Source organism: Rattus norvegicus, chromosome 1, assembly GCF_021556685.1.
Source record: "Rattus norvegicus strain SHRSP/BbbUtx chromosome 1, alternate assembly SHRSP_T2T, whole genome shotgun sequence".
Lineage (NCBI taxonomy): Eukaryota > Metazoa > Chordata > Mammalia > Rodentia > Muridae > Rattus > Rattus norvegicus.
The window spans coordinates 198,049,346-198,275,265 of NC_141534.1; the positions used below are offsets into that span (position 1 = coordinate 198,049,346).

Consider the following 225,920-nt stretch of genomic DNA (forward strand, 5'->3'; position numbering starts at 1 on the left):
ATACACATGCACAAGTGTGCATCTGCGGGTGCAGACCGGAAGTTGGCTTCAGGGGGATCTTCCTCTCTCAGTTCCACGAATTTTTAAAGATTTGTTGTTCGTGTATACGTGTTTTATTTGCGTGCACATTTTATACCAAATACATTCAGTGCCCTCAAATGTCAGAATAGGACGTGCAAACCCCCTCTGGAACCAGCATTAAAGAAGGGTCTGTGAGCTTCCCAGTGGATGATGGCAATGGAACCGTACTCCTGTGAGAGCAACGAGTGCTCTTAACCTCTGAACCATCTCTCCAGCCCACTCTCCACATTTTTTACCATACGTTGTCTCTAGCTGAACCTGAAACTCATCGTTTTGACAGGACTTAGATAGCCAGCAAGACCCAGGGATTTTCCTGTCTTCACCTCCACCGCAGTGGGATTATAGCTCCACACTGCCAAGGCACCAGTTTTTATGCACCTTAGGGATCCTGAGGTAATCTACCCTCCCACTTCCCCACCCCCTTCCTCCATCCCTCCCTCTCACATAGGATTTCATGTAACCCAGGCTGGCCTCAAACTGACCGTGTAGCTGAAGAAAATGTTGAGTTCCTGATCCTCCTGAATCTGACCACCTCCCAAGGACTGAGTGGATTTTGAAACCAAGATCTAAAGCCTAGTAAGCTCATTGCTATTGAAATACTATTGCGTGGGCTGGAGAGACAGCTCAGTGGTTAAGAGCACTGACTGCTCTTCCAGAGGTCCTGAGTTCAAATCCCAGCAACCACATTGGTGGCTCACAACCATCTGTAAGTGAGATCTGATTCCCTCTTCCGGTGTGTCTGAAGACAGTTACACTGCACTCATATATAATAAATAAATCTAAAAAAAAATCATTGCCTCTTGAGCCTCTGAAGAAACAAGGTAGGAAGGTGTGCATGAACACGCACACACACACACACACACACACACACATATAATATTGCTGGGTAGATTTAAAACACAAATTTGCATTGAAATCACTGAAGAGTATATGGGGAAGAAAAGGGTGAATGTGATTAATAAAATCCACTGTTCTCTATATTAATATTGACTTCTGAGCAGAAATAAAACGTGAAGAGATGGTTGAGCAGTTAAGAGCACTTATTGCTCTTACAGAGGAACTAGCTTCAGTCCTCAGTATCCATATAGTTGCACACAGATGCCTAGAACAAGAGTTCTAGAAGATCCAATACCCTCTCTGGACTCCCACACATATGTGATGCATGTAACATCACCAGGCACACGGATGCTCATAACAAATGCTCACACATAGCAAATCTCTTTAAGAAATAAAACATGCCGGTTGTGGTGGCGCATGCCAGTAGGATTTGCTGAAGGAAGCAGAGGCAGGAGGATCACGAGTTCAAGGTCAACCTGGGCTACACATTTTGTCCTCAGCTCCGGAAAAAAAAAAAAAGAAGAAGAAGAAATAAAACACAAGCTTATAGCAATGTCTCTGGGTCTAATGCAGCACTCCAGGGGGTTTTTCTCCACCCTATGATGATGAACTTTATGCCACTTACTTACATGATAACTTTGATAAGGGATGCCCAGAACACTGGCAAAAATGTTATTTGTAGGTGAGTCTGTCCTAAAGAAGTGCTGCCCTCAGAATCCTAGCTAGGCACCATCCAACTCAGGAGGACCTAGTCAAATGGAGGAAAGGGGCGGAGACCAAGAGAACCTTCTATCTTTCACCTTGAGCAAGGACATCTATTTCTGCACTCAGACATGGGACTCCTGGTTCCAGGTTCCAGACCAGGACTGCGCTGTCCTCATCACCCATTCTCCTGCCCTGGACCCTGGACTAGGAGGTACAGCACCAGCAGCCCTGGTTCGTCAGCTTTCAGACACTTAAATTCGCTCTCCAGACCACGTGTTGGTTGAGAGGGTTCTTGGCTTCTCTGACTTCAAGAGGCCAGGCAGATAATAAAACTCCTCCTTCGTATTTATGTAAATGGTGTTGGTTCTGTGTCTCTAGAGAGCCCTGGCTGATACATTCTGGTTTTATATTTATAAATTCCTCCTCAACAGTGAGAAGTCTGGTTTCTATTATCATCAATGTAGCTCCTTGTTTACCTAATCCTCCCGTTTGTAGCGATCCCTGCTGGGCGAGGCTCTTAGCTTTTCATCCGTCTCTGCAGTTGCTGATGAATCATTCAGCTTTTGCTATCTTTTTACAAAGTGTTAATCAAGCTTGGCAACCTTTTTTTTTTTTTTTTTTTTTACACTTCTAACATCAGCTAACCCAGCTCCGTCCCATGGCACCACTTAAGCTACCACTGTGAAAGCATTTAACACTGCACTGTTACCTTGTACCAAGGACAATTCCAATAGCATCCAGGTGGCACAGTGGTCGAGCTCCAAAATAGGACAGGTTCTGTGCCTGTGTCAGGTTGAGGAGTCCCCTTCAAAACCCAAGCAGGAGGCAGGTGCTGCCAGCAGCAGACCGGAACACAGTCTAGAAAGCAGGTTCGAAGGGCAGTTGCTGGCACAGGAGGAAAAGAAGCTGGACCAGGCTACCCATCCTGGTTCCCAAGTTAAGACATGGATGTTAGACAAGGCAAGTCCCCTGCCACAACTGAATACCCCAACCAGTGGGAGCAGGGTAAGTGTACAACAAAGACACGTTCCCAAGAAAACCCCCATCCCTAAATCCTGATTGGTGAAGTAACTTGGCACAGATGCTTGTGGATTTGGGGCCTAAAAACCCTGTAAGATCTTAACTCGGGATCATGGTTCAGTTCCTGAATCTGGACCGTGGCCCTGGTCGACAAATCCTGAGGTATATGCTCAATAAAATATCCCTGTCTGACTGAGATTGGTGTTCCTGTGATTTGTGAGGTGATTCCTGGACCTCAACAGCTTTAAGAGTCAAGAAAAATGCCTTTGTATGAGGCATAGGGGTGCATTCCCCTAATGCCAGCACTCAGGAGGAAGAGACAGATAGATCTCTTTGAGTCTAAGCCAGCCTGGTCTACATTCCTAGCACATTCCAGGATGGCTAGGGCTACATAATAGAGAGTCCCTGTCTTGAAAAACCCAAATAAGGGGTTGGGGAAAAAAAAAAAGAAAAGAAAAGAAAAAGAAAAACCCAAATAAATAAATAAAAAGAAAAAATGTCTTTATTTTTACCCCTTTTCTTTTTTCTTTTTTTTTTTCCCGGAGCTGGGGACCGAACCCAGGGCCTTGTGCTCGCTAGGCAAGCGCTCTACGGCTGAGCTAAATCCCCAACCCCTATTTTTACCCCTTAATTGGTAGGTGAGTTGACTGCATATGGAATGTTTAGTTGAAAATGAATTTTTACAAAGGACTTAAAGGAGGCCTTCTCCTAAGACATGGCTTAGAGCAGTGGCTCTCAACTTTCCTAAAGCTACAACCCCTTAACACAGGCCCTCATGCTGTGCTGACCCCAACCATAAAATATTTCTGTGCTGGGTCAGAGATGTGATTAAATTGATGGAGTGCTTGCCTACAGAGCAGGAAGCCCTGATTTCAAAGCCCAGCATTGCACAAACCAGGCATGATGGTGCACACCTGTAATCCCACTGCTGAGGAAGCAGAGCCAGGAGGATCATCAATTCAAGGACATGGTTACGAAGAGGTTCTAGGCCAGCCTAAGACACAAAAGACACCGTCTCAAAGGAAACTGAACAACTTTAAACGTGTCCTTTAAATTGATGTAGTGGCACACCTTTAATCTCAGTACCCATGGGGCAGAGGCGGGTGGATCTCTGAATTCTAGACCATCCAGACCTGCGTAAGGAGAGTCCTGTCTGTCTGTCTGTCTGTCTGTCTGTCTGTTTGCTTGCTTGCTCGCTTGCTTGCTTGCTCGCTCGCTTGCTTGCTTGCTAGCTTGGATCAGTTCAGTTTGATTTGGTTTAAACAAATGCTTTCACTTTTTGATCCCTTTATGGGATAGAGTTTTAGATTTTTTTTTTAAGGTTGGTTAGAAAGTAGTAATTCCAGCCAAACACTGTCTTTAAAAAAATTAAAATAAAAAAAGGAACTTAAGGAGATCTATAAGAGGTAAGAGTTAGTCCTGGCCCATCTATCTGGAGGTGGTACTGTCTGGGTGTAGTGTAGTGTTGACAGATCTCTAGTCTTGAGCTAAGATCCATTCTCCCCTCGTTGATGGAAGCCTGGTAGAGAGAATTGAAAACGGCTGAATTTGTTCCATGGTGCGTCTGCTTTTAGGCCTACAGTGGGAGTTCAGCAAACACCCCCTCTGCATTTGCTAAGTCTCAGATATCTGCAGCTCAAAATGATCCTTTTGTCACTGTGGTACATTCTGGACCCCTTGGGACAAGTGGCCTGTTTAGGTTTTTATTTTGTTTGCTTTGTTTTTGATGGCCATGAATTCCTTTATAATTCAGGTTCTGTCCCTGTTGGTCAGTGTGTGGACCATGTGCTTCCAGGTTCTTAGAACTGAAATAAACTATTCAAAAGCAAAGGGTTACTACGGGTCAGAAACAACACTCTAACCTTGCATCGGCCTCCCTGAGAGGATGTAGAAGCCCCAGTTAATGTTTGGAGCCTCCTTTACGGGATTCAAGAGAAGGAGAAGCCAGTTGCTAAGAGGCTTAGTTCTTGGACAGGTTTGGGTTACATAACCTTTTCTCTATTGTACATCCGCTTCGTGTGATGCGTCTGGTTTTAATTGTATGTACTCCCATTTATGCGCAAGCATCGGTGGTTTAGAAGATTCCTTCTAAAGATTCACTCAGAAAATACAGTTTGCCTTATTGCCCAGGCATTCAAAACCATTCTCAGCCAGATGTGCTCCCTCTTAATCCTCAATAGATCCAGGAATACATTTGAGTAGAAATTGCCTAGGAAAAGGAAGTTATTGATTGTTGTCAGGGGCCCCTCAAAAGTATTCCATTGCTTGGAGTGGGAGCAGTGCACAGCTGGATGCAGGTGAGGGTGTCATGTTGGCCAAAGCATTGTTAGAAGAGAGGTATGACAGCTCAAGCTAAATGGAGTCACAGGTTGGGAAGCAAGCTATGCTTGCTTGGTTCTCTATGCCAGTTTCTGGATCTGGACAGTAAGGGTTTGACAGCTTTCTACACTGTCTGCTGAATCCTTACTCTTGCAGCCCACCTGCCATGTTGTATAAAAAGCCCAAGACACATGGACAGGCCACATGAAGGCCACAGACACATTCCCAGCCAAAGCCTGTGTCTTCCATCAGCCAGGTTTGCAAGCCACTGGGGACCTCCAGCCCAACTCTGCATAAGGGGACATTGGTTTGGACTGAACTCCTGCACTAGGATCAAGAGACCAGAACAAAATGGAGTCACTCATGCCAAAGCACCACATCATCAGGAAGAAAGCAAGCTGTTTCACTGACCTGAGAAACCAGCCACTGAGAGATAACAGCTAAATTCCCAAGCAGGCCAGCTTTGCAGCATGTGATAAAGTTTTCTCTCTTTTAAAACAAGAAAGTCAGAGAGGTCAGTTATGTTCCGTGCCTCTCCCTGTTCTGCCTCTCATGGAAAGTAGCTTTATGTAACACTTTGTGTTCTGGCTTCGTTTCTCTTGTGATAAAACATGCTAACAAAAAGAGGTTTAGGGAAAACAGGGTTTACTTGCTTATAGTTCTCAGTTCCACTCCATTACCACAGGGAAGTCACGACAGGAATGTGGTTTTGTCTGGTTGGGTACCTTCTACCTTAATGTCACCCCAATTCTAAGCTGAGCCCCATTTGTCCTGCTTGCTTCTGGGACCAGACTGCCACCCACTTTCCATACCCACACACCCTGAGAAGCCCCCTCCAGTTTGTAGCACTATTGTCCCTACAAACTCTTTTATTTTCTTAGCATCTGGGTGTGGGATGCTGAGGCAGAATCACCTGAGATCAAGGCCAGCCCTGCTCTCCTTCCTTTGCACCAGTGACGGCATGTTCTAGACACTCTGCTCCTTACATGGGTCCCTATGAATTGGAGAATTCTCAGGGTTGGCCCGGTGAGATCTCCGTCTCCTCTTCCAGTTTGCCATTGCCTGGTCGCTCCGTCACTCCGTTAAGGACGGGTGGAATTGTAGGCACCTGGCTCAGAATTGGTGTGCTGGTTATAGCTCCTCATTCTTTTCTCAAGGAAGCCTACTGGCATTTCAGAAAGGACCACCTGATTTTGTAAGGTCAGTGGAAGCTGACCAGGACCTTGTCTGTCTGATTTACTCGAAACACTTCTCACTTCCTTTCGTGTTATTTAAGGTTGCTTTGTTTTGCAGAGGGGATGTCTCCCTCAGTGCGGTTCTATTCCAGGTGGACTCAACTGCAGCCTGTGGTGGGAGACATTAGCTATCCCAGGTGCACGTGGAGGAAAACAGACAAGAGGTAGCTCCCTGCTCCTTGTTATCCTCACTCTCCACTCCCCTCCCGGGCAAGAGCCTCTGGAGAGCTGCCGCCTGGCCCCGGGTCAGATTGCTTACACACCACTGCCTCCCAAGCCAGTGTTCCCAACCTTAAGCCAGTGCACATTTATAGAACAATTCCATGTGATCCTGAGGAAGGCAGACCACAGCCAGAGGACAGTGCTTTGACGTGACCTTAGAGAGAGGCCTCTTCCCCCTTCTCTCTCCACACTAGGAGGACGTTGGGTAAGTGAGTCTCAAGACTGATAGCTTCATTCCTTTGATGCATGCATGCTGGTAACCTGGTTTGGCTACTGAGGTTAGAGGGTTTCACAATTTTCTCCTTATAAAGTGAAATTCAAAGCACATCTGTGCTTCCCCTCCTCCCACATAGCCTCCTAAACCAAACGAGCTGCCTTTTTATCTTTCTAATGCATTGCTGGTTCCTTTGAGTAGAATACAGATCCGTGAATCTGGACTGTGGTTCCCTCCGTTTATAAAATGAGGGGTTGGGGTTGTGGATAACTACAGTACATTCTCATGGGCCCTGAAGTTCTGTGTTGGTGGTTGGGCAGAATAATCACTTGAGAGCCCCTAAGACAGAGGGGGACTGTTACTTTAAAAGTCATCGTGCTGTTGGCCTGGTGGTAACTGAGAACTTAGTTCTGTCAACCTTCATTAGTAGCTTTTCAGACCTGTTATTGATGATGATGATGTGCCCACTAACTCCATGAGCGGCCATCTGGTCTCCACGAGGCTGCATTTCTGAGTTTGTCTTGGTATCACTTACAATTGACTAGAATCAGGTCAAAGCTGGACTAAGGCAAAAATCGGTTCAATTACTCAAAGAGAGGTGTGTGTGTGTGTGTGTGTGTGTGTGTGTGTGTGTACTGTTTTTTTTTTTTTTTTTTTTACCATGTTCCCCCAAACCAGAGGGGCAGTGAGACTCAAATCCCTTATCCAGATTCCATCTCCTATGATCTATCATGGAACACCAGTGTTTGCACAGAGTGCTGAACTCAGACAGGGTGTGGCTCAGTTGGAAGAGTATTTCCTAGCACACATGGAGCCCTCCCTTCAATCCCTGGCCCCTGGCCTCTGGCCAATACTGCATGAACCAGGAGTGGTGGGTAAGACGTATAACGCTAGCACTGAATCAGGAGAATCAGAAGTTTAAGATCATGCTCTCCATTTACGTGCCTAAGTTACCAACGACCTAGTCCAAAACAACAAACAAACAAACAAACAAACAAACCCAAACAAGGCAGCACAGCATCTCTAGGTTTAGCTGCTGCTTGCTTTCAGCCCACTGTCCTTCGTATTTGGGATTCTTTGCTCAGGTCTGGCAAGAGCCCCATTGGTTTCTCCTACCTTCTTCATGTAAAGGAGCTTTAGAGGAAATCTTCTCAGTGAGTTTTGCTGTGAATATGGTCCTGGGTTTCCAGCTTTGCATCCCGTTGCTCTGCAAGTGTATCAGACGGGACATGGGCAGTTCAAAGAGATCCATCCCTGCTGCCATTGTCTGAGAACTCCACTTGCTGGACAGAGGTAGCTCGCTTCTGCATTGGCTCTGATGTGGGGAATCCTGCCTAAGTGAAGGAGAAGAGAAGAAGGGAGCCAATGGAAGGGATTGGAGGAGGCTGGCATCCAGGGAGTTTAGAAACTGGTTGTATATGAAGTAAGAGAAATTAAGCGAAGGATGAACAGTAGCCAGACATCCATCCCTTTTCTCCACTTAGCAACTCTCAAGGGTGCCATTCTTTGATAGTCTTAACCAGAAATGTTATGGTTTGTTCCACACAGACATAAGCTCCATCCACACAGAGCTTCTGCTCTGATGGATGAGGCAGATATGAAGCGGACCATCACCATGATGTACAGAGTTATGATGATGGTCTCAGACCGTGTGATTGTAAGAATGGGTCTTCTAAATAGAAATGGAAAGGCAAAAAACAGGGATTGGCTTAGGGAGAAAGATGGGGAATTTACAACTGAATAGATTAGTTGGTTGCAGTCATTAAGTAGAGACACCCGGTAGGGAGAGTGAAGTTAAGAGGGTAGAAGTAAGAAGTCCCTGGGTTTCTCCAAGGAACAGACTGAGTTAGACAGTCTGGTCCCGGTTCTCAGGAGACAGCTTTCTTGGGAGGGTGGGAAGAACATGAGAGGAGCAGGATGGAGCGGCACCTTAAGTTAAGGCTTAAGGGGCAGAGACTTGAAGAGGAAGGTAGAGCTGACAGTGGCCAGCGCTGTGCAGGTACCGAGAGGGGATCAGGAGAATTTGTTGTGCGGCTAGAGAGCAGCCTGCAGCAGCTTTCACATCAGCTTTCCAACAAGTGATGGCTTCCTTTAGCTCTTAGGGAGACTAGTCTCAGCTGGGTTCCTTGTCCTGCCCTCCTTAATTTCAGTCAGTACTGGGGAGGGTTCTCGGTCACTCACTAATCTTTGCCTTTTATCACTAGGGGACTCTTTTAGTTGACTTTCAAGGCTCCTATCAGTAATACAGAGAGAATATCTGGTTGACCATTTTGAGCCAGAGTCTAGACCTGGTACCAATAGTGGTAGCATCCAGCGGTGGGTAGAGACCCGAGGCTACTCAGTCAGTAAGAAGATGTAGAAAGGGTGTTTAGTGAGTTTTCAGAGTGAAGTACAAAAACTTCTAGATGTGTCTATTCAAGCGTGTGGCTCATGACAGTCGAGTCGAAACTTGTTGTTGGCGTCTTTTGTCGGTCTCTTTGCCCTTTGTGGGACTCTCAGCCCTGGATTAATTTATCAGTGTTTAAAAGCGGTGTTTTGATGACCCTAGCCTGAAGAGGCAGGTTTGTCCCCTGTGTTTTAATCCAGCGAGACGCCCGTGTATAAGGAGGGAGTCAAGATCGCTGTTCTTGCCAGTGTCCCGTGAATGTTATTAATGTGGGTGTTTAAAATTGACACCGTGGACCGAGGCAGTGATGTGTGAAGGCTCCGAGTTTGTGACCTAAAAAGGGGAAATTCTCTCTGCACTCAAGTCAGGGAACAGTGTCAGCAGAGCTCTCTGCCAGAACTGGTGCCAAAGAATTGTGAAGAGATTAAAGCCAGCAGCAAGAGCCACACGGAGATCGGTGAGATTGGTATCCGGCAGGCCGGCTCCGGCATCTGTAAAAAATTCAACAGTGAGTGATAGACCCTGTGCCTTCATGTTCAAGGCATTCAAAAAAGTGTCCTGATTTACCTAAAGACGGGCCTTTTCCAGAGTAGCCACCTTTATACTTCCCAGAATCAAGCGGCAAGACTTAGCCCATGCGTTCTGGCATCTCAAAAAGCAAAAGAGAAAAACAAAAGAAAACAAAAGCCAAGCAACACGGTGTTCCTAGGTTTAATTGCTGCTTTCCATTCAGCCCACTGTCCTTTGTGTTTGGGGTTCTGTGCTCAGGTCTGGTAGGACCCTCTCAGTTCCCCTCACCTTCTTCATGCACAGCTATGTTAGAGGAAAACTTCTCAGCTAGTTTTGCTGTGAATAGGATCTTGGGTTTCCAGCTTTGCATTAAACGGGTATCAGACAGGACTTGGGCAGTTTTAGGATCCCCGCTGCCATTGTCTCTGAGAACTCTACTTACTGGGACAGAAGCATCTTGCGTCTGCATTGGCTCTGATGGGAACCTTGCCCAAGTGAAGGCCAGGAAAAGAAAGGAGGTGATCGAAGGGATTTGAGGAGGTAAGAGTGGAGACTTGTTGTGTATGAAGAAGCAAATGGAGTGAAAGGAGCCTGAAAAGGACTAGTCATTTATAAGCGCGACACAGTTTTTCATTTCGAGGGAACATAATTTTATAAATGAACCTGTGAACTTGAAAGGAAGAAGTGGTTCTAGCTGAGCCTGGTGCCACATGCATTCAGTTCCAGCACTCTGGAGCCAGAGGTATAAATTGTTAGATGGAGGCCAGATGTGCTTCGTAACACCCATTTCTTTTTTTTTTTTCTTTTTTTTTTTAAAGATTTATTCCATGTATGTGAGTACACTGTAGCTGTCTTCAGACACACCAGAAGAGGACATCAGATCCCATTGCAGATTGTGAGCCACCATGTGATTGCTGGGAATTGAACTCAGAACCTCTGGAAGAGCAGTCAGTGCTCTTAATTGCTGAGCCATCTCTCCAGCCCCATAACACCCCATTTCAAAACAACAAGACGAACAAAAAAATATGGCTCTGGTTTACCTTTTGACCATTCAGAAAACAATTCCTAACTATGCTTCTGCTGAGATGGATACTGAGGTGTGACATAGGATTGACCATGATATCGTGTGTCATGTTTCATAGCAAACAGAAGAAACAACTACGCCTTGAATTTTGATCTGTCATAAGATCATGGTGTCATGTGTCCTAGTGCTCTGAATAGTGTCTGGTGGTGATGCGTTTGCATTGCTCTGGGAACATTCATGATGAACTGTTGCTGGAGTGATTAATCCAGTGGTGGCAGCACACGCTCCTCAATACCCCTCCAATGCTCTGGATTCTCGAATGAAAGACACGCACGCACGCACACACACACACACACACACACACACACACACACACACAGCCTTCTATTTATTTTCATATGCCCTAATGGCTCAATGACCAGGCCAGTCCTAAACTTCCATATTGTTAACGCCTCCTCTCCAATATTTCTGAATTATTACTGCTGAAATCTATATCCTATCTTTGCTACCCCAGACCCACACCTGCAGCCCTCCTGGGCCCCGATCCCCAACCCTTACCTGTTAACAGTCTCTCTGTCTCTCTGTCCTACATCTCCCAGGCCAAGACCTCCTTCCTCTCCTGGCAATGGCAATTCCCCTTCCTCCTTCGTCCCTTGCCAGCAAATCTTAAAGTCCTGCCGCTGTCTCCCTGCCCAGTCATTGGCCAACAGCAACTTTATTTGCCAATGAAAGCCAACTGGGGCCAGGGACCCTCAGCATCTTCCAAGCAGACCTGTGAGTCTCTGTGTAATTTTGGTAGCTGAATTAACACAAATAGAACCAATCCATAACAATGAATGTCTGTCTGTCTGTCAGGAGCACTTCTCCTTCCCCGGCTCCTGCCTGCTTCACTACCTCAGGATTTTCTAATTTTCACAAGCATCTTTTCACTTAGCATAAAGAGATTCAGCTGATCTTGGTATCTTAGTCTATAGATACCAACCAGAGAGAAGCAGTTGAGGAAGAGATGATCCATGCCTACAGGCTATGATTGGCAGCATGGCTTCTGTCAGATGGATAGATATGAGCACAAGGGAAATCAAAGAGATATCCTTAACAGATGCGTTCACAGATGGACAGTTCTCAGGTCCAAGTTCTGGAGTGGGTCATGGTCAGACAGGCTGTCCCAAACCCACATAGACAGGAGGGGGGCCGAGCTAGAGCTTGGGAAGCAACACTTGGACTTAGAGTTCACTAGAGGCCATGATTCCCCTGTCTCAAGTACAACAGAGAAACTCACTTTGGAAAATGCAGATTATGTCAGGCTTGGTGGTGCACACCTGTAACCAAGGCCCTCAGGGAAGAGAGGCAAGGAGGATCATTCAGGTTCGAGGCCAATCTGATCGACCTTTTGAGTTCTAAACCAGCCAAAGCTACATAGTGAGACCTTGGCTTAAGGAGGGTAGGGGGATGGAGACACGGGTCAACTATTAAGAACACTGGCTGCTTGTTGAGAGGACCTGGGTTTGATTCTCAGCACCCACAAAATGATGTGATCCCAGAGCAGTGCACGATTTATCTGCAAAAGAGGAACTTGGGGGACTGACTTACATTGGTGTGGCAGAAAGGGCCAGCCGACCTTCAAGTATCCTGCCTGTCCACAGTATGGGCAGGGTCCTGACAGCAGTTGGAGTGAAAGGTAGTTCCTTATCCAGTGCTCAGTGTTGGCAAATCTGCAGCAGGTTTGAAGTGGAGTCTGTTGGTGCTCAATTCTCTTAGAGGGGGCCAGAAGCTGGTATCTGTCTGTCACAGGAGGTCTTGGGGTCTTTTCCTGTTCCTCCCTTTCAGTAAACACTCAAACGCCACATTCAGCAGATCTCTCTCAAGGGGGTTGAGGCCCACTGTCTAGCCTCTTATGATCTTTCTTAAAATACCCTATTTTGAACATCATTTTATAATAAACAAACTTTATTTTCAGTTGCTTGCTTCAGTCTTAACTTTGACAAGATCTACAGAAGACTAAAATCTGTCCCTGAAAATGAGTTACATTTGGACCTGGCATGACTACAAACATAATTCTGAGCACATTAAAGAGTTTGATCGTGGGGCTGGGGATTTAGCTCAGTGGTAGAGCACTTACCTAGGAAGCGCAAGGCCCTGGGTTCGGTCCCCAGCTCCGAAAAAAAGAACCAAAAAAAAAAAAAAAAAAAAAGAGTTTGATCGTTTGTAAGGTGACTGACCAGTAATTTACACATTTTAGTTACCTTTTAATGCTTTATAACAGATTAGTAGCTTTTATAAGAGAAGGATTTAATAATTTTATCCCTGTTAAGTTTGAGACTTAAAATTTATACTTTTGAATTGCAGATTCTTTAGCATCAGAATAAGCTTTAAACCATAAATACAGTCCATGGAGAGACTGGGAACCTCAGGTTTCTGATCCTTTCATAGTATACCAGTATAGAATATCACAGTTTCTTCTGCTATGCATCCCCCCCCCCCAAAAAAAAGAAAACAAACCAAAGCTTAAAACAAACTTAGAGAAGACAGAGTGGTTAAATGTACATGTTTAAGTCAGTTTCTATCAGCTTAGGTAGACCTGTATAACCCTAGGAATTCAAAATCTTATTTATCAAACATATGTTGCTAGTAAGTTCTATTTTTCATAAGTCAGAGTTGAATCTAAATTATATACATTGTATGCTGTAGTAAAACTATTTTAGTATGGTCTATCGAATTAAGATTACCTATACATAGAGTTTTGGTTTCGTTTTATATTATTTTTCAAGACAGGGTTTCTCTGTGTAGCCCTCACTGTCCTGGAACTCACCCTGTAGACCAGGTTGGCTTCAAACTCACAGAGATCTGCTGGTCTCTGCCACCCCACCCCACCCCACCCTTGGCTCTATACATAGATTTTTTTTAATTATCAGCCTGCTGTTACAAGTTTCAAGATAACCTTTTCTGTTACAGGTTTTAGAGATACTTTTTTCGGAGCTGGGGACCGAACCCAGGGCCTTGCGCTTGCTAGGCAAGTGCTCTACCACTGAGCTAAATCCCCAACCCCGAGATACTTTTTTAAAACCACAGTCTCAATATTTCTATATAACCTAGGATAAAGAAAATGTACATTTCAACCAAGGTTGGTAGTAAACAAAATCAAGGACAAGGACGTGATATTCAGAGAGCTAAGCAATTGAAACAATACTTTGTCACTTCTCACCTCTATTGGAATAGTTTTCTTCTTAGCTGCTCTCAAGCACATAGTGTCTTTTCCTGGAATGTTCGACTTTGTTCTCCTCCTCCCTGTCACAGAGTCAGGTGGTCAACCTGACACTCAGGACAAAGACTTTGGAGAAAACGTCTGTCTAAATAAACACACTTGGGTCCAGAACAGGCATGTCAATCTCCTCTCCAGAGCCAGGTTTTAATAGAGTAGACGGTATATGTCAATATTTCTACATCATCCATACCCGAAAGACATTTGAATTTCTGAAAAACTGAACCCAATGATCAGAGGGAGGGTTAGGAGCAGAGAGCAAAGAATACTTAGAGATAAGACGTTTTTGAGAACAGGGAGTAAAGAAAGCTTAGGAATAAGGGGTATGGGGACCATTTGCTTATGAGGTGTTAGAAGCTGTCACAGTCTTTGAGAATTTGGAAATTGAGTTTGCCATTTTCTGGCCACTGAGACTAATTTATCTGGTTTGTATTGAGACCAAGCCATCTGTAGTGACACAATGCAGCTTAATGGAGTGTGAGTGTAAGGAAAGAAAGAGGCAAGAGAAGGTAGGTGAGGAGCCGATGAGTCTCACAAGTGTCCACACTTCGCTCAGACTCCAGCAAGAGAGACAGAGAAAGCTCCAGGAGGGAGAGAGACACGGAAGGCAGGAATGAAGACATCCTAAAAGGGGTGAAGTAAAGAACTTCGAAGAGCAAGGTGGAGGTGGGGAAGAGTTAGAAAGGGGGCTAACTTTAATTACTATCTTTGCCAGAGGCAAGAGTCCAGTGGTGTAGAAATGGTGGCACAGGGAGGGGAGGGGAAGGTACTGCAAGACCGTGCAATCTGAGGACAATCCCAAGGGATCAAGACTTGTCAGAGAGATGCCCAGGATCAATGGAGCGGTGTTCTCCTCTTCCAGGTGATGGGGCACCCAAAAGGGCATAAGGAGCCTGCCTGGCTTACCAGCACAACTTTTGTAGCAGGCTCCATTGAGCAGGGGGAAGAGGAGGAGGAAGAAGAAGAGGAGAGAAGAGAGCAGGCAGCTTTGAAAGGGTCCTTACCCAAATAAAGGAGGAGACACCAGTGGGTACGGTGGGTAGAGGAGAGAAACAATTGAAGATACAGACTCTGAAATTTGGAGTCAGATATGGTGGGTGACAGAGGCCAGCAGAGGTAAATGATCCATCCACAAGAAGGCCAAGTTAGCAGTTCTGGTTAAGTTAAAGGGACTGTGGTCCCAAAGGGGCATCCAGGAGTCCCTTCCAGTTTTCAGCACCAAATGTAAGTAGGTTCAGCAAGAAACCACCTAACAAAGCCACCCCTTGGATACAAAGCAGTTTATTTAAAAACAAGCAAGCAAGCTAGCCTGCCAGGCTGCCTTGGGCAGCAGTTGCCAACCGTGTTGGATTTTATATGGGTATAGGGCTGAGGGAAGCTGCTCAAAGACTGAACAGTGGGAGAATAGTGTGGAGAGAGTTTCAGACAGATGAGGTGCTGACAGTTTCAGTTAGAGCATTCAGCCAGCCTTTAAGGGCTTCAGAGAAATGGTTTAGGCTTCTGTTTCCCAACAAAACCCAGTTCAGATATGGGTGAGGCCATTGCTCTAAAACACTGCCGTCAGCGCCGCCATTCTAAGCCAATGTTGTGATCTAACGATGTGGAGCAAGCCACTAAGTAGTGTTCCTTCATGGCCTCTGTTAGAGCTGCCCCTCTAACCCTTGACTGTTCTAGAAACTGGCTCAACTGTTACTCGAGGATATAGATATACGAACTATATATACATACACATATGTATGCATATATAAAGCAGCCCCTGTTGCTTGCTTTTCTCTCAGGTATACAAGTTCTACCTATATTCTTCCTCCTTTGTTTGCCCGACTCACCGTCTTCCTTTCTCTCTGACCCCTTTCATTGACTTCTGTATAAGCCTTCATTTTCTTCATGCCCTCATGCTCTTCAATTACCTTTATTAATTTTTTTAAATTTACCCATTTAACAACATTTTTCTTTTTTTAGAGATTTATTTATTCATTTAATGTATATAAGTACACTGTAGCTGTCTTCAGACACACCAGAAGAGGGCATCAGATCTCATTACAGATGGTTGTGAGCCACCATGTGGTTGCTGGGAATTGAACTCAGGACCTCTGGAAGAGCAGTCAGGGCTCTTAACCACTGAGCCATCTCTCCAGCCCACCTTTATTAAATTTGTATTTGAATTTATTCCTCCTCGGGTGTCTTGTGATCTATTTATTTCCAGAGGAGCTTTGTTTTTTCCTCTTTCTTTCCTGCATTTAACCAATACCCTTTGATCCTGCCTAGTCACAGTTCCTTCCTTCCTTTCCTTACTCTCTCTCAATCATTTCTGAGCCTTGTTCTGTCACAGTTAATTGTAAGTTTTTGATCCTTGATTTTTCCTAGTATAGCTTTGTTCATTTCTATTTGCACTGTTAAGTTTCTTATCCAAGAAACTTACATATATTCCAATGTTTGAGAGTGCTGCCTTACGGTTTCTTCCTACTTCATGGTTTTAGAATGTATAGAAGTATTTTTGTTTTGTTTTGTTTTGTTTGTTTGTTTGTTTGTGATGTGTGTGAAGAATTGTCTCCTGACTTTCTTTTCATTGGCTCTGCATGGCTCTGTTGGCGTTATTGTGCATCTTAATCAAGCTGAGCCATCTCAGGATTCCTGGTGGTCAGTCCTGGCTCTGACTCCACCTGTGGGGCCATGTTTTCTGTGATCAGATGCCAAGAAAGTTTCCCAGGCCTCTGACTCTGTGGTTTTTGTTTTTGTTTTGTTTTGTTTTTCCTTTTGAGGAACTCAAAATGTTTTTTTCAACATATGGGGTGCGTCTGTTTCTGCTTTTTTCCTCCCCCAGAGTCCATGCATTTTGAGGACTGCCTTTAACTTCCACCTGTTTTGAAACCCCTCCCTCTTCTTTTTTTTTTTTTTTTTTTCTTTTGGGAGCTGGGGACCGAACCCAGGGCCTTGCGCTTGCTAGGCAAGTGGTCTACCACTGAGCTAAATCCCCAACCCCCGAAACCCCTGGCCATTTCAAAGGATCTGACATGAATTCTAGTTCAACCTAGACTCTGTTATTACCTGCTCCTGCTTTCCTACAACTGTCTTGGGAAGTAAGTCGAGTCGGTTATAAACATTCATAGGAGTGTGGAAGCCAAAACTTGACAAAATGTGCTGGGGTTTTCTGACTACACTCTATTAACAGTTGTTTTGAAGAGTGCTGTCTTAGTTTGGGTTTTAGTGCCATGAAGAGACACTATGTCCAAGGCAACTCTTCTAAAGGACAACATTTAATTGGAGCTGGCTTACAGGTTAAGAGGTTCAGTCCATTATCATCATGGTGGGGAACATGGCAGCATCCAGGCTGATTTCATGCTGGAGGAGCTAAGAGTTCTGCAGCCAGGAGTCTGTTTTCTGCAGGCAGCCAGGAGGCTCTCTTCTACACTGGGTGGAGCTTGAATATAGGAGGAGACCTGAAAGCCCACCCCCACAGTGATACACCCATCCTCCAACAAGGTCACACCTACTCCAACAAGACCACACCTCTTAATAGTGCCACTCCCCATGGGCCAAGCATTCAAACTCATAAGTCTATGGGGGCCATACCTATTCAAACCAACACAAGTGCTTACCCTTCTCTTTCCATTCCCTGAAGACAGAGAGGCTTGTTTTGTGTGTATACCCTCCCTCATTTCTTTTCATCATGCAGGGAAGGAGTTTTGGAGTCAGGGAGCTAGGGTGCTTCTATTAGCTTCCTCTACCTGGAAAGCTGAATATAAAAACAGCAAATGTTCTGGTGGGGTGGGGCCGAGTGTGGGGTTGTATAGTTGGGCCAAATAGTACTTACCAAACGTGGTTGACTTCAGACTTTTAGATTATGTTAGATTTGGATGGATGGAGAAACATTGGAGTTGATGGAGTGACATGGGAATGAAAGAGAGCAGGCTGATGTCCCCAGAGGCAGAATTGTTCTTTAACCATAATAACTAAAGGGCCACAGTTCCGCTGCACAACAATGGAGACTGTGCTCTCATGACATGTGGGGTCTTGGATTTTTACAAGGTGGAAAAGGGGGAAGTTTGGGGACAGAAGAGTCCATCTCAGGTCAGCTCCCTTAAAGTCAGGACATGGCAGATATCAGTGATTCTAGTTTGTGGAGTTCCTGATTAGCAGCTTCCGCAGGTGCTGTCCATCAACTCAAGTTCCCTTCAGGGACTTCTCAGTCTACTTCAGGCCTTTCAGTTATTAACCCTTGAGATTATGTAATAATTAGATTTCCAGTTGATTTCTTTTAAAAATTATGTGCCAGGGGTGTTTTGTGTCCATGTAATATCTATGTGCCACTTGTGTGCCTGGTTCTGGAAAGGCCAGACAAGGGTGTCAGATCTCCTGGAACTGGAGTCAGAGATGGGTATGTGGCTGTGTGGGTACTGGAAATTGAATCTGAGTCTTTTGGAAGAGCAGGAAGCACTCTGAACCGCTGATCCTAGCACCCACATTGGGCAGCTCACAACTCCAGCTCTAGGGGGGCCTGGCCCCTCTGACCTTGATGGACGCTCACACTCGTGTGTACATACCCACCTACAGACATACACTGATTTAAAATAATATCCTTTAAAAATCAAAAGCTATTTTCTATTTAAATAGTAAGGGTAAAGTCTGATAACAGAATTACAAAGTCCTACAGTGTCATATGGAGGGCAGATGTCTTCCGTTTCTCAGTTGGGCCTTAACAGATGTCTTGTTAGTACTGATACCTTTGGCTCTGCTCTAATTGGCACTCATGCCATTCCTCCTCCACGTAAGATCCCTGTCATGTGGTTTGCCCTGGAACAGTCTCCACTCTCACTCTATCCTGCCTCAACCCTCCCCTTAGCCCACAATTTCCGATTATATTGATAACTGCATTTGATTCCCAAACATGACAGCACAGCTCAGCGTTCGGATCCAGACCGATGTCTGAACGTTTTGTGGGCCACTACAACTTGCTTTCATAAGCAGGCTGATTTCCGCTAATCTCCTCTGCAGAGAGGGATGCGTGGAAATTGTGAATAAGAGAACCACATCCTGGAACGTGTCCTCACATATCTGTGTAGCAGGAACAGAGACCCTCTACTGCAAATCCAGATGTAGGTTCACATTTTCATCTGGAGTCTGGGGATTCCATACAGCTAATGTCACATTTGTTACTCCAGAACAGATCCTCAGAGCCTCATCCCCAGAGGTCTGAGACTGGCATAGACAAGCACAGGCAAAGGCCATGCTTGTCAATTACTGAGGTCACTCGGACCTCCCTTGCACAGGTCTTCCCAGGGCCAACCAGTGCTGGGTACAGGCTGCTGAGAAAAGCAGTTAATGGGACCTGTGGTGGAATCTGATTGGCTAACTTAAGCAACATCACAAACTCTACCCGAAAGCTTGGTGGTCTAAAACAAGAGGGACTTCTTTAACTTTTATTCTCTTTTGAGTTGGGCCAGCTGCTTTTCTGGGTGGCTCTCGTGGTTTCTGTTGGGACCTCTCATATGTCTGTGGTCAGCTATGGGCTGGCTAGTTTTCAGCTACCATGAATCAGTCCTAGATACTGAGGGGCGTGCTGGCTCAGTGTAATCCCAGAACAAGGAAAATGTAAGTTGGGCCTATAACCTAGTTAGGATGGTGGTGCATAAATTCAATGAGATTGTTCTCATTAGTCTTCAGGCCCCACCACTCTGCAAAGTCCATGCCCAGTGACATCATCATGGTTCAGAGAACTCTGGGGGAGTACTCCACAGAATCCTGGTGGGATCTAGAGGATGGAACAGTGAACCTAAGTCCCTAAAAGATCCAAAGTGATCTTCTCCAGTCAAATGTCTACTCGCATCAGGAGGTAGTGAGTTTCCCACCATTAGCAATATCCAGATGGTACAAGAGTTTGTAACTAGCCCAGGGTCTGCTTTAAAGGGTCATAACTTGACAGACAGCAGTGCCAAAAGTACCTGAATCTCCATCCCCAAAGAATGGCAGCTGACAGACTGGGCCATCAAGACATACTTCACCCATCCTATCATAGTATGTGGGTCCATGTTCTACCTCACTGCTGGGGTGCTGGGACACTGATAGGGGAGACTAAACACAGGGGTGCTTTGCTACATTCCTTCCTTGCCACTGCCATCAGGGTGCCGGCTCGTGGCATGCAGGCACCCGCTCAGGGGAGGCAGAAAGCAGACTAAGATAGGGATCCCAGCCCGTGTTCCTCCAGGTAAGAAATAGCTAAGACTGGGACGGAGGCTGTGATTCTCACGTTCCCATGTACCCAAACGCTGCTGGGAACCTCGGGGTGAGTGCCAGGAGTACAGATGGACCTTCTGCAGGCTCTGTATTGACAAAGGCTTCCCCTCACAGTGGTTCTTGATGAGAAAGAAAGTCCTTGCTTGTTCAAACTGTTTATTCATGTGGAAACATGGATGTATTCAAATTATTCAGGGTGGACCAGAGTTAAATACCTTTTGCGGGAAGGAGTGCCCAGGAAAGGAAGCTTATTGCCTAAACTGTCTGGAAACCTCCTTAGCATGGAGAACTCTGGGCTCTAAGCTACGTGACCAAGTGTTATGGTGCTCTTAGTGGGGTGTCAGGATCACATGCTGGGCCAGGAGCAGATTCAAATGCCTACTGTCCTCAAATATGAGAATTGTTAGGGTTTCTTAATCTGTTTGATCTTACCATTTTTCTGTCTGGTGACACCATTCCAGTGTCCCCACAATGGTACCCTGTCTCTCCACTGAAATGCAGCACAGGGGTGTAGGGCAGAGCTCTTCTGCCTCCAGAAGCTCTTCTTCCTGCGCTAGCCTCTGTCCTCCATTTGACTACAGCCTTCCTTCCATCTCACAGTACCCTGTGTTCCTGTTCTACAGCCTTGGCCTGTCCTCTGCCCCACTTACATGCATCCACTTGGTCCTCTCCCACGTCTACTCTGTCAGCTGGAGCTTGCCTCAACCCTATCCTCCTCTGTTCACAATTCCCTTGTCTCAACGATCTCCTTACTTGATCTAACCAAAGGCTGGCCTAGGCTCCCTCAGTATACCCTCATCAACATCCCAGACAGAGACAAGCTACAGAGGATTAGGGATATGTTTGTAAACTGATAAATCCAGGAAACAACACGGTGTTCACTACAGTTGTAAAGCACCTTTTGGTGGACGTGGGGAAATCTTGTTATGTTATTGTTAAGTGTTCTAAAAGGCCATTTCAAAATCCAAATTTTGCTTTTGTATGCTTTTGTTTGTTTTGTTTTTCAAAATAGGTTTCACTGTGTATGTAGTCCTAACTGTCCTGGTCACTCTGAAAACCAGGTTGGCCTCAAACTCACAGAGATCCAGCTGCCTCTGCCTCCTGAGATTAAAGGCAAGCATCACCACCACTTGGCAAGTGACACCATCAACACACACACACACACACACACACACACACACACACACACACACACACACACTCAGGTGTCAACTGAGCTTCTCTGTCCCTCAGACTCAAGCTTAAGTCAGCATAACAGACAGAACTCTGAGTTCTGTCCAAGATGATGTATTCCCAAGGACTCATCCTCTCTGGTCTCCTGTGCCTTCAGGCTTTTGCTTCTACATAATCTATTCACCAAAATAACGAGTTTAAACTGCTTCAGAGTTTAACTGCTTCTTCCAGCTCATCCCCCATAACCCCTACCAGACCAACTAACTCAAGACCACTCGAATGTGTGTGTGTGTGGTGGGAGGCAGGTAACCTCAAGAAGCCTCCCCCCACTGTCGCAGACTGGCATGGGTGGTCTGTGTGGCTAGAACTATCCTATGTGCTCCTGGTATGAACTGGCTGGTGCAAAGGACACAGCCTCCGCAGAGCAAGCCTTTCAGCAGCTAGTCCAGCCTGTGTACTTCCCAGCAGCAGTGACTATGTCAGTCTTGTCTCTGATCACAGGGTCCTGGGAACAAGGGTCCTAAATTCACTTAAGCTCTAATGTACAGGGTTGGTCTGGTACTGCTATATACTGGCCCCCAAGATCTGGTTGCCCCCAATAAGGAGATCTTCACATATACCGCTTTTTGTTGTGTAAACCTTGATCCCCAAGTTATCCCCGATTGGTCCATAAAGATGCCTACAGCCTGGGCTGGGCAGAAGAAAGGGGGTAGAATGAAGTTCCTGAGCTTGGTCTCGGGTAGGGACCACAAGGGAGAGAGGAGGAAGGAGAAGGACAGAGATCGTGAGCTCATGGCCATGAGGGCTGGCTAGTTGGAGTAGGTGAAACATAATAAGTGACATCTCAGGGTTATTAACAGGGAAGTAGGCAAAATAGCACAGAAGGTCGATAATCTGCCCACCTCTAGTGCTTTAAGGCTTATTCCAAATATAAAGGCTTTATGTCTTTTATTTGTGAACTCTATGGTCTAAGTGATATATATATATATATATATATATATATATATTTTTTTTTTTTTTTTACCACAACACTCTAATGGTCCGTGGGAATGAACTTTGGCTATCTAAATTCTCAGTGGCCTGAGGGATGGAAGAAAGGGAAAATACAAGAGGCCCAAGCGGGGCGGGGTATATACAAGGGAAGAGCTCTCATTTGACTCAGACCTCAGGGAGCAAGCAAGTCCTTGGTGCTTGGGAAGGTCCCTTGCCACAGTAAAAAGCAGGCAGTGTCTCTTCATAAATCTCTTTGCTGGGCAACAATTTTTGTATTAAAGTGGGAATATGATAACAGGACTCTAAGTAGCTCTTTGCTTAGCCATGCAAGGTAGGGAGTCAGAGCAGCCGAACTGGATCCTGGGAGAGAGAAGCTGAGCCTCCTGGCTACCTAAGCAAGAGGGCTAGCTGGTCTGTGGGACCCATAGCCTGGTGTGGGCAATTGGACTGAGCAGGCAGCTGGAGAACACCCTGACCTTCACATGGTAAGTAATGTGATCTGGGCTCCACTGTCTACTAATGCACACCCAACTGCTAGGGGACGATGGCCAGCGGTCATGCAGGCAGGACTCGGGCCTCTGTCTCATCTGAACTGGCCTCTCTACTCCTGCTGAGACAGAAGCACCTTGCAGGCCGGAGGGCTGAGCCAGCTGAGACCGCCTGGAACAAGCTTCTGGAAGGCTGTCCTTGGCCCAGGCCCTTCATCCTGAGAGACACTGGGAGAAATCCTTGACACCTTCCGAGTCTCAGTTCTTCACAGATGAAGGAAATAGTGGAGAAGAGGACCTTCCTACTTTCTCAGCATTTCCATCTGTATCAGAGAAACCCTAGAATTAATCTACTGTTTGAAACACATGCTTTCTAGCACATCAAGGAAAAATAGAATTTTTTTAAATAGGACAATGTAATTAGTTGATCTACTGAGATATCCACAAAGCCTAGTAGGTTACAAACAGTGCTCTCCCGGGGCAGATGGGGCTGGGAAACCTCCCTGTGCCACTGTCCTATCATGGATGGTGTTGTTGCCATGTTGGTTCTTCACCTCTGTTCTCCAGGTCCCTTCTTCCCCCACACACAGTCTGGATTCACAGTCTGGAGCTGTGGCGGCATTCTCCACCTGACCTACCCATGTGAGACCCTGCACAACTGTTCTCTTCCACACTTCGTGTCCCCATTTATACCCTTGGCTCCTGTGTAAGTTCTATTCCTCATCCCTGAGGCAGAATACCTGACAGAGTAGCTGAATTCACCTCAATGCCAGGATATCAGTCCATCACAATGGTGAGACCCAGCAGCAGAAGCCTGTGTTCAACCTATTCACCTCTCCGTGGGTCAGAAAGCAGAGAGATGGATTTGTAACCATAAGAGCATCCAACATCCAGAAGTAGCCACATGGAGGGACTGGCCCAAGTCACTAGCTCAGCAATTATTTTAGTATAATGGCTTAGGGAAGAATTTCTGACAGCATCTACTTTCTTCTCATCAGGCCTAAACTTTTTACAGTCAAACATTTTTCTCCACCTGTTGGTGGGTTAGTTGGCTGTGCTCTATTGCAAATGTGACCTGTTTCTCATGGAAATGGTTGGTTGTATCTAAACCTCACATTTTTCTGTTGGGGAGAAAAATCTTCCTTGGATAGAGGGATTTATCTGGAGGTTCCAAAGAGACCCACTGTTAGTAACCAGTCCACAGTTCATTAAATGTCTGATTTCAAGAGCTTTGTAGGAGTGAGCTCATCAGAGCCAGATGAGCTAGGCATTGTTGTGGCGCCCATTCAGAAATGACAAAACTGAGCAGGACGTGTGGACTTGCCAGAGTTTGCACACCAAGTGAGCAGTGGAACTGGTATTTGTACTGAAGGACTTTGGCCCTAGAGTCTCCTTGATAATGAAACCCACTGCCTTCCCAGTGAGTCTATTCTGAAAGATGAATGGACAAGCCCTCATACACATGTGCTATCTGTCAGGGTGGGGGGTTGGCCAGTCGGTGCCATGTCTGGGTTAGAGGAAGCCAGCATGCAAAAGAGGAAGCTGATCTGCCGTGATTCGTGTACATGGTGGGACATCACATGGTTGATGCCTGAGTCTCATTGAGACTCTGCCACTGGACCGAAGATTAGGGCACTGTGGCTGCTCCACTGCTGAGCCTCTGTTTCTTTTTTTTTTTTTTTAAAGATTTATTTTATTTATTATATATAAGTACACTGTAGCTGTCTTCAGATACACCAGAAGAGGGCATCAGATCTCTTTACAGATGGTTGTGAGCCACCATGTGGTTGCTAGGAATTGAACTCATGACCTCTGGAAGAGCAGTTGGGTACTCCTAACCACTGAGCCATCTCTCCAGCCCCCGAGCCTCTGTTTCAATACCCAGACGCTCATCAATCTTAAGAGACAGAGACCCAGCTCCGGGGGTAACGGATGAAAAGTCTGTGTTAGAGTTTAAATGCAAAATGTCACCCACAGATTCATGTATTCGAGCACTTGGTCCCTGATAGTGGTACTGTTTTAGAAGGTGTGGAACCTTCAGGAGGTTGGACCTTACTGGAGGAAGTAGGCTGCCTACTGGTGGGGCCTTCCATCTGCCTGCTTCCTGCTCTACCAATGCATGAGCTAGCAATCTGCCTCAAGGTCTTGGTTCCACTGAGGTTGGAGGGTGGAGCCACCCTGTGAATGACAGCCACCCCATTACCTGCTGTAAACTTACAAGCCACGACAATGAGATCCTTTCACAGAAGATGTTCCTGCTGTGTAATTTATCACAGATAGAAAGGTAATCGGCATGATCTGTGCATTAATTTGCTTTCTTCCACTTTGGCAGTGACAGCCCTAGTGCCTGATGGTGGCCAGGGCAGGAGTCAGAGGTGATATCCAGCAGCCGCAGTCATGATTGTTGGCCATGTCCAAGTGCAGTGGTGGCACTAAGAGTAGTTAAAGAAGCCACCACTAAGATGAGTAGATATCCAGTCAGGCCTACTCTTGGCATGACCTTAGTCATGGGCAGTGGCTCAGGCTTGTGCAGCCTAAACGGCCTCAGTTCAGTGAGTGTGGTCCACTTTCCTCCCCAAGATTCCCTTGTCTGAATTCCAGCTGTCTGTACTCTAGGGCCACAGCTAGAGTAAGTGGGATCGAACAAAGGTGCCTTAGCTAGGACACTTAGCAGGGGCTGATGCTGGGTACCTGGGATCCCACTCGAGGCTCTCTTGAGATAGAGCAGCCACATGCTATGTCTGGGGCAGGGGGAGGGGGAGACAAGCGAAGCTGTAGCCAACTTGAATGCCCTGACCGGCTTAACAACCGGCTTATTCCATGCCAACAATGGGCGCTTACAGCGATGTACCCAGCTGGATAATGGTGGTGCTTTTTTTTTTTTTAATATTTATTTATTATGTATACAGTGTTGTGCCTGCATGTCTGCCTGAAGGCCAGAAGAGGGCACCATATCTCATTACAGATGGTTGTGAGCCACCATGTGGTTGCTGGGAACTGAACTCAGGACCTCTGGAAGAGCAGTCAGTGCTCTTAATCTCTGAGCCATCTCTCCAGCCCGTGACTGGTGCTTTTTGTTTTCTTGGTCCGTCTCCCCCTTACCCACCCACCCCGTCTTGGGTTTATTTTGTTTTGTTTTTTGTTTTTGTTTGTTTTGTTTTTTTGGTTGGTTGGTGGGTTGTTTTTTTGGGGGGGGCGGTTGTTTTTTTTTGTTTTGTTTTGTTTTTTGTCTTGGTTTGGTTGTGTTTTTTTTTTCCCCCAAGACACAGCATGTCAATAAATTCTGTCTTAGGATGAACCCATAGAAGCATATGTTCCCTGTGGGCAACTCTCTTACATTTGATTGAGACACACTGGAGAAATGCCTCCTGTGCTCAAGCCCTGAGGAGAAAGGGGCATAGGGAGGATCAAAAAGTCCTCCCTGGGGGTTGGGGATTTAGCTCAGTGGTAGAGCGCTTGCCTAGGAAGCGCAAGGCCCTGGGTTCGGTCCCCAGCTCCGGGGAAAAAAAAAAAAGTCCTCCCTGGGATTCCAGCTCGATTAACCTTTGGCCTCATTCTGAGCGAGCCTCATTCTTCGCTTGCTAAAGAGAAGTAATGGTCTGAGCACATAGATTTGCTACAAAGATTACACTGGAACCAGACACAGTATCGGGACCGTGGTGAGCCCTCAGCGAGTAGGAACTACTCAGGAACTACTCACTTCACTGACAGCCGTAAGGTAAAAGCCTCTGGTCCCGAGATACCTGGGGATTTTAGCTCTCAGGGAAACCGAAGCAAGAGGAGGCCCTCTTTGTATCCAACCTAAATCAGTTGGTTTTTAGACCTGAGTCTTTACAAGGGCAGCGCATTCTTGTATGTGTTCATTACTTTGAGCTGTCCACTTGGCACAGCCAAGAACCACCTAGAAATGAGGAATTATCTACACCAGTTTGGCCTGCTGGAATGTCTGTATGGGACTGTTAAGATTTTTGGTATTTTTTTTTTCGGGAGGGGGGACATCATTTCTTTGTGTATCCCTGGCTGCCCTGGAACTTACTCTGTAGACCAGGCTAGCCTCCAACTCAGAGGTTGGCCTGCCTCTGCCTCCCAAGTGCTGGGATTAAAGGCCTGCACCACCACCTCCCAGCTTTGTTTTGATGTTGGAGGTGGGAAGGCCCACCCCGAATGTGGGCAGTGCCTTTCCCTAGACAGTGGGTTCTGCGCAATGGAGAACAGGAGGAGCTAAGAAGAAAGCAGCAAGGATCCCCGTGTTTCTGTATTCTCTCTCTCTCTCTCTCTCTCTCTCTCTCTCTCTCTCTCTCTCTCTCTCTCTCTCCCCTCTCTATGGGATGTGACACCCTGACTTGCCTTCACAGATGGAGTCATTAGCCTGGAATCATAAGCCAAATCAATTCTTTCTTCTCCTAAGCTGCTTTGGTTAGGGTCGTTTATCACAGCAACAGAAAAGTAAGTAAAACACTGTGTCAAGGCCCTAGGTGCTGTCTAGTAGAAGGACAGGTCCAGAGTCAAGGCTGATGCTTGTCGCTTAAGAGCAATTGCTTATAGAATGGTTCTGGGTAAGGTGCCTGGGGGCTTTTGCAGGGCTGGGCTGTCCTCCCCTGCCTCTTCTCCAGCCCTTTAATCTTTCAGCACCCAGATCAAGCCGGCCCAGACAATTACTCAATTCCACTCTCTCCCCCCTTGAAAACCTTCCTCTTCCTTCTAGCTTCCCTGTTCCAAGCCAGGGCCTCTGTTCCCTCCAGTTAAACACCTGGCACTTTACACCCTAGCAGCCCCAAGCAGACCTTGTACCTGGTGACCTCTAGACTCCCAAAACAGGTCCCTAAATCTGTCCCACCCTGAGTCCTGCTGCTGTCTTTGCCTTCCCAAAGGCTTCTTATAATTCTTGGGTTCTATGTTTCCCAAGTGTCTTCTAGCTCAAGATTTCTTCTGGTGGATTTCAAATTTTGTTTGTATTCTTCTGAAATTCGTAGTTTGAGCTCATAAGGCTGGGTGTTGGGAGTATGGTTGTATTTGGAGACAGGGGCCTGAAGAATAAGCTAAAATAAAGTCATATTGGTGGACCTTAATCTATAGTTCTACTGGTGTCCTCCCAGGCAGCAACTGAGAGATGAACGTGGGAAGGCATAGGAAGAAGAAATCTTCATGGCAATGAAAGGCATCCCAAGGTATCAGTACCGAGAGAGGGTGACTCAGTTCTGTGCACACCTAAATCCATAGCAATCTCAGCCACTCAGCCAGGGTTCCCTGCTTAGAGCCATTCCTCCATAGCTTTGGGCCTTCAATTAACTCACACTGGGCAAAATCTTGAATACTCACACCTTTTGTACGAGCTGTAGAGCTGGTGGTCAGTGAAAGGAAGTGACGTCATGCAAACATACGGAACTGCGCATGCCCACATCCAGAGTCCAGCGTCCCTAGGAATTTAGTGTTTCTCCCTTTCCTCCAGGAATGGCTCTCCACTCCTTCCTTCACAGTGCCCAGCTTTCACTGTGTTTTGTGCTTGTTGAAGACTCTGCTCTTCATCTGCAGCGGCTCATACAAGACCTTTGCTTAATAGGGTTTTCTTTACCCTAGAAAAATTCCCCTGTGATTTAAGGGTACAGAGGCAAGCATTCTTCTTTCTCATTCCTCTGAACGTTGACCTTTGGTGTTGATAAGCACAAAAGAAAAGGTCTTCAAATCTTTTCCCCAATGGTGCTAGAATTCTTCCTGACCCCCAAACCATTACACAGAACCCTAAGATGTGAAACATGACTTTAAAAAAATTACAGGTAGACATGACCTTGTACACCTTTGATCCCAGTGCTTGGGAGGTGGAGGCAGAAGAATTAAGAGTTCTGGACTATAGATCTCAGATGATGATGATGATGATGATGATGATGATGATGATGATGATGATGATGATGATGATGAAATCCAGATAATGTAAATTTAAGTGTTTAATTTTAAATGGGTGAATTCAGTGACATTCTATGCGCATACTGTTCCTGAGTGTCAGTGTGCGGGCTGTGACCTCTAATTCAAGATGTAGTTTATTTGTTTTTTGTTTTTTTCGGAGCTGAGGACCAAACCCAGGGCCTTGCGCTTGCTAGGCAAGTGCTCTACCACTGAGCTAAATCCCCAACCCCATGACCTCTAATTCTACAACACTTTTATCACATCAAGTAAACCCTTGTACCCACTCAGCTGGAATTCTCTGCAGGTGGAAGGAGTGAAATCACACATGTGGCCTGCTGTGTCTGTCTGCATTCACTTCTCAGTGCTTTTGACACTTAGCAAAGCTGTATCATGAACCAATGTTTCTTTTTTTTTTTTTTTTTGCAGCTGAATAATATTTCATAGGGCAACTGGAGAAAAGGTGTGATTATCTGCTCATCTGCCCACACCTATACAATTCTGCTCTATTTAAATGCAAAGTAGGGTACTGAGCTCTGTCTCGGCCAACTTTCCCCCAGAGGGCCTTAAACACCTCCAGGGAGTGTGCTGTATTCTCCCTGGTATCCAGGGATCCTTGGACAAAACACTGGCTTGTTTCCCAGAGTGGCTCTGTCTAGTCACAGGGTCGGGGTTCTCTGCAGGGGCTTTCATTTACTGGGGGAGCAAAAAGTGAAGGAACTGTGGGAGTAGGAGACCGTGGGCAGGAGACTATTTGGCCGGGTGCCTGTGGCTCTGTCAGGTCTGCTGGTCTCCTCTACCCCAGAGGGCAGGCAGCCTGCCTATCAGCAAATCTAGTCATGCAGTGCTTTTTTATGACTTCACTAGTTGAAACTCAAACCACGCCTGGGTAAATTCATTCTGTACACACCAATGGGTGCCAGACTGCCGCGTCATCTGGTTTCCACGAGTTTTCTTTGTCCTTCCATAGTATCTGCAGTGGAATTTCCCCAGGTGTAGACAAGAAGCACTGTGAACATGTGACTTCTTTCTAGAAAGAGATCTGTTCCCTGATCTTGAGCATACAAGCGAGCAATGCTAAGTGTGACCAATCAGAGAGCAGGGACAGAGAAGGTTAGAATAAGCCTGTCCCAAAAGGAGCCTGATGTCACCACTGGGGGAAATGCTCAGCATAAAGCCCTGGGAGTGACCAGCTGGGAGGTGCAGATTCCCAGGCAGGACGCCTTCGATAGGCTCAGCCTCAGCCCAGGTATGAAGACAGCGCCAGGGTGGGGAACAGCTGTTTGTCCAACTGGAGCAGGGCTTGGCTTAGACCTCACAGGTTTTTGAATGGATAAGGAGAAAGTCCAGTTGTTCAAAAGCAAGCTTTCCGTGGGCCTTCAAAGTGCAGACTATCGCTGCAGGTAAGTGGAAACAGGTAGGGGAGCCTGTCTTCTCGGCCTGGGGCAACTGAAGGAGGCCAGTCCTGAAGTTCCCAGAGGAGGGTCTACAGCCTTCTCTATGCTGCCTCAGTCATACTGTGCCAGAAGGAGATTTGCCATTTCCTTTCGTCTGCTTAAATGTCAGTTCAGCACTTAGGAGGTGGGGGCAGGATGATCAGACCATCCTTAGCCACCAGTGAGTTTGAGGACACTTAAAATTTTTAAAAAGAACTAGATTTATGGCTTTAAACAAAATTAAGTTTACTTAGTAAATGAGTATCAAAAATTATTATTTCATCTTGGCGTTGTGATGCATACCTTCAATTCCAGCACTTGAGGGGCGGAGGCAAGTTCAAAGCCAGCCTGTTCTACATAGTGAGTTCCAGGACAGCCAGGGCTATGTAGAGAGACCCTGCTTCAAAAAAAATCTAAAAAGGAAAAGTTTAATGAAGTGTCGTGTGTTTTAGCCTGGTACACATAAAGAAGTTAATAGTTGATTCGGGAAATAATGGTTCTAGCAACATTATTTACTTAGGACGAACCATCTTCAAAATGAAAATAGAAATTGAGCTGAACAGATCAGTTTAAAATAAATGACATTTTTTATCATTCTATAGCTTAGTGTGATATATACATGGGGTGAATATTCAAAGCAAGTTACCTGAAATTATTAATTTCAGATACTGATAATGATTTCAGTATCATGATAATCAGTATCTTGGTTTCAGTTTATTGACAGTGCCTTCGGCTACTGATAATGAGCTGGAATCTTTTAGTTTAAAAGTTAGGAGCAAGAGACTTGAGCATGAGGCTGACATCATTACTGCGCCATACATTTTGAAGTATTTCATTTTAGCAGTACTGGGGATCAAACCAAGGCCTTGTGTATTCTAGACAAGAGCTCTTTCACTGAGTCACACCCCCGATCCCCAGACATATTTTAATTGGGCCTGCCCACAATACTTAATGTTTATTGGTCAGTGATTGTTCAATATGCATAGCATGTACTGGTTACTCTACATTTGTTGAATGACTAAGCAAGTCAACAGGTGTTTTTTTTTTTTTTTTTTTTTTTTTTTTTTTTTTTTTTTGGTTGTTATGTTTTTTTTTTCCCCCCTTCGGAGCTGGGGACCGAACCCAGGGCCTTGTGCTTGCTAAGCAAGCGCTCTATCACTGAGCTAAAGCCCCAAACCCCCCCCCCCCCAACAAGTTTTTAAGTTTTTGGTTTTTGGTTTTTATTTTTTAATTAATTAATTTATTTTATATATAGGATGAGTACACTGTAGCTGTCTTCAGACACACCAGAAAAGGGTGCCAGACCTTATTACAGATGGTTGTGAGCCCCCATGTGACTGCTAGGAATTGAACTCAGGACCTCTGGAAGAGCAGTCAGTGCTCTTAACCCCTGAGCCATCTCTCCAGTCCTGTTTTTTTTTTTTTTAATTAATTAGCTTTTATTTTTTGTTTGTGTACATGTACACACACACACACACACACACACACACACACACACACACCTACCTACCTGAAGATCTACTCCTGCTATAGCTCACTCCTAGGGGTGAGAGGGCAACGTTCAGGAATCCTCCTCACCACTTACTATCAAGACTAAGAAGGCCCCTCTTGTTTTGGGGCTAGCCACTCCGGGCTAGCTGGCCTGCAAGCCTCCTTTCCACTCTTCTACCTCTGCATCCTCTCTTAACTAGAAATGCTGCGATTACACAACCCCGTCAGACTTTTTATATGGGTTCTGGGACTCGAACTCTGGTCCTCCCCACTGTGTGAGTCTGGTGGTCTCTAAAGCACCAGCTTTAATAGGTGTCTGGTTGTTTAACGTTTCTATGGTTTGGTTTCTCCATAAAGAAAAGAAGTGATTGTGCCAGGTGGATCCCTGAAATCTAGCAAGTGATGTGAGGCAAGGAGTAGTGCCTCTCTGATCATTGTTTAGCGCACGTTTAGTTATGAGGATTGTTGATAAGTCACTGAATGCTCCTCAGCAGTTTCATATGAATATTTGCTCCTAGCCTGGCCCCAGATCGCCATTTCCCTCAGTATTCACAGAAGTGAAGGCGAATCGATGAGACAAGTGTTCAGAGGGAAGAACGAGGAAAACCATGTTGTTGGAGAGAAGTAGATTTCACACCCCCTAATGTTTGACAGCAGGCTGTGCTGTCACCAACAGCCAGAAAGCAGCGACACTGAGTTTCCAAACTGAGTACAGTTGGAAACAGAAAACCCTCCTGGGAGCGGTGTACCTCAGGCTACTTGGGAATCTGCGGTTGGGGTGGGGAGAGTTGTCACTCGTTTGTATATGCGCGTATGTGTGCACGCTGGCGCTAACTCAGATTCAGGAACAAACTTGCCTTTCAGAAGCTGCAGCCAACCCTGGGCGGGGAGTGAAAACACCAGCCCGTATTGGGAAAGATGTCTGGGTGGCATGTTGCAAAAGAAAGCCCTTCCAAAGTGATTTTCCATGATGTGGCTGAAGAGATAAACATTTGCCGTCCGGCTCTGAGTTTGGGGAGATGAGCAGAAGAGAAAGCCTTGGCTCTCCTTCCCTTTCCAGGTGTTTATGCCCTTTCGTTTTTTCCAGTCACTCTGACCAACATACTGAGGGACGCTGGGCACCCTGAGTCACCATGGGCAACGAGAACAGCACCTCGGACCACCAGGTGGGTTCAGGAAGCTCTCCTGCCTCCTGCCGCGCACGTCTCTTTGCTGACGTGACTACGCTAACCACCCCCCACACTCTTCCAACATTCTGTCTCCAGCTCCAGCTCCCAAGGGAGGACTCTGTCCTCCGCCCCGATCCATGTGGCATATTTGTATCTGTGGGGCCATTTCTTCCTTACATTTTCAGAATTCCTTTATTACCTGGGGAGGCGGGTTTTACAAGTCCTGAGCGCTACTTTTTATCCTGTGCTTTTAAAACTGTTCTAATGAGAATGAGCACATTTCCTCCAGATTATATCTACTCCGCAGCTTCCCTGGATTGGGCAGAGATTAAAATGATTTGCAAATGTATGAATGCAGAGCTGATTTAATGCAAATGGTTGTGTTTGAGTCAGACAAGGTTTTCACAGCTGGAGAATGGACTTTTAACTTGAACCATGCAAGTCTGGGTTAATAATACATATCCAGATTTTGCCATCATTTACTTTAAGTTTGAGACTATTAGCTTAGGGCCCTGGTGAACAAAGTCAGAGACACTTTCCCATTGTCTCAGAGTGTGAAATTTTTGGATTAATGGTATGGGCCTCTTCGATTGAAGAGGTTAGATTTTAGGAGCAGCCAGCAGCTGGGGAATACTTTAGTTGAAGTGTGTGCTCCCCAAGTATGTGGACCAGAATTCAATCCTTCAGAACCCACATACCATACTACAGAACCCAAGTTCAGCAGTGTGCACTTTTGATCCCAGCATGGGGGGGTGGAGGGGTAGGGAAGGTGGGGGGAGGGGAAGGTGATGGGGGGGGCTGTGAACACACTGGGAAAATTTTAGCTTCAGTGAGAGACCCTGTCTCGAGAACAAGGTGGATAGTACCTGAGGAATGACATTCAGGATTAAGAGTGTCCTATACACATGCGCGCACGCACGTGCACACACACACATTTAAAATTACAAGACTTATTTTCTCACTTCCTTCTTTCCAATCAATTTGGGAAGATTTTTTTTTCCCCTTGGGCAGGAAAACATTAATGCAAAAAGAAAAAAGTGTCAAAATCCAGCAAACTTTAGGTGGCCTAGGTTAGAAGCAATAACTGTGGATATGAGGCAATAGGGAGAGGTAAGGACTGTAACAAACAGGTGGGTCTAGACCAATTGAGGCAGCCACCACCGACTTCAGCTGGTTATGGTCCTGGGTAAAAGTGGCCCAGGGCAGGAAGATTTCCCTCTCTGGTCTAAAGACATCAAAAGTCTGTATTTTCCTGCCAAGTCTTTAATGGTTTTCTGCATGCATTTTATTTATTGTCTGTGTGGAGGTGTGCACATGCATGCCATGGCACATGTGTGGAGGTCAAGGGACAACTTAACAGCAGTCAGTTCTCTCCTACTGTGTGGGTCCTGAAGACCAAACTCAGGCCATCAAACTTGTCAGCAAGTGCCTTTCCTCACTGAGCCTTCTTGTTGGCTGTTTGTTTATTCATTCATTTGCTTTTTAATCTAAGATAGTGGCAAATTTATGTATAGTTTAAAAAATACAGGGGTTGGGGATTTAGCTCAGTGGTAGAGCACTTGCCTAGGAAGCGCAAGGCCCTGGGTTCGGTCCCCAGCTCCAAAAAAAAAAAACAAAACAAAACAAAGAGAGTCTCAAGGGTGCCATCTTGCATAATTATTCTGCAGTTTTCCCTGTAGACACTGAGATGGCCAAGCTTGACCACCCTGTGCATAGCCAGACTCTTCTTGCTGCCCTGTATAGCCATGCCCACTCTGGCAACTGATACTATTGATTACTGTTGTATTGCGTATACAGTTTTATCATTTCAAGAATGTTACAGAAGTAGGGTCAGATGATGTGTTATCTTTTAGAACCTGCAGAACTGGCTTTTTTCCAGCAGGCAGAATGCTCTCGCAATAGATCCAAGCTTTTGTGTATTGTTTTCTGCCACTGTGGAGTTGTATTCCATGCCCCGAAGATGCAGTCCAGTTCTCAGGTCATCTCCCCTCCCCAAAACCTGCTTGTTTTGTTTCTAGTTTTTTGCTATTCCAAATGAGGTTGCCATGTGCATTTGTGTACAGGCATGTACTTGTGTGTGTGCGTGCGTGTGTGTGTGTGTGTGTGTATGTGTGAGTCTATATAAGTGAGCATATGTGAGTGTATGTAAATGTAAGTGTGTGAGTGTTTGAGTGTGAGTGTGTGAAATATGAGTATGTGACTGTGTATAAGTGTGAGTGTGTGTATGTGTGTGTGAGTTTGTGAATGTGTGTGTATGTATGTGTAAGTATGTGTGTGTATGTATGAGTGCATGAGTGTGGATGTCTGAGTGTGAGTGTGAGAGTGTGGGTGTGTGTTCGTTTTCACTTCTCTGAGATAGACACCCAAGTATTCAATTTCTGGCTCATATAATTGCATGTTTATTTCATAAAAATTTGTCCCAGCCATGATGTTTCCCAGTCGCTGGACTTCTTACCTTCCCACCAGCATGCAACGATCGGTTTCCCGCATCTGAGAAGTATCTGTAGAACTCTCTGGGACCGGAAATCAGTCACGGGAGAAGCTATGCAGGCCGCACAGGTCACCATTGGTTAGTCACTTAGTAGCCGCCTCAGATGTCAGACCAACCATACTGCTTGTCTTCAAGCTGACCTCTTAAGCATCCCAAGGTGACATCACAATGTCACCGTGCACCTCTCTCCAATCATCCCGTAGACCTGTCATCTTACATCATCACATAGAAGGCACCGACAGTACAGTAAGATCCTTGACGTCTGGAGAGAGGTTAAGAGCACTGGCTGCCCTTACAGAGGAGGGGAGCTTAGTTCCAACACCCACAGCAAGTGTACAACCTCCCTCTTACTCCACCTCCAGATATCTCACTGCCCTCTTCTGGCTTCTTTTGTCATCTGCACCATAACTGTACACAGAGATACACAGATACACACACACACACACACACACACACACACACACACACAGAGGCGCACACACACAAGTAAAATTTTAAAAAGATCTTCGAAGGGGAAAAATAAGCCAGTTATGAGCTGGGTTGTGGCGATGCACGGCTTTTATCCCCCCACTTTGGAGGCAGAAGCCGGTGGCTCTCTGTGAGTTAAAGGACACCCTGGTCTACAGAGTGAGCTCCAGGGTAGCCAAGGCTACACAGAGAAAACCTGTCTCAAAAAACAAAACAAACAAAAAAAGAAACTAGTCATAACATTTACTATAGTATTTGTTGTAGTTTTTTTTTTATTAGTTACTGTAGTTATTCTCTTACTTGACTACTTTATAAGTAAACTTCATTGTAGGTCAATCTGTATAACAGATGTCATCATAGGTCATATGTATAACAGACTTCATCATAGGTCATATGTATAACAGACTTCATCATAGGTCATATGTATAACAGACTTCATCATAGGTCATAGGTATAACAGACTTCATCATAGGTCATAGGTATAACAGACTTCATCATAGGTCTATCTGTATAACAAAGAGCTGAATCCATGCAGGGTTGGTGTAACCCATCATTTCCACCCACCTCTGAGGCAGACACTAGAGTCTAGGAGTGTATCTCCTGGGGATAGTGAACAACTAATCTCTTTGCTGAAATGTCTTCTGCTTGTTTTATAAACGTTATTATGACTGTAGCGTTGGGTCTGAGAGTTCGCTTTTGAGAGTTCTTTATGTAGTCTAGAAGTCAGACAGTGGTTTATAGGTGTTTCCTTGTTCTCTAGCTCATCTTTCCATCCTCTTAATAAGCTCTTATATAAAACAGCATTTTCATTTTAGTGAGGCACAGTCTATCCATTTTTCTTGCAGATAGTTCTTTTACTGTTAAGCCTAAGTGTTCTGCCTAGCTCTATGTCCTGGAAGTTTTCTTTAATGCTATTATCCTAAAATCTTTAAAGTTAACATTTTATATGTAAATCCATGATGATCCATGAATTAACTTTCATTAGATACAAGGTTTAGGTTTGAGGTTCATCAGTTTTTTCTTTTTCCTGTCTTGTCTTTGTCTCTGGTCTTTGTCTCCTCTCCACACCCCCTTCCCCAGTCCCCAAGCCCAACAAGGACTCATGTACCCAGAATGGCCTTGAGCTCTTGATCCTTCTGTCTTCACTTCCCAAATGCTAGAATTATAAGTGCGTGCCACCCATACCTAACTTCCTTTCTTTCCTTAGGTTAGCTTTATTTTCACAGCTATCCTCATTATTAGCTTCCTCTACAGGACCAGTATGCATATTAGAACTGGCATAGCCATATTGACATATCTTATCACCCAGCGTCCATATGCTATGTGAAGATTCTCTTGATGGAGTACATTCTGCGGACTTTGACATATGTAACCATGTGTACTTTGTGCAAGAGTATCATATTCCTAAAACCCTAAAAATCCTCTATGCTTGACCTTCTCCCATCCGTTAGGCCCTAGCGACCGCAGATCTTCAAAACAACTTACTTTCATGTTTTATCCTCACCAGTGTGTGTGTGTATGTACATATACATGCCACATCATATGTGTGTGCAGAGGACATCTTTATGGACTCCGTTCACTCCTTCCACACTTAATGTGAGTTCTGCGAAAAGAATACAGGTTACCAGGCTTGCATGACAGTGTCTTTATCCCAGGAGCCATCTTGCTGGTCCAACCACAACTTTTTGTATTGTTTCAACAGTTGCGTTTTTTTTCACAGTGTCCTATAATTCGAATTATATAGTGTGCAGTGTTCTTGGATTGACTTCTTTGATTTAGCAACATCTATCTAAAAATCCTATTTCTTTTCATGTCTTGATAACTGGGTCTGAGAAGTATCAGTGAGGGTCAGTCCATCAGCTCTCACGCCCTAGGGGCCAGCTCCTCTAGGCTGATGCCCAGGGGAGGTATAGGGCAGTTCTCCCGAGTGTTGCAACTGGTAAGGGACCTGGCCAGCTCTCACTCTCATGACCCTGGGGCCAGCTCTCCTGCCTGCCGTACGTGGCAAGGGGCGAGGTGAAGGAGGGCATCTCTCCCTCAACTATGCTGCTGCACGTCAGGCAAGTTGTGTGGGTCAGTTCTCCCACGTTCACAAACACCCTTAGAGCCAGCTCACCCCCATCCCCACCATCAGGGTCAGCTCTACTATGCTGCCCAGGTGAGGTGCAGGGCCTGCTCTCTCAAATACTGCAGCAGAGGCAGGGTTAGCTCTCCTGATCCAGGATCCCACTGGGGACCAGCTCTCTTGCCTGATGGCCTGTGACAAGGGCAGGAGGGAGGGAGGGAGGGGATCTCTCCCTTGCTGATACAACCTCACAGCAGATAAGAGGCAGGGATGGCTCCCCCACACTCATGTTCTCTGGGCGGATCACTGTGTAGCTTTGGCTGGTCTGGAACTTGCTATGCAGATCAGGCTGGCCTCGGAACCACAGAGTGCTGGGATTAAAGGTATGTCCCCTTTAATTAAAAGTATCTTACTATTGAATTTTAAAGGTTCATTTTAAATATATTTTGAATAGCAGTCCTCTTTTAGATGTTTCTTCTGTAAATATTTTCTCCTGACTTCTGGTTTATGTACTCATTCTCCTGAAGAAGAGGGTTTGTTACTTTGTTTATTCACGTTTATTGTTTTGGCCATGATTGTTTATGCCCCAGCTTTATTTGTTGAAAAGAACATGTCTGCCTTGCTCACTGGGGTGTCTTGGGCATAGCTGTGACACCTCTCAGGGGAGGCAGAAACCAACCTGTAATGGTGGTCTTTGGTCTGTCTTTTAACCAGGTTTGGATCCTCAGTCCGTATTTTACCAGGTTTGGGTCCTCAGTCTGTATCTTACCAGGTTTACAGCAGAATCTAGGATAATTGCTGTGGTTTCCCATCTCCCATGTACCCAGGCACTGTTAGCATACTGTTGGGAGTTGGGAATTGTAGTCCAAGAGTCCACACTTCCCCTCAGGGCCTCTATGTACACAGAGTTCAGAGGGGCTTAGTGGGGGGAATTTAGGAATGCCTCTTTACAGATGAAGGCCTCCCCCATTCCAAACTGCTTTATTAGATGGCAACTGTGAACACCTTACTCAGGGTGAACCAGAGATTAAATACATTTTGTAGGAAGAAATACCCAATAAGGGAAGCTCACTGACTTCTATCCAGATACTTCATTAGCACAGGGAACACCAGGTTTTTATGCCATGTGACTGATTGCCATGGTCGTCGGTGGACTGTCATGGTCATGTGTTCCAGAGCAGGTAGAGTTAGGCAGTGGATTGGCCCCATTCCTAACGCTCTCAATCTGAGACCCACAGGGCTTGAACTCCCTCAACCTTACCAGTTCTCTCTGGTGACAGTCCACATGCCCCAGTGAATGAATGGATCTGACGTGTTTGTCACAAATTGGTTCGGTCTAGCCCAAGTTCTCTGTCCTATAACATTGACTCTGTTAAATCAGATTAAAGTAGTATAAACTTCCTTTTTAGAAACCTTGCAAAGAAATAAAAACATCGCACCAACATTAACCAGATCCAAAGTCTAGGCACCTCAGTGAACTTCTGTACAGTGAAAGAGGCATTCAGAATGCGAGCTGTGATTGCTCTCTGGATTATGGTGGTCATGTGTTAAGTCTGAGGTCAAATGGAGTGTTCACACTTCATTCTTTTCAAAGAATGTTGTCTTAGTTGCTCTAGGGTCGAGTTTTTCCACATCAACACTAGAATGAACCTATGTCTCCAACAGAGTTGCTAGATTTTCGACAAGAATTACATTAAAGAATAGAGCAAGTAGAAAGGAATTGACCTCCTTGCTATGTCGATTTCCTGCTGCACGAACCTGTGGTGTGTTTCCAATTATTTGTACTTTTTTTTTTAAAAGCAATTATGTGATAAATCCTTGGCAAACAGGCCCTACCTATGTGTAACCAAGTATGTACCCAAGAACTACATCTTACTTTAGAGTGATTCTAAATAGTAGGGAGTCGTCTCTGTGTCCACACATTCGTATGTAGACTCTTGGTTTTGCTTTGCTGCCATAGTCTGTGGTTCACTCAGTTATTAGCGCCAGTGACTTCTGTGGCTGCTCTTTTCATTGCTTCTTTGAGATTTCCTATAAAGTCAGGATTTAAATAGAGCTCCCACACGCCTTTCTGAGCAGCTTTATTTTTCTTTATCCTTCCTTGTCATGAGAATTCTGGAAATTTGGTTTTAATATAGAGAAATATTATAAGGGTGTGCTTTCATTTTAATCCCAGGTGTGTGGCATGTGGGGCTGCTTTGGACTGTTTGATTATGATTATGCCTTGCGTTTAGGGGAGGCATGGCTTTGCCAGCGGCGGATGGTTTCTATGATTGTGTGACCTTTGGAATTCTGGGAACTTTTCAAAGGGTACATAAATGCTAGGGCCCCATGAGGTGGTTGGTGGTCATTTAGGAGGGTTGGTTGTGGCTTCTTAGTAGTCAAAGAAGAAATAAAAGGAAATAATTAGATTCAGATCGATCTCTCTCTCTCTCTCTCTCTCTCTCTCCCTTCCTCTCCCTCCCTCCTTACCTCCCTCTCTCTCTCCTTCTCTCCCTCCCTTTCCTTCTATCCTTGTTTCTCTCCAATCTAATGTTGGGGGAATTGAAATGTGTGTGTATGGTGGGGGGGGATAAAAGATGAGAAAAAGAACCCACAAAGTACCAAAGACCAGCTTCACTTTTTCTCTTCTTCCTTTTTATAGTGACAACTACTCCCATTGCTTTGTTACAGAGATTAGTCCTAATCTCAAGCAGAGATCACTGAGTTTTCTAGTGTTAAGAAACATATTAGCAGGGGTTGGGGATTTAGCTCAGTGGTAGAGCGCTTGCCTAGGAAGCGCAAGGCCCTGGGTTCGGTCCCCAGCTCCGAAAAAAGAACCAAAAAAAAAAAAAAAAAAAAAAAAAAGCATGAGCCACTGCTACTCAGCCTTATGTTTTTTTTGTTTTTTGTTTGTTTTTTTGGTTCTTTTTTTTCCGGAGCTGGGGACCGAACCCAGGGCCTTGCGCTTCCTAGGCAAGCACTCTGCCACTGAGCCAAATCCCCAACCCCCAGCCTTATGTTTTAAAATCCTTAAACTGTATTTTGCTAGTGATTTCTCTGCATTACTCGGCACAGTCACACATACTTCCTGGAACAAATCTCGTGTGGCCGTGGTCTATAATTATTTTGACAGCATGTTACAGTGTTTTGTTTTGTTTACTAATGTATTTTTTGGACTTTTGTGTCCAACTTCATAAGGAAGATTTTTAGGGTCTGGTTTTGGTATCTGAGTATTACTAGCCTCACAAAACGAGTGGGAAAATGGTTTACTCCTGTGTTTTACAAAGACTGCAGAAGAGAAATCTTACATTTAAAAACACGTTCATAACTAGACATGGGGGTACATGCCTTTAATAGAAAGCAGAGGTAAGTGGATCACTTCAGAGTTCAAGGTTAGCCTGGTCTATACAGCAGAAAGACTCTGTCTCAAAAACAAAAGAAACAAGAAAAGAAACCCTCTCAAATCAATAAAAACACATTAACAACTAATTTCAATTATTTTTAAGTATTCTGTGAGTCAATCAAGGTGTCTGCTGACTGGGGTTGGCCCAGGTCACTCTCCTTGGACTGATCCCCTACATTCCATCATGAGCTTGAGTGGGGGCAGGCATGGCCATCAGTTGAGAGCCCTTTGGGGGCACTAGACATACTTCGGTCCCTATTCCTTCTCATATACCAGCTAATGTCCCTCCTCTGAGGTCTTATATAAACTCCAAGGCTCCATTGGTATCTGCACACAGGATGAGGGAGTAGTTCTGACCCAGGGGTCATGTTGTCGCCCGTAGGTAAGGGTCATGTGACAATATCTAGCAATAGCTTTGGTTTTCACCACAGGGATAAAAGATACTATTGGTCTGTAGTTGGCATAAGTTAGAATTGTGCAAAAATATTCTACAAAGCAAAATTGTCACCAAAAATATTATCTAACACAAGCCATCAACCATGTCAAGGTTGTTCCTAGACTGGAGGATACTTGCTTTCGCTATTTTACCACAACCATAGGGATCGTGAGCAAACCTCCTGTGGCAAACCAGCAGGGCCAAGGCAACTGACAGAATAAATGGTTTTATCTGAGACTTGGGTTTCAGAGGGCTAGAGCCAATGACCTTTATGGTGGGGAGCATGGCGTAAGGTAGGCAGGCACAGCACTGGAGCATACATCATGAGATACAACCACAAAGCAGAAAGACACACACACACACACACACACACACACACACACACACACACACACACACAAAGAACAATACGTTTGAAACCTGAAAAGCCCAACTCCAATGACAGACCTTCCCCAACAAGGTTACACCTCCTGATCCTTCCCAAAGAGTTCCAAAAAACACAGAACACATATTCAAACATGCACCTATGGGGGCCTTTCTCATTCAAACTACCACACCTGCTTTACTCAGGATGAACTTTAACCCCAATATTGTCGGTTTAAGACAGCTTACATTTTCTTTCTATTTTTTTTTTGTTCCTTTTTTTTTTTCGGAGCTGGGGACTGAACCCAGGGCCTTGCGCTTCCTAGGCAAGCGCTCTACCACTGAGCTAAATCCCCAACCCCACATTTTCTTTCTATTATTTTTACGGACCATGGTGTCCAGAATGAGATATTTACTATTTACCAAGCACAGATTGTATAGAAATGGAACTTCTGGGTCATAGAGCAAGGAATTCTGCAATGTTCTTACTGCACATGTTGTAAAATACTTTCTAGGATTGGGGATTTAGCTTAGAGGTAGAGCGCTTGCCTAGCAAGCACTAGGCCCTGGGTTTGATCCTCAGCTCTGGAAAAAAAAATACTTTCCAAAAAAGTGATGTTATCTTGTTCTTTGACCACCTAACTGCATTTCACTGTCTATTTTAATGTTTCAAGATAAAGGTGCTTTAAAGGAGAAATACCTTCTTCCTACCTCCTCCCTGCTCCAACCCCATCTGTCCTCTAGCTCTGCCTTCATGGGGTACACGGGATGCTTCCTGATCTGAGAGTTTCCATGTCTCCAGTCTAATCAGGCACAAGCCAGTGGGCCTTTGTAGGGTTGTCCTTAGGGTTACAGGAGCAGAATGAGGTTTGCCTTTCACAGAGAAGCAGTGTGGGAATGTTTGACTGCAGATTGGGGCTTCTCATGGAGATGGGGCCCTGGGATCATCGTTTTACGTCTTTTGGATACTTCTATGGGTATGACCATCCCTCGTGAATCCCTCAAACCCAACTCAACTTCTCTCCTCGTTCTGCTTCTCATCTTGCATTTCTACTCCTGGCTAATGAGAGCTTTCTTACCATGCAAACATCAATCTGAGGGCCACCCTGACTCTACTCACTGTCCCCTTACACACCTGATACGTCATCCCTTGATTGATTAATTAGTTAATTGGTAGCCTGGTCATTTATCCTTGTGAATTTCTTTTTAGGTCTTTAGGGGATTCTAAGAGACAGGCACCCCATTTCCAATGGTCATTACCAGAGAAAAGGGGTCTTGGGTTATAGAATTGAGAAGCCCATGCCTCTAGTTGAAATATTGGCTGAATCCAGAGCTCCAACAGATACTGTAGGAGCGCTCTCCTCTAGATCTTGCTCTATTTCTCTCAGTTCTAAGGGTTCAGGGGGTGCCCTCAGGCTTGTAGGGGGAGAAAAAAAGATGTCTGTGTTTCTCCCAGCTAATGGTCCAACCTGACCTGTCCCCTGTAAAGAATCAGACCCATTCTTATTCTATTCCCACTATAGGGTCAGATATTATTTCCACATGTGAACTAGTTTACCCGAGGGTTTTATCACACTGCAGGGCACAATGACAGCCTGTCGGCATTGCTCGTAGCAATTTCTCAAAGGACAAAGGGACTGTAGACCCATCCCATCCTCTTGCCCAACCACTTGACATCTCATGACCCTTTTATCTCACACCTACATCCTTGCTAACCAGTTTTGGTGCCTTCCATATTCCTGTCCTGCCCAAGCTTCCACTTCTGTCTAGATTCTTTATCTATGAAGAAACACTCGGCAGAGGATTTCTGGTATTCTGCTCAAAAGTGAGTTCTTAGAAATGAAGATGTGAGTTTTTGTGCTTCTTCTGTCCCTAGATTCAGGATTCACTTTGTCACCAGGGCAAGGTCTGCTGAGTCTGGGCCCTGGTCATCTCTCACATCTTTAGGTTAGAATTTCTTCTCCTTCTGTTCTCTGATTCCTCTGGGTGTCTGAGCTGGCTAGTTTTAAGTCAATTTGAGACAAGCTTGAATCTTTTTGAAAGAAGGAACTTCAACCGAGTAAATGCCCCCACCAGAGTGGCCTGTGAGCATCCCTGTGGGACACTTTCTTGACTGATTAGGGAGGGCCCAGGCGACAGTAGATGGCGGGTGGTCCTGTGTAGTATAAGAAGTCAGGCTGAGCAAGCCATGGGGGAGCAGGCCAGTAAGCAATAGTTCTTCATGGTCTCTACATTGGTTCCTATCCTGACTTCTCCATGCGGAATGATGCAACAAACTCTTTTCTCTCCAAGTTGCTTTTGGTCAGTGTTTTATCACAGCAATAGAAAACTTAAGAGAGACAGAAGCCACAAGCAGAGCAGGAACACACTGGGTAGGAGTTGAAAATACAGGACCTAGAATATGCTTCTTCCTCACACCGTGTTCTAACAGGAAGACCCTTTGCTTTCCACAGGAAGACGCTGTTTCACACAACACCGTCCTGTGGCCTCCAAACCCTGACCCTCCACAGGTATAAGCGTATGTGCTTTGCATGGCTAGCCTTTCAGCTGTCTAACATCCAGGTGGCACCTGATGATGGGCATGGCATGGGCGTTGGAATAGTTAAGCTTTTTCCTCCCTCTCTCGTGCCTGTTCGAATCCATCCCTATTAAGTTGCGAAACACACTAGGAATCAGCAACACACGGGTTTAGAATTTTAGAAATAACATGTTGAATGTAGCTCTCAGAACTGGCTTGTTTGATAGGCAGTGAGAGGCTGAGTAAAGCCTCTGTTGTCAACAGAACAGAATGCAGAGGCCAGGGCCAGCACTAATCCCCCCAAAGGCTTCCACTTTGATTTCTTTTGTCCTAGAGGGAGGCTGGGAAATGGTGTGGTGGCTCTACCTTCCAAGCCATTGGACAGAACTGATTTGTCATTAGAAAGCTTCAATTCAGAATCAGCTGTGGGTGTCATTGCAGAGCAATGCAGCTGGCTAAGCCCATGGTGACCACTCAAAGTGTTTGTAGTTGACAGGAAGGGGAGCTATCTGGAGAAGTTGTGGGGGTGAGTGCCTCCAGGGGTGGCCAAGGGAGACCTGTTCTACAATCCTGATCCTGCCTGTGCAGGCGTGTCTGTCGTCGGGTGACCTGGGACTGCTTTAGAGAGCCACTCCACCCTGAAGGTGGCTGCCAGGTGGGTGTGCTTGAAGTATTTGTCTCCCATAACCCGGGAGTTGTGAAGTTGTGTGGTGACGTCAGCTGCTCCTGAGGAGTGTGGCGAGGCCTGTTTGCACATGCGCTGCCCTTTGGTTTCTTCACAGTCCCACAAGTGAGCAGCCTGGTTGGATCACTCACATTTTACAGAAAAGGGGGCTCGGTGGTTAATCAGCTTGGACATTTGAATGAGCAGAGGTTAGAGGATTGTAACCTCGGCCTTCAGAAAGTTGAAAAAAAAAAAAAAAGAAAGAAAAGAAAAAAAGCAGAAGCCTGGCCCAGTGGTTTCCAGTCTGAGTTCTTCTAGCCTTAAGCACTGGCCCAAGGTCAAAGAGGAAGTTGACAGGAGAATCCAGGTCACTAACCAGCACAGCTTCCCTACCGTGGGGCTTAGCTAAGGCTCAGAGTCAGAACTGGAAGACAGCCTTGGCTTCACATTTCTTCTCCATTGTTTTTCAGTTTGGTGTGTTTGTTCTAAAGGCTGAGACATTTGCTCATTTCCCTAAACCTGTGACAGACTGAAGACAACAGGCTGTCCTGGAGGCCTCGGGTGTAAGCTCCTAAGCCTCAGGGTGCCTCAGCCAGGATAAGAGAAACTTCGTCTTCTAGATTAGGACATTGCAAAGCCCAAGACTCGGGTGCAGAGTCCCACTCAATGATCATCTGCAGGGCCCACCCCCGCAAAGGTGAACCCTTGCTTCATGGAACTTACAAGCAAGTGGAGAACCAGGCAGGTGAATAAGCAAATAAGCCAGTGAGTAAATGAACAAATAGAACTGGACAGCTTTATGGTAATGGATGTGAGTTGGGCACACAAAGACAATGCCGTGTGAGTTCGCTCTCATGGACTCAACAAATGTATCACAGAAATCAATAGTTGACTGGGAGCTAGCACAGACCGAGGAGGCTGGAGGGGAGTGGGACTAGGGTGATCAGTGACTACTAGGTTCCAGTGAACCAGAACAAGAAGCTCTGTGACTGTGGAGAACTGAGTACTGTACTTAGACCGTAGAAGACCCGGAAGGAAGGACTCCGAGGGGTCTCGCTGGGGCTGGAGGGATGGCCCAGTGGTTAAGAGCATGTACTGCTTTTGCAGAAGATAGAGTTCAGTTTCCAGTACCCACATCAGGAGGCTCCCCAGTGGCTTGTAACTCCTGTAACTCTAGCTACAGGAGACCCAATATCCTCTTCTGGTCTGTGCACCTACATGTATGTGACATGCACACAGATCAACACACACATAAATAAACGTTAGAAATAAATCCTTTTCTAAAAGAGAAATGGGTCTTTTATAGTGCTTTTATTAATACATATTAATTAAATATACTAATAGCTTTGATTATATTTTCTTTTTTTTAAAGATTTATTTACTTATTTTGTATATATGAGTATACTGTAACTGTCTTCAGATGTACAAGAAAAGGGCATTGGATCCCATTACAGATGGTTGTGAGTCACCACGTGGTTGCTGGGAATTGAACTCAGAACCTCTGGAAGAGCAGTCAGTGCTCTTAAATTCTGAGCCATCTTTCCAGCCCTGACTATATTTTCATATATAGAAATAATGTGTTTTTATATTTACTCTCCATTAACCTCTGTTTTCTTCTCTTACATTTACTGAGTCCCCTTTTGTTTTCATGTCTTTTTCTCTTGCGACTCTGAGTTTGTTTAGAGCATAGATGAGGGATAATTTACAGGTGCTTGGCCATCTTATCTGTGGCCACAGCAGTAAAGAAAATGTTTCTCTCTTCCTCCTCAACCATTTACTGCTCAGAGATTCTCAGAAGGGGATTCAGGGACCCCTCCCCTGCTTTGTAGTGGGATATTTATAGCCCGAACCTTGTGTCTATTTATTTACTTATCTATCTATCTATCTATCTATCTATCTATCTATCTATCTGTTTTAAGACAGGAACTTACTAAGTTAAGTACCTCAGGATGGCCTGGAACTCACCTGGTAGACCAAGCTGTCTTTGAACTCACAGAGATATGCTTGCCTCTGCCTGCCAATTGCTGAGATTAAAGACCTATACTATCACACATAGCCTTATGGCTTTTGAAAATTGAACTTTTAGAGTATTTCAGACTTATTGGAAAGTTTCAAATAATGCAGCGAATACTCTTACATGGAGGTCCACCAGCTTCTGTTACAGCTGCCACCTCACTTGATACTGCTCATCTATGTCTGCTGAGAACCGGGGCTCTTACGGTAAGCCAGCAGTGGCACATGTGTGAGCACACACACTCTGTACACACACACACACTCTACACACACACACACTCTACACACACACACTCTACACTCACACACTCTACACACACACACTCTACACACACACTCTACACACACACACTACACACACACACTACACACACACACACTACACACACACACTCTACACACACACACTCTACACACACACACTACACATACACACTCTACACACACACACTCTACACACACACACTCTACACACACACACTCTACACACACACACTCTACACACACACTCTACACACACACACTCTCTACACACACACACTCTCTACACACACACACACTCTACACACACACACACTCTACACACACTCTCTCTCCACACACACACTCTCTCTCTACACACACACACTCTCTCTACACACACACTCTACACATACACTCATAAACACACTCTACACACACACACTCTACACATACACTCATAAACACACTCTACACACACACACTCTACACACACACACTCTCTCTCTCTCTACACACACATACACACACACTCTACTCTCTCTCCACACACACACACACCCCACTCTTACACACTCAGAATGAACTTCAAGCCTATGCTCTCCATCCATTCAGGGAAGAGCAAGGACTCAGACCTGTTCTCTGTCCCCTTAGTTTGTTAATTCTTCCCGGGACGTCGTGCTAATTCACACTAGAAAACACTGAGGTCTGATGGGTTGAGGTCCCACCCTGAGAACTTCTCCCTTGTTGACCTAACTGAAGTGTCCACTGCCTGATGCCAGGGTGTCCCCTCAGCCAGTGTTGGAGAGTCTGTCCTTTCCTGTGTTTCTCTTAGGGTGACAACTCAGGATGATCAGAACTGGTACACGCAGTTCCTTCACTTGACAGGCAGATAGTCAGCCTCCTGGCTGGAGCATGGGCATGCGTTCATCTCCCATATTTGGCCAGTCTGGCAGTTATTTCTGAAATCTGACTCTTAGTACCATGGGGATGACCTTTGATCTACTTCCCAGCATTCACCTGCACTTATTCTGCTCCCCAGAAGCTTATTCACGGAGTGGACGGTGCAGGTAGACACTCTAGGCATATCTAGCCCTGCTGATTAAGCTTTAATTAATTTTAATGGCATGGCCTAGAAAGGCGGAGCCTATTTAAAGGTAAGGGCAGTAAAAAAATTTATATATTTTTATGGGAAATGCTTTACTTTGGATGGAGGATACTTTTCGGCCTGGGAAGATGCTGTCACTGTCTAAAGATTGCTTTAAGATAGGCTGAGGGCTCCTGAGTATTCTTGGGCCAGGAAAGGCTGTTTGTTTACTCAAGCAGTGACAGTTCAGAGGAGACATGGAGAAGCAGCTGGGCTGTCATGTGAGCGCTGTTACCCAGCCTGCTGTTAGAAGCGAAGGGAGGGGCACTTTTGTGGTGATGCCTGCGGATGCCCCAGGGATCCCAGTGCAGCAGGTCTTCGTTGCTAAGAAAGGGAAACTGGAAGGGGGGTTCAGAGGCACTGTAGGAAACAGAACAAAGGCAGGGGGTTTTGTGGGCATATCTACCAGAATGAATGGATATAAGCTATGTTTCATATATTCAACAAACACATTGGCTGCCTCTTCTGTGCCAGTTGCTGTTCTAGGTGTTGGATCTAGGCTCTTGGGCTGCATGAGTCCCCGAGACCCAAATCCACAACTGCAATGGTGATCTTTATGGTCTTTGACAAGTGGCTTAACCTCTCTGTTTATCGTGTGTTTATTTACCGGGATTAGATATGTGAAATAGTTAAGTGGGCGTGTCTAATAATAGATCTGCTGTTTTTTTGCCATAGGGGGTTGTTTTCTGAGTGGCAGTTGTTACTATTGTTATGGAAGGATCATCAGACTTCTGGTCAACTCCCAATATCCTATTTCTTATCTAGAATATGGAATACATTTTCTAGTGTCTGTTTAGTGAGTAGGGATTCTGCAAAGAGTCACGGGGGTGTCTTTGAAAAGCATAATATGCCATTTGTATGGACTGCTCTGTTGCTTTTATTTGATGATGATGATGATGATGATGATGATGATGATGATGATGATGATAATGATGATGATGATGATGATGATGACAGTGAGGACAATGGCCACAATTAGTTATGTTGATTATGCTGTTATGAGGGTTAAACCCATGCCAGCCTGGGCTCCATCACTGAGCGATATCCCTGTCCTGTTGCTTTTCTTTGAACTCTGACCAGTCCAGTTTCTGCTATGACAGCAGTGCTGTGCGGCCAGCAGAAGAGTTGGGCTGCTGACAGAGGGAAGGCCTGACCCTGTGATCCCTCCAGAGATGGACCTGAAGCTTTGTCCCATTCTTGTAGCTTTTAATCACAGCAGAGATCTATGACCTGCCTCCTCTCCTTCTTGATGCATTTCCAGAGTTACTTGAAAGAAACCTTGATCAAGGTATATGGGGGAGGGGACTTACATGCCAATTATTTGCAGAATGATTCGGCATGGTTACTGTAGTAATGAGAAGGGAGCTGGCTATGGGTGTCAGAGGCTGACATTTGCCCAGGCAAGCAAGAACTGGGTAGTGCTTTTAAAAATTCAAGACCCTGGGGCTAGATAGATGGTTGGGGAGCTAAGAGTGCTCTTCTAAAGAGCCTGCATTTAGTCCCCAACAACCACATTGGGCAGCTCACAACTGCCTGTAACTCCAAATCCAGGAAGAACAGATACCTCCTCGGGCACCCATATGCATGCACCCATGGACACATGCAGACCCCCTCCCACACACAATTATAAGTAATAAAACCTGTAAATGCTCAAGATCCTATTATAAAAATGTTACTCCTCTTGTACTGGAAATCTTGAGTGAACACACAAAACCATGTATGCAAGGGTAGAGATTGCACACGGAGGAGGAGCCTTCCTCTGAAGAGTATAGAGTTCAAAACTCGGATACAAAGGTGCATCCTGCTCCTGCCCTAGGAATGGGTGCTCCCTAGATGCTCAACAGGAGGCTGAGCCCTGCAGGCAAGGTAGGGGACTGTCAATCACCAGTGCTGCAGCAGTGGCCTCCCCTAAAGTGGGGACCCAGCAGCAGCTTTCTCTGCCTCCTTTTCTACTTCCTTGTTGAGGTGGCCAGGACAAGAAACAGTCTCATCCTAGCTCCGGGAACGGAGAGCAGCAGGTCCATTCAGACCCTTGCTCTGTGGTCCCAGTTATTGAATCTCTGAAGCCCTGGCTCTAAAGCAAGGATGTAGGCAGCAACTTCCTATAAGTGGCAATGGTTTGCTGAGAAGCCAATCATTGTGCTTTCAAGTGAAGATGCCAGCCGGCATCTCTGTTAATGAGTAGCAAGGCAGGAAGCAGGCAAAGCCAGGAAAAGGCTGTACCCATGAAACAGGAGACTGAAGATCTCGAGAAGAGCCCTGGGTTCAGAGAGGGTAGAAGGTTCATGAATCTTTCCTTCAGAAACTCCAAAACTAACTTTCAAAAATCCCCTGCTCGGGCTGGGGAGTGTTTGGGGGAATGGGGTGCACATGTGTATGTGCACACAGAAAGGCTGTGTGCCATTCTGACCTTCGGATCCATTCTTGGGTATTCCTCCCATTTGCAGCCTCCAGCCACTGGACCAGTGCCTGTGTCATCTTAACCTGTGAGCAGCTCAGAGGAGGAAGATGTTCCCTAGCCTACTTCCTGGTCCATGGTGGGCTCTAGATAAAATGTTTCTTGGGCGGTTGGATGAATCAACAGCCAAGGGCGATCATTCTTTCCCAGACTGTCAGTGAGAGAAGACGCTCACCCAGTGTGCTGCTGCAGCAGGGTCTGTGGTAATGAGTTGGTTGGCTCATGAGAGGATTTTTATGTCCCTGGTTGCCCCAGTGAAGTGGAGGGACAGAGGAGGTCTCTCTCTGGGTCATGTGAGGGGACAGTGCCATCGAGGTGGGAAAGATGGTCAGGAGTCAGCATCAGGGACTGCAGACTCTAGAGCCGCTCCCACCACTCCCTCGTGATGGTGGGGACACCCCAAAGAGGCAAAGCCAGCTCTCAAACCATGGTTTTGACCCTGAGGAATGCCACCCTATCAGTCACAAAGCCAGAGGTGCTCAAGGGATTCTTATTCTGAGGATTTGGTCCTTCTCTAGATTGAACAAGCAAGAGGACAGCCTTCCAAAGCTTGTGCCTGCACCACCAGCTTTACGGGACATTACCAGGTGGACCACAAACACAGGTGCTCAAGAGACTTGGGTGCTCTGAGTTAAAGGTCAATAGACTAGCTTGGCCATGGCCGTGCACATCTGTAATCGTAAAGCTGCGGAAATAGAGACAGAAAGACCACAAATTCCAGGCCCTCCTGGGTTACATAATGAGAGTCTGTCTCAAAATAAATAAGTAAATAAAAAATAAAATTCAATAAGTTGGTTCATGTGGGACCCTTAGAACCTTTAAGATGTTAACATGCACTGTGGATTTCTTAAGGAGAGCCGTGAAATACAGCACCTCCAACTCTTTTGACCGCAGACGGCTTTGCTTCCTTCCAAGTTGACCGAGCAATAGATGCACAGACATCTTTTGGCTGCAAGTAACAAATGTCCAACTTGTACTAGAAAGGTAAACAGTTCAGTGCCCTTTCCTATCACCTGTAGGCAGGTGGGCCAGTTTAGATAGATTGTGGGTGGGAAATGGGGCGTCGGAGAGATGGCTCAGTGGTTAAGAGCACTGACTGCTCTTCCAGAGGTCCTGAGTTCAATTCCCGGCAACCACATGGTGGCTCACAACCATCTGTAATGAGATCTGATGCCCTCTTCTGGTGTGTCTGAAGACAGCAACAGTGTACTCATATTCATAAAATAAATAAATCTTTAAAAAAGAAAAATGGATCCAGGGGTCCTAAAAATGAGGCCCGGACACTCAGGTTACTCTCCTAGCTTTGTGCTACATGATCTTCTTTCCCTTGTTTACACGGTGCCTTCTCCACCATGACCAAATTAAAAGGGTTCACAAACCCACCCACCACCATCTTTGTTTCTTTAAGGAGTCCCTGGAAGGACTTGGCCAATCCTGTGTCTGTTCCCACTGGAGTGGGTGGGGCTAGGGGCATTTGTGCTCGACATTTTCTTAAGAGATCCTCAGGGACTGAGGGCATGGATAGGACACTTAATCAAAGGCAGACCATTCCCAGCAGACCATTCCCGAAGGGAGTGTTGTTTAGTGGAGAGATGGGGGTGCAAAGGCAGGAAAAACAAAACACAGTGACTGCCTTTGGATACAGGGCTTGGGTTTCCAGGAGCCCCTCCCACCTCCTGATTTCCGAGCTCTGCCTCAGCAAGCATCCCTGAAGCTGAGAGTTCTGAGGGGACGAAATCGCACTGTTCTGCCCCTTGACTTAAGTTCTAACCATGATGCTTTTGCAGTTTGGTTTTAAAAACCAGTAGTGGCTGGGAATGTAGATGCACTACTAGACACGTGTATGTGCCTAGCATATACACGGTCCTGAACTCAACCCCTTAGCACTGTTTTTTTGTTTGCTTGCTTGTTTTTTGTTTTGTTTGTTTTTAAAGATAAGTAGATTAAAAATAAGTCAATAAATAAAGTCTACGCTCTTAAAAATAAGTCAATAAATAAAGTCTACGCTCTTTCTCCAGGAACCCTGCAGAATTTGATTGACAGGTATCATCAAGGCTTAGAGTCTCCCTCCCTCCCTCCCTCCCTCCCTCCCTTCCTTCCTTCCTTCCTTCCATGTCTATACATATGAATGTGCTTCATGTGCATACCTGGTGCCCATGAAAGCCAGAAGAGGATATTGAAGTTATAGATGGTTATGAGCTACCATGTGGATGCTGGAACCTGTATCTACAGGAAGAGCAGCCTGTGCCCCTAACCACTGAGCCATCCCTCTAGCCCCCGCTTTTGGTTTCATACTGGAACAGCCATCCTGCTTTACTGGAACTGTGTGTTTGAACAGAACTGTGCACCTCTGCTTGGCTTTCCACATCTCCTCTGAGCCTTGCTCATTTCCCTACCTCACAGGAGAGCTGCTGTAGACCACCGGCCATATCTTTGGTCAGTGACCTAATTAATAAATGTTGCTGTGGTTTTATAGATTTTTTTACTTTCTTTTCAATATCTTTTTTTTTTCCTTTTTGTGGTTCAGAGGACTTCTTCAGTTCAGAGTCTAAGATCACTGCAGCCACCCGGGAACAGTCAAACTCCACAGAAGCAAGGAGACTCACCTGGATCCGGCGCTGCAAGGTAGGGAGCTCCTCTGGAGCAGGGTGAATGCAGCCTGCAGCATGGTCCACACACTGCTTGCTTTGATGCATTCGTGTTGGGAAATTCAGACATATCCATTCGGAAGTGCGAAGAGTGAGTTTTCTATGATTCCTGGAACTCTTTGGATTGGCTTAAACCTGCAGGGTTGGAAAATTCTTAGTCGTTCTGCCCAAAGATGAAATTAGTAACCGTACACTTCCATCCCAGCAGTGTTCTAAGGAGTTCAGCTTCATAATCAGAAAGAGTGAGGCTCCCAAGGGGCTTAGCATGTGGTTACGTGTAGTCTGTATCTGTATTCCGTGGTGGAGGGACTAGACCACAGAACGGCAGACCCAGGAGGTGGGGAGATGAATTCCAGAAGCCAACACAGTCACACTGTGGCCATGGCATGTGGCCAGTCCAGGTGTAGCCCTCAGTATGACTCCTCACTAAGCCTGGTTTGCTCATGGCTCCCTACTAAATCCTGCCCTACCCAGTGTTTGTGAGCATGACTGAAGAGGTATTCACAAGCTAAGAGTTAGTAGATGTGAATACTTGGCCCAGCAGGGACGCGGACCAAGCATAGTAGAGCCAATTAGAGACCACTTGTGGGTTCAAGTCCTGAAAAGGCCTTAGATCTGGTTAGCTTAACTCTCTTGGCAGCTCCCAGGGGTCTATAATACAGGCCTTGAGGGAACAAATAGAACCTCCCTGGACCAAAACTGCAAAGTTGAGCAATCAGTCCCTGTCACAGGCTGTGCAGCTGGATCACAGCATTTTCAAGAGTCCATCTGAAAGTGACACTGTTTTGCTTTGGATAAGGAAGAGTGGCCCCTAATGGCAGGGACGGGCGAGTGTTCTCTGGGTGGCTTCCGTGGTGCTGTCCAGAGGAGATGCTTGTGTCTTCTTGGCATGGACATTAAGTTTCTTTTCTCTCTCTCTCTCTTTTTTTTTTTTTTCGGGGCTGGGTATCGAACCCAGGACCTTGTGCTTCCTAGGCAAGCGCTCTACCACTGAGCCAAATCCCCAACCCCGGACATTAAGTTTCTTTAGGGAAACAGTCCGATGAGGCACAGCTGGGCCATAGCGGTGATTGATTTGGAGACAGGGTCTCACTATGAAGCCTTGGTTGGTCTGGAATTCTGTCTGTAGGCCAGGCTGGCCTGGAACTAAAAGTTTCAGCTGCCTCTGCTTTTGGAAAGCTAAGATTGGGGCATGCAGTTCTAGGCCAGGCACAGGAGTGATACTTTGAATTGTATCTATGACCTTTGTGGTCTCAACATAGGAGCTTCCTTATCTCTTCATATCCCTGTCAGCTGACTTATGTTTGTCTAAGTCACAGGACAAAGCTTTTAGTATCTGGATCTAACCAGACTTCTATGCCTCTTAGGAGACTAGGGGACTTGTCCCCAGCTTGTGGTTGATTGATGAGTAACAGCAGCTCAAAGGTCTTTAGCAGATTGTTCCTCAGCTTTAGTCTATTGTTTTCTCTTGAAGAACTGTCTCTTCTGGGCATGTGAATTGAGTGTGAAAGAGACAGCATCTAGGAATAAGGACAAGTCCTCCTCACAGCTGAAAACAGGGTGGTCTTCAGTAAATGAGTGCTTGTCCCCATGCAGGGCCAAACTCACTCCAAAGCTACCCTGCTCTCTGGTCACTTTCATATCCACCATGCAGTCAGGATGTTTGTAGGAGGCAAGATGGGGTAAGGCTCCTGTGTGAGTCACACCAGCCTGGCATCACTCAGCAGGATAACAATAGCACTTAACACTCACTTGCAGACGGGTGCCAGACACCACACCAAATGAGTTCTGGATACAAAATAAAATTCTGCTTTCTTTGAACCAATTCAGCTCTGATTCTGAATCTTTAACTCTGCCAGTCTGGTGGGAATTCCCACAACTGCTGTCCTGTTATATATAATTATTATTATTTTTAAGATAAAACCTCTCTCTACATAGACTTGGTTGTCCTAGACCAGGCTGGCCTAAAACTCACAGAGATCCACCTGCCCCTGCCTCCTGAGTACTGGGATTAAAGATGTGCGCCACCATTCCAGACTTGGCACCCCTTCTGTAAAGCCTGGTGTGCTGAGACTGTCATCCCCTCTCCTGTACCACAGCCAAGAGACCCATTGCTAGGCCAGCCATGCTATCCATGGACCCCATGACCATGCCACTTCCCTGTAACCTTCAACACATGGCCATACCTTTGGGGCCGTTCCTCAATCCTCATCAACCTCTGAGCCCAAGAACACGGTCAGAAAGCCAGGGGAGGGGTCCCTTACCATATTCCCCCCACACAAACCTCCACCCACCCTACCCACCCCTGCTCCAGGACTTTTCATTTGCCTTCTCCAGTGGCCCAATGGGACAATCAGCATCTACTCTGAACGGATTCAGGCTTTTACAGGGGCTAGGAATAGCCATGAACTTCAGACTGTTTTCTATTTACAAAAGCTCCAGAGACAGGAAGTGCAGAAAGGCCCGCGGCAGCTGAGGTGTGGGAGGAAAACAGTTGTCCTCTTTATCCTTATCCTCTGAGGCTCTGCATCCGTGGATTCAACCCACCGTGGACCAGGGAAAATGCATTTGTAATGAACGTACATGGACTTTAAAAAGTATCCCTAAACAATGCGGTGTGGCATCTATCCTGTTAGATCTAAGTAGTCGAGCCAGGCACAATGGAGTTGTGCTCCAACACTTGGAGCAGAGGCAGGAGGATTACCATGAGTTAGAGACCGGTATGAGTTACATCTGATTGTTCCATGTGCCGCCTAGGACTCTACAGCCAGACATTGTTTCTAAAAACCACAGCCGCACAGATTTAGAAAGGAATTGAGATGACTTAAGGTATTTGGGAGAATACGTTGTGGATTTGTGTAGTGCGGATTTGAACACGCTTTGATTTAGGGAGCCCTAGAACCAGGTCTCAACAAATGTGGAGAAAAAACGGACAGGGAGAAAGATACAAATCTGACCAAGGATTGTCTCCACACCACACACAAGGACAGACTCGGCACGTTACCTAGAGTGGGAGACAGTCCCTGTTTTGCCTTAAGAACCATCTCCCTCTTTGAATTATAGGAGAACTAGGGGCTTACATGTCCTCTAGGGTAGGTTCCTCACCTACAGAGGAGCTTGTCCAACTGCCTTGCTTCCTGATTGCCACATGGTGTCACTGTTATAACTTGACTTTGCATAATCCAAACTCAGTAAGTGTTCATCCCTGGCTGGACTTGGGTTCCTGAGGGAGGTCGATCCTGCCCTCCAGAGTGAAGCTAGCTTAATCCAGGTAACACCCCTGCCTGCTCCCCATTCTACCCGGCACAGCTGGACCAGATGTCTGCATCTGGACTAGATCCGGGCCCATAACATCCTGGAGCCTTTCTCTCTTACATACCAACCATCAAGAATGGTCTTGTCGTACAACTTTCATAGAATAGCTGAGCTAAGAGGCGGCTGTGAAGGAAGCAGGGCAGTAGCCCCAGGGGTGACTCTGGAGAAACCTCCATTCAGGTGGAACCAGGATTTTTGACCATGCCACAGAAAAATAATTCAGGATTCAGTATGAGGCAAAGTTAGAGTGTAATAAGAAAAAAGATTTTAAAATAGATTCAGGGGGCTGGAGAGATGGCTCAGCAGTTAAGATTGCTGACTGCTCTTGCAGAGGACCACAGTTCAGGTCCCAGTGTCTATATTGGGTAGCTCACAACTGCCCGTAACTCTAGCCCTAAGGGATCCAACACCCCGGATTCTGCAGACACATGCATTCACGTGCATATATACATACATGTTCATATTAATTTAAAAAATAATTTTAAAGACTAGATAAATGATTTAAGCACAGGTGTTAGATAGAGAAGGAAGATGCTCATGAGAGAGACAGCGTATGCTCAGGATAGGATTCGCAGAAGGGGCAGGTACAGTGGCCATCTTAACATTAGTTATGTAGGGTAGTGCTTTCTGAAGTCACTGTTCACAGGGTTTCATTTATAATTGCCTTCGTTTATTGGGGGTACATGTCCGCCAGGTACCCTTGGGAAGGTCAGGGAACAATTTATGGGAGCTGGTTCTCTCTGACCACGTGGTTCTAGGCAATCAAACTCACTGATGTCACGGGGCTTGGTGGCAAGTGCCTTTACCTGGGCATCGTCTTCCTGTCTGTATCCATAGTGTTTGCAACAGCATTTTTGTCCTCGTTGTTTTGTTTTTTCCTTTATGGGGGTGAGATTATAGGGTAGTTTCTCAGACACATTGGAGAGGATTATAGTGTGGTTAAAAAAAATAGGTCAAAAAGACTTTTTTATAAGAAGGTCACGTGGAAGGTAAGGCATTTGTTTTGACTGTTAACAAGGTTCATAGTCTCAGCAAATTACTGTTTACAGCCGGCAAGGGTAGGACAGTGACTCTCAAAGGTCACCTGTGCTTAGGCCTCAAGCATGACTGTTAACATTCTCATTTGAAATCTCAGTAAAAAAAAAAAAAGAATATTATTGGGTGTGGTGGCACATGCCTTTAATGCCAGTGTCAGAGACTCTGGACCTCTGTGGGGTTGAAGCCAACCTGGTCTATATTGTTAAGTTCTAGGCCAGTCTGTAATTCTGTGCAATGTATGTGAGAGACTACCCTATGATCTCATAACTTGGTGCTACCCCCTCGCCAGCAACTGTGGAGAAATTAGTCAACTTAGACGTGGTGAAGGAAAGACTGTTGAAGTAAAGACTGGCTGGGGAGGCTCCTGATCTGGCCTTTATTTAAGCAAGCCCCTGGCAGTAGGGAAGAGTGACAATTTAATGGGGTGATTATGGTCCCAAATCCTGTGAGGTCCTTACTGTGGTTTCTGTGATTTACACAGCTATTCTCGGAAAGGCCAACTCATCCTTGCATTATTTCAGTGACTTTAAACCACAGTGTAGCACTGAGGACTGGAGCAGTGTGGGGCAGTGTAAACAGACTGATGGGTGGGGGGCCGGTAGGTAGGGAGCAATAGTCCCCCCCACCTCTGTTGATGAGATTTACCTGTCTTGGGTAAATGTACCAACACCGATGCTCCTGTCAGTCCTGAAGCAGCATCAGCGCCTAGGTGCCTCAGAGCAGCAAAGAGTCTCAGACTCTGGTTAAACCATTCCTTTCTCAGCTGCTTTTCATAAGATGGTCTCCTGCTTAGAGCAAAAATCCTTCATGTTTGAGTAAAATCAGTGTAGTGAAGGCAGCCAGGTGTTTTTTTTTTTTGTTTTTGTTTTTGTTTTTTTTTTTTAAATAGAATCGATGGGCTTCACCTATGTCTTATTTCTCTCTGCTAACATGGTGGCTGTGTGCTACACCCAGGGTCCAGGGCTACGCACATCCTGGAGCAAAGCAGTTCTGGATACATACATATACCTGACCTGAGGGGACCCCTGGGGGGAAAACAAGGCTCAGAGAAGTTAGACAAGCTGCAGGCTCACAGAGACAGGAGGGGGCACTCCTGATTGATGCCGCCCCACAGACCCTTAACCACAGACACACTCGAACAGAAATCCAGTTGATCTTTAGTATCTAGTTTCCCTGTAAACAAAGTCAGGTCTTAGAGAAAGCTTAACAAGATTTGATGGGAGCCCCAAGCAGCGGTGGGACTGGTTCTTTAGGTCGCAGACAGCACACAGCACTGTCCTGCCATCCTTTTCCAGCCTGCCAGCTCTCTTCTCCCCGCTTCTGCCTAAGGAAAAGAGTCATCCTCTGTCCTTCTGACTCATTGTTTATTTTCTCTGGCCAGAAGGAGCCCTGACGGGTGGGGGAGTGGGGGGGGTGGGGGGGTGGGGGGGTGGGGGGGTGGGGAGTGGGGGGGTGGGGGGGTGGGGGGGTGGGGAGTGGGGGGGTGGGGGGGTGGGGGGGTTGGGTGGAAGGGAGCCTGCCCCTAAGTACGGGCTGGAAGTGACAAGGCTAAAGGCTCTACCCATTCCGGAGGAATAGACCATTGTAAGAGAAAGGGATTGTTGTTGTTATTATTTTTTGTCATGAGACAATACTTATTTATTGCAACAACTGCAAACATAGAGAAAAATGGAGGGCAGAGGAACCTCTCCTACTCTCCCTGTCTGTAGAAAACTACAATCAAAATGTTAGCCTCTCATGCTTTTCTGGGTTTGCTTTCCAGTTCTTTTCTGGAGTGTAAGAGAGGAGCATTTTTACACGCGCGCGCACGCGCTCGTGTGTGTGTGTGTGTGTGTGTGTGTGTGTGTGTCTAGATATTTCACATATATACATATATGTATACTTTTAAAATCATGGGCTATTCTTTGAATGGCTTTAAATGTACAGAAAAGTTTAGGAGATAGTATAGGGGGCCTGGAGAGATGGCTCCCAAGAGCAGTGGACTTGAGTTCAGTTCACTCCTGTAACTCCAGCTCCAGGGAATCTGATGCCCTCTTCTGGCCTCTGTAGGCACTGCACTCATGTGACACCCCCACCCCAACACACACACACACACACACACACACACACACACACACACACACACACACACACACACATAATTAGAATAAAATCAAAGGCATGAGTCTCTTCATCTGGCTTTTAAAAACACTGAAGAAGAGAAGGAGGAGATGGGGTTGGGGATTTAGCTCAGTGGTAGAGCACTTGCCTAGCAAGCGCAAGGCCCTGGGTTCGGTCCCCAGCTCCAAAAAAAATAAAGAAAAAAAAAAAAGAGGAGGAGGAAGAAAAGAAGGAAGAGGACAAAGAGGAAGAAGAGGAGGAGGAAGAGGAAGAAGAGAAGGAAGAGGAGAAAGACAGGATAGAAAGTCCCCAGGCACCTCTTTCTTCCTCCTCCGTGTGGTTTCTGTTACTGTGAAGGCCTTGAGTTAACTGGTATGTTTGGTCCCGTCACTGAGCCATTATGCTGCTGGGTTATTACTCCCTACAGTCCAGCACCTACACTAAGGTTTACCCTGATATTCATGCTATGGGTCTGTGAGACCTGTCCTGCCATGTCCCCTTCATTGTGACGTCATCATACAGAAAGGTTTCCTGCCGTGAATATCCATCCCCCAGGGCTCACCCAGTCATCTCTCCCTTCTCTGTCCCCCATCCCGGACCCTGGCAATTAGTGATTCTCCTACAGGAATCCTTATAGTTTCTTTTTGTATTAGTTTTAAATCGGTAGCCAGGTGGGTAGTGCAGGCCTTTCATTCTAGCACCTCGAGGCAGGTGGATCTCTGTGAGTTCAAGACCAGCTTGGGTCTACATAGAGAGATGCAGGCTAGCAAGCTAGAATTATATGGGGAGACCCTGTCTCTTTAGGGGTGGGGGGAGAGAGATGTCTAAACCTGAGAAGTTGGTGAACACTTACGCCCACCCATACTTGTGTAGTTACATTCAAACCTAGAGTGAGAACATGTCTGTCACCCCAGAATGTTCTCTTTCATCCCAGCTGATTTCTTGTCCGAGAGCGAGAGTTATTCTGACTTCTATCACCACTGATTGGTTTCCCTAATTCTTTCAAGAAATGGGATTAAATGGTGTGTGTGGTTGATTTCTATACTCTGCTGCTTGTCGATTACTGCATGAAATTTACCATCTCAATTTCTTCTTTTTCGAAAGTGTGTGCGCGCGTGTGTGTGTATGTGTGCGTGCGTGTGTGTGCGTGTGTGTGCGCGTGCACGCGTGTGTGCATAAATCAGAGGATAACTTCAGGGAGTGAGTTCTCTCCTACACTGCAGGTTCTGGGAACTCAGGTTCCCAGGCTGGTCTGTGCACTGTTAGCTGCTAAGCCATCTCTCCTGCTCCACCTCAGCCATTTCTAAACTATGGTGTTCAGAGCGCTTGCTAGTGCACCCAGTCTGTGTGTGCTGTAAGGTGGGAGCTGAGCTCCTCCGAGACCTCTGTAAAGCCCAGCTGTCCTGGTGGGCATGTTGCTCTAAGCTCCATTTTTGGCATATTCCATGAAGTTTTATATTTTTATTCCTATTCAATTAAAGCACTTCCCGTTTCCCTCTGCTTCATCTCACCTATGAACCATTGAGAAATAAGCTTTTCAGCCTCCAAGTGGTTATGAGTTTTTAGACTTCTTTCTGTTATTGATCTATAATGTCTTGATTTTATTGAGACAGCTTTAGTGCAAATATGATCTTTTTAAAAAGTAATTGTTCTCTTTGTACTTAAAGAGAAAGTTATTTTATTTTTTAGTAAATATTATTTAAGCCATTGTGGTAGCTCATGACCATAACATATGCTAAAGAGACAAGAAAATCAGGAATTCAGGGCTAGCCTGGGCCACCTTTGGGCAAGAGCAATGCACTCACATAGTGGAGGGAACAGACTCATTCAAGTTGTCCTTCGGCGCGCACTCGCACGTGCGCACACACACACACACACACACACACAGAGAACAAATAGTATTTGATAAGTGTTGATCAGGTGAGGCATGTTGATGGTGTTGTCAGGACTTGAGTATGCAGAATAGTTTCCTGCCTACTTGTTCATTGAATTACTGAGAAAGCAGGCATGGTAAAAATACCAGGCTACAGTGCAGCATTTCCCCACACTCCCCGCTTTTTGTATCCCCACTTGTTTTCGGTTTTGGAACTATCATATGCATTGCTAACGTATCACGATCTGCTTTGAAGTGATTCAAGAAGCATTTCATGTCCATTGGTAGAGTTTTGCAAGAGCGAGCCTTCAGGAGATGCAGAGTCCGCTCCATGCTCAGGAGGACTTGACTGCTCGTACAGAGGACCCAAGATCAGTTCCCTACACCCATACTCACAACTGTCTGTAGCTCCAGTTCCAGGGGAATCTGATGCCCTCTTCTGGCCTCCATGGGCACTGCATGCACACAGTGCACAGACATACATGCAGGAATATTCACACACAACAATAAATCTTAGGGAACAAAAGGAATAAACTGCCACTGCCTTCAGTCTTTCTTATATTGTTATTGCACATTTATTACTGTGTAAATTACAAATACATAACAATAGATTTGTCTGCGTCAAACAACTGGTTACATAGAGGGAAGGCATGTGCACCATGCCCAGTCTGGTGTCTGGTGTTCTTTGGTGTAGGATCTGTTCACCATTTGGCGTTCTTTCCCTTCTAGTAAAGGGCTTCCTTTAACATTTCTTGAAAGATAAATCTGGTGTGGGAAGGTGGCATATCTATAACCCCAACAATTGTGAGGCAGAGACAGGTGGATCTCTGAGCTCCAGGCCAGCCAGGGTTACATAGTAACACCAAATCTCAAACAACAACAAAAACAACAAAAACAAACAAAAACACCGAAAACTGAAAACAACAACAGTAAATCTATTTGTGCTTTATTCATTAATTCATGCATGCTTGCAATTTTTATTTTATTTGTTTGCTTGCTTATTTATTTATTTATTTATTTATTTATTTATTTATTTATTTATTGAGACAGGATCTCACTATGTAACTCTGGCCATCCTGAAACTCACAGAGATCCAACCTCCTAAGTGTTGGGATTAATATCACCACATGGGGCTGGTTAATTCTTTTAGCCTTCACTTGTCTAAAAAAAAAAATCTTTATTCTACTGTATTTCAGAAAGAGATTTTTGTCTGAGCAAAGAGTTCTCAGTGGGCAATACTTTTCCCCATCAAATGTTAACCCCACTGTATTCCAACTTGCATTATTTTTGATAAGTTTGTTATTGTCCTTAACTTGTTCTTTTTCTTCAACTGCTTTAAAAAAAGATTTATTTACTTAATGTATATGAGTACACTGTCACTGTCTTCAGACCCATCAGAACAGGGCACCAGATTCCATTACAGATGGTTGTGAGCCACACGTGGTTGCTGGGAATTGAACTCAGGACCTCTGGAAGAGCAGCCAGTGCTCTTACCCTCTGAGCCATCTCTTCAGCCCCTCTCCCCCTGCTTTTATTGTTTTATTTTTCAGCAGCTTTAAGCAATTCGATGGTAATATACCTTGATACAGTTTTTTTGCTGTTTCTTGTACATATCGTTGACATTCTTGGTTATGACATAGGTTTACAGTTTAAATTGAAGTTGGAAACTTTTCAGCCTTCATCTCCTCAATTTTTCTTTTATTTACTGTCTTTCTCTGAGGACTCCAGCAATACTTGGATTCACCCACTGGCAGCTGCCCCACACCTTGTTAATAGTTCTAGAGGCTTGACATGGAGGCACATGCCTTTAAACCCAGCACTCACAAGGGAGAGGCAGGTGGATTCCTATGAGTTCGAGGTTAGCATGATCAACAAAGCGAGTCTAGGACAGCCAGGGCTACACAGAAACCCTGTCTCGAATACAAACAAAAACTTTAATAATAATAATAATAATAAGTTATTATTACTATAATTAATAACATTATTATTATTATTATTATTATTATTATTATTATTATTATTATTATTATTCCATGCTTCTCCTTTAGTCTCTATCCTCCATTTGGACATTTCTATTGTAGCACTTTCACGTTCACCAGGCTATTTCTCTGTAGTGTCGAATCTGCTGTTCTGTTGCAGCGCCTTCAAGTTTACTAGCCTAGGGGTTGGGGATTTAGCTCAATGGTAGAGCGCTTGCCTAGGAAGCGCAAGGCCCTGGGTTTGGTCCCCAGCTCCGAAAAAAAAGAACCAAAAAAAAAAAAAAAAAGTTTACTAGCCTATTTCTCTGCAGTGTCGAATCTGCTGTTCTCAACCAGTTTGTCTTTGCGTCACACCTCCACTTTTCACCCCTGGAGATAGGGTTTGGGTCTTTTTATACCTTCCATTTCTGTGTTTGACAGGCTCAGTGGACATAGAAAACATGGTTCTTTCTGTGATGCTGAGAACTAATCCCAGGTTCCGTGTGTGCTAAGCAAGCACTCTTCTTCTGGGTCACACCCCTAGCGCCATGATACCTTTTGTGACCTCTGGGCCGGTTTTGATGACTTGTGTTTTCTTTTCCTCATGCCTCATCTGTCCCTGCTTCTTTGCATGCCAGACATCATTGTGAGTTTTAAGCTTTTGGGTAGTAGATATTTTTATATTTCTATAAATATTCTTGAACTTTGCTCTGGGACAGTTATTTGGAACAGTTCAGTGTTTTCGAATCTTGCCTTGGAAGGTGAGGCCACTGCCATATTTATGAGCGGGTTAATTTCCCACCATGGAGATGAAACCCTTCTTGGTCCCCTGACAGATGCTTTGTGAGCTATGAACATTTTCCACTCTGGCGGGTGGGAACCAGAACTAGTCCCAGCTCTGTGTGACTCTGAGGTTTGTTCCTTGGTCGTTCAACTGGCATGTATCTGGTCTCAGACGATATCTGTATGCGAACATACCAGTCGGACCTCTCCTATTTCTAGAACTCTCTCTTTGTTCAGCCCTCTCCTCTCTGGTAATCATTCTGGCCTAGGAATCTGTCTTAGTCTCCCTAGACACCTACCTCCATGTCCCCAAGGAAGGGAGACTGTCACCTTCATCTACCCCTACACTCCATGTCCCTTCCATGTCACAATAGGACAGTTTTTCCTTATCTGCAGGGACTGCCATCTCTCTCCTGCTCTCTCCTTTAGCAGTCATTCCTGTTACTGAGAACTCTCTTCTAATTGGAAGTCTTTTCTATGACCTTCTACAGCTCAGACACTCTGAAAACATTGAAACAGCCTATCCAGTTTCTAAGGAAGAAACTTGGTTTTAAAAGTAGAGATGCAGCAAAACACTGGTATTTGTTCTGGAAATAGTGAAGTGATCCTTCTAGGAGTGGGGGTAGGGACAATGCATTTGTTTGCAGTCCCCTGGGTCTGTGGGTCTGTTTATGGTCTCAGATGCCAACTCTTGACAGCCGTTAATCTTCCCAAGATCAGCCCCGCAGCTGTGGCAGGAGCCTGGGATGTCTTCATGACCTTGATATTAAAGCAGCCTGGTTCCCTGTAACGAGGACTCACAGCCTTCCCATTCTCCCTCCACATGGGTCAGTGACTTACAAGGAGACAAATGAGGAAATAGACCAGAACTTGGGGCTTAGTCTGAAAAGTATCTTTCTGTCACATTTTGAGCTCAGGAGACATGTACACAAATGGTACCACATCCGGGGAAGTCATCAAACTCTCTGAACACTCAGTGGCAGAGATCCCCAGAACTATTCAAACAAACAAACAAACAAACAAACAAACAAACAAGAATTTCGGGACTGGAGAAGGGAGCACAGGTGGCAATGTATGTACCACACAAGGCATGAAGACTTAAGATCTATCTCAGAATAGACCTTTTTTTTTTTTTTTTTTTTTTTTTGGTTCTTTTTTTCGGAGCTGGGGACCGAACCCAGGGCCTTGCTCTTCCTAGGCAAGCGCTCTACCACTGAGCTAAATCCCCAACCCCGGAGAATAGACATTTTCGAAAGCTGGGTGGGTGGTGCTTTTAATTCCAGGGCTGAGACAAGAGGATCTCTGGGACTCACCGGCCAGCCAACTGCTTGGTGAGTTCCAGGCCAGTGAAAGACTCTACCTCAGAACAACTAAAACAAACAAATACACAAACTCTCCCCAACAAAGCAGAACCAACCCACCAAGTCAAAACAATATAGATGGCACCTGAAGGCAATACTCACGGTTACCTCTGGTCTCCACACAAACATGGACACACATATATGTCCTCATTGGTAACCATAGACGCACAAACACATAGAGACACACACACTCCAGATTTCAGTTACCGTGAGCTGCTTTTGTTATGTCCCCTGTTTTTTGCTGCATTTCTTGCCACATAAAATTTATTTCAACAACCCTGAAAGTCCTATAAAAAAGGCATAGGGCAACAGTATACTTACCACAGTTTCTACAAGAAAAAAAATTTCTAATTTTTATCTTGTGGTGACAAGATAAAAGAAATCCAATTCTCTGAGCAAAACACTTTTTCATGAGTGACTGGTTTGGTGGGGTTGTTTTGCTTGTTTTTGTTGGAGACAGAAGTTGTTTTTTTTTTTTAATAGCCTTAGCTATCCTGGAACTAGCTCTGTAGATCAGGCTGGCCTCAAACTTTCAGAGATCTGCTTGCCTCAGCCTTCTGAGGACTGGTGGGGTTTAATTTAGAATGGGTGACATGTTTATATTTGAGTGGACATTTTTGCCACATCCCTTGATTTGAACCTTCAAGGGTTTTTCTTTGAGATGCTATAGTGTAAAAGTATCTTTTATTCATCTGAGGCACCTAACCTCTCAGAGGCTTATGCTAACCTAGGCTTGGTCCTGGAAGCTTCTATCTTCCACACAATCTTATCCAGGCCTAGAATGTTTTCAGCCTTTGAGACTTACTGCTGAATAAGCTCACCCTTTCTAACTCTTCTGAACTCTAACTGGCTGCTCAACTCAGCTGTTCTAGCTCAAACGCCTTTCCAAGCTGACTGACTCCATCTTGCTGCTCTCTTGGCCTCTCTTGAATCTGTTTGACTTCATACTAACCTTGGCAGTATGTTCTAATCTTCTGGCTCCTTCTCATTCTCTGTACAACCATCCTGGTAAAACTGCCTCATCCTTTTCCCCTTTCCTCTCCCTTTTCATGAGATTTGGGCATAGTCTATTCTATCAAACCTTTCTCTGATTCATCACTTTGTCTGCCAACTCAACTAAACATCACCTTCAAACATGGCTGCTTTCTTCTACAAATTAACTTGACCCCTTCACTGTTTGAGATTAAAGGTGTGTGCTAAGGCCATGTCTAGACATGTTCTAGACAGAGGGATTAAAGGTGTATGCTAAGGCTAACCCACTCCACAACAAGAAACAGGATTTTTCGGTAAATAATGCAATCTGGGGGTCGCAATGTGATCAAATATCCTGCAACCCCATGGGCTCTCAAAGGCCAAGACTCACAACCCAAAACAGGTGGCTTCTTTAATGGAATGGTTAATTGATACATTTGAAGGACAACGTGTGAGAGACGTGAGAGACACGAGATGTTTCCAGCAGTGGGTAGCTCTTGTATGCAGGGATGTCGCTTCTTCTAAGTACTAGCCTGTATCACAAAACTGGGTCACTCCTCTTCTTTTTTTGAAGGGGGCAGGGAGTTGAGACAGGTTTTTCTGTGTTACAGCCCTGACTGTCCTGGAAATCACTTTGTAGACCAAGCTGGCATCGAACTCACAGAGATCCGCCTGCCTCTGCCTCCCGCCAACCCCAATTTCTACTCTTCAGTCTTTTGGGTACCATGAAAGAGTTGCTGAAAAACTTAGTTAAGTTAGTAAATTTTTAAATATTTTTCTTCAATCTGACCTCCTCCCTGTGCTAAGCTGGATGATAGGTGAGTTAAATGACACTGTGATCTAGAAATGATATAAAAGTTCACTTTGATATAAATGGTGGTACTCACCTGTGATCCAGGAAGTAGAGACCAAAAGGACTGCAAATTTTAGACCAACCTGAGCTAGGTAGTAAGAGAGAGAGAGAGAGAGAGAGAGAGAGAGAGAGAGAGAGAGAGAGTGTAAAGGTAGAGATTTGTTAATATGTAAGCCGAAAGGCAACAATACTGCAGGTCTAATGAACATACACATACCATCTTCCCCAACAACTCTTTCAAACCTTGAGAGTTTTTATTTTCATTGGCCAGTTTTTTTCTATCACAGAATAAGCAAGGAAAGCTAAACTTGAACTAAGAATGTAATGTGGCCTTGCTTGATGAGCAAGAACTGAGGGAGCTGAGGTGGCTGGCAGTTTAGCAATGCCTTTATAAAGACCTTCGTAGTTCCTAAGATTGACCAGCTTCTTGCTGTTTTCATAGCAGAAAGTCTTAAAGCCCTAGAAATTGGTGTTTTTACTTAGCACTGGTTCTGTTTCCTCTGGTCAGTGGGTCACATACAGTACAGCTTCCCAGCCAGTTCAAACTCTAGCCAGCCATCATGTATGGGGAAACTAAGTACCCAAGTCATCTTAGGGAACTGGCAGGGTGTGGGGAGATAATCATACCTCATTTTACCATGTCCTTAGCCCATTGTGAAACAGACAATAGAGCCAGATGAAGCTAAGAAAGTTAGCATATCTACAGCAAGGCTGTGAGTGGATGGGCGGACGGGTGGATGGATGGATGATGGGTGTGGATGGTGGGTAGAGAGATAGATAGGTAGATAGACAGACAGACAGATAGATAGATAGATGAGCAGATGGATGGATATATATATATATATATATATATATATATATATATATGGATACATGGGCCAATAAATGGATGAATGGATAAATGAGGAGATGGATGGGTAGACAGATGGACAGATAGATGGGTGGATATTGTGTAGCAATATTCTCAGATTAGTATTTCACTTGAAGATTAGGAAGTGCTTTTTCACTCCAGCCACAGCATTTCTATAACCTACTAGTCTAAGACTCTTGTTTTATAGATGGAGAAGCTGAGGTCCACAAAGGCAAAATACTTTGTAAAATGCTTCTTGGAAAAGTTATTGGTGTGGCAGTGTGGCAGTGTGCCTTAGTCACAGCTCCTCTGTCCCCTGGCAGCTCCCATCAGTTAAAAGTATATAGCAATTAACTTATTACCAACTATATAACACAGATGTCTGTGTTACTGTAGATGACTTCTACTTATAAATTACTCTAATTAGAAAGATTAAAAGATTTACCCCATACAATGTCCTCACCGGTACTCACAGCATTCCAATGCTCTCTCTGGAAAAGGAAAGGCAGAGGCAGAGTGGAAGCTAATGAGTTAGAACAGGCCTGGGAGTTACCAACCCTGATTCTTGTCCAGAGACTGGGTGCCACAGAGGGGTGGGGATAAGGACTGTTGCCCAGGTCCCGGCATTCTTGCCTTTGGTATCAAACTCGAGACCAACTCAATCCTTACCAGTTCTCCACAAAGACAGATGCTTCTGTCTTGTTCTGCCGTGCTCTTTGCTTCCTTTCAACCACTTCATGAGGAGCAGGTGATACCCATTTAATTGTGAATTGAAAACAGCAGCTCTCACTGGTCCAGTTTTCCCAGGGGCAGAATCAAGTTATTCAGGGTCACTGAGATGTGACTGGTGTGCTGGGATGAGCCCATCCTTCTTGGAACCTTGCGTGTCAGCAGTCTAGTCCGGGAAGGGATGCTGAACAAGGGGTGATACGAGGATCCGTTTTACCACTTGTTCACTTATCCATCTATCCACCCATTTATCCACATATACATCTACCCATCCATCTGTCTGTCCATGTACCCAGCATCCACACCATCCATCCATCCATCCATCCATCCATCCATCCATCCATCCATCCATCCATCCATCCAACCACTTATATGTTCATCTATTCTATAGTATTATCTATTGAGTGTGTCATATGCCAGGTATTATGAGTACAGTGTTGAAAGTAGGCAAGGATCTAGATTCCAGGGAAGGAAACTGTCATCGATCCCATGCATGGTCACTGTGCCTCATACTAGGTGTCCCTGGGATCCAAGGCCAGGGGGACTTCATTGAGATTTCTGGAGAGGAGCAGAAAAGTTCCAGGATCCTAGGTATCTGTATAGGGTGGAGCAGGAGATATCAGAGACTGGGTCACAGCTGTCAGAAAAACCCACACAGGTGACATTTCTAAGCCAGTGCTCTGCCTGTTGCCTGGAGTTGAAAAAAGGAGGGGGCTGGTATGCACAGGGAGACTAATAGCTGTACCTGTCCAGGTGAGAAGCTGGTGTAGACAGAACGTACGGAAAACAGCTCTGGAGCCAGGCAGTGCCTTGATCTTGCTTCGTATCAACAGTTGACCCACTCCTCCTAGCAAGACCTTTTCTGGGGACATTTTTTTCAGGTATACCGTGGGGGGCATCCCCTCTACCTAGCTGCTGTGTGGACTAAAGGGAATTGTACCTTGGAGTGCTTAGCATGGGGTGGACTTGAGTTAATACTCAGTCCATGGCAACTCTTCATCGATGCTGTTTTGCTTCAGTTTGTTGGCCTTAAAGGCCTGGGATGCAGCAGCTCTGGTTAGCATCCTTGTAGGTAAGCATCGATGTGTGCGTTCAGACCTGTGCGTGGAGGAGCCTAGTCGGATATGTTTTTCTGTACCAAGGCAGTGGGGAGCACCTTTTCTGTGACCTTCAATGTTTGCTTAGTACGTTTCTGCTACTCTTGGGCCAATACCCTTAGGCTGCTCCTTTAGGGTGCTGTAGGCAGAGTCTGCTCCAGGAAGAAGCTGTGGTCCTTTGTCCTTCCTGTTCTCACTCCGAGAGCTGAAAGGCCTCCACTAAGGACACTTGCTGCCCCAACTGATTGTGAACACAGACTTATCCCATACGATTTTATTCAATCTTGAAGCATAAAAGGATTTATGCCAGACTAATTAATGCAGAGCCCCCAACAGTCCAGTTCTTTGGATTTCTGCTGCCCTTAGGCAAATCTGCTTCTGGCAAGTGGCTTTAATCTGCCTGTTAGTATTGCTTCTGATAGGTAATCAATCAAAGAGATCCCTGGCCTGGTCTTATGCTAAATAGAGCAACCTTGGACTCTTATTCAGAGGGAGTTGTGTGTCCCACACTCAGTGGAATTCATTCCTGGTTGCTCTCTGATAAGAGGTGCATCTATCAACCTGTCTCTCTTGGTGATGACTTCAGTCATCCTGAAGGGAAGCCATTGACTCCCCTTCTCTGCCAGTCCCTGTAGAAGGCAGCTGTGGAAATGGCTTTGTTTGTTTCATTTCCTGTGGGATAAAGGGGGCTGGAAAGGAGACAAATAGGAACACCATGAGTCTCGTCCTCTGCTAAACTGTTAGACTTGGTTCAGGGGTGGAACATTCTGACATGTAAAGTCCTTGTTAAAAGAAAAAACCTCCAGGCAAGGATCACAGCAGCGATGGGAACGGCCCATCAAGCTGCATGTCCCATTTCTGGCTCCCTCCTGGGTACTTTGCAAAAGGCCAAGTCTGCATGCTTTACTCAAACTCGGAGCAGTTTTGCACATGTCTGCCAGTGCTGTCTTCGTGTTCTGGATGACCACATGTACACTGGAGTATATCTCTCATTCCCGGTATTCTCTACCCTGCTGGCTTTGCTTTGGGGTCAGAAAATGCTAAGTTGCTTGAAGTTGTAGCCTGCTCTATCTTGGGTTCTCAGGCACCCATCACTCCTCTTAGGTGCAGGAACAGGCGTCAGGCAAAGATGGCTGCCACGGCACTGGGGTGTCCATACCTCGCTGAAGGACGTAGATGATGTCCCATGCAGAGGTGACTGGCTTGGCAAGAGAGGCTGCAATGGGTGGAGTAGAGAGCCTCCTGTCTTCCTTGGGAGGCTTTGTTCTTTCAGGCATCACAAAGGGAGAGGAGGAAGATGTCCAATCGTGATCTAGGCTCAGCCTCCCTGTTCTGTGTTCTCATCTGCAAATAGCAGGGGCAACACCCATGGCATACACTGCTTACTGGGTTTTATGAGATGATCCATGCCAAGCGCTGACACCATTCTACACATTCCTGTTTCTCAACATGTTGCTTTGGAAAGGCTGGAACCTCAGAAACACTGGAAAGAAAGGAGAACAGATGCCCGTTCAGTAGATGCCCACGGGCTTGCTTTATTAGTCTACTTGGGCTGCCGTCATAGATTGCCTCAGCCTGCCAGTTACACAACAGAGGTATTTTCTCACAGTGCCGGCTGCTGGAAGCTCAGGTGGAGGTGTTGTAGGGCTAGTTTCTGGTGAGCCCTCGATTTCTGGCTTACAGAAACCATCTTCTTACTGTGTCCTCATGTGGCCCTCCTCTGCATATGCACCCCTGCTGTCTCTATTCCTGTACATAAGGACACCAGTCCTCCTAGATTAGGCACCCACCCCATGATCTCATTTAACTTTTCTCACTAATCCCCAAGTAGTCATACTGGAGCCCAGGGCATCAACACAGATTCAAGGGAACACACAGGTCAGCACATATTTCTAAGGGTTTGTGGATAGTGTGTATGCCATGTGTGTGCATGTGTGTGTTTGAATGTGCTCACTCGTGTGAGCATGGAGGGCAGAGGTTGGCGTTGAGTCTTTTTCTATTGCTTTCCCCTTTATTTCTTTTTTTTTTTTTCTCTTTTTTCTCTTTTTTTTTCGGAGCTGGGGACTGAACCCAGGGCCTTGCGCTTGCTAGGCAAGTGCTCTACCACTGAGCTAAATCTCCAACCCCCTTTATTTCTTTAATTTTAATTTATTTTATTAAAATAAGGTAATTCGGGGGTTGGGGATTTAGCTCAGTGGTAGAGCGCTTACCTAGGAAGCACAAGGCCCTGGGTTCGGTCCCCAGCTCCGAAAAAAAAAAAGAAAAAAAAAAAGGTAATTGAAGAAGCATTAGATAACTCTATCTTGTCAGACATAATAAAAACAAAACAAAATTGACACTCCAAATCATTACAAAGCTTGTATTCCTAGCTCTCTTCCAGACAATGATGCAATTGGAAACAGATTGGGGCCCACCCTATTTTTGGGGACCAGGTCTCTCGTTGGATCTGGAACTGCTGTTTTGCCTAGACTAGCTGGCCAGTGAGCCCCTCATATCTGCATGATTCTCCCCCCTCTTCCAGTGCTGGGGTAGCACTACAACACTTGTCTCCTGTGTGGGATCTGGAGAACCAAACTCAGGTCCTCATATTTGCTTAGCAAGGAAGCTCCCCACCAAGTCATCTCCCAGCCCCAATCCTATAGATTTTAATAATATACTCCACCGTTCCACCCTAAGTATCCTGCATGGATGAGAATGCATATGTGTTGCTTTGTATGGGACACTTCCCATGGGATATGGAGGGTAGAAACCTTCTTCTGAATATAGTGGGTCTATAAGTACATGCGCGCGCGCGCGCGTGTGTGTGTGTGTGTGTGTGTGTGTGTGTGTGTGTGTGTGTGTAACAGTTATCAGAGGTTCTATAAACTTCCTTTGCTATTTGCTCCTTAAGATGATAACTCTAAGACAATGACTTTTAAAAGCCTAGGAGAAGCTGGAGGGGTAGCTCAGCCGTTAAATGTGCATGCTGTCTTGCAGAGGACCAGAGGTCGGTTCCCTACACCCATGTCAGGTGATTCACTACCACCTACAACCTTAGCTCCAGGGAATCCAACAACCGTTCTGGCCTCTGTGAGCACTATACACACGCACTTACCCACCCACCTACCCATACACATAACTAAAAATAAAATGTTTAAAAATTTAAATAGAAAACCTGTATTTCTGTTAATTCTGCCTTAAGTAACTTCTCTCTATACCATAAAATATTTAATCATAGTACATATATAGAGTCACAACTATACATAAAATAAAATAAAATAAAATAAAATAAAATAAACCCTAGAGAAACAGTATAGGAAACCCGAAAGGGAGGTGTCTAGACTATTACAAGTGGAAAGCACATAAAGGTGTTTTCATGATTCTGTGTCAGCCATTACATTGTTAACAAAATTAAAGTGTATCTGGGTGTGGTGGTATACACCTATAATCCCAGTACTTGGGAGGTGAGGCAGGGGAATCAGAAATTTAAGGTCAGTCTTAGATAGCAAGTTTCAGCACCTCTGGACTACATGAGACCCTGTCTCAAAACCATAAAAATAAAGCAAAAATGCACTTAAAATAATTGAGAACTGAGCCACATATTCAAACATAGCAGCAAATTTTATCACATTAACTCGGGGGTTGGTAAGTGGTCGCAGTGCCCTGATTCTGAGCCAAGTGCCCCTCAGTTCTCCAAGTGTGTCATAGTGGGCGCTTTTCTCACACATTGCCTAGGTAAGTGTATTCATCTTAGGACAAACATGATGCGAAGGTATTTCAGCTCTCAGGTGATGTATGCTGGTCAGCAGAGAAATTCCACTTAACTGACAAGTGATTTGGGGGCTATGCCTCACTGGACCACCGTAAATTGTGGAGAACAGTTAACTATATTCAAGAATAGCCTTCATCAGGCATGATGACAAATGCCTTTAATTCCGGTACTTGGGAGGCAGAGGCAGATGGATCTCTATGAGTTTGAGGCTAGCCTGGTCTACAAAGGGAATTCCAGGACAACCAGGGCTACATAGTGAGCTCCTGTGTTTAAAGCAAAACGAAACAGACAAAAATGAATAGCCTTCAACTTCCAATCACAGCTTTTCTAACTTATGCCTTTCCCCCAAATATCAAAGGATTCCAGAACTTGTTCACCTTTGCCCCTCTGTCTGTCTGTCTATTAAAAAGCTCCCGGGGAAGCTGAGGAAAGTGCTTGCCTGGCAGGAATGAGGACTGAGTTAAGTCCCCAGAATGCACATTTTAAAAACGACAGGATTGTGGTATATGCTTATAATCCATGTACTGGGCAGGAGGGGGAGGCAGAGAGAGGCACACCCCTGGAGCTCAGTGGCCAGCCCAGCCTGCTCGGCAAGCTCCAGGCCTGTGAGACAGTCTGTCTCAGAAAAATGAGGTTAGTGGAACTGAGGAGATGGCTCAGCAGATACAAGTACCTGCTGAGCAAGCATGAAGGCCTGAGTTCGAACCCTCAGAAGCCACACAAAAGCCAGCTGGCCAAGCATCTATACCTCTATGCTCCAAGGGAAGATGGGAAGCAGAGATAGGAGACCACTCCTGGTGTACACAGCAGAAAATCAACAAAAAGATTCTGTCTCAAACAATGTAAGGATCAACACTCTAGGTAGTCCTCTGACTTCCACATGTGTGTACACCTACACACACACACACACACACACACAACATGCACACACAACATGCGCACACACACACACACACACACACACACACACACACACACCCCGCATGCACATGCGCACATGAAAGGAAATTTTCTGTATTTAAAACCATTTTCAATGAATTTCCGTATTTCCCTTTCATTACTGGCCTGCATGGGAAGTCCCACACCTGGATGCCTGAGACTTCCTGCATTGGTTTTTGAAGAATATGGAAGGGCATGTACGGTGATTATGGAAGGAGCTGCATGGGGTTGGGATGTTTTTGGTGGAGGCACCTGGTAGCCTTTTGGTGGGGGTCAGATGGGTGTCATTCTGCCTGGATGTGGCTCTGTCTTGGGCATATTGTGAGGACCAATGAAACGATACATGTTTTCATTGTTGGCAGCACTGGGCTTGGAGCCTCCTGCTCTGCTTCTGAAAGTGTTGCCAGCCTGGATCCGAGCACTGTGTCCCCAGAGGTGACTAAGCCAGGGGAGCACCCACAGGAAGCCAGGGACCCAGAAGATTCTCCACTGCCCAGATCATCTCTGCCCTGGGAACAGCCGTACCCCTCAGCCTCCATGCCTTTCACGGAGGGCCTCTCAGAAGGTTGCTTGGCAAACTCAGAAGCGGAAGTACCTGAAGATGGTCCCCTCACAAATCACCTTAGAGTGGAACCCTCCCCCAACGGGCCAGGGGATATCTTACTGACATTTACTCCTGAAGTGGATGGCCCCGCACAGCGCACAGTGGCTGCCAGAACCCCCAGTGCTGAAGGAGACCAAGAGCTGAAGGAAGAGGGACAGAGCTCATCCTCCAGTTGCACTGGCCAATCGCCAGGAATTTCCTTCGTTCCTCTCCAGGAGCCAAAGACAGAGCTGCTCTATGGAAAGGGTGACTGGCCTCGTGACTTTGAGTTCCAAAGGAAAGATGATATCGACAATTGTTCCTCCCCAGAGTCAGTCACTAAAGCCCCTGCTGCCACTCAGCCGGGGATGCAAAATTCAGCTGTCCTTGAGTGCCCCCCAAAACTTGAGACCATGGTCCCACAAGATTCAGTCCTAAGATCCTCAGACAGTAAAAAAGGCAGATCGGAAGTGCTACCTATGGATTTGGCCAAACACGTGGAATTTCTCGGAGGCTGCCATCCCTCTAAAGGCAACTCTGGAGCTAACCCTGGAGCAGGAACAAGCCCTGCCTCCCAGGAAAGCTGTCAGCTGAGAGTGGGAATGCCTCTGCCATCTGCAGAACTACCTTCAGGCCCACAAGGCCTTACCACAGCACGAGCAGACGGTGGCTCCTGGGAAGAGACTCTGGACACCAGCAGCACTCAGAGCCAACCACAGACAGGGACATCAGGAGCTGAGCCCCAGCAAGTTGTCTGTGTGCCAGCAGCCAGCCAGCCGGGTGGGAGCTTGCTTCTGAGCGCCAAGGCCCCTGGATTCACTGGAACAGAGGAAAGACATACGGCTTCAAGTCCCACTGCGCGCCTGACTGCTTGGAGTTCTACTGCCTCAGAAGAACCCACGGAGGCTGTTTCTGAGACGAAGATGTCAGTTTCTGCAGATCTGGCTGCCACAGGACAGATGGGTCCAGGGGTGGTGGAACTGAAGCCAACATCAGATCTTAGAAGAACACAAGAACAACCTCCTGAAGGTAGCTGCCTCCAGTGGGTTCCTGCGCCTTTCTTGCAGGGGCGAAATGATACAATCCAAGAAGGGCTGTTGCTGCCACCTTTCTCCCATCAGGTTTCAAATGAAAGTTCTAGAAGGTCAATGGGACCAACTGATGATCCCAAGGCCTCCAAGAATACTGAAAATAGAGTTGTGGCTAGAGAGGAAAGCATACCGCATGGAGACAACCGTAAGGGACAGCAAGAAGCCACCAGAGCCCTTGCTGGTACAGAGCTTAGGAACCATGACAAAGAGAAGTCTCATGCCTTTCGTGCCAAGCCCCGTGGGGACACTGAGAAAGATGACATTTCAGAGCTACACAGTAATAAAGAGAACAAGATTGTCCCCAGCTCGGACTCAACACAGCCACCTAGGCAGGAGGTTGCTGAATCCCATATGACCGACACAGCTACCTCACTGCACGAAGTCCACGAGGAGGACCCCATCCTGTCCTCCGCATCGGATGGAACTGGTGAGCACTTTCTTCCCCAAGATGCCATCTGGGAAAGTTCAAGATTGCAGACTGAAAGCTCTGTCATGCTTCAGGCCAGGGGAGGATTGGAAGCAACAGAGTCACTTCCTGTTTTAGAATCTGAGAAAGCGGATGCCCTGCCTGCTACAGCTATGGAGGAGGAGGCACCCAGAGCTGCGGAGATGGAGGATGTACTGGAAGTAAAGAAGGACCACTCACCCTTGCATCAGCCCTACAGCTGTGCCGGGCAAGGCTTGCCGATGTCCCCAGGCCAACCTTGTGGGCTGGAGAAGGTTGAACCTGGACAGGAAGTCCATGCTGATACGTCATCTCCCCCCAATGGGAAAAATTCAACAATAGGCGACGGACTTACCGTGCCCCGTCTGGAACAAGACGGTCAGAGAAAACTGTCCTGCCCAGAGGCCAGTCTCCCACCACCTTTACAGAACCCTCTCCTGTCATCTCAACTAGACCCAGATGCAGCCATCTCTGCTGTTCTCTGTGACAAGGACCAGTCACCTACAAATGGGCAAAGGGCTTGTCTGTGTGGCCCAGGTCTGAAGGAGCAGAGTACAGATCCTTCTCCAATCCCAGTGTCTGAGGAAGGGAAGCCTTGGGCAGACGTGAGCTTGTCTACTCAAGGAGGAAAGGAACAGGGGTCAGAACTTCCCTCCAAAGGCAGCCTGTGCGATACTCCAAGTTCATCACCCAAGGGTACAGTTCTGGGAGGGGCACCGTCAGAGATGTCAGAACTGTCAACCCCACTGGGACAAGAGCTGCCTGCACTAGGGGGAAATGAGCAAGAGAACACGGGCAGAAACAGTCAACCCTCGGAGATCCAGCCTCCTTCAGCCTCTCTTACAGGACATTCGGGTGGAAAGGATAGTTTCTGTGTTGGGCAGGGGCTGAGCAAGTCCCAACAGGAGCTGGCTGATGCTTTGCAAACAGGAAGCCAGCGTGAAGAAGCACGTTGTGGGGACTCGGGCATTTCTGAAGCCACTGGCGTCCTGCCTCCGCCTCAGGGCTTGGAGAAGATAGAGACAGCAAGTAGAAACATAGCGGAGGCCCCACCTGGTCCACCTGACTCAGTAGCTCTCTTGGATACAGCATACTGCTCTCCAGACCCAGTGCCTACCAATCCCGGAGTCGCACCCGCCCACGATGCCCTGGTGAGCGAGGCCTGTGATGAGAGCCAGAAAGAGTCGGTCCCACAGCTGGATATGGAGCAGCGGGCCACCTTAGGTCCAGAAGAACAGAGTCCTCTTGGAAGTTTCCGGAGAGCAGAGGAACAAGATAGTAAAGAAGGATCAGCAGAGGTGAGTGTCGATGCCAGCGACGGAGACCCCAAGATGCAGCAGGCGTCAGAGGCACCAGAAGCTGCTCTGAGTAGTGGCTTCTTCCAGGCTGACCAGAGCCTCCCCTCCACCCTGAAGGAGCCACGCCAGCCTGCGAAGCTTGAGCCCAGCTGTGGGGATGCTTTGCTGCCAGCTGGAGAATCGAATGGGATTCCCAGAAGTACTGTGGGTGTTCTGACACACCGCGCTGTTTCAGGCCCACAGAGCCTTCTGCCGGCTGAACCACCTGAAGAGACTGTGCCTGACACCCCTTACCTGCATATCAGTGGTGCTGCCAAGAAGGATGCCGAAGATGCTAGCATGAGAGCTGTTTTCTCTGAGGACCCCGGAGCACCTCATGAAAGTCCTATAAAGGAGCCTCCACCTGTGGAAAACGACACCCCTGGAAAGAGCCCTGCTGTCTCCTTCACCACAGACTTGCAACCAGGAACTGCACGTGGGGAAATCTCCGTAGCAGGGGATGGCGATGGTATCCCCCAAGCTGGAACCACTGAGGGACATGTGAGTCTCACGCCCTACCTGGACAGGATGCCTCTCCTGGTGAGAGATGAGCAGGTGGCAAGAGAGATGCATGTGGCTGCCACCCCAGAAACAAATGCCAGGCCCTCTGAGACTGCAGTGTGCCCTGCCAGCGAGGAAGCAGCAGGAGAGACAGGGGGCAGCAGAGAAAGGGCAGTAGAACTTACCCCAGACCTGATGGTTGTTACATCAGGTAGTGAGGGTGCAAGCTCCAAGCAGCCCAGCGTAATCAAGGGGCTTCCTGACTTCAGGGAGCACATCACCAAGATCTTTGAGCAGTCTGTGTTTGGAGCCCTGGCTGCTGATCGGACCCATAGTGTGCCTAATAAAAAGTCAGGAGTTCCAAGCAGTATGCTGGTTGAGGGCCCCGTGATCTCACTGGACTCAGGGAAGCTTCCAGATGGGGTGCAAGGAATGGCTGCTGCCCCTCTCCCTGTACCTCCTGTAGGACTCCAGGTGGAGAAGAAGCAAGAGTCAGGTGTCAAGGCTGAGGTTTCTCATCCAGTTCCCCAGGATCCAGCACCAGAGAAGCTGATGGGTCTGGCGGAGGCAGCCTTGGAGGAGAGCCTGCCAGGTGCCATTGTTGAAGGAGAGGTGACCCGTGTCCCACTGACAGTGACAAGTGAGAGGCTAGAGGGGACTGGGGAGCCTGGCCAGGGAGCTCAGGCTCACACACAGCAGGCAAGAAGCAGGCAGGAATTAGTTGTGGGTCTTCCCTCTTCTAAAGCTGTTCAGGGGGTACCTGCAGAACCAGCTCCTGGCTTCCCTGTGGATCCCCAGAGTCATGCAGATGCAGATGAGGCTTCTTCTCAAGGTGACAAAAGCCATTCTGTAAAAGAGTACCTGGAAACGCTGCCCAGCAACAGTCCACACGGAATAAATGGTGCCCAGGACTCTGTCCACACCAAGGGTCCAAGTAATCTATTAGGATCCACCTGTGCCCTGGATGGCTCCTCTCCTCATGGAAGTGTTTTGAATATGCCCGAATCCAACAGTGAGCCCTGGATCCCTTCCACACTTGGGGGTGAGAGACAGCTGGAAGCTGCTGTCTGTACCTCAGATAAGCAAAACGTGCTGGAAAACCAGGATGGCCCCAAAATGTTGGCTAGAGAAGTGTTGGCGATTCCCCTGGGGCCTAGCAACATGGCAGGAGCTGCTGAGGAAGCAGAAGGTGATGTCACCCCAAGCAGGCCTGAGACGTGGGCAGAGGTGTCTGGTGACCTCCTTGAAACAGGTACTACAAGGATGCTTCCCCATGAGGCAGGTGACTCAGCACCGCCTGGGAGCTATCGGGATTCAGGATGCTCCAACAGGACTCAGGTGATGGAGGACACAGCCACCCTTCCAGGGGACAGCCAGGTTGGATGCCAGCAGGCCAAGGAACCGCTGGGCCCTCAACTCCCAGCTCCTTACGGGAAGACGAGTGTCTCTTCCCCTCCAGAGCCTGATGAAAGCAGTGACGAGAAGCTGCACCTCCTGGCTCCAGAAGTCCTCACTGACAGGTACTTGGGTGCAGCACCCATAGGTTCAGATCCAGTATGATCCCTACCCTCGTGTTAAGTGAATCCAACAGATGGGTGCTTTTCAGGAGGCCCATTTTCCCGTATCTGAAGAGTTAAGTGTCCCCTCTTACCCTCTCCGGATGTGCTAGGACTCTGAAGTTGTAGGAGGGGTTGTTGGCAGCATGGGAACTGTTTGGATGACGTGTCTTGTTCCTTTCCTTGTGCTTTAACTCATCTAAAACCACTGGAAAAGCGCGAAGCGTTGACTGGCTGTGCGTGGTTGATTGACAGGCTGCAGGCAGTCATGTTTTCTGGTGTGCAAACACAGCTGCTTTCAAATGTGGAATCGTTTAGGTAGAAGGGCTCTATGTGATTCAAAGCAGCTCCAAGCCTCTGCTGCCTAAAGCTTTCTTCTCCTCCTAGAGATGTTGGTGTAGTGGCCACTGAGTCTTTAATGGGAAATGTGTTTTCTAACATGGATTTTGGCTCTCCCCAGCTATCTGATCCTAGCAACCACTTTCTTTCCTTACCTCAGAAAGAGCCCAGGGCCTGGTTCAGCCACCTCACCTTCAGTTCTCGAGATACACGCTCCGAAAGGCTCTTCAGCAGAGACCAGAGACTTGGGAGGAGCAGAAAGGTCAGTGACACAAGGCCTGTGGCACCTTCCTTAGACAGATGACTTCGTGAAGGATAGTAGTGTTTGTCTGTTTCAGAGTGTCTCACGTAGCTCAGGATAGCCTCAAATCCATCAAGAAGCTGAGGATGACTGAATTCCTCATCCTTGGCCTTCACTTCCCAAGTTCTGGGGTCGTAGACATGTTCCACCATACTAGGCTGAGAGCGGATTTCTGCTTGTGCTGTTGTATGTGAGAGGAAGCCAGGGGTGGTGAGACACACTTGTAATCCTAACATTCAAGAGCTGGGGCAGAAAAATCAGGAGTTTGGGGCTGAGCTACATTTAAAGCCCTGTCCCAAGTGCGTGTGGGGAGGTGGGGCAGATAACCATTTCTATCCTCCGTGCGCTTCAGTAATGCAGTTCCGAAAGAATGACTCGGAGCACTGTGGTTGACAGAAAGGATACTTGCTTTCACACCTGAGCTTTTACCTTTAAAAACAAAACAACTCCACTAAGCTATAATCCACACAACATATAATTCACTCATTAAAGTCTACATACATATACCCACACACAGACACAAGACACGCGTGCATGCACTCGCGCACGCACACACACACACACACACACACAGAGAGAGAGAGAGAGAGAGAGAGAGAGAGAGAGAGAGAGCTCTATAGCCCCTAGATGTCACAAGCTACTCCCCTATGTCCTTAGCATGGACACACTAATGTAGCTTGATCCCTTTTGAGGCTAACAGGTCAATACTGCTTTAGTCTCTGAAGTAAGAGTAGCTAGTCACAGTGGAAGCCACACTCCACAGCGATCTTCAGGCAAGGAGGGTGGGTGACAAATGGAGCCATTCAAACCTTACCCCTTGCTCTTTACCCCAAGTGAGCGAGTGCTGCTTGTGGTCCTGCAGAAGCTGGTGTTTATAGTTACTCTTAAGGGACAGGGAGGCATCGTGGACATGACATGGTGAATAAGCTTTGCCAAATACCTAGACCTTTGGTTGTAGAAGTGCATGCTCGCTCTCTCTCTCTCTCTCTCTCTCTCTCTCTCTCTCTCTCTCTCTCTTTCTCTCTCTCTCTTTCTCTCTCTCTCTCTCACACACACGCACACACACACACACACACAGAGAGAGAGAGAGAGAGAGAGAGAGAGAGAGAGAATGTGTGTTAGAGTCTAAATTAGTACCTGTGTCGTGTCTCCTACCAACAGCTGTGGCTGTTTTGCAAATTATTTGATTCATATTTTCGCATGCTGAAAGAATGCTTGGTCACCTGTTTTTCGAGTCTCAACACTTCCCCCAGCTCCCAGCTGCTTCTGCTGCCCCACAAGGACAACTCCCACGACTCTGGGCCAGCACATGTGGCCTTGAGCTGTCCAGACAGATTTTATTTGAACCATCTCCTGCAGCACTCACTGGCATGAATCTCCTGCATTCCAGCTTTAGGTATAGGAAAAATATCTGTGTAGCCAGGAAGTTTCTTCTGCCCTACAAGCCTGTACCTTTCTTCTCAGCATCACCAACATTTTATCATCTTCCGGGGGAAGCTCGGGGCCAGGCTTAGAGGAGTCCCATAAATAGTTCATGACTCAGTGTTTAAATCACTTCAGAATTTAAAATAGTATTTTCTGAGTAAATACTAGAAATTAGGGTGTTTTTTTTTCTGCCATGTTTGTAAAGTATAGACCAGAAAGGAAAGAGAGAGCTGGAGAGATGGCTCCATGGTTAAGAGCCCATGTTACTGTTCTTACACAGGACCCGAGTTCTGTTCCCAGAACACATGTCTGGCAAAGGCTCACAAGCGCCTGTAACTCTAGCTCCAAGGGCTCTCCCTGGCTCCCTGTTTTGGCCTCCAAGGGTACCTGTACTCCCATCCACATACCTAACCACACACATACATATAATTAAAAGTAAAAATAAGTCTTAAGAGAAATTGCAATGATTGGGCAGTGGTGGCACATGCCTGTAATGCCAGCGCTGGGGAGGTGGAGACAGGTATCTGTGAGTTTGGGGCCAGGCTGGTCTACAGAGTGAGTTCCAAGACAGGTAAGGCTACACAATTGTTACTGTTATCTAGAATTGAAGAATAATTTCACCTATTGAAATATTTAGGCATCTTTTCCTGCGCCCTCGGAACTCTTTACAAATCTGAGTCTTAATGGTCAGCACAGAAGGATCGATCCCAGTGTTTACAGCCTCAAGGTCTCAGGCACTGTCCTGTCCTCCTATTGGGACTTTTTTTTTTTTTTTCCGGAGCTGGGGACCGAACCCAGGGCCTTGCAGTTGCTAGGCAAGCGCTCTACCACTGAGCTAAATCCCCAACTCCTATTGGGACTTTTACATTATGTGGAGCATCCTGGCCAATGTGGCAGCCGCCATCTACTATGTGATGTGTGAGTGTGTGTATGAATGTGAGTGTGTGTGTGCATGCATGCATGTGTGTGTAAATATGTGTATGAGTGTGTGTGTGAATGTTGAGTGTGTGTGTGTATGAATGTGTGAGTGTGTGTGAGCGTGTGTGTGCATACATGCGTGTGTGTGTAAATATGTGTGTGGGTGTGTGAATATGTGTGTGTAAGTGTGTATGAGTGTGTGTGTGCATGTGTGCGTGTGTAGGTGTGTTTAAAGTAGCACATGCCTGGTGTTGGCGATTTAGTATTTTCAAAAAGGAGAGTACAAGATATAGTGTTAATAGCCTTTATGCTGCTATCTGTAAAGAGATACTATTTAGAATTTTAGTGGTGTCAAAATGTATGATAAAGGGGTTGGGGATTTAGCTCAGTGGTAGAGCGTTTGCCTAGGAAGCACAAGGCCCTGGGTTCGGTCCCCAGCTCTGAAAAAAAGAACCAAAAAAAAAAAAAAAAGCTTAAAAAATGTATGATAAAAATTAGATTCATTTATTTATTTTTTGCATCTTGCCAAGGCCAGGGCGTACATGACTGGGGCAATAGGCAAGCATGTAAAGATGGACCAAAGCCCGCAGCTGTCTCTGGGAGAGGGTTGGCGGATGCAGACAGAGGCTGTGTGATGAAAGTCCAGGCTGAGACCCTTCTCTGCTCCTCCCTGGTTATACAGAAGACCTCAGTTTGTCTGTAGGATAGAAATGACAGCAAGCTTATCTCCTTCCCCAGAGGGTCAAGGGAAACTGCTGATTCAGCGCCCACACAGGTGTACCCTGGTGCTTGGTGGCCTAGGCACCTGTGGTGTTGTGATAGGCTTTCCTAGTGTGATGAGCTCAGCTACCAAACACCACCAAATACCAGTGTAGAGGTGATTCCTGGGATCTCTGTATGTGTACCTGAGTTGAGGCTCCCATCTGCCAATCTCTGTTTTCCAGAGTTTTTTGTCTGAGTTAAAACATCTTGGCCGGTGGCTATGCTCACCACTAAAAGACACCACCACCCCCCACCCTAAGAAAATATAATGGCTGAAAAGAACACTTTTTCACCCCCATCCATACCCACAGTGATCTTCCCTGACACCAGCTAACAGTTTGGAGATGGCTTTTCACTGGGGTGCTTTATGTATGTTTTTGTGTGTGTCCATTGTACTTCAGCATCAAAATGATGTTTCAAGTTGCCTATCTGGTCAAACCCAAATTTTCACTCTCCTGTTAGGAGGTTGGGGAAGTTGATCCCACAGAATCTATTGAGTTAAAACATTTTGCCGACGATAGTAGCACTTGTCGTCTTCAGTGTCTTAGGCAAGTGCTCTCCCCAAGCTACAGACAGCCAGGGGTCAGCCCTGTCTTCAGTATCTGAGATGTGTCAGTTCTGCTCTTTTGGTAACAAAAGGGTGAGTTGAAAACCAATCATACATAGCCATGTAGAAGTGGGTGCAGTCTGTCTGTATATCTGCCTGTCATAATCTATCTATCTATCTATCTATCTATCTATCTATCATCTATGTATGTATGTATCAATCTACCTGTTTATCTATTATCTATGTATTTTAATGTATATGTATGTATCTATCTACCTATCTATGTATCTATTTACTTACCTATCTATCATCTATCTAATCATCTATGTATTATGTAGTACGTATGTATATATGTATGTGTGTATTTATCTATGTATCTATTTACCTATCACCCATCTAATCATCTGTATTATATTTATGTATGTATATATCTATCTATCATCTAATCATCTATGTATTATGCAGTGTGTCTGTATTTATCTATGTATCTATGTATCTATTTACCTGTCTATCATTTATCTAATCATCTATGCATTACATATATATGTATGTATGTATGTATGTCTATCTATCTATCTATCTATCTATGACTATCAATATCCAACTGGCATTGTTGGTGACAAGCCACAGTTTGTATCTTTTCAGTCATGGTCACCCATTCCGGAAGCCAGCTCAGATAGAGTATTTGCAGAGCATTTCTAGACTTTGTGCAATCCTGATCTGGCTAGAAGCCTGAGACCTGGGGTCAGAGAACAGATTTGCTATCACTGTCACTGTGGACCGTCCTCCATGCTAGTGCAAGAACTGGAACTTGACATTTTGATGGTAAGTGTTTAGGCAGTCAATCTTGGACACTGCCACGTCTTCCACAGATCGTTATTTAGAGTAGGAGAGGTGTCTTCAGTTCCACATGGGACAGTGGTCGGCCAGCCACCCTGCCCAATTATTAGTGTGTTTTCTTTTTGAGATGGGATCTCACTCTGTAGCCCTGCTGACCTGGAACTGATATGTAGACTAGGCTGGTCTTGAACTCATCAGAGATGAGTTTTGTCTTTGTCTCTGGAGTGCCGGGGATTAAAGGTGTGTACTACCACGCCCAGCTCAATTAATAGCAAATTTTAAGAGAATCAAAGCATGTTCACGGATGCTTAGGCTCTCTGGAGACCTAGGCTACTCACAGAGGGCATCTGGGTTGAAAAGTTGAGAACAGAACAGAGACAGTTGGCTGCTTGCCGAGGAAGCCCTGGCGGAACTTAAAAGCCACACAGAACGACTTCTCCTCTTCCCTCCCACTCCATCTTCCCACACAGTCTCTGATTCTTCCTTCTCTCTTCATAACATCTAAGATTACAAGCAGTGACACCAGGTTTTCAAGTTAAGAATAAGGTTAGAGGAAGCCACAGCTGTGCAGACAAAGGAAAAGAAAAAAAAAGTTCCCCAACATGGTTTCCTCAGTAGAGAGAGCAATGAGAGCGTTCATGCGCACCCACCCATGCACGCACCCGCGCACCCATGCTCGCCCCCACGCACGCTCGCCCCCACGCACGCTCGCCCCCACGCACGCTCGCCCCCACGCACGCTCGCCCCCACGCACGCTCGCCCCCACGCACGCTCGCCCCCACGCACGCTCGCCCCCACGCACGCTCGCCCCCACGCACGCTCGCCCCCAGCTCCCATGCTGAGCCTCCTAGCTTCACTTTTAGAGCAATATTCTTCTAACACAATAGACTGTTAGGAAGATAAAATAACAGCTTCCTGGTTGGATTGAGGTGCTTTCAAGACAAGGCCTGGTATGCAGTGGGAACGTTTCACAAATGGTGGCTGCTATTCCCCTGGAGGAATAGGGGCCTCTGAAGCCCAGCCTGTCTCTAGTCACGTGCCTCTGTTGCTGTCTGTGCACTGGATTCCACTCGCCCTGTTCCACCCACAAGGAGCTCTTCCATGGACTTTGAACACAGATCAAACTGAATTTAGGACACCAAAGACAGCAGGCGGGACGGGTTGGTGTCTCAGCAGCCCCTCAGTCACTGTGAGCAATCCTATAAAAGAGTCCAGAAGCCCTTTACCGTCGAGCTTCGTGCTCTGAGGCTTTTGTGTTTCACAATGAAAACCAATTTTCTAAGTGATGAATCTGTCCTTTGAAAAGGTGCCAAGTCTCTTTATGAGGTGCCCAGCCTCCTCAGAGACTGAGGCAGAAACACCATCACCTTGACAAACTTCTCTTCCCTCTTGGTAATCCTTCTGTTGTGGCCTCTGCCCACACTACACCCGGTCTTAGTCTTGAGATAACCATTCCTTCACTGGAAAGTTCAGAGCTGGTCTCAGGGCAAGGTGGTCATTCTCCAAATTGTGTGTGCCCAGGCTGACAAGGCTCTTCTTGCAGCCCTTCATTACTGTCAACAGGGCTTGACCTTCATTACTGTCAACAGGGGGAGTTACATGCAGGCCTGACTTAGGAGGAAGGTTTGGGAAGTGGATGTTTAATGCGCTATCTGGTTAGCGCTGGGAAAAAAAAAAAAAAAAAACAACAAACTGGGAGCATTCTTGTTGGGCCTCATATTAATAGGAGGAAACAGAGGCTCCTAATAGGGAAAGCCTGGAGCCTAGAGCTAGAGCTGGCCTCTGGCCATTTTAACATCTAATATGGTGTTCCTCTTGCATGCATGGGCTGGGCCTGCAGGTCAGGACTCCCTGCCAATACCAGCCACCCCAATACCCCTCTAGACTTATCAGAAAAGACTGCATGGCCAGGGTGCAGAGTAGGACACACACAGACCTGGGTATGGGCTGATTTCAAGTTCTGTGACCTCAAGAACTGTTGTGACCCTTCCTGAACTTGTTTACTAACTATACCACACAGCCACACAGAGAACTGTGGTGTAGCTAGAATGAAGAGAGACGCCGTGTCCGTGACAGCTGAGGTTAAGTTCTCTCACCCGTTTCCCTTTCAGGATAGAAGTGTCATGAATTCATACCTAGCTTTGCCCTGTGTCTTCTCAACCTATAGTGAGGTTCTGTGTGTCCCTCTGTTTTTTAGAGAAATGGAGGCTCCAGTATGTAACCTGGTCAGAGAGCTAGGACTGGAACCTTTCTTCTAGGAGAGTTCTTGAGGTCTCAAGTATATATTTTAAAGTGCTGGCCATTAACGCAATGGATTTTGGGAGCAGTAAGAGTCTTTGAATCAGCATGTCCGTTGAAGCCTTCTGTAGTGATAGAATGTCCTGTGTCTTTCCTACCCAGTACGGTAGCCACTAGATCTGTGTGCTTTTCGTGTCATACGGCTAGTGTTGGGGGCTGGAGAGATGGCGCAGTGGCTCAGAGCACTCCCTGGGTTGGTTCCCATGCGATGGCTTATGACCATCTCTAGCTCCAGCTCCCCGGGGTTCAGTTCCATCTTTCGTCTTTAGTGGGGCACCAGGCATGTGCACAGTGCACATACATACATGCAGGCAAAACAGTCATCCACACAAAGTGAATAGATCTTTTAAAGATTGAGGCTACATTTTTGCTCTCCCTCTCCCCCATCCCCGTCTCTCTCCTGTCCCTCTCCCTTCCTCCCCTTCTCTCTGCACCTTGCCCTCCCCATACCCCATGGCCACTCTCCTGGCCTCCTTCCTTGGGGCCAGTGAACTTGACCAAGAATTCAATAAACCTGCCTTTAATACATTCTTTAAAAAAGAAGAATAAGAAAAGAAAAAAAAAAACTGAGACTAGTGTCAACGAGAACCCAAATTGTTAACTTAGATTAATGGGGCAGTCCAGGCAGGGTCCGCAGAGCTCCGATTTCACTACCTGAGTGGGACTCTGGTCTCACATTCTTCCTCCCCACTACCCCTACCCTCCTGCTGCTGCCTAGTTCTGTGGGTGGTAAAAACCAGAGCCTCCTCAAGGCACACTAGGCAAGCAACCTGCCCCTGAACCACTTCTCACCCTGGGAATGTGTGGCTGCAAGGTAGTGTGTGAGCTCCTACTCACGTGGGCCAGCAGGAAAGGCCTGATGCACTGATCTAAGAAGTTGGGCCTGAGAGCTGGCTTTGCTTGCTGACCTCTCTGAACTCGAGGTGTTGCAAGGCCATCTGGGTAGCTGGCACCAACAGGAACCGTCTCTGCCTACATATCTCCAAATGGCTGGATCTGCCAGGGTGCTTCTTGCTGGTTCTAGGGAGGTCCAGAATGGCCAGAGGTGTGTTAGTTAGTGTCTCTGTGTTATTCTTGTCCTGAGAAACTGGCAGGATCAGAGAAAGGCTTAATGTGAGAAATCAAGAGGCCCAGTTTACAGTGTCCTGCTGTTGACGTTGTTTGCTTTTTCTTTCCTGTTCACTTCCACTACATCTTCCCTCCCTCTCTCCCTTCTTCCCTCCCTCTCTCCCTCCCTCTCTCCCTTCTTCCCTCCCTCTCTCCCTCCTTCCCTCCCTCCGTCCCTCTCCAGGGGCTCATCCTTTCAACACTCATTGTGTACCTCAGACTCCTCTCAAACCCATGGGAATCCTACAACCTCAGACCTCCAAGTGATCAGATTACAAAAGTGACCCACCATGCCCTATTTTATTTTTTTAATACTTCTCGGTTATCTGCTGTTAAATACTTTAGCAGCCCATGGAGTCCCACGTACATAGCAAACACATTTTTCTGTTTGCAGAGAAGGCACTGGAACAGGTCTGGTTACTGCTTTGCTTAATGTCTTTCATTTTTTCCAAGGCCAATGTGAGGGGGTTGGGATAAAAATATCAAATAGGCACAGCGATCCTCTGCAGGGTAGGCTAGAAGGCGCTCTGGTCTCTGGTGGCTCCGATCAGCACTGACTTTTCAGGCCAGGTTCCCCATCTCTGAGGAGGATAGCAAGACACTGCGGGTGCTCCAGATAAGCAGGAAGAGTGCAGGGGAAGGTACAGGGGCTTTGGGAGAAATCAGGCTGGAAACAAACTCAGCTCCCACCCTCAGCTCCCAGCCCTCATGGGTCAGGGCAGTGACCTGACTGAAATGCACCAAATCTCAGTGATTTTTCAAGTGAACAGGACTGACTATCTCTCTTGGTAAGAAAGGCATGACGCAACAGGAAGCAGGTGAGCAAGACACAAGCCACACTACCCCAAGTCCGCTCACAGCAATCAGCAACTGTGGCTGTAACCGAGCAGAGGCCATCAGCTCCTGCAGGCTGTGTGGGCAAGAACCCTGAGTCGTGAGCATCTTGTGGACAGTGGCATTCTCACAGCCAGCTTGGCGGTTACCTAGTGAGTGTACACCAGGCTGCAAGCTGGCAAGGAGAAGCCAGAGTCTGGCTCATCAGAGAAGCACTGTGGTGGGCATTCAGGGTACACTGAGCACAGGCTCCTCTCCTTGGAAGGATGTGAGACAGAGAATGCATAGGCAAGTTGTCCATTGAAGCTGGTCTCTCTGGTGTACATGGTTTGCTCATGCCTTGCCAAGATGTCTCAGTCAAGAAGTCAGCCCTGGGTACCTGTCTGGTCCCCAGGTGGCCCCTCTAGGGGAGAACACATCCTCCACCTGCCTCAGCTGCAGTGACCTTATGCACAGGTTGGGAAGTTGGACGTCAGGGTCCTCAGCTCTTGGTCTAGTCAGGGCAACACGGATAGGCAGTGGGTCTTGGCCTCTAGCCAAAAGGATACGCCTCATTCCTATTTCTTAAGGAAGGTAGGCTTGCACGGCCTGGGATCTTGGTTACCTAGCACTTGATACTCTGTGTGACTCCCTAAGTCTACTGAATAATTAAACGTAACCAGCTATCAGGAGAATTTGGGGTCAGACCAGACCTCAGAAGCAGCCGGCCTCTTCAACATTACACAAGTTCTCAAGGACCGTTTCCTCATCCAGAACAATGTGTAACACTTGTGACCTCAGAGAACTACTATGCAGATGATATAAAAATAAACATATATTGGGGCTAGTGGGTTGGATCACGGGGTTAAGGTGCTGGTTGCTAAGCCTAAGGGCCTAAACCTGCAGGGTTCAAGGAGAGAACCAACACCTGCACGTTGTCCTGTGATCTACACACATACCCTTCCACAGATAATGCACACATACACAATAAATGAATAAAGTAGGGCCAGAGAGATGGCTCAGTGGTTGAGAGCACTGACTGCTCTTCCAGAGGTCCTAAGTTCAAATCCCAGCAACCACATGGTGGCTCACAACCATCTGTAATGGGATCTGATGTACTCTTCTGATGTGTCTGATGTGTCTGTGTGCTCATGTAAATAAAAATAAATAAATCTTAAAAAATGAATAAAGTATAATAAAAATAGCACATATGAAGATCTCATCAGAGCTCCTGTGTGACCATGTAAGCACCTACATCTCAGGGGTTGTTTTCATTAATAGTATTTTATCATTATCATCATCATCATCATCACCACCACCACCACCACCATATCATCATCATCATCATCATAGTTTACACTGGTGGTAATACTATTGAGGTACATGAGTACGTAGTAAAGACTGTATTTTCACACAGTGGCCAATGGGAACTTGCTGAAGTTCTTCACATACATCTGCTCTGCGTTCCTTGGCACATGCCAGTTCCCTCCCACTCCCCCTACTACCCTATCCTGTAGCCGCAGCCTTCGGTGTTGCAATATTTTCTTGGAGGCAAGGTCAAACCATCCAGCACTCGTGGAGAAAGAATTCTCTTGCTTGTGGAAACCAGGGCTTTGGGGTTAACCTCTCACCAAGAGCGGCTGCGAAAGGCTGCAAGCTAACATTAGTGGGTGAGCAGGGGCGTGGCCGTGGGAATCGAGCCCTGAGCTCCTTAGCCGTTTTGGCAGGATCCTCAGGACTGTCAGCCCACCCAGGCCTCCTGAAAGTGGGGAGTGGAACGTATGTGCCCCTGCGCCTGCTGGGCACCTGGTAGATGGCCAAGCGGTGGTAGTAAATACTCTGTCTAGAGCTGGCAGACAGGACGTGGGGGAGGGCGGGGATGCCAAGCCTAGGCTTGAGATCTCAGACATAGGTCAGACTGCCTTCGCAGGCCCCCTGTGGAGGGTATCTTGAAGATGCCTCTCTGGCTCCTGTGACTGGCAGTAAGGACACTGGCCTTAGCAGTGGACATCACCTGATGACTGGCTCAGCTAGTCACACTAAAGCTAGACGAATCTCCAGGGACCTTCAGCCTCACTTTGCAGATAAGAGGCCTGAAACCCAGAGAGGGTATATGACTTCTCCGAGCCTTTCAGGGTACCACTTACCCAAATGTCATTGATGTGACTCTGGCTTCAGCCCTGCCGGCACTGCAGCAAAGCCATCCACTTCTTTACAACACAGGGAGCACCCCCAGGAAGGACCATAGGGACTGATGTTCCAGATTGTTTGATGGAGGGACTGGTAGTTTATCCAAGGTAATCTTGACCTTGGATATTGTCCAAGGAAGCTGCTCCTACAGGCTCACTCTGACTTTTTGTAAAATAAGTAGGCTGGAGTTTCCGTGCTGTGCGGTCGGCTCTCCCTTGCTGTGTCTAGATGCTCTTGCGGGAGAGGACTGCAGGCAAGCAGTACTGGAGCGCTGGCAGATTCCCTAATTTACAGTGATGTGGGGGATATGTGGAATGTTGACAAGGGAGGGGTGTCTCGCTTAGAGCCCTCGAGGGAAAAGATCCGCTGAAACCTGAGCCTCATCTCCTGGCTGGCGAGTCTGCACGGTCCACTGAGGAAACCTCAGAGGAGAGGGCTGTCTGGGTCAAGTTTCTCCATGAGCAGTGGGGCTGTGTATCCCTCAGAGATACTGTGCTGCTTCTCAAAGGTCAGTGCAGGCCTTGGTTTGGTTTTACCTGAAGATGAGAAATGTATCCATTAGAAACCACCTAGAACCAGTGTTTACACCTTTTAGTCTCCTGTCTTAGCATCTGTGAAGGGGACTCTGGTCATCTGGTCAAACGGCCCCAGTTGGGAGAAATCTATGCTTTTTGGAATTTTTTCCCTTTGCATTTTGGATCTGGGAACCAGGGATGATACAAATGGGAAAACTGGCCATTGACTTTAAAGCCCAACCAAGGTCACTGATGTCCTTTCTTCTAAGTCCCTCTCCCTTTGTTAGAACCACGAGGAGAAATGTGCAAGTGCAGAGTAGGGTCAGACTTGAAGGCACTCACTTGCAAGCTGGAGCCCCAGGGAGTCTGAGACAGTGGCCAGAGCTACACAATCTCATCTCTTGGATGCATGTGTGTGGGTGTGTTGTTGTGTGCATCTGTGGGAGAGAGAGAGAGAGAGAGAGAGAGAGAGAGAGAGAGAGAGAATATGTGGTATATGTATGTGGCATGTGTGTGTGGTATATGTATGTGGTATGTATATGTGTATCTGTATGTGGTATGTGTGTGTGGTACATGTATGTGGTGGTTGTGTGTGGCGGTGGTTGTGTGTAATGGTTGTAGTGGTGGTGTGGTTGTGTGTGGTGTATATGCATAGGTGGAGACCAGAGGAAGACACTGGGTGTCCTCTATCACTCCACCTTATTCCTTTGAGACACAGTCTCTCCCTGAACAATTTTGCCCTCTTTAGCTGGCTAGCAGCCAGCAAGACCTAGAGATCTTCCTATCTGCCTCCCACAGTGCCAGGTTCACACACAAGTGAGCCTACCTGGCTTCTTCCATGGGGGCCTGGCATGCAAAATGTTGGTCCTTATGGCTGTACAGCAAGTGCCCTAAACGATAGCAAGCCTTCTCTCTGTCCCTCTGCCCTCAGATTTTGCTGATCCTTCTGCCCATCCCACCCCTCCCCCTGCTCCTGGGTCTGGTGGGGACCACATTGTGCTTTAAGATAGTAGATGCCTGACAGATGAGGTTCATGCAAAGCCTTCCTCCTTCTCCAGTTACCCAGAATCCCGCTAGTCTTGCCCAACGAGGAGAGAGGCCTTCAAGAACAGCTGTTGACTGGTTTTCTTCCTCTGCCACAGAGCTTGGATGTTTTGAGGTAGACAGACCTAGGTTCAAGTCTTGTCACTTACTCATGATAGGAAGGTTGTCTTTTACTTAGCCTCTTCTGGTTTGTTCCCTCAACTGTAAGATGGGCATAAAATTGGTACCTGCCTCATGAAGATTCGATGTCATGGTATGTGAGAAGGGCTTGCTCAGCGCTGGCCCAGGCATGAACTCTGTGGATATCTGTCACTGTGGGAGAGTGTGGGGAGGGGCAGAGACTATACTGGATCCCTAATCTTTAGTGTAATGAGTTACACGCAGTAGGCCCTCACCAGATGCTTGTAGAATGGTGTTTCTTGCTGGCAGATACAGGTCTGTCTGGATCTACTATCAAGAAGAAAACTTGTTGGCCAAGCTAGGTCAACAAACAGTAGAGTCATCACGGTTAGAGGCCATTCACTCATTCACCCAGCCATTCACGCTGCTTACACCGGGCTTAGTCTGGGCACTCTGGGCAAAGTCCCTCAGTCTCAGCACTGCTGACATTTTGGGCTGGCTAACGTTATGAGAGGCTCTCTTAGGCATAGAAGGATGGTAGTAGTCTTATATCAGCCCCATCCCCCAAATTATGACAGGTAATATGTTTCCCAGGGCCTAAGGAGACATGGAGCTCTGTGAAAGCACGAAGACCTAAGTTTAATCCCCGGCACCTGTGTCAGAAATCTTGCAATCTTGGCACTGGGAAGGCCAAGACAGGCCGCTAACATGGATTCCTACTGCTGATTGGCCAGCCTGTTGAGTCTATTGGGTCATCGCCAGGGCCCAAATTACAGTGGACAAGGCTGGAAAGATGGCCAAGTGGTTAAAAGCATTTACTACTCCTCTTCTAGGGAGCCCAAATTCCGTTCCTAACACCCATATCAGGCAGCTTGAAACTGCCTCTATCTCCAGTTCTAGCAGGGTCTGCTGCCTCTGGCTTCCAAGGTCACCTGCACTCACGTGCACATACCCACACACAGAACACATACGCACACATGTTAAAAATAATAAGAATAGCTGGGAGGTCACTGGTGGTATAGTGCCTTAAATTCCAGTGCAAGGCTAGTCCGGTCTACAGAGTGAGTTCCAGAACACCCAAGACTATACAAAGAAACCTATCTCAAAAATAACTAAATTAATGAATTAATAATAATGATAAACTTAAAATGTACAAGGTTTTTGCCTGTGTGTATGTTAAATGTAGCATGTGTACCTGGTGCCTGCAGAGGCTAGAAGAGGGTGTCACATCTGGAACAGAAGTTTGTTAGCTGCCATTTGAGTGCTAGGAATCAAGCCTGGATTCTCTGTGGCTTGAAGGGTCTTAGTTCTCTTTGCTGTCTTGATTTGGTGTTGTGCTGAGAACGTCAATGTGGAAATAACATTGTTCTGCTGTTGGAGTGATCCTCTCCACTATCCACATATTTATTGTTGAATTACTTCCCAGGTCAGGGCTGCTCTATGACTTGAATATAAAAGTATATATAGCTTGATAATACCTGGTTTATGACTGGCATTCAGACAAAGGTGGTAGGAAGTCTGATTCATTTGAGTATTCGGCCTCTTGGCCGAATCAGTATCGTGTATATCAATTTCAACTGGAAATAAAAATTGGGTCCAAGTCCCTTCAAAAATAAAAGTACAAGGTAGTCAGAACCTGGGGAGTAATACCTGAGGTTGACCTTTGGTCTCCACATGCACAAATCTGCACATATATGTGACTATCTCCCAATAGTCTCTGAGGGGGCAAATTGCTCCCTACGGAACCACAAGTCAAGGCTTTGATGCCCAAGACATGGCTTCTTAGATTAGGGGCATCTGCTGGGAGCTTGTAGAGATTCGATGACTCAGGCACTGCCTCAGGTCTGCTCAGCGGGCACCTGTGCTTTAGCAAGCACTCAGTGACTGCTCACCCAGAACACTGCTTGCTATGCACCTGCCACCCTTATCTTTGCTGCACACTGACACATGCCAGGGAACTCTGAAATGGGCTGATGGCAAGACTGGGGACACAGCTCTATGACACTGTATTTGTCTAACAAGCCCAAAGTCCTGGGGATGCGGGGACAGACTACCAAAATCCAAGGATGATGCCAGTCCCAGCCCCAGGATCTCTGATTTAACTGACACCGTGTATGCAGGATGTGGAAGACTTTAGCTGTTCCAGTTGTCTCTGTCCAGTAGTCTTTAGACGTCTGTTGTTTAGTAGATGAGATGTATGTAGTACTACTATGGAGAATGCATTGAAACCTCCCTTGCCTCAGTCCTGCCCAGACCTCAAAACTTTGCCCTTGTTCCTTAGATGTTTTCTTTCCCATCCTTGCCCTGATATCACATGAACATACGATTCTGCTTCCCGGAGAAAGCTTTTTATCTGTCAAGGAAGACAGTGTGGCTTCTGCCTTCTATTTAGTTAAGGGTACATTTAAAATTTAGGCTGGGGGGTTGGGGATTTAGCTCAGTGTAGAGCGCTTGCCTAGCAACTGCAAGGCCCTGAGTTCGGTCCCCAGCTCTGAAAAAAGAAAAAAAAGTTTAGACTGGGCTGAGTTCATGAACAAGAGCACCTTGACCCCATGGGAGCTGGGGGGAGGGGGTCAGAACCTCAGTTCTAAACTCACACACGGAGCTGTATAGGTATGAAGGGAATGGTGTGGAAATCCCTGGGACCACAGCTAGAACTTTCGGACAGATTGCTGCCATCGAGGCCATCTCTCTGTGTGTATTTTGGGTTCGAGGTTGGCGTTTTGTCTTAACATGGGTGGGGGCCATGACTGGATTGTTCAAGGCCTGAAGAAATCTGCCTCTCTGCCGTACAACCAAGTGTTGCCGAGGTTCAGTCAAGGAACGGTCGAGGAATGAGCCTTGTTGCTTGCCAACACTTCAGGGAATGTGAGGACTTAGAAGCCCCAGCAGTGATTCTTTCTGGAGAAAGTAAATTAAAGTTCCTTCAAGTACTGTGTTGAGTGTGAGGAACCTTGTGGCTTGCAGGAAAGGTCACTGGTCCTGGATTTGTTATGATTTCCTCCTTTCCAGGTCTGCAGAATATACAGAAAAGTTACAAGTATCCCTTCATTCCTGTGGGCTGGGGAGGAATCTGGGTTCTGCAGACACACAGCCTTGTTCTGTGTGGTCCCGTGACATCATCACTCAAGCCTGGTTCCCCATGTGTCAAGTAAGGGTCATGGCCGTGCCTATCATCGGCTCACTGTGACAGGGAAAGGGGAGAAGAGGTGTCACTACCCCCAAAGACTGCTGGCTACACAGTACGTGCGCACAAAGCTCACCTGGCACCAGGTCCAGGAAGATGCCTCAGCCAGCGGAGTTCTTTGCTGTGTAAGCATAAAGACCCAAGCTGGAATTTCCATTACTCATGGAGAAGTCGGGTGTGGTAGTGTAACTCAGTGCTGGAGTGTGGAGACAGGTCAATCCCAAAAGGTTGCTGGCCAGCCAAGCTAGCCTAATCCATGAATTTTCCGTTCAGTGAGAGACCCCAACGCAAAATATGGAGGGTGACTGAGGAAGACATTGACATTGACTTCTGGCCTCTATACATATCTCTACACACATAGACATGTACACATGCACACATACAAACACACAGGCACACACACACACCACACACACACACACACACACACGCTAGGGCACACATACAGACACACATATAGACAGCATTTTTGAAGGGAGAAATGGTTTGCTTTGACTTATGGTTCCAGGAGGTTCCATCATTGTGGAGAATGCACAACAGCAGGCAGAGAAGGCACAGCGGCCAGAGCAGGAGGCTGGCTTGTCTCACTGCACTCACACTTAGGATGCAGAGGGTAAACAGGAAGTGGGGGCCAGCTCTAAGGCCTCAGGATGCATTCATTCCCAGTGACTCACTTCCTCCAAGGAAGCTGCTGCACCTCCTGAAGACTCAGGTCTCTGTAGATGGTGCCCCAGCCTTTGAGGTTTCAGTGATTGGCTGGCTCCGTGCTTTTAGGCCTGTGGTGAAGGAGTAGATTATGGTAAACAACGCTGCTCACTTCAGAGCTAAGTAACTCTGTGTTAGAAAGGGTGCCATCGAGGAGGGTTGGTGGACCAGGAGAGGAGAAGTTGCAGAGTTCCGCTGAAGCTGAAGGCTGGCCCTGAAAGGCTCCCATCCACTTCACAAAGTCAAACGCATTCTGTTTGTCTCTAAGAGGTGCCAACGTCTTAAGGGTCCCATTATCGCTCAAAAACCGTGGTTTTTGATTGTTTTAATTTAACTTTATTTTAGATGCACTGGTGTAAAGAACAGGAGTCACAGACTGTTGTGAGCTGCCATGTGGGTGCTGAGAATTGAACCCCAGTCCTCTGGAAGAACAGCCAGTATTCATAGCCACCGAGCCATCTTTCCGCCTCCCCAAACCACGTGTAAAGTCTACTTAAGATCCAAGGCACTTCATGGTTAACGAGGCCATATCAGTGCCCTATCTCTTGATGTCTGTGTTGGTTAGCTCTTCATTGCTCTGTAACACACAGTCCCAGAGGGAGAGGCCACACGCTGGACAAGGTACAGTGTCAGGCAGCAGGAGCAGGAAACTGCCTGTTTACATTGTATCTGTTCACAGGAAGCAAAGAAAACCAAACCCTGTTCTTAAAGCAGGGACTTCTATTGTCTTTTTGGTTTTCTCTAACTGATTATTAGTGGGGAGGGCACTGAGAAATCCTAAAGCAACACCAGCCAGTTATCTGAAACTCAGGCAAGATGAGGTTGGGAGATCTCCCTACACCCAGTGCTGGGTAAACTGTTTCCTTTCAGTCGGTGCTGTATGGCAGCCATCCCCTCCGAGCTGTAGGACTGAGCACAGAAGCGAGCCCTGATGCATACAACTGTAATCCTAGTGTGCTACAGATGCCACTGGACAGTGGAGCAGAGCGGATGCTGTCTGACGTTTGTGAATGCCCAACCCTGAGGCCCGTGAGTCTTTAGAAATACTGCGCTGAAACTCGGGGTCCTCATCCTTAGTACACCTTTGAGTTCATTTGCTTATCAGATAGACTTCGCTTTGGACTTTCAGCATCTACCAAGGAGTGAGCGTCTCTGTGCTGCATTCTGTGTTTCCTGTCAGTTATAGTTGGCCTCCTATGTTTCTTCCTATAGGCCTCATCACAAGGATTTCTCTGTGTATAAAACTGTGGCATTGCTAACTCAGGATAGGAGTCTGGTGACCAAGGAGGAGCCTTTGGTCCAATGGGGGAGAAGCAAGTTCTGGGAGAGAGTGGAGTTTCTCTCCAGCCTCTTGCAAGATCTTCTAAGAGTGCTCCCAGGTTTCACCCTCCTGCTTCCTGTCTCTCCACTTGCAACGGAGCCTGTCTTTCCAGGCAGGACCCTGTCTTCAACATCTTTATGTCCCCGTGGGCACTTGGAGTGGTGATTGCCGGTTCTCCGTGATTCTGTGATTTAATCAGTTAATAGTAATTTCTATGCTGGCCCAGACCGAGCGCAAATTTCGAGCCTGCCTTCCATCCGCATTCTCATGGACTCGTCCTTCTCAGCCCCAGTATAGCACTGTTGCCACAGCAAGGTATTAGCAGGAGCTCCACACAAACAGAGCAAAGCCTTGCCAGAAGGGCCAGGATGCTTGTATTCCAGAAGACTCCACCCTCTCACCCATTCTTTGTCCCTCTTGTGGTTAGAAGGACCTTTGTGGTTGAACTGGGCTCTCTGGGGCACGTGGATAATCTACACTGATCCCCTTACCTTAAGGTCATATGATTTCATCCTGTTTCCACCTGCAATCATAACGTTCCTTGCCATTACTGCAGTTTCCTTTCTATTGCTGTGATCAGATGTCCGGACCCAAAGCAACTCAGGGGAGGAAGGGTTTGCTTCAGCTTACAGTTCCAGGACACACTCTGTCATTGGGTGACACCAAAGCAGAGAGTCGAGGAACCAGCCACACCACATCCACAGTCAGGAGGAGGCAGACTCGGATGCAGCCTGCGTGTGCAGTACTAGCCCGCCACACTCTCCCACAGTTCAGTGCTCCAACCCCGGGAAATGGTACCACCCACAAAGGGCTGGCTCTTTGTGTAAGAATTAACTGTCTCAATAATCCTCTATGCACACACCCAGGTTGTGTCTACTGACAGTTAACCAACCAGCACATTGTGTTTACAGAAGGTAGTCACAGACTGGGAGTGGGAGAAAAATATGGATACCCTTCGGGGGAGGGGAGATGCTTCATTCTCATTTCCAAGGACCACAGAACTGTCCTCTGCCATGAAGGTCCAGTGTGTGGCTTTCACCTGGGGAAAGAGGGTTTCACATGGGAAAGGCCTGTCACCCCAAGAGCATTGTTGCCTAGATGGAGGGCTCAGGCCCAAAGGCTGGCTGGTGGGAATGTTCATACCCCTGGGGCAGGTGGTTCTGGATGGTATAAAAAGTCACCAAGGAGCATTTGTCTGAAATTTCTGTCTCCAGTTCCTGCCTTGAATTCTTTGGCTTCCCTCAATAATGGACTGGGTTTTTGTTTGTTTGATTTGCTTTTTTGTTTTCTTTTTCTAAAAAGATTTACTTATATATAAGTACACTGTAGTTGTCTTCAGACACACATCATTACAGATGAGGTTGCTGGGATTTGAACTCAGGACCTCTGGAAGAGCAGTCAGTGCTCTTAACCACTTCAGCCCTGCTTTTTGTTTTCAAGACGGGGGTTTCTCTGTGTGACAGTCCTGGCTGTCCTAGAATCACTTTGTAGAACAGGCTGGCCTCAAATGCACAGCACAGACATCCACCTGCTTTTGCCTCCTGAGTGCTGGGATTAGAGGCTTGCACCCAACACCATGCCTGGCTCAGTGATGGAGTGTAAAGTGTAAATCGAAATAAACCCTTTCCTCTCTCAAGTTACTTTTGGTCAGTGTTTTATCGAAGCAACAGGAAATCAAAGTAGGGTACTTCACCAATGGCTGATGGCACATTTAAGCAAATTAGTAGATTGGGGTTCTGGTTTGTGAGATGACCACGATAATATAGTACCGATATTCTCATGACAAGCGAATGAGCCAAGAATCTTTTAAATGGTCCTCAAAATGTGAGGTGTTTTTTTTTGTTTGTTTTTTGTTTTTTTAAATACAGGAAATATTTTTGTGGCAGCATAGTCTACAAATCCTAGAGAATTCTCACCTGGGGCTCTCCAACCTAGGGCATGTTTCTTTAAGGGGAGGAAAGGAAGTGTCGAGTCACCGTGAGTCTTCTGTCCTTTGGTCTCTGAGTCTATAAAATATAGCAATGTTTTCTTTGACACAAACCTTAAAATAGGAAGCCTGACACCCACATATAGCCACATTCTCTTCTCAAGTGGGGTCTAGCGGCAGAAATTCCCAGAGGAAAAGGTGTGGTGTGGGCAGGTAAGTACCGCTTCTCTGTATGAGAAGACTCGTTTTAGACCCTAAAAGGAAAAAAAAAATCTCTAAACCAAATAGAAACGTACACAGTCCCTAGAAATACGCCTGTTTCCGAGGTTGCAACAGCTAAGGAGAAGGCAGGGCAGCAGCTGTGCAAAGCTTACTGAAAGTTTCTGTGGCTAAGCGTCCATCCGGAAGGCAAGTGGGCAGGCAGAAGGCAAGACCAGAGTGTGTGGTTTCAGGTAGTGCCTTGCCCCCACCCACCTCCAACTTCAAGCTTAGGTTTCTCCCGCTAGCAGGCAGTAACCAACCCCGCCCCAGCTCTGGGCTCCAATCCTTCCTTCACGTGGCCACGCACAGGGGAAAGCGCTGTGGAAAAAGGACTCCCATCAGTAACAAGTTGTTGTGACTCAAAAACTCCTGGAAAGAAGTCTGCGGGGCATTCGGGAGCGGCCCTGTTCCCGGCTCCCTAGCCTGCGGGTGCGCTTCGGCGGGCCCCTGGGTGCTTGTGGGCGCGCCGGGCAGCACATTCCTGGCCGGGGAGGAGAGCGCGGCGGGCGCCCCTGCGAGCAGCTGGCTGCGCTGGCCCTGAGCGCTTGGAGCTGGGGGAGGAGCCTGGCCCGGTCGCCAGCGCTCTCCCAGTCATTGGCCTTTTGTGCTGTAACTTTTCCCGAGCCTTTCGGGGAGCCCGTGCCCGCCCGCGCCGTTGCCCCGGGAAAGTTTGCGTTTCCTGGGTCCACCCGCGTGGGGACCGCGCCAGGCTCGGAGGACTCAGCCTGTCCGGGGGACTCTGGCGGTTGCGGTCCCGGGAGGAAGGCGGCTACGTGAGGGCCAGCCCCGATCATCCCGGGTAAGTGCGCAGTGGCCACGGCAGGCGCACGTGGGGTCAGGGAGGGGACGGACGACCCCAAGACCTTGGCCGCCAGACAAAGCCGTGCCAGAAGGGGCTGCGAAGCTCCTTTCAGCTTTCCTAAGGGGGACTTTTGCGTCGGATCTGAAAGTAGCAAAGCACACATTGTGTTCCCTGTTGGCAGCGGAGTGTGTCTGTCAGGGAACTGGCGGGACCCAAGCGTCTGTTCCGGAGGCTGGTTACCCCAAGTGGGCCACCAGGAGTCAGCGCCTGTGGGCGGAGTGTTGGGGTCCTCTAGGTTTCCGGGGGGAGGGGATTATCGCCTTTTGCCATCACTGCTGGACTCTTTTTTTTCTAGTTGGGGTCTCTTGGGGGAATCTTTGGTGGTCACACTGAAGAGTGTGGATGGGTCTTAAAGATCTGCACAGGATTTCCTCCGAGTTTGAGACTTTTAAATTCTCGAACAGTTACGTCAGCGGGGCCGAGCGCACTTCTGGGCTCCAGGGCAGCACGTGACCCAGCCGAGCTTCCCCCTAGGCGAACTTTGGCTCAGCTAAGCTGCCACAGGGTTCTCTTACTTTAGGTGTTCTGCACAGGCAGCTTCAGAAGTGCTGTGATTTTCTAGGAATACCTCTCTGTTTACCTGCTTGGTCTCCTTTGTCCTGTCTTGTTCTTTTCTTAAAAAGTGGTGACATGACACGGTCGTCTTCTGGTGTCAAGTGGAGAGACCGAAATTTGTGGTAGCCGGTTGAAACACAACACAAACATGGGAGAAGATAGATGCCTACTGAAGAGGAGGGGAGAGGAAGGGGCTTGCCGAGTGGGTTTCCTTGTGCCCTGTGATCTCCCCAGGCCCCCATTGAACAGTCCAGGGAAAACTGAGAGTTCCAGGGCAGACTGTTGTTTGTTTTATCCCAGAGGAAAGTACAGTTGTCAGTATGAGGCAGAGAGAGCTTTCCATTCATTTCTCTTGACTCCCTGTAGAGGCCACATTTAAAAAGAGGCCACACTTTCTTTCACGTGGAACAGTGGCTTTGGCTGGTTTTGATCCACTCAGATCTACCTGTAGTTTTCAGAGGGGAGTCCTCACTCATGCTTTTGGACAGACAGTTTGAGTTTGGAAGGAAGACTAGGGCTGGCTGTGCTGGGCAAGTGAGTGGGCGTTTTTTTCTCCAAGGAGACTTGGAGCAGGAAATAATCCAGCAGCTGCCCCCTTATACAGTCACTAGGATGGATTCAGTCTCTAGGTCCTCCTTCTGTTGTCATTCAAAAGTTAGGTCCCAAGCTGGGTGCAGTGCTGGGTATCTGTAATCACAGCCCCTTGGCGTGCCATGTTGAATGTCAGCTAGCATTTAAGACCCACCTTATGAGAAAGAAAGTTCTGAAGTTAGCTCAAACCTCAGAGTGTGGCCTGCTTGTATTCCAGTCATTCAGACAGAGGCTTCTTTGCTAATGGAAGTCTACAGGTCAGTTCCCCGGGCCTCTGTGAAACCTAGATAGAATTAGTCCCCACCCCCTGTTGCCAGTGCTTGAACGCTTGGACTATTTAAACTGGAATGACGCTTTAAGATCAAGAGTTCCTGTAACATTTGAAAAAGAAGCATCACAGGAGTGCGGGGTCTCATTATCCAGGGTCACATTTCAAAGTGGGGCTCCAACACAGGACCCCAGACACTTGACCTGGTCGTGTGGGTGCCTCAGCACAGGCAGCCTCTGGTTTTATTTGATGCTGCATTGGTGGTGTTTGTTTATTGTTTCTATGGAGACAGACTCTGCATGAGAAAAGACACGTATAACATCTAGTTTCCAGAACCACTGGGAACCTGGGGTTAAGGGTTGATGGCAGTTGAATGACTTCAAGACTGCAAGGTCATGTGTACATGTGTGTTTCTGTGTGTGTGTGTGTGTGTGTGTGTGTGTGTGTGTGTGTGAGAGAGAGAGAGAGAGAGAGAGAGAGAGAGAGAGAGAGAGCGCGAGTGCAGGTGCATCTGTATCTGATGGTTGGGGTCAGTACCCCCTGGAAGGGATATCTAGAAACACAGAAGGGTATTTCTGGTTGCCTTGGTGACTGAGTGCACTACAGGCATCTGGTGGATGAGGGTCAGGGGCACTGTGCATGGGACAGGATTGGCCACTCCAAGTACCAGTAGTGACCTGTGTGGAGGGCTCTGCAAAGGTCACAGGAGAGCTTCTTCTTAGGAGATTGATGAAAGGGATGTATCTATGGCTGCCAGGTTTTGAGCCATAGCTTCAGGTGAGGCTAGCAGACAAGGAGAGCTTGGAGAGCATCGGTATGCACACGTGTACATGGATGTGCGTTTTCCTGGGGTTTGGTCCCTTGGCCCAAATCATGGTCCTTGGATCATCGCAGTCAGGTCTGGCAGACTCCTGCACCTGCGCACAGACAATCAGGAGACGGTTTGAGAAGTTGGCAGAGTCAGTGGCTGAGGTTGTCCGAAGAGAGAGAAGGCTTCACAGTCAGGTCACTGGGTCTCTCCCATTGTGATCAAGGTCTATGAAACCCAGCTTGGGGATGGATCTCTTTCTGTCTCTGCCCCAGTGAGTCCTTGGTTTATAATCTTAACCATCATTTCCACACCGACTCCCTGGGATGACAAAAGTTCTCACAGATTATGAAATAATTTGAGAGAAATGAAAGGCATGAAAACAAAGGCCCAGGGAAACAAAGGTTTGCAAGGCAGGGCCTCTCAAACTAGAGCAGTGGTCTCCAGAAAACACTGTGATTGCTGGTGGTGGAGGTTCCATTCCGGACATGGGGGTGGGGCTCAGCACCATCCCCCCTCTCCGTCTCCCCTGTGCACTCTCTTACAGGGTTTCAGCTTCTCATCTAGCTAATGGATTCAGGCGTGCCAGTTAAGGGAAAGCAAAGTTCTCAAGACTCTTTTCCCCTGGGGCGGGGAGGGGCAGGGTAGAGATTGCCAAGGATTTAGAGACAAAGACTGAATCTGAGGAGCCCTGCCTCCCATTTTACCAGCTGTGTGACCTTGGAGGAGTCATGAACCATCTAGGAGTCTCTCTTTAATTAATGGCAGGAGTAGTTACCCTGGCCCCTCTGCTTGATGGAGCTGTGAATGCTGGTGAAGCCACATACATGGAGATACTGGCAGACTGTAGAGTGCTTTGCAAAGGAACAGCCACTTTGTTTAGTGTTTTCTACCTCACAGGTGCCTGCTTATTGGCGGTATGTTTCCTGATATCTGCTATAGTCTGTGCTTATTATTTTATTGTTATTAGTTATTGTTGTCAAGTATAAAAGCAAGGGGCCCCACACATTAGGAGCTACTGACTGACCTTGTTGTCTAGGAGCAAGTTTGCCAGGCTCCTTTATGTTTTCTCTAGAGTAGGGACTCAAAGGGTATGGAACCTGACTCTGCTCACAGAGAAGAGATCTGGGTAGAAGGAGACAGGAAGAGAAAGCCGTTGCTCCATTGCTTGACTTCTCCACAAAGTCCATGAGCCATCTCAGTGTCTGTGCCATTTAGATTTAAAAGCACCTGGTTACCACTCTTGGATTTGAGGGTACGGAGGCTTCATTCATACCAATAAGAAGCTTCATCCTTTTCCCTTCTTCCTGGTATTGAGCACAAAGCCCTTCCTTAGCCCCAGACTTCCTGTGGCTTTTGGTTGTCCAGCTCCCCTCTTCTCACAACAGGGGAAGGACATGTTATGTTACCTCTCCCACCCTGACTGAACTCTGTTCATCTCCCAACTTACTTGGCCTATGAGTCTGTTTTCTAAACATTACCTTACCAGAACCTGAAGATTAGATCTGGTTCTGTGAGGTCCTGCTGGCTTTGGGGCGACTTCCATGGTTTGAGGGAACAATTTGATTTTAAGTTTTATTTCTTTTCTTTTTTTAATGTATATGCATACACTATCATTGTCTTCAGACACACCAGAAGGGGGGCATTGGATGCCCATTACAGATGGCCGTGAGCCATCATGTGGTTGCTGGGAATTGAACTTAGGATCTCTGGAAGAGCAGTCAGTTTTCTTGACCTCTGAGCCATCTCTCCAGCCCCAACAATTTGGAAGAGATGATCCTTCCTGAGGTGATTGCCTTCAAGCCTCAGAGTTCTTGACATTTGGGAAGTGTCCTAGGTTTTTCTTGGTGGCTTCAGCCTTGAAGTGGGCCAAGAGAGGGCCAGTAAACTTAGTACCAATCAACCTTGTATGACTAATTTTCAGACAAATGCTCCTTAAATGAGTAGTATGTTTACCTGTGGGGTTGAGCAGGAATCTGATCCAGAGATTACAACAGCTATAGGCCCAAAGGAGAAGTCAGGGCTTTTAGAGGAAGCCTAAGTTCTGTTCCCAGGTTATCCTGTGATCTGCCATGTTCAAAGTCTGTCCTTGAGGTCTGACCAGACCCTGCCTCCTATTTCTCTGTGCTCAGCACTTAGAGCTTTGCAGAACATTTCCCCAGTAGTTCTTTGCTGGATCAGGGAATAGATCCTCTCCTCGCTTGGCTTGTGGGAGAAGCATTTACTTCAGTTAAGGACAAATCTTCTTGTGTGACAAGGAGAATACCAAGTCATTTTATTGCTTGTGTGGGTTTTAGAACTAGAGAAAAACCTGTGATTCTGATAGATTTTTATTTTGTTAATTTCAAAGTTGTCTCCTGCCTGCATAAAAATACTGGAGGCTTCTGCCCTGCCTTCAGCTCATTGCTTCTGGGATGGGTTCGTGTTCTCAGCTCAGTCAGGTTAGAAGGGTGCTGGTTCTGGCCTGCCCAAAGAGGCAGTCAGAGAGATCCAGAGGAGATAGCTATCAATATCACCTTGTTTGGGCCACTTTTCTGTATCTGTATGATACACACCTCCTGCTTACTCATGACCCAGGGTGAGATAAGTACCATCCCTTTTTTAGGGATTTTATTGCCTAGACCAGGCTGGCCTGGAATTCACTATGTAGCCCTGCAGTTCAGGCTGGCTTCCAATTCAGTCCTTCTGCCCCCACTCCCCTAATCCTGGGATCGCTGGTATATGCTCCCTCCCGCACCATGATAACCTATGTTTTTAAACTGTGGTCAAACAAATCACTTGGTGTAAAGTTTTGCATTTTAGCTGTGCTGCTAAGTGTACAGTTCAGCAGTGTTGATGTAGTGATATTGTTGTGTGGTCAGATCTGCAGCATGTCGATCTCTCTCTCTCTCTCTCTCTCTCTCTCCTTTCTCTGTTAAACAGCTGGGTCCTTGTCCACCTTCTCCACTATCTGACGACCACCATTCTATTTTTGTTTGTATGACTTTTATATATGTATATATATATATATTTTATGTATATATATTTGTTCTTATTCCTTTTCATATTTTGTTGGTTTTGTTTTTGGACAGTCAACTAGCTCAGGCTAGTCTGTAACTCACTGTGTAGCAGAGGATGACCCTGAACCCTTATTCCTCCTGCTGCCGTCCCCCACGCCCAGCGCTGGGATTAGCCTGTGTCACTCATTCAGTTCCTTCTGTGCTGGGGATGGATCCCAGGGCTCTGCGCGTGGTATGCAGACACTCTACCAGCTGAGCTACATGCTCAGTACCTTTTCTTGATTTTTCAGATAATGCATTTCATCCTTGTGTTACAGCTTCAGAAACAGGGCCATAACAATTTAATGAGCTTGCCTAAGAGTATGAATGGCTAATAAACAGAGAGCTTTACTCTGGGCTCCACTTGAAGTCCTTGTCTATTCTACCCAATTCCCAGTGACTCCTCCCTTTGAATTCCATGCTTGTATCTCAAGAGAAGCAATGAACCTTTGTATTTGGTGTGCTGGGATCGCAGCATTAGGTGAGATGCTTGACCCGAAAGGCTGGCCCACTCTGCAGGCTATGAATGACCTCAGGAGAAGCAATGGACCTGTGTATTTGGTTTGTTGAGATGCTTGACCTGGAGAGCTGGCCCACTTTGCAGCCTATGAATGACCCTGGCTCTGTGCTGCATTGATCAGGGACACCTATGTTGTTACTCACCTGACTGTGTGGTTACTCTCTGGACCTAGAAGGTTTTATTTCTTAGTCTTTTGAGAAACATGTTGGCTGTTCTCTGTTTATCCTGAGAATAACTTTTCACCTGAGCTTGTCATGAAACCCAGACCTGAGTTCACTAACCAGAAAGGTGTGGGGCCAATAATAGCAGGGTTTTGAGAGATGGTTAAGTTTTCTGTCCAAAGGCTTCCTGCCATCGATGTCCTACCTTCCTTTACCAGGGCATCCTGGGCGACCAGAGCTGAGTCAGCAGGTCACCCTCTGCCTCCTGGTTTAGTCCTCACTCCTGGTGTTGGTCCAAAATGTGGGTACTGCCTGTGTACCCCATGCCATTTTTCAGCTAGGACAGGGGCTATGCCTCTAGGACCTTTGGGTTTCTGATCATCCTGTCTTTGTATTAGATAGGACCCTCAAGACTAAACAGTTCAAACCTTCATATTGTGGGGGGATGCCTGGGGTCTTGGGAGAGGAAAGGCCTCCTCTGTCCCACTGCTCAGACTTTCTGGAGGGTGGCTCCCAGCTGGTTCTTCTGTACTTCATGTCACTAAATTCTGCTTGAGGTCACCAAAACCTGCATGACCTGGTGCTGAGATCTCAGATATAGAGTTTTGGAGTAGATGAAATGTTTAGTCCGGCGTGGGCTAGGGTGGAGGGATACCTTAGCTCATTCTGTTAATGACACAGTAATGAACAGTTAATGACACAGACTGAATTACAAAGGACAAAAAGGTTTATTTTGATTAGTGGCTCTATTTGAGGTCAAAGAGATGCATCTTGTGATAGCCTTCTCATTGCCACAGTAAAAACCAGTACAGGGCCTCACATGACAAGGGACTGGGAGCATGTGAGAGACCCAGGCAGACTGGCTTTTATAACAGATCCACTCTCAAGGTAATCCATTAATCCATTAGGTGCATAAATGGATTAATCCACTCCTGAGGGCAGAGCTTTAATTAACTCTTACAGGTGCCACCTGGTGCCACCTTTAAATATGTCTGCACTTCAGCTTGAGGTTGAGAGATGAACCATATTCCAGCCATCACTAGAAGCTGCGCTTGCTTGCTCTTTGCGAAGACAGGTCTACACCGTGCCTAGCACATCCTGTGTGCTTGTGAACAGTTATCCCATCACTTGCTACCGTCTGTGCTGTGTTTGTTCTCGATCCCCATTTACTGGTGTCCACACAGTCTGGGAGGAGTGTGTATACCCAGGGAGGCACACTCTTCGGGGAGGAAGGAGGGATCGTGGGCCTGCTATGTTTATGTTGATGGCACATCCTTCTGGACAGGCACCCTGTTGGAGAGATGCTGATAGGACTGCCACTAATGAGTCTGGACGTTGCCTGGGTGATAGATGGGGAGACTGAGTTTTGGGCAGACCTGTCCTAAGACTGCACTGCTCTTTACTGCAGAGGAATGGTTCTGACTAAGGCTGTCTGACTCTACAGTCTTTGCAGTCATTTACCTCCCAAGAGGGGCCAGGTCAGGCATTTTATTTCTTCATCAGCAAAGACCCAGTACTGAAGCCCAGGGCTTTTCAGGAGCAGGAAAAATAAATATGAGGCTTTGAAAAAGCAATTGAGACCTTATAAGAAATGAGAAGCACAGGTCAAAGTTGAAATGAGTAGAAGTTTGGCTTGAAATGTGTGCCAAACATTGCATTATATCAACCTCCCTGAGGCTGTACAGCCTTCTTGGTTCATTCACTCATTCATTCATTCATTCATTCATTCACTGATTCCCATAAACTGACTTTTGTGTCCTGGATTGAGGTTTGATAGTGAAGGGCAATAGTTCCCTCTTTTGTCACTGATGGTCCAGGTTCCCTCTGCACCTGCCGTTTTGTTTTTTCCTGTCTCCTGAGAGGTCTCATGGCTTCTTGCACCCCTCCTGAGCTGTGCCTGTATTTCAGACTGGGCTGTGCTCTTTCCAAGGGAAGACTCCAGAAGATAGCCTGGGCTCCTGAAGGCCATTAGGGCCAGCAGTGAGAGGCCCACATTCCCCAGACCTGGTCTCCTCTTCTACCTTCTGTTAGGCAATATGGCTGCCCTCTTGTCAGGAGTCCTGGGGAATTGCAAACAGGATTTGGCAAAGCTCTGAAATACCGTACACGTTTTTTCTCAAAAAAAAAAAAAAAGGTATTTCCTTTTGTTTTGACCAAAGGCCAACTCCTTGCCTTGCTGGACTTGCTTATCTGGGAGTGGAAGTGTCTGTACTCTGCCCTGGAGTCATTCCCACCAGCCACTTTCCCTAGAGCCCAGTGGGAGGCACCTTCTTCCTGTTTGCTCTCTCTGGCCAGACCTCCTGGCTGGCTGTAAGATTTCTAGACTCCTGTCCTTGGCCTCAGCTTGATAGTGTTCCTTGCAAATCGAGAGCATAGGGGTGTGGGATGTTCTCCACACAGGCCCCGCAAGTGGCTGTTCTTATGAAGGAGGCTCTTATGTTCAGGTTAATCTGTTACTAAGTTCATATACCTCAGAGTGTTAGCAACAATAAAAAGATCATTCCTAGACCTTGGTCAAATACCTTAACTGTTAGAGCCTTGTTCCCTGTCTGATCTTAGGCAACTTGATCTTGCTGGTCTAGGAATCCTTGTGCCTGGCCCACAGGAATGCCAGGCCATATTGATCCACTCTCACCTACTAGATCCAGACAAAGCCCAGCCTGGCTTGCCCAGAACCTACTTTAGTGAATACCAACAGAAGCAGAGCAAAGGTCTGTCTACTTCTGTCCACTCCCCGGAGGACATATTTGATCAAGCCTGAGAAGCTTACTCAGGAGTCCTGTAGGAAGGTCACTCCCTGGGTAGGCTCCAGGAGTCATGACACCTTTCCTCTGCCTACTGTGTCATGCTAGTCCTCAGGTTGCCTACAGCTTGGGCATAAGAGTCACAATCAGAGAAGTTTCCATTCTGCTGAGTTCTGACATGCCTTCTGAAACTCAGACAACAGAGGTGAGCTGGCAGCTGTGATTGCGGGAAGCCTTCCGGGGTTCCCTTCAGTGCAGTGAACAGTTTCTGGGGAGTCTAGTCTTGAGTTTATCAAGTTCTGCATTAGCTAACACTGTGCCTCACACCCACGGTCCCATAAGAGGTCTTGGCATGAGAATTGGACTAGTCTGGGTAACATGGTGAGATTAGCATTTTGAAAATGAAGTGAGTTTCTTAGCTTATATGGGGAAAAAGAAGAAGGGATACTTCTGAACCAGGGACCCGGTTGTATGGAGCACAGTTGGTACAGTGCTCTCCTAGTACACATAAAACCCTCAGTTTAATCCCCAGCTACATAAACCTGGCTCCCTAGCACCTGCCTGTAATCCCAGCATGCTGGAGTGGAGGCAGGAGGATCAGGAGTTCTAGGTAAGGTCATCCTCCCTGATGGGTAGTTTCAGGCCAGCCTGGACTCCAGGAGATTCCATCTCAGAAGAAAACAAAACAATTTAAAAAGAAAAAAGTAGCAGTGCCAATAACAACATGCAGAACTCCAGGGAACCCTAGCGTACGCTATTAGTCAGAATGATGTAAACTTACTTAAGTTCCCCAAACTTCCTTTAAAGATAAATAAATAATCTAGAATCCTTGTTGAAGATAAGTCACTAATGACATGGGAAGTCCAAAGTTTATGTGTGAGGCTTGTAGTTTAGAGCTTCCAGATCACTCAATGATCAGATCGTAGCTGGTCCCTGATCACCTCTGTCACTCCCACAGCCCGGGTGGACGCCTGGAAGCCACCCCCCATTGCAGTGGCTTGCATGCTATCCAGCCTTACCTGGCTCCTAAGTAGTCCCAGAGCTCTTACTGGGGCTTTCTCACCAGAGAGTCCTCCCTATTCTTACTCTCTGCAGCAGTAGGACTGTTACTTTTGAAATGTCCCGCCTCTCGCCTGCGGGTGGTGATATCGACATTCTTGTCGCCCCAAGACTCCAGGTTCATGCCTTATCTCCTGACCTTCTGAGGCCTCTCAGAACCTAGCCTCAGCTCTCCACCTTAACTTCCCTGCTCTCCTCACAACCCATGCTGCCCATCAGAGCCAGATGAGGCGCCTTGCTGGTGCAGGGCCTGCTGGAAGGCCTTGTTTATCTGCTGCTGTGCACATTGATCACCATTTTAGAAAAGCCGTGAGAACAGTGCAAAGAACGCCCACCCGCGCTCCCTTCACCCAAATTCTCCAGCCACTGATATTTTCCCAAGTAGGTTCTGTCACTCTATCTATCAATGTATCTATTCCTAGTCTCTCTGAGTCATTCAAGAACAACTTGCATGAGGTTGCCCCCTCCCAAACCTAAAGCTTAAATCCTCGCGAGCTCCAGCATACCTGTCCCCTAGACGGCAGCATCACCCTCTGGCATGATGCCAATGCGGCCATCCACTGGAGGAGCACTGGCCAGTCCTCAGAATCCACTTAGCATCACCACCTCTGACCGTGTCCCATCAGATCCAGGCTGCAGTCCTACGCTGGACCCTGTGTCACACCACCAACTCTCTTTCAGTCTAGAATCCTGCTTTATTATCTTACCCAGTTTCCCAGGACCTTGAAGAGCACAGGTGTTTCATGATGTGGGAAGCCCCTCAGCCTCTCCCCGTCTATGAGCAGACTAAGTGGTTCTCTTGGAGCAGGGAATCTTCAGAGGGGAAGCTGGGCCTTCATCGTGGTGGCAGGAATACCTGGCAAAGCTGGAGCCTACCAGACCTCTCCACTACAAAGCCATCCCTTTTCATTCTGTGACCACATGGTATTAGAGGACGCATAGAGACCAGACTGCCTTTACTTCTTTATGCCTCCACGCCCCCTGCCTTAGCATCCTCCCACCGCCCCTGCCTGGCCTGCACTCGCCTCCTTCATGATGGGCCCTTAGTGACTGCGTCTTTGTTTCCACCATTCCTCATACACACCAGACACTAGAAGGCCTTCCTTTCTCCTTGTCATCATGTCTGTCACGTGGATACAGGCATCATTACTTTAATTGGATGGACTGTTTTCTTTTGTTACTTCTTTTAGCTTTTATTTCATGTGTATGGGTGTTTTGCTCACATGTATGACTATGCACATGCATGCACAGTTCCCTCAGAGGCCCTTGGATCGCAAGACACTAGAGTTACAGCTCATTGTGAGCCGCCATGTGGGTGCCGGGAATTGAACCCCAGTCCACTGGAAGAACAACCAGTGCTTTTAACCACTGAACCATCTCTCTAGGTCCCATATTTTCCTCTTTGAGGTCCAAGTAACCCAAGGTTTGGCTAATGGCAGTCCCTTTGAGGTTATTATTACATCCTTTTGACGGAACCTTTCTCAAGAGAGGGAGCTGGGAAATAGGATGAATATGTGCTTCTCTCTACACAGGCACACACATGCATGCACACGTATGCACGGGCACACAAGTCTCTCTACCCCTATTCCAGATTAACCGATAATCTCTGACCACCGCCTAACGCTGTTTTCCTTTCTTTTTCCTCCAGCCCAATTGCATTTTGTACACGCAGAGCCTCTTCTCGTGAGAGCCTGGCTTGTGCTGCCTTTGATCTTGCTATTACTGTTTCTTGGCTGTTCTCCCTGTGCTGACGACTTCCTTAGGACCCTGGGCCTCGCTTTGTTGTCCTTGGCCGGCCTCCTCTGCACCACCCTTCTCCTCTGAGGAAGAGAAGGAAAGCCAGTGGTTTTATAACCACCCAGAGAGGGAGAAAGGGAGCGAACTTATTTGGTCGTGTGGTGCCGAGGATGCAACCTCACACTAGCTGCACTCCAGCCAGAGAAACTGTCGTTAGTTTGCAGGAGTCTTTGCACACGTGGTCCCAGTGATGCCCTTTGCTTCTTTCAGCTATTCCTAGAATATTCCTAGAACCTGGCCAGATCACTCTGGCCTGCAAGAATCCTGTATTTCTGTGACAGTGTGTTCCTCTGGTACCCCATTGTTAGGGTCTGACTGTGTTCCTCCAAATTCATATGTCCAGACCCTGTTTTACTTAGGGTTACTATCGCTCTGCTGAAACACTACCATATCTGAAAGCAACTTGGGAAGACAAGGTTAATTGGCTCACATATCCTGAGTTCTAGTCCTTTGAGGGAAGCTATGACAGGAAGAACTAACTGGGAGGGGACCTGGAGGCAGGAGCTGATGCGGAGACTGTGAAGGGTTACTGGCCTGCTCCCCAAGGTTTGTTCAGGCTGCTTTTTTATAGATGGAGGACCATCAGCCCAGGGATGGCCCTACCCACAATGCACCGGGCTCTCCCACATAAGTTACTGACTGTGAAAGTGCTCTGCAGGTTTCCTTGCTGCCCTGTCTTATGGTTTCATCTGGACTCCCTCCTAGCCATGACATTTGTAAATGACATTCTCGTCAAGCTGACATAAAAACTAGCCTGCACAGACCTGAAGGCTCAAGGGTGGTTGGTGGCATTAGGAGGTGGGGACTTGGGGAGGTGGCAGGCGTGAGGGTGAAGTTTCATGAATGGGAATGAAAGGAAGGAGTTCCCTGCCCACTTCTGCCAGACGAGCTGGCACAAACTGTGAGTGGAGCCTGGAGAAGGACTCTAGTTAGACCCCAGACCCACCGGCTTTGATCGGGAAATCTCAGCCTCCAGAAGGTTGAGAGAAATAGAGCTCTCCCACACTAATTACTGATTGTGAAAATGCACTACAGGACATCAGCCTCTGGGCATCTGTTAGAGCGGCCTAACACACTAAGATATCGCACCTGAGACACTGTTCTTTGGATTTTGAATTTGCCTTGCTCTGGATTAGCCGGTCAACCTGGAGTGTATGGTCCCATGTGATTCGCTCGTGCCCACAGGGATCATGGTGGAGCATGGATGGACTATAGAATGTGGAGCCCAAGGTTGGCCCTTTCACACTAGACCATGAGCACCTTCCTCCTGGAGGCAAGGGCCCTTGCCACCTCAGTCTCTGTGTTGGCGTGTCACAGCCTTGTGGAAAAGCACTTGTTGATTAAAAGCTCCCCACACATTCCAGTGACCACTTAACTTTTGCTGCCTAGGTTTGCAGGGATCGCCCAACAGCTGGTGGTAGCAGCTGATGGTTGAACTCTCTAACCAAAATTTGCTCCCTGAAAAATATTTCAGTCATTCTAAACTCAAGTGTTCCTGCTAGTAGAATTTAAAAAGCTCTCATAGCTTCAGGTAGTAGGTCTGTGAAATAATGTTTGTTTGTTTGTTTTTTTTTTAATTAAAAAAATCTTTGGAAACAGAATCTTTTTATGTAGACTTTACTCTCCTGGAACTCATTATTATATAGGCTGGCACTGAACTCACAGAGATCTGCTGAAGAAATGGTTTTAGATTATTCTTTTGTTTTATGTGTGTAAGTGCTTTTCCCGTGTGCATGTATATATACCACATTGGTGCCTGGGGCCTACAGAGGCCAGAAGAGGGCATTGAATTCCCTGGAACTGAAGTTACAGATGGTTACAAGCTACCCAGGTGGGTGCTGGGAGCAGAGCCCAGGTCCTCTGGAAGAGCAGCCAGTGCTCTTAACCGCTGAGCTGTCTCTCCAGCCCCTGAAGAAACATTTTATAAGAAGCTCTCTAACTGTCCAGAAATCAACTTAGTTCCATCCAAAGCTGTCTGAAGCTTAACTAGATCACCAGGAAGTGAGCCAGGAATTTGGTAGAAGTGCACCTGCACATGTGCACACATGCACAGATATTTAGCGATTATTGCCTCTGGTTCAGCTTATTGTAGATGCAGAGATATGTGTATTTCAAATCGTATTTTATTTTTTGTACAAGAGGTTGTTAGACCACTACAGGGAGCTCGTTTACACTTGTTGGGCACATCGTTCTCACATCTTTGGTCTGTAGCATATCAAAGCAGAGAGCTGTGCACACAGTAGGAAGAGGGAGGCCGGTTGTGGTGGCGCACACCGGTAGGATTTGCTGAAGGAGGCAGAGGCAGGAGGATCACGAGTTCGAGGGCAGCATGGGCTACACACATTTGGGTTGGGGATTTGGCTCAGTGGTAGAGCACTTGCCTAGCAAGTGCTAGGCCCTGGGTTTGGTCCCCAGCTCCGGGGGGGGGGGGGAGAAAAGGAAGAGGGAGGTGACTTAGGAAGCAGGGATAAGGTATGTGACTGGATTGAGGAGCCCTGTGGGATGGTGCAACCCAGGTCTTCACTCTTACACATAGGAAAGCTGAAGTCCCGAGGAGTGACCTGGCGGAGATCCCAGGGTGTGGCTGCTCTGGACTCCAACCCTCTTGACAGCATTGGCAGTTAACTCTGTGAGTGTAATAGCATATTTGCTCACTAATGTCAGAGCCGATAAGGATATTAGTGATGATGTCATCCAGAAGATATTTATGTTGAGAAAACTTAGGGAAGTGTCAGTATTCTTTGAAAAATGTCATGCCACCATCTGTGTGGGTGGATGTCTGTTTTTGGAATCTTCTCTCTTGGTCCTTCATTTTCTCTGGTGATGCCTAATGAATGAATGTGGGTGTGTTTCTGCCTCAGAAAGAGGTGGGCAAGTCCTCAGAGAGGACGCCATGAACCCCAGGAGTCGTGTAGGTCCGATGGTACCCATGTCATAAAACAGTAAGACAGGGAGCAAAGTTATTCTCTGACATTTAAAATCTTTCTTAAGTATATCTTCTTATCTACATTGATTATACTAGTGGCATTCTCTCAGCATGGATCCAGAGAACAGGGCCCATGGGATGGCTCAGCTGCAGAAGGCAGCTGCTGCCAAGCCTAATGACCGGTCCATCCCCAGGCCCCACACTGCAAGCTGTGTTCTCACCGCATGTGTGTGCACACACGCACATAAGATGGATAACAATTATGATTAAATGTTCTTTGAAGGAACTGGAAAATAGGGGGAGCATTTGGGATGTAAAGAAAGAAAGATTAGAAAAGGGTATCAAATCTGTGACCAAGGTTAAGACACTGAACTTGAGAGAAAGAATTGTATTGCTAACACCTCGGCATAGACTCTACCTTGCTTGCTGGCTCGTTCAGACTTGTTATGTGCCTTGCTGTACACAGACATGCAAAGCTCAATCATGAGGCCGTAGTTTACTTTTCCTGTTTTCAGTTAACAACGGTAATATTTCCACCTAGATACGTAAAGGTCTACCACTATTAAACCGTGGTAAAGGAATTTTTGTGGCTGTGCCTTCTCTGGTAGACTGATCCCACTGTTGGGCATTTTGGCCACCTCTGGTTGCTTCTGCTGCTGTGACCACAATCTCCTTGCTCTCAGCCGTTATCATCTCTTAAAATAGCATCTTGGGAAGACCATGGTGTGTCAAAGGAAACAGAGTCTTCTATGACGTTTTGTGTGTGCTGCCAAAACTCCCAGGCTGTTTTTCTTCTCTAACTTCTTAATATTTAGAAAGTTGATCATGTCCATAATTTAGGAGTCTCCAAGTTGTAACCCACCAAAGCTCTCTAGCATCCTGGCCATTCCTCTCCCTCCAAGCTGGCTCCCTTTTTTCTCTTCCTCTATGACCTCTCTGACGCTTGTGTGTAGCCATGGGGCACTAGCATCTGCCCCAGAGGAATTGGAATGGCGGGTGGGACCCATAGAGAATAGTGACGCACGGATGTACATATGGACTGTTCGCTAGTATCTAGAATGTAGTTTCAGAGAATTCCCTGGACCCTCCCACTCTCACTCTTGCACATGCCAAGGGCCCTGATTGGTGGCTGAACATTCAGAAGCCTCAGATTAGTCCTTTGGCTGAAAGCCAAGTCCTTGTTTGTCCACCTGGTCTTGCGATCTGCCTCCTGTCCCTTTCTCCCCTCCTTTGTCCACGCTCCAATGACAGTGACCTTTTGCTGTTCTGCAGAACGTCCAGCTCCTTCCTAATCATGACTTTCCAATATAGCCATGGCTGTCTTCACTGTTGGCCGTTTACTGCTCTCTTACTCCTCCACCTGCCCAGCCTGGTGTGGTGATGGGGAAGGGCGGCTGCTGAGGTCAGGCTTGAGTTACTCCACCTGTCTGTTTCTAAGTGGCGATAAACCAAAACACAGCGGCATCCCAGAGGGGTTGCTTGACTCCTGTTTCTGACAGCATCTGTAAATGCTAACCTCCTCCTACCGGTTTCTGTCTTACTTGTTGGAAGCCAGGGATAGAGCTCCCTCACTTCCTGGACCAGCACTGTCTATGGCCCATCTGTATGAAGCACAGACATCACCTTCCTGCTACAGAAAGGGAGTGTGAGCCCTGCCCAGAGCCAGATGTTAAGACGAATTTACATCTTCTGGGAACTTTCTGAGTTACTTGAGGCCCCCCCCCCTACACCTTTTTTTTTAAATTTCTATAGCATCCCTGGAACCAATGATGTCATCCAGTCAGCTGCTCCCGAAGACCTGGGACACCCACCCTTAGCTGATTCTTCCCGCTATGGTGTTACTGTCAGCTCAGTCTCTACACATCTGACAGTCCAGAGGTACAGTAGAAACATGGCTGGGGCCGGCTGAGGCTCCATGGGTGTTTCTCCTCTTCCCTCATCCCGTACACCCACTCACTTCTCGAAGTGTCTGTACACCTGTTCTAAGCACAGCGGGTATGTGCCAGGGCTTAGCCTCTTGTGTCATTAGTTATACTCTGACAGGACCCTGGAAGCTCACCAGAGAGAGTGCACATGCTGTTTTGGGACATGGTGTAGGGAGCTAGGCACCTGCGGCTGCCTGGGACACCAGCTGAGCCAGCCTCTTGTTTTTTTATGTCTTTGGGTGCTGATCAGAGGATGGAGGAGTCAGCAGTGCCGGGAAGAGGAGCCAGGTTCCTCAGCTCCCAGGAACCAGCCCTCAGCCCCGCCTCCTGTCCTGCTGCCTCCTGCAATCCCTTTCTCCTTGCCCTTCATACCCCAGTTTTTTGCTACTTAGTCCTTGGCCTGGAATCTGCTTCATTTCTCTTTTGCCTGCAGCATTTGCATTTAGACCAGACTTGGTCTGTAGTGGCCTTGAGACTTGGTAAACACACACACATACACACACATGCTTACACACACACACACTTACACACTCACACACACTCACATGCAGATGCACACACACACACTCACATGCAGATGCACACACTCACACACACTCACTCATACACACACTCACATGCACATGCAAACACATACACACACACACGCACACAGGCACACATACTTACCTCTCTATATAAGTAATTACAAAGTGCACAGTCATATTAACACTCTGCAGTGGTTACATTTCTTGTTGCTTTGATGGATACCTGATAAAAGCAACTCACAGGACAAAGGGCTTACTTTGGCTCACAGTTTGAGGGTACAGTCCATTCTGGCAGGGAAGGTAGTAGAGCAATGGGACCATAAAACAGCTGGTTCTATGGGGGAAGCAGAAATAGAAGAATTCTGGGGGCTGGGGATTTAGCTCAGTGGTAGAGCGCTTACCTAGGAAGCGCAAGGCCCTGGGTTCGGTCCCCAGCTCCGAAAAAAAGAACCAAAAAAAAAAAAAAAAAAAAAAGAATTCTGGAGCTCTGCTTCTTTCTCTACTGGGGCAGGACCACCCACAGTTAGGGTGGCTCTTCCCCCTTCCAGACATGCCCAGAGACTGTCTCCTAGGTGGTTCTAGATCCTGTCATGTTGATGCTATTCGCTGTCATAGTCTCTGACTGTACATATTTTAATTTATATTAGGAGAGCAGTTGCGTTTTGCCAGATCTTGTATAGCACTGGGGAAAGCTAGGTAAGCAGGACTTGCATCCTGGAGCTTGTACGTGGGGTCTCTTCCTCTCAGGAGCTTTCCTCTAAACTCAGCTGCCGCCTCCCTCTGTGTCACTGCCCTTTCCAGAAGTCTCTAATCAGACTTCCCTGCATCAGAGCCCACTTGTCTTCATGACTCTTGCATGGAATGGAGCCAGGGGGATGTTGTGATGTGTCAACGACTGGAGGAGAGGACCAGGAAACCCACTGTCTACTTACCTGTGTCATACGTGTACTAACCCCTCCCTGGCTGCATCTCTCAGGGTACTGGTGATAGGCAGGTAGCTGGCCACGTAGGGGAAGCCCTTTCACTGGGGAATCTGCTTGGTGCAGGAACACCAGAAGGGGGAGAGAAACAGAACCAGAGATATCCCGGCAGGTGAGCATTGGCCTGGGATTTCAATGTTCTCCTGATGACGGGAGTCAGCTGAGGTCCTTAATTACATATACATTGAACTCGAGGTATATAGAAGGTACCCGTGAGGAGCATTGTCACCCTTCTCCCTGCCTCTCTGCTTTCCTATCTCAGTGATGCTCCAACTTGCTGACCCCCAGAGTTTTAGGAAGGTCCAGGATCTACTAGCTAGAGCCATGGGTACGAATACCAACCTGAGTGAAGCCAGGAAAGGAGTTTTATTTACTCTTTTGGTGTTTCTGTATTACAGTTGGGGCAAGGCAGATATGCAGACACCTTGGTCAGAAGATGAACAAAGTGCATGATTAGATGTCATACAGGGGAACTGAAGTGCATCAGGGGGTGTGATCTGTTCTTCTGAGGCCCCGTCTCTGTCCAAGGACAATCCTTTTAAACGGCTTGTCCCAGACCTCTTTTCGCCTAGGACACAGTAGGATGGCTGTGTGTGCCATTCTGAGTGGATCTATGGATCCCCTCAAAAGCCACGGACGATAGGGTAATGTTCCAACTGCATCTCACTAGAGTACAGACCAAGATTGCAGAAATGTTAACAGGCTCAGACCATACGTCAGCCATGTTGAAACAGGTGTGTTCTGCTGCACAGCCATGCTCCTAGCCCCATTCCTGGCAGATGTCACTTCCAATGTTGACTGTGAGTAACCATGGATGCAGGAAGGCGTGGGGGTAAGAATGGATGCTCTCGGTGCCGATGACTAGGCCAGCTTCCTGGTTTTATCTCTCAGAGGAAGGACAGCTGGAACCCGGGCAGGGAGCTGACAGGAGCCAAAGAGCAGGGAAACATTCAACTAAAGAGAAGCCAGCGGGAGCATGAACGTTGGTGCAGGAGGAGATCATGGCTAGGTTGGTGGGCAAGAGACAGTTACAATAGGAACATCCAGCCATTGGTTGGTTCCACTTTGGTCATCCAACATGATAAACTATTGTCATAAAATATAGTTGGGGTTGGGGATTTAGCTCAGTGGTAGAGCGCTTGCCTAGGAAGGGCAAGGCCCTGGGTTCGGTCCCCAGCTCCAAAAAAAAGAACAACAACAAAAAAATATATATAGTCAACTCATTATTTAGTCAGTGTTTGTGAATTTGACTCTCCTCTGGAGTCAAATTGTGATTGATAACTCCAGAGTCAATACTGATGGTTCCTTCTCAGTCCTGTCTTCAGAGCAATGAAACTGGGAGTCACCCAACATGGGTGTTTTCAGCAGTTCACGGTCCTCTCTCATGCTGTGAACATGTGACCTCTTTTTTTAAAAACTTATTTATTATGTACACAGAGTTCTGCCTGCAGGCCAGTAGAGGACATCAGATCCCATTACAGATGGTTGTGAGCCACCATGTAGTTGCTGGGAACTGAACTCTGGACCTCTGGAAGAGCAGTCAGCGTTCTTAACCTCTGAGCCATCTCTCCAGCCCGAACATGTGACTTTTTGTGGCATATTTGAAACCCTCTGTGCTCTTGTTGGTGATCTTGTTGTTTAGAGCAACCCCTATATGCAATGTTGAAGTACTCGGAGGCCTGAGTGGGCTCGGTGAAGAAAATATGGGCGTTCCTGGGGCTTTGTTCTGTCTGGCAGGAGTTAATGCTGCTGTATGAGAAGGGGGATAGTAGATCAGAGTGTGACCTAGGATGCTTTTAAATAGAAGTATACACACACACACACACACACACACACACACACACACACACACACACACACGGTTGTGTTTTGATAGAGTGACTCATCAGTGTCTGCCCAGAGGCTCTCAGGAAGAGAGCATCTCCCCTCATCCCCCCCCGGGATGGTTCAGTCTTGGTTATCTCATGTTTGTGGGCTTCGTAGAACACTGCTGTGAATGACAAGCAACCAATGGACTAACCTCTGCTCAGCTGTTGGAGTGGCTAAGAAGTGTGTCCTAGCGGGTGTGGTAGTAGCTTTAACCTCAAAAGTGACCCTCTGCCCCTCCTTGCTCCGGGAAGGACAGACAGAATGGAAGAAATGGTGTAGAGAGCTTAGTCTGTCTTCCTGCAGAAACAAGGCTTGCTGTTTGTCCAACTTGTTGTGCACCACTGTTCTCAGAGAGAAGTGAGCACATTTACTCTCCTGGTCAGGGTATCAGTGACAGAGCAAAGTGGAACGGCCCAAGTCCAGGTTGGTGAATCACTGAATTTACTGAGGTTACATCAGGGAATGGGTGAGGGGTTACAGGAGTAGAAATGACTCAGAGACAGCTGCATCAGCAAAGCAGCCCAGTCTGGGTGACACCTCACGAAAGCTAGAAACTTGGAGCATACTACAGTCTGCAGATGGGATGGGCTTACCCAACGCTCTTCTGGGCAGCTCAGCCTGTCTGGGCATCTTTCTGCTGTCCTTGCTGCATACAGATACTTGAGGAATCTGCTCAGTTTCAGGGACTTCTGAACCTTTTGAATTATCTATTTCCTGCAGGATGGGATGTTTCATCTAGGGCAGTGGTTCTCAACCCCCTAATGCTATGACCCTTCAATACGGCTCCTCATATTGTGTTGACCCCTAACTATAAAATTGTTTTGGTTGGTACCTCATAGCTGTGGTTTTATTACTGTTAGGTATCATAATGTAATATCTGATATGCAGGACACCTGACATGTGACCCCTGTGAAAGGGACATTTGATCCCTCAAAGGGGTCTTGACCCATGGGTTGAGAGCCAATGCTTTAGAACATCCTTGCTACAATGGTTTTATTTTTGAGGAGATGGCTGCACAACAATCTGAAATGAAAAACTCTTTAAAAAGTATTTCTCCTTTTCGAGACAAGATCTCACCATTGGAGCCCTGGAGGTCCATCAGGGCTGTCCTTAAATTCAGAGATCAAACCACCTCTGTCTCCTGAGCGCTAAGATTAAAGGAATGCACCACCACACTCAGCTTAAAAATGTTTTTTTAAAGATTTTTTATTAAAAAAATATATATGTATCTGTGCATATGCTGTGTGTATACAGGTGCCCTTAGACACCGAAAGAGAGATTTGGATTTCCTAGAGCTGGCATTACAGGAAGTTGTCAGCCACCTGGCAGGGATGCTGGGAACTGAACTCTCAAGTCCTCTGCCAGGGGGTCAAGCACTCTTAACTGCTGAGCCACCTGTCCAATTCAAGCTAAATTTTAAGTGTTTTTTTTTTTCTATTCTTTTTTTCGGAGCTGGGGATCGAACCCAGGGCCTTGTGCTTGCTAGGCAAGCGCTCTACCACTGAGCCAAATCCCCAACCCCATTTTAAGTGTTTTTAAAAAGATGTTGAAGGGTCCAGCAAGATGGCTCGGTGGATAAAAGTGTTTGGGCCCAATGGCCTTTCAATCCCCTATGACCTTCATGGTGGAGGACGAAAATTTGGCCCCTACAAGTTGTTCTCTGACCTCTATACTCACAACATGTATACATTGTGTACATGTGCTTGTGTGTGTGCGTGCACACACACACGTAATAAAACTTCTTAAGGAAAAGTAAAAAGGATTTTTAGAGAAAATGGAACCAGGTGCAGCGACTCATGCCTGAGATCCCAGCAGAGCAGGAGGTCAGCTACGTTGAAAGTTTAGGCCTGTATGAAGCAGTCTTAAAGATTTTAAAAAAGAGGGAGAGAAGAGACTAGCCCCTCCCCTGCCTGCTGATGCTCTGGGGTCAAAGGAGAATTTCTTGTGTGCTCTTCCCAGGAAGGGAGCTGTCCCACTCTCTAAGGGATTCCAAAGATGAAAAGAAAGCCACTTCTTCATGTCCTCTCTGTGGATGCCATACTTGTTCTCTTTGGTTTCAGTTCTGCTTTGACATGTCTGAGTGGGCCCAAGTTCTCTAGAACACTTTACAAATGACTAGATTGTCCACAGCCATTTGTATTCCTGTCTGTTCTGTATTTTTACCCAAAAAGGAAAAGAAAAGCCAGAATGGTTTTTCTAGAGAATCCTTTCAGTGCGGTCACTTGTGAGCAGTGGGGCAGGGTATTAAGGTCACGTCAGGAACCACTTGACTCCTGGCTCTTCTCGGTCTGGCATCCAAGCAGGTGGTCTCTCCTTGGATCCTGGGGGGTCTCCACCTGCTTCATGCCAGACTTTAGGGTGCAGCAGAGCAGCTGGTGAGAGTCCGACGGCTGTGCCACTCAAGTTTCTACTTAAGAATCTAGATGGTTCTAGTCCCCAGGGGTGTTCCCGCCGCTGTTCTGGGGTCCATGTGTAGTGCACACTAGGTAGAGGCAGTCTTGTCCTGGGCACAGGAACTCAGGACTACAGACTCCTGGGCCAGCAATTGGTTGCTGAAGCTACCCGTGACTTCTGTCAAAAGAGTCATGACCCTGGGGGAATTGTGCCACTGGTGGGCATCATGGCCTTGGTTTTGAGACTGTGGAAACCCAGGATTCCTGCTTCTGTTTTCCCTTTGTTCCCAAATCTTGCAGGGGTTTTGTTCTTATTGGTTTGCACAATAGAGCTCTTTGTCTTTGAGCAGATTCGAATGTCTCCCAAAAAGTTAGCTGAGTCTTTATGTAACAACCAGGGAGTCACAACAACTGGATCATAAAGTGGGTGAGTCGTTTTCTAATGTGGAAAGGAATTCTCCAGCCGGAAGGATAGAATTCCGTGAACAGCTCCTTGGCCTCCCAGGGCTGTGTGCTCTGTGCCTACTGCACTGAGTGAGGTTCCCTTGTTTATTTGGAACCTTTGTGTTACCAGCAGGTGACCACCAGATCATGAGGTCCGGTATTGGCAGTTCAAACACTGACAATCCTGAATGGCTCATACTGAAAAGCGGTGCTGTTCTCGTTTGGTATTTTGAGATTTGTGCGCTGTTTAATCTGTGCAGGTGCCTTTGGGTTTCATGCACCATGTCCTTGACGTCAAAGACCAGCCTTTTTCTGTATCTATTTTCTTTTAAGGATTTATTTATTCATGTATACCAGTGCTCTATCTGCCTGTACACCTGCAGATAGACCAGTAGAAGGAGGGCCTCAGATCCATTACAGATGGTCGTGAGCCGCCGTGTAGTTGCTGGGAATTGAACTCAGGACCTCTGGAAGAGCAATCGGTGCTCTTAACCGCTGAGCCATTTCTCCAACTCCCCTGTATCTATCTATTTGTATGTTCATCATGTATTCAGGGCATATAAGGAAACGTATGAACGGGAACCCCACTGAGCTGCTAGTGACATCAACCCCTCTCTTGTCATGTGGGGATGATGTTGTTGATGACTTTCTCCTAGTTACTTTTTTTTTTCCTGCCGAAGTCCTGCTCAGGCCAAGCATAAGGATACTGTCCTTAATTCTCGGGTGCAGACTTAGCTGTGGGCAGGGAGAGTAGGTAAAACCAAGGGAAGGAATTGACCCGCCATTCTCTTGCCCTCTCCCCACTCTCCGCTGTCCCGAAATCTGCTGATCAACATGATGGTGATGTTTTCGCACTCAACAGCCCGGGGACTGGTGCCCATGCGTGAGTAGGTCTCATTAGTGACCGGAAATATCTGGATATGTGGCCTTTCTTAGCACCTCTTGGGTTGGCCTTTGGACCTTTCCGGAGGTCGCAGCTCAGAACCATGCTCCCTGATCCTCACAGTTCACACCGCAGGCAGACTGTCCAGTGTTTGCCACAGCAGAAATTTTAGAGCACTTTTCTGCAGCTCGTTCCTCACTTTCCCTCTGAGCCGAGTCTGTGGCCCAGGGCCTGCCGTGTTACGTGAGTGATTGCGTGTGCACTTGGGGATTTGAGGATGAAAAACATCAAGAGCCTGTAAGGGAAGGCTGTGTGCTAAATGCGTTCCAGACGGTGCTGTGAAACGGGAGATAAGATGGCCATCTGGCCCAATAGGCCAGGATGTGTTCAGCTTGCACCTTGGGGGCCGTTATCATCCTCTTGTGACAGCCAGAGTCACTCTGGTCTTTGTCTTGGGACAGGGGCTTAATGTGGCAGCCCCAGCTGATGTCTGAAATGAAATTTGCTATCAGTTCAGTGGGAACTCTGCCAAGAAGGACTCGAAAGCCCGGAACGGAATCAAAGGATAGCTGTTGGGGAATGGCTCTTTTTGTAGCTGGACAGTCTGGCTGTGGGTCTGCATGCCAGCCACTCAGCTGAGTTCTCTGTTATGGGTGGGTTGACCCTGCTGCCCAGTCGCTAAAGGGACCGGTGGCTGCACAGGACCTTGGCAAAGTGCCAGTTCAGGAGAGCAAACTGACCTGCAGGTAGTGGTCCTAGATGGTCAGAGGTCCTGTCCAGCCAGGCTTAACACCGTCTTGATTGATGATAAATCCCGGCTGGCTGCTAAATTGTGGTGGTTTGTGTCTTCCCTATCTGTCAGTTCAATTCTTTAAAAAAGAAAACAAGTTTAAATTAGTTTTTTTTTCCCTTTATCTTCCAAAATTAGGAACACTGCATGAATTTGAGTTTGGCTTCCTTTTTACTGTCCTATGGTTTGGAAAACATGGACTAAACCCTTACGTGGGAAGAAAGGATCATGGATATTTTTAACCAGGGGGACTTTGCATGCCTTCTCTGTCTACCTTTACAGAGGACAGTGGGACTACTCTGAAGGCTACACGAGAAGGTGGACATGGAATCGAGTCCGTTTTGAAGGGCTCTGCCCTCCTTGTGCCAGATTTGGCAGACACACCAGGGGTACCCAGCGCAGGCTGGGAGCGGTCCTGGGCGGAAACTGTCGGCTATAAAGTGCTGCCTTCCTGAGAATAATGTCTTTAAGATGGTCATCACTGGTCACATGGGGCCAAGCAGAGACAGGAGCTGGCCAAGGCTGTTGAGCAGGAACTCCTACCGCCTTCCTGTGTCTGCTACAGCAGCCAGTGTTCTCTCAGGAAGCGGGAGGGAGCAGGGAGTGCACTTAAGGTCCATTTCAGATCTGGGCCCAGGGCAGGTTCTCTGGGTATGACTTAAGAACTCAGTCACAGTGCCGCACTGAGAAGGCCCTGTGACTGGCTGCTTCTCGAATTCCTGGCGCTTGTTAGAACATGGCCGGCTGGAGCTAGAGAGATGGCTCAGCGGTTAAGAGCACTGACTGCTCTTCCAGAGGTCCTGAGTTCAAATCCCAGCAACCACATGGTGGCTCACAACCATCTGTAATGGGATCTGGTGCCCTCTTCTGGTGCATCTCAAAACAGCTACACTCTACTCATATAAGTAAAAATTAATAAAAAAAATATTTAAAAAAAAAAAGAACATGGCCGGCTGTTTACCCTGCCCTTAGTTATATCCATTTTGCGTGTAGACTCCATGGCCTGCTCTGCCTTGTCACTTAGGTCTGGCATTCCCAGAACACAGAACACTTGTCCCACATTCAGTGGCCCAAGAGGTTGTGCTGCCAGGTGAGGGATGGAAGGGCCTGCTGCTTGTGGAATGTTCTTGAGTGTGCCCCACTTGTGATGGCAGAGACTCTTGCCTCCTCAGGGATCCTAGTCTAGCAGAAGAGTAGAGCACACTTCCAGCAAACTACCAGACGTTCAGGGGGCCTGGTAGCCACTATCTCCCTTTCAGGTGAGGACTCAAGGTCCCCTCCAGATGGAGGGCTGTATAAATAAGCCATGGTACTGCTTGGGGCACTCCAGGATTCATCTGCTGTGTGGAGCAGGGAGCTGTAGAGGTGGGCCTGTGTGTGGCTCCTGAGGAATTGAAGAGAGTTTCAGGTGAGGTTACATCCTGACCAGACTTGAGCTGGGCCTTTGGTGGCTGAGGGAACTTGAACCTAGGGGGACAAACCCTGAGGTATACACTCCTGGATACCCCAGGAGTTCTGCTCTAAGATGAGGAAGGCCTGGGCCACAGAGGTGGCTGGACAGAGAGGACTGAATCCGGAAGAAGGAGGTGACTCAGCGGAAGAGGTGATCAGGGGTCCTGAGCCTCTGAGAGCAGGAAAATCTCACAGTCCTGACTTCCGGTGTCAGTGTCCAGCCTGGGGGGAGGAAGGGGAGGGGAAGGGGGAAGATGAAGAAGAGGAAGAGGAGGAGGGGGAGGAGGAGGAGGATCAAGAGGATGATTGGGGGGAGGGGGAGGAACCAAAGAGGATATTGGAGAGAAGGGAGGGGCCAGGGGGTGTTATGGTACTCCTGTGTGGTATAGTGAGTCACTCAGCTTCCCTGCTGGGGCCTGACTATCTCAGTCATGGATGAGCCAAGAACTGGCTATGGTGGGAGGGAGGCTCCATTCTTAATTGGGCTGTTGAGTCATTTGTTTGGTGCCTTCTGCTAATGGGAACTGGTCAGGGCTGGAAGGGTGTGGCTATGGAGCAGAGGGGAAGAGAGGAGGGAGCTGCCCATGGTCCTTTGGGGACATGCTGGTGATAAGCAGGCTGCCCAGACTTCTAAACGGGGGATGTTGTCACTGGGTGACCCTGGAAAATTCTCCTTGGCATTTTTGGGGAGGAACAGTAAAGCTAAAGTCTAAGGGTATCCATGACAGCTGTGAGCTGTCAGGACCACAGTTCTGAGGCCGTCTTCCCTACCCTCTGGTAACTTCCTTCACAACCTAATGGCAAGAACCCTTACAGTAATACAATTGTTACTCAGTGTACCTTTAATTAAATTGAATCTTCCTGGGATTCGGAAAGTGAGGGAGCTCAGCCATTAGAGTCTCTCGAGAAAGCTGAAATTAGTCTAGCAATTTGCTTTTCCCCCCCTTTGCAACAGAGTCTCTCTGTGCAGTTCTGGCACTCAGTATGTAGACCAGGCTGACCTTGAACTCACAGACCCACCTGCCTCCTCCTGAGTGCTGGGATTAAAGGTGTGCCCATCAGCAGTTGGCTTTCCACTGATTGTAAGCATGGATTAAGGCTGTTCAGAATGACACTCTCTGAAGGAGGTTAAACAGCCCCCAGCAGTTTGCTTTGTTCGTTTGCAGCCACTCTTTTGTATTTTGTTTTGAGACAAGGATTTACTAAGCAGCCCAGGATGGCACAACCTCATGATGCCTCTGCCTTGGCTTCCCGAGTGCTGGGATTATAGGTGTGGACCCCCATGTCTGGCTTGTCTTTCAGTTTTTTTTTTTTTTTTTTTTTTACAAGGATTCTTTTTTTTTTTTTTTCTTTTTTTTTCTTTTTTTTTTTTTTTCGGAGCTGGGGACCGAACCCAGGGCCTTGCGCTCGCTAGGCAAGTGCTCTTCCGCTGAGCTAAATCCCCAACCCCGTCTTTCAGTTTTTATTCACTGTGGATTAGCTTCAGGGTCCTACAAGGATCATAACTTTATGGGCTCCACCCCCAACTTTGTGGGGCCCTTGAGGAACTGGTAACGGGGCTTTCAGTTCATACCGAGTTTGCTGCTGACACACTCTCTCAGCCCATGGACGTTACGGGCTCTCTTTTCATGGGGGATGATGATGCTTCGTGTTCATAGCCTGTCTGGATGCTGGATCACTGGGGAGCATAGCGCAGACGTGGGTGCTGTCAGTGAGGAAGCACAGCTCGTGGTTAGCAGGTAAAGGCACTTGCTATGAAGCCTGGCAGTCGGAGCTAGTTGTCCATTGATATCCACATGTGTGTGCTATGGCAAATGCATGTGTGTACACACAAGCACATGTATGCATGCACACATGCACATACATTTACACACCAGAACAAACAGACAAAAACCACCACAGCTCCCACATCAAAGCGAATAAGAATAAAATAAAAGTTTTTTTTTTAGGTTAACCCAAATTCTGTGTTTCAATGTAGATGTAGCCTCATGATGTTTCTATAGTAACAGACCAGAGAAAGTCATGAATCAAGACAATTTTCAAGTACATTGGTGGGAACATTAGGTAGGCAGGTACAGCAAAGTGGGGACATTTGTTACAGCCTCGGATGCTATGTTAGCTTCTGGGTTGGTGGAAGGAAGCTAGAGGCCTGCCTGTATATTCCAAAAGATTTACCTCAGTCTCTAGGATGTTGGATCACCACGTAGGTGGGTAGTAAATGTCTATTTATAAGCTAAGATAGCTCAAGAGAATTCAGTTCCAGACCTGAAATATTCTAACTCGTTAATTATCAAGTTCTGATCAGTCTTGTAGGTTCCTGGTTTTCACGGTCCATGTTCCTAGAGAAAGCTGGGGACAAGGGCAGCCACAGTAAGGCATGGAGGTGCTTCTATGACTCTGTTAGGAAGTGGGCTAGACACGAGAGGGTGAAGGATTGCTATTTTACCAAGGGAGGAGCTGCCTGCCCGGGAGTTAGGCCTGCTATGGGAACAAAAGAGGCTGGGCAGAGCCATGAAGGGAGGGAAGGGCAAAGCTGGGGTTGATTCTGTGGAGCCTGCTAAATCGCCACAGGGCCTTAAGTAGGCGTGAGACTCCCTTTCCAGGGCTTAGGGTTTGGACAACTAGTGCAGTGGCTGCTGTCTTCCAGGGCCAGGCTTGATGTGGAGGCAGAGCCTGAAAGGCCGGCTCTAAGCGTAGCATGGTGACTCGGGAACCAGTGTTCTATGGCTGTTTTCCCCTAAAGAAGGAGTCCTGCACCACACACACCACAAAACCTCAAACTCCAGCTGCCCCTGCAGCCTGGGTCTCAGGCCTTGCTTCTGAGTCATCAAACTCCAAACTGGCTGTTGAGAGGCTGTCAGCCGACCAGCTCCAGGCTGACAGCAGTGTGGCTGGTTGCAGGGGCTGGGAGTCACTTGCTTTGAAAACCAGTTCCCAAGCTGTAGATGCCTTGCTTTTTGCCAAAGCTGATAGTTAAGAACCTCTTAGGCTTCATGCTTGTGCCTTTTGGCTTTGGACCTGTGTTTCCAGGTGCATCCTGGGAGGCCCCTGCACACTGGCAGGTCCCCTGGCTGACCAGGAGGGGGCAGACGTCTACCACATGAAGGGTGCTTGTCTGCATAACCCTGGGTCCTAGTCAGAGCTGTCACCTAGACCCCTCCCCCACCCCATACGGGTCCCTGAGTGACCCAATGGCTCTTGCCATTTGAAATTTGGGGGCGAGTTGTGGAGAGTTTACAGAATTTTGTTTTAATTTTCAACTCAGAATTTCATTGCATGCCCCAAACTGCTAGAATACTTTTCCATAAAAATCTTCAAGCAAACCTCAGATAAGAAAATACCCAGGGTTTGCAACACTTGAGCAGTTAATGAATCCCCACACTTTATTTTATTTTATTTTTGCAGTCGAATGAGGGAGGAAATGGAACTAGAGGCTGTGACCTCCACCATGTCTAAGTCGGTGAGAGCCCAAGGAGAGCAGTGTGCTATGTCTTTAAATAGTCCACTCCACAAATGTGGGTGGTTTGGGTGGGGTGAGAAAGGACGGATGAATGTGCCATTAAGGAGCCGAATTCCATTTGGAATAATTCTCCTATTGTGCCCCCAGCACCTCCCCATCTGCTGCCCATGCAAGTCTTGCTCCTGTGGCCTCAGAACATGCAGCCTTGGCTTCCGCCGCAGCTGGTCCTGGAGTAGAAACCCCCACTGCCTCCTGCCAACACCTGGCCAAGAACATAAACAGGTAATCTGCAAGCATTTCTCCTGTAGCAGCTGCCCAGGAGAGAGCAAGTCTGGGTGGTCTCTCTCTCTCTGTCTCTGTCTCTCTGTCTCTCTCTCTCTCTGTGTGTGTGTCTCTGTCTCTCTCTCTGTGTCCTAGGGTGAGCTGGGTTTAGGATGGCGCCAGCAAGGCACTGACACCATGTCTGTAATCACTTGGCTTGTAGCTTGGCTTCCTGAAGCAATGAGTTCTTCCGTAGCAGGGGCACAGTATGTAAGGCAAGGACTCCCGAGAGGCAGAACTGATAGACTGTGAGTGTGAATGTTCCTTCTGTAGGTTTCCACTTACAGGAGACTGCGGGGAAGGCAAAACTACAAGGAATGGAAAGTATTACGGTGGCCAGGGTGGGAGCTAGAAGATCTTAACTGTAACATCACAGCCTGTCCTGCATCTCGACTGTAGTCGTGGTTGTGAGACTCTGTCAAGCTGATCCAAGGGTGACCTGCTCTCTGATGCAGCCAATCCCAGGGACGCAGAGCTTGCTTCCTGCTTCCTGGATCTAGTAAATGTGAGCTACCCACTTGTCCCGTGTCTGAGGCTCCCAAGGCTCTCACACAAATTGCGCTGTGTTTTGCCTTGGAGTGATTATTTCCTGGATTCTCCATTCCAGCACTTTTTACGTCTTATTCGCTTATGCACCTGAGAGCCAGCATCATGGACTTGAGTTACTCTGGTTAGGCACCATGCCAGGGACAGGACACAAGCTTAGAAGATACATGCTGCCTGGCCCTGTGGAGCCTTGAGGTCTCTGGAGAGAGAATGATGCCCTTCTGAGACATGATGGCTCAGTAGGATTAATTCTGTGTGGGCTGAGGACACTGGGGAGGGAATAGATATTACCTGGGGAGTATCTTTCTACATGTGTCTGGACCCTGAGGGTGGAGAAGGCACGCATGGTGAGAGAGCAGAGCTGAAGGGTCTTTAAAGTGTAGAGGCTTGGAGCCTGCAGCCTGTGAGGGGAGTAGACTGTGATGCCGCAGGCAGGGTCAGGTGGTCACCACCACAGGCCATAAGAACTGGGGTCTTTATCTTTGCTTCCTTTGGTAATGTTTTTATTAATAGTTTTTTAAAGTACAGTTTTGATTTACAGAAAAATATACAAGATAAAAAATAATATTCTGTTTATCTAACCCACAGTGCCCTCTGCTGATTTTCTATTAGTATTGTTTATGCTAATATGACACTGTTACTGACCCCCTATTGACCTGTTCTTGTTACCTGACGTCTCCATTACTTGGAGTCCTGTAGTTGGTCTCTAATGCCCTTTCTTGTCCCAGGTGACACTCAGGACACAATTGATTTTAGTTTGCCTACATGCTCCTCGGTCGTGGCAGTTTTCAGGCCTGTCTTATTTGGTGATCTTGATAGTTGATAGTTCGAACAGTTCAGGTCAAAGTACCACTCAACTGGAACTTGGCTGATGTCTTTCTTATGGTTAGACTGCGGCCATGATTTTGGATGAAGATGATGGATTTAAAGTGTATCTTTTCTTTTTTTAAACTAAGGTTCTGGAGATGGTTGAATAGTTAAGAGCACTGGCTATTTCTGTAGAGGCCCCCAGTTCAGTTCCCAGCACCCACATACTGGCTCACAACTGCCTGCAACTCCAGTTCTAAGGCATCCACCGCCCTCTGCTGGCCTCTGTTGGCATTGCAGACACATGCTTCAGGTATGTGCAGGCAAAACATTCACAAACACAAAATAAAAATGAATAAACCTTTTTCTTTTAAATATAAAGCACATGCCATGGTGTTTATTTGGAGGGCCAGAGGACAGCTTTTTGATGCTGGCTTTCACTTTGCACCTTTACATGGGTTCCAGGGTTAAAGTTAGGGGGCCAGGCTAATATGGTAGGCATATTTGCCTGGTGAGCCAACTCTTGGGCCTAAAGGTATCATTTTTATAAAATGGAGGGTCCCAGTGTCAGCTGATGGATGTTGGTGTTGATTTGGCTGGATGGCTGCTCTCGGCCATCCTATAGCTACTGAGAGGGTGTCATTGTGTGCTGCCCCACTGCAGGGCAGGCAGCCATTCTCCCTTCTGCTAGGGGGAGGCCTACATAAGTTATTTATGATCCTTTTGCATGGGAGGCTAGTCTCTCTCCCCCATTTACTAATGTATTCAATCACTTATTTATGTCAGTGTGGACTCGTGGGCATTTATTTTATACTTTGGGCTCTAATCCAAGGCTGCTAGATTTTGTTTCACACAGCTTTAGTTAGCCCTGGGCTGTCTTGCCTGTCTTTTAAGTGTGCCCAGAAGCCCCTGGGCAGAACAGTGATGTGATCAGATTTGCATTTTTAAAAGGCCTTGGTAGCTTCCTGTCAGGGCATTGGGTGATCGAGGATTGATGGCTGATGTGCCCTGAGGCTCCATAACCAGGCCCAGCTGTATACGTGGGCCTGTGGGCCTGTTGGGCTCCCGTTGCCTGTGTAAGTGTGCCCTCCATCTCTTCTGTCTTCCTGTTAGTCTGAAGGCCAGTGCCTGGATGCAGGCGGCCATGTAAATCACATCTTTCTCCATCTGATGAGTCCTTGGTTCACAATACACCAATTAGCACTTCATCTCATTGAAATGGAAGGTTTGATTCACCAGCCTGGCCAGAGTCTGAGGTTCTGTTTCCATTTTCCATAGAGATCCTTCGGTCAGGGCCAGCTGCCGCCTATGTTTTCATGAGGCACCGACAGCCACAGGCCCCACGGCTGTGGCTTTGTTCTCCCTGCTAGGGGCTTGGGAAGGGGAAAGCCAGCAGTGAGACCTGGTGTCCTGGGAAAGGCACATCTCATTAGCTCTACGGATGCTCAGTTATTGCAAGCCTGCTGGGCACCTTCTGCAGCCCCCCCCGCTTCTGGAGGCTGCTGTGGACATGCTGTTATAACTCCACACTCCAGGCTAAACAGCTTGCTTCCCCACTCCCTTGTACCCACTGGTGGTCGTTTGGCCACATGCTTGTGGAGAACAGATGTGTCTCGAAGAGAGAGGAAAGGAACCCACTTACAGAGGACTTAGCATTCTGCTGAGCAAACCCTCCTGAAGCCACAAGCTTCTCTGGGAGAGAGATGGTGACTGCTATGTCCTGCTTCTGGCCATAGTACTGTCTCCTCCAGCATGGGCCTCTTGATGCCTTTCCCTGTCCTTCCAATGCTGTTGGGAGAGATATGAGAAGTTAGGGATGCAAGGTGAAAGCCCTCCTTTGTGCCAGTGTAGCCTGAGCCAGCATTGCAGACCTTGGGCCAGAAACTTGGAATCTTGGTACATAAGGCCGAACCGACTATCACCCCTGACCTCCAAGCTGACCTCTCACTGTCCTTTCTGGGGACATCCATTTCTTAAGAGTCAGTGGCTTTGGGAACCTGGCTTAGGACTACCTACCTGAACAGGCCCAGAGAAAGCAGTGTGGAGAGGCAGCTCACTCTTCTCAGGGATAAAGCTGGTTCCTCAGTGTCAATGCAGGGGCCCCAGAGAGCAATGCACTATGAGAAATGCTGCCCTGAACCACAGCCTGTGAGATTGCCAAGCTTTCTGATAAACTGTTCCCATGTGGTCCAAATAGCTTCCATCCCTCTACCAAAGCTTGCCAAAACTCAGGAGCTTCCCCTGGGTAAGAGGAGAACAGGGCTTTGCTTCTCTCCTAAGCAGAGCCTGGAGCTCTGTGGGAAGCACTGTGCTCTGCTTCATACTTGGCCCCCTTGCGAGCTCCCCACCCCAGTAATTCATTTTGTGGGCAGAGTCTTGATTAGGTTTTCTCTTGGTTGTTATCGTAATGAAATACACAAGGCAGGGTAACTTTATAAATTAATCTATGTAGTTAACCGGTTTGGAGGCTGAACGTCCAAACAGGGAGGCACGGGTGTGGAAAGCATGTCTTCAGTTCCTTTGGCAGTTTCACCACAGAGCATTACATGCAAGAGTCTGTCTAGTCTCTGTCCGAGACTTAATTACTGGGCTCTCTACATTAATATCTGAACCTAAGTACACCCCAACGTTACCACCTCTAAATCAGTTTCCACTTTTTTCCCCACCCTTAACCGTGGCTTTGAGGATGACACTCCTGCGTGGGTTTGTGGGGACCAATCAGAGTATACGCAAACAATATCGGACCTGCATAATCTTCTGATATCAGGGGAAAGGCTGGATTATGGGGGATGAGAGTCTCTGTGGGCTAGACCCTGCACCCACCAGACTGGGGACTACTCCAGTGTTTCATAAGCCAGGTTCCAGCCATTGCTCTGTATTGAGATCCTCTGTCCCATGGCATCCTAGGCAGGAGCATACAACATCTCCCTCCCGTGAGGAAACACAGGCTCTTGCTTCATCTCCTGTACACGAGCGGGAGCTGCTAGGCACGGAGGTTTTGCTCTGTGCGTCTGCTTTCACTAAGTAGGCTAATCTCAGTGGCTTCACTGCAGGCTCGGGGGCCAAGGGAGGTTTGCTTCCCTCTCTAGAAGGGGCAGAGCCCAGAGCAGCTCTGTCTCCCTGGGTAGAAACAGTTGGGGAGAGAGTGGCCTCAGGATCCCTCCCTGGCCACTGTTCCCTTCTTCTGGAAGGGGATGGGAAGTGGGATGGGAGCACAGCACCCCCTGGCACTGATGGAGAAAAGCTGCTGACCTTCCACCCTGTGCCCCTCTGGGCTGGATTCTGAGGTTCTAGAGTAGCCCGGAAAGGAGTCATCCACCTACCCATCTATCCAACCATCTACCCACACATCCATCTGTTCATCCACTCATCCACCCACAGATAAACATACCCGGGGATTTAGCAGCCATATCCTGCTTGAATCTGATCTGCACTCTAGTGTCAAACTTAGAGGTCACAACTTGTGCCTCAAGCCAGGTCCAGCTGCCTGTCCTCAGCAAGCCCAGTAAAAAAGTCAAACTAAAAGTAGAAAGCAAAAATAAATTAATAATAATAATAATAATAATAATAATAATAATAATAATAATGGATAGTTACTCAACTTAGCCACGTGGGGAAGAGATGTGATCCAGTGAGCATCTCTTTCTACCTCACCCCAAGTCTGTCTTTGGGATCCTGAAGTGAGATTACAGTTTAAATACAGGCCCTAGGACACAGCAAATGAGCAGTCCCAGTCAAGGTCCTGCCCACACGTACCAATCACTGTCTGGGCTTCAGTGTCATCCCGTCTGGTGTCTGACAAATCTACAGAACCATGTAAAATGCGTCTCTCAGAAACAAGTTCCCTTTTGCATGAAATTTAAAAACAAAACAAAACAAAACAAACAAACAAACAAAAAAAACAACCAACCACGCTAATGCCTGGTGAACAGGCAGAGACCACGTTCTTTCCTTTTAGCCAGGGCCTGTCTTACCCACGCTGGCTGTCTCTCCGGATCTCTGAAATCACTCTTCTCCCGTCTCACTAAATTCTCATGGATGGCCATTGCCATGCATGCCCTGAGCTTCCAAATTCCCATGGCTGGCTGGGATGCACCCTTACACACCACACTCTGCCTTACCCTTCTCTGGAACCCAGTTGAGTCAGCGTGTGAAGGAAAACACCACACAATCTTGTTTTAGAATCAACAGGTTAACACAATCACTGGGCGCAGAATCTAGCATCCTAATTTTATAAACTATTCTGTATTAGAAATCCTCTGGTGGTTCCACCACTCGGAGTAACAGCCTTTGGCTTCCTACATTCTATCTGCCCCCTTGCTCTTGCTCTCCAAAAGGAAGTTTTTTCTCCTGCCTTCCCTCTTCCTCTTCCTGACCTGGAAGTCCCGCCTACTGGCGCAGTGATTGGTCCCTGTAATGGTAATGTTTATTTATTAGGGAAAGACCGTACCACAGTTCCCCTCCTCTGGCACTCTTGGAAGACCTCATTTCTTCGGGGCCCTTGGTTTCAGTTTCTGATGCACTGACAGATGTCTCTTTAGAGTGCCTTTATGTCTTCCAGGCCAGTTATACTTCTATGTTCCAATGTCCCTTGGTCTATTTCTGATCTGTGTGATACTGGACAAGTTACCTGACCATTCTGAGCCTTAGTTTATCTATCTTTAAATGAGGGTAGTAGTGACCACCTCGTGGGGGTCAATGTGATAATCAAATATATATGAAGCAAATAGCTCAGAGGGGTTTATAGTGTGATTAGGTTCTTGGTGAGGGTGAAGAATGAAGAAAGGGGGCTGGAGAGATGGCTCAGCGGTTAAGAGCACCCGACTCCTCTTCCAGAGGTCATGAGTTCAATTCCCAGCAACCACATGGTGGCTCATAACCGTCTGGTGCCCTCTTCTGGTGTATCTGAAGACAGCTACAGTGTACTTATATATAATAAATGAATAAATCTTAAAAAAAAAAAAGAATGAAGAAAGGCAACCACCTCTGGGGGTGTGGAGCAGCCCAAAGACCGCAGCAGACAGGGAGAAACCAGAGAGGCTTGATGGAGGGTACCTAGATTATGGGCAAAGTTTCAGGTTAGTTCTGGAATGGCAGGAGGTTGTGGTTGGTCCTGGGGGCCACTGGGACCCAAGATGTTGAAAAAGGAAATCCATCCATTCTCTTTAAGCAAGGGAGAGTTGGGATGGAATTTAATTTAGGATGATTTCTGGTAGTAGGGGAGGGTAGATGGAAAGCAGAGGTCAGAGGTCAGAGGATCATGTGGCTGTCACCATGATTCAGGTAGGAGACAGTGTTGGCCTGAACTATGGTGGTAGCTATGTTCTAGAGAGGGCCTGAGTCTGTCTTGTGGCTCATTTTCTCATTCACCCATCCACTCATGTCTGTGGAGTGCCTCCTCTGGCTAAGCCTGAATCCAGGTGCTGGAGGTGTAGTGGTGACCCTGCATATGGGAACCATGACAATCTGAGACTCTGAGATCCATTAGTTAGCCTGGTCATGTCTATGCCCTGGGGTCTTTCCCAACATTTCCATAGGGTCAGCAAGACAGGGCAAGACTCAGGTCAGTCTGAGGCCACAGGACAATTGTCTTCATGTGTACAAATCAATTCCTGGGGCTGGAGAGAGGGCTCAGAGTTTAAGAGCACCAACTGCTCTTCCTGAGGTCCTGAGTTCAAATCCCAGCAACCACATGGTGGCTCACAATCATCTATAATGAGATCCGATGCCCTCTTCTGGTGTGTCTGAAGACAGCTACAGTGTTCTCACATACAACAAATCAATTCCCAAAGAACTAAGTATTCAAGGGGGAGCAAAACAGCTGGCATCTCCAGACCGTTGTATGCTGGTTCAGCCAGCAATGGGAACATGGGTGAGGAGAGAGTTACAGATAGGGCTTCTGGGGTTTTTATGGAAAGAAGGTGATATTTTTAGGACTTGGTAACACAGGCACATATACGCACACACACACACACACACACACACACACACACACACACACACACACACACACACACCATGTGTATGCTGACACACTCATTCACTCACTCTGCCCACAGACATGCTCTCTGTAGATTCTCATGGCTACTATTTCTGGCCCAGCGCTCTGGATTTCTGTTTCTTCAGGAAGCCTTGAGTCAGCAGTCCTGAGCCTGGTTTCTACTGCACTGCCCACAAGGAGTGATGGCAGGGTGCCAGGCTGTGTTGATGGCTCGTGAGGCTTGAAAAAGAATCTATCCCACAGCGAACAGCCTGCTATCTCTTTGCTCTCATTGGAGGGAAGACACAAGGCTTGGGGCTTTTGGATTTGCTAAAGCATGCTCATCTGGGAGGCCTTTTCATCCCCAGTGGCTTCCCTGCAGCCCTAAGAACTTCTTGTCCTGGAGATGGGCAGGTGACCACGCTTAGCCTGTTTCTCCAGTCTGGCTGGGGAAACCAGCTCTGTATCCATCCTGGCTGTATCCACTCTCGGCTCTGCTTACACCCCAATGTTCTTCTTAAAAGGCCTTTTTATTCCTAGTACAAAAGGTCTCCAAGACCAAGAGCTTAAGAGCCAGAGGAACTCAGAGGATCCACACAGCAACAGTCAAAGCAGACACGTTAAAGCTCGCTTAGGAACCTAGTATGAAATTCTTACTGTAAAAGGCTACTGAGGAGAAAGATGGCCAGCGCTGGCTGTGTTTTCAAACCTAGACAGAAGCAATTACCTGGCCCAGGTGAGTCCACTGGTGACGAAAAAATACCTTGATTTTATTTCTAAGTAGGAACCTGGACTTAGGACGGTAGGTTTTACTGAGCCAAAGGCTCGTTTTGGGTCAACCTGCTTGTTTTTATTTAGAATCAGGTCTATAAAGTTAGTTCCAGGAAAGAGTGTCTGGTAGAGCCTGAAGAAAATTGTTACCTGAGAGGAGTTATTTAAAACGAACGCCCTGGGGGTTGGGGATTTAGCTCAGTGGTAGAGCGCTTGCCTAGGAAGCGCAAGGCCCTGGGTTAGGTCCCCAGCTCCGAAAAAAAGAACCAAAAAAAAAAAAAAACGAACGCCCTGAATGAATACACATTTCGCCACCAATAGTCGGGGAAATGTTTGAGACTGTCTCGCTTTAGCAGCTGCAGCTCAGTGGTTCTCAACCTTCCTAACGCTTGAGACCCTTTAATACAGTTCCTCATTGTGTGGTGACCCCTGGCCATACAATTATTTGTTACTATTTCATAGTTGTAATTCACTACTGTTATGATTCCTAGTGTAAATGTCTGATGTTTAACCTTCTCATGGCCGTAGCCCACGGGTTGAGAACTGCTACTGTAGATTTTGATGGTGTCCGTCTGTAAGTGCTCACAGTGAATGAGGAATTTGGGCCACATTTTTTCCTACTGGTTTCAGGGCTTTTGCACATTTCTTACTTTCTCCTGACTTTTGCTGTGCATGGTGCTCACTTACTCCACAGGAGCCCCTTGGTTTTTTCAACGCCTCTGTCTTCTCTGAAGTCACCTTTAGTCCTCACCCTAGCCAGGATCCCTTGTTCACACTCAGACCTGCCTCTGCTAGTTGCTCAAGGACTTTGGTGGGCACTGAGTCTTTTGCCAGGATTTCTTTTGTGTCTCTTATGCCAGGTTGTGGCTCTGCCTTGTGGTCACTGACAGTGAACGTCTCCCAAGAGGCTACTGAACAGAAATGGCTAGTTGAGAAGTGATCAGGTTTATCAGGGACTTTGCTGACATACATGTGGTCCTGGTGGTTTCTTTTGCTTGCCTGTGTGTAACTTTGTTGCCATGGAGACATGAAAGGTGGGGACTTTCAGTCCAGGGCGGAGCAACTAGTCAAACATCACGGCGCACCTTGTTGCTATGGAGACTTGGCAGGTAGGGCTCTCAGTACAGGAGACCTACCTCCTTAGGAAATGTCCTAGTTTCCTCATGTTGATTTGCAGGGAGCAGCTCGGTAGCTCCTGGTGTGCCCGCTGAACACTGGGTTGGTGGTAGGACATTGTAGAAGTTATGTTCCACTGTATACATTCAGTCCCCTGGCAGAGGACTTAGGAGAGAGTGCATGTAACCAGCATGTCAATAGCAAAAAAAAAAAAAGTGTTCATCTGCAGAGTGATTCTTTTTGTTACTTCTTAAATATTTTTTAAAGATTTATTTATTTATTATAAATGCGTACACTGTCACTGTCTTCAGGCACACCAGAAGAGGGCATTGGATCCCGTTACAGATGATTGTGAGCCACCATGTGGTTGCTGGGATTTGAACTCAGAACCTCTGAAAGAGCAGTCAGTGCTCTTAACCACTGAGCCATCCTTCCAGCCCTTTAAATTTTTTTACTTACTTATTGTGTATGTGCGTGTGAGTGGTGTTCATGCATGTGTCATGGATGTGAGTGTTCGCATGTGTATTTTCACATGTATGCAGGCACACATGTACCCAGCCTGGAGAGTGGGTTGGAGGCCCATCTTGAGTGTCTTTCCTAGTTTCTCTGTACCCTATATGTTGGCACTGAGTCTCTCATTGAACCCAGAGCATGTCATTTTGCTGGGAATTGAACTCAATTGCTCTGCCAATTTCCAGTCCCTGCCTTTAGTGTGCCGGGATCATAGGTAGGGTAGGGTGCTATGCATGCCCAGAGCTTGTATGAGTTCTGTGGATCTGAAGTTCAGTTCTCACACTTGTGTGGCAAGTGTTTTTATCCACTGAGACATCTCCCTATCCCCTTTTACAAACTTCTTTTTTAAAAAGGCTTGCTTTTAGGAAAAGATTTGAACTGGCCTGGGCTGGCCTGGAGCTTGCTATGATGCTGGAGATGACCTTGAACTTCACATCCTTGCACCTAACTGCTGAGTGTGATAGGCTTATCAGTCTGTGCCACAATCAGTTAATGAAGGGCTAGGGAGTAAACCCAGAGCTTCAGATATGCTGTGCAGTCAGTCTGACAACATTCCCGGTCTGCTAGATTCTTTTTTTTTTTAATATTTATTTATTTATTATATATAAGTACACTGTAGCTGTCTTCAGACACACCAGAAGAGGGCATCAGATCTCATTACAGATGGTTGTGAGCCACCATGTGGTTGCTGGGAATTGAACTCAGGTCCTCTGGAAGAGCAGCCAGTGCTCTTAGCCACTGAGCCATCTCTCCAGCCTAATCTGTTAGATTCTTTTTTTTTTTTTTTTTTTTTTTTTTTGGAGCTGGGGACTGAACCCAGGGCCTTGTGCTTGCTAGGCAAGTGCTCTACCACTGAGCTAAATCCCCAACCATCTGTTAGATTCTTATGAATGGTATAACTGATCACTTTTTTTTTTTTTTTTTTTTTTTTTTTGGCCTATTGGGAACTTAGAACCAGACTTGTAGCCACCTCCAAGGCCTAGTTCAGTACTTCAGAGCCAGCCCCATTCCCTCTCCCAGTGTCCTTTTCTACCATGTTTTCTTTTGCTTGGATGGAAAGTTTATATGCTTTGCAACAGTTCACTCAGGAATGTTACCTACTATTTCCTTCTCAAAAGAGTAGAGTTGATTGATTTAAGCAGGATTTGGGGATGTTTAATTTTGTGGTGTTTGTGTTACTGATTTCTTTACATGTGAGTGACTTTCCAGTACTCATTTAGTGTGTTGTTGTATAGCCCTGTGATTTTCCGTGACCAGTTTCCATCCTCCTTCTCTCCTTTTCTCCTTCTCATCCATTCTCCTGTCCTATAGCTAGCTGACATTGTATCATGGCTTCTTTATTTTAAAATAAGAATGAATCTCAGCTCTCATCACTGAATTCTTTGTTAGCATGTCCTGGTTTCTCTCCTGGGGCCTAACAGTAAGACCTCAACCCCCAGCTTCTGCCACAACTGCATTAAAGTGATGTTTTTCCCAGGAAGAGTAGTCTGATATAAAATGTGAAGGGTCTCATGTGGAATCAGAGAACTGGTGCGAAGGAAGACATGATAATCTCCTTCTCAAGGAGATAGCAAGAGAACCGTGGGGAGCGATTGAGGATTCCAGACAAGTTGTAGAGTACTTGCCTGGCAAGTATAAGGGTGCAGGTGTCATCCCCAGCAGTGGACACACACATGCACACACACATGTGCACACACACGCACACATACATGCACACACATGCACACACAAACGCACACATGCACACACACATGCACACACAAACGCACACATGCACACACATATGCACACATGTATACACATATGCACATGCGCATGTACATACATATGCCTGATGGTAGAATGGGGACTTTGCCTTTAAGGTTGCAGACATCTTTTTGGACTTGAGTGAGGCTGGGTGATAGGAGAGTATCTCTCTCCAAGTCCAGGATCAAGGAGCCCAGATCTGTAACATCTGTGTGGAGAGAGCCCAGCAATGCGCCATTCCTGACCACAGTCAGATATCCTGTTGCTGCATTGCCCTGCTGGGCTCCTGCTCACATGATGATGGGGCGCTAGGCTTGGGCTGCTCGGCTTCCCAACTCTTCAAGTGTTAGGCAAGCCAGTGCATCTGCCAGGAACAGTGCACAGGCACCAAGAGGGTGTGGGGCACCATGTTGTGTTGGGACTCTGGGCAGAGGGGCAGCTGTGAATGGGCAGCCATAGTGCCCTCTGAATGACATCTTGCATGAAGGGCCCTTGTGGGTCTACCCAGCCTCCTCACTGACTACCCTAGTATGGTGGGTGGGTGTGCAGGTTAGGAGCAGAAGCTCGCCCAGCTTGCTGTGTGTACATCCTTAGCATTCTCCCCTGGGTTGTTTAGTAATCTGACCTACTTTCCTTTCCCACATGCTTGGGTAATTAGCAGCTCAGGGGTCCACAGCATTGCTGGGTAAAGAAGTGTTGTATGGCAGCTCTAGTCTTCCCTAAACCTGAAACCAAGTCAGGAAATTTAGATTCGTTTCTTGCAATATCAGAGGCAAGTCAGACATTCTTTTTTTTTTTTTTTTTTAAGTGTTTGAGATCGGATCTCATGTAGTCCAGGCTAGCCCTTGAACTTGCTGTGTAGGTGAAGATGATCTTGAACCTCCTGATTCTCATGGCATTACTGTTATTTTTATAAAAAGATCGAAGAAACCAGGGGTGTTTAGTGGAGGTGGGTATGGTGTGGGGGAAGGGGTGCATCTGAGGGCCCATGCTGAGGCATCCCTTCCCCCTGAGGGACCAGCCATTTGGTGTAGTATAGAATAATAGAATAGAGTTTATTCAGGGCTTGGGGGCTAGTTGAGAGAAAGGCAGAGAGAGCAAGAGTGAGAGAAGAGTAGAAGCTGGCCATGAAGACATGGAGAGAGAGGAGGGAGGGGAGTTGGGAGAGAGAGGGTAAGGAGCAGGAGCAAGAGGACAAGAGAGGACTGGAGAGATGGCTCAGCGGTTAAGAGCACTGACTGTTCTTCTAGAGGTCCTGAGTTCAATTCCCAGCAACCACATGGTGGCTCACAACCATCTGTAACAGGATTTGATGCCCTCTTCTGGTGTGTTTTGGGTCTGAAGAAAGTGACAGTATTCAAATAAATAAATCTTAAAAAAAAAAAAGAGAGAGAGAGAGAGAGAAAAGAGAAGGGAGTGAGAGCAAGAGAGTGAGGAGGGGGGCAAGCAGCCCCTTTTATAGTGAGTCAGTCACACCTGGCCGTTGCCAGGTAACAGTGGGGTGGAGCCTAGACGGAATGCCATCAATTACCACACTCGAGTGCTGTGATGATTGGCACAAGCTACAGTGTCTAGCTTAGCTATCAGGTTTATTTTAACATAACTACAATGGGGGCTGGAGAGATGGCTCAGAAATTAAGAGCACCATTCTCGCAGAGGTCCTGAGTTCAATTCCCAGCAGTAACATAGTGACTCATAACCATCTATAATGAGATCTGGTGCCCTCTTCTGGCCTACAGGCATATATGCAGGCAGAATGTTATATAAATAATAAATGAATAAATCTTAAAAAAAAAAAAACCCAAAAACCCAAACTACGTTGGGTGTGTTGCTGTACACCTTTAATCCCAGCACTTGGGAGGCAGAGGCTGGCAGCTTGGTCTACAAAGTAAGTTCTAGGACAGCCAGGGCCGCACAGAGAAACTGTCTTGAAAACAAACAAAATTGTGTGTGTGTGTGTGTGTGTGTGTGTGCGCATGCGCATGCATGCACATGCACATGTGTGTATAATTTATTTATTTATATGTGTGTTGAAACTGCACTAGTGTATGTGTGCCACATGTATGCAAGAGACCAGAGCAGCTAGAAGAGAGCACCAGATGCCCCGGACCTGGAGTTACCAAATCTCAGTCTTCTGCACGAGTAGAAGGACCACCAAGCCATCTCTCCAGACCTTAACTGGCTCCCAGACCTTTGTTCCTCTTGGGATGTGGAGCCTGGATCACATGGTTCAGCTTGTGGCCACAGGGCTTAGTCAGGACTGCTGCCAATTAGTCACCGTGCATGGGCCAGGCCAGAAACATTATTGGGTATTAATAGACAGTAGATTGCTAATTGTTTTAGACACGATAGAGGCATTTCCTGGTTTATCTGTCGCTCTAGACTCTCTTGGGATAGTTGGCAGTGGCGCCTACCTAGGTGGGCTTGGCCTACGCTTAGGGACCCAGACAGTGTATGTGTATGGGGCTAAAAGACCTGCAGAAAGGCTGTTAGAGGTCAGGGTCTAATCAAGGCTGTATCTGAAAGTGGTGAGCACCATTGGTGTGCTCCTAGAGAGGGCATACATACTCTGTGGTTTCCTAGAGGGAGGCCAGGATGGAGCCAGCATGTGGGAGTGGGGAAAGCAGGGGATTAAGAGCCACCACCTGTGTGGCCTCCCACCCCACTGGAGGCACCTGAAAGGACTGGGAATCTAAGGGTTAGGGCTTCCACAGGAATTTCAACCCTTTCCCTCCCCCACTTTCTTCAGCTTTTCGTTTTCTCTGGGGTAATCACCACATAACAAACTTGCAGGTGTGTGATCAGCATCAGACAGTCTTAGTTAAGGGTCTGAGTGGTTCTTCAATAGGGGATCACACTGCAGAAGTCCAATTGCCACCAACTTTAAAGGTGCCCAGGGCTCTCTGTTTCTACCACGATTTGGGGGCACAGTTTTAATATCAGTGAGGTGATGTTATCCACGACATAGTATGTCACTATATTGTGACTGTGCGGTTTGGGGGTTTCTAAATGTAAGCACTTGACTACATTAGCGTAACGGTATTCTGCTCAGGTAACATGGTCCTTAGAAAGGAGGGCCTGGTCCCAACAGTTCATGGATTGTACTTAGCTTCATTTCCCAATACCCTTCTAGAGCAGCATGTCCGTTTTTCTCAGTCAGCTAGTACTTGGGTGCTGTGTGCTTAGGCATTTGGTTCAAGGGCACATAGCCAATGGGTTTCACTTCAGAGTGTTCACTTTTGGCAGAAACCTCCTACTTACAAGGGTAAAGACATCCTGACAGCCTGTGACCCTGCCTGCCAGGCACAAAGCAACCCCAACAGGCTCTGGTTGTGACCCTGTCACCTTAGCTCTGGGAGTCCCAGCCCACCAGTGAGAGGTAAGGTTTGGTGAAGGCAGAGTTGAGTGTGGCCGTGTGGGGAAGCAGATAAAGGATTCAGTGACTCCAAGCCTGTCTTCAGTGGCTGGCAGAAACTCTGATATTTTATAAGGAGAAAAAAGGGAGATAATGTTGTGTTTTATAAAAAGTAGAGAAGGAATATGTTTTGGTGGATATGTAATCGGGTGTGGGGGAAGGGGGTTCCTCCTTGGGCCCATGCTGAGGCATCCCTTCCCCCCACCAGGCCCATAATATAGAATAGTATAGAACACTAGTATAGAACACATAGTATAGAATAGAGTTTATTCAGGGGATGGGGAGGGGAGTTGAGAGGGTAGAGGCAGAGAAAGGCAGAGAGAGAGAAGAGGAATAGAGGCAGGGGGTGAGCATATGGAGTGAGGGGGGGAGGGGAATGGGAAGAGAGGGGGAAGGGACAAGAGGACAGAGCAGGAGCCAGAAGGCAAGAGAGAGAGGGGAGGGGGAAAGCAGCTCCTCTTATAGTGAGTCAGGCATACCTGGATGTTGCCAGGTAACTGTGGGGTGGAGCCTAGACAGAATGCTAACAGGCAGGGAGTGGGCAGAAGAAGAGGAAGACTAGGTTTGCTTCACTGAGAGAACCAGCCTGTGATCCTGGTCAGGCCAGGAGGCCATTATCTCAGTCTGCTTCTGCCTGGGGCTCCAAACATGTTACTGTCATTGTTGTCCCTTGTGGGGGGGGGGCAGTCTGGGTCCCATGAGGTAATTTCCAACCCCCTTTGAGGGGGGACAGTCTGGGTCCCATGAAGCAGTTCCCCCCTGTTCCTTTTGAAGCCTCACTATCCTGGACTATTTTCTCCTTCCTTCGGAGAGGGATATGTCCTGCAAGTCTTGCCCGTGCTTGGAGGTCCTCTCTGTTGGTCCTTCGTCGTAAAGATGTTTATCGGTCGGTCCAGGGCTATTGTAGAAATTTCTAGAAGCAGAAAGTTAAAGAGGCAAACTAGAGCCAGTGGACACAATGGAGTTAGTTCAGGCTGGGGGCTGGGACCCTCTTTCTCATTTCCCCCATTTTTTCCCAGTGTGTAAGTAACCTAACGGAGATCTGCACACTGCCCAGGGGAAGGGTCCCTTTCCTCGGAAGACTGTATATTAACGCCAATGAATATCTTTTTACTACACACTGTGAGGTTCTTTTGGATCCCAGCCTGCTCCTCCTCCCTCTATGATTGGATAAATAAGTTGCAGGATTCTTACCACCGGATGACAGTAGTGTTAGCAGAATGATGGCCTCCCCGGGAGGGAGGCCCTGCCTGCTGGAGGTTACCTTCCCCACAAGACTGGCACCAACCTTTGCTATCTCCATTTAAACACAGAAAGAAACCTCAGTGTTTCCTGGAGATTTCGTGTCACTGACTCCCGGGGAGCAATTTTGATGGCGTAGTGTTTTGACACAGAGAAGAAATATGAGCCCAGGAAATTCAGCTGGTCCTCAAGCTCTGTAGCTTGTGGGCAAGTAGCAATTCCAGATGTGCCGGCCTGTGCAGACGTTCTTAGCCACACTTTTGGGAAGCAGTCAGTAGGTTGGAGGGAATCTTAAAGTGTGTTGAGTAGCTTTATTTTGACTTTATCGTATGGACTGGTAGGTTTTTCTTCACCTTATTATTGTTTTGGGGTCTGTAATGCACATGATTCTTACGTACTAACTGCCATTCCTGTTGAGGAATTGTAAAAAGGTAGAAGAGTCTTTTCACTTTCCTGTAAGTAGTTTTGGTTGAATTCAGTTGTAAACGCTCAGGGCTCAGAAAGCCATTGCAGTTAAAGGGCTGTGAGGGCTGTAGGCACTTACAGGGAGATAGAATGCTTTTCAAGTAGTCTCTAGTGAGAAGGCCCAGAGCTCAACTATGGAGACCTTTCCGAGCTGCTCCCCAACAGGGAAATGGGGTCTGGCACTGGGTGTCCCCTCCATCAACGCCAGCCTGCCTATGTTTAGGATCTGGGGTGAGCCTTTCAATGTCCCTCACAGCTACCTTTCCCTATATATTCTTGATATATGAGGGGCCTGACTCAGGAGCACAGTGTGCATAGAAGAGGGCTTGTCTTTGTAGAAAATTCATCTCATGGCCAAAGACCAGAATCCAGACCCAGCCCTATGGCTCTTTCTCTCCAGCTGGCCCCAACTCTGCATTGTTGTTCAACTATGAAGGGTCCTTGGAGGCCTGGCCTTAGTGGGCTGGAAGCCTAGAAGTTGTGCCAGGTCGCTGCCCCTGATACAGACTTTAGTCTTAATCCCAGCCATCCTGTCTGAAGAAGGTTCAGGTGTGTAGTCCTCAATTTCTACTGCAGCCTGTTTTACTGGTTCCGCAGCCCTCCTACGGTTAGGGGTTAGGGGTGGGGGAGGGGGAGTGGGGGGGTAGGGAGTGAGAGAGAAGGGACCTGCTCCCAACTTTATCAATTGCTAGACCACCTTGCCTTGCCTCGCCTCGGGGCTGAGGTGGTGGGGACTGCTTAAGTGCCAATGAGTAATACATTTACACCTCAAAAGAACACTGAACTAGTTGGCAGTTAGGGCTAAACCGGGAAGCTGCGGCCTAGTGTGTGAGCAGAGGGAGGGTCTTCGCCCCCCTCCCAGCAGTTTCCGGAGTTGTTGGAGCTTTGTGAAGATGCAGGCGTCAGGCCGCTTGGTGGTGGTGACATCATCAAGTCCCTACACACAGGCTGAACCGGGGGCTTTAAGAGAAGATCCTTTCCGACCTCGCCAGTGCTTGGGCTTACAGTGCCGCCTCTCGGGCAGCTCCACGCGTATCGGCCACGCTCACGCACACACCTAGGCGCGCACCCGCCAGCTGCACTCGCACGCGCACATTGCTTTGGTGCTCGCCCCCTGGGCCGGCTCCGGCCTCGAGCCGTTTGCTGCTCCCAGTCGCCGCCACCACGGATGCCAGCAGCTGCTCCCATCTGCAGTGCAGCAGCCCCGGCCGCCGGCCGGCCCGCCCCGGGCTGGAGGAACCGCACCAGGACGCTGGCCCTGCTCGTGGCTAGCCTGCACGCCAGGGCTCAGCGAGGATGGGAGGGTCGCAGTCCCTGCAGCCAGCCCCAGCCAGTGACCTGAACCTGGAGGTTTCTGAGGCCATGTAAGTGCGGTGCTCTGCCGCCCACCCATAGCCCCCGCGGGGAGGAGAGGCTGCCCGGCTTTGTTAGTGCTTCTCTCCCCCATGTGGTGCAGCGTGAAGCCTAGGCTGGTCTGGAAGCCTTGCAAAGCTTTACCTGCTGGCTGCTGCTTGTAGTGTTTTGTGTTTTAGCCGGACTGAGTATCTTGTAGCCCCAAGATGCTGCTGGAGGAGAAATAGCCCTCTGGAATTCGGTTTTGGTTATTCAGCAGCAGGGTGCGTGGTGGGGGCTTCTGCACTATCTGCATCTTTTCCTCAGCCACCCTCCTACCCCCACTGGTATTTCCTGCTAGGGAACTGGAGGCATCAAGGAGAGAAGGCCTCCTCCTAGGAGTATTGTGCATGCTGGAAACAGTGCTGGGTTAGCAACTGGCGCGGCAGGAGAGATGGATGGCATGGAGCTCAGAGTGCGTTCGTGTTCAGCCGGGCTAGTCCAAGCATCACCGGGCTACTCTCCTGCTAACACAGAGGACAAGGCCGCCTGCTATTATTAGTAAAGACAGCCAAACAGCCTTGTCATTGGTTGAGGCAGAGGCTGACTATGCATCGATCCAGAAACCCGATCTTTTCTCCAAACCACAGTGCTTATGTGCTCCGAAGTGGCTTTTCATCCTGAGGAGTGTTTGCTACAGTTGCTCTTTCTGTTAAGGTTGTCTCCATTACAAACCCAGGCTGGTTGGGGGGATGGGGCTTATGCACTAGGTCTGCCTGTCAGATCACAATTCAGCAAGTAAGGCTGCTGCTGTCCAAAGTAGGCCTGCCCGTCCCCTCCGATGTCTTCTCCCCTTTCCCAAAAGAGGAGAATGTTTCTGGAGACTCGCAGGGTGGGGGTGGCAGAGCAGTCTGGGTTCTTACGAGTATTGGGTAGGTAACTTTACAGCTAGCAGGCTTTGGTGTCTGTGTATTGGGCCCCATGGGAGGGGAGTGTGGGGGCATCAGTGACAGCCAGCCGGACTCATGGGGTGATGTCATGCGGGGCTGAGTGAGCCAGGCTCTGGCTTTTGAACAGCCAGTCATTCTGAGGACCAGGTGTGTATCCATCCTGTGGCTTCATCCCCGTAACTCGAGAACGCAGTATCTTACAATGGAGGTGCATTGTGTTGGGGAGTTTTTACGGTATGAACCCTGCGCCGGTCTGTCCTGTCCACTCAGGTGCAGTATTGTGAGGTGTGTGGAATATCCTACCGCCCTATAGGACTCAGGAAAGGAAAATTTCAGCCTCATTTTTTTTCCCCCAAAGTCTCTGAACTGGCAATCAGTGACACCTGACACCAAACACTGGAGGGGCCAGAAAAGATCCTAGGTTTGGGAAAACTTGCACATCAGTCATTGGAAATTAAGCTTCCTGGCCCTGAAGGTTCTTCTGTCCTGGTTGAGTTACTGCCTTGTGTTCTGGGAGCTGAGGGCTGAGTCTGGAGAGATTCTGTTAGGTACATGTTGTTTTAGATAGTAGTCTTTAAGGGTTTGTCCCGTAGGGATAGTGGCAATAGAATAAAACTTGAGGCCCAGCAGCCATCTTGAGAGGGAAGTTGCTCATCCAATATTTTTGTTGTCTGCTTGGTCTATTTTTGACACTTGAGGCTTCTAAAATATCGTAGAGTACAATTTAAGATGCTCCATTAGAGTCATTCACAAAAATCCCACCCTCTGTTCCCCCAAGGTTTAGAAAAGTAGAAAGGGAATAGCCGAGGGCCGTTGTTCCTAATGGCTGGCCTTTGCAACCCTCTCAGAGTGTTTCCTCTACAGATGTGCTCTCTCCAACAAAAAAACAAAGAAAGAAAACTACATTAAGAAAGCTGCCCTTCTGTGCGCAAGCAGGTGTGGCGTTTTCATCATCGTGCAGATGAAAATGCACGCTCAAAAGTGATACAGAAACAGTAGTTGGGGCAGCCGAAGTGCTTCCTCTGTAAGCTGACGGGTGTCAGGGGTTCGAGGTTGAAGGCCAGGTGCACTCACCTGCCGCCAGCTCCAGTCCACAGAAGCAGGAACCTAGAGCGACCATTTCTTTTTTTGGGGGTGGGGAGTAAAAGCTTGATTTACAGAGGACCACACATAAAGGTGAAACTGGCAAAAAAAAAAAAAAAATCCAAGGACTTTTGTTTGTTCGTTTGAAGGTTCTCTCTTAAATTTCAAGTTTGGCTGCCTGTAGATGTTTTTCCGTAGTCTCAGTGAACAGATTTGTCCCTCTCAGACAACAGTGGGGTGAGGAGGGAGGAAAGCTGGGGAGGCTGAAGCCACGTGGGATTGTGGGACGAGGGGCATGAGGTAGAGTGTGAAGGTCTGAGGCAGCCAGTCCCTCACAGCCCTGAGGTGATGGACCAGCTATAGCATCAACCTCTGGCAGAAGTGCAGGGTCTCAGGCTCCACTCAGATTCAAATCTCCTTTTAAACCATGCTTATTAAAGATTCCCATGTGGCTTGGGGTAGAGTTTGAGAAGTCCTGAGACGATTATATCTCCTCTCAGTCCAGGTCTTCGGGAAACCACTGGCTGCTGCTTTAGCCGCTCCTTTTTCCTGTCTGGAAAGGAAGTTCTCACAGAAGCAATAACTACTTCCAAGTGGCTGACGGGGTGTGAGGAGAGGGAGAGCCCACCCTAGAGTACTTCTCACTGAGGATGAGTGATGTCTGTGATGAGCCTTATAGCTGCCCTTCTTTCCAAGGGAATCCCGGGGGACGTGACTCCCTCTAAGAGGAGCATCAGTGAGCATTTTGTCATCAGTTCCAGGGACATCCCCCACCAAGTCAACCATGGCAGCCAGTACAGCCTGAGACAAAGAGGGCAGGGGCTCTCTTACAGGGCGGTGGAGTCTAGAAAGCCATCTGCAGACATGGAACGCTATGGGATTGTGGTCCCTCGAGGATCCACAGAGGCAAAGGAGAAGGAGCTAGGGAGACTGGAAGGATGGCTGTCTGCAGAGGGAGGGTAAAGACTAAAGATGAACAAATAGAAAATAGAGATTTGGGGGCTGGCAAATCTCTTATTTTCATGGCTCAGCCTGAAAAGTACCCCCCCCCCCCAACCCGATGACTTGATCTGGATACTTACCACCTCCATGTTGAAGACAGCGGACTCCACACGTGTTCCATGGCTCGTGCATGCGCACAAGTTGACGAGCACACACTGATAAATAGATGTAAAAATTTGAAATCACAGTGTTTTATTATAGGTTATAGACAGTGTGAGTTTCAGAAAGTATATCTTACTTTGGATATTATTACTGGGCACATCTGGTCGTTATCCCTTCCCTCCACCCTCCCTCCCACACTGAATAAATGGCAAAGTTGTCTATTGAGTGTGGTGCAAGCTTGAGTCCCAAGGGCTCCCTGTGGGCGTCATCGATCCTAGGTAGCCACTCTGGCTCTGGGGCCCATTGCCCAGTTCCACTATGTTCTGGCCCTCCACTCTCTTCAAAGTTTGCTCTGTGGGGGGCCCTGAAGGGCAGTAACATTCCAAGGCCTTCCTAGTAACTCTTGGACATGCAAGGGGTCATGCAAAGACCCCTTTCTCTTGGGGTCTTGGATTGGGGGTACCCTGATGCTGATAGGTAGAATTTCAGGTTTCAGTCAAGTATGAATGACTCTGCGGGTGACGGTTACATCAAAGTCAGGAGACGATGATGGGAGAGCCTCTCATCCCTTGCTCTGTTTCTTTCAACTATCCACAGTCTGTTTCTATGACTATGTTGTTGGTTGCCTAGGAAACTACATTAGCCTAAAATATGATTGGCTCCTCTTGTTAGATGGGTTCCTGGAGCTAGGGCAGCACTCTGGGTTAGCAAAGGGTATGGAACAATTCTGTTCTTGCCCCTGAAGCTTCCCAGTGTGGACTTGGCATCAAGGACAGTTGTCCCCCTGAAAACCAATTGTTCACAGACTCCTGCTTTTGTTTCAGTGAGGGGAGGCCACTTGAATACAAAGAAGGGACTAAGTCAGGCCTGCCCTCACACGCCCATCCTGTATGGGTTGTGTTCGCTCAGACGACTGTGCTCTGTTTGTATTTAGGAATTCTCTTAGCAGTTGTTTCTGCAGGGCAGGTGGGTGCAGCTTGCCGGTGCCAGACGTGGGAACAGAGCTGGATGAGGCAGATGCCATGGCAGGAGCGAAACACTCTTTACTTAGCCCTGCCGAGGAGACTCAGATACAGCAGAAACCTCTGTGCCATCTCTGCCAGGCTTCTTTCAGACAGTGTCCAGTTATCCAGACCGGGCTCAAACCTGCTGTATAGCTGTCGATTACCTTGGACTTGTGATCTTTCTGCCTCTACCTCAGTAGTGCTGGGATTACAAATGCGGACCACCACATGCGGTTTATGGAGTGCTGGGTGTACTGCATTCTAGGTAAGCAGTCTCCCCATTGAGCTATATCACCAGCGTCTGCAGGGCTTGTTATAGGAATATTACACTCTATACATATAAAAGGTTATATACACTGTATGTATTACATATAGTATACAAGGTTTCCTTGTAGACAAATTTCATTTAAGGAAGTTGAATCCTCCATATGGTTAAGTCACGGGGTTAGGAAACCATCCAGGGTCAGTGATAGATGGTGCTACTCTTACAGTACAAAAGCTGCCACAGATGATACATAACTTACCGTTCCAATAAGACTTTATTCATAAAAAGCAGCCGATAGGCTATCTATCATTGGCTCATGTCTGTTTGTGAAGGTGATTGGTACAGGGCTCAGACCTGTGTTTCCTGCTCGTCCCAGGAACCTTTGAGAGCAGTCTAGTATGTGCTGCCGACGCCCTCATACACATGAATGCCCTTCACCTTCCGGGCACAGCCCTAGTCCAGCCTCATGTCTCCTAGGATTTCTTATGGAGAGCTCAGGCTTACTGAGTAAAAGGCTGGGTGCTGCTGCTCAGAGACTGCGGACCTACCTAGCCTGAGCACCCCCAAACACGAACACCATAAAGGGGCCGGAGAGAGGGTTCCGTGGCTGAGAGCTTGTAGAGATCCTACCCTCCGCATAGTGGGGTCGGGTAGGGCCTTTGGGAGCCCAATAAAGATCTGAGGAACTTGCATCCTTAGGAAAGAGCCCCTCACTCTTGCGACTGTGAGGCATGTTTAGAAGGGCAGGAGGGGACCTTCACCTGCACTGAGTTAGGGTTGGATCTCCTAGGCTCCAAGGCCATGAGAAATAATTTCATTATTTTTAGGCTCTCGTCTTTTTATTTTTATTTTTTTTTAAGATTTATTTATTATATAGAAGTACACTGTAGCTACACACCAGAAGAGGGCATTGAATCCCATTACAGATGGTTGTGAGCCACCATGTGGTTGCTGGTATTTGAACTCAGGACCTCTGGAAGAACAGTCAGTGCTTTTAACCACTGAGCCATTGCTCCAGCCCTTAGACTCTTACCTTGTGTTTTGTTTTAGCATCAAACAGACAGACATTCTGAGGTGGACTTCTCTCCATCATCATGTGTCCTTGCTGTTCACCTTGGAGCTTCTTGTCACCAGGGCTCACAGCAAATGAGGGGTTTGGGGGCATCTCCAAGACAAGAAGACTCTTCCTTCACCTGTTCAGGATCTGGGGTTCCCTTCTTCCCAGAGTCTGGAGCTCCCAGGTGGTTTTGGAGGACCATGTCCAATTTTGGGACGTGGATGCCTTTTAACCCCACAGTCTAGGCTCCCTGAGGTATTTGTCCTGTAAGTGGCAGCCCAGACCACAGTCCCTTTGGTTGGGCCTCATTGCCTGCCCACTCTCCGGGCCACCATTATAAACTTTAGAAGGTCACATGCACACCCATACCTGCCCCTTCCAGCCCCACCTCCCACAGCAGGTACCTTCCTCTCTGCCCTGCCTTCTACCGTCCCCAGCTTCTTCTAGAAGGAGGCTGCTCTCTTTCCCTAAAACTCTGAAACCCTGCTTGCTAACTTGTGTGGCTAACTTCATGATATTTGGCGATCTAGCTCACACTGGTCCTCTGGTTTTTTTTTTTTTTTTTTGGTTCTTTTTTTTTTTTTTTTTTCTTTTTCTTTTTGGTTCTTTTTTTCAGAGCTGGGGACCGAACCCAGGGCCTTGTGCTTCCTAGGTAAGCGCTCTACCACTGAGCTAAATCCCCAGCCCCGGTCCTTTGGTTTTTAATATGTCTTTGTCTGTCTCTGTCTCTCTGTCTGTCTCTCTCTTCTCTCTCCTCTCTTCTCTTCTCTTCTCTTCTCTTCTCTTCTCTTCTCTTCTCTTCTCTTCTCTTCTCTCCTCTCCTCTCCTCTCCTCTCCTCTCCTCTCCTCTCCTCTCCTCTCCTCTTCTCCTCTCTCTCTCTCTCTCTCTCTCTCTCTCTCTCTCTCTCTCTGTGTGTGTGTGTGTGTATAAAATTGAGTGAAGGTCATAGGACAGCATGGAGTCAATTCTCTTCTTTCACCAAATGGGGCCAAAGGATCAAATTTAGGTTGTCAGCCTTGGTGACAAGCATCTTTACCAGCTGAGCCTATTGCTGGGGCTTACTAAGGACACAGAGCAACATGATGCTGTCATTTCTTCCTGTGCTGGGATGAGCTGTAAGCATGCCACAGGGCCTTGAGTTCCCCTAGAACCGCAGCCCAGTCCGATGTTAGGAGGCATCTTCTGCCCCCAATTACTGCCCATTTCGAAGTATTGTTTCTACCTTGTTAAATAGGGAGGACCTCAGGGAAATTCAGGGATACCACACAATCCTAAAGGCCACAGGCAGCTCTCAATTCAGAGGCCATCCAGCTCTGCCCATGTACCAAGCATGGAACTCTAAAAGAAACAAAGGCCACTCAGGGACTCTGCAAGGCAAGAAACGCATCCTCTTCTACCTTTTCTTTTCTTTGAACATGAAGCTAGATCTGTCCCCTGCCTCTCCTCATCCCAGAGAACTCATTTCAAGCTCCCAGTGTTTGAGCTAAGCTCAGGGCTGGCTCCTTCAGATCCTGCCTCCTGCATCCTCCGTGGCCAGCAGGGTCTCTGGAAGCTTCACTCCCTCACACATCCCTCCCATCCTGCTCTCTAATTTGCTCTCAGTGATGGCAGACTCCCTGGTACTCACAGCCCATGTGACAGCCCAGGAGTCAGCTAGTGGCCTCCTCCCCTGTACATCCTCCCCTGTATTCCCTTGCCTCCCACCCCAGGTACGCAGGGCTGGTCATCAGTCTTCATCTGCTGCCGTCCTTCACCCACCCAGGCCTTCCCTATCTCCCTGGGTGGCTCCCATGCCATCTTTCAACATTCCTGACCAGTAACAACGCTACGTCTGAGTATAGCAGATGGATTTCTCACACTTCTCTGACACATGGGTACCTTAAACCACATTCAGGAAAAGCCCGCAAGAACTCAGACAACCCTATGGTCTTTTCAGTCCTCACCCCCACTCAACTATGCCATGACAGTCTCCATCGAGTTTAGAGAAACAGGAGACGAACAGTATCTAAGGAACAGCAGAGTTAAAGCCTTCAGCCGGAACTGGAGCTGTAATGTGCAAACCCAGCTGAAGCACAAAGGACAGGTGACACCCAGAAAGGAAGGTCTGCAGGCAGGTTATAGGGCTTAGTGTTGTCCCCGCTCTCCTCAGTGAGGAGCCTCCTTGTTAACAAACAGTTCAGAAGAGGGACACCAATGGCGTCTCGCCATCCACCAGCAACTCAGTGATTTTTCTCTCTGCTGTATTAAAAAAGCACCGCTGTGAACTGGAGAGATGGCTCAGTGGTTAAGAGCACTGACTGCCCTTCCAGAGGTTCTGAGTTCAATTCCCAACAGCCACATGGTGGCTCACAACCATCTGTAATGGGATCTGATGCCTTTTTCTGGTATATCTGAAGAGAGCGACAGTGTGCTCACATACATGAATAAATACATCTTTAAAATATAAAAAAAAATCACCATCACCCTGGATCTCACCCACAGTCACAAGATAAAAATGCTAAGTTCCTTCTAGGCTGGATGATGTAAGCAAGGCGACATCATGAGTGTACCAAATGATTATTTGCTTTGTTTTTGATATTTCTATGAATTTGGCCATCCTGTCACCGGTTACTGCACTGGATTTGAGTAACTATGTGTGAGGAAGCACTTTACCTGCAGAGGGCCTTTCTTGAGTTCCCAGTGTAACACTGTAGCTTTCGGCTTGCTTTATAGATACTTGGTAGCCTTCTCTGCAAGTAACTAGTTGAGTAGCAGGGGAAACTAGGAACATAGCCGCCAAGGGCTAAGAGAGAAAGGGGATGGGAAATGTCGGATAGAGGACACAGACTTGCAATAGGCTGGGGGATTTCGTTGTTCAGCTTGGTGTCAAGGTTCTCAACCTATGCGTCTCAACCCCATTAGGGGTCGCACAGTCCTTTCACAGGGGTCGCATATTAGCTATCCTTCATATCAGATACTTTACATTATAATTTGTAACAGGAACAAAATTACAGTTATGAAGTAGCAACAAAATAATCTTATGGTTGGGGGTCACCACAACTGAGAGTAGGGGCTGGAGAGACGCTCAGCAGTTACGGGCATTTGTTGCTCTTGCCGAAGACTCTGGTTTGGTTCCCAGCATCCTCAAGGCAGCTCACAACCCTCTGTAACTCCAGGTACAGATATAGATGATAATGATAAATGATAGATACAGATAGATACAATTTTAACTGCCCCAAAGAAGACAATAACCCCCCCTCTCCGCAAGATTTCTCCCCAGGGTTCTCAAGACAGACCAGTGCAATTCTCTTCTTTATTTTCAGCAAAAGCAAAATGGGAGGGATGCCAGCCTCACCTCCGCACTGTTGTAACTGAGGTTGGCAGCCCACACTGAATGGGCACTGCCGCATAGGGAAAATCTGTGGAGCCTGTGTCCGTGTCTATCGGAAGGACTTGTCAAAGCATGGAAGTGTGCCCCAAATGCAGACAAGCTTGTCAGTGTTCTCTGGGTGTGCTCTCCCCTCTATCTTGGGAGCAGTGGGTCAGACTCTGAACACCCTGGGCTCCATGCCATTTGCCTTGCTGACCTAGGCCAAACACACAGGTCACATGTATGACCTGGAGTGACACTGGCTGGAGAAACAAAAGGGAAACTCACAACTTCCAATCAGGACAGAAGTGTACCTGGTTTGCCCACTATCATGCAAACAAAGCTGACAATGGCCACATGGGCTCAGACTTGGAGAAGGGCCAAGGAGAAAACACATTGGCCGCTTTCTGTCCTTTCTGTGGAAACCGGTGGGCCTTGGAGTTTAGGGATAGCTCCAGACTGTAGTCAGTAGGAGAATGTAAGCTTTGGAAGTGGTCAGCACTCAAGATGTTATGTAAGTGCAACTCAGACTCTCTCTCTCTCTCTCTCTCTCTCTCTCTCTCTCTCTCTCTCTCTCAACTTGAACATCTGGACAGGATGTTCAAGTTCGATTCTCCAGCCTTTCTCCAGCATCCAAAGATCTTCGCTCTGGCAGCTGGACCAGGCTTCCTGTGGTCCTCCATTTAGGGCAGTAGACAAATGCTGGGCTGTCGATTGGCATTGTGGACCAAGCAGAGGCACCTGCTCTCCCTAGGGCGTTCCCCTCTCCTGTCTGGGCTCCAGGTCTTGGTGGAGGAGGCAGCTCGGAAGCTGAGGCTCAAAACTCCTCTAGCAGCTTGAAGAATATTTAGAGGGTCGGGGGTTACAGAGAGGGAAAGGCAACTCTGGCTCAGGGCAGAGTTCTGGTACTCAGAGGAGGTAGTGTTAAACACACAAACCTGAGGCTTGAGGGGTTGGGGTTTGGAGTTTCTCTGTGGGAAATCCAGTTTTCTAAAGCTACTGTGGCAGTTACTCTGGTGGAACCCCTCCCACCAATCACAGGAGACCCAATTCTTTTTGCTTTGTTCGTTAAGTCCCTTTTATTTAATTTTCTACTTGCAACCGAAGCCACAACCACAGGCAAAGCCCAGCTACCCCTCCTTAGACACTATACCGCACCGCACAGATTCGCCCTGCATAGAGCACACAACTCAGCCTGGAACTGGTGGTTATGACTAAGCATTCCCTACAAATACAGAGAGGTCCTGACCTCACACCCACCCTGCATCACCCCCAGGTAGCCTCTGTTTACCCTCCCTGGACTTCTGCCCTTCAAAGCTTCCCAGGAGACTAAATGCTTACTCTTCCAGCAGCCCTGTACCCCAGGGAAGCCTTAGGGTCACTCATGCAAATGAACGCGCATTCAAGGAGTCTCTCCTCAAAGAACCTGGCATGACATACAGGTGTGTACATGTTCTCCCCAAAAGCCATAGTGACCTCCACCATGGACAAATGACAGTGGTTGTTGGGCAGAGGCTTTGATATCGTTGCTTCTGGAGCTTCAGAGAGCCACATCTGATCCACATTTAAGGAGGCCCTGCTGCTGACTAGATTCCTCTCAGTGACCAGCAGGTACAGAGAGTAACTCCTGTGGTTACCTCCTGCTGGGTTTTGGTGACAAGGCTCTTCTTGGTGGCTCAGCCTACTCCTCCCACTGGCTGACACATGCTGGCCTCTCTAAGAACCAGACTCCAATATCCTGAAGAGACAAAAAGAGGGATTCAAGTGGAGGCCCTGGACCCAAGCTGGTCATTTTTAACCCCAGATAAATTACCCACTTCCTTTTTCTTCTACTGTAAGAATCTGTAATCTTGGCTGTTTCCCTGATGGGAAGGATGTTTGATTTAAGCTTGCCAAAGATACAGCCTATCTAAAACTTCGGCTTTTAGCAAATTGTATGTTACAGGGAAACTCTGAAAATGACTACCTGATTCCCTGTGAATCATGGTGAGAAACCTAAGAGGGTTTTTGACAAATGGTGTGAGAGTAAAACAACTTCTGTTTTTAAAAAAGGGGGTGGAGCGGGGGAGAAGTCTGGAGGAGTGGGCTGTAGCTGGCTGACACTCCTCACAACAGTCTACCACGACCTCCTGGTGTGTCCAAAGCCAGCCCTGGAGGGAAAATACTCCAGGACCACCGAGGCCCCTCCCTGTGATGTAGAACAGAAGCAGTTAGCCCTCCTGGGAACACTAGGGGGACCCTGCAGCAAGGACTGTACACAGTGTCAGCACTTTTGTCTGATTGCACTGGCTGTTGACAGGCAGGCTGGTGCCCACCCCTAAGCCAGAGACCCACACGGTGGAAGGGGAGAAGTGACCCCTTCAAGTTGTTCTCTGACCTTGCTGTGTGCACCACAGGTTGTGTCCGCGCACCTCACCTGCAAATAAATACATAAATGCCAAAACAAAACAAAGAACTGGGAAAAGGCTGGGAATTCAAAACAAAACAAAACAACAAAGAACCAAACAGGTGAAGCAGATTTTATGCCAGTGCCTTTGAACAACGAGAACAGGACTTAGGTCCCTTGTCCCTTTCCTGCCAATTAATTCATACAGTGAAAATGGAAGATGACTTGCGAATAGCACACTCAGTGAGGCAGCCTGTGGGCTTTGCCCAGTGCCTGGAAATGCACATTTCTCTAAGGCATCGTGCACCCTAGAGTAGGTTCACGCTCTTTTCTCATACATAGTATAGCTTAGTCAGCCCAACCTCTGGCCCCTTATTACAAACTCTGAACTGATAAAAGTATAAATTAAATTACTTTCTTTACATGCATTTCAAGAATTAGCCCTGACAGCTTATGGAAGACAGCTGTACAGTGGTTATTAATTATAGAATCGAGCATATTTGGCTCCGAATGCAGACAGGCTGCTACCAGCCTTGGGCTTTAGTCTCCTGATTTGTATCAGGGGCAGGAGAAAAGTAATTGATGCTTAGGGTGGCCGTGGGAGCTGTGTTTGTAGTTACAGTGCACTCTGCAAGTGTGAGGCCGAGAGGTAGGTAGGCATTCACCCACTTACACCAGCCTTTACAGTGTAGTAATGATTCATGAGTTTACTGAACCCCACTGTTCACACAGGTGTACACACACACGCACACACACACACACGGGTGGGGGTGGTATTAAAGCAGTTGTGGGTGAAGAATCATAAACTTAAGTATCAAGTTTAATAAGAACGGTAATCAGACAGAAGTGCCGGACACTCTCATACACTTCCCAAAACGCAAGGTTTCCCTCCTTGTGTTCTCAAGGCATTGAGACAAACACTGAAGAGCAAAGGGCAGGTCATCCAGAGCTCAGGGCTAAGGTTCCAGGCCAAGGGGAGCTATGATGAGCTGGTGGTGGGATGGACAGTGGTGGAGTGCACACACTGGCTCCTACTACTCAGGAGAGCCAGGTAGAGAGTGAAGTCTACCAAGCAGCCTACGATGTGGGCAGTGGTAATGATGACCATTTGTTGGGACAAGGGAGGACTCATGAAGCTACTGCAGGGGGCTCACCCTGAGTTCAGACAGTTTATGTTGATCATTCTAACTGCTCTGAGATTATCAGCAGGGCCAGGATGCTGATGCGAGGACAGACCTGGGGTGGGGACAGTGACTGTGATGGTGAGAAACAGCTGGGTTTTAGATACATGAAGGAAGGGAAGGTAACAGGTATCAGAGGGAGGGCAGAAATCCCAGGTTATACTTCAGGAGAGTTTTAATTACCATACAATTGGTACAGGGAGGAAAATACTTTGGTAATTCTAAGAGAGTCTCAGGTCCTTACATGCCAGCTTGTTTAACTTCAACAAAAATACTAGCACCATAGTCTGTGGTTTAAATAGGATAGCCAATAAGTCATCTTAGACTTCAGTTACATGTAACAAATTCCAGTGAACTGATACAATTCCCCATGTCACTGCAGGCATCGCTGTTTCAAGGTTAAGAGCTTTTTGACAACAACTCAGATGAGTCAAAACAGACACTCACAGCCAACCTACCAGCAAGCTACTTGGTTGTGTGCAAGAAGTGACTATAAATCTGACAGTAGGCACCTGGCTGCTGTTCTCTCTCATCAGGCCTCGGGCTGGACAGGTGCCAGCCGCCTTGTTTATTCTTAAGACAGATGTCATGCTTCAAGTTCAAAATTCCTTACATCAAAGGTCGAAAGTATCCATTCCCACAATATGCATTCTATTTCGAAGTGATGCTTCTGGCTTTAGAAGAAAGTTCAGTGCAAGTTGAGTTAAATTCTTCTCTCTGTGGGTGTGTACTCATTTGTGTGTGTGCATGGGTGGTAACTATGTGTGCCTGTGTGTGCACGCGCGCATGTGCGTGTGTGTGTGTGTGTGTGTGCGCATGCGCGCGCGCGTGTGTGTGTGTGTGTGTGTGTGTGTGCGCGCGCGTGCGCTCATATGGAGATCAAAGATTGATATCTGGCATCTTCAATTGCTTCTCAACCTTGTCTATTTATTATATTTATTTACTTTTATTTTTTATTTTTATATTTTTACATTTTTATTAACATTTTAGTTTTTTTTTTTTTTATTTCTTATACACATTCCATGACACCTGTGTGGAGGTATAGATCAATTGTCTGCAGGAGTCAATTCTCTCCTTCCACCATGTAGATTCCAGGGATCAAACTCCCAGGTCATCAGGCTTGGTAGCAAGCCCCTTTCCCTGCAGAGCCATCTCATAGGCCCTATTTATTTATATAGGTATTTATTCATTGAAATACTTGCTTCCAAGGTGGAGAAGCACTACCTCCCCGGTGCTGGCATGTGGGTACCAATCCCCTTCTCTGTTGTGTATCTAAAACATGCTGCGGTTCCCCTTGCAGTGGTAGTGTTAGGAGCCCCTCCCGATCCCCGCTGTCCTAGACCGTGCTGAGGGGAAGCTTCATCCGTGGTGAGTGTCTGGCTCCGGTGGCTGTGTCTACCCTAGACTGTGCTAGGGGACACTTCACCCTTGCTGTTTCATACTCATCCTCCTGGATTTTTTCCATAACTGATATTACTTTGGCCATGATCCAGCCGTGTGGGTATACCGTGGTGGAGTCCCATTCATCATGCCCGGCACGTGGATAAGATTTGAAGGAGCTTCCTGAACAACCCAGGCAGCCCTCGGAGCCCACCGCAGTATGGGAGGTGTTCCCCATGGAGTCAGCATCTTCCCTATGGCAGGGCAGCCTGTCGTTTCTGATATCCGAGGCTTCGGTATATATGTGTCTGAATTACAGAAGCAGCATTTATGTGCTGCCTCTATTGAGCATACATAACTCTGTACGTGGGCATCAACGTATGCAAACGTGTGTATGAAGTTATGTACATTTGCCTATCTTCCATCACTCTAAATCTGCTCCATATGTATATTTACATAGATAATGTGGTCTGTTGGGCTTTTCCTTACTCAGCACTTACGGAACTCTCCCTGATATATATATATATATATGTGTGTGTGTGTGTGTGTTTGTATGTGTGTTTTTATATGTATGTGTGTGTTTATATATGTATATGTGTGTGTATATGTATATGTGTATATGTATGTGTATGTATATGTGTGCGTATATGTATATGTGTATATGTATGTGCACGTATATGTGTGCGTATATGTATATGTGTGTATATATGTGTGTGTGTATATATGTGTGTATATGTATGTGTATGTATATATGTATATGTGTGTATGTATATGTGTATGTATATGTGTATGTATATGTGTGTATATGTATATGTGTGTATATATGTATATGTGTGTATATATGTATGTGTGTTTATATGTATGTGTGTGTATATATATGTATATGTGTGTGTATATATATGTATGTGTGTGTATCTCTATATCTATCTATCTATCTATCTATCTATCTATCTATCTATCTATCTATCGCATCCCCATCCGTCCCATTCAGAAGTGCTGAGGGAGGTGGTGCTTGGAGAAGCCCCAGCTTGGGCCAAGCATCACTGCTTTCTGAGTTTTTCTTGCACTGCCTTTCGGAGCGTCTACCTCATCCACCACATCGTCTTCCTGAATGCGATCATGTGCATGGCCTTGACTCTTCGCATTTGATTCGAGTTCAGGATCTAGATACCAAACCTCTTAGTCCAGTGAATAAAGAAAGCTAAGTATGGGGCTGGAGAGATGGCTCAGCGGTTAAGAGCACTGACTGCTCTTCCAGAGGTCCTGAGTTCGATTCCTGAGTTCAATTCCTGAGTTCGATTCCCAGCAACCACATGGTGGCTCACAACCATCTATAGTGAGGTCTGATGCCCTCTTCTGGTGTGTCTGAAGACAGCTGCAGTGTACTTCTATAGAATAAATAAATAAACCTTAGAAAGCTAAGTATGTTCCCAGAGGCCAGGAGAGCCTGGGAGATGGATGTGAACTCCTTGTACATGGCTTGGCCAAGCAGAGAAGTTTTCTGGGCCCAGTTGTGTTGTGGATGCGTGAGAATACCCGTCTGCTTCCTAGTGCTTCTGACCAGGTAGAAAGTTACTGCCCTTCTTCCTGGCGAAATGTGACTGGTCAACAGCATTTCTTGCTGTTGTTTATAATGTCTTATTTCCAGTCATATTTTTCTTTTCTTTTTTTTTAAATTTGTGTGTGTGTGTGTGTGTGTGTGTAAGAATCCACAGTACAGGGGTTGGGGATTTAGCTCAGTGGTAGAGCGCTTGCCTAGCAAGCACAAGGCCCTGGGTTCAGTCCCCAGCTCTGAAAAAAAGAAAAAAAAATCCACAGTACACATATGGAGCTCAGAAGACTGAGAATTCACTCTCTCCTTCCACCATGTGGGTTGCAGGGATTGAACTCTGGTCTTCAGGCTTGGTGGTAAGCACCCTTACCTGATGTGCCCTCTGATAGCCGGCCCTACTTCCCCCCAAGTACTGAGTCACCATCTGACTTTTCTACAGGGAAATCTTAACAAGCCATAGCTACCAATGATGGGGTGGGGCTCCCAGGAGCCAAACTCAGTAACATTGTGTATCTTCAATCATCGGACCAACAGGAATTCTTCTCGTCTTTTGAGAGGATCCTAGAAGGATAACAAGTGAGCCAGTTTAAAAGCCCGTTATAGAAAGGGTGTTTGAACAGCACACACACACACACACACACACACACACACACACACACATACATACATACATACATACATGCCCATGTTGCCCATTGCCACAAGAGCGTCCTCCATTCTAGAAACACAGCCTGTCCTTGGAGGCTGAGTTGTGTCTACCTCTCAGAAAGAGTAAGGGTGAGCTCACAGGACCCACCTTCACATATATTCTGCTACAGAGCCTCTCCACAGTTGTCCTGGCAAAGCACTGACCGCATTTTCTGTGGCCTCCGGGTTCCCTTTCATGACCAACTGAGTAGCTTTAGCCAAATAAAATAGAACACGTGCCTAGCTGGCTTGCACGGCACATTCCCCACATCCACTGCTTTACAGAGTTGGAGTTACACTTACATTGCAGGGTCTCTGTTACTGTCTTCCCGATGGAAATAATCCAGTTGAGAGGCACAGCTGGCTCAAGCAGAAATTTATTTAAGCAAAGCACAGACCATTCCAAAGGAGGGCAGCAGCATGGAGGGTTCTTCACCGTAGATGTTAACAAGCTTTTATGAACATTTACGAGGTGAGTGGCATGTTCATAGGGTATGCGGTCCACCTCCTGAATCATAGTTGGCCATCTCTCCTCTAGGATGTCTCTTCCCTGTTCCTCTGAAGTAACACAAAGTCAGACGTGTGTGTCAAAATTCCAGTGTACGTAATCATAAGGAGGCGTTTGCAGAAGCAGATCTGTGTTTCTGTACATGTGGGGGAATGATCTTAGTTTCTGGTGCAGCAGGACCACCTATCTGCAGCTGCCAGAATCTAGAATTCCGACCTGAAGAGTCACATCCAAATACAGCTGTAGCTCTCTCGGTTACCTCTAATCTAACGCCTTCGTCAGGCTGCTCAGGGTCCCATGATTGATCCCTTGGCTGTGGGCTAAGATGTTCTCCCCTTCCAGGGTTAAAGCATTCTGTTATACTTTAACTTGGAAACTTTATCTTGAAAGCTGAGGCCAGGTTTTAGAACTCAAGTTCTAAATAATGTCAAGTTACACAAATAGGAACAGGGCTTTTGGGACCTCCCTCCCCCCCAACTCCCTTCTAGCTCCACCATTCATGTCTGTCCTCTAAGTAGCAATTGTGGGGAGACTTTTCCTTATAGTTACTATAATTCCCATTTGCTGGACAAACAACCAGCGCTTGAGTGGTCAAGTGATTTACTGAGTTAAGGCCACAGTTGTTCAGTGATGTGGCTGGGAGAGTGAGAGAGAGAGAGAGAGAGAGAGAGAGAGAGAGTGAGTGTGTGTGTGTGTGTGTGTGTGTGTGTGCGCGTGCCTGTGTGTGTGTGCGTATGCGCGCGTGCGTGTGTGTGCGCGCGCGCACGTGTGTGTCTGTATTTGGACTGTCAGCTGCTCTCCCTCCCTTTTGCATGCCTTTCCTGGGATTCTGTCTGTCTCATGACCTTGAGTTGTTTACTGAGGTTCACTGCCTTCTATAAGCTAAAACATAGGTGCATGACCCAAGATGGAGTAGCTACAACTACCTTCCTGCAATTTAAGCCATGAGCCGAGGGCTGGGACATCTAACAAATGGCTGGAGCTCACAATTCTCTCTCCGTATTAGAGTCCTCGGCTTCATAGCCTTGTTATAAATTCCTTTCTTACCTTGGCCCACCAGAATCAGATGCCGTCTTTCTCAGCTGTGTTCAGTTTATCACTGCCTGGAGCTGGAGCCGAGGGACCCCGCCCTCCCCATCTGTGCTCTCTCCCCCAGCCACTTAACTCTCTCTCACATTTGAACCTTCTTGACCTCTACACATAGCTGCTTGCGTCTGAAGATAGGACCCACTTCATAAGCCCAACAGGCTCCAGGCGCTGGGAATCATGAGCTGAATATGCCTCCATCTGCATGGTTTTCTCTGCATGGGTGACCATAGGTGTCTGTCCGGAAAATTCTAGCAGTCTGGCTTGCCAGTGCCAGCTTTGTGTTCATGGACCACGGCTCCTGACCGTCTGTCCCGTAATCATCTCACGGCCTAAGATGAATCTTTACTTTGTATGCAGAATGGTGGGGCAGAGCAAATGACTTGTCCAAACCCAGTATGGGCTATGTGTGTGTTTGTGTGTGTGTGTGTGTGTGTGTGTGTGTGTGTGTGTGTGTATGCGCATGCCTGCTCATGTGTATGCCTGCCTGCCTGCCTGCCTGTCTGTCTGTCTGTGTTTCTCTCTTTCTGTGTATGTTTCTCTCTTTGTATACTTTGTATATGTTTGTGTGTCTCTGTTCGTCTCTGAGTGTGTCTGTCTCTGTTTGTATGTGTGTGTATCTCTGTGTATCTGCCTCTCTCTCTCTCTCTCTCTCTCTCTCTCTCTCTCTCTCTCTCTGTGTGTGTCTGTGTGTCTGTCTCTTTCTTTGTGTGTGTGTTCATGTATGGGTGGGTGTGGGTATGTGTTTAGGATGGCTTTTGTTGACAGTGCTGTCTGAAGTTGTCATTCAGTGGAATATTTTGATCAGTAGAATCCAGTATGCAGCAATTTAAAAAAATATATACACAAATTCATCAAAGTCCTACTCACATGAGATGCAAAACAGTGAGACTGGTGTGCCGAGAGCTCAGTTTTGCTTCTGGAAGGGTTCCCTCTCTCTTCAGGGTCAGCAGATGGTATTTTGGACTAGATACGCTAATCTTCCCTGAAGCAGGGCTTTTGACTAAAGCCACGGTCTTAACTTTAGCTTGGTCTTGAGGGAATAGGGGATCTCGAAAGGCAGACCTTGGGGAGCTCATGGACTCTACGCTCATGTTGAACACAGCCGTGAGGAGCTAAGGCTTATGTCCGGCAGATCTCTCATTTCTAGTAGCAGGTGGGGTTAACATGAGAATCCTGCACCCTTGCCCCTCCCCTTTATTACAGATATGTGTTCCCAAGGCCCTTCATCCAGTCCCTGGTCACTGTCACATTGGAAACCGAAGACTAGTATTCTGAGGAGTCAATCTAGATTAGATAAGATTAGATAAGTACAGAAGAATCCCCTTCCTCATTAGCAATGCTTATGAACTAATTCTTTTTTTTTTTTTTTTTTGGTTCTTTTTTTTCGGAGCTGGGGACCGAACCCAGGGCCTTGCGCTTCCTAGGTAAGCGCTCTACCACTGAGCTAAATCCCCAGCCCCTGAACTAATTCTTAATAATCCGGTAGGGAGCCATAGTTTTTCAGGGCAGGGGTTATTTTGAGCCTCTTGAGGGAGGCAGTGCTTAATGAAGGCAACCACAGGTCTTGGTAAACCATGGCTGCCGTGAAAGGGCTACTGACTGGGTCAAGCAACTTCAGCTCCCTTCTCTTCTCTACCGTTTAAGAAGATGGAGTACCGTCTTCTCTGATTTTTCCTCCAGATTCAGAGTTAGATCATTGTATGGTCTGTATGGGAAATGCCATCTGTTTTATCAAAGGGTTAAATGAGACAATTGTAAGGTTGGGTGTGGTGGCACTTGCCTTCTGTCCCACCTCTCAGAGGCAGAGGCTGGCCTGACCTCCAACAACAACAAAGAAATTAATAAAGACACCATCTGCTAAAAACTCCTTCCCCAGTCAACAGTTTTCTAAGATTGAAGTGTGTGCACCATTGTGCATCCACCTTTAAAAGTTACGGCTTTTCTACGAGGCTTAGAGTTAGCCAACAGAAGAATGACCCGGGCTCTGTCCACCTAGAGTGAGACACAGGACCCATTCTCACTAGGAGCAGAAGGAGCCCAGTGGGCCTGAGGGTGTGCTCAGGTGTGCTTGGCTGGTGGGTTTAATACAGCTGGGCAGCCGTCTACAGAAATAAATGCCCTGTGTTGCTGAAATAATTTGCATTGTATGGCTATTTTCTTGGGACTCCAGGCCTCGGTCTCACAAAATACCTTGGATTCTCACCAGTTAAACTTGAGCAAAATGGGATCGGTTAATGGTATGTTGGGAACTCGTCATTTAATAAAAACACCATATTTCAGTTATATGCAAACATATTCGTGTGTCACAGATTCATTTGTATTTAATGAGTGTATATATTATGTATCTGTGTGGGTTCTGATCTTAGACTTTATTATACTACTTTTACTTTTGACAAGTAAAAGAATGGAGCTTAAACTGAGCCACAAATGTAGGGAACCAAGCCCTCAGAGTCTACAGGTTGACCTCTACCTGACTCTGTCTTGAGGGATAGTTCCTAGAGCATGTCCCTGGAGTGAGTTACTTCATACTGTGTGGAACAGGGATTTGTAGGCTGTGCTTGGTTAGAATTTAGAGCACTATAGAGGTAAGTTGATGTTTTGTTTGTGTGTGTGTGTGTGTGTGTGTGTGTGTGTGTGTGTGTGTGTGTGTCTGGGATTTGAGCCCCAAGCCTTGTGCATTTCAGGCGAGTAAAGGCTCTACCACCGAGCCACGTCTCCCACTCTAAGAAATGTCTTTAAGCGGTACTAACAGAGCTGGGGCCCCACGGTGGTGTTGAATATTCCCAACATACTGCTTTCTGCTGGTGGATGAATTGGCTTGTGCCTTTGATGGCTGCCCTGTCCCGTTTGCCTTATAGAGAATCCCATGATCACAGGATAGACCGTTCGAAGAACAGGTCTGTTAGTCATCACTCCATCGGATGATCGGGACTTCTAACACTGTGCAAACAAGATCAGCAGGGATAATGCTGTGGCTGGGATCCCCCTTGGCCCCCAGTGTCACATTCACAAGCTCGCCTAAAGAGCTTAATTATTCTCAATGATAGAATTCATGTAATACGGACATAAAAATGGAGCTTGCTAAAGATTTCGGGAGATCGTAGATATGGTGGAAAGATACCTCAGAGGCTGACAGTTTGGGAATCTGAGCTTTGATCTTCTCATTTCCTAGCTGCATAGCCTCTCAAAGCAGCTTGCTTCTCTAGACCGTAGCTATGTCATCTGTGAAGCAGCAGGCCTGTTCTCCACCAGGCAGGCTACTTGTAGGCTGTTAGAGTCATTTTGCTGTTTTTCTTACACCACGTGCCTAGTTTATGCCGTGCTGGGGATTGAACCCAGGGCCTTATGCATGCTAGGCAAGCACTTACCAGCTGAGCTACATGCCTAGCCCATAGTTCTGAAGATGATTGATGGACCTTGACTTGTGTCTTGACACATAATGCTGGCTGTTGTGCTTTTCCGATAGAAGCATGCCTGTGTGGCGTGTGTGTGTGTGTGTGTGTGTGTGTGTGTGTGTGTTTATGCTTTTGTGTTTAATGTCTTGTATTTATATGCACGCAGACACACATTTGCACATCCTGATAAACATATTCCTGAAATTCGGAGGGGTTTCACCATTTCTTGTTCTGATTCATATTTGGGTCAAATTAATTTCCTCCTTTTTTTTTTTCTATTCTGAAAGTGTGTGGAGTCTCAGCTGTGTAATTATTTGTGTATAGTAGAAAACCAGCCACACTACGGTGGGACTGAATCAGTGGGACTTGGGGCTAGAGCTCCACCCAGCTGCTTTATTCTTACGCATAGACAGATTCTTGGTGGGTGGACTACAGACATTCTCACTCTTGGAAATGTTTTTAAGCCCCTGGGCGACTGAACCGGGAAGAAAGAGAATTTTAAAAGCTGCTATCTGTTGCCTCTAATTAACTTGCTCTCTGCTCCTGGGAGCCAGTGTGGAAATATGCAAACAAGGCCAACAGCTCCAGAAGTGTCATGCTCGTGCTGTGCTGTGTGGTGTTTTGATGCACACAGTTCATAGTAAAAAGACAACGAGGTCTTTTTAGTACAATGAGCGTGGTGTCCTCATGCCCTGCCTCCCCCAGACTGCTTCCCTTCCGGTCCCTGGGTGAATGGTGGTCCTCTGAGCAGGTGTGCAGACGGGCAGCTGCTGCAGTAGAAACCTCATTGGAATTCACAGCTAGGATGCAGAGGATCCGGCCCTCCTTGTCACTTGTGCTACTGAGAAAGACTAGGGCCCTTTATATTCCAAAGCTTTGAGCTACCAGTGTTGCAGAAGCAATAGGACAAGCTTTTGGTACCCCCCCCCCCCCTTTCTGCATCTCAGTTTGCGCAGGCAGCCTGGGGCTTCTGAACACAGGAGATGCTCACAGCATCCCTTGCTGGGCGTCTGGGGAAGCTTCCTTTTTTTTGACGGTGCCATGAAACTGGTTTAGATCTCAAGAGATAGCAGCAAGAACGGCGTAGGTGGGAATTTTCACCGGGAGATGGCTTTTGACTCCTGGCAGATGTGGTCCCCAGTGGAATGGGCCCGGTGGATGTGGGGAGCCGTGAGCAGCAGTGGGGACTCCAGGCTGCTAGCTGCCCAGGAAAACTCCAGGAAGAGGCAAGTTGACTCTGCGTGTCTTGTCATGATTGTCCCTGGTGTTTATGGTATAGATGCTAGGGTGAGGAAGAAGGTTCTCGGGGCTTCATTCCAGCCCCAGCAAGCTGATCCTCTTTACTGTTCTTTTGTGTGACTCCACCCCACCCCCACCCCGAGCCCGTGTTTTCATACTTAAAACTTCACCTACCAAGATCCGTTTCTACCTAGTATGGATGGAGCTTAAATTTTCCCCATAGACAAAACTAAGTCTTTTAGCATTAATATAAGTGTTTAAAAAAAAAAGAAGAATGAGAGAGAGAGAGAGAGAGAGAGAGAGAGAGAGAGAGAGAGAGAGAGAGAATGGTGTCTTCCCTGTTGTGCTTCTGAGGATTAAGTATTTACTAGTGAAATCTTAGTTGGCCTTGGCTCGTTGGGTCCCATCTAAAGCAGCGCCGATGATGTTTTTGTTTATTTCTTAAGCCATTGCAGGGCCCTGGCATTGTAGGAGACAAGGTCCTGAAGGGGAGGGGGGACAATCTGTGGCACTAATAAAGCCAGTCTCTCACACTAAGGTGTAAAAGAAGGATTGATATAGTTGTTCTCATTGATTTAGGTAATTTTTGAGGCAGGGTCTCATGTAGTCCAGGCTGGCTCCAAACACTATACATAGTTGATAAAGACCTTAAACTTTTGGTCCTCCTTCCTGCCTTGACCTCTTTAGTGTTAGGATGGTAGCTAGCATAGGCTCAGACCACTATGCCTGGTTTATGTCATGTTAAAGTTTGAAACCTTTGGTGTCATGCACGTTGGACAATAACTCTACCAAGTGAGCCACATCTCTAGCCCAGGAACTCACCAGATGGCTCCTTTCCTGGGTCCTGCTGGGTAGGGTGTCGCTTGCTGGTACTCTGGCCAGTGGATAGACTTTAGAAGAGGTGACGTCTTCCAAGGTCACTGGTCAGTGATGTCTTTCAAGGTCACTGGTCAGTGATGTCTTCCAAGGTCACTGGTCATGGGACTGTGGAGCTGAACAGTTGTGAGCGTCTCAGTGTTCATGTTCAGTGGTACCCGTGTGATCTAGTACACTGAATCCCGACCTGCCATGCTCTGTCTCCTACTGCATCACAGCCTGGCTGTAAATCTTTAGCAGTGGTTGTGATCTGCAGTCCTGTGCATCCACTCTTGGCAGCTAGACTCCTCCTTCCTGCCAGTGATCAGTTGGCATTTGGATGTGTGGGAACTGTTCAGAGATGGGAGCCAGCATGTGGCTGCCCTCCATAGTGTCTGTCCTCACAGGTAAGGCTGGCGCCATGGTCCTGTCATTATCTTGAGCCAGGGAATTGATGCTCATGTCTTCTTGGCAGCAGGAGAACTTATAACTCAATTTCCTATTCCTCTGGCTAAGATCAAGTAGCTTGGGACAGCAGGAAGAGAGAAGGTATCAGTAGAGTTTTCTTGTGCCCAGGCGGGGCTTGTCCACTGACTTCCTGTTACCAGGAGAAACTCCCCAATATGCTTTTGGCCCAGGTCTGTGTGTGAAGAGGCTTCCTTGCAGGTAGACTTCCCTAGGGACCACCAAGGGCTATCACTATACCACCGAGAACTGGCTGGCCATATCTTGTGGCTTGGTTTGGCATACCCTGTGCTGACAGGCTGTCTGGCTCTCATTCATTCTCTCTACAGATGGTCGTTCACTGCGTTCCGTTTTAAGCTCTGGGTACTGTGAAAAAACAAGGCCAGCCACCTGCGTGGCAATTTCTGTCCAGTAGAAGAGACCAGTAAACACGGAGAAGTGTAGGGAGCCAGAGAGTGGGGAGAATGGCAGGCTGGGGTGGGAAAGAGTAAGTGCAAATTGAGTTTACAAGATGAGGCTCTTAGAGGCAGGCTGGAGCCATCATGGTGAGCATAAAAACTGCCCCTCTGTGAGACTGACTCAGCGCTCCATAGTGTGCACTGAAGCTTACCCAGATAGCCCACTGTGTGTGAATTTGTCACTAAGGTGGGCATGTGTCTTCAAGTAGAACCACATTGATCCCTGTTGTGGTGAATATTCTTTGGGGGTTTCTATCCCACCTTAGATCATTTAGTTCCCAAATAAAAGACACAAGCCTTTTGTATTTATAATAAGCCTTAAAGCACTAGAGCTGGGCAGATATCAGCCCTCTGTGATATTTTGTCTACTTCCCTGTCAGTAACCCCGGAATATCACTGCCCTGTTCCTCCTGGGCTGCTCCTACTCCAACAGCTGTCCCTCATGACCATGAACTCACGATCTGTCTACCCCATGGCCACTTTTTCTTCCTCTCTTGGTCCCTGCCTGAGACCCCAAGCCCAGGACCCTCAGCCCCACCTACCTCTCTTCTGCCCAGCCAGGCTGTAGACATCTTTATTAACCAATCAAAGATAACTTGGGGGGCAAGGTTTATACAACAAAAGCTGATACACTTCATGGAGCAACCAGGTCTTAGGATATAGTATTTAGCATTTGAATACACAGTAACACCAGACCAACCCACTAGAGATCTCAATGCCAGTAGACAGATTCACCCCAGTTCCCGGGAATCATGCTTTGAGGAGACCTTCACACCTATCTCCCGACAAGTGAGTTGAGTCTTTGCCACAGATGTCCTTGTCGCAGTTAGAAGGCCGTCCGTGCCCTCACAGAATCTCTACTCAGCAGTCTCACCTATGTTTCTTACCTCTCTCCACCAGGAGTTCCGACTCTGAGGAAGCCTTTGAGACCCCCGAGTCAACAACCCCTGTCAAAGCTCCACCAGCTCCTCCCCCTCCACCCCCTGAAGTCACCCCGGAGCCTGAGGTCATCGAACCACCAGCCCCAGAAGAACCAGGTAACCAAATGTGAGGAACTACTGGCTCCAGGGGACAGAGCTGGCTCTTAGACAGCCCACAGTGGCTGGCGCCGTCACTCTTGGTCCTGTTTTATACATCACTGATGTCTATGACAGATAGATGGGTTGTGCTGCGTGTGCTCTCTGGCGTCTCTTTTGTTGCTTGAGCTCTCTGGTGCCTTCACTTGCAGATGAGTAGGTTTGGGGGTTCAGATAGTGGGTGTTGGGGATTTCCAGCAGGATCTTAGATTCTACTCTTTGACTCCCCTTTCCCACACAAATGTTGGCACAAGGTTCTTCATTTCACTCCACCAGGCTGGGGGATGGGGAATGAGGTCAGCACACGGGTTAGAGGGATCGACCAGTGCTAGGTGTACCCTAGGTACTTTTTGGTTTTCCTTATTGCTACGCACTTTTCAGGAAAGAAAAGCACCTTCAGCTGTAGTTTAGATGTGATTACGGAGGGACAGAAGAGACCTCAAGGCACCTGCCCACATGATGGTGCTCTGTGGGCTTCTCTGTTATACCGGAGGGGATGGAACCACCTCTAATGGGAAGTTTACCGTGAAGCCTGAAAGGAAACAGCCTGCTGGAGGTGGCCCCACAGGAACCGAAGGCTTCCATCTTCAGACCTGGGCAGCACTTACGGGACCCCATCTGCCTTCTTTAAGCCTCAGTCCTGCCCCGTGACAAGTACACAGAGCCTATTCCCTCTTGACCAGCGGTTCTCATCCTTCCTAATGCTGTGACCCTCCTCATACTGTGGTGACCTCCCAACCAGAACATTATTCTCATTGCTACTGCACGACTTTAGTTTTGAAACCATAATGTTAATAACTGGTATTCGGGATATCTGATATCTGACCCCTGTGAAAGGGTCGTTAGATCTCCAGAGAGATCTTGACCCACAGGTTGAGAGCCATCGCCCTAGACCGTGTGCTAGATGCTGTGAGTAGTCTCTTGTGGGGTCTGTCTCTTCTCCTGTCCTAACCCTGTCTTCCTGGTGGACAACTGTCTGCAGGGCATTCAAGAGGAGACTTGGGACCTACAGACCGAGCATTCTCAGTGTGGCTGGAGATCGTAGTGGGCGAAGGCAGGCCTAGGGCTGGGCTTACCTTTGCCCTGGTGAGGAACCAAGAAAGCACCTCGCCTTAGGATAGCAGTTTGGTCTCGATGCTGATGTTGTTGAAAGGGGGATGGAATTTTTTTTCCCCCGGCTGGTTTAAGCAGGCTACCGATTGAGGAAGTATATGCAGCCCCAAGGTTTAGTCTTAAACAGCTGGGTTCTGGGTGCCTTCTGCTGGGGAACAGAGCAGGGCAGTCTTCACGGGACTGATGGGTACAGTCTCCCTCTCCTGCTCTCCCCTGAGTCTGTATCGCCGCTGGCCAGGAAGGGGAATGGTGGTGACAGTCTGATTTAAAGAGGAGAGGAGCCAGAGAACTGTTGGCAGTTCTGAGACTCTATCGTCCCTTCCTTCATTTTGTGTAATAGCAGACAGAGAAAGGTACCTCCTGGGTCACTTTTATAAATTCACCGCTAGTTTTCAATGGACAGTGTCTGAATAAAAACTGTAGGCCCATAGCTCAAACACATCACAGGGAAAGGTCACTTTGGTGGCCCTTGGTGCATCTTCCAGGATTCCCTGCTCAGTTCTCTGACTGCTCCTGGGAACTGTTTCCCACCATTGAGCCATCTGTCTAACCCCATGTAAACTTCAGACAGCTGAGTAGTTTATACCACATAAAAATGGGACACAACCTCCATTCTGTCTGCTTGGAACCAGGTGCTCAATGATCTGTGTCTGGCCGCTCTACAGTGATTCAGAGGGCACTGGCAGCATGAGCCGCTTACTTTGGGGGACACTGAGCACCATGAACGGGAAGGACATCATGGTGTCCAAATATATCCTCCTCTAAGGTGGTCTCACATCCTAGAATGGCTGTCCCAGTGGATACAACATGCAGACATGGCGTCTGTTCTGTGGAGACACCGACTGGTGCATGAATTTACTTCTTAGGATCATCGTTGTGTTCTAGACCGTGTGGCCCATTAATTTTATACTTTGCTGTTGGCTTCTTTCCTGGCTTGGTTAGATCCAAACATGGCCCAGGCAGCAGCTAAGGACCATGGAGTCCCTGGTTGTGCAGTTTCCCCCATAACACAAAGAATGCTGTAAGTCAGTAAATGTGTTATTGGGACAAGTGGAGACGCTTGCTGTTTTCATCATTTGGAACATATCCCATGCTTGAATCTCGTTCAGGCTTGAATCCAGTTATTCTCCCACAAACACAAACTCTCTTCAGAGTAGCCAAAGTCAACCATCATTCCATTCATGCTCGAAGCGAGGAGTCAGAGAGTGGCGGGAAACATCAAGTGTGCCCTTGTGTTCTGACAGGCTCCATCGGGACAGACCGGGGATCTTCTGTCCTCATTGGAAAGCTCTGGGGTCTTTAATGTCCTCTGAATTGGAGCCTGGGTCAGACACACACATACTAGATGTATATATATCCTGGGCAGCCGCTGGATTGGGGAAATGCATGGGGCTGGCCCTGATGCTTTGGTACCTCATCATTCAGAGGCTGAAGCGCAGCCTACGTTGTAATCAAGCTGAGTCCAGTATAAAGGAAATAAATCAGTGGAGCGAGGTGGAACCCGGCACGCAGTGGTGCAGGAGTTCTCTGGTGGCGGGATGTAAATGAAAAGCTTCCCCTGACCAGGCTCTGGCTTCTCCGTCTTCATCTTGGCGGTGTGCAAACCGCGGGTAGCAGCAGCTGCCTCAGGACGGTGAAAGTGGCTCCAAACCACTCCCTGATTTCTTTTTCAACGAAACAGAATCCTCTCCATTCTTAAAGCAAACACACACAAGCCCACCTATTACTTAAATGACAGTTCATAAAAGAATGAACATTATAGAGGCTGAAGAGGCAACCTGTGTGCAGCTGCGTGGAGCTGTTAATTACCACCAAGTCACAATCCCTCAGAACCTTTGATTACACCCCTTGGAGTTTTTGAACGGGGGACTTTACACTTCTGCTTTTAAAACTGCAGTGAGCCTGTCAGTGTAGAGATTACAGTCAGGAGACCTGAGCTGGGGAATGTGTCTGCATAAAGCACCCACCTCCTTCTCTGGGGCTACACAAAAGGCTGTCTGATTTGTTGCACACGTTGGAAGCTGCCCCACCCCATCTTCCGTTCCATTCTGCAGACCTGCAGGGGCACTGTAAAGGCGTGAGAAGGCACCGTGCTTCTTGCGTAGGTCGCCCCCGGGGAGAGGAGTGTTTGTTCTGAAAACCATGGGAAAGAAAGGGCAGGAGAGGAAGGTCCATTGTTCATCGTTTTCCTCTGCTGAGTACCTGAAATGTCACTGAAGGACGAAGGAACCACAGGAAACAATAGACCAGACCTTTGCCTGTGAGAACAAACATGGTCTTTCCTCCTGGAAACCTGTTTTACAAAAGCAGTCGCCGGCTGTATGCTGGGTCCTGTGAGCCTGTCTGTGCTCCGTGGCACAGCAGGACGGGATGCTAAGTGCCCACCTTGTATCTGTCCCCATCCGAGGAGCCCTGTTTTCCTGTGTATAGATGAAGGCAGCAGCCTGTAATGTCTGAAATCACTACCTTCTAGCCTCTGTGGAACACTCGGCAGCATGATCACTGTGTGATCACTGTGGGGCGTAGCGAACTTTCTCCTGAGTAAATAATACCCTTGGTTTATGCATCGTCCCTGGGTTAGGCTCGTAGTAGGGCCTTTGTCTGCTTCATGTCCATCTTGGATGAGAGCTAATTATCCCTTATCTGAAAAGCATCCCCTTCCTTTGAGGCCACATACCTTCCCCGTCCTGCAGCATGAGAGCTCTAGCTTCTACTCTCTCGTGCAGCTGTCTGGGAAGGACCTGCTGTGTTCCCATTCCTGGACCGCCGCTGTGCTTCTGGACACATAGGTGCTGCTGAGTCCCTCCTGTGCACGCAGAGTCACGGGCCGAGCAGCTCTGTCAACTGGCCCTGAGAGCTGCAGCCTGAGCTGAGCCCTGCAGGATGGTCAGGTGGCAGGAAGGGGATGGTCAATACCAGGTACCTGTTGTGAGAAGTGAGGTGAGTTCCCTGCCTGTCCTCTCTGGGACAACCTTGTCATGGTGACAGAGCTTGTCTGCTCATTCCTGCCGCAGCCGTCCTAACCTGGAGAAGGGCACTAGGAGGGTCATGTGAGTTGCCCGGTGCCCTGTGTGCCTTCACATATTCTCTGGCTGGAAAGCGGTGGCCTATGGGTCTCTGGTTTTAGATGATACCTCTCAGCGTTAGCTTCCCAGCAGTGATTTGTCGTTGCCATGTCTACCGCAGAGGGCTTGTTTCTATACCTACTGGCATTTGTTTTCTCCTCCTGAAAAACCCGAGTGACCCGAAGCCCCTTGGTATTAAGATGTCCCTCTTAGGATGCAGAACAGGGAGTGATGTCATGGGCGGGCTCTGAGGGGCTGTGGCTGTCATTTCCTGGCACTGTGTGTACCCTAGACTGTGGCTAAATCAAGCTCTAAACCCTGGCATCTTCATGTGACTTTCCATTCCAGCTTCACAAGAACCCTTGGCTCTCAACAGTAACACATTTATGAAATAACCCTCCCAGAGCACACAGCCTCAGCCTCAGCCAGCCTACCCACAGACAGTGTAGCTGTGGACAGCAGAAGCTCCGGAGGCTGGAGTTGAGATTGTCACGAGGTCGGATTTACAAGCAGCACTGTGCTGTGTCCTCACATGGGTGCGTGAGCCCACTGCTGCCAGCCAAAGCCCCATTTACCTCAGGCTGGAAGGACGGTAGGAGGTCATGGCTGCACAGACAGGTGAGGAAGTCAGGACTGGTGACCTCAGCGGCTCCCTGTGGCCATGTTCACAATGCCCTGGGAGATGTGGGTAGGGATGCCAATGATCTGGCGAGGCCCTGGCCCTCTTAGACACCTATTTTCTCTTTGTGACCCTACCAGAGAGTCCTGAAGTAACTCCTTGTCCGTAATCAAGCTCTAAACCCTGGCATCTTCATGAGCTCTAGTAAGCCAGGGATACCCATGGTCCCCAGGAAGGACAGAGGCAGTTGTCCTGCTACATTTGATCATTACTAAGGCAACACTAAGGTTCCTATTGGGGTGATCATGAATGGAAGTGAATGCAGGAACCTGGGGGCAGGAACTGAAGCAGAGACTGTGGAGGGGAGTGCCACTTACTGGTTTGCTCCTTGAGGCTTGCTCAGCCTGTTTTCATACAGCACTTAAGACCAGCAGCCCAGGGAGTGGAACCGCCCACAGTGACATCCAACATCAGTCACTGGTTAAGGGAAGGCTCGACAGTGTTAGGGAAGATTCCCTCTTCTCAGGTATGTCTTGGTTTGTGTCAAGTTGACAAAAGCTGAACTGTGCAGTCATCATTGTCACAGTGGAGCAGCAGTGGTGTCCTGAGAGGTGTCCTGGGGTGTATGACAGTGACAGTGAGCAAGGCTGAGGAGCTTTGGTGAAGGACACTGAACTGACATGTTGCAGTCACCTAGTCAATCATGTATTCAATCCCGTACCTTGGCACTGCCTTCTCTGAATCAGGTCATCCTGGTGGCCTGACACCTCACTGCTATCTTAAGCTTACCAAGGGGGCACTTTAAAAATATATGTATTTGTGTGTGTGTGTGTGTGTGTGTGTGTGTGTGTGTATCATATGCTTGCCTAGTATCTAAGGAGGTCAGAAGAGAGGGTCAGATTCCCTAGAACTGGACTTAATGATTGTGAGGCACCTTGTAGGTGCTGGGAACCAAACTTGGGTCCTCTGCAAGAGCAGTTAATGCACTTAACCACCCTGTTCCTCTCTAACCTCAGAGGGAGGTGCTTTTATGCCGTTTCATTTCCTATTCATGGTAACGTTTGAAAGAGGAGGATGGAGGGGACTGATGTCTTTTAAAATGACAACAGAATCTGGAAGTGGTAAAGAGCCAGTGTCTCGGCCTAGGGCCTACCAGTGCAGACTGGGCACACTGGATAGGCAACCCCCTGGGAAAGAGACCAGACAGGACAGAAACGGGACATTTGTTGTGCCTGCAGTGGAGCTGGGACCTAGCCTCAGCTGCACAGGTTCTCAGTGACCACCTTCCAGAGGGGACTGTCAGCACAGGGGTGCTCCGGAGTTCCTGTAGGTAATGCCGTTTGTACAAAGTCCCCATTGAGCACCCCCAATCCTGACTCAGTATTATTTAGCTTTTCACAGAGTAGACCCCAATGAGAAAAGTCTGTTTTTTAAAAAAAAGATTTTTTTATTATTATATATAAGTACATTGTAGCTGTCTTCAGACACACCAGAAGAGGGCATCAGATCTCATTACAGATGCTGTGAGCCACCATGTGGTTGCTGGGAATTGAACTCAGGACCTCTGGAAGAGCAGTCAGTGCTCTTAAAGTGCTCTTAACTGCTGAGCCATCTCTCCAGCCCAAGCCTGCTTTTTTTTATAGGCTCTCCCCTGCTTAATTGTCCTTAGTCCCAAAGCCTTGGTCTCTGGTAAGCCCCTGGGACTTAAGTGAGGTCTGGGAAGAGACCAGTCAGCTCTAGATGGACACCCAGGAGCAGCAGAACTCAGAGCTGTCCTCCCCAGGTGGGATTCTTAAGACTCAGCCAGGTCTTCCAGAGGGAAGGCGCCCAGCCAGAGGTCTTTGACACTCTTGCTGGCCCATTTTGGCTTTCGTTTCTTGAGCCTCACATTTTGGGCCACATCCAGGGAAGGCAGTAGATATGATAGACCTGTTCCTGTCTGCGCAGCCTCACTCTCCAGGGCACACCTCCACAGCCAGTCCACACTCATCTTCAGGACTAATCCTGTCCTGTCAGAGCTTCCCTTCGACCTTAAGCCATTGAAGGGCAGATGCTAAAGTATTGTCTTACAGGACGGAACAGAGGGCTTACGATAAAAAGGGGGGCTGGAGAGATGGCTCAGTGGTTGTGAGTACTGGCTGCTTTTGCAGAGGACCTGGGTCCTAGTCCCAGCACCCACATGGCAGCTCACAACAATCTGTAACTCCAGTCCCAGGGGATCCAGTATCTTATTCTGATCTTCTCAGGCATGAGGGACACATGTGGTGCGCAGACATAACCTCTTTATTCTATTCTATGCTCTGCTCACATGGCTAGTGGGAACCTCCCGAGTGCCACACTTGCTTCTTCCTGTGTCTGGCTGTCGAATTCTCCTGCATGGGCTTCCTTCCCAGAGTCCCTGTCTCTGCCTGGAGTCCTACCTCTCCTCTTGCCACAACTATTGGCCGGTTAGCTCTTTATTTAACCCGTCAGAAGATGACAGAGGGATTGTTTACGAGCTATAATGCTGCCACATGAATAACAATACTAAAGTCTGGCTGCACAGAAATCAGTGTTTGAATAATACAAAAACAGTTTTTCCACAGTGCACAAAAAGATCACCACATCTTTGGTGTGTGTGTGTGTGTGTGTGTGTGTGTGTGTGTGTGTGTGTGTGTGTGAACATTCTTCAGGAAGGGGTGGACTGATCAATGAATGGGAAAATGGGGAGTCTAAGTTCTGATGTGGGTTCCTTATATGTTTTAGGCTAGACAAGTTTGGGAGATCTTGAGTTCATCATATGCTTGCCCTGGGTTACCTATAACTACTGGCAAAACGCCACAAGAGGACAGAGCAATGCTCTGCTGATGTCCATTAGCTTGCTTCAAAAGGGTTCCTGTGTTCTGCACTTAGATAGATGGCCAGCCATGCTTCCTGCAGGCTTGATTTATTGGTCAGTTGAGAATCCGAGCATGCCAGGATGCCGGCGTCCACTCTAGCCATTGCATCCCTGTCTGGAGAGAACTCATGGTGCAGGATGCCATCTCTATTGTCTCTGGGGAAACACCACAGCAAGGTTAAGAAATGAGGTCTCTGGTGAAGGTCGGGAGACGATGGTCAGGTGGGCGACATCACTTGCGAGGGCACGCTCTCCTCCTCTTGTTTCTGAGTACAGATGCTTAGCTTAGGCTGTGCTGCCCAGCACTGATGTTCTAGACTGATTTGCATATCTGTTAAATTCCAATGCTGAAGTCCTCACTCCCGGTGTGCCGGGTTAGAGATAGGACCTCTCAGCTGGCAATTACAGTTCTGTAGGGTCTTAGGTTGTGGTCTGTCACAAGAGGAGACTTCAAGGATACATGCGCTCAGAGGAAAGGCCATGTAAGGACACATCAGACCTGACCACCTGAAAGCCAAGGAAAAAGGCTAGGCCAGACTTACCCACACCTCCATTGTGGACTTCCAGCCTCAGTACTCAGAACAGCCGGGGGAAAGCATTTCTGTTGTTGAAGCCAGGGCAACTGATCTGGTTAGGATAGCTGGGAAGCATGGAGACTCTTCATATGTGCACCGATGCTTACTTACTCCAGGATTTAGCTAGAATCTAGAGCGGGGGTGCAGTGTGGATTTCTAGAGATATCTTTGCCTAGGCCTGCACCAGTGAGTGCAGGGGCCATGCTGATGTGAATGGATTGGTTTGTGACCCCCATCTTTCCTTGCCTCTGTATTATTCAAGGTGTACCCCACGGTGAGTGATGTTGAGGGCCTGCCAGGTTTGAGAAAAATGAAGTCTTTATGCAGCTCTGTGTGGCTATGTAGAAATCTAGCGGGAACCCAACTGGACATGGCTGCCTTGCCAATCTGGGCTTACCCATGGCAATGACATGGAAAGGCCACCCCAACCTTGTGGACCACAGGAAGCCATCTGTTCTGGGAATCACCCTGTAGAGTAGCAGCTCCTGACCAGGGACAGTGTTGTCCTCCTAGGGACAGGAGGCAGGGTCTGAGACATTTTTGTCACAAGTAGGAGAAAAGGTGCTACTGGCATTTAGTGGGTCAAAGCTGATGCTCTGAACAGGCCAGACCTCCACAATGAGAGATCACTCCCAAGCATCCTTTGGGCTGACAATAAGAAACTGCAATAAAACTGTTTTGTTTTTTTTGTTTGTTTGTTTTTTTTTTTTTTTTTTGCCATGGTTTAATTAGGGAACAGCACTTCTGAATAGGAAAGCCAGGCTAAACAGACAGGAAAACAAAGCAGCTGTTAAGCTGAAGACTGCTGACTGTTGTACGTGATGCAGAGGAAACTGCTGACATTTGAAGGCTGCTAAGGCAATGGAACAGATTGGAAGTGAAGGCTGTCTACAGAAGTGCAGGGATGGCTGAGGCCCCTCTCCCTGCTGCCAAGGCCATGTGACAGCACTTGGACCCCCCTTAGCCTCTGTAGTCTTCTGTCTTCTGAGATAAGTATCCAGGAGCAGTTACAGGGTAGGAAGACCAGCTCGCTGCTGACCAGAAGAAACTGTGCTTGAAGGCCCCGGGGGCCTCAGCAAAGGGAAGTGACCTCAGAAGGAAGAAAGGTAGACACCTGTTCTCCCAAGACGAGAAGGAAGCGAGTGTGTTTACGATGGGAGGAGATAGTGTGGGGCAAAGAGCTGGGACCAGAGGCTGCAAACGCTTAGGGTCTGTCTGCCTAATGGCGTTCCCCTGGTGCTTGCAATCCAAGGGATGTTTATTAAGCTGAGGGGAAAAGTTGCCAGGTTGGAAAGAGAGGTAAGTAAGCCCTTTCTGAACCCAAGAGGCTTGTGTTGTCATCTCCCACTTTATCTGCTAGGACTCCAGCAGCGGCAGGGTTTGCCTGTGAGCAGAGTCAGGAAGCAACATGAGAACTGGCCCTGCCCCCACAACAGCAGAGAGCATGGATGGACAGCTTGGATGTTGGGAGGAGGGACATATTCTCCAGAAACAGAGTTTTGAATGAGACTTTTCCATACCTAGGTTGTTGGGAGGCAAGATAGGACAGCCATTTAGAAAGTAAAAATGCAGGACACCAGGTCAGCATGAATCTCATGTAACACATAATCTTAGAAAATTTTCATTTATCTGGAACTCAAGTGTAGTGGCTTTCTGGACTTCAGCTGGAAGTTTACCTGGAGAGAAAGGGTTAATGCATCATAACCACCCACCTGTGAGCACAGTCCAAGGTCACAGCCTTTTCTGTGTCCTGTCCTGCCTTCTGAGAACATGGCACAGGGTTTTCCTTCCTCTGGCAGAACAGCTAGGAACACAGAAATCCACGCAAGGGTTGGTTTATTTCCTGGGAGAAGTGGGGGAGCCGAGATCATTGGGCATCCTTTGACTGATAGTTGGAGTTCGTGGGCATATTGGAAGGGAGGGTTGGCTTATTAATAGGCTGGCAGGGTTGGAGGAGCTAAAAATCTGGGAGGAGAGGGCTGAGAATGGACACGAGCCAAAGCCAAAGTGAGGTCGACGTGGTGATGGGAGAGGAGGGTCCGGGTCGAGTCTGCAGAGGCAGGCGATGGAGGGCAAACTCAGTCCTGCTCAGTTGTTTGGGCTCCTCACCTAAAGCCTCATTCGTTCTCCCAAATGTCTGAACAGTCACAAACAGGGTTGGCTGTGACCATATTGAATTTCTATACCAAAGGCTTACTAGTTTTGCTTGACTTCATCAGCATCAGCCTCATCATTCTTTTTATTTTATTATTTTTTTTAAATAATTGTTTGCATTTATTTTCCCCCCTCAGGTATCATACAGCCCAGCCTGGCTTCCAGTTCACTATGTAGCCCAGGCTAGCCTTGCACTTTGTGATCCTTCTTCCTCTTTCTTTTTTTTTTTTTTTTTTTTTTTTTAAAGATTTTATTTTATTGTATATGAGTACACTGTAGCTGTCTTCAGACACACCAGAAGAGGGCATTAGATCTTATTACAGATGGTTGTGAGCCACCATGTGGTTGCTGGGATTTGAACTCAGGACCTCAGGAAGAGCAGTCAGTGCTCTTAACCACTGAGCCATCTCTCCAGCCCATCGTTCTTTTTATAATACCTCAAGGATACTCCTACCCTAGGCCCTCTGAACACGTGGCCCTTTCTGTCCAGGGTGATATAAACACACCAGAAGGGGACTAATGACAGACTTACAGTACTGTTCCTCCAGAGTCCAGCTTCACCTTTCTTACAGAGTGTGGTGACCCCCACACAGCCGGACCACAGGAAGTCACCGCACCATGGACAGTGACTTCTCCTAGCTTACAGACATGGAGTCCTCCCCTCAGCTGGCATCCCACACTCTACTGCAAGACCATGTGCAGCTTGGGTAGGTGTAGGGAGGAGTGATGGGACTCTCAGGCGGGGGTCTGATGACCCTCCCCAATCCCTTCCTCATGAGGGACTGTCATGGGGCCTGATCTTGAGAGCCTCTTCCGGGTAAGTAGTCATGGATGCTTGGTAAAGTGATTTGGGATGAGTCCTCAGGGCTTTTCCTTCATCAGCTTCCTAGCTCCTATCGTACAGAGGAGGGAACTGAGGGAAATTTGTCCAGAGTCTGCACCCACCGATGCATGGAAACCGGAACCCGTTGCCCACATGGGGTGTCTGTCTTTGGAGTTTATCAACCTCTGCTCTGCGGAGTGGGGATCTGGCACAGGCCGAGAAGTGTTCCCAAGTGTCCCGTGTCATTAAGTGACCACTTTCTCTCCATTTCCTCAGGATGCATTTCTGAGCCGGTCGTGGTTCCCGATGGCCCTCGCAGCGAGTCCGTGGAAGGAAGCCCTTTCCGTCCTTCGCACTCCTCCTCGGCGGTGTTCGATGAAGACAAGCCGATAGCCAGCAGCGGGACATACAACTTAGACTTTGACAGCATCGAGCTGGTGGATAACTTTCAGAGTTTGGAGCCATGCTCTGCCGACTATAAGGGTCAGGAGTGTAAGGTGAGCACGCGGAGGAAATCCACCGAGTCCGTGCCACCCTCCAAGACCACGCTGTCCCGCTCGCTCAGCCTGCAAGCCAGCGACTTCGACGGTGCTTCGTGCCCCGGCAGCCCGGAAGCTGGGACCCTTGCCACAGATGCGTGTGGCACAGGATCCAACAGTGCTTCTAGCACCCTTAAGCGAACTAAAAAAACACGGCCACCTTCCTTAAAAAAGAAACAAGCTACCAAGAAACCCACAGAAACCCCCCCAGTGAAGGAGACCCAACAGGAGCCAGGTGAAGAGAGTCCGGTGCCCAGTGAGGAACACTTAGCACCAGAGACAAAGACAGAATCGGCCACACCTGAGGGCACTGGTTGCACCTTGTCAGAAGAGACATCTCTGGAGTCTGCTGCTGTGCCCACAGCTACCTGTCCTCTGACTTTGGAGAGTGTGGAAGACGTTAGCCCTCTGGTTTCTGGAGGTGGCAGAGTGCAGAACTCACCCCCTGTGGGGAGGAAATCAGTGCCTCTTACCACAGCCTCTGAGGCAGTGGAGGTGACGCTGCCGGACGGTGGGGGGCAAGAGGACTTGCCTGCCAAAGGGCTGTCAGTGAGGCTGGAGTTTGACTACTCTGAGGACAAGGGAAGTTGGGAGAGTCAGCAGGAGAACGCCCCTCCCACCAAAAAGATAGGCAAGAAGCCAGTTGCCAAAATGCCCCTAAGGAGGCCAAAGCTGAAAAAGACCCCAGAGAAACTGGACAACACTCCTGCCTCACCTCCAAGGTCCCCTGCTGAACCCAGTGACATCCCTATTGCTAAAGGTACCTACACCTTTGATATAGACAAGTGGGATGACCCCAATTTTAACCCTTTTTCCTCCACCTCGAAAATGCAAGAGTCTCCCACACTGTCCCAACAATCGTACAACTTTGACCCCGACGCCTGTGAAGAGTCCCTTGACCCCTTTAAGGCATCCTCTAAGACCCCCAGTTCACCTTCTAAATCCCCAGCCTCTTTCGAGATCCCAGCCAGCACCATCGAAGCGGACGGGGATGGGTTGAATAAACCCGCCAAGAAGAAGAAGACTCCATTGAAGACGTAAGTTGAAGGAGGGAGGTGGTGAGGGCTGTGAGTGGGTGTGCGCTCCTGTGACTTTTAGTCCTGTGCCTGAGAGTCCCCAGCTGCCCTTGTTCTGCTCTCTGTTGTTGTGACACCATCTTTGTGGCTACTTCTCCAAGCAGGCAGGACATACATTTCCTTTCTCCCCGAAGCCTCAGTGGTTTTATCTTCCCATCTGGGAACCCACAAAGTCCATGATTTTTTACCTCAATAAGTCAGTGGCTTGAAGTTTTATGTTTACCCACTGATGACCTTTCAACTCCTGGGGAGTATGTGAAGCTCCAGAGAAAAGGAGCAGACAGGAGACACCTGGCCACCTTCCTGCTGGAGGCTTCAACTCTTCCCTGGTTAGCATATGCGATGCCTCTGGATAAACTGGGATACACGCCCTGCAAAATAATGTTAAAATGAACAGCAGTTGTTTGTTCCTCCTAACTCAGGGACATCATATGGTCCTGGGCTGCAGGAATCCCCGATGGAAAGATGCTTCTTGCCCTCCGATGAGCCTGCAAGAAATAGGCTCTTTAAGCAGGCATGGTGGCACACGTCTTTAATCCCAGCACAGAGGCAGGTGGATCTCTGTGAATTTGAAGTCAGCCTGGTCTATATAGTAAGTTCAAGGACAACCAGGACTGTTACACAGAAAAACCCTGACTGAAAGGAAAGGGAAAAGGGGAAAGGAAAGGAACAGGACAAAATGGAACAAAGAAACAGGCTCTTTGCTGCCTGCCTTCTCTCTGGTGGTCATCTTTTTCAAACAAGACTTGAAAGTCGCTCTAAGACCAGAAGACATTCGTGCAGCCTGGGTGGGGGAAGCAGACCTACAGTCCCTAGGAAGAATGGCTTTTGTCCACAAACGCTTGCCAAAGACATTGCCCCTAGATGTGTTGGTGCCCTGGCACTCATCCTGAAAAACATGTGCAGGCTTGCTACAGACTCTCTTGGGAAGAAGCATCAACCATAATTTAATCAGGTGGAAGAGACTAAGCCCCTCATCCCAGGGCAGAGGACCATGCCCTAGTGCCCCTCTGGGTCTACTTGGCCTGACTATATATATATATTATTATATTGAATTATATTATATATTTGATTATATATTATTATATTACATATTATATATATAATTTTTATTTTACTGAAAATAGACATTTTTCATAAAGTATATTTTCATTATAGTTTCCCCTCCCTGAATTCCTCCCAGACCCTTCCTACCTCCCCACTCACCAAATCAACATAGAACTTTCTTTTAAAAGTGGAACAATACCCACAGATGTCTACGCTTCGACACCATAACTTGGAGAGAATCACCTGGCAGCCACTCCCTTCTTCTGACCTAAGACAATGTTAATACATCCCCGGACGCTTTCTCCTTAGTTCGTCAGAGCTCAGGAAGGTTGGGCAAGCTGACCCTGCATCCTGGTCTCACCCTTTGTACATGTGGGTCTGCCGATTTGGAAGACTCTACATGGGGAGGCAGGGCTCTTAGGTACCAACCCTCTGGGCGGCCAGAGGAGAGGAAGCTGTATCCAGGCAGCCCCTTCCAGAAGGCTGCCCCGTTGGAGCAGAATCCGCTATGGATGGCTACATCCTAACCCACTAGTGCCCAGTGTCTGCAGAATTATCTTTTTGTCAGTTCCTTCTGTCTGTCTCTCTTCTTTGTCTTCTTGTCTTAGGATGGTTGAAGATGTGATGTCTGTGTGTTCTCTGTTGTAAGTAAATTTAATGTGATCTGCTTCTTGCACCCAGGGTGGGGCTTCTGCCTTGCTCCTGCTCGTAGCCCTTCCCCCCTTCTCTGTGGTGGCTGCTGTATTTCTGTGTAGAGGTTGGGAGTGGTGGGGGCAGGGCTCCCCTGGACTCAAGGCTACCTTTCTGTTCCTTCTTGGTACTTTGATTAGCATGAGGTTGCTTGGCTGAGAAAACATCAGTGTGATTACACACGTTGCCTGCTTGTTGGTAACAGAACCCTTCCCCCTGCTTGGTCTATTTTTATGTATTCTAACTCTTATCAGAAATCCATACATTGCCTTTTAACTCCTCATTCCCTTCCTTTTTGTTGTAAGCCGGGCTGGCGGGGACGGCTTGTAGTGATAGCGGGATGCTTTCATAGTAAGCACTGCGAGAAGCCTGGCCAGACACCAGCAAGGCTGGTTCTTAATGTTGTGAAGTACCTACCACTGGGACTCTTGCAAATTCATACTTTGAGAAATCCAAGGGAAGAACGTGGGGTCAGTTCGGTGTGGAGCCCACAGCTGAAATCTTTGCTAGAGCGGCCATGTTCCTGGTCACTTACGTCCAGGCTGGATGTTAACCTTTCAGATCTGTGGGTAGCTTTGCCAGGCATTAACGCAACTGGCTACCTGTTTGCCTCTGGTGCTCTGTATCCTAGCCAGGGCTCTGGATCTGTGTGCTCTCTCCCCGCCGCCCTTACAGGGGAAGCTGACCTGGACCCAGGCTTCTGGCAGCTCCCCTACCCCGGAGAGCACGGAATCTCCCAGTGCTGTCCTACCCAAGCAGCTTATTGAGCATTTAGTCGCTTAGCAACCACAAAACAGTTATATATTTATATGCATGAATAAATATTTACCTTCTGTTGGGACTAGGCTGTTTTATGGTAAACGTCATCAATGCACTAAATGCCTACTTAAGGTATTTTTTTTAAGTGATCAAATGCCATTGTTGGAGTGTTTTATTTTTGAGAGTACATAAGGAGGGAACTTGGGTGCCAGATTTCCGTACCTACTTAGTTAATATGGAAAACAGAGTTGTGTGGTGGATTTAAAGGCAGGGACCCACATCCTCCACATCTATGCTCTAGCTGATCCTAAAACCATACTGGGAAGGGCTGGAAACTAGAAGGGAAGGGTCAGTTTGCAGGTTGGAGGCCTTCATTTTTGATTATAGAAATGACCCCAAGAACATAGTGACTAATGGACCAAAGAGTACTGTTTATGCTAACCGGAATAGTGCTGTTTATGCTAAACCAAACAGTACTGCTTATGCTAAACCTATCCCTTTCTTCGGGGCCAGTCTGACACTCTACCTCCATTACCTTGTATGAAAGAAAAAAGAAAAAAGGAAAAGAAAAAAAGGAAAGGAAAGGAAAAAAAGAGTGCAGAATCTGGTCCGTTAACCATAGCCAGGGGAAAGAAGTGAAATATTGTCTTCCTCACCTCTGCCTCCTATCAGACTCCTACCCAGTGTCTTCCAGAGCAGAAGGACCCATTGTGTTCTATGTTCCTGGGAGTACAAAGGACTCACGGGATCCCCACAGGATCCAGAACTTTTCTGTTTCCGTGTGGGCTCCTCTGGCTTTTCATTAAGAGCCGTGTCTCCTTGCACATGTGCAAATTGGATCCTGCTAATTACTGTCGTAAGCCTGCAGCCCTCCCCCAACCTTAATTGGCTCAGAAATTAGTCTCCTCACCACCACTTTGCTTTTATAAAAGTAAGAACGGTTAGTTAAATTTAGCTCTATTTTTTTTTTCTGGGTCAGCTCTCCAAAATGGCTTGTCTTTAAAGGTTTCCAGCTTGGTGGGTCTTTCCCTTGGGGGCAAAAGTACTGTCAGTTTAAAAGTCTCAATGAGCTGTTGCCATGGATCCCTTTACCTGGGGTTTGGTAGGCGGGAGGGCTGGGAAGTTAACCAGGTGCTTGGGAACGAATGACCCGTGACCCTGTTTTTAATATTTCCTGTCTTATTTACAGTGACACATTTAGGGTGAAGAAGTCTCCAAAGCGGTCTCCTCTGTCTGATCCGCCTTCTCAGGTACTGATCCCTTCAGCATTACACTGCTGAGCACAGAGTTAATGCTGCTTTGTGTGTACACATACACCAGGCACATACACACACACACACACACACACACACACACACACACACACACACACACACACACACACACACACCCCAAAACAGGCAGAACTCACTCTGGCAGGGATTAGAGTGTGTGCTGAGGGGAATTACCCGTGAAGTAAGAGCTGGCTGTATTTTACGGCAGGAATTGTAGTCCGTTCTAGCTGTTGAACCTGCTGAGAACTTGTATCAGACCAAGAGATTCTTTTGAGATCAGTGGATACACAGTGAGGAAAAATGGGTGAAAACTGAATATGTATTGGGACTAACAGATTTTTGTTATCAGAATTACAGCAGAAAAATGAGGGAAGCTTACCCTTAAGAAGTGGCAGGTTGGGGGCTGGAGAGATGGCTCAGTGTTTAAAAGCACTTGCTGCTCTTACTGAGGATCCAAGTTCGGTTCCCGGCACCCACATGGTGGTTCACAACTGTCTGTACAAAGGTTCTAACACCCTCATTTGACCTCTATGGGTACGGCATACACACACACACACACACACACACACACACACACACACACACACACACACACACGTATGAAATAAAGCTTTCCCTCTTAGCTGTGTTCCTAACAAGCTCATGCCGGGTTACTACTATTCTGGGTGATGAGACAATCTGATCTTCAGATCCAAGCCAGTGTCAGTTGCTGACGAGGTGGAACCAGGACCTTAGCTCCAGGCATGGGAGGCTTCAGGTCCAATTGTAGCTTTTCTCTGAGTTCTCCCTGCCTTGTACAGTGGCAGTAAAACCCCCTTCTCTCTTCAAAAGGATGGCTGTGAGGGCTGTTAGACAGTGTTGCTGATTACTACCGTAAAACTAACTGGGCTGTCTGACAACCAAGATAGAGACATATTGTTTCCTTTAGAGGCAGGGTCTCACTGTAGTTCCAACTGGCCTGGTACTTAATACGTAGCCCAGGCTAGCCTCAGTCTCTTAGTATTGGGATCACAGGTGTGAACCACTGTACAAGGCTTTTTGTTGTTATCGTCAGTGCTGGGGATTTGAACCCAGGGCTGTGCCCCTGCAAGGTAAACACTGTACCATAAAGTCACATCTCTAGACCTTGCAGAAAGAATCCTAATTTGACCTACTCATGGTCACTCCCTGAAATCAGCCATCAATGAAGGAGATCCATGGAGGAAAGGTGTTTCTTTGAGAGGCCCTTGGATCAGAGAGAGTCCTAGGGAACAGACGGAGGGTTTCTCTGGCTTGGGGGGTTGGGCATAGTTTCTGATCAGGAGAATGGGTAAAAGAAAAGGCTGTCCCGTCTCCTCACAGGACCCCACTCCAGCTGCCACACCGGAAGCACCTCCAGTCTCTACCGTGGTCCACGCCACAGATGAGGAAAAGTTGGCCGTCACTAGCCAGAAGTGGACATGTATGACAGTGGACTTGGATGCTGACAAACAGGATTTCCCGCAGCCCTCAGACCTATCTAACTTTGTAAATGAGACCAAATTCAATTCACCCTCGGAGGGTAAGCAACTCAGTGGCCAGCCAGACCCACACCTTGCCTTGGAGAATACTGACCCTAGGGGGCAAAGACCCAGAAAAGATTCTTGCCAGCCAGGTAACCGTTCCCCATGTGACAATCTGCACGCCTCCCACTGTATGCAAAGCTATGGCTTGAGAGCAGCTGTCCCTGGACCCTATAATGCCTGCTGAGAACCAGACTAAAACCTTCTAACCCAGACCCTAAACCCTCACTTGCCTGTTCTTGGCTGTATGGCTTAGACACCTTCTGTAGCTCTGAAAGGCACGGCTCCAAAGGAACTTTTTCACACTGAACGTTCACTGTAGGTCAACCCACCTCTGGGTCTTTTGGTGCCAACATTATTCATGTACCCCACAGGATGGGCAACTAATATGGCCATGCATTTTAATCAAGCCTGGAGCCAGAGGCTTAACACTCCCACCCCCATCCCTGCTTGCCAAGGAGAACTTGATTTCTTTGGGAAGGTCCCAACCACTTGCCTTATCTCGGTGTCTACCTTTATGCTGCGTGTTCAGTTTCTGCTTTCTCTCTGGTCGTTGGATTTGAATAAGACTCAGGGATGGTGTGTTCTCACTTGGCAGAGTACATCTGTGAACCCCTGCATAAACACTAGGTCCCAGCAGTCTGGAAGGTAGAAACAAGAGAAGTTCACCCTCCTTCCCCACCTTTGCCTGTCTCGAGCCCTTTCTGGATATCCACTCCTTCCCCTGCTTGCCCTTAATGCTTGATCTGGGGGCCCTTGAGACCATGATGAAGAAGTGTGTGCATTTCTTGTTCACTACTGGGCTGTTTGCTTCCTGAAGGCAACAGCTGACTCCTTTCCATGTCTCCACACTACTGTGAACATCATAGGAGCTGAAGATGGGTTTGAGATCAAAACAATGCGAGGCCAGGGCAGATAAACAGCGGAGCGTCAGCTCAGTCAGCGTGATCTCTGCAGTGCCTGCCACTGCATGAAGCATAGGGGCCTGAGGAGAGAGAAGCCTAATGTTCCAGACTTACCAGGATCATTTGGACACAAGTATTTTTACTGCCCACTTGGATAGCATCTCCAATTCCCTGATGGCTCACCTCTCTTGAGCTAGATAAGAAACCTTCTAAATACCAGAAAAAAAGCATTTAGAAGCCAGCTTGGGCTTGGTATTGGAATTAAAACGCATTTGATTTGGCATTGTGTTGGTCATGAACTAAAACAGTTCACTAAACTTTTTGACAATTGTTTCAGTAAATAGAGAGATGCCTCAGTGGTTCAAAGCGTTTGCTATGCAAGTACGAGGGCCTGGGGACCAATTCCAAGAACCTCTGTAAAACCCTGACGCAATACTCCAGCAGAGAACAGGGGGCAGAGACAGGAGAGTCTCAGGAAGTTCAGTGATCAGATGGTCTGCCATGTTCATCTAAAGAAACCAAAGAGAACAAGAAAACCCGCCTCAAACAAGTGGAAGGCATAGGGTGACAACTAAGCTTGTCCTTTGTCCTTTGACATTCATGCATACACTGTGCTGTGCACACAGCCATATTCACACACATGAAATCTCATATGCACATGCATACAGAGAGAGTGTGTGTGGGGGTGGGGGAGGTGGAGAGAGAGAGAGAGAGAGAGAGAGGGAGAGAGAGAGAGAGAGAGAGAGAGAGAGAGAGAATGAATGATTGAATGAACTTAGCAAGTAGTAATATATCTAACTTTGAAACAGAACTCTCTTAAACTTGCCACCGAGACAATATCAGTAAAGATTTGGCAAGTGACCATCCATTTTAACTGTTGAGTGACAGAATCCATCCACATGAGGATACTATACCTTTGGGAGGCCTTGGCCTTGCTCTGTTCATCTCTGTGACACACCCTGGATGTAGAACCCTCGCGTGAGGTCTTCCCTTTTGTTCTGCGCTTCAGACATCTGGGACACTGATGTGAGTCTCAGAATGATTCAGTTCAGGGCTGCAGCTGTGGTCTGAGACTTCATAATACAGAAGTCACCAACCACAGGAAAAGGAAATGCTGGGTTAGACCTCGTAATTACTGTTTGAGCACACATTCACAACAATGGTAATTCTATAGGAGAGAGAAGTAAATCAGGGGCTGTTATTTTATACACAGGGCTTCATTTTCTCTGAGCTCTGTGGTAGATCCTGTAGTCCCCACTTTTAGGATTGAGGAACCAGAGGCTTAGCGCTGAGAGGACCGGGTGAGCTCCGCGCATGCCGGGTCTGTGTGGTTTTGTAGTTCTTTTCTGCTGTTGAGGTGGAGATAGATCAGGCTTCCTGCCTTCATTTGTAGGGTGAGGGTGCGAACTGGTTCCTTCCTACCTGGTGCACAGGCATCACTGAAGAGCTTTAAGTAGTCTTTGCTATTTCAAAACCCCAGAGGACACTAGTTTAGCAATTATCCATGGAGTTGCACTGTCTTGTCTGGGTTGAATGTCACCTTCCTGGGTTGCTTCCATAATCTCCCGGTGAGTACACACTCTGATCGACCGTTCTGTGTACTCACCTGTTTAATGACTGCCCTTCTCTTCTGCGCTGTTTGTAGGCATGTTGGCATGGAAACAAAACTGTTCTCTAAGGAGATTAGAAATGTTAGGCTAGCCTGTCTCTAAGACCTTGGGACCAGGAGACCCTCAGAGCGGTTGCTTTTATTTTGTTCTCTCTGTTTTTATTTTTATTTATGTGTGAATGTATGCTTACCTGAGCTTATGTGCGTCGTGTCTGTGCCCTGGGAATCTAGAGGAAATTAGCTCCCCAAAAGCTGGAGTAACAGGCCTTGTGAGCCTGTGTCCAGTGTGGGTGCTGGGAACCAGATCTCATCCTCTGGAAGAGTGTTGCATATTCTTAACTGCTGAGCCATCTCTGCAGCCCTGAGCAATTGTTTTTAGACTCACAGATCTGCATAGCCATCTGGTGGTTCCACCTCCCTATATGCACCTGCTTCAGCTCCTTCTCCTACATCCAGCAGAGGGCAAGGTGTCCGTCTGGGTGGGTACCTTGTCTCCTCATAGTTCTCCAGGCTCTCTGTCCATCCATCTCCCTTAAAAAATGAGTCGCTTGTGTCTAGAGGCAAATGTTGGAATGAGCAGTAGCCAGTCTGGCTGTAATTCTTCACATTCGTTGTAGGGCTTCTTTATTATACCTTGTCTTTCTGTAGTTATTGTTTTGTTTTGATCTGATTTTCGAGACCTGGTTTTTCTGTGTAGCCCTGGCTGTCCTGGAAATAGCTCTATAGACCAGGCTGGTCTCAAACTCAGAGACTCCCGCCTTCCTCTGCCTCTCGAGCACTGGGATTAAAGGCCTGCGCTGCCACCACCTTGCCATTTTATCCAGGACAGCATGGCACTTGGTGTTTCATTTGCCGTTGAGTCAGTGGGTTCAGAGAAGTCTGGTCAGTTGACTTTGCTGGTCCTAGAAGTGAAGAAGACCCTGGGGCATTCATTCCTTGGCAAAGCTCCAGCGGTTAGCTAGGTCCTCTCTGTCTCTCCATGCCCTAGTGTTGGAGTAAGTCTCCAAAGTGGTCCTTGGATATAAGAGGACTCTTTAAAACTGTGGACCTCTGCAGTGTGAAATAGCCCTATCCTTCAGTGGCTCAGCCTTCCCTGGAGTTCTAAAGACTTGTGCCATCTGGTGCTTATGGTGGAACTCTACCTAGCCTGGTGTGGCCTGGTGTGGCTTGGTGTGAGAGGGGCTAATTGCACATGACTTTATCTGCGGGCTTACTCTCTGAGGTTTAGAATGTAAAGCATACGAGATCTCCTCCCTCCTTCCCTCCCTCCCTCCTCCCTCACCCCCCCTCCCTCCCTTCCTTCCTTCAATCCTTCCATCCATGTACTAGGAAGGTGGTACCTAGGGCACTGTATATTTTCAGCAAGCATTCCCACCGAGGTACATCCCCCTGCCCATTTTGAGGCAAGTCTCCTTATTAAGTTGCCCAGGCTGTCTTTGAACCTAATTGTAGCCCAGGCAGGCCTTGAACCCACATACTCTTCCAAGTAACAGATTACAGGACCTCAAGAGAGATCCCTAGAACCAGCTTTGGTAAGATATTCTCTCAAAAGGTCAGACACAAGCCTCAAAGCTACACTGGGGGACAGCCGACAGAGCAAAGCTAAAGGAGTGTTCTGGACTCCTCACATAGCCTGAGGACAGTGAGCATCCCCACAGCCACAGAGAGGGGCAGGTTCCAAGATGTCATTCTACGTGCAGCCCTTGAGAGCCGGGAAAAGAGACCCCCCAAAGCACGTGTGCCTTCCAAACTGAGCTCTTGGGTCTGCCCATTGCTAACCTGTGTGTGGACACATGTCTTCATTTCCTTGGGTCTCGGTCACGTTTCCAAGGGCCAACTCTCCTACACAGGAAGCTTGCAGACTGAAAATAGCTGAGCCATGCCTCTCTGGAGGCTGGATCTGAGGACTCGATCAGTGATGGCCCCTGAGTGCTCTGCCAGGCCAGGTCCTTCTGTCTTCCCTGTACTCACCTTGCCTGTTTGTTTTCAGAGCTGGACTACAGAAACTCCTATGAAATTGAATACATGGAAAAGCTTGGCTCCTCCTTACCTGTGAGTTCCTCCTGTACACTGGCCTGGCAGGGGCTTCTGTGGGGTCTCCAGCAAGGCTGCACAGGGTCCCTCCGAGTTGTCCCAGCGCCTAGAGCTGCTAGTCCTCATTCCTAAGCTCCAGGCCTTGCAACACTAATCTGACCACCTTACTGATAACTCCTAATCCTCCCTGCTAGCCACACTTCGTAGTCAGTGCCCAAATCCACCCGAGCTCTCTTGTAGGCCTTGAACATGGATGGACTCCAGGGCTCCAATTACAGTGTCTGCTCGTGGCCCTCCTGCCCAGCCAATAAGAAAAGAAACCTTTCTTTGGGGTCTGCCTTAGTTACTTCTCTGTCACTGTGATAAAACACTGTGACCAAGGGAACCTATAGAAGAGTTAATTTGGGCTTACGTTCCAGAGGGTCAGAGTCCATGACAGTAGATCAGAGGTACATCTTAAACCACAAGCAAGAAGCAGTCTTTAAACTTTCAGAACCCACCTCCAGTAATATACCTTCTCCAGCCAGGCCACACCTCCTAAGCCTCCCAAATGCCATCATTTGAGGACCAAGGATTCAGATGCCCAAGACTGGGGGGACATATCATTTAAACCACCACAGGCCTGAGTATCAGTGTTCATCACTGGGGTCAGCTCGCTGCCATCCCATAGTCTGATGTGAGCACTAAGAGCTTGGCTGGCTGGCTCTGCAGCCTCAGCACTGGTCTTTGCCACTGTGGCCCATGCGCACTGAGGACTGAACAGGGCACATGGCAGCACCAGCCTGGCTGGTTATTCCCACCCTAGGCCTCCACAGCCCTTTCCTCCCACTTCCCTGGCCCTCTCCTAGTCACCTCCTGCTTTCTCCTCCTCTAAGAACTTGAGAAAACTGAAGGCTCGCTTGTTCCCTGTTGACGAGTGCTTCCTTCACTCGGGTGGCATATTCAGGCCACTGTACCCAGCTAATGTGTGTGTGACTTTGATTCCTGCAGCAGGACGATGACACTCCGAAGAAGCAGGCCTTGTACCTTATGTTTGACACCCCTCAGGAGAGCCCCGTCAAGTCTCCTCCGGTCCGGATGTCGGATTCCCCAACTCCATGTTCAGGGTATGACCTCGACAATGAGAGAGTGTCTCAGGCCGGCAGCCCCCAAGTCCCTGTGTGCCTTCCCACTGTTACTCTGACCTCATTCCATCCCATGTCTGCAGGTCCCCCGTAATTTAGTCACACGCATCACTTCTGTACTCCAGGGTCCTTTGAATGAGGTTGGGGCAACTGACTGGCAGTATCCTCTAGCAGACACATACACAGACAGGCAGACAGACAGATGACAGACAGACTACACCCAGCTTTATTTTGTCATCTGTCCAGTAGGGGCAGTGTGGTACAACACTGAGCGCTTAAGTCTCAGCTCTGGTGGGAGTTACTTGGGTGTCCTGGTGCCTCAGTTTCCCTCTGTGTAAAGTGAGAGAAATAAAGTGACTCTAGGGATTTAGGGAGATTAAAGGAGACTGTCAGCCCCTCCCCGAGCAGTGGGACACAGGGAACCTGGTTTCTAGGAGATGATGTATGGAAAGCCATGTCAGAGTGCCTGGCACGTGTAAAATGCACGACAGATACTTATTAATGAACTCGGGTGTCACCGGGCCCACGTTCCGGGTGGTGTAGTTTTGACTGGGGAAGTAGGAAGCATTGCCCTACTATCGAGTGGTCCCATCTACCAGATGCCTGCCTTGTCACTGAGCTGCACGGGGAGCTCTTGGTGTGGTTTCTGAGACTTACTGTGGACCCTGCAGACTAATGTCTGTCCGGGTGGTTAGGTGTTGGTGGTGAGAGTGATGTCACCTCCAGGAGTGGCCCCATGTGGCGGGCACTGTCTTGAATGCTCTGCATCTGACAGTCTCACTTCATCTTCTCAAAGGTGCATACGTCCATCTTCAAAGAAAGGAAAGTGGGTGTGAGACACAGCCTTCCCTCAGATACCAGCAAGCAGCTGGCTAGTCCCTAAACTTCAGGGCTCAGTCTTCTTGACAGAGGCCTCTGTATTCTGTGCCTCCCTTGTCAGTGGACTAAGGCCTGCCTCTAGATGGATGAAGACATGGCTTTTGTCTCTCCGTGGACACAGACTTGAAAGTCCTTGGTTTTGTGGGATATCTCTTTCTCCAGAGCTTCCTAATAGACTTCGGTGAGTCTCCAAGGAGAAGACCCTAACATTTGACTTTGTCTCCTCAGGTCGAGTTTTGAGGACACCGAAGCCCTGGTGAATGCAACAGCAAAGCTCCAGCATCCAGTCCCTAGAGGGCTGGCCTCCAATCAGGAGCCTCTCTTGCAGCTGCCGGAAAAATCCTCCCAGAAGGAGCTGGAGGCCATGGCCTTGGGCACCCCCGCAGAAGCAATTGAAATCGTAAGTGTTGTCTGAAGACAGCTTCAGTGGCTGTACCCTCCCTTGTGGTCACTCTTCACCAGGCCCCTGGACCACAGCCTAGGAGAGCCCACATCTCACAATGAGGGGAAGGCCTTTCTTTCATTTCCCCCGAGATGACTGCAGTTCTCCATCAACTGCTTTATTTGTTAAGGCTTGGTTTCTTTTTTTCTTCTTCTTGAAACTGGACTGATGGGCACGCTGGAGCCATGATCAGCCAGCCCCTGCCTCTGTAGCCTGTATAACAAGGCAAAGAAGGGGAGACAGAGGAACATCCTCTTTTGGGGGATCAGCTGGTTTTCTCCTGGGTCTCAGAGTAGGAGATTTTCTCTTGTTCATGGTCCAAGACTTAAAGTGTCTCCTCTCCCGAGCCCTCCTGAAGCCTTGCAGGATCCACAGCCCTGAGCTTGAGAGGTCATTGTCCCCTGCATGTCACCTGTGCTTTCCCTAGAGGGTGCAATTTCCACAGGAGAGCCTTCCCCATGTCTTGCTCAAACCAACATGGATCAATTATATTTTCACTTCTCTTGCCTCCCTCCTAGCCGTCGTCAGACAGGTTTGATACTGACTCATGCTGCTTTTGTCCTATATTAGCAATTTGGTCTGTCTCATGCTGCAGACATTTACAGGGCACCTGCTCTATTGGATGCCAGGTTGGATACTGGAAATACAATTAGTGAACAATAAAAGGATCTAGATGTGAACCCATCTGGCATATCAAGTCTGTGGTACACTTGGCCGTGCTTCATCTCCGGCAAAGTTGCCCTGTGATTTGGAAGTCTTTCTAATCTATTAGGAGATAACTTTTTGTTTGAAATTACCTTTTCGCTATTGAAAGTGGCCCTGACTCAAACCTTACTTTCCTTGATACTTAACCTTGGTGTTGTTTCTTTGACGTTGGAATTCTGAAAACCAATCAACTAGCTTTATCTCTCGTTCATGGAGATTTTCAAATAAAGAGCAGTGGCTGTGGGGCTCCCTCTGGTAACAAGGGTGGCTTGGGCTGTGGGGTGGGGAGGGTGGGGATCAGAGGCTCTGCTCTTGGGAGAGGGGGCTGGGCCTGCTAGTCACGGTCCGGATGACAGTCAGAGTGTCAGCCTCTATTTGATGTTCTCTTTAGCCTTAATGCAGCACTGCTGTGTATGGATGTATGGTCCTTGCTTGAAATCAATGTCTCCTCTATTTTCCATTTTCCTCTCTGCCGGCCTTCAGACAGCTCCAGAGGGTGCCTTTGCCTCTGCAGATGCCCTCCTCAGCAGGCTGGCCCATCCTGCTTCTCTCTGTGGTGCACTTGGCTATCTGGAGCCTGATTTAGCAGAAAAGAACCCCCCAGTATTTGCCCAGAAACTTCAGGTTTGTAGCCCACATGTGACCTTTTTGGAGTTTGTCAAAACCTCAGTAGAAAATGAACCCCTGAGCCAAATTGAGCTGAGGCAGGACTTAATGATGCAATACTGGGAATGTTCCAGATGAAATCTTTTCCTCTCAGACACTGATATATGTGTGTGCTATATCCAGGATGCCAGAATGATAAAAATTAGTGATTACGTATTGAACAGACGGTTTCTATTTCTATTGGGAAATTGGTCCCAATAGTCATTTTCCAGATGTATTGATAACCCCAGGGACTGCTTATTTATGACTTATTTTCTAAAGCGGAGGTACCAGGTCGAACCAAGCTGTTTAAGACAGTTTCAGATTCCCATCGAGATAACATCTGGACTCAGTTTTACACCTGGAAGAGAGCAGTCATCTCCACAGTGGAAATCGACCATTCACATTACCATCCCCTCGACCAGGAAGTGAGGCAGACCTAGAGAGACTGTTAACAGGATTCTGAGACATGCCTGGCCATTTACGGCAAATGTTGGTCAACTTTAAAAAAAAGAAAAGGAAAGCCATCAAGGAATATGATAGAGTAAAAATTGCCGTCCTGGTTTGAAACTTAGCTCACATTTGACTGTATGATATTCCTTGACAGACCTTCAAAGGGGTGATTTTTTTTTCTCTCAAAAAGGAATTTAAACCCCTGTTTCATGATCTGCTGAGGTGTTGGTTGTGAGAGAAAGTTGAGCGTATGTTTTTTCACAAGTACCTGTCATGTGTGACACATTCATTCTTGAATGTGGAGAACCTTCTGTCTGTCTTGATGCATTTCCCTACGGTTTGCTCACCCCTACCCCTCGGGCAGGAGGAATTAGAGTTTGCTGTCATGCGGATAGAAGCCTTGAAGCTGGCCAGGCAGATCGCCCTGGCTTCTCGCAGCCGCCAGGACACCAAGGTACCTGTTTGCCGCTGCAGTGCGCTGCCCTCTGGGAATGCTGTGTGTGCCACGGGGTTCCAAGGGCTGCTTTGCTAACCATTGGCCAGGTGGGCATTGTGGGTGTCCCATGAAGTGTGACTCTTGCACAAACACACACCAAGCGCATGTGTGTGGGGATGAGGTAGTGCGGCCAGACATAGGAGAATGAGAGAAGCTAGCATATAGCACAGGGGATTTAAAAGGCTTTGAATAAGGCAGTAGACTCATTATATGTAAAACTGGTTAGTACTGGTTCACAGGGACAAAAGAAGAAAACCCCTTGGGGTTATCTTCCTTTCCTAGAGTCCCTTTGTCTCTGTGGACAAAGTAATTTGTAACTTTCTGTTTTCTAGAAGATTCCATCCAACTTTACTAAGAGTCAGTGATAAGTAGGAATTGAAAACAAGACCTGCTACAAGACATTGGATGGCCAGCTAGACAAGAATAGAGCCATAGTTGACGTCTCAGGTTGTAGGCTGTGCCATCTCTGTCACTATGTTGGTAATACAGACGGGGCAGCAGGCAGCGAAGTGCCTTATTCCAGGAAAATCCTCTTTTTCCACAGAGCATTTGCTTCACAGACCAGAGTGTGTCTGCCCTTGAGTTTTGAGTGACATGTGACATTGACAGGACATTCAGAGTCTTCCCCCTGGCTTCTAGGCTTGGGAATGATTCTTAACTGTGTGATATGTAATGACATGTAGTTAGTACCTCACCCTCACGCCGTCTGCCTCACCCTGAGTTTGGCCAGCCCAGTGAACTGTGAGTCAGACCAGGGCTGGACCCCCGCTTTGGTTGAGCCTTGAATGACTTAGGAAACCTTGCCAAGCCTCAGTTTTCCAGTCTGTGAGATGAGACTAATCAGAGTGAGTTTGCCCGTGGAGGTAAAGACCTCACGTGCAGCTTCGTGTGTGCCTGCACACCTGACACACACTGGTGTGTGGTTAGCTAAAGGGGCAGCTCTTAGCTAGCACAACAAGATGTTCACAGCACTCCTCCTGGGAAAGCAGAGCTAAGACACACCTGACAGATCGGGAACCAGGGGCCACATATCCAGAGTTCACCAGCCTTCGAGGACTAGAACTGGGGTCGCCAGTGGACCTACCTGTCTGTCCCCACCTCACATTCTAGGTCATTTGCAGAGAAGTTCCCGGCTATAGGAACAGAAATCTAGCTCTGGCCTGTCCCAAGGACCCACACATGGGATCTCCATAGTTATATCCCAGTCGAGTCTCCTCCTGAAGACAAGAGGTGTCCAGACTGGGAACAGTGGCACACAGGGCAGGGATAAAAATGTAAACAGAAACCAGGGGTGTCTTTGTTCTTGTTGCCAAAGTGTAAATTTGAGTTGAATTGCCATGAATGGGGATTTTCAGGAGAGGATTGGGTTCCTCTCCCACCACCACAACCCACCTTACTCACCCCCCACCAGATTTCTTTCTTGAATGTTTGCAGAAGAATGGTAAGATGAAGTGAACTGCCCAAAGCTTGACCACTGTACATACAGTGTTTCCTGTCTTGGAGAATATTGAGGTAGAGTTGGGCACATTCTGACAAGTAGTAGTCCAGGCTTAGTGCAAGGCCTCCTGGGAGGCGGGTGCCCTGTCTCCTAGGAGTTCGCCAGAGTTGCCATTCTATCTGTGGCAGCCTCAGAACATGTGTTCTAGTTTTTATATAGACAGTAGTGCCACACAGACTCACAGAATATAAGCTATGAGAAAGCCCTAGTCACCTTCTAATGGGCTCAGATGTATGTGCTGAGAGATATTCTGTCCAGAAGGAGCTAGAGCCCTCTTAGGGTGGGAGGAAATTTACTATAGTAGCTTGTGTTGCTCTTGGAAAATACCTGGTAACCGTGGTGGATAGAAAGAAAATAGATGCTCCTGCTATAACCAGCCCTCTCCTGGGGGACCTGTTGACCTCACTGTAGGGAGCCCCCTTGTGAGTTCTCTCCTGTGTCTGTGCTTGGTGCCCCCTCTGTGCCTCAGAACAGGAGGAGGGGTCCAGGTTGCCCTTTCTGTCCTGGGATCTCAGACATGGGTGATGTAGACTCACTTAGGAAGAAGGATGTAATGTTAAGGGTTTGAAGAATCAGCTATTCTCTAGAGAGCTTCAACGTGGACAGAGCTGGGTCAGCCCCACAGAACGGCAGTGAGCAGCTCTGTGCCCTCTCTCTCAGACTCAGTCAGAAATGGAGCTGGAGCTCTGCTGATGGGCTATGGCTTTCTTCCTTTTTATTTTGTTATTATGTTTTTTAAATGTTATTCTTTGAGAACATCATGTGTGCATACAATGTACTTTGATCATATTCAGCCTCCCAACTCCTGGATTGATCCTTTCCCCTTTCCAGAAGTCACGTTCACCACCCTACCCTGTGCTTTATTACTGAAAATACTTTTTTTTTTCATACATTAACTCCCATTCCTGCTCCCTTTGGGCTCTGGCCTTCTTACTCCATTTCCCTTGCTTGCTTCTGCTGGTGCTGAGTTCTGTTTGTCCCCCAGGGAGTGAGCCTCAGGACTCGCTCTGAATACACAGTGCAGCAGCCTGCATTCCACACTCAGAGCTTAGAGCTCTGGCCTTCCAAGGTATGGGTAGTAGGGTGTGTTGGCAAATTCTGCATGCACAACAAGTTGGTTTTGATCTCTGGACCTGTTGGCCTTTGTTGACAAGGAGGACTCATGATGAAAATGGAAAGATGTGTTCTGGTGACTTAGATTCCTGACTACACAAATAGGAAGCTTCAGGTTGGGAATGGTTCCCACACAGAGGGGAATCCTATGTGTAATTACCTTGAGAGAAGACCTGGCTTAGATGAGCAGGTGCCTAGAGTTGTCCTGAGCTGGAGCAAGAATGGGGTCAGGGACAGAGTGTATTTGTATTCTTGTCAAGTGACACAGCATTGTGTCAGGGACAGTGTGTGTTACTGACAAGAAGCCAGCATCATTCCTTTGGGCTTCTCATGAGCCTCCACAGCCGTAACTCCTTCCCATTTGACACTCAGTCCACAGTTGAGGCACATCCCTGGAAGCCACAAGGTCAGTCTGAAGAAGAGCAACAGAGGCCTGGTTGGTGGGCCTGTTTGCTCTCTAGCATCGGAATCTGTAGTTGGAGCCTGTATTTTACAGACTGGGAGGCTGAGGCTTGATGGGGACGGGCACAGCTGTTTGATATCTGGTGCTGATGCCTTCCATGGAGTGGGACTGAGGTGTGGGACCAGGTGCCTCATTGTAATTCCTGGATTTGGGGACTGTCTGCTTTGGATGGGTAGCATCTGATCAAGGCCCTTCTCCTGCCTGGATGCTGCCACATGGCCCAGATAACTCACAAGGCTTCCTGAGCCTTAGCTTGGTTTTCCTGGTCCCTGGCCTCACCTGTGTGACCCTCCCTCATGGCTCCCTAAGCCTCAGATCTGAGTTTGCCTCTGACTGCTCTGGGGACGATGATCTTGCCCTGATCATGACATCCTGCCCCCATCCCCCAAGGCCTAGCGTTAAGAAAAGGTCACAAGGAGAAGTAGAGGCCTGAGTGCATGACAGGGCTTCCTACTGTCAAGGCCAGCAGGAGGCACGGGGCTCAAGATTTGGGGGAGACAGTGGCCTGAGGACCCACACAGTTTCCAGCTTGTGAAAAACAGTAGAGGGTTGAAGGTGGCAGCAGAGATCTGTGCCTTTGGAATTGTGCCCATTTCGCAGTATAGTAAGTAAGGTTCTGGTGGCCTCTTGGCCTTCGTGAAGCAGAAAGACTAGGATTGTGAGAAAAGAAGCTGGGTTTAAAAATAACTAACCTTAACATATTAGCAAGAGACAAAAAACGATTCCTGGCAGAAAGGAAGAGCCAAGGTGTGAATTCTGAAGTTGGTTACCATGCAGGCAGCTGTAGGAAGCAGGGGATCGAGGTGGTCCTGGAACCGTTCTCTGAAAATGCCACCAAGTTGGTGGATGAAGGCTGTTGTCATGGGGTCTCACTCCTCTGCATCCATTTAGAAATCTCTCTCTATTTTTCCCTCATCCCTGTTTTACAAAGGACACCAGGTGAATTAATAATTTCTGATGTGCTCCTTGGTCATATTTAGCTCCTGCCCTGTGCTGAAAAGTTCTTTTTCATTATTAAATTCTTTCTCTCTTGCACTGCAAGAAGCTTCTTTTACTTTGAGGCCGGATTAAATCTCATTTCGAAAGACTTAGACCCAGCCTCTCTTCAGAATTACCAGACCAGAGAGTTTATTGCAGCTCCAAAATTCTGTTCATTTTGAAATTTTATTTTTTTCTCAAATTTTTAAAAATTTATTTTTCCTGTATGGTTGTTTTACCTGCATGCATGTATGTGTGCTATGTGTGTGCCTGGTGTCCACAGAGGCCAGAAGAGGGTGTCAGATCCCCTGGGACTGGAGTGATAAAGTGAGCTAACATATAGGTGCTGGGAATTGAACCTGAGTCCTCTGGAAGAACAGTCTATGCTCTTAACCACTGAGCCATCTCCTCAGCCACCCTTTAAAGGAACACATTTAAAGTGAAAAGAATTTTTCCTTTTTAAGTTCTCTTCCTAACTCTGTGTTTGTGAGCTTTTCTAACTACAACTATTAGATGGTGACTTCCAGGTATAATTATCCTATTACTACCGAGATGTTTTCCCTCAGAGAAGTAGCACTATAAACCATTGCCAAGAGCAAAGGTAAGCCCTCCATGCAGAGCCTCTGCCCTGCCACCTGGAGGTGCTTTTTCTCCTGAGTGATCTGTTAGCCTGCTGTCAGGGGCTGGCAGCTTATGTTCTAGGCAGTTGTCCTAGAAACGGAGACTTCTCCAGGACCAGAAACTGAGAAAGACATTCATGGCATCCCATCATGGCATCCCATCATGGCATCCCATCATGGCATCCCATCATGGCATCCCATCTGATACGGGATTGGAGTCTGTGCTCTGGTTGATCAGGTCTGTGTGCTTCTGGCTCTGAAGGGGGTGAGCCCAGGGATTCCGGTGCAGACTTGGGCAGTGGGACTCAGGTGATCTATAGGGTAGTTAGTGGCCAGTGAGCTGGGAGTAGTCAGGGTCAGTGATTTGGGGATAGGCAGACTCAGTGAGTTGGGATGACGTATAGCCTGAGGCCTCAAGGGCAGGCAGGGACAATGAGATACAGGTCACAGCGGTTTTCTTCTAGGACAACTAAACCTTGCATGTGAACACTAATGGTTCCTAAATGGTCATCTCCAGTCCTATCCATTGCTCTTGGACCTGCATTTTCTAAGTGCTTCCCTTCTTTAGGCCCTTAGCACCTGATACTATAGTGAGGTGAGGTAAGGCTGGTTATAAACATTCTGCCCCAGGGCCTTAAGCACCACGGATAACTGTGCTCTTCTCATCAGTTTGTACTCCTGGTTCTCCAAGGGTGGAGCAGTCCCACTCTGCCCATCAGGCCACCCTCACCTCCCACTGCAGCATTGTGCTTTAACCGGGGTGCAAGCTTCCTTGGCAGCCATGACAGCACCGTGAGGTTAATGCATAGGACTGAGAGTGGTCCACTGGATGTTTGGGTTGCCGTGGAAGTAGGCTGACAAACCTGGCCATGCTGGTTGACGATGCTCCTAACACTGCGTGTCCACTGTGTTGCAAGTTGCTTAATGTTCTGTGAAATGGAAGAATAGCCACGTTCCCCTGCTTGCCCTCTGTGAGGCTGGTAACCGAACCCTACAGAACACACGAGAGCTGCAGACTGTTGTCGATTGGGTTGGGCCAGATAGCACAGCATTTGATGCAGGCTTCGTCAGGGAGAGTATTGGCGTTGACCCCACGTTTCCCCTTGGCTGTTAAATAACAGACCTAGTACAGCACACTCTCAGATGCAGACAGAACTGACAAGGTCAACACGAGAAGGCTTCAGATTCTGTGCAGATCACATCCTTTTAAACGGAGCCCTGTGAGCACAGTGGTCAGTTGTACAAAAATGATCTAATCTTCAGAGATCGAAAACTAGGCAGTGTAGACCAGCATTCGGTATCATCCCCCGGCAAGACTTTAGTTTGGAAGTGGGGCCGGCACTGTAATGTGTATTCTCTACTTACAGAGCCTCCCTGCCTCAGCGTCTGATAAATGGCTGTGATAAGCGGGCCGCAGACATGCTGGGCCCACAGGGTTTCTAGTTACGAAGGCCGCCGTCTCCTTAGCCCCTTTGTGTGCCTACACATATGCAGCTTTCCATCCCCGGACCTGGCATTGCTCTCATCCACGAGTCTTTGCATTTTCTCATAGTTTCAGTGTTCTTTGTTTCAAACCCATGAGGCTGAGCGGTTGAATGTAGTTCTCAAGGCCACATGTGCAGCCTTAGGCATCACGCCATTAGTAGTAACTGTTCTCTCTCTCTCTCTCTCTCTCTCTCTCTCTCTCTCTCTCTCTGATGAAAACACTTTCCACAGAGGGAAGCCACTCACCCACCAGATGTCTCCATCTCCAAAACTACCTTGTACTCCCGCATCGGGCCCACCGAGGTGGAGAAACCCCCAGGCCTTCTGTTCCAGCAGCCAGATCTGGACTCCGCACTCCAAGTTGCCAGAGCAGAGGTATGAGACCTGTGGTGTCTGGAAGGGCCACGTTCTTGATACCCAGATAGGATCCGAGCCTACAGTGTCAATAGCTATCTTTACCTGTGAAGCTGGTGTCTTTGGAGACAGACTGTCCTCCAAACACTGCGGGCTAAATGAACAACACCCCATGAGTTCTAATCTGCCTACTCACCATGCTAACAGGCACGACACTTTGTCATAGTTGTGTAGGCTGATGTCATTATGCAGGTGAAAGCAGACACAAGATAAAACGAGGCCTGTCATTAGATGAGGTGGGAACAAAGTTTTAGAAGGAAAGGAAGAGGCAGAAAGGAGAGAGAGGCAACATGGAGGCAGACGTAAACGGTCCTGGCCATGCATCTCTACATAGATACAGGTTGTTATGAATATTTCTTAAGGGGTGGATTTCTATAGGTCATTTATCTTATCTAGGGGGCGGTTTATATCTTTATGAATTGGTTGTGAGTTTATTATGTGGATGTATTATGGACTGAGAATTTAACATATAAATCTGATTGATAAATTTCAGCTTATTGAGTCCTGATTTCCCTGGGTAGTTGGGAGTGTGGGCAGAGTCCATGGCAAGGAGCCGAGATGGGCCAGCCCCATGCTGGACTTCTAGAGCCCTGACTTTACAGTGTAGCTGGAACCAGAGAGTTCGTGGCTAGTAGAAAGCTGCCGGGAGAGATACTAACCAGAGGTAAATTATGGTTAGTTCCATATGGCCCTCTGGTTCTGTAACTAACTCTAGGGAACAGCTTGGAATGGCTCATGGACTTCCTGGGTCAGAGAGTACTTGGGGGCAGTGTGGAGCCTCTGAGATAAAAATACTCTGCACAGCCATGTGGCCCTACAGGTGCTGGTGCTAGCACAGGATAAAAGGTTACCTTTCTAAATATTTACTGCAACATAGTTGCTCCCCAGGGGGCCTCAGGGGACTCTTGATTTCTCCTTCTTGGGGAAATTCTCTGGATGGAATCCTGAGAAATTTCCATCTTGAGTGTGTATATGATGCATCCTGACTTTGGTCAGAACAGAATGAACTCATTTGGGAATCTACCTCTCTTCTCTCCCTGACCCTAGGTCATCGCCAAGGAGAGAGAAGTCTCAGAGTGGAGGGATAAATATGAAGAAAGCCGGCGGGAAGTGGTAGAAATGAGGTCAGTAGGGCACAGCCTTCCCATGCTCAGAAGCACTGCTCCCTGGCTTCCTGGTAGTTCCTGCTGAGGTGTCCCCACCCCTTCACCACAGGAGACTAGCTTGTGTTTTCTGAGGATTTAGAAGACGAGACAGAGAGAATGTTAGGGAACTCCAGGAGTAACCAAGAAAGGCTTCCTGGAGAAGAAAACACTTGAATTAGACTTTGAGAAACAGATTCTGGGCGGTAGAAATAGGGGAGGAAGCAAACACCCAGGACTACACATGGAATGAGAGGTACATTGAGCCACCATGTCCATGAGCTGGCTAGAAAGTGCTGAGCTTGTGAGAGCAATGAGCTGTGGGTGCTTCGGCCATTAGGGGGAACCTCTGGCCTGTTGATTCACACAGTGGACAGTGAGCTGCCGGATGCTTTGAACAGCGCCGGACTGAGGGCTTTATGCCAAGAGAAGGGACCTCCTGATGAACTCAAGGAAGAGCACAGAGGGTGTGAGCCCAACACTGACCAGCTGGATTTGCCCTGTTGCTCACTGGTTACACTGCCCAGCTGTGCAGCAAAGATTTAACCCCATCCTGTTACTATAGCTCAGTGTGCCTTTGCCTTTCTTTCAGGAAAATCGTGGCTGAATACGAGAAGACCATCGCACAGATGATCGGTGGGTGTCACGACTGGAGTGCTCGAGCCCAAACTGTGGGGGGAGGGGAGGAGAACAGGAGTGGGTTGAATGGCAAGGCCCAGAGCCAGTCCTCTGAGAGCAGTGAGTTCCTTGACAGGGATCAGCGCAGCTGCACTTGTGGCTGTGCCCCGAGGATAGCCAGGAGGATGCACTTCACAGTTACCGGGACTCTCCACGGTTCTCAGTTACCCGGCCAGGTGATCCGCCATGTTGGGAAGGAATCTGAGTTTGGCCATTGGGTTGTGTGAGAGTTGTAGATTTTGCTTACAGGACAGCATAGAATTTAAAACCCCTAAACTGCACTTCAGTTTAGAGTCCATGATTCAATACTCATACAGCCTTAACACATGGATTGAAGGCCAGGATGGAACCTGTGGCAGCTCCCTACCCAATACCCTTCCTCTTGTGGCTGGCAGACCCTGGTATCCAATCCCAGCTCTCCCTAAGATGTGACACCTCCATGAGAACACTGCATCCTGACAGCCTTAGCTGACAAACTGCTTAGGCCTGCAAGGAAAGAAGGCCTCATAGTAGCAAAGGACACTCAGTGACCAACCTACCTTTCTTCGGTCTTTCTCTCCCTCCCTCCCTCTTTCCTTCCTCCTTCCTTCCCTCCCTCCCTTCTTTCCTTCCTTCCTTTTTTCCTTCCTTCCTTCTTTCCTTCCTTCCTCCTTTCCTTCTTTCTTCCCTCCTTCCCTCCTTCTCTCCCTCCCTCCTTTCTTCTCTTCCTCCCTCCCTCCTGTTACTATCTAGCCCTCCCCATCCTCCCTCTCCATAATGAGAAACAGTCTTGGAAATATTCCAAGACCAGGTTTTTATAGTCTTGGGGAATTGGCCTTCATGTTGATTTATGTCTAGCTATGTTTTTATTTGCTTAGGCTCATGATAATTGGTTTTAAAAATAATTTTTCCCACGTAAGGATTTGTGGGGTAAACATACAAGTTTACGTGCTAAGCCTGGATCTGCACAAGCCTAGAGAGCAAGCCTGTAGTTAGTGTTTGGCACTTTGAGTCCCACCTGTCTGTAGTTTACCACAGATAAACAGCTCAGTGGCCTTTGCAGTAGCGGCAGGGCTAATGTTTAAATGGCTGGCCCTCTCAGGGGTGTTAACTGTGGCTTATGTTACTGAGGACTGGTTTACCTCAAGCTCCTGAGGCACATTCAGACACATTGATCCCACGGAAGATGCATCACATCGGAACAAAACGCACCAGCTTATGGATGAGATAAAAACTTCAACACGCTGGGGATTCTAAGAGCCGGCAAAAGAGCTGGAGAGGAGACACGCTTGTCTTAGTGTGGAAAGGGTTGCCTCGTGGTGTCTTGGGATATGACACTGGCAGATGCTGGTGTGGTGTTGAGGGAGAAAGGCCTGAGGGAAGGCTGCAACAACCAGCTTGTAGCTCACAGCTAGAAGCAAGAGTTCCCCCTGGTAGGCTCTAAGCATGCAGGCCTCTCTGGCTGACCTCTCAGGGGAGCCTGCCATTATGGTGATACAGAAGGTACTAAATGCTGATTCCTGCTTCTGAGGTAAAGTGCAGCTGATGGCAGTTCGAACATTTTAATCTTGGACAATCAGAGTGGGTATCAGAGGATGGTGCATTTCTTACTCGGGCCCTGAACAGTTTTCTGTGCACAAGAGAACCCCCCGGGATGGCTCAATGAGACTACTGCACCACCCCCGGCTGAGCACATCCTCCATTGCTTGGATAGCATCCCTACTGTGTGTGTAGCCTTGAGCCTTACTCACCAGCCTCTTGCTCATCAGATTTTCCAAAGCTTTTCTAACCAGAAGAATTGTGATGTCAGTTGCTACGGAGGATCACTGGGTGAGGCCACTAGACAGTTCAGGGTCTGCATAGACAACCTGAGACATGACTGGGAAGGCGGGTAGACCCGCCCGCCGTAGGAAAGGGAGTCTCCTCATGTATGGAAACAAGCCCATGGCCTCATCTGGATTCCACATTTCCATCCCTGTTTCATTCCGCCTGTCCAGCAAGGAGAGCCCAGGCCTGAGAGCCTGCAGACCAGAGTGAATGTGGACGTGCTTTGAGGTAGAGCCTGGTCCAGCCGACCCATGCTAGCTCTTCCCTCTGGTGTAGCTTTCAGGTGCTCCACACTTCATCATCCCTCCTCAGCAGCTCCTCTGAAGAAAGTGTGCCTTACTAAAACTCAGTACCTGGCTCCTTGGAAGGAGGATGAGAGGGATCCCCTGTGCTTTCTGCATTCCAGATTGTTGCGATTTTTTGTTTGTTTGTTTCCGCTTTTCTAACAACTGCCCTGATTCTCTGTTTTGCTTCCGTTTTTCTGTTGCTCCTTGCCCTTTGCTTGCAAAACAGGCAAGCCTGGTAAGTAAACGCTCCCCACCCCCCACTCAATCTGACACCTACCCATTGCAGCCCCTTGCTTGTGTTTTGTTTTTCTGGCTTGGTTATTTTTGCTTTTGTGTACTTGTCGCATCCCCCTCCAGTTTAATAGTGGTTTGCCTGCAAACGTCAGAAAGCCCCATCAGGGTTGCGAGTCCAGCGTGTCGTGTCTGGGGGCTGAGGCTGATTTCCTGAATTTAAGAGCCTAGCTTTGTTGGTCACGAGTAAGAAGATTTGTGGAGACTTGCCGCTGCCTGGCTCTCCTGGGAACCGGGCAGTTCTATTTTTAAAAGTGACAGAAAGCTTGGGCTAGGGGACATCTTAGATGCAGGAAATCAGATGGACTCTGTGATAAATGGCTCCTTCAGCCTGTCTGGTGAAATGTATACATGACCACAGATCAGCCCAGAATGTACATCGTACAGCATGCTGGGAACAAAGGAAATGGCTAAAATTCGGTTAATAACATCTATGGAAACTTGCCAGTGCCCTCTCTTTTGGGAGTGTAGGCGTAGCAGGTAGATTGCTTGTATTAAAAAGTTCTCTGTATTTAGAAGGCAGCTCTTAGTGAGTCATTGAAACGCTGTCCCACCGAGTCAGGGGTGATGTTAAGAGCTTCTATGCGCAGTGATGATGTTGACAACAGGTCAGATTCCAGGCTGTCCCTGGGCGCCAGGCACTTTCTATTCATTCTTTCTCTCTCTCTCTCTCTCTCTCTCTCTCTCTCTCTCTCTCTCTCTCTCTCTCTCTCTCTTTTAAATCCCTCAAATGCTATGGTCTAGAAGCACTACCATCCTCTGCTTTTGGTGAGGAGACACAGTGAGTTTAGGAACACTGCCCAAGGTCGTACAAGTGTGAGAGTTGAGATTCCAGGCTGACTTGTCAGATGCCGGAGCCACTGCGCTTGGTGACTTCTGGCAGCTGCTGGGAACACGAAGAACCCTGGGATCGTAGAGGCGGGATGGAGGGCCGTTTGGCATCTCCTAGGCCAGTGGTTTTCCAGGCAGGGTCCTGGGTCAGCTCTAAGTCTCCAGGGAGCTTGGTACTTGTAGATTCCAGCCCCAGCCTGACCTGCTGAGTTAAAAGGGAGGAGGAACTTGAGTCTGTCTGAGTAGTCCTCCAGCTGCTTCTAATGCGTGCTCACATCTGACCGCTGCCTCGATTGGTACACAAGGCCTTGGGACCACACAATTCCAGGGCTTTCTCACCTGTCTCTGTCAGGCTTGGAGTAAAATTCAGGCTGTGATCCCCACCGTGCCACACAATAATAATACACTGAAGTTAAGATACAGCAAGAGGGTGGTCTATCAGAAAACAAGGAAAAACAACCCAAATCAATACCTCTGGCTGTTCCTAGTGGGAACTGTCCATCATCATGGGAGGCTGGAGAGGGATTTGGTCGTGGCTGTGCTTTTTGCTTTTTTTTTTTTTTTTTTGTCTCTGGGGCTGCGCCTGGGCTGTGCTGTCCCCTCAGTGAACAAAAGCCTTCACCATTCAAACCCTCTTTCACCTTCTGTAAAGGGGATAGGAAACCCTGCGGGCCGCCCTTGTTCATGCAGTGCACAGACCACATATCAGCACTACTTGTGTGGCGGAGTTTTGTGTGCCCAGAGCAGAGCAGCAAACCTGACCGGCCCTCAGCCAGCCTGGGGAGAGTGGCCAGGTTACTTCTGTCATTGCTTTCCCCAAACACTTGACAGACTCACCCAAAGGGAAGAGTTTGGTGTTTGCCTGACAGTTTCAGAACAGTCCGTCCACCCTGGTGGTGAGGGCATGGGGTTCGTATTTTGACAGGCAGGAAGCAGAGAAGGGGGAGAAGCTAGGGCAAAGGGTTTGATCCCAGTGACCTACTTCTTCTAGCCAGCTCCTACCTCCTCCTCTCTGCCACCGCTCAGTTCCATCATCATAATATGAACACGTTTACAAGGTCACGGTCCTCATGACCTACCTGTCCTGAAGATGCCCTCACAGGCACACCCAACATACACTGTCCTAATCTACACATTGCTCAGTCTAATCAACCTGACCAGATTGCCATCATAGGAGCAGCATGGCAGCAGGAATCCTGCGTCCGAAGCCTGGGATGTGGAGAGTATAGCAGAACCAGAATCCACAAGTAGCCCGGTCATGTGCGTGCGCGCACTCCCCCGCATGTACACACGCTCTTTGACATTTAGAGAGGAAGCGATGGGGGATCAGACACGTAAATTGGAGGTTTCTGAAGGCTCCTGAGTGCTGGGGCAGGGGCTGTCAGGGCTGCACCAAGTGTGTGGGGTGCAGCCTGGATTTTATTCTTAATGAGCGGAGGTCTCTGTGAGCAGAGACTTACCTTGCCATCACGGCTGGAGGCTGCCCTTGCCATCGCTGTTGTTAGAAGTTCCAGATGTGGTTTCCCTCATCGTATCCAGCTCTAAGCCAGTCCTGGGCAATAAATACCCTCCCGTGTGAGCTGTGAGTGACAAAGATCTGCTGGGCTGTATACTGTCCCCAGGAGCTCTTGGTTCTGAGGATGGGGGTAGTAGATGTCATTGAATCCACTGTCACCTGGAGAGGCAAGGGTACCTTGCCTACTCTGTTGGCAACCAGCTTAGAGTGTGGTCCCTGAAGTAAGGGTAGGGCTGTCTTTGTGTTAGAGAGAGTTTGTCCTGCAGTGCAGAGACATCCGAGTTCAGTGTGGGATGGGAGAGGGTCAGGCATGGCTGAGAGCAGAGCATTAGTACTAGCATTCTCAACTAAGCCCGAAGAACTGCATTGCCTTACTGCAAAACGACCTTTGCGGTTTTCCTGGGGTGTGGTACTTTGTACAACCAAGAAGTCAGTATTGTTATGAATAGAATTTCAGGAATGTTTTAGGGATAAAGAAACCTCTTTCTTCTAGTGTCTAGTCTATCTTGATTCCATTTTGGAAAGGGCCCTCCAGGGCCCTGGCCACAGCACCCTATAATCTCATTTTCCCAGAAAATACAGTAGTAATTTTTTCTTTCTGACCCGGTGTGGATCCACTTAGGGAAGGAAATGTAGACCCACAGGGTCTCCAGTGTAGACGTGTAAGGGCTGCATTGATCAGGTTAAAGGTTGACTTCTCCCCCTCAGGATATGTCATGGCCCCAGGTCTGTGAGTGTTGTCCCTTTAGGGAGGGAAGGCTCGTGAGTTCATTGCAAGAAAACCCTTGAGGTTGTACTCAAGGCCCAGGCTGGCCCCTGTAGATCTAGTTTGGATCGAATGGGCTCTGTTGTCTCACTCCCATCTCTTCTGCCAGAGGACGAACAGAGAGAGAAGTCCATCTCCCACCAAACCGTGCAGCAGCTGGTGCTGGAGAAGGAGCAGGCCCTGGCTGACCTGAACTCTGTGGAGAAGTCTCTGGCTGACCTCTTCAGGCGATACGAGAAGATGAAGGAGGTGCTGGAAGGCTTTCGAAAGGTGTGTGTGTGGAGTCCAAGTGCAGGTGGGGGCGGGAGAGGCTGCAGCGGTCCTGGAGGGGAGGGGAGGGTGCCAATCACAGGGCAAGAGTTCAGGAAGTCTGTCTTGAGCCGTCGTGAGGAGCTAGGGAGTCAGTTGTTTCTTCTGGGTGTTCTGTTGAGCCCCCTCAGTGCTTCTTCTTTTGACCCCGCCATGGCAGAATGAGGAGGTGCTGAAGAAGTGTGCACAGGAGTACCTGTCCCGTGTGAAGAAAGAGGAGCAGAGGTACCAGGCCCTGAAGGTGCATGCAGAAGAGAAACTGGACAGGTAACTCGCCTTGCCACTCAACTGGCCCAGGAGCTCCGTGGCTCTCTGACGTTGACTTGCAAAGGGCGGCTGATCTTCATGACTTAGGCTAAGGTAGCACTCAGCCACCCCCACTGAGGGAAGTGAAAGATTGTATTATAATGTCAGGCATCCAGAGCCCTTCCCTATCGCCGCAGGGGTGGGGTTCTCTGACCCGGCTCTAGTTAGTGGGGCCACATCCAGACCCAGGTCCCAGTTCAGAGATGGGAAGAGGGAGGTATGTACCTACAGCCATGTACCATGTTCCTTGTTCCAACAGAGCCAATGCAGAGATTGCCCAGGTTCGAGGCAAGGCCCAGCAGGAGCAGGCGGCCTACCAGGCTAGCCTGAGGAAGGAGCAGCTTCGAGTGGATGCTCTAGAAAGAACGCTGGAGCAGAAGGTGAGAGGGTGAGGGTTGGGCATGCACGGCTGTGAGGCTTCTGGCTGGATGGTAATGGAGGCTGGTAGGCAGGAAGGGGTCTCTGGAGCGAGGCCAGGGCAGCTTCTGTATAAGCTCATGCCTGGTGGCCGTACCCACATTAGATCTAGTTTTGGGTTTCTGTTTTTTTATTTTTTTCTTGATTTTTCCTTTCTGCTTATCCTGGAGTAGCAGCCTGCACAGCGATTTTCTATTTCTCATTCCTCCACAACATCACTTGGCAGATACTTGTTAAACACTATTAACATGCCAGACATTGCTCTCAGACCTTTTCAGCTCTCGTTCTTGCTGGAGAGTGGGTGGGGAGCCCCACCAGTCCCCTGACAGACGAAGGGCAGTGGCAGAGCGGGCACAGTCAGTGTAGGACCAGTGGGCAAAGTGCCTGAGGTCCTGTTCAGGTTTCCTGATTTCCGGGGTGGCGCTTACCATACTATATGCACAGTGTCCCTGGATGTCCCAGTGAGGACCTCTGTCATCCTAGAAATACTCCAGTTCTATGTGGTCCAAAGAGAGCAGGGTGGCCTGAGTACCAGTACCCTGGTGGGTGCTGACTCCCTCTGCTAGGTGCTGTCAGAGAAAGGCTGGCCATGAAGCAGGTCGGCCGCTCACACACTCCACCAACCGTGTGGCCCTGCTGAGCTCGCCCTCCATCTCCTTTCCTTGGTCCCCTTAGGCCCTGAAACTACTTTAGATAAGAGAATTTCCCTGAGGTCAAGTGTGATACTAACCCCACCCCACTTCCAAAAACAACCCTGGAAAAAATCATATTTAGCCCTGTTCTCTGAGGATAAGCAAAGGTAACGGCTGCTGGTCAGTTGGCCCCAAGAACTGTTTTAGAAAGAAAAGGTCTAACCAATACCATGTGCCAGCTGCTGTAGGTGCGAGTGATTCCTGGGCTCTGCTGGTTGTTCTAAGCAGTTGCCATAGAGACAAGACACACAGCTGCAAAGCCAAGCGTTTGTTCATTCATTGATAATTACTGAGTACCCTTATGGGTGCTGTTGGGTCTGTGTATATTTGTGTAAAAGTGGAATGTTCCGTTAAAATAAAGGCCACATTCCCGAGACACTGCGCATGTGTGGGAAGTTGTCAGTGTTTCCACAATGAAGAATCCATCAGACTGTGTTTAAGTCGCCATATGGTGTTAGTTCCTGAAGCAGGAGCCAGGACGTTTATTTCCAAGGTACTTGGCCCAATCAGAATAGCAAATGAAGGCGATGTCGTGTTTTCCGGTAGATCGAAACATACTGATGCAAACAAATTGGGTGGTGCGGCTTTGGATGAAGGCAGAGATTGAAATCTATCTGCAAAGGTAATTTCCTCTCTGACTGAGCTTCCAGGGGAGTGAATTGATCGTGGTGCTCAGCCCTGGAGGACAGCAAATGAGATTCGGAAATGCATTCTCCAGGGCAGGTCCGAGTGAGATGTTGGGCTCCACCGTGGGACTACTTGCCGAGTAGTGGCCGATAGTGCTGGGGTTTAACTCTAGGGATGGATCTCCAGTGGGTCTGTGGTGCGTCCACGTTAAGTTTAACAGACAAGAGAACAAAGCTTGTAGGCAGGCACAACTTGAATTTGTGTTCTAGGCGGGACACACATCTGTTCCTGTTTGACTGGCTGTGTACTCTTACACATAGCACTTAACCTTTCCAAGCCTAAGTTTCCCTCACTAAAAAAATGGGTTAGCAGTGTTTTGTTGTTTGTTTGTTTGTTTGTTTAAGGGCTAGCATGAGAACTGAGGGAGTCCGCAGCACCCTGGATGACTTTAGCTTGGTGATTGGCATGCAGTATTTCACAGCAAGTAAAGATTAGCGTTTGTGGCCAGCAGAGGGCAGTATTAGTGGTGGGAATAACTAGGATTAGTGGTCAGAGACTTTAGCACCTATGAGGTCTGGAGCCTCAGAATATGCTTTTGGGGAGGACCACAGTCAAGCTGCTGGTAGACAGTGCTTTCCCCCACCCCCACTCCCTAACCCCCCCCATGGCAGTGCAATTTCCCGTTCTTCATCGGCACCGTGGTGTGGAGTGCTGGAGTCCTAACCCAGGGACAGCCATGGACTGAGCTGAGACATGATACAGGATGTTCCAGGAAAGGGGTTGGTGGAGGCCGACCTTCCTCGGCATCTCAGAGGAAAACTAGCAGAAAATGTATATGAGATGCAGGCCGCTTATGCATAAACGAGAACAGCCTTGGGCCAGCAGAGAGTAGAGCCACATCTGCTGGACGTCTCCCAGCTGGATCCCCTTCCCACAGGACAGGAACTCCACGCAGTTATCTGTGCTGCATGTGTGAAGCTGCCTTTAGTTGAGCTTCAGCGATGGGCAAAGAGTGGCTTCCCAAGAGGAACCCCCTGAAGTTGCCTGCCTCTGCCTGGCCTTCTGCACCAGCATTTACAGCGCCACCTACTGGGCATCTTCCAAACAACACTAGCGTTCCTCTAAACCCTCCCCAGCCATTGTCAGGAAAGCCTTGTATCAGCCATGGAGGAGCTTAGCCCAGGGATAAAAGCTATACTAGCAACAAAAAAAAAGGGGGGGGGGCTGGGGATTTAGCTCAGTGGTAGAGCGCTTACCTAGGAAGCGCAAGGCCCTGGGTTCGGTCCCCAGCTCCGAAAAAAAAAAAAACCAAAAAAAAAAAAAAAAAAAAAAGCTATACTAGCTGGCCCTCCACTGTGCTCTGCTCACTTTGTTTTTATTTTTACAGGACTCCACGTTTCTTACCTTATTTCATTCTCACCTACATTTTTTTTCTTTTCTTTTTTTCGGAGCTGGGGACCGAACCTAGGGCCTTGCACTTGCTAGGCAAGCGCTCTACCGCTGAGCTAAATCCCCAACCCTCTCACCTACATTTTAAAGATAGGGAGTCCAGGGTTCAGAGCAGCCGTGCAGCTCGCCCGAGCTCACCCAGCCATAGCTAGGATGTAAGCTATCTCCTCTAATTACTGAAGATAACTTTAGGAGAGACCACGGGACTGGGTGGACTCCCCTACAAGGAGACCAGAGTTGCTACTGGTCGTAGTGGCTGTCGTTGATGCAGAGTCTCACTGTGGCCCTGGTGGCCTGGAACTCACTGTGTAGATCAGCCTGGCCTCAAACTGCCAGCCTGCTCTGCTTGGCGAGTACTGAGATTAAAGGCATGTGCCACCATACCTGGCTTCCTTTTTCCCCCCTTTTCCGTATGTGTTTATATTTTTGTTGCTTGTGCAGGTATTTCAGGGATGAGCAACTGTGTTTTGAGTAACCAATTAGGGGCCTTATCTTAGTCAGGGTTTCTATTCCTGCACAAACATCATGACCAAGAAGCAAGTTGGGGAGGAAAGGGTTTATTCCCCTTACACTTCTGTGTTACTGTTCATCAGCAAGGAAGTCAGGACTGGAACTGAAGCAGGTCAGGAAGCAGGAGCTGATGCAGAGGCCATGGAGGGGTGTTACTTACTGTCTTGCTTCCCTCCTTGCTCAGCTTGCTCTCTTATAGAACCCAGGACCACCAGCCCAGGGATGGCACCACCCACAATGGGCGAGGCCTCCCACCCTTGATCACTAATTGAGAAAATGCCTTACAGCTGGGTCTCATGGAGGCATTTCCTCAACTGAGGCTTCCTTCTCTGTGATAACTCCAGCTTGTGTCAAGTTGACACAAAACCAGCCAGTATAGGCCTCATTCCTGGGAGAAGCTAATTCTTCTCCCAACAGTTGTTGTTTCCTGTAGGTGTTTGTCTATGGGTGGGCTGGCCCATTGAGAGTTCCCCTTTTATGTTAAAATGTCTGACTAATATTGTCATTGTTTCAGTCTTATTGTTGAGGCATCAAGGGTATAGTTCCCCTGTCATGTCTAGGAGACACAATTGTGCGATGGACTTCCTGGTCCTTTGACTCTTGGGATCTTTAGCCCTCTCTTCTGCAATGTCCCCAGAGCATCAGGTTGCAGGAGTTGTGTTATAGACATATCGTTAAGGCTGGACTTCTCACAATTTCTCTATTAGGACCAGTTGTGGTGTTCTGTAATGGTCTCCCCTTATCACAAAGAGTAGCTTCTTTGGGTGAGAGCTACATTTACCTACCATTGTAAGGGGAAGTTTTAGAAGGCAGTGAGGAATTGTGCTGGTTTAATAAAGTGTCAGTAGTAGGGTCTCTCTAAGGTCCGTACCTCACTAGTCCTGGGTAGTTGTGGGGTTTCTAGTTGCAGGCATGATTTCCCTCCACTGAACAGACCTTAAGTCCAGCTAGAGAGCTATTTGGTTGCCATCAAGGTAAGAATGGCACTACTGCACCTTTAGGGACATTTTATTAAGCTGGTCGTTGTGATCATAGGTGTCACAGATAAATGGAACTATTGATCACTTCCCTCCCTTGGTGGCTTACATAGCACTTTCTTTCCTTTTTTATTCTCTCATTTATTATATCCCAAACTACGGTTCTCCCTCCCTCTCCTTTCCCTTCCTTGCATAGCACTTCCTGGTGCTGTGGAAGCTAGACCAGCAGCCCGGAGGCTTTTAAGTTAGATCACCTCAAGTCCCCCGAGACCTGTGTCCAAAATGAGTGGCGTCTTTAGCAATAGGAGTAACCTTCAACCTGTGAGAGACGTCTGCACCCTGTTCTTCCCCTCTAGCCCCTCTCTCATGGCCTCTTTATACTTGGCCAGTTTCTTTGGTTACTTTTGAGACGGGTTCAGTCACTGGCCTACAACTCGATAAGCAGGCTAGGCTGGCCTAGGATCCTCCTCCGTGTGTCTCCCTCCCATACTCCCCCTTGCAGGTGTGTACTACCATATCTGGCTTGGTTTAAAAAAAAAAAAAATGGATTCTGGGGATTGGATTCAGAGGCAGCTTGCAACACGAGGGCTTTGCCGCCCCAGTCCCATGACTGGCTGGATTTCAAACACCAAGAACGCCTGTCTTGTCTTTCATTTTCAGAATAAAGAGATAGAAGAACTCACCAAGATTTGTGACGAACTGATTGCCAAAATGGGGAAAAGCTAACTGTGGACCAAGTGCTTGGCCTTGGCTGTTGTGTGCAATACGACCGTCGGTACACTGTTGTCCTTCCGATTCCGTGGACGGGTTCTCCTTTCACTTTCGTATGCACTACTGTGTCCTCTTTCTAAATAAGGTTGGTTTGACCGTATGCAGTGCCGAGACCTACCAGGACTCCTTGCTATCTGTTTGCATTTTCTAGTATAATTCGTAGCAAGTTGACCTCGGAGTTCCTGTACCAGGAGGATCATCAGACTCTCTAATAGAATACGAATTGCTGACCTTGGCCTTGCCTTTTGGCGAGCAGCATCTGAAGTGACGTGAACACATGCAGCCTGCATCGGGACTCTTGCCTTAAGGAGTGTACAATTGACCCACATTTGCTGGTTTGATTTTTTTAAAAAGAATGCATGTTTCAAATAAAATTCTCTATTGTAAATAAATTTTTTTCTTTGAGTCTTGGCAGCGAGTGTGGTTGTGAGTTATTTGCTGGGAGTGGCTGAGTCCTTTCCTTCATTAAGTCATAGCAGGTTTGGTCTCTGCCTCTCTGGGCTCTCTGTTTATTGATTGAAATTGCATTTCCTTCATTATCGTGTCTGGGTTTGTAAGAGGGAGCAAATGAGAAATATTGACTGGGGCTTAAATAAGTAAGTGGATATATTGGATTAGCTTAGATTCCATTTTTACAAAGCCTTGGCCATTAGGAGGCAAAAAAAAAAAAATCTGTTTCCCTTTATAATTGTGTGAAGGAAATAGCACGCTGTTAGTCTTTCTGTCCTGACCAACTGAAACGCTTCCTATTCCGTGTGGTTAGGAAAGGCCCAGGAGCACCTGGTGGGAGGCAGGCAATTAGCCACTTAGCAACACCCAGGCTCCCCAACACTCTGACCTACACCTGTGACCTGTGAGGGACTGTAGGGTAAAGGATGAGATGGAGGGGTGAGGAGGTGAAAGGTACCCTGGTTTTCTGGGGCTGCTGACACAAACATAGCAGCTGTTAGCTACAGAAGTTCAAAGTCTTAAGTGTCCAGTGAGATTTGGGCACTCAAAGAGAATCCACTCTTCCCCTCTCTCCCAGCTTGCTGCTTCCTCTGCAACATTCAGCCTTGGCTCACATGACCTTTTGTGTGTCTGCCTGCAGTAGATGCTCTCCCCCTGGCTGAGCTGTATCCCCCTGCAGTAGATGCTCTCCCCCTGGCTGAGCTGTATCCCCCTGCAGTAGATGCTCTCCCCCTGGCTGAGCTGTATCCCCCTGCAGTAGATGCTCTCCCCCTGGCTGAGCTGTATCCCCCTGCAGTAGATGCTCTCCCCCTGGCTGAGCTGTATCCCCCTGCAGTAGATGCTCTCCCCCTGGCTGAGCTGTATCCCCCTGCAGTAGATGCTCTCACCCTGGCTGAGCTGTATCTCCAGGTTTCTATTTTCTTGTTTTGAGACAAAGTTGCCCAAACCAGCCTTGAACTCATCCTGTAGCCCTGACAGCCCTGGAATTCCTGTCTCCAGAAGCTGGGTTTACAGATCTGTGCCACCACATCCAGTCCTTTTCTTTTTAATACTGTGATTGGACTTAGAGCCTACTGCAAATCCATGGTGACCTCATCTTGAGATGCACAGTTCCATCCACAGAGGCTGTTTCTGGTTACAGCCATGTTCACAGGCTGCAGGGATTAAGAAGTGTGGATGTATTTAGTTTTTCTCATTACATCATGTATTTATGTGTGAGTGAGGTTAGAGGACAACTTTTGGGCGCACACTATGGCGCACATGTGGAGGCCTAGGGATGACTTGCTGGTGTCATTTCTCTCCTCCCACCATGTGGTTCCTGTTACCCACTGACACATGTATGCCAGCAGAATATGTGGTGTGGCTGAGTGTGAAAAGCAGGCCTGAGCCTCCGGGTCTCAGTTGAGCTCCTGTTTTCTGTCCCAGGCAGAGCAGCTAAGAGTCGCTCGGGGCAGCTTTTAGGCAGCCTTGTCTGGGAGAGAGGATGGGCTGGAGATCTCAAGTGTGACTTACAAGGTTGATGATGCCGGGCCATCTAGTCGGGACAAAGGGACAAAGGGAGACAGATGGACTCTTGTTGGGCCCATGGCTCAGTGGCAGTGGGCGGTATCAAAGGGTCTCTTTCTTGAGAGTTCTTGCTTCATTTCCTCTGTTTGTGGACACCATTGGAGGAGCTCTGGTCTCACTGCCATCCTCGCCTGACAGACATGAGCCAGGCCAGAGAACTGCTCCCTCAGCTGTCCTGTACCCAAAGCCTGATCCAGCCAGAACCCCTCACCCAAGAGTCCTCGCTCACCTTGGCCATTTCCCAATCCAAGATTCTCCCTTCTGCTTTCTCTCTTCTCGTTTTTACCTAAATTTAAGAAGAAAACATTCATTTTTTTTAAAGATTTATTTATTTATCATATACAAGTACACTGTAGCTGTCTTCAGACACACCAGAAGAGGGCATCAGATCCCATTACAGATGGTTGTGAGCCACCATGTGGTTGCTGGGAATTGAACTCAGGACCTCTGGAAGAGCAGTCCGTGCTCTTAACCACTGAGCCATCTCTCCAGCCCAAAACCTTCACTTTTAAAAGATTACTGATACAGGTAAGGAAAATATCCCAATCCCCAAACCGAGAAACTTAAGATATTTTTAATGTATGTCTTTTTCTTAGCACATGAAGTGTTTACCTAATTTTTTTCACGGGGCTACTTTAAAAACTCTTATCTGTTTGCTCATGTGTCTGTGTACCGAGCGAGCCTCAGGTTCCATTCTTTTAACCTTTAACCCCACCTATCACGTGACCATCATGTAAACTCATTTTTTCCCTTAGGAAAATAATTTTGAAATATATTTTAAAAAACGCCCAGCTGTCTAGAATATCATCCAAGCAGTTGCCACCTTTACAGGGTGATCACAGGGTGTTCAAGTCTCGGGATCATGATTCCATAGACGTCTTCAGAGATGGCTGTCGAAGGCCTCTGAAAACTCCCACAGTGTTTGTGTGGGACGCTGGACAGCGAAGGTAGCGGCTGTTGCCTGGACTGTCACGTTCGGTGGTGTGGAGTTCTGAAGGAGAACTGTCCCACTTAAGTCCGGGCATCGGAATACTTGGCCCTCGCTGTTTGTAGCGCTCCAGGGAGAGGTTACCAGAAGATGCTGAAAGGCTTCCCTTTATAAGAGTTGCTATGGCCATGGTGTCTCTTCATAGCAATAGAAATAAACCCTAAGACAAGTTTGTTTCAATGTCAAGTCGTCGTGTGATAAAGGTTCAGTCCCCAGATAGTGGTTCTATTTTGAGATGTTCTGAAAATGTTTATGGGAGGTGGGGCCTAACGGCAGGCTACTGGAAGCGTCCCTTTGAAGGTTATTCCTGGTCCTAGGTCCCCATTCCTTTTCTGTGCTTCCTGTCGTCCTTTGTCATGGGCTTCCATTGCTGCCCGGGTCCTCACCACAGGCCCAGAAGAGTGGAGCTGCCCACAACACATGAGCCAAAACGAGCAGAGGATGTACTTCGTTTCTAAGAATCTCTCCCGGTTACTTTTCCTTGGGGACTCTGTCCCTATTGACCGTCACTGACCTGAGCACTCTTCTGAGGAGTTCAGTGAGCTGCAGTCTGGCACATTTTATATCAATAAATATAGCCATTTGTTCCTTTGAGTGGCCACAGAGCAAAGCATACTACCAAATACACAGCTGTCCTGGGGGTGGCGGGCGTTTGGATTGTGTTCAGTGTTTGGCTATTGTTCTGAACGACCTGAGAGTCCTTATGCACCTATGGGAGCACCTGTGTGTGTGAGCAGACTTCTTTAAACTGAACAATTTTTGTGGATTGTTTTTGAGACAGAGTCTTACTATGTAA

The 225,920-nt window shown here is 47.7% G+C and overlaps 1 protein-coding gene and 4 long non-coding RNA genes across 60 annotated transcripts; 2 read left to right on the forward strand and 3 right to left on the reverse strand.

Moving 5' to 3' along the window:
• Positions 1 to 6,554: 6,554 nt before the first annotated feature.
• On the forward strand, positions 6,555 to 222,534 carry Tacc2 (transforming, acidic coiled-coil containing protein 2). Of its 53 annotated transcripts, none has more exons than XM_087560258.1 (23): positions 6,555 to 6,624; positions 32,610 to 32,688; positions 44,353 to 44,409; positions 53,467 to 53,564; positions 75,569 to 80,683; positions 81,219 to 81,320; positions 131,539 to 131,673; positions 174,554 to 174,690; positions 186,233 to 187,532; positions 191,257 to 191,317; positions 192,683 to 192,974; positions 197,387 to 197,448; positions 198,421 to 198,536; positions 199,662 to 199,833; positions 201,064 to 201,204; positions 202,043 to 202,132; positions 208,563 to 208,706; positions 209,793 to 209,869; positions 210,480 to 210,523; positions 216,172 to 216,332; positions 216,532 to 216,638; positions 216,937 to 217,057; positions 222,010 to 222,534. In XM_087560258.1, exons 2-23 carry the CDS (start codon positions 32,656 to 32,658, stop codon positions 222,073 to 222,075), a joined length of 8,631 nt encoding a protein of 2,876 aa, XP_087416384.1. In that variant the 5' UTR covers positions 6,555 to 6,624; positions 32,610 to 32,655; the 3' UTR covers positions 222,076 to 222,534.
• On the reverse strand, positions 84,189 to 99,926 carry LOC147996982 (uncharacterized). 4 transcript variants are annotated; one of them, XR_015652617.1, is made up of 4 exons: positions 99,643 to 99,926; positions 97,202 to 97,901; positions 92,217 to 92,795; positions 84,189 to 84,399 (listed from the first exon to the last, which is right to left on the reverse strand). It is a non-coding gene; the product is annotated as an uncharacterized LOC147996982 (long non-coding RNA). The 4 variants fall into 4 exon arrangements; XR_015652616.1 differs by lacking the exon at positions 84,189 to 84,399 and having other exon boundaries at positions 89,539 to 92,795; XR_015652620.1 differs by lacking the exon at positions 84,189 to 84,399 and having other exon boundaries at positions 91,246 to 92,795; positions 97,800 to 97,901.
• Positions 121,600 to 127,420, forward strand: LOC147996983 (uncharacterized). Its single transcript, XR_015652621.1, has 2 exons — positions 121,600 to 125,090; positions 127,277 to 127,420. It is a non-coding gene; the product is annotated as an uncharacterized LOC147996983 (long non-coding RNA).
• On the reverse strand, positions 132,743 to 137,402 carry LOC103691241 (uncharacterized). Its single transcript, XR_015652614.1, has 4 exons — positions 137,187 to 137,402; positions 136,457 to 136,584; positions 134,708 to 134,853; positions 132,743 to 134,438 (listed from the first exon to the last, which is right to left on the reverse strand). It is a non-coding gene; the product is annotated as an uncharacterized LOC103691241 (long non-coding RNA).
• Positions 185,202 to 194,872, reverse strand: LOC148007827 (uncharacterized). The gene is made up of 3 exons (XR_015652615.1): positions 194,702 to 194,872; positions 191,775 to 193,523; positions 185,202 to 185,540 (listed from the first exon to the last, which is right to left on the reverse strand). It is a non-coding gene; the product is annotated as an uncharacterized LOC148007827 (long non-coding RNA).
• Positions 222,535 to 225,920: the final 3,386 nt, after the last annotated feature.

Excerpts from the sequence above, each read along its gene's own strand:
- Tacc2 (XM_087560258.1), top strand. The coding sequence starts at position 32,656 with ATGGGCAACGAGAACAGCACCTCGGACCACCAG. Across the intron at positions 131,674-174,553 it reads CTGGCCAAGAACATAAACAG|GAGTTCCGACTCTGAGGAAG; the intron begins GTAATCTGCAAG and ends TCTCTCCACCAG. Across the intron at positions 191,318-192,682 it reads TGTCTGATCCGCCTTCTCAG|GACCCCACTCCAGCTGCCAC; the intron begins GTACTGATCCCT and ends GTCTCCTCACAG.